The following is a 225,332-nucleotide window of genomic DNA, read 5'->3' on the forward strand; positions in this document are numbered from 1 at the left end:
TCTTTCTTGTCTGGTTTTTCGAGCACATCAAACCCTAGGTCCCTATACTTGGCACCTTTATAGAGGAACGCAACGCAGCAACACGTGTATGTGAGTGAAAATGCCACTCTGACTGGACGCAAACAATGGGGCGGACCAAACCAAAACACTGAACCCCCCCAGATCCGAAGAAGGAAACCCCAAAAACCGCACGACGCAACTCCCCAATACGCATCCAGCCAGAGCCATTTGCGCACATGGAAGAAAGTGCGAAATGCGCCTCGACTGAACAAAAAAGGCCCCAAGGTAATAAACCGGATCAGGTGTCAATATACTATGTGTGTTTATTTTTTGCCTTCATCATAGCTGACAACAAAAGGCGAAAAATTGAGCTGACCAAACTTCGAATCCTGTCCTGGGGACTGGTTGGGTCTGGGATCGAGAAAAACCGCACGAACTCACCACACATAACAACAACAACAAGTTCATCCAATTGTGGATTGTGAGAGTTTTGCGCAAGACATTGTCGTCGTCGAGTCGTTGATGATTCAAAAAGACAGTAGGACTGACTGGAAGTTTGAGAAATTGAAAAACATTGACACAATTTCAACCTGCCGCAAACATACGTTCGTATTTACATTTCACGCGCTCAGTCTCATTGATGGAGTAGATAGGAAAGAAAGTCTTGCGTATGATAGGTGGGTATGAATGAGCTCATCGAAACGCGCTAGGCGCAAAATACGAGAATCGGTATTTCCATGCGTACACCGGTTAAGCTTTTGGGGTGCGCGAAACGAGAGAGAAACTTAAAGAGACTGTGAAGGCCTAGTTGAAAAATACTATACAAGTTGAGTCGTTCTCTTGGTGGAACGAAAGCTTTGACTAGAGATTGGAAGCATGATTCACCACATCACCTGAATCAACCAAGCTGAGACTTGAGTCCGTCGATTATTCAGTAAGAAAATTGCGCTATGTTAAAGTCCATCGGGTAGTGAATTGATTTGCTTGATGTTGAATAACCACGGATGGCAATGTGGATGATTCAATCTTCGTGAATAATAAAGAGAGGCAAAAGAATCCAAGAAATTATCACCAAAGCGAATTGACAAAAGTTCAAATCAAATTACCGCATATCAGCCCAACCAAATTACATGATATGAAAGATACTTACTTTTCCCAATCGTTTTTCTATATCATGATTTAAAATTAAAACTTGAATGTGTCATTTGTTTTTAGAATTCAGATATTCAGTTTGAATCTGAATTTAACTTTCCATCTGGTTTAAAAAAGTGCAACTAGCCGGATAGGGCATAAAAACTCCTGAATCGATTTTTATAAAATATCTCATTTGCAGGGGTTGAAAATCGAGTCGCTAGCTAGATGCCCGAAACGATCAAAACGCAAACCATTCCGAATCATGCTTGAGCTGAATCATTCCATTTTGTAACATTATGGAATGGAATGGATTGCCAAACAAATTATCCCGAGCCATCGCGTGGACGAATGAAATTATTTCGACTTACTTGATATCAACCAAGTTCAATGCGGAGGCCAGTGAAAATGAAAGGCATCTGTAGATAATGCTGATGGGATGGCTGGGGATGGCAGTTTCTGCTTAACTGAAAATTGCAGTAAATGACGGAAAAATGTATGAAGCCCACACAATATGGGTATTGGGGAAAAGGGCTTAACGTGTAGAAGTCGAATTTCGTCATCCGACGCCATCTTCCAAGATGGCGACTTCCGCTCAACTTAAAAATGCTGTAAATGACTGAAAATTGAATGAACCACCCACAATATGGGTATTAGGTGAAAGGGCTCAGCGAGTAGAAGTCGAATTTCGTCATCCGACGCCATCTTGAAATCCAAGATGGCGGCTTCTGTTAAACTTAATAAATTACTGAAAATCAATTGAACCACCCACAATATGGGTATTAGGTGAAAGGGCTCAGCGAGTAGAAGTCGAATATCGTCATCCGACGCCATCTTGAAATCCAAGATGGCGGCTTTCGCTTAACTTAATAAATTACTGAATCAATTGAACCACCCACAATATGGGTATCAGGTGAAAGGGCTCTGTTTTGGGACCGGAACACTTTTCGGAACGCGAATTAGAAAACCGAAACTGTTTCACTTAAACGAAACAACTTTATTTATCGGATCGATATTTGCGGTTTATTTGGGCGAAGTAAACAAGGCGGCGGATTGATCAGAACTGTTGTGTGTCTACACTTGTGTTGTACCAAAAGTGGCGAATGGTGGAACAGAATATAAAATAAATATTTCCTATCAATATAGATTTCACACATTTATATTTTGTGATAGTGTGAAATATGGAACGAGAAAAGAGCATAATTTTTACTTTGTGTGTATCTTCTCTCTGTACTGAACAGAGCATATTTCTCCCGAAAGCTCTTTTAGATTGCTTTCGGGTTGGTCTAAATTCCCGTCAAAATGTGTCAATATCTTTCCCTACCACCACTATTGAGCGCACGGTGAGTTGCGAGATTACACTCAAACATATGCCGCCCGCCTTGAAATTTCATTTCAAAACTAACGGTATTTGTTTACATTCAGTATCATTGTTGTCTGTCCTAGCTTTTCTAACGGTACATTTTAATTTTCTGTTTCGTTTTGATCGGTGTTTCGCGTATTTCGTGTGTTGTGTAGGAATAGTTTCATTTAAATCTAGTTGCTGTTGCTGGTGTATGGTTCATCGTTGCAGAGGAAAAGGACTGGAGCTGCTGGAGATGGTTGATGTTGACATCACTTCTGGATGAATTCTGTGCTGCTGTTCGATCATTGCTGGCTAGTGGTTTCTGCTCTACAAAGGTGAGTCAAATAAGTCACAGTTGCACTTAAATGCAATTTCTCGTTTTGGTTGCAGATTCGGTAGCCGAGACGATCCAGGATCACCGATGAACGGTGACTTCGATGAACTTCTGATTCTTCTTGCTGCATTCCAGTGGTGTGTGACCGACGGTAAACAGGTGAGTAACAACATCAATTTTCGTAAACCTTCGTAGCAATATATTGAATCCTTTTTCTTCTGCTGCAGATATTGTTACTGACTCGGATCGAAGATGCTGATGTTGATGCTGCTGCTGCTGCTGCTTGCTTTGCCTCGACTGTTGGTATTTGATGATGGACCTGGTGGACTTAATCGCTACGATTTGCGGATCCAAGTATATCCGATGGAACGCAGGATGCACCAGCAGTTTGTGGTGACTGATTCGATGTGTGGCCTTCAAAGAGGAGGATGTGCCTGGTTTGCCAAAACGTATTCTATCGATGAAGCGCAGCTCGTCTGTAAGGTTGCTAAAGAATCTAGCTATCCTGGCTTGATACCGTTCGCCCGGAATGGAATGGCCTGGGTACACTTTGAAGCAGAACGGAACCGACCAACGCCCCTTCGTGTCTGTCCGGTGATACGCCCTGTGACTCAAGTGGTGCAATGCGCTGCCTATACCGTGCTGGATGGCCAATTCGACCCGTGCTGTGATCGACGACGTTATCTGTGTGAAGGAAGTGCTAAGTATTGGGAAACACATAGATAATATACATGGGACTTCCCTGGATGCGGAGGCCCTGGACCTCCGCATATGCTCCTACGACATGCGACGACTTTCTTTTGAAAAAGATGACATCCTTCTAAAATCTTTCTTTGGTGCAGCTCGTATCTAATAGCTTTGGCAAACCCTTTGCTGGGACGGATAAGGATTGGGAGAGGAGCAAAATTTCTCCTGGAGAAATTTTCAGATAACTTATCTTCTGCAGTTGAGGTGAACTTAAACATGATTGCATTAACCTTGATGAGAATTGGTTTTCAAACTGATCATGAGGAGGATCGAACAGAGTGTTGGTTGATTTGTCTGATGGGAATTCTGCAGAATGTATCGTCCTGAATCGATCCTTTAATCGATACGTTTTGGTTTTTAAACCGACAGGATAGTTTAAAACTGATAAAGTTTCAAAAATATTGATTCTTCCAACTATAGTACTCTTGAGATGATAGATTTCTTGATAATTACTTCAAGAACTATGAGGAAACTTAAACGATGGGATTAGGAATGATTATCACTCTAGCGGACCTTAATCAACGAGATTTCATTAGAGTTTCACGCTCTCAAGCAGCATTGTTCGCATTATTCTTAACACGGTACGGGGAACTTAAAACGGCGTGGCTTAACTAGGTATGCTGATAATTCAAGTGATTAGACTTTTTTGATCGATATGAAAGAACTTAAAGCGATATGGGTGAAATGCGGACTTAACTGAAACATTAATTCATGGAAGTATTCATTCTTTCATGCAATCTTCTTAATGCTTGATAAATTTTTGCATACTCAAAAACGGTTTGACTTAGGTGGAATTGATTAAGCTTCAAGTTTCAAATTCTGTTTAGTTCAATCATCACTCAATTTGAATTCATTAATCTGACTTAAAAAATATTTGACTCAATCTGACACTTTTGTTTAGCCAACTCTTGGTGACATTTTTGAATAATTGTAACGTAAGTTATTCAAAAAAATTGTTGAGTTTCTCGACTCATTTAACTGCCACAAATCTGACTCATTCTTTGGTAGGTAATCTGACAAAACGTTCCGCTTCAACTCTGACTGTGGGTGCTTCAATTCAGTTCGAGATCTCAACGCGGCATGTTTCAAGCTCTTAGAACCACGTGAGCTGCTTTTGTAGATTCTTGAAGAATAGACTGGGCTATGGGAAACCTTTTGCGGAGATTCGACCATTCGACCCGACACAATCCAACCGAAAACAGAGTTGTGAAGCGTGGGACCATTCTTCGTGACCTTTTTTCGTTCATTCTTCAACAAATCCAAGTAATACTCGGCACCAATGACGACATCGATCCGCTTTGATTCGTGGAAGTAAGGATCAGCTAGCAAAGAGGAATCGGGAATCGACATGGGCGAAGGATCAAACGATGTTGTGGGAATTTTTAGCTTAAGTTTTGGCAAAACGAAGAACTGCATAGTTTTTAGGAATCTCGAGATTTTTGGCGAACGTGAACAGACTTCAGCATGTATGGTCTTCGTTGATGCTGACTCAGACGACCCAATACCCTGGACTGACAAAAACGTGGGTGTTTCTTCGAGCTTCAGTTTTCTCGAAAACTCCTCTGTCATCAGACAATGTTGCGAACAAGAGTCCAACAGGGCTCTGGCTACCAGAGCGTTACCGTAGCGGTCTTTGATCTTGATGAGAGCGGTAGGAAGCAGAGTATTTGATGTAGGCTTAACAGATAGTGCTACGTAGCTTTGGCTTGTGCTTGGCATAGGTGAATTGATTTGTGTGGTTGTGTTTGGTGAATTGTGTGTTGCATTTAGTGGTTGAGTGTGTGATTCCGTAACTATTGGCATGGTTTGTTGTCTTTGCTGTTGATAGGCTTGCTGTGGATTAATATGGGTGCTTTCTTGAATAGGTTGTGCGTTTGACAGTTGGCTGAGTCTCGGATTCGACGGATTTGGAACGGAGGATCGCGTAGCATGCAACATAGTGTGATGCCTTTGTTGACACAACCGACAACTGCTACGAGTGCAGTTCGTCGCAATATGACCAGGCTGTAGGCAATTTCGACAGACTCGGCTTCGATTGGCGGCTTCAACCCGTTCTGATATCTTCAATCGAAGGAATCTTTGACAGTGAAACGGTGAGTGCCTTGGTGTTTCATGGCAAAACGGACATAGGTTCGGTGACATAAACGTAGTGAAGCTCGTTGATTGGATTCTCGGCTGATGATGGGTTGCGACGTTGAAGTGGGGTTCTTTGGCTGGAGCAACTGACTGCAGAACGGAACAGTAGTTGCGCAGAAACTTCCTCATGTCCTCGTATTTCGGTACTTCTTTGCTGTTGTGTTGTGTTTCCCAATTCCTTAGAGTGACAGAGTCAAGTCGCGAGCAAAGCATGTGCGCTAGAATGGTGCTCCAGCCATCTGTATCTTCACCGACCTTCTGCAGCATCATCAGGTTCTTCTCAAATTCGGTTATGAGATTATTGATACTTTCGTAGCCTTCTTTTCTGATTGGTTCTAAATAAAACAGTGCGTCTAGGTACGTCTTAACGATCAGCTTCTTGTTCTCGTATCGTTCTGTCAGAATCTCCCAAGCGACAGAGTAATTTGCATCGGACAGCTCGATTGAGAGAATCTCCTTAAGAGCTTCACCGGAAAGGGATGACTTCAGGTACGTGAATTTCTCCATGGGCGCGAGTTGTTCGTTATTGTGGATCAGGGTTCGAAAACTATCGCGGAATGAAACCCATTCGCTAAGATTTCCACTGAAGCTAGGCAGACGAATCTCTGGCAGCTTAATTCTCGACCCCACGGTCACATGCTGATGATTGTGTGAAATCTCGTTCGCCTTTGACAATTGCTGACGCTTTAACTGAAGTTTGGTCAAGGCTCCCTTCAATCGGAAGAAACGGTCTTCAAAACTTAGCAGCAGCTCGTCGTTCTCTTCCTCTCGTTGTGCTTCAGCTTCATCCTTCGCGTCGCCGTAGAGCTCCTTGGCCTTCTTTTCTTCGCTTTCATACACAATCATTTCTATCTTGCTACGCACTTCGTGAAATTCACAGTACACTGGTTCTAAGGCTTCAAGCCTAGAACTAATTTGACACTCGTCACGTTCTGGATTATAATTCTGCACGAATCGGTCCACACTGTCCATGAGAAGCACTATTTGCCTCTCTCTTTTCTGCAACAACTTCAACTGAACATTTTTCGCCATTCTGTCTGGAAACTTTATTCACTACTACTTAAATTTCAATAACTCTGAAGCTTCAGAGCTGATAAAGCAGCGATTCAACCCAAATTGGGGAAAAGTAGAAAACAATTTCCAATTTCCAAAATATCTGACCAACTTGGACCAAATTTGTCCAAAACTGTCGAAATTCTGACACAATACTGACGTAGGCGAATTTGTTGTTGAAGTTCAGGAGTTTATTCTTAATTTCTGACAAAATATGTCGAACGAATTTCAATTCCGGACTAATCAGACACCCTTGGACCCAATTCGTCCAATACAGAATTACTAATAACTGACTCAGGCTTCGAATTTCTGACAAATTCCAACTTGTACCTTTAGACAAGTTCTTAAACTGACACGTTGTTTCTGACTCAGGCTTATTTTCTGATGGTTTTTCCGACGATATGCAAACTGACTTAATTTCTGACAAGTTTCAGACCAAATTTCTATGACTCAATTTCTGACAATATTTCAGACGAGATTTTCGACAATATTCAGACAAGATTTCTGACAAAGCTTATTGTGAGACTTAGACTCCACTTTGACTAGTTTCAGAAAAGATTTCCGAAAATATTCACTTAAGAATTCCGACACAAACTGATTCAGACTTAGTTCTGACAAGATTTCTGACTCAAACTTAATTTTCTGTCAACAATTCAGAGTTGATTCTGACAAGATTTCCGACTCAAACTTAAATTCTGCAGCAAACTTGTATTTTCTGACAAATTCAAACACCTTGGACCCAATCCGTCTAGTACTGAAGAGTTCTGACCAAAAAATCTGACTTGCACCTTCTGTACTTCTGACTTGCACCTTAATGTGCTCTGACATGCACCTTATGTGCTTCTGACTTATGGTATTTGCACTTAAATTTGATCAACTCTACGTTCCATCCGATCGCGACGCGAATTTGTGAGACTCTAGCAACCCGATATTGACAGCAGCGAGTGGGCACAACCAGTGTAAAATGCAAAGTAAAAATATGCCAATCGATTACCAAGACCAATTCTAGTTAACGGACAGGGCACACACTTCATGCAACTTAAAAGACCAATTCACACTTTAATTCCTTTATTTTTTGCACTATCTTTGGCCTCATGCATCAAGCCTTTAAATACTTCCTGCTATGTTTATTCCGGAAACTGCTCCTTCAGGCGTTGCGTCGTTTGCTGGTTGTAAATCAGCTGATGTCCTCTGTTGCGCTGCTGGTCAATCAGCTGTCCGCTTCTTCGTTGAAATCCTGGTTGTTGGGAAAGCTGCTGCACAGCAGGCGATTGTTGACCAGTTCTCCAAGCACTTCTCGAATTCTGCGATGGCTGACACTAAGTCCATTGATGCACTAAATTGCATCCAAGCCAAGCGTTCTTAACAAAAGTTCAATAGGGAATGCACTTCCTTTGTTACAATTGCTTCACTTCAACAAAGTCCAAATTGCTATGGCGATTTCGTTAGCACAAAATGGTTCACTCTTTTGCTGCTGAGCGATCGGCGGTCTTCACTTAATGTCCGATTTTTTGTGTCCCAGAACCACTTTTCTGGACGGTCATCCGGCTCGAAGGACCAAATGTTTTGGGACCGGAACACTTTCGGAACTAGATTTAGAACTCGCGATAATAAAAAACTTAAAACAAGTTTCACTTAAACGAAACAACTTTATTTATCGGATCGATATTTGCGGTTTATTTGGGCGAAGTAAACAAGGCGGCGGATTGATCAGAACTGTTGTGTTACTACACTTGTGTTGTACCAAAAGTGGCGAATGGTGGAACAGAATATAAAATAAATATTTCCTATCAATATAGATTTCACACATTTATATTTTGTGATAGTGTGAAATATGGAACGAGAAAAGAGCATAATTTTTACTTTGTATGTATCTTCTCTCTGTACTGAACAGAGCATATTTCTCCCGAAAGCTCTTTTAGATTGCTTTCGGGTTGGTCTAAATTCCCGTCAAAATGTGTCAATATCTTTCCCTACCACCACTATTGAGCGCACGGTGAGTTGCGAGATTACACTCAAACAGGCTCAGCGAGTAGAAGTCGAATTTCGTCATCCGACGCCATCTTGAAATCCAAGATGGCGCCTTCCTCTCAACATAAAAATGCTGTAAATGACTGAAAATCGAATGAACCACCAAAAATACGGGTATTAGGTGAAAGGGCTCAGCGAGTAGAAGTCGAATTTCGTCATCCGACGCCATCTTGAAATCCAAGATGGCGGCTTCTGTTAAACTTAATAAATTACTGAAAATCAATTGAACCACCCACAATATGGGTATCAGGTGAAAGGGCTCAGCGAGAAGAAGTCGAATTTCGTCATCCGACGCCATCTTGAAATCCAAGATGGCGTCTTCCGCTCAACTTAAAAATGCTGTAAATGACTGAAAATCAAATAAACCATCAACAATATGGGTATTAGGTGAAAGGGCTCAGCGAGTAGAAGTCGAACTTCGTCATCCGACGCCATCTTGAAATCCAAGATGGCGGCTTCTGTTAAACTTAATAAATTACTGAAAATCAATTGAACCACCCACAATATGGGTATCAGGTGAAAGGGCTCAGCGAGTAGAAGTCGAATATCGTCATCCGACGCCATCTTGAAATCTAGGATGGCGGTTTTCGCTTAACTTAATAAATTACTGAAAATCAATTGAACCACCCACGATATGGGTATCAGGTGAAAGGGCTCAGCGAGTAGAAGTCGAATTTCAAAATCGAAGATCAAAAGAACATTCTACATACGAACGATCTAATGCTGGATTGATGAGTTCAGCATTCAGTTTTACTTTTAAAACATTCTCCAGTTTTGTTTGTCCAATTAAGTGTCTGTGGGACGTGAATATCATTCCAAAATGCGAATTATCACGCTCCACAGACACTTGTGTAGCCGCTGCTGTGTATACGACCTGTGCAAGGATGGATTTCAAAATGGCGTTGCATGGCGAAATTAGATTTCTACTCGTTGAGCCCTTTCACCCAATACTCATATTGTGTGGGTTTCATAAATTTTTCAGTCATTTACAGCAGTTTGGAGTTAAAAGACAGCCGCCATCTTGGTTTTCAAGATGGCGTCGGATGACGAAATTCGACACCTACTCGCTCAACCGTTCCACCTGATACCCATATTGTGGTTGTTTCATACATTTTTCAGTCATTTACAGCATTTCGAAGTTAAACGAAAGCCGCCATATTGGATTTCAAGATGGTGTTGAATGATGGAATTCGACTTCTACTCGTTGAGCCCTTTCACCCAATACCCATATTGTAGTACCCATTTTTCTGTCATTTACAGCATTTTGAAGTTAGACGGAAGCCGCCATCTTGAATTTCAAGATTGCGTCGCATGGCGAATTCGACTTCTACTCGTTTAACCCTTTCACCCAGTACCTATAATATCGGTGTTTCATACATTTTTCAGTCATTTACAGCATTTTGAAGTTAAACGGAAGCCGCCATCTTGGATTTCAAGATGGCGTCGGATGACGATATTCGACTTCCACGCGTTAAGCCTTTTCCCCAATACCCATATTGTGTGGGTTTCATACATTTTTCAGTCATTTACAGCATTTTGAAGTTAAACGGAAGCCGCCATCTTGGATTTCAAGATGGCGTCGGATGACGATATTCGACTTCTACGCGTTAAGTCTTTTACCCCAATACCCATATTGTGTGGGTTTCATACATTTTTCAGTTATTTACTGCAATTTTTAGTTAAGCAGAAACTGCCATCCCCAGCCATCTCCATTTGAGAAGGAATAAAATTGAAATGACCATCATTCAATTTTGTAACATAAACGAATGACGCCGATTCGAAGAAAAGTTCGATCCTGACGAAAACCAAACAAAATGCCTTGGAGCTTCTCCTATGTCTGAATATTCCACTGCGCGCTGGTTTGAAAGTAGGCAACACAGATAACACAGAAGCATGTTGTTCACAGAGCAGATCGAAGCACGTTCATTTCTGTAGGGCTTCACTAAGGGGGTGAACGTGAATTTTGATTCATTTTTCAAACCCTGCTCATTTGGGAATTTGCACCATGTTGACTACCTACCTATCTATGAAAAAGAGTTTATTATAATTAAACCATAAGACAGATAAGATTCAAATAATTTAAAATAATTTTAAAACTTTAAATAAACATTTTTCAAGATCATATGCCGTACATGGGATAATGCTAAGGAAAACTAAGGATTTTTTTTTCTAGAGAACAAATTTTGATGAATTACACAAGGCATCAAAATTCACATATTTCAGAGGTGCAAAGAATTTAAGAGCTTATTTCTACTATTGTTTTTTTTTCTATCAGCTCTTTTTTTTCGATGGCTTATGAAAATAGGTAATAATTCATTTCAAAACTTTATGTACTTTTTTGGCAAAACTGTACAACATTATAATGATTACTTAAGGTTTTAATAGATAGATCAACCATCCCGAAAAAGGCGTGCAATTTTGGGTTCTGAGAATGCAGTTTTAAAAGTTTCCCTTTTTGTTTATTTTTCTCAATTATGCAAAATGAGAGAGTTTTAACGACATTTTCAAGAAGTTATAAACCAAATTGGATCTAATTGAATAAGTCAAATTGTTTTGCAGTCTTCAACAAAGTTGTAAATAGTGATGTCACAAATAGTTTTCATTTTATTCATTGAAATTTTTAAAAATTGTTGAATTATTACAGACACCGTTTGATTTAGGCAACATTCAAGATTGGCACATGTTGGCACAATTTAGGTAGGTTTTTTTAAATAACTGTTCCTAATATTTTTTGCTTTTACAGGACACAGGGTTTCCAGGATAATTTTGACAAACATCAATAGCTCTTTTTTAACGTGCGTAGACTTGGTAAGAATCGGGCAGAAGACTGTCAAGCACAATTAGGAATAGCATATCGTCGACATGGTGCATCAATCTACAAGCTTCATGTTATGCGTTTACAATATGGTCTGCTTAGTGACCCTCGAAGTTTTGGTAAGTTTCTTAACTCAAAACGCTAATCAAACGCGATCCCTTTGTCACTGTTGTTCCATGAGTCTAAAGCTAACTTTCCACAAAGGTGTTGCGATTTGTTTGCTGAGCATTTCCGGTCAGTTTTTTCGGAAAGTTCTTCTTCTGAATGTGAGTGCATCGAAGCCATTCGCCTGGGTGGCCAGTGAACCGGGAAAACCGGGATAACCGGGAATTGAAAATAGCACCGGGAAAACCGGGAAATAACCGGGAATTTGAAATCAAAACCTGGAAAAACTGTCACCAAAAGAAATCATTTTTCTTCTTATTATACTCACATACTAAATAGGAAAGTTCATCAAAAGAATTCTTTTTTCAGAAGCTTTAGATACAAATCGATCAATTTTTTATTCAACAAGAGATGTCCTCTGACGACTCGAGGTCCAGCCAGCCACGTTCCGAGCTGTCCCACTGGTGCTGCCAACTGGACATCGAGGCCTTTCTGGCATGTTTCCGCACTTCGGCCATGTGCCTGTGCTCGTAGCAGAAGATATCTTCCTCTTTTTTTTTATTAGTTGATCACCCAGGTGGTAAATCCTTTTTACGGATTGCATTCCAAGGCACGGCGAGCGACCGAGTCCCCCCAGTATGCTACTCTGGGTCCATGGGTGCAATTGGACGACTCATGATACTAAGTACCGCTACGCCATAAAGTCCACCTGGGGCCTCTGGCCATAATTCCCATCCGGACCTGCATCGAAGGCTATACCTACCCGAGACGGGAGACCAAGTCCCCGCTTAAGCGCTCATCGGCAACTCCAGTTCGAGTATATATACCCTGCCTCTTGTTACGATTCAAGACTAAGGACCTCTCCTCTAACGACTCGAGGTCCGGCCTTTACACGCAACTCGAGACTAGCTTGGTTCCCACGACTATCGTGCGCTCCTCCTCTGTTCGAGACCACTGCAAGAAACCAATGACCTCTCCTCTAATGACTCGAGATCTTGGCTCCGCTAGGCTTGGTTCGAGGCCCTCTCCTCTTTGCCCGTCCGTGTGCCGATCGAGAGCAGCTTATCCTGGACACGCCCCTGTCACAGCACACGTCCGGGGCTTTACGAAAGACTACTCGGATGATTCCCGGCGAAGAATTCACCTTACACCGGCTCAGCGGCTCACCCGCCGACGACGTGAAGTCACCCTACCCGAGAGTATTTCGCGGCGTAAATACTCAGATACTCCGCGGCGGTGGAGGTATCCTACACAACGTTCGCGACGTACCTAACAGTTCGGCATACGCAGAAGGTAGAGTCTTATCTTTGAATGCTTTACTGCTAGAATCGGACGCACACTACTCGAATGCCCCCCGCCAAAAGGGCATTCTACTCCGACCGTGGTCCGGTCTTCCTTCTCCCTTTTTGGCTGGCAACCCCAGGATATTTGCCCGCCGTGTGATGTCATCCTACCCGACTCGAGTGGCTCATCCGACGGCGACGTGAGACCACTCTACCCGAGAGTACTCCGCGACGTGAATACTCTTCCCCCTACGAGTTCGACTGCGGAGAAGGTCTTGTCTTATCCCCACAGCCTCCGTCGCAGATGGCGCGTTCGACTCGAATACTCCGCGACTGTTACGGTGGGGTATCCTACACACACTCGCGCGATGTACCAGGAAGTCATGATCCGGGTGAACCCATCGCTGACCACGCGCACGCTCTGAACGATGTTGTCGGCTGTCGTGTCTGGTCCGCAGGCGGCAAGCATGTTAGCACGTACCCCTTAGAACCTCGGACAGTTGAACACTACGTGCTCTGGTGTCTCTATTGTGTCAACGCAGGTTGGACAGGACGGCGAGGCCACGTTTCTAAACCGATGGTGGTACTGCATGAAACATCCGTGACCAGTCAGGAACTGTGTCATGCAGAAATCCACCCCTCCATGTCTCCGGTCCATCCAGTATCCGATGTTAGGGATCAAGCGATGGGTCCACCGGCCACGTTCCGAGCTGTTCCACTGGTGCTGCCAGTTGGACAGCGAGGCCTCTCCTGCCTGGTTCCGCACGTCGGGCATGTGCCTGTGCTCGTAGCAGAAGGTATCTTCCTCTAGCAAGACCGAGATGGGCATGACCCCCGCCACAACATCAGCAGCTACCGAGGACACTGTTCGGTATGCGTTGATTACTCGCATTTTCATCAGCCGCTGCACACTGCAGAGCTTTTGCAGGTTACACTGCCTGCTCAAGGCTGCCTTCCGTACCGCAGAATGGACGAGATCACACTCGCCAGGACCCTCCTTCTGCTGCAGCGGATCGCCGAGTTATTCGACATGGCCCGTGAGAGTACTGCTGTCGCCATTGCCGCTCTTTTACAGGCGTAGTCGACGTGGGCCGTAAAGATTGTGCTGAGATCAGGTTGGTGATCAGCACCATTTCGGTCTTGTGGTGAGCCAGACGTAAGCTCTTGGAGCGCATTCAACCTTCCACCTTCTCGATAGCTACTGTGGCGAGTAGCTGGACCTCTTAGGTTGATGGGCCCGATGCCAGGAGAACCACGCCATCGGTGAATCCCACAAGTCTCACTCCCGTGGGGAGACGCAGTCTCAGCAGTTCGTCGTAGACAATGTTCCACAATACTGGGCCAAGTATCGATCCTCGTGGAACCCCTGCCGAGACTCTCACTGTTTCCAGTCCCTCGCTGGTCATATACTGTAGTTGGCGGTCACGGAAGTAACACTCCACCATCCTACAGATATATGCCGGAATCCTCATGTTGATGAGCGACGACGCAATCGCTGCCCAACTGACGCTGTTGAAAATGTTCTTTACGTCAAGAGTGACCACTGCGCAAAACAGTTCTTCTCTCCGTTTCTTCAACCTGGCTTCATCTGCCCTTTCGATAATCTTTCGAAGGGCATCCACCGTACTGCGACCTTTCCGAAAACCGATCTGTTTGTCGGATAGGCCGTTCGCAGTTTCGGTGTAGAGCTGGATCCTGCTCTGTACCACCTTCTCTAACACCTTGCCAGCAGTATCCAGGAGACATATCGGCCGATATGCTGATGGGTCACCTGGTGGCTTGCCTGGTTTTGGCAGGAGCACTAATCGCTGCTGTGTAGCCGATAATTGCGAGCGCGACACTCTCTCGCTCGATAGGCCGTTCCGAGTCGATAATCTCTCTCTATCATCTTCGCTACACGCATACATACGACGGCTAAGCTGAGCTGCTGTCGTGCCGTGCGTGAGCGGCAGTTACTTATCTAAAGATACTAGGTGAGATAGGTCGCGTGTCTCCCGTTCAGCCAGTGCAGTGTAAAGCATAAGTTCCACAATGGCGAATCCAGCCAGGAAATTTTTTATTCGGCTGAACGGGAGGCACGGCTTTTGTGTTTCAGTTCGTTTTTTGTTTTGGTAGTGAAGTGAGTGTTGGAACCTGTGTTTATTTCCGGTAAGTTGTTTTTTCTATTAGAATTTGAAAGAAAGAAAGAGCAATGGGACGATGATAGCAATAAATTTTCGTCCCTTTACAAGAATTGCATTTTAAGAATTGCTAATTTCGCACGTTTGGCATTTGTTATTCAAACCATCATCAACCCAAGAAGGACAAGAAAAGTTTGATTCAGTGGCTGTGCTGTGGCGAAGTGTCATTCCTTGTGCTTCTTCTTTTTCTAGTTTTTTTTTCGTCCATCTGTTTTATTTAGGCACACATTCATGTTGGTCCGCCAAAGTGAGCTAGACCATGAAGAGGCTGGTTGAATTATCGAAATGATATTTTCTGATGCTGCAGTTTTGTTTATTTTATGGAACGAAATCGTTTCAAAGTGCGAAATAGGTTGAATTGGACGAAGGCCGGGTTTTTATGATTTTTTTTAAATTTTCAATGGTTCAATAGTTATGATTATAAAAAAAATGAATGAGTAATTAAATCTAACATAATAGGAAAACAGTGAAAATGACACTATAAATAACGATGAAAATACAGAATCAAAAACAAAGATATTGATAAATTTTGGTTTTCATAAATAACATGACAATCACGCATTGGGTTTTCTTCTTTAAGAGTTGATGGCTATAAGATCAAGATTTCTTTCCACCCAGAGTGTTTAAAATTTTCATAAAGCAGCTATAAAATAAGTTAAAGCACAAAAAAATCAAGAACGTTTCGATACTTTTTAACTTCACAATCCAAATTTAATGTGGTTTTATTAACAGATAAATTTTTCTTGTTTCTGAGAATGAATCAGCATAATCTTAATTGAGTTGAAATAAGAAATTTGAAAACTCCGATCTTAGAAAAAATCAAGTTGATGGGTCAAGTTCAAGTAACTAATTGCAGATAACATATATTTTAATTACAAAAATCTGTTAGGAGCTAGATCAAAATAAAACTTTCCTCAATTTCATGAAATGCAAAAATTATACAGAAAAGTGGTTCTCTTGCTTCAGCAAATGATGAATTAAAAATAAAATTTGCCCATAAAAAAAGGTCCAACAGAAAAAGGTGAGACGAAAGGTCTACATCTGAACAATCGTTGGAACGGGAGGTCCAACAGAAAAAGGTGAGACGGAAGGTCTTCATCTGAACAATCGTTGGAACGGGAGGTCCAACAGAAAAAGGTGAGACGGAAGGTCTTCATCTGAACAATCGTTGGAACGGGAGGTCCAACAGAGAAAGGTGAGACCGAAGGTCTACATCTGAACAATCGTTGGAACGGGAGGTCCAACAGAAAAAGGTGAGACGGACGGTCTTCATCTGAACAATCGTTGGAACGAGAAGTCCAACAGAAAAAAGGTGAGACGGAAGGTCTACATCTGAACAATCGTTGGAGCGGGAGGTCCAACAGAAAAAGGTGAGACGGAAGGTCTTCATCTGAACAATCGTTGGAACGGGAGGTCCAACAGAGAAAGGTGAGACGGAAGGTCTTCATCTGAACAATCGTTGGAACGGGAGGTCCAACAGAGAAAGGTGAGACGGAAGGTCTTCATCTGAACAATCGTTGGAACGGGAGGTCCAACAGAAAAAAGGTGAGACGTAAGGTCTACATCTGAACAATTGTTGGAACGGGAGGTCCAACAGGAAAAAGTCGAGACGGAAGGTGTACATCTGAATAATTGGAACGCAAAGTCCAAAAGGTCTGTTAGAATAAAATGATATTAGTTTCTCTGTAAGGTGGGGAGGAACCTTTTAATAATATCTATATTTGAAACCTTTAGGCTTTAGGGAGAACTTAAGCAAGAGAGAAAAGCATAGTTTATAAAAAAAAAACTAAATTTTACCATTGGTTCGGAAAGCACAACCAGAATTGAGGGGCGATAAATTACAATTGAAGCCAATATCTGAAACGAACAAAACACTCGTTCGCAAAATGAAGGATGAAGTGTAATGATTTAGATTCACTGCTTGAGGAAGAAAATGATGCCATGAAATGCCTGAAAAGTATGCCGTTTGACTATCAAATCTCCATCTTATGTTTTCTTATTCAAAATTTTATGGCGGTATGTCTTACTTAAGGAGAAATATCACAAAATGAGATGGAAATCGTGTTCAGATTAAAATTTTGAACTCGATTTGGTTTTTTTTTTCTTTGCATTTTTGTGTAGGGGGGAGATGTGTAGCCGATAATTGCGAGCGCGACACTCTCTCGCTCGATAGGCCGTTCCGAGTCGATAATCTCTCTCTATCATCTTCGCTACACGCATACACACGACGGCTAAGCTGAGCTGCTGTCGTGCCGTGCGTGTGCGGCAGTTACTTATCTAAAGATATTAGGTGAGATAGGTCGCGTGTCTCCCGTTCAGCCAGTGCAGTGTAAAACTTAAGTTCCACAGCTGCCACTTCCACACATCTGGGAAGACCCTATAGTCCACGTACTGTTGCAGTGAAGACCGAAACATTCCGGGATGTTCCATGAGCGCGGCCTTCACTGCCACATTAGGGATGCCATACGGACCCGGAGCTTTGTTCAGCTGAAGGGACTTAGCGATGTCGCGTAGATCCTCCAGCGAAATCCTCTCCTCTTCGATCGCATCCCAGTCGTATTGGGACCCTCGGCCATGTCACTTCCTCGTGCTGTAGGAACAGCTCGTTGTTTTATCGGACACGACTCCTGTGGCACACCTCCGCTCCTCGTTTTGGGCATGACAATCCTGTATGCGTCGCACCAGGGATTGTCATTGGCGTCCTCGCAGAGTTGCCTGAATCGTGCTTTTTTACTCGACTTAATTGCCCTGCAGAGGGCTGACCTCGCAATTGCGTAGGGTACTCTTCGCGCTTATATTTCCAATCATTACATTTCCGAAATACGCGTGCATTTTTGGCTTCTGAGAAAACAGAAGTTTCCCTTTTTGTTCATTTTTCTCAGTTCTGCAAAATACGTGAATTTTGACGACATTTTCAAGAAGTTTTAAACCAAATTGAATAGAGTGTCCGTTTTCTGACCGTTTTCCCATTCCCGGGAATCGGGAAATCTGGTGGCCTGTTTCCCGGGAATTCCTGGGATCCCGGGAAATATTCAAAAACGTGTAAAATATATGTACTTCGATTGAAATATAGCTTATTTAACCATTTTGCATACTACTTAGCCCATAATTTGTTCAAAATGAACCCTTCTTTATGTTTTTAAAACTTATTTGTATCAAACTTTTTTCAACAATCATTCATTAAAAACATTCAAACGAGCTATAATAAAACCTGAATTGGTCAAATGAAGAATTCATTCATTCAATTAGAGGGTAGTAAAAAAACATTATCTTTTTATTTGTATTATTTATCCCCCCTTTTTTGCCGTTTTTCTGAACACTACATATTTGTTCTTCGTATGGAATAAAAAACGGTATTTTGGTCATTTTTAAGTTTTGAAATACATCTGGTTTTCAAAGCCAAAGGGAAATAAGTGCATGAATGTTACTTTCGAGAAAGCACAATTTGCCTTCCTACTGCGCGATTTCTCATTATTTTTGAAGAGTTTTGTTATAAGTTTTCGTACAATGAAAAACAATGAAAACGGTATGGAAATGCATATAATCTTTTTGAATTTAACTATTTGAATAAGGAAAATTGCACCAAATGGCTGCAAAATGTCTACTGCCACAGGAATCGGCATATTTTCGAAGAGTTTTGTATGACTACATTTTCAAAATGAACAATAGAGGCTATCAATTGCCAGAGAAATAATTTCATACATATCGGGAATTCCCGGGAATGAAACTATGATTCCCGGGAATCGGGAATTCCCGATTTTGTCAAATTCCCTGGAATTCCCTTCTGGGAAATCCCGGGACGGATACTCTAAAATTGATTCATATTGAATATGTCACATCGTTTTGCAGTCTTCAACACAGTTGTGAATGAATTAAAATTTCCAATACCAAATACTCAAAGAGTGTCTATAGTTTTTTTTTGTTTGCTAATGCTATGCTAATGCTATGCTAATGCTATGCTAATGCTATGCTAATGCTATGCTAATGCTATGCTAATGCTATGCTAATGCTATGCTAATGCTATGCTAATGCTATGCTAATGCTATGCTAATGCTATGCTAATGCTATGCTAATGCTATGCTAATGCTATGCTAATGCTATGCTAATGCTATGCTAATGCTATGCTAATGCTATGCTAATGCTATGCTAATGCTATGCTAATGCTATGCTAATGCTATGCTAATGCTATGCTAATGCTATGCTAATGCTATGCTAATGCTATGCTAATGCTATGCTAATGCTATGCTAATGCTATGCTAATGCTATGCTAATGCTATGCTAATGCTATGCTAATGCTATGCTAATGCTATGCTAATGCTATGCTAATGCTATGCTAATGCTATGCTAATGCTATGCTAATGCTATGCTAATGCTATGCTAATGCTATGCTAATGCTATGCTAATGCTATGCTAATGCTATGCTAATGCTATGCTAATGCTATGCTAATGCTATGCTAATGCTATGCTAATGCTATGCTAATGCTATGCTAATGCTATGCTAATGCTATGCTAATGCTATGCTAATGCTATGCTAATGCTATGCTAATGCTATGCTAATGCTATGCTAATGCTATGCTAATGCTATGCTAATGCTATGCTAATGCTATGCTAATGCTATGCTAATGCTATGCTAATGCTATGCTAATGCTATGCTAATGCTATGCTAATGCTATGCTAATGCTATGCTAATGCTATGTTAATGCTATGCTAATGCTATGCTAATGCTATGCTAATGCTATGCTAATGCTATGCTAATGCTATGCTAATGCTATGCTCATGCTACGCTAATGCTTTGCTAATGCTATGCCAAAGCTATGCTAATGCTATTTTAATGCTATGCTAATGCTGTGCTAATGCTATGCTATGCACGCACGCAAAATGCAAACAGGGAATAAGGATTAATTTGTGATAATTTTAAAAGGACAATATTTCCCACACTATCCAATCCTCCAAATTTATTGCTTAAACTATTGGCATGACTACCAAAATTTAAAATGCAAACACAAAAGTACATTCATGTTTGAAAATCTCCTAAGAGAGTAGATGGGTTCCCATTAAGGGACGATATGCACAGAGATCAGACGTACAAGCTAGCCCACGAAACTTGTGTAAAATTTCCAACGACCCTTTTGAACAGATTTTTGTTTTCCGACTGGGCCAACAAATGTCTCAAAACTCATCAAAGAAAACTGTCAAAATAAAACTGAGAAAAAACAACGCAGTTTGGAATAGATCCTATGGGCTACTTGGCATGTTTCAGTAAAATTGCTGTTGAAGTTCCGTAACACCGTCGTTATGTTGCAAAACAGAAAAAAATATCTTAAAACTTATTCGCCACTTTCTTCAAGCTCGAAATACCTTATTTAAAAGTTGTTTGTTATTTTGACTGCCTCAGTAGTGCAAAAATAAAGGAAGTAAATTGTGTTCAGTCTTAAGTACCAAACACGAGTTGCAGTAGATGGCGCGGTTTCAACCTAATTTTTATCGTAATTTTATATGATGAAATTTTACACACTTTTTCAAAGATTTTTTATTTAAGCATGTACGTTAAGATCCTAGCACTATCTGATCATCAAAATTCTAGATTATAAATTGTGAACATCCCTCGTTCGTTTTGGCTAAAGAAAGTGGTTTCATTCGACATTCATGTGCGGTAACAATGTTGGATAATGTCTTCTACAGCCGGGCTCCAAAAGCTCCGACTGATAGGTAGCTAGGAAGGTGCTCTGAAAGCTCGCTCCCTCCCTCGAATTTTCTCTTGAATGAGAAAATTGATAACTACAGGCGCTCTCCGCGGAGCGAAGACAGTTGAGAGAGTTCGCAAAGAAAGCGCGCGCACCGCGAGCACACGTGGTGCTCGGACTCGCGCAAACAGGTTCGTCGCTTTTTGCCATCGCACCGAGTAACGAAGTCTTTCGTTTCTCACCGCCGCGCCGTTGAGCGAGCGAAAAAATCGAGAAGGAAAAGTAGAGTGACTTTTTTTTCCAACTTTTTCGACTGACTCGGCTCACCACCCGAAAGGAAAAGATAGAAAGTGGTCTTTCTTCTTGAGGGGTGCTGCGTTACTGCATTGCATTGCACGCGGTGCTGTTTCTCTCGGCTGTTTTTTTTTTCAATGTGCTTCCCCTTGCGCGTCAATGAAATTTTCTTTCGTGAAGAGTTTCCAGTAGCGCAAAACTTTACCTCGCGCCACCCGGGTGAGACCTTAAAGTTGGAGTGAGTTGGAGAAGACCCGTTGGATTTTTTTTTGCTGCTTCGTTCAGCAACTTTGTGGCGATCCGTTCGTTGCGCGGCTTTCTTCTGTGCGCATTTCTGGAAGCAGTTTAGCAGTGACCGCGGTTCGAGTAAGACGTCTTCGAGATCCGAAGCACATACACAGAGACAGTAATTTTCGGTTTCGGGCAGGTGGCTTCCAGGATAATTTGGCTTCTAGGGAGCTTCAAGAAACTCCTGGATTGTGGAGAGTAGGGTCAGTTGTTGACACGACCTTCCAAATTAATTGTCATTGTCAGTTGTAATCTGACCGGTGGATCGAAAATAACCATCCGGATACACCGGATGCGGATTCCTGTGGATTTTTGTGAAGTGCTTACTTTGTGACCCTTTTCCATAACCAGGGCGACTTATTTTTTAAGGTGCGACATTCAAAAAGAGTGCAAGTTTTGGTGTGACAAACAACTGGATTGGATTGGCGTGAATCGTATTGGATTTGGTTTGCCAACGATTGCTGGCGCAAGGCGCAAACGCAAACGAAACGGAAACGGCGCGTTTGCGTGAAAGTGTTTTCTCTTTACTCTCGACGAACGAACGAACGACTTGACTTATTTCGAATCGAAATAAAGCGTTGGGGAAGCCAGGCGACATAAAATCAACGACACCAAAGCTGGTGCGGTTTCGACGGAGTAAAAAGTTGTTTTGAAATTTAATAAAAATTGAAGAAAAAAAAAACGTCAGTGAAAGAAGGTTGACAAGTTTGTGAAGCGCGCTTGTGGAGCTTGCGCGAGGATAATTGATATGTCGTGAATTGAAACACCTGAATTTGATAAGTTGTGGCAGTGGAATGTGGATGTGAAACAAATTGAATTGACAAATTCATTAAAAAAAATTAACAAGTGAATCCTCAAAAAAAAAAATTATCCATGAAGAGGTGAAGCGTGCCCAGAATTATTTCGGATAGAAGAAGACGAAGTTTAACGGTTTAACTACTGGACGAGCAGTTGGAGGGATTTTTCGGACTTAGTTCATCGAAGACAGATATAAAGGAATTGGACTTGCTGGAGGAAGCAGAGGCGATTTAATAAAATGACAAGACGCAAGCACATTTACCAGCTACTGCTGGTGCTCCTGGCGGTGGTGTCACATGGACAGGAAATACAAGAAGGTAAGCCAGTTCGAGATGGTGGAAAATTTTAAATCCTCACACATAAAATTTTTAATGTAAGACTAGGTTGATTTTTTTATGATCTGAATAAGTCTTGAAAATTGAAATTGAGTACCTTATACTGCATTCAAGAGCAATTCGCAAATTAATGAATTATGATTGCAAGTTTTAACAATAATCTACCATAGATTAATCTATGGTATTCGAGATAAATTTTTTTTAAACTTTTTGCTTATCGGAAACATTTTTTATTTTTACTCAAGAATTTCGATAATCGCTTTTCCTTTTTTGTCTTTGATAATTTTTGACAATATTTTTGAAATTCTTATTAGTAATAATTTTTTCAACAAAATTCAATTGGAAATCTTTTGCAAAATCAACTAAAAAATTAGACAAAAATTTTCCAGTTTTCAAATACGGCTTCAAGACATTCAGAAATCTCAGCATTATTCATGTTTTTGTTTTGTAATTTTTACCTGGAAGGGCTCTCTGATATAAAGTGGGAAAATTAAGATATCCGTACACAGTTATTTATTATACTAAACTTATGTTCTTTTTAATCTAAGGATAGAATTACGGTTCTTCTTTTGAATTGGTATGAAGGCTTTTTCGGTTTTTGAGTAGATGTATTATCGAAATTGGCATTCCTTTATCCTGAATGATAAACTGAAATTTAAACTGAAGAAAAGTGATGATTCTAAAAAAACGTAAGCAGTTTAATTCTGCGAGTACAGTAGTTTTTGGTTTTTTTCACTGTTCGATTTTTTCGATACTCGCCAAACTCACACTAGATTTTATCACGGTTATTGGTTCGATTTTATCACGCTCTTTTGGAAATCATTCAGAAACTATTTCCAGGATCTTAATTATTTTTTGGTTTATGTTATGGTATATTATAAAGTTGCCAGGCCGGACAAATCCGGGCAATATCGTATTTAGAGCTTCCAAAAAACCAATCATGATTATTTAAAACAAAATGCACAAAAAATTACACTTAAATTCAGTGATTAGCTCAACTGATGTTAAATGTTTTAGTAGGCCGTCCACATTACCCGTGGACAGTTAAGTGGGAGGGAGTTGGTTTAGGTATAGAGGGAGGGGTGTTACATGACCTTTTTGTAACACTTAACAACTCATTGTCAAACAGTTGCCATTAGTATGGATTGAAATATGTTTTGAAACATTCTGCGCAAAATAAAAGTTGAAATAATGATTGGTTTTTTTATGCTGATTCCAGAAAACCCCATCTTAAACCGAGGTAGGTTTTAAGAGGGTTAATAAACTTTAATTTTGGTTTTCTTTTCCATAAAGTAACAAATTAAAATAGAGATATATAAGAAAGAAATGCAATAAATTTTTTTTCAATTATGTTTCCGTAAAAGTATATGTATAATTTATTGCCTGTTAAACAGGATTTTAAAAAGCAACATTAAAAATTTTGAATTGAAGGGTTTATATTTCTTCTTGTGGTATCCTTTAAATGAATTTCAATTCTAATTTTCTTGATACACTTGTAAATCAAAGTCTTGATTTTAACAAAAAGCACCTTAAAACCAATTTCTTTTTCTAAATAAAAGACAATCAAACTAACAAGAAAATTTCAATTAAAAACATGCATTTAAATTGAAGAAGTAGTAAAAATTTCCACAACACAAAAACTTTGGCTCATAATTTTTCAACACTGCTCGATTTCTTCCACCCAAAAAGCTCTTGCATTGATCTTTTCAAAATACATACTTTCATGTTTGTCTAACAGTTCTTATTTTGAGTTTTAAAATTCATCGAAATGTCAAAAGTTTAGGAGAATAGGTGCATATGTTTTAATTGCTATTTCGAAAGACTTTGATGTCACGAATTCGAATATTTTGTTAGGTTTTGTCCATCACCTCCAGATTTGGTGCAATGGTTCGCAAAGCTCAGTTTTGCAAATACACACCTCGTTCGTTTTTGGCAACATTCGATTTTGGCAACATCCGGGTTTTTGGAACGACATTATCTTGAAGTTTTCGCTATAACAGGACTTATGGAATTTAGACAAACATCATAAATACGTTTTCACGTTCTAGAATGTTGAAAAAAAGCAACAACAACAACAAAAAATCCAAAAAAATTAAAGCTCTCAAAAATGACGAAAAACATAAAAATTTCAAAAAACTGAAAAACAAATACAAACAAAAGAATACCACAGACAAAAAATATCTAAAAAAAAGATGCAAAATGACAAAAATATCAAAAATGATAAAAAACAAATATTATAAACATAACAAAAAAAATTCTAAATGTGTCTAAAACATGATAAAAGATAACAAAAAATGTCTAAAAATTATCAAACAATGACGAAAATATAGGTTAATAATAGTAATAATGGTTTATTTTTATCAATATTCATCAAAAAAGTTAATGAAGAAAACCATTCAATTTTGGCACGCTTCGATTTTGGCAACAAAAAATTCTCGAGCGTGTTGCCCAAAATCGAAAGGGGCCCAGGGAATATCCGAACATATTTCAACAAAGTGCGGGCAACCGGGCCGGGCAGGACCGTTCGCCCAAATTTGAATCTAAATATCCGGGCAAGTCCGGATAAAACCGGACAATCTGACAAGCTTCATTTAGAAAAAAATATAATTCGGCAATTTTAAGAAAATTCAATCTAACTTTTTCTGACGTTACAAAAAGGCGTTTTGAATGTTTAACATTAAAGATTTTAATTTCTTTGAATTTTTTCGAAATTCGAAGGTCGAAAACGACCAAATTCCTGTATATCCGTAGAACTGTTTAAAAAATCAAAAAGAAACCTTATGTAACTTTTTTTCAGAAGTCAAAATTACTCGCAGTCTTCGGAAAAATAAATTATATAATGAAAACTTTAATTTTCAATGGCTATGTAACAAATTATAGTTTTTGTCAAAAAAATACTCCAATTTTTCACTCCCACACTTCCAAACCAGTGAAAATCAGCTCTTAATTTTTTGGTTCCAATGTGATTTTTGTTGCCTTAAGCTCGATCTCGAAGCTGGATCTCGAATGAGGAACTACATCGCCGGTGTCATCAAAGGGCGCTAGAAATCGAGATTCGGGAACGTAAGTGGAGATGGATTGGGCACACGCTGCGAAAAGATGAAAACGAGATTTGCAGAGAGGCGCTTGACTGGAATCCAGAAGGTCATCGAAGAAGAGGCAGGCCCAGAAACTCGTGGCGGCGAAGCCTAGCCGCTGAAATCCGAACTGTCGACGAGAATCTTGACTGGGACCAGGTGAAGACGCTGGCTCCGGATCGTCAACAGTGGAGGTCTTTTACCACGGCCCTATGCACCGGTGGATCGGCGCGGGATCACTAAAAATAAAAAAAAAAATAAGCTATAAGAAATTTATTGAAATTTATCCCTCATTTCATTTTTTTTAAAATTATTTCTCAAAAATCGATTCTAAATATAGGTAAATTTCAAGGAATAAAAAACCATTTTCATTCTATTCATACCCTCTTTGTAGCACATTTGTTACTATTCTAAACAAATGATCAAAATTCCATTTCATCCGTTTCAGATTGGAAATAGTTTTAAATTCAAATATTTTTATTTTCATATTTTAAATCAGAATTTAATTTAGATTCAGAAAAAAAACAATGAACCACAGTTTACAGTGAGAAATGAATTTCAGAATTGGTAAATGGATATTTTCAAATAACCATTCTGGAAAATATTTCAAAATTACTCAAAAATATTAGAGTTTTTAAATCAGTTTTAAATTCATAGAAATTATATAATCAAAAACTTATCTCAAATATGTGTTATTCGGACGTATAGTTTGAAAAAATAGAATCATTAAAATTTGTTTGTGATTATCTATTACTTACACTTATATACAGAAGCCCAGGAAAAAATATAATTGATAGTTTATTGGAATTTTCTTCTATTCAACCAAAAGTGTATTTTTTTTATTTGTATTAAGACATTCATAATGAGAAATTCTTCAAGGAGCACGTGAGTAATTTTTTTAACTTCATGGTAAACAAAATACGAATATCACCTTTTAATCGACATTTTCTCGAATGGAAAATTATTGAATCGCAGATTGAAGTAGTACCAAAGAATGTCGAGTTCAAAAAGAAAATTTCAATTGCATCTCTAATTTTGAAATTATGAAAATGAAAGCTGAGTTTATTTGATTGACGTGTTGACGTTGCTTCAGATTTTTCTCTAAACTAAAATGTTTGATTTTTTATGTAAAAATGCTCGATGATATTATTGAACAAGATCCATGCTTCTGGCTTTTGAGACTGAGTGTTGGATCGAATTTTAGGTTAAAGTGCTCATAATTAACCTTTCAAAAGTTCCGTTTAGTCACCGAGCATGAAAGGTAGTGGTGTTTCCCAATGTTTCCTAATCTTCCATTCCTTTCTCATGATAGTGATAAAATTCTCTTGAAATCACAAAATTGATAGCATTCAATTCTTAAACTTTTCAATTCTTGAAATTTTCTAAAAATTAACGAAAAAAATTTAAGGATGTCTAATACCAATCATATAACTTTCTAGTATGATGTCAACAAAATTTATCAAAAAAGATTTGATAATGGAGTTTTTCAAGTTATTTTGGGTACCTACCTACATTAAAAACTTTACAGTTATACTGCCGCTCATAACAAGTCCATCCTATTTGCATTTTCATAATTTTTGAGTTTATCCGTGGACCTTAAAATCCTACCGATAATTTTTTTTTTAGGAGAAATAAATACTTTGAGTGTTTTGTTCTGATGAACAGTGAAAAAAACCTCACCTAAATTTCTCCCATCGAAAAAATCATCACAAGTCGGTCCCAAAGTCATTAATTATAGTGATAGACGACCATGTAGTGTGCCTTGAAATAAAGTCTGTTACACATAGAATCTGGTCGGATAAAATAGATCATTTCTCCGCAAAAAAATAACGTACAACAAAAGTAAAAATGTCATTTTGTAGTAGTGAACCTTCATATAAGAGAAGCGACATCTGATCCCTCTTAAAATAAAATATGTGGCAACATCGCCGAAATCTTGGACAAAAAAAATCCCCAGCACTGTTTTCTGGCTCAATGTTCAAGCTCTAAAGTGAACGCTCCTTCAATCCAACAAAACAACATTGAACTCGATGCCCGAAGGATCGCGATAAACGGTATGAATGACTTGAATTTCGTTAATAATTAGTTAGTTTTCTAACTAGAAACACGATTCACCAAAGCATTGAAATAAATTGCACCTAATCATAAATTCATATGACCAGCTAAAAAAATTATCTGTTTGAACTATAACAACAATCACAATACCTTCCTTGGTTGAGTTTTCAATAAGAAAGGTAAAAGCTCTGGGACAAAATGCTTAGATCGATTGGAATCGATTTTGACAGTTCTTTTGCTCGATTGGAATTTTGTGTTTCAGATGTCACTTCTCTTATATACAGGTTCACTATTTTGTAGGGCTTTTATTGCACTTTAAGAAAAAGGATCAGTAGGCTGCGGTCGAATCGGTTAGACGTGTTTTTTTTCTGGCAGTAAGTTTTCAGTCCTCCAGAATATTGAAAAAAAAACGGAAAATGTCGGTTTTAATGAGACTGTTTCATGTTTTTAAAACGATTGAACGGTGCAATTTGAATTTTTATACCTTGAGGGATGTAATAAAAACGAGTGAAGTGATTTTTATTCATTTGTATAACGTTTGTTGGCGGAAAAAAATCTTACAAAGTTGGTGTGCAGAGGAAGAAGGCTTTTCCACTTAGAGTTCCTGACTTTCTTAATATTAACGTGTCTGGAAGAGAACGGTATCAAACCGATTTTTCTGTCAAAAATGATTTCAAAACCACAAAGGTGCTGCATACATTTAGGGGTAAAAAATTATCTAGTTTAAATCATAAAAGTTCATGTTATGATTATCTGTCAAAAATTATTTTAAAACCATAAAGGTGCTGCGTACATTAAGGGGCACACAGCACCTTTATAGTTTTAAAATAATTTTTGACAGAAAATTGTAAAATTTTATTCGAACAAAACAAAAATTTACTGCATTTGGTGCTTTATGCGTTAAGACATCAGAAATATATCTTAAACTATAAATTTTCAAACGTTTTCATTTGATTTTTTCATTTATTGTTGCCACTTATCTAGACCTTTTTTAGAAAGGTGAAAATCGTATGTTTTTGTAGATTTGAAAATAGCTGGGGAAGCAATAATTTTTCTGACTACGTAATTTTGATGTCCCATCAACCTTAAGCCTTTTGATTTACAAGCAGAATGATTATCTGTGGACATTAAGTTTTTAAAAGCCATGTAGGTTGATAAGTGTGGAGGATGTTCTTGTTTACAATACTTCTTTCAACACCGGCCGATTTCTTTGTAAGACATATTATCTGAAAGCCTTAACTTCTACAATCGTTTTACATGAACATTGAATGTTTATTAGAGTAACAATGTTAACGTAGTTTAGGTACGAAAATAGTATAAAATTCGTTTTGCTTACATCGTCGCACAGCCACCCCCATCAGCCAGCCAGCAGCTGTGAGCTTCTTGAAGCAATCAAATATGTACCTAACTCGAAGCAATTCTGAATCGTCACACGCAAAGTGATTTCTCCCAGGGAGGCCTCTTTGGGAGGAGCTCAGAGCCTCTGAGGGAGCAAAGAGTGACTGGCGCTCCTAGCGATTCTGGCGGTAAGAGAAGCGAGAAAGAGTGGTTTTCGACTGCCAGGAGTTTGGGAGTTCCTCCTCAATGAGTGGTACTGCTCTCGCCTCTTATGAGTCGCGCCTCAGGATGCGTCCGAAGCCTGCAAACCGCTATCAAATTTTGCTGTTTCTAAATTGGTGAGCTCGTTCCTTGAAATATCTTTATTACCATTTGCAATTCCGGTTTAAAATGAATCTGTGTAAAGCGCATGTTTGTAAAATATTTCATATTTTGTATGAAAGTGATGAAAGAATCGATAAAGATTCAAAATTTGAAGCATAAGTAAATTACAAGCGATCCCCGGTTTTGGGAAGTTTTTCTTTCTTTTCCACGGCATGTATTGCCATACTACAGGCTTGCTGCGACCATATAAGTTTGCTACTTTTTAAATCTTATGCAGTATAGATGTTTGAGCCTGTGGTTAGATCAGAATGCGTCATTTTTCGACTCCGTAATTTGATTTTATAAGACGAAAAAATTGTGATAATATGCATTGTGTTCTTGATTTCTTTTGAAAATAGTAGAAATAACAATCATGCATTAGAATTGCAGGATGTAACAAGGTGAAATATGAAACATTGTTGTATTTATTGATTTATTATATAATAAAATAGCTTAACTCTATTTAGGGGAATTATTGGGGGGCTTGGACAGGTCGTCAAATGATCGGAAGACTAATATGCAATGGATTGTGGAATAAAACCAGCCGGAGTATCTCGGCAAATTTTGAATCAATGGTCTGGTGTTCAGGTACCTTTCCATGATTCTTTATTTGTTTCGAACAGTTGGAAGGGAGAGAGATGAGTCAAACCTGTCCCAAACCAGTGGTAACGGACCCCTTGGTAGTGCTCCAATTATTGTTGATGAGTTAAGCATGAATAATATTTGAATGTGCGATCGAGACTTCCCGTACCGCCTCGGGTCGAAAGACCTATCAGCCACTGGTGGGTTTTCATACATACATACATACATACATACATACATACATACATACATACATACATACATACATACATACATACATACATACATACATACATACATACATACATACATACATACATACATATATACATACATACATACATACATACATACATACATACTTTTATTGCACTTTAAGGAAAAAAATACATAAATCCCATTCGTCAGCTTTTCGGATGAATGTTCGAACTTTTCTTGTGATACCACCCATCATTTTCTGCACTGCACTGCTGGTAACCTCATTCGCCATCTTGTTCCACCACTTTTCCATTTGAGCGGGTTTTTTCATGGTTCTGCCACATTTCTTCAGTTTTCCCTTAACTATTGCCCAATATTTCTCGATGGGACGAAAATCCGGACAGTTTGGTGGATTGATACTTTTTTTTAAAAAAACGATCTTGTTCTCCTTATACCACTTAACGACATCCCGGCTGTAGTGGCAGCTTGCCAGGTCCGGCCAGAGCTTCACCGGACCTTTGTGGGACCGAATGAATGGCAAAACCCTCTTCTGGAAACATTCTTCTTTGTAAACATTTCCCTTCATTGTATCCCCAGTGATGAAAATCTTAGTCTTCTTCCCACAACTACAGATCCCTTGCCAAATCATCAACTTACGAGCAAATTTATCTGGGAAAACAAACTTGAATCTACCCGCAACATTCCCTTTACGCTTCGCAAGGAAAAATTTGGTTTTGGCAACCAAGTTTTGTTTCAGCGTCCTGTTGGGGTGTTTGCTTGCATGATACGACCACAAGCCTTCTCGCAAACAAATTCGTTCCATCGTCAATAACTTTTGACTGACTGCTTCAATCTTGATGAAATTTTCACCACTAAGTAAACATACCAGCCGGATCAAAACACTTTCAATAGATTCGCGATGTTACAACAAGGGGCACTGCAGTAAATGAAAAGATGCGACAGATTCTATGTGAAACAGACTTTATTTCACCTTATTATACATTTCAATTTTTAAGTTTTATTTTAAATTGTATTGTTTTACGCAAATCAAACAAAATCCTACGCGTGTTCGGAAAATATTAGATATTAAAATTCTTGAACAATAAATCAACTGCTTATGTTCAACGTTTTTAATCCACTCCATTGATCAGGTAGATCCAAACTTAATTATTAACTCTACATTTGTCAACATAAATTTCGCGTCCCAACCATAATTTGCAGCCTCTCTCGAAATGACAGTGCAATGAGCTCATTCAAATAATCGCACGTCTGTTTTCTGGCGGTGTGTATCCACCAGCTACCGAATGATCCAACGGTAAATACCTGAACACAAACTCCAATATCGCTGTCCCACATCGTCGAAAGTACCGCTGCCGGTCGCTTTAGGTACCACATCTTAAGTTGCATTCCTCGATGACAGTGAAAAGTATAATTAGGAATATGGAAGGGTGTTTACACAAGCGAAAGTATCTTGGCTCGGCAAGTGTGCAAATCCGCCAATCGATCCAGGGGACAGGTTTCGTTTTCACTTCACGCGCCGCGTTGGGGAGCAGCTTAAGAGGCAGAATTGAGATGGGGACACGAAAGAGAGAGAAAAAACGATTCCAAAACTTGCAGCAATACACTACACACGCCTAGGTCCTGGTTTGGAGAACAGGTTCCCTTATTGAAAAAAAACACAATCTCCTACACTTAGGCAAAAAAACGAAACAGGTACCAAGGTGGACTTTCGATGGGATCGTTCAACGACAATTCCTGGATCAACTTGAGGAATACGGGGACCCCCACATGAATACTATGAATTCGTGCAAGTAGGAGCATGTAGGTGCGTGATCTGATAGGCTCGAGAGGAAAATAGTTAGTTTGTAGCAGCGGCAACGAAAACAAGTTCGATCGTCCCACCGAGATTGCCATCGTCTTCAGAGTCGTCGATGTTCCGATTTCGCTCTCGTCGTGGATAGAGATGAACGGATGCTCTAGTTTTGTGCTGCTGTGGTCTAAGTGTTCCGAAGAAATTGCTACCGACTCCAAGAAAATGCAACTGCAACTCGGCCGATGCGGGAAGCCTTGACCTGGATTCCTGGTGTTTACATGTACCAAAGTAGTTTTTCCCCCACCTGGGTTGCGATCGAGCCTCAAATCTGCCCGTATTGGAATTCGAAAGCAAATAAAATATGTAAATCGAGCCTCATTCGGTCAGTTTAATGCACAATTGTGTTCAGTAGCAATCACGATTGATAGCAAACTTCTTGTCACAATCGTTGAAAGGGACGTTTACTTTCGATTTGATCTAGATGAAATATAACAGTTTAAAATGTCACAAACCTACATAAATCCAATATCTAACTAAGTACATTCAATTTCAAACTTGTTATTTGTAACAAGTAAATTAGCACCAACGTGTGAAAAGGGTATTAAAGACAAAGTAAACAACACCGTGGTTAAATTAAAAGGAATCTATCGATCCGAGATATTAACCAAACAGTAGCGCTACAAAGTGCTCCATACAAGAGTTTAGAGAATTTGGGAAGCTTTTAGGAACAGGCATATAATTAAAAGGGAATTAGCTCCTAATGTTATTTTTTAATAATTATTGGGCAAAATTTTGTCATGAAAAGGTACTTGCAAGGCACGCCGACAGAAATACATTCGATTTTTTACAAAATTTATCGAAAAATGTGCAAACAGCTCTCACATGAGAGCAGACATTTCAGAAGTGCATTTTTCATGCCACTGTTAAATAAATCTACAAAAAATCTAAATCATTTCAAATTTTATTCCAGTACAAAAAAAAACAACTCAAACACTCCATTGATTCCAGAAAAACCATCAAATTTGTTACTTGTTAACCGAAAACAGGATAAAATTCCAGTTTTTTCAACCAGGTATTTTCATTGTTAGAATGCTTTCCAGAACAGAACTTTCGTAAATTTAGCTTACAAATATCTCCAAAGATTTTTTTTGAATGAATGTTTTTGTGAAAATATCACTTTTTCATTCAAAAACTTTTAAAATACTTAGATGTGTTTTCAATCGCAAGAAAAACACCAGTTTTTGAAACTCAATTTATCGCTTAATAGCTATCAATATTTTTTCAAAAAATATTTAAAACACTAGAAGAAGACCTAAAAGTTGATTCTACTTACTTTTTAAGAGATCTCTGATGTAAAAAGCCGTAGTAAAATGAGTTTTAAATTCATCGAAAATTTACACCCTTTTGTTTACCTCTTTTCCTAACTACAAAACGTCAAAAATTTACATGGCATCGCGGATTGCTTTGATTCATTTGAACTATTAAACCAAGTAGGCTCATAACACATATTACAAATATGATATTAGAGTAAAACAAAACCCGTTTTCAGTGGATTCAAAAATCCCAATTTTTATGAGCTCTACTTATCACAAAAACTCGTTTTTAGTTTATCAGTTTCCATTAGTTTTAAAATGCAATTTAAGCGAAGGATCTAATAGATATACATATAGCCATAAGAGACATTATCCTCACAAAAATTGGTTCAAACACCTTTTACTCCACAACCAAGCAAACGGTCTAGATTAGGATTGATCGATTCTCTGGCAAAGAGCGATTCCCAAGATCGGTTCAGCTGAATAGTTCCAGGATCGATACACCTAAAAAATCGAACTATAATCAAACTATTGAAATTTTGTTTAACAGAGCTGCTGCCTGAGGGCTGCTTTAAGCTAAAATAAACAGTGGAAACGACACGAAAGCTTATACATTTGAATATCAAATGTATGAGCAATAAAAAATATGTTTTTAAATTCAACATCAGAATTCTTGACTTTGTTTGAGTGTTATGACAGATAAAAAAAAAGAATAACTAGAAGAAATGCTAATTTTGAAAGAGCTACCGATTTTTTTAATACCATAAATTCAGCCACGGGTAATGGTACAAAGATAACGTATTCAGTTCAAATCTTCAAGCAACCAAATTGTTCGATTTTCATTAAAAAAAAAGGGCCAATATTGAAATATTATCTTGAGGAATGTAAATATTCAAGTGTAGATGTAAAATAAACGCTTAACTTTTCTAGAAATATTTTCCAGTGTGATCTCAATCAAAAGCTGACCAGCCTTCTATGGAGCTTCAGCTATAAAACTTGAAAGCTCCGTTAAGAAGTTAATTCTTGACCTTAGTAAATGCTACACTTATCACTAATCACTAATCGTACTTCCACAGCCAGAACTTATGTCCGATCCCAGAGAATAATAAAAAATTATTATCATTCTTTTTGTCTTTGTACATGTTTTCTATTATGTTAACATAGAAACATTGAAATAATAGAAAACATAAAATGACCGGGCCCACTGTGGAGCAGAGAACGCAGAGACATCTGGAACAAAAGAACTGAAGAAACGTGGAACACCAGTACCATACGTTTGAGATGGGCAGGGCTGAGAAAAATGCTCCTTGATGAACAAACCATGGGTGATGTGAAGTATCTTCGCCAATCACTAGGACAATTCTTCAGCAGCTGGAAATGATTTATTTGGTACACGGAAATCACAAAACCTAAGAATAGATTCATTTTATAGAATTTGATAAACATAAGGATTTTTAAAATCTTAGCTTTATTTTTTAACTGTTTTGGATTTCAGAGTACAATCATTTCTGGCCATTGACCAAGGATAAAGGGCCTTTACTCGCTCTTGAAAATAAAAAAGAGAAACGGAAAATATTAGTAGAACAAAAACCGTTCCAGGTTTGTTTAGAGCTTGAAGGTTTTTTTGAAACAAATTATCCTAATCGTAGAATAGAATGTAAGCAGTAGAAGCATTAATTTTTCAGTTCTTAATTAAATTACATGTAATTAAAATTTTTAACAAAAAATACATTGTAATTTACAATGTATGGCTTCCCTCATGAATTTAATATATGATTCAATTTTTATTAAATTTATGCGAATAGCAATTCGTTAATGAATTTCGAAAAAGGTGAATGCGCCAAATGTAAACATATGGAGTTATGAGATGGGTAAAGAGGTCCGTTAGGAGACCTACATTTTGATGCTACAAGTTATCTTGTTTTAGAGAAATAAGAAAAACATAATAATATTTTTGCTGAGAGCTAATGAAGCTGTCAAACTTTGAGAAGCTGACGTTGGCGCATTGATCGTATTAAAAATTCGATACCGAATTGAAAGGTATTATTTGACAAAAAATAGTTTGCAAGATTGAACTTATTAAAACATACACTGCCGGCCAAAAGTTTGGGATCACCCGCCTAAAAACATGCAAATTTTGATCGTTCATATCTCTGCCGTCTTAGGACATATTGCCAATCTTTTGATCTCATTTGAAAGATAATGAGCAATAGCTATTTCGGAGATATTTTGTTCATAAATAATTTTTTAGTTTTGCACCTAAAACTTGACCTAAAGTTAGAGCATTTTCAAAAAAACGCACTCAATATTCAAAGCCGATCATCTCGCGATAGGGTGGACCAAATTTCAAAATTTGAGTTGCATTAGAATCCTTATTCTATACTTCTCAAAAAACAGTCAAAAAATTTTGTGCAAAAATTTAAGAATGTACTTTTAATTAATAAAATAGACAATTAAGTTATCGTCCAAAAGTTTGGGATCACCCCTCAGTATGGTGTATTGGCCAAAAACATGCAAATTTATCTCATTCATATCTTTCTCATCTAACATCGTATTGAAGATCTGAAGGGTGCATTTGAAAGCTTTGGAATTGTTGTTTTTCCATAAATTCATACAAAAATTATATTTTAAAGTGATATCCATAAACAATTTAATTGAAATTAATTGATTTTTGAAAATTCACACTTATGATTGTGAATTTTTTATGGTTATGGATTTAAAATATAATTTTTTAATGAATTTATGAAAAAACAACAATTCCTAAGCTTTCAAATGCATCCTTCAGATCTGCAATACGATGTTAGATGAGAAAGATATGAATGAGATAAATTTGCATGTTTTTGAAAAAATGATCCCAAACTTTTGGTCGATACACCATACTAGGGGTGATCCCAAACTTTTGGACGATAACTTAAGTGTCTATTTTATTAATTAAAAGTACATTCTTAAATTTTTGCACAAAATTTTTTGATTGTGTTTTGAGAAGTATAGAATAAGGATTCTAATGCAACTCAAATTTTGAAATTTGGTCCACCCTATCGCGAGATGATCGGCTTTGAATATTGAGTGCGTTTTTTTGAAAATGCTCTAACTTTAGGTTAAGTTTTAGGTGCAAAACTAAAACATTATTTCTGGGCAAAATAACTCCGAAATAGCTATTGCTCTTCATCTTTCAAATGAGTTCAGAAGATTTGCAATATGTCCTAAGACGGCAGAGATATGAACGATCAAAATTTGCATGTTTTTTAGCGGGTGATCCCAAACTTTTGGCCGGCAGTGTAAGCAAAACGGATTACTTTTTAAATCCCTTTTATGAAAAAAAAACCTCATTGCGCGAGTAAAAAATATGAAGGATACTTAGCATTGCGCAGCTTGTCTCTATTATGCGTTGACTGTTCGAAGTACGCAAGACCTTGTGAACGAAATGCATTACACTTATCGAGGTACTCCGGCTGGCTTGATAAATGGAACTGCTTAAAATACAGTTAATTTTACCATTCCCTTTATTAAGCCTAAAACTCCAAGTAACGTTAAAATATAATTCTATACGTGGAATCATCCTAGCAATCCAGAAAACAGATGACATTGGCAAGCGAATACAATCGGAGGAAATTACTTTGGGTGGGGAGAAAACAAAAAAAAACGCTTTCAATTTCACCATAAAATCAATTCTCGACTACACTTTCTATTCTTAGTACTATATCCTTCCTGTATGAACTCCTTCACTTTCCCATACTTTTTTCACTAATTTTCTTTTTGGCCAACTATTGGCGAACTCTTAGAAAGAAACAGCGACGGATCTGGGAGTGATTCACTAGCCACGGTGGCTCATATTGACCAAAACCAACAGCTTTCCCACGCTTGGGGAATAATTCGTAGCACTGAATCAAAATATTGCACAGATCACAATCATTCTTCCCCGGGTTGATATTGATATCACTTATCAACTCAAATTAACAATTTTACGAATAAACCATTAATTTTTATTTGTTTTTCCGGAATGCGAAAAAACACGTGTGATGTCATCCGGTCATCGCCTACTCCTCCTTGACCTTAGTAAATGCTACAGATGTTTAATTCATGGTTGAGTCATTTCTATGGAACTTTCGATCACTTGAGCATTCGGTAAAAGTTTTGGTTTTCCTTCAGAGTATAGACTTATGTGTATTCCAGAATTATTTTTGCACGGAGCCAGGCTGTGAAAATGTGAATAAATCTGAGAAAAATCCGGGCATTTTTTACAATATCCGGGTATTCCTGCCGGACCGGACTTGAAAATTTCAAGTCAAGCAAGGTTGCCAAAATCACAGAAAAATCTTTAATTTCACAGAAATTACAGTAAATTTTCGTCACAGAATCTGTGTCACAGATCACAGAATTGGGAAATTTTTCACAGATTCAACAGATTTCTTAAATTGTGAACACCTTTTCAAAACCGTTAATTTTGATATTCACATTAATTATGGAATTTTTACTCAACTTCATGAAAATATAGAGTATGGGAGAGTGGGGAATCATGGGCCACTTTTTTTCGTTGTTCCACAACTTCTTTATTATAAAAGATAAAATGAAAATAAAAAATGGTATGGCTTTCTTCATTTTCAAGGTATCATAAGGTTTTTTTTTCAATTTTTAATAAGTTATTTTCCCAAAATTCTGACTGTTTGAAAAAAAGCAATATTTTTTGGATGTTGAAAAATGGTGGGGAATCGTGGGCCACCAAATCCAAATTGACGAAATCACATGCAAAGTTTATGAGTTGACCCAAAACTGTGATTTCCTAACTCATTTCGTTATTTAAAAGCAATTTCAGATGATGAAATAAAAAAGAGAGCTGTGTATGATCGAATAGATTCCAAAACCTGGCTTGCGAACGTTTTGGCAAAATTTCTTATATAGGAATGACAAAATATTTTTCATAACTCTTCATTTGGCATAAGAAAACTTTGCAGATAGGTAAAACGTATTTTAAGTTCTGAATGTGTATATAAACATAAAAAAAATAGGTGGTTTAAGATCTGTGGCCCACGATTCCCCACAGGCTTTGATTTGCAAATTGGTTGCGTTTGTGTGACTTATTGATGTTTCATCAAAAATTCCTTTTCCACGTAAAAGATCATGACAAAACTAAGATCATAAGCGTATGAGCATATTTTTGTTATGCACTTTAGGTTCCCCATCGATGAAATAAGCGGGTGTTTTTTTAATTATGTAAGAAATTTTTCTAACTTTTTTTTGCTTGATAAATAAAAGAAGCATATGATGCGTATTTCAGTCAACAACATATAGGAATATATGCTCACGTAAAGCGAGAACGATGACAGTTGGTTTGAGATTTTTATCTTATATTTTTATCACACATCTGAGATATTAAAAGTGGCCCACGTTTCCCCACTTTCCCCTACTATTTATTGATGTTTATCAAGTTTATTTTTAAATTTATTCAATTTGTGAATGTTTGACATGTATTTAGTGAAATCATTAAAAAAACACATAATTTTTGGGACAAATCACAGAAACACAGGCAAGTCCGGATAAATCGGCACAATTCGAAATGCGCTGACGGTATAAAAATTCTGCACAAAACTGAATCTGAAAATATCCGGAAAAAATAAATAAAAAAAAAAAACTTCTGAAGATCGAAAGATCGGATCGAAAATAAACCGATTCAAACAATTTTTTCAAGGCTCAGGAATCGATCCAAAAAATCGAAAATTTGATTTTAAAAAATGATGGCTCAAGCTAAAAATGGTATTCCCAAAAGCAAATGTCAACGCGACACTGAGGCAACGCGACGTCCGGGCGGGCACCTTAATAAAAACTACGTAAACAATAACAGCCGGATGACATTTCTATGAACTTTTCTTTTTCACTTTCACTAATGCCGTATTCGTTTTCATCTGGTGGCCAACCGGTTGTGCACCAACTGCTGTCATCTTCATATAAAAAAAACGCTTTGGCAGCACTTGGTGCACAACCGGTGGACCACCAGGATGAAAACGAAAATGGCATAAGATCGCCATGAAAATTATTGAATCACGTGTTCATTTTCAGCAACGCTGTTAACGAATGGATGTAAGAGGAACTGAAAATTCGAATGTTGAATGTGATTGAGTTTGGATTTTATGAACCACATCCAGATTATTTATCATAAACTGCAAAAAATACCTGGGTGACTGAGATTTTTTCTCAATGTAAGGCTCTATCAGCGAAATGAAAACGACTTTTCTCAAGAATGCATGCAGATTTATGGAAAACTTATCAAAAGACTGTAAAAAATTGGCCAAAATCATAGCAAATCAATCTGTGCTGAAGCTAATGAGCAGTCTTCGATAAAAAAAAATTCAATCACTGGCCTACTATCGACTGCAATTCAATTTTTTATTGATTCACTGTTAAAGAGAACATCAAAGTGAACAAAAATTATTAGCTCCTAAATTGTGTTTATACTGTTTATTTTAAAGCGTGCTTAGACAAAAGGGGACACCCTCTTTTTAGAGAAAAAATATTTTTCCAGCTGTTCGAAAAAATAGCAGCGGAAGCAAGCATCTACTGAAAATAGTTATCAGTTTGTGTAACTCTCTGAAACTTCACTTTTTTTCGCTGAAAAATTCTCAGAAGCATAGCTTTATGAGTACTTTATGAGTACTTTTGTTCTACAAATATATTTATCATTGAGGAAAAGTTTTCAAAATTTTTTTTTTCAAAATTTGCATAATTTCAGGGGCCGAAGAACTTAACTTCCAGAACTTTTTCCCAACCCTGCTATTAAAATGCTGGTTAAAATTTCATCTCTTCTACCTAACTTAGTATCATTTTTTTCTCGAAAAAATCAATACAGATCGGTTGCAACACATAAGCTATCTTTCGATTTTAAAAGTGTTACATTGCCCATTTCCTTGCTTTGAGTCCGGTGGCCTCTGGACTGGGTGATACGTTTCGGGTCCATTCAGCATACGCTGGACGGGAGCAGTTTTAACGATAGAAAACGAATCAGAAAAACAAACAATCGCCGGCAATGATTTGATTATGGCCTAAGCCGTTAGCCAGCCGAAGTCTACCGGTTGCGTGCTGCGTTTGGCCCATTACTGTCCAATCCCTTCCCTCCCACCATTCGATTGAGACCATCATCAGCAGGTGGAATCCACCAGAAAAATCTGGATACGATGGAAAACGTGGCTGAAACTCCTCCGGTAGCTCCAAAGACCTATTTTTGACGGTCTGGTTGAGATCCGAAGTCCAACGTCATCATCATCGAGAGGAGATCTTCTGTGAAATGAGCCAAATTTCGGTAGCTATTTTTCAATCGCAAATGCCTAGATATCAGTTTTCAATCGACCATCGTTGTTCCAGAGGATTATTTGTTGGAAAATTGAAATTTTGCAGGACTTCAAGCTAGGGTGTAAAGATGAGCACCTATATTCAGTAAACAAGTACGTTATGAATGTAGTGAAAAAAATGCGTGAATTGAGCAAAGGACTATTCCGATACTGTGAAAATACGTTAACAAAAAATTCGAGTACGACAGAAACCAACTTGAACAAATTCAAAACGATGTTGAAGCAACACATCAGAACTAAATTAGAAACGTATGTACTTTAACATGCTGTCGTTAGATTGTTGAAGTACCCCAAGATCCAAATCTCTGAGCCCTAGACAATAAACGCTTCTTTAAAAGAGATCTGTGTCTCACTGGAAGCAATTTTTAACAAACGCTTTCCATCATTCGCCTGAGTGGAGTCAGTATTCCAAACAAATTTCTGTTAAAAAAATTCCATTTTTTTTAAATTTCTTTCAATTCCGCTACATTTCTGTCACTATCGACCACCGCTGGTCATGTATCAATAATAAAAATTATCATTTTGAAAATTTTGAGTGTTAAACATATGAAATTCAAGAGTGCCATTATCAAAAACGAAAGAATGTTCAATATGGTGAAATCAAATGAAAACACGAAAAAACAGAAATAAAGAATTACGAGGAGGTTTTGCGCCCACTGCAGAAGGACTTGAAATAAATTAAACTCCCGTAGGCTTTTCCCTGCTCATAAAAAATCTTAATCTTTTGATTATAATGGGAGCCTTCAAGTTCGTGGATCATAGAAATGGATCAACACGGGATGTAATGCTCCTAAAAAGCGCATTCTTATGTTCGGAGGTAGTTTTCATAAACTGGCACATATTATACCGATGGGGAATGTTTATAAAAACTTCTCCAACTTCTGCTCGCAAAAGAGCCGAAAAAAAAATCTGGCAGACGTTGACGAACAATGGCCAATTCGAGCTGCCCCAAACTTCAAGCAGCAGGTGGTGGTGTTGTGCGCTGTCGGAAAAATCAGGAGAGCATACAGTTAATTTTGCCGCCTTTTGCGAACAACGCGTGCAAAAACTCCATCTCAACACTTTTCCCCCATAAGACTCCGAGAGAAGTGGTTCAGTGCCTAACTGCACCGACTGCCTAATACCCCGGAACAAAATTTCGAAAGCGCCACCACATCATCAACATCTTGCGGAGGAATAAGTATAAGCGCAGTTTGTGAGTTTGCGATGTGCAAAAAGCGGGAAAAAGCTGCTTCTGTCTGGATGCATCATCAACCATGTGCTGCACATGCGCGCACAGTTTTATGGTCCAGTGACCCATAGTTGACTACAGACACAGACACACCGTCAATAAAAATTTTACCAATTGGCTTAAATTCCAAACGCCATCATCGGACTAATGAATTTCTTGTTCCATCCAGAGTTTCGAGTCATAAAAAATCTGGCCAAGCGTCAGTCGGACTGCCTTTTTGAAAGAAATAGCTAGGTAGTGGACAAGTGCCTGCAAATTCCCACTTTTCCCCCTTTCTGTTTCCGTTTTCCGTCGGCGTGAGCTATAATATTGTATGTAGTATAGTATAGTAGGTATCTACCAGAATAACCGGTGCAACGAAATGAAAAACTGCACAACATCGGCCTATTTTTGCTATCGTGGAACCAACACTGGGCTAGAGATAGGTAGCAAAATGATTGCACACACTGTTTTGCTATGATTTTTTACTCTCTTCTTCGAGTGAATCTGGAGAAAGCGAATTTGCAGGAAAAAAAACTCTTGCTGGATTTAGATAACCAGGGTAGCCGCTCCTAGGAATTCGTTGGATGGAGTAGAGATGTACCGAACCTTTTCAACTACTTGGCCAAGCGAATATTAGTCGAAATATTCTATTCAGATTTCAATAAAAATACAAAGGCGATTATTTGAATTTCCTTCTTTTTCTTCCATTTTAATGTCCCTCATATTTTTGAGTCGATTGGTAGCCTCGGAAATCTTTGATCCAAGTGTTTTTGCGATCAAAAAAATGTTTGGAAGTTAGGTCTAAAAGTGGATTGGTTTTCTGTGAAAAAAATTCTTAAGTTAGGTAGGAGAGCTGAAATCTTTCAGTTATTTGTGGAACAATTTTAACAAAAAAAAGTATAAAGATAAAGCTATGAGTCAGGGTTAATATGTTTCAAAATTTGGGAAAACATGGTTGAAGTTTGTGAAAACTACAATCGAAAAAGTACTGAAACTCAAGTTCTTTAGCCCCTGTGCTTATGCAATTTATGAAAAAACGAATGAAACACCTCATCTATAAAGTTTTTCGTAGAAAAAAAAATGTTTGTACCTAGTCATAAAACTAAGCTTCTTTAATTTTCCAGCGATAAACAAAATTCGGGTTCTAGAGGGCTAATCAAATCGTTGCCGGTGATTGTTTGTTTTTCTGAATCGTTTTCTATCGTTAAATCTACTCCCGTCTTCTGTTGATGGTCGGTTGATGGAAACACCCAGTGCCCAGAAATATTTTGAACGGACGAAAAGACGAAATATGAGCGCTTTTTATTTTTTGAAAAGTTCGTTTTCGTATCCTTAAAGAACAGTACAATGTTTACGTTTTATCAAACTTTCAAAGTTGTTTAAATTTGTTTCGAAGACAGCGTGTTTTTGATTTTTTTTTGTCAAAATCGAATCAAATTTGAAAATTAGAAGAAAAATATTCAATTTTCATTTTGTTAATTTTTTTGATATTTACACGCAGAAAAACATTCTCAATAAGCATCACAAAAAAGATTTTGTCATTATTCAAATATTGATGCACAAATTTATTTTCTTGATCGAACTCAAAAACTGCAATTCAAATTATTTTCAGATTCAGACTTCAGATTTTCGGATTTGAAATTTCAGATTTCAGATTTAAGATGTCAGTTGTCAGATTACAGATTTCAGTTTTCAGATTTCAGTTTCCAGATTCCAGATTTCAGATTTCAGATTTCAGATTTCAGATTTCAGATTTCAGATTTCAGATTTCAGATTTCAGATTTCAGATTTCAGATTTCAGATTTCAGATTTCAGATTTCAGATTTCAGATTTCAGATTTCAGATTTCAGATTTCAGATTTCAGATTTCAGATTTCAGATTTCAGATTTCAGATTTCAGATTTCAGATTTCAGATTTCAGATTTCAGATTTCAGATTTCAGATTTCAGATTTCAGATTTCAGATTTCAGATTTCAGATTTCAGATTTCAGATTTCAGATTTCAGATTTCAGATTTTAGATTTTAGATTTCAGATTTCAGATTTCAGATTTCAGATTTCAGATTTCAGATTTCAGATTTCAGATTTCAGATTTCAGATTTCAGATTTCAGATTTCAGATTTCAGATTTCAGATTTCAGATTTTAGATTTCAGATTTTAGATTTCAGATTTCAGATTTCAGATTTCAGATTTCAGATTTCAGATTTCAGATTTCAGATTTCAGATTTCAGATTTCAGATTTCAGATTTCAGATTTCAGATTTCAGATTTCATATTTCATATTTCAGATTTCAGATTTCAGATTTCAGATTTCAGATTTTCTGATTTCAGATTTCAGATTTCAGATTTTGTGATTTAAAATTTCAGATTTTGTGATTTAAAATTTCAGATTTTAGATTTCAGATGTCAGTTTTAAGATTTCAGATTTCAGATTTCAGATTTCAGATTTCAGATTTCAGATTTCCGATTTCAGATTTCAAATTTCAAATTTCAAATTTCAGATTTCAGATTTCAGATGTCAGATTTCAGATTTCAGATTTCAGATTTCTGATTTCAGATTTTAGATTTCAGATTTTAGATTTCAGATTTCAGATTTCAGATTTCAGATTTCAGATTTCAGATTTCAGATTTCAGATTTCAGATTTCAGATTTCAGATTTCAGATTTCAGATTTCAGATTTCAGATTTCAGATTTCAGATTTCAGATTTCAGATTTCAGATTTCAGATTTCAGATTTCAGATTTCAGATTTCAGATTTCAGATTTCAGATTTCAGTTTTCAGATTTCTTTGTGGCCTTTTTAAAAGATATTTTTCGGCGATTTACGACAAAAATAAAACTGCTGTTTCCTACGTTTCGGCTTACTGAATTTCAGCCATCCTCTGAAGGAAAATTGTTTTGCCACGTGTTTCCTTTGCGCATGTAAAAAGAAAGCTCTCGGCAATTTTGAGGTTTTATTTTTTGTCGTAAATTTCCGAAAAATATCAACTAAAAAAGACCACTAGCAAGTGCGATAATCAAAACCAAACAAGTAAAACAAATTCTTACACTTAGTATACCAAATGAAAACTTCAAATTGAAATTCAAAATCATTTAAACGCAGATTTTTTATAAGATTTTAAACTACATATTCAACTACAAAATGTTTTTAAGGTCATACTTGACGGGTTTCACTCCAAATCGACTCAAAGTTGGCATGACCCTCTCAGAATTTAATGAAACTTTGTGAGAATAAAGATTAGTTTTCCCAAAAATTATCTACATCATTTGAAAAGGGCCAAATTTGTTAGGCAAAAATTTTATGAACATTTTTATCTTGAACATTACAATTCCTACACAAATGTGGTTCATGAGAGAGTTTTGAAAAAATGATTGAATTTAAAAGAAATTAGGGCAGGATCTGAGAAAAATGCAACAATCCAACAATTGCACGGGCCACATCAAGAAATCTGTTGCCACGCGACTGGTGTGTGTGTGTGTGTGTGTGTGTGTGTGTGTGCTATTTGCTGCCTGTTTTGCATCATTGAAAGTCTCGTTTGACGTCGAAATTGATGACACTGATTGCGGGCAGTTTCAAGCATCATTGAAATTCTCTTCTGCTGACTTTTGAATTTCTTTCTTTCACCCGAGCAGTGAATATGAGAGGATTCACTTTCATTCGAGTAATGAAAGTGAACTGTTCGAAATTGAAATTTGTTGGAGTGAGACGAATAAAGGGAAATTTCAATTTCATTCTTTCCTTTCGACGATGCCGAGCCCTGCCTTCAAGTCGTCCATACATTGTAACTTGTGCAACTGTGTGCATTTTCTTGATTTTTTTTTTGAAAATCATGTATTTTTTCAGTGTAGATTCTAACTTTTAATTCCAAAACTGCTTCGTATAATTAACTGTACTGATTGTGAAGAAATGAGAGCTTCGATTGTAATAATTGATGGTAGAAGTAAGTGGAAATGCTACACTGAAAAAAAATGCAAACTAAAAACTAAAAGTCGTTTTTTTTTCAAAAAAAAGAAGAATTTAATGAATTTTTTTTTGGTGGTGGGGAATAATGTAGTTTACAACTCTTCTTAACATTACAAAGTGAGCACTCTTAAAAGACAAAAAGTTTTTCTAACAATGAAAAACGAAAAACAAATGTTTTGAGTGTATGATGATAAAACTTAATTAGAAGCAGATCATTATGGAAATTCCATTAACTCTGGGCATATTTAAAAATAAGAACTAACATAAAACATATTATCGCAATAATTGTTGATATGGGGAGGGAGGGTCTCCGTCTGATGGACCTTTATGGAGCGTTTGACTAATTCTCAATCAAAATGACCAGATGCTTTGAGTTCACATAAACATTTTATTTCTTATAAAAACAATAATAATAATATCAAAAATCTATGCATATATTTACTATATTTTGTTGCCTTATCAAATAAATTAAAAATTTTAGGGTCATCTATTTGATGTTTACTTGTAGGTACAAACCAACGAAACTGTTGTGTTCCGGCAAATGTTTTGGCTTTTTTTAGATAAACTCTCAAGTTCCTCTGACATTTGTGAGTTTTGCTTTTTAGATACGTAAAATAAATATTATTTTGTGATACCTTTCTCTGTTTGTTTGAGTGCCCATTAATATAATTCTATTGGAGTTGTGATAGTATTTCCATGATCATGAATAAGACGTGCTCGTTTTGTCATTCTTTTAAGAATATCATCACGTCGCAAGGACCTTCTCCGTGTGAAGTGATGAAGAAGTGTCATTCAGCATCCAACCAAGGTTGCCGAAATCACAGAAAAAATTTTAACTTCACGGAATTTCGAGCAAATTTTCATCGCAGAATCTGTGTCACAGAACACAGAATGTTGGAAATATTCACAGATTTCACAGATTTTCTAAATTTTGAACGGTTTTTCCAAAATTTTATGTCAACATACATTTTGGATTTCTAGCTTTGTTTTGGAATAACATGATAAGATTGGGATGTTAATTGTTTTTTTTTTAAATGCAAAAAAGACTCGTTCCACTTCATTTTCGGAGAAATTTGGGCTATTTTCATCACAGAAAACCATCACAGAATTTCCGGTTAAAATCACAGAAAGCCAGAATTTGTTTTCGCAAAAACACAGAATTCTTTTCGGCAACCTTGCATCCAACCCAAACTTCTTCTTAAAGTTACATAAGCTGGCAAAATTCTTTTTATTTTATAATGCGCTGCTGCCATCAAACATGAAATAAATTTCGGAGAAATTTATGGATTGCTTTCAATTTTGATATGAACTTTTTGATGTGAAAATTACACCAATACACCAATGTTTTGAATTAAAATTATACTCCTTAAAAAAAATTATTTCAGTATTGACTTTAAAAAGTTGTTGTTAGAAAAACTGTTTGCCATAAATATGCACAAGTTGCAACGCATGGATAACTAGTAGGCATTATTACTACCCTTCTTAGAAAAAAAAAAAACTTCATCAAATTCTGAGATGGCGTTTTTCAGAAAAGTTAATTTTAGTTTTTGAAATGCATTTTTCTCAGTGTAAAATTTAAAAATATTTTTTGTCAATTCGTTTTTCTAAAAACCTCCCTTCGACCACATTTGTGTAGAAATTGTAATTTTAGAGCTAAAAATTTTTATAAAAAACGGGCCTGAAAATTTGGCTCTTTTTAAATGTTAGTGTAGATCTTTTTTGAGAAAACTAAGTATGCCCAGAGTCTCAACTACGTGAGGTATGTGTTAATTCTATGCTGTGAGTACTATGTTTATTTTTAGAAAACATTTAACATGAATAATAAAGAATCCACATGAACCATATCTACACTCAGAAAAATACTATTATGTATGCCATAAGATTTTCTTTTGAGCTAGCACCATAAGAAAAATCATTGGAATTCATAAGATTGAATTATGACGCAAAAGAATTATGTAGATCAACACCTACTTCATTGTCAGGTTGATGCTTTTCATAAGAAGGTCTTATGGAAACAGGATGTGTCACATTTGTTGATAATAGTTCAAAAAATTTATGTTGAAAAATTTCGTTTTATTGTTGTATTTTTGCAAATAATTGATAGACGAGCTGCTAATCGATATAAAAAAAATTAGTTCAATTTTAGTTTGTTGGTTTCAATTCAACAAAATAACTTCCTCTGACACGTCAGACTTCAAATGAGATTGTCCGCAAAACTTGCCCCAATTTCTCAAAATGCTTGTTTTTGGTTGTCAGCCCAGTTTTTCAAAATGCTAAAGGTTGCATGTTTCATCTTGTTAAGCCGATGGCAATCCGTAATTGTCATAAGAACGGTTTAAGTTTTTTGTTGCAAAAGCATAGTTTTTTTGGGATTGCAAAATAATTTAAGCTAGTTAATCAAAATCATGGTGATGTTGTGCCATAGATTTAAGCCTCGGTTGCACGATTTTGATCAAAAATTGAAAAAAAGATATAATTTAAAATTAAGAAAAAAAATAGCTTTAGATATCTCGCAATTTTTCCTTTAAATCATTCTCAAGATTTTCTTCATCTTATTCTTTCAGGTACGTACGTCTGCAGAAATATCAAAATACCGTAAGTTTACCGAAACCTACTTAACACTTGCACGCGGAAACGCACCGATTCACCTGTGTGTACACAAGCACAAATTGTGGCCAGCTCGTGGCCACAATTATTCGCCCAAGCAGCAAAGTGCAAAACAGACAAACACAGAAGACGGGGAAATGAAGCCGCAATTAATCTTGCAGCAACCATTTTTCGACGAGAAACAAATTCACAATAACAACAACAAATTGTGAAATATTGCAGCCCCAGAGTTGGGAGTAACAGACAGACAGAGGTAAAAAAAACATGCAAACGAGCAACTACATCTTACCTACGAGGAACTAGCTCGCCTTTGCGCTTAATTTACACGATTTGCTAATAATGTTGTAATTTTACTATTTTCAATGGTTAATCTAGACCTGGTTTGTATCGTATCAGTGAAAGTTCCCAAGAGCCTCTGAGAGGGCACTGTTGTTGAAAAAAAAAACACAAAACAAAACAAATATACATTTGGACAAACGGCCATCTGGCTAATTATAAACAAACTTGCGGCAGCTAGCTGGAAGGAAAATAACAACGCAGAAAATGCAGAAGAAGCCAAAGGAAAACCGACCTGTACAATGCCCCCCTAAGAAATGATGAAGAACAGCCCGCTTGCAGGTGCGCATTTGATTCAACAATGGCCACGTGGATTTCCTGGCTTTTATTTGTGGGTCGCCACGATGCAGTTGGTAGAAGTTTATAGCAAATATTTTTGAAACTATAATTGAATATACCAAAGCTGTTCAGTTGAAAATTTATTTTAAAGAATTTATTATTGGCTCAAACCAGTATTATTTTATTTTATTTTTATTTACATAGTATTCCGTCTCACGATAAACTTGACGAACATAATTCCTAAAATTCACTCGGTTCATAGCAACCGTTCTCCAATTTCTCGGGCACCCCACGTTCGCCAGATCACGCTCCACTTGGTCTAACCACCTCGCTCGTTGCGCCCCCGCTCGTCTTGTTCCTACCGGATTCATAGCGAACACCTGTTTTGCAGGACAGTCGTCCGGCATTCTCGCAACATGTCCCGCCCAGCGTATCCGGCCAGCTTTCACCACCTTCTGGATACTGGGTTCGCCGTAGAGTCGCGCGAGCTCGTGGTTCATCCTTCGCCTCCACACTCCGTTCTCCTGTACGCCGCCAAAGATGGTTCTTAACACTCGTCGCTCGAATACCCCGAGTGTACGCAGGTCCTCCTCGAGCAATATCCATGTCTCGTGCCCGTAGAGAACAACCGGTCTAATAAGCGTCATATACAGGTTACACTTCGTGCGAGGGCTAAGTCTTCTCGACCGCAGTTGCTTGTGGAGTCCATAGTAGGCACGACTTCCGCTGATAATTCGCCTCCGGATCTCACGGCTGGTGTCATTGTCTGCGGTCACCAGTGAGCCGAGATAGACAAAGTCTTCGACTATCTCCAGCTCGTCGCCGTCGATCGTGACCTTGTTATTACTGGACAAGCGGGTTCGGTCGGTCTCGGATCCGCAGGCCAGCATGTACTTCGTCTTGGACGTATTAATCATCAACCCAATCCTTCCTGCTTCGCGTTTCAGTGTGCGGTAGATCTCCTCCACCGCCGCAGATGATCTGCCGACTATATCAATGTCATCGGCAAAGCAGATAAGTTGACTGGATCTGTTGAAAATTGTGCCCCGCATTTCGCCCACCGCTCGTCGAATAACACCTTCTAGCGCCACGTTGAACATCATGCAGGATAGACCATCACCTTGTCGAAGCCCCCTGCGCGATTCGGATGAACTCGACAATTCACCCGAAATCCGCACACAGCACTGCGTTCCATCCATCGTCGCCTTGATCAGTCTGATCAGCTTCCCGGAAAAGCCGTTCTCGTCCATGATTGTCCATAGCTCGTTACGGTCGATCGTGTCGTATGCGGCTTTGAAGTCGATGAATAGATGATGCGTAGGGACTTGGTGTTCACGGCATTTTTGGAGGATTTGCCTCAATGTGAATATCTGGTCCGTCGTAGACCGTCCCTCCATGAAGCCGGCCTGATGACTTCCCACGAATCTGTTTGCTTGTGGCGTTAGGCGGCGGAGTAGGATTCGGGACAGCACTTTGTAGGCGGCATTGAGGACAGTGATCGCTCGGTACTTCTCACAGTCCAATTTGTCGCCCTTCTTGTAGATGGGGCATATTACCCCCTCCTTCCACTCCTCCGACAGCTGTTCTATGTCCCAGATCCGGATTATCAACCGATGTAGGCAACCAGTAGTCCACAGTATGAAGGAAAATCATGTTCATTATTTTCAGAACATTATACAAACTGAAAAAAATCAGGGATGAGTTTCGAAATTAAACGAAGCTTTTTAAGCCCCCTGAGTAATCAAAAATGACCCCTAATCGACTCAGTTTAATCACATATCACCTCAATTTATAGTTATTTGGCTGAACAACTACAAGTTAAGAAGTGGCGTGAATTTACTCAGTTTCAGTATAACAGGGTTAAGAATTGAATTCACTTCAACAACTTTTATGTTACCTATTCTTAACCCTCGTTTATAGGCTTTTTTTTTTTTTTTTTTTTTTTTTTTTTTTTTTTTTTTTTAAATATGTCTTTATTTGTATCAAATCATGATTACACTTATATTACATTATTGCATTAAACTAGGTGTTCAGCTCAATAATGAACTGTTCATAGCCCTATAAGTAACTAGATTATAAAAAATTATTTATAAGATTTAAATTTGCTGAGCGCAATCAAGTTTTTAATGTAGGAGAACATCCTGTAATAGCAAAAATATTTTATACTTAAAACTAAACACTATCTTAAAATTAAACTAAACATAAAGAGAACGAATCTCTGCGATGGAAGACTGCATCGATTTGCCTCTGAAGTTGGAGATGATTTTGTTGGCCATCTCTTCGATAGATTCAATGCCTGCAATCCGATGAAGATCTTCGGTGCTGTGCCAAGGTGGAAGCCGCAAAATCATTTTCAGAACTTTGTTCTGAATCCTCTGGATGACTTTCTTCCTCGTCGCGCAGCAGCTAGACCAAATCGGAACTGCATACATGATCGCTGGTCGGAAAACTTGTTTGTAGATGAGCATCTTATTTCGCAGACACAACCGGGATTTCCTGTTGATGAGAGAATAAAGAGATTTAGTGTATTTATTACATTTAGATTGAATATCTTCAATGTGATTTTTAAAAGTAAGATTCCGATCAAGTGTAAGTCCCAAGTACTTCACGTGATCAGACCATTCTAATGAAACCCCATTAAAAGTTATGGAATGATTTTCATTAGGTTTTAAAAAATTTGCTCTTGGCTTATGGGGAAATAAAATAAGTTGAGTTTTGGAAGCGTTAGGAGAAATTTTCCACATTATCAAGTAATTCAAAAAGGAATTTAAATTTTGTTGCAATCTACTGCGTACCACCTGTAAATTTCGACCTTTGGCTGAAAGCAAAGTATCGTCAGCAAATAATCTTCTACCTTTTCCTTCTGGTACATCAGGAAGATCAGAAGTAAAAATATTGTATAAAATTGGCCCAAGTATACTGCCTTGAGGGACACCAGCTCTAATGGGTGTCCTTTCAGAGCATGAATTTTGATAGCTTACTTGTAAGGTTCGGCTAGTCAAATAATTTTGAATAATTTTGGTGAGATATACAGGAAAATCAAATCGAGCTAATTTAGCTACTAAACCTTTGTGCCAAACACTGTCAAAAGCTTTTTCAATATCAAGAAGAGCAACACCAGTTGAATAACCTTCAGATTTGCTAGCGTTAATCATATTAGTTACACTCAAAAGTTGATGTGTAGTAGAATGTCCATGACGAAAACCAAATTGTTCATCAGGGAAAATGGAATTCTGATTAATGTGAATCATCATTCTATTCAAAATAACTCTCTCAAATAGTTTACTTAAAGATGGAAGCAAACTAATTGGTCGATAACTTGAAGGCTCTGAAGCACTTTTTCCAGGTTTCAAAATTGGAGAAACTTTGGCATTTTTCCATTTATTGGGAAAATAGGCCAAGTGAAAACATTTGTTGAAAATTTTAACTAAAAAATTTAAAGTGCTTTCAGGCAACTTTTTAAGAAGAATATAAAAAATCCCATCTTCCCCTGGAGCTTTCATATTTTTAAATTTTTTGAAAATCAATTTAAGTTCATCAATATTTGTCTCACAAGAACTTTCAAACACATTTTGCTTAGAAAGAATATCATCAAATTCTAGGGAAATTTGAGCATCAATTGGACTTACAACGTTTAAATTAAAATCATGAGCAGACTCAAATTGTTGGGCTAATTTTTGAGCCTTTTCTGAATTAGTTAAAAGAAGTTTATCCCCATCTTTCAAAGTAGGAATTGGCTTCTGGGGCTTTTTCAAAATTTTAGTTAATTTCCAAAACGGCTTTGAGTAGGGTTTTATGTCCTCTACTGCTTTAGCAAAATTTTCATTACGAATGAAATTTAAACGACGTTTGATCTCTTTTTGAAGGTCGCAATAAATTAATTTCAAATAAGGATCTCTAGTACGTTGATATTGGCGTCGACGAATGTTTTTCAGTCGTATCAAAAACTGAAGATCATCATCAATTAAAGGTTGATTGAATTTATGTTTAATTTTAGGTATTGAAGCGGCTTTAGCATTGACTATTGCAGTTGTCAAATTTTCTACAGCCAAATCAATATCTTCTATTGAATTCAGTGGAACGTTTACATCTAAATTACGTTCAATAAAATTCATATATCGCTCCCAGTTAGCCTTTTGAAAGTTAAAAGTTGATTTTAAAGGGTTTTCAATGGGACTTTGGGATAAAGAAAAAGTTACTGGAAGGTGGTCTGAATCGAGGTCCGCATGAGTAACTAATTGACTACAATGCTCGCCTAAATCCGTTAGAACCAAATCAATTGTGGAGGGATTTCTAATTGAAGAAAAACAAGTATGCCCATTAGGATATTCAACAGTATAATAACCTGCAGAGCAGTCATTAAACAAAATATTCCCATTTGAATTTGATGAAATATTATTCCAAGATCGGTGTTTTGCATTAAAGTCACCAATAATAAAAAATTTAGATTTATTTCTGGTGAGTTTTTGTAAATCTCCCTTCAAAAAATTTTTCTGTTCACCGCTACATTGAAAAGGCAAATATGCGGCAACAATTATAATTTTCCCCATAGAAGTTTCTAATTCAATTCCAATTGTTTCTAAGACTTTTGTATTGAAAGAAGGAAGAAGTCTAAATTTGAGACGACTATTGATGACAATAGCTACACCCCCACCTTGTCGATCAAGTCGGTCATTTCGTAAAATTTTAAAGAAAGCATTGCTTTTCAAGTTATTGTCTGGCTTTAAAAAAGTTTCAGTGATGGCAGCGATATGTATGTTTTGAGTTTTCAAAAATAAAAAGAATTCATCTTGGTTAGCCAGCAAAGATCTAGCGTTCCAATTCATAATATTTAAACATCTATTTGGATCCATGAGGGAATCGTAAAGTCAGAATAATTTTGTTAGCATAATTAAAAGAAGTTTGGAAAGCTTCAAACATTGAATTTGCTTTCAACATAAGTTGCATCATTTCCATTAAATTTTGATGCAAAAATTTTAATTTTTCCTCAGTAATCTCACCCAAATCAACAAAATTGTTAGAATCAGAAGAGGAAGGAGAAGAAAAAGTATTTGAATTTCGGGGATTTTCCCAAGCCTTCGCATGAACGTTGAGACTTGGTTTTTTCCCATTTTTATTAGTTATGCCTGGAGAGGGCAACCCATTTTCAACCACCTCTGAGAACGATAAACAACGAGTCTGTGGCGCAGATTCAGCCCAGGTAACATTAAAATCACTTCGGGTATTACCCAGCCGTGATTCCAATGTAGACCGAGGCTGAATGCGAACAGGCAGGTTGTTTGCCGGCCCGACGTGTGAAGACGAAAAAGAGGAAGGAGGAGAAGAAACTTTTCTGGAAACTTTGGGATTTTTCCTAGAAGCAATAATTTTTGCCCTGATGGGACAGTCTAGCGAATTCGAGGAATGATTACCTGCGCAATTTGCACACTTAAAAAATCTGTTTTTGGCTTATCACCACCAAAAAGGCATTTAGATTTTTCATGATCGAATGAGCCGCAAAACATGCATCTGGCATTCATTCTACAATTTTTAGTGCCATGACAAAAAGCTTGACAACGACGACATTGCGTAATATTTTGAAGAAAATTGGTAGAAGATTTACGAAAAGGTTCGAATTTGACTCGACAATGAAACATAAGACGAGCCTTTTCAAGAATTTGCAAATTATTAACCTGATCCTTTTTAAAATGGATCAAATAAAGTTCAGGAGCAAAACCAACACTACTGATATTATTCGTGTTGGTTCTTTTCCTCATTTGAATTACTTGAATTGGAGAAAAACCTAACAAAGAATTTAATTCAGCTGTGATCTCATCCGGTGTCTGATCGCCAGTGAGACCACGAAGTACAACTTTAAATGGACGATCACTTCTAGTGTCGTACGTAAAAAATTGGTGTTTTTTATTATTCAAATAATTTAAAACCTTTTGAAAATCATTAAAAGATTCCGCCAATATACGAGCAGTTCCCCTTCGACCGATCTGAAAAGAAATCTTCACATCCTTGACGGAAGTGACGATTTCTTTTCGAAAGGCATTGAAGTCAGGAATCGTGACCGTTATTGGTGGAATCTTTTCGTTTTTAAGAGTATAAGAAGAAGAAGAAGGTTTCTTAGTACTCTTATCAGAATTAAATATGAATATTTCCTCATCACCGATGTTATGAAGGACATCGAATGAATTGGAAATTTCAACTTTTTTGGCAGATGGCCCTGGATTAGGTTCAGCAATCCGTTTTCTTCCGGCCCTTGAGCCGGCCGAAGACTTCCCCATGCTGGAAAGAAAAGAGAAAATATGAATAAAAGAAAATGAAAATAATTTTAGCACTGAAAAGTGCTGATGGAAAAACAGGTAAGAAAAAATTAAATAATTTAAAATGTTCCTGCAGGTACACAGCAACGATACGATGCTCCGGCGTACGTGTTGACGGCTCAACGGTACAGATGGAAGTGATCGTTTATAGGCTTAAAATATTGTGTACACTTCTAAAAGTGATATCCTTTCCTTCAGCCCTATGAAATTCAAATTTTCAGCCATCGTTTTCTGACTTATTCTATACTTTGACTAGCATTTACTGGACAACATATTAAGGAATCCACAGGGGAACAATAAGAACAGATGAACAAATGTAGGGGAAAACTATACAAGACCCGCGGAGTAAGATTGCTCATACCATTATTTCTTAAAAATACGCTAATCGATGGCTTCGAATGATGTTTATCTTCATTTTTATTGTGGCAAACAAGCTTTTCTATCATTTGCCATAAAAAAAGTTCATTAGAATTATTTTTATTCCAAATAACAAAAAATTATCGACTTTCCGTGAAACTTGTTATTTTTCATGCGCAGCCTGATAAACCGGAAGATTTTCGTTTTTCCACTGGTATGCACATTCGGATAACAATAAATATTTTGTTTGCATTTACTTCCCACAAATTTTAACTTAAAACAATCCTATCAAAATTGGGGCAAAATGTCCGCCAGACCACGTGTTTTACGCTCGAATTTGAATGTTGTTAACTTAAAAAAACGAATACAAAACGAAATGTCATTTTTTTATTTGCTGACTCCCAAATCACCATAGAAATGCAAAATAACAACAAATTTCGTCTTTGTTCAGGTTTAAAAGTCGCCCCAATATTCGATTCGAAAAATTCATCTGCCGCCATGTTTGACGCGATATCAGCCAAGAAATTAAATTTCGTTGTCGTTGGTCTTCGTCGTCTAATCAGCAGAAGCTACCTTAAAAATCAGCGCTTTCTTAGCCGATTCCGTACGTTAACCACTCTGGTATGCCAAATCAAAACAAAATGTCTTACAAATCTGCGCTTGCTAAGCAAATTCCGTCATTTTCCACCGGAAGGCCAAATCAACATAAACAAGCAGCAGCAGCAACTTCAGAAATCTGCACTTTCTAGGCCAATTCCGTCTTTTCCATCAGAAAGCCAAATCATAACATACAATCAGCAGCAGCAGCTTTAAGAATTGGCGCTTTCTAATACCGTATTTGTTCATTCCGAGTGTTACACTAGTGCACCTCTAAGTGCTGTCATCTTGTTCGTTTATTCGGACAAAATTGCACTGGTTTTGACCTGGTGTCACACTGCCATCTGCCGTTAGTGCCCCGAAAATTTTGTTGTGCAGCCAGTTGTGCACTAACTGCTGTCATCTTCATATAAAAAAAAAACGCTTTGACAGCACTTAGTGCGCAACTAGTGGGCCACCGGAGTAAACGCCAATCCGCTTTCCTAACGGAGGCCGAATCAGAAACAAATTTTTCGTAGCAGCAGCCTTGACAATCTGCGCTCTCTGCCCTTATTCTACCAACCACGCCATTGTCGTGATTTTAATCTGAATTCAGAGATTCACTCAAACACGTCTGTCACTCACAAGAATAGATCAATGACCAGAGTATTTGAATTATAGGATACCGTACCCCCGTGCCGGGCATGATGACGTAGTTGCTATGAGATTCTTCATACATTCCATAGGAAATGAGCATAATGAACTCGAATTTTGCGTGTTAGATGATTTATTAGAACTATTGGATGTGTCTTCTTGAAATATTTTCCATTTTTAAGCTTACAATATGCTTGGAAATAGTTTCCAGTAATTAAAATTTCTACCAAAATTTAGATATTTTCGAGGTTAATTCGCATTTTATGCACAACCACCAACCAAATCGTATTTTTTTAAGAAGCTCATACATCTGGGAAGTCGAATTTATGCATTTGAGGACAGTGTCGTACAAATTACTGGCATCAAAAATATTTTTTATGGAAAAACTGTAGAATTCAATACAATGCTCGCTATTTTTCATAACAACTACGTCATCATTCTGGAAATCTGCCAACCAATTTGGCGGATGAGGTAACCTGATATTTCGAAGAACTTTGATCAATGACTGACTTTGTTTTTTTTCTGCTTTGCTTAGTGATGCCAAAATAACAAACGTTGGCATAGATATTTATTTTATTTATCTTAAGTGTTGCCGAATACAACCATTATTTTATTTTATTTTTATTAAAATTGATTTAAATTCTGCATATCCTTCATTTCATCTCAACAGTATGGTTAGTTTACAAAACATCGATGAACATGTTATTCGAAGTTTTAACATTTGATGTTTCATTTGATGTTCATTGTGCCATTTTTTACCACACTTTCGGTATGGTGCGTTCTGTCCACTAGTTATGGCGTTCTACCTCGCGTTTTGTTACCTGCCTGTTTTAGTTTTTTTACAAAAACATGATCAAATTCGTGTTTTTATCATATTTTTTTCTTTTTGATAAGACGTTAATCTGATCCCTGAATCGTTGTAAACTTTTGATTTGATTCTTAGATGATTGGTATCGCTGTGAATAGCGATTATTTTCCCCTACAAGCTTAGCTTGTGTCCTTGAAGCTGCTTTCCTCTCCATAGTTCCGAATCGCATTTCGGACCGCTCCAATGCTTATTTCTTTCATTTTCGCCAACTGACTCAGTGAAATGTTGGGTAAAGTGCATCATTTTGGCACTTCTCCTTTTCACGATAATTTTAAAATTGGAGCTCACGATACACAGAGTTTGAAGTTGGATTGTAAACATCAACACACATCAGAAATCAGCTGTTTAAACGTCATCCGAAATATTAATAATTATTATAATAGGAACATTTCTCACTCCTCAAAATCTTGAAGGACACATCAATCGCATCCCCATGTGAGAAAAGTTCATACCAACATTAATAAGAGCTATCGAGAAGACCCATGTAAGTTACCTTAAACCGTTTTTTTTTTGTTTCAAAAGCTTCTGGCGTCAACTCATTATCACCGAAACTTTGTGTCCCGATCGGGCAATTAAACCATTGCATCACTATTCAATAGGTTGTAATTTCTTAATATTTTTTATGACAAGTTATTTGATGTCGTTAGTAAATTGTACATTTGAAATATGCATTTGATTTATCAGCTCAACAAAACTCTTATTGGAGTAGTAGGTATTTTTCGACCTTTTCATAAAATAAAAGATGCCAAAATGAAAGCATGAAAACCAGTTCATTCATAAATGCTGATTTACATTGACCAAACGTGCTCCAGAGCATTTATGATGTGTTTTGAGAGAGTCAATGAATCTAAAATCATACTGCAGAGTAGATTTTATGTTCAATTTTTTTCTTTTATTTTATTCGTTAAATGGTTGCCTTTTTTTCAATACAAGCTGACCCGGTGTGCTTTGCTACACCTTCCAAAACTAATGATATTTTTGGAAATTATTTTTTTGTGTGTCATATTTGGTTCCATCTTATCGATAAGTTCTGAAGTTATGAAAAAAAAAATTAACAGAACATCGAAAGGAGCTAGGGGTTTTAAAAGTCAATAGAATAATTTTTCGTAATCGAATACACTCCATTTTAAATTTTTGGTTCCTGTCGCGTCTCTACTAAAGCACTTTAGCTCGGGGAACTCAATGACAGTCGACATTCTGAGAAGGCGCAATTATTGGCGTAGAATAATGAGATCATCATAGCATTGCTCAAGAAAAATTGATAGTAGCCATTGCAAATTATCAACACGTTGTGTTAAGTGCAAGAAGTTTGTAAATCTTATTATATTTAGGCCTGAATCGGTAATTTAATAGCTTCACTGAATGAAATATTTAATTATTTATCATTAATTTGCATAGATTGTAGTCCGCCGGTGAAACACACAGTGTGTAAATGAAATAGTGCCAATACCACAAGATCGCTAAGCGTTTAAAACCAGTTGGTATGATAGTGTTATTTGGTTAGTAGAAAAATACTTATTTGCTAAATTTCATTAGTAGATGAAAGCACAAATTGATTACCACAAACATACTTACCCGTGAAATCTGAAATCATATTGCAGTGGGGGAGAATACTTACCGAAAATACTTACCTGGAACACACCACCTGTAAGAACAACCTAGAAAGAAAAAGTAATTATACTATCACTAAATCAACTTCATTACCTTCAGATACTGCTGCTTGCAAACTAATAAGCAGCTAGAAAGAGTTGAGAAGTTGAATGAGATAAGAAGAGCAGGAAAATCAATAAACGTAAGTTATTATTAAGATTATGTAAACACAATTAGTAACACACAAATGAATTGTAATTCTAGGATTTTTTTTAATACATCTACTATTAATCAAACGGAATCGTCTGCTGCCTCACTCAACGTCACAAACTCACAGTTCCAATTATTTGAAAAGCTCTCGAGCAATACGAAAAAATATGGGCACCCCCCATTTCCCCCTTTCTATCCCGTGAGCGGAACCAAATCACCATAGATATATTTTTTGTATCTAAATACCCTCCCTTCCCTTTTTTCCATTTGCTCAATTAGTTCTAGAGTTATTCCAACATATGTATAAGAGCTCCCCCCCCCCCTCATCCTATCGCCCCAATCTAAGGAGAAATGGGTCTCAGTTAAATAATTGTAGTAAAACATTTTGTACTCATGTACTCTCCATCGCCAAATTTGGTTTAATTTGCATGACTAGTTTTAAAGTTATCCTTTGGAAAGAAGGAGTGGTCTCAAAAAAATATTTCTTTAACTCAAAAATACTCCCATGTTAAATTAGGCTCCCCCATTTCTGAGTGAATAAATTTTATAAAACCTTGCATTCCACAATATTGCATACTATAAATATTCCAAAACATCGAAAAGCAGGGTTATTTTGTATCCAAAATTTTTAAAAATAAACAAAGTGAAAAAAAAATCCAATATTCCATAATTTGTTTTTTGCTCTTTAAACTGGGTTATATTTTTAAATTGTTTGTCGATTTTTTAACAAAATACTTAAAACTTAATTCCCCCCACCCCCCCCCCCCCCCCTTTTTAGTTGCCAGTATAATAGAAGAGAGGAGGGGAGGCGGCGTGTTTCTCGAGACAGTTGAAAAATTTGATATTTATCTCCCCAGTGGAAGGAAAGAAGAGTCTCAAAGCATCATAGAAACATTTCTTCTGCCTAAACTCCTTTCTATGCCAAATTCGGTCACATGTGCTTGATAAGTTCTTCAGCTAATCATAAAATATATAGGAGCCCCCTCCTTATAATTCCTTATAATAATTCAAACCATCTTATAACTATAAAGGTTAGATGTGTGCCAAATTTGATCAAAAAATTGTGAACATCGTTCGAGTTCTGTCATGAATTTTATATTAACCCCCCCCCCCCCCCCCTCTCCCTCTTTTCAGTTAAAAGAAGGGATTTTCCATCAAAACAATGAATCGTCTTATCAGGTAAAAATTTGGTTTTGTACTGAACTCCCCCCAATTCAACCAAGATATAACCAAAGTTCAGATACCGTTTTTTCGATAGCACTTTACTATCTTCTTCAGTGAGCGTTTTCGATTCATGAATGTGTATCCTTTCCCTCCCTTATATTATCCGAGTTAGTTAAACTACTAATAGGTAAAAGGCAAAAACCTTCGAATGCTCGGCAGTTGTGCCGTTGTCTGTTTTTAGGTCTACCTACCCTATTTTGGTTGTTGCCTGGTAGTGCTTCATTACCTTCTACCCGATTAAGGATTTTGTCAGTACTGGTTTTGAAGAAAATTTGAAGGAAATGCCTTGAAATGCCTTGAAATTGTATAGAAAACTTTGTATGGGAGCCTCCCCTTCCTCAAATCGGAGGGATTTGTAATCATTATAGAAACCAGCTCCGGCCTCAAAAGTTCTCAAATACCAAATTTCACGATTGGTTCAGTAGTTTCCGGGTCTATAGGGAACACACAGACAAACATTCTTTTTTATATATCGATATGGATATAGTTTTTCCAGAAAGTGAAATTTCCATCAACAATTATTCCTAAAGATTGAGTATAGGCTGAAATTCATTTTCAGCGTGGTCATAGAAATGGAAGTTCAAACCTGATTTTTTCGAACTCCCTTCTAGTAGGAACTTTCCCCAGGGGATAAGGCTGATGTGCATGCTTTGCTAAAGTATATGAAGCCTGCTGAGAGTAACCAATGTTGTTCATAATATACTTGGTAGTAGACAAAGTTTAAGAATTCTTTTTGTCTGACACTTATAAACTGTGAAATGAAAACTTATATGGCCCAAAAACAACCAAGGCATAGGGCACTCTGATTAGAGTATACTAAACTGTCGATTATCGTTGGGATTTGACCGTGCTTGCTCATCCCATGCTAGTTAGCTAAAAACTCCCACGCCTTACCGCATGGGCACGTGGTTTTGTTTTACTTTCGTTTTCTTTCCAACAACGAAACCCGCTTGATGCTTTCGAACACCGACCACATAATATCATCATCTTCGGGTTCAACGACTAAAGAGCGTTGTCCAAAGTCATCACGCTCTTTTAGATATCTATTGCAGCATTTTCTCTACAGATGTTGTGTAACTCAAAATCCCAAGCGTAATTGTTATCGTAATCGGGCACAAAACATTTGCATTTTTTTCTCCGCTTTGTTTCGTCTTGCCGTTTTTATCATTTATTTTCATTATTTTTGTTTCCAAAGTTGTTTACGAGCACCTGAGCCAAACAAGAAGCCACACCAATGCAAAGAAGATGGTTGCCATTTTACTAAGAGCGCGCGCAATCAATGAAAAGCGATAGTGAACTATGAACCATTCGCGGCGTAGGATGGGCGTGGGTGAGGAATTTCCTTTCTGCCGCCTTTCTGTGTGACTGTGGGACAATTTCCCAGACGTCTAGGTGTACCTAGTAGAAAAGCGATAATCGCTCACCTCTTTTATGGACAACAACAACAGCAGAAGAAAAGAACCTCGATGATGGGGTAAAAACGACATATCTATTCCAAACAATTACGTCAACAACTAACAGCTGGGTTGTAAACCGGGTAATTAGAAATTCAAATTGTTCTTTAATTGTTGAGTCTTAAAAGGGTAAACTGTTGTTGTGTCTACTAGAACTTTATGGAACACCTCCATTTCCATGCAGACAATGTTCATTACCGATAAGCCAATCAGCTGATCGTTTTCGTTGATTGAAGATAAATCAAATTTTGCTTATTCAACATTCACATTATGTCGGCAGAAATTTAAGGGAAGCCTCATTTACACGTTTTTTTTTTTTAATTATTGAGCTTCTTGAGGGATGTCTAACACTCTAACAATGAACAAAAAAATATTTATCTAATCGATAAATCAGACCTATTCTTCAAAGAAGACAAAAAATTAAAAATTGGTAAAAAAGTTTCATACATTAAAAAAGTAGCCAAAAACTCCATTTAAAATATGCCAAAAAAGTCGTACAATTTTCCCTAAGAATAAAATGAAAAATCAATTCAAATTTCAGAACAAGAAATGGGTTTACCGGGAAATCATTTGATCCCAGAAGGTGTTTGAATATCAGTGCTAACAAACGTATCAGAAAATCGGCTCGCCTCCGGTGGAATTAAGTCTTAAATCACTTTCTAGGCCTGAGACATTTCATTTTACGACTCTATATGACGTCCACGAATTGAAAGTAATTTTCAATTGTTGATTTCGATTTGAAATTCAGTTAACCTTTGTATTGAAACTTAAAACTTGACACAAAAAAACCCTACCTCATGTTTAAAATGAGTTTTTACTAATAATTGTAACTAACAAATTAAAAATTTGAAACCAACCATTTAAACTTCAAAACTCATTCATAGAATGCTACTTTACCTATCACAAGCTAGCGACAGGTGTTGAACACTCACGATAGTCAACAGGACTAGCAAAAAAAAACAAAAACCTGGGAGTATCGATTACTTTACAACTTACCACTTTGATTGTAAAAAAAAGGGTAAAATTCCTAATTTGATATGAAATACTCCTCAAGAAACCAATTCACCCTCAACTTTACTTTGTGATTCTCATTCTTCTGAATCCTTAACTCCATATTCAAAAAGGTTTTGATAAATTATTCGAGGCCTCAAATTTCACGATTTCCTTAGGATCATAGAATCTAAGAGCTGGTTTTGATTAATTTGGGTGCCTTGAATCCAAATATGCAATAAGGCTTTTGTCTAACAGCTTTGGTTTTTTAAATAACTTTTGAAAATAGTTTAAAACGATTTAGTATTTTTTCTGACTTTTTTGACAAAACTTCAACACATAAAATTTTTTTAAAAAGGTTTCTAATCTTTCCTCAAGATCGGTTTCGGCGAAAAAAGTGATAGCAGTCTTCTACTTGTTCACTTTACTCCATTTAAACCAAATCGAATTTCAGATATTTTTAAAGCAAAATCAAATTCAGGTTTCAATGAATTCGTTAAATGTACTTTAAACTTAGAATCTCTATACAATCAAAAATAAAAACGTGCCTATTTAATCTTCTTATTTAATTTAGAGAATTTTAAAGGGCGAACACGAAATTATTGAGACACCGAAAATGTCATGCCAATTTTTATACAATTTTTAGAATCAAACCAAAATTTCAGGGTAGTTTTATACATACATTTACTTCAAAAATCAAAACAAAAATTAGTCGAAGGAGCCTTCAGTGCAAAATTGAACGCATTTTCGCTCAATGTCCTCCATTAAAGTCTTTACAGTGTCATCCGGTACCAGTTTTTCAGTTTTTTTTTTCATTTTCTCGCTATATTATTGCCCAGTACTGCTCCTCCGGGCACAGTTCCGGACGGTTTGACAGGTTCATACCACTCCAGGACAATTTTAGAATAGTGGCTTGATACCATATCTGGCCAAAATAGCGGAGCTTCGTTGTGCTGCTGCATGAACGGAAAAAGACGCTTCTCGAGGCACTCAGATTTGTAGATCTCGCCATTTACTGTGCTCTTTGTCACGAAAGGCTCACTCCTCAGTCCGCAAGAGCAGCTGGCCTGCCAAACGAGATTATTGGAGGCGAATTTCAACATTTTCTTCTTCTTAAATTTGTCGTCCACATCGAACTTGCTCTTGCCGGTGAAAAACTCCAACCCCGGATTTTGCTTATAATCGGCTTTTATATACGTTTCGTCGTCCATCACACGGCAGCCATATTTTGTCAGCATCTTCTCGTAGAGCTTCCGTGCCCGAGTTTTAGCCGTCGATTGTTGCCGGTCATCGCGATTTGAAAAGTTCTCTACCTTGTATGTATGTAGTCCAGCTCTCCTCTTTGCATTCTGGACGTAGCTCGGCAACATGCCTATCTTTTTAACCAAATCACGGCTTGAGACGCTTCACCTTTCCCTCCGTCTTTTTGTTCTCCGGTCCTGGTTTTCTTCCAGCTCCTTTGCCGTGGTTTAACGTCAACTGCTCCTGGAACCGCATCAACACTCTGGAGACGGTTGAATGGTGAATCTTCAATATTTTTCCCAACTGCTGGAGCGAAAGGTCAGGGAATTCCAGGTGTTTGGAAAGGATATGGTTTCTCGACTTGCGTTGGTTCACCTCCATTTTCGTTGAATCGAAAAACACGACTTCGAGTTTGACAGCATGTAAACAATGAGAAAATTTGCAAAATTTGGTTGATTTTTTCCCAATGGTAAAAAAGTTATGTCCTGTTGGATGTGTCGCAATAATTTCGTGTTAGCCCTTTATTGTTATTTTTTTAGTTTTCACAAAAAATTATCAAATTTTATAGTAAAACTTATTTTTTTAATAATTTTAATAACTTTCTCATTGTTTTTCAAACATAATGAGCTTACAAATCTAAATTTTCAAATAGAAAAACTTCTACCATTCTTCTCAGAGCTTGATATTTTTGTTTAAAACTGTTTTCAGGGCTGAAATAGAGTTATCATTATTCAGGTTTTTTCGTTAAGCCTTTCCATTTTGCAGATTCCCTTACAAGGAAAGTACTCATTTCTCAATGAGTACTTTGATACTTTTACCCAGAATATCTGGCATCACTGTTGTGTTACCACGAACCCAATTTGTGTTGTCTCGCTTAACTGTGTGATGATGCAAACATTTGCACCACGTTTATCATCATCACCTGTCATCAGCCATCATTGATCCATTGTTGTTCGACTGCAATTTTTTGTTGATAACGCGAAGAATTTGAACATAAAAAATAACTTTATCTCTGATTTTGATCACTAGCAATCTAAGAATAAAATAGATTTTCTTCTTTGCATTGGATTAAATTTAATCATCAAGTAGGTGTGTGTTTTGAATAAATTCTCTTGAGATCGTAAGATCATCATGAAATTCAAAATATTACTGTAAAATCATTCAATCAAGCCTTCAATAGGAAATAATGAAAAGGAACAATTATCGTCGTTTTGCTGAACAATTTTAAATCATGATTGATTTCTTACCTGATCTAGTTCAGGTTAAAATTAAATCATCGGATTCGAAACTTTTATTCTGATTTATTTTCAATCGTACCAGCAAAATTTATCATTTTTTGAGTTTAGATATGTGATGGTCATACGTAAAAAATGGTTTTAGAAGTCAAGTTCTTTATTTATTGTGAATTTTTGGGATTGTTATTATTTTTAGCTAAATTTAGCCCAACTGCATTAGCTATGAATCCGTTGAGAAAAAAAATTTACAATGGGAATCATTTTATTACCCTCTAAGTAAGCAATTTACGCCTACCTACCTACCTAAGGGTCCAGCGCCGATTGACCGGCGCATAGGGCTGAGATAAAAGATCTCCACTGCTGGCGATCCGGAGCCAGCGTCTTCACCTGCTGCCAGCCAAGGTTCTCGTCAACTGTGCGGATTTCAGCGGCTAGACTTCGCCGCCACGAGCTTTTGGGCCTGCCTCTTCTTCGATGCCCATCTGGATTCCAGTCAAGCGCCTCTCTGCAAATCTCGTTTTCATCTCTTCGCAGCGTGTGCCCAATCCATCTCCACTTACGTTCCCGAATCTCAATTTCTAGCGCCTTTTGATGACACCGGCGATGAAGTTCAACGTTTGAGATCCAGTTGCCAGGCCACCAAGCGCGGATGATGTTCCGCAGGCAACGATTCACAAAAACTTGCAGTTTTCGCGTCGTCACTCGTCACCGCATATGTGCACCAAGTTTCACACCCGTACAGCAATACGGATTTGACGTTTGAGTTGAAGATTCGGATCTTAGTTCGTAGAGAAATCTGGCGTGACCGCCAGATGTTTCGGAGACTCGCAAACGCAAATCGGGCTTTTCTGATCCGGGTTTCGATGTCCTTCTTGGTACCACCATCAGGCGTAATCTGACTACCAAGATACTGGAAGCACTCCACTGTCTCAACCTGTTGTCCAGCTACCACGAAATTGGAACGATTTTCTGTATTGATTTCCATCGACTTGGTCTTTCCGACATTGACAAGCAATTTACGCCATAAAAATAAAATAGTTTTTTCAATAATTATGATTGTTTCAACAGTGTTAGAAATTAGAATTTCATTGCAAGTTTTACAATGACAGAATAATTGATGCATTGATACGGACGAGAAAAAAACGCGTGCGTTGCAATCAAGTCAACGCCTACTCCTCCCTAAGCATTTGATTCTATAGTTTTCAACCCAAAAACCAGACAATATCCGGTCAAATTCGGCCAAACCTAGGAATTATTCATTAAAAGTGAAAATAAAAACCGTGAAATATGTTTTTTTTATCGAATTACATCAACTGGTTCTAAATCGTATTTTTGTCTTCCAAAAAACTAATCATGATTATTTAAATTAAACTTGTTTAGAAAACTTCGTTTTAGGATCCAAAAATCAAAAATTAAAATAACTAAATTTTTCCTTTTTTTCTTTGATTTTGCTATTATAGGGAAAAAATCCGGACGAGATCCGGATTTTTATTAAAAAAAATCCGACATCCAGGCCAAACCGAACATTAACAAAATTTTGTATCAAATATCCCTGAAAGTCCGAGTAAAACCGGGCAATCTGGCATCATTAATTTAGAAGGTTTGAGATAAATCAGCTTTGAGTGAAATAAATCGGTTTGTAATTTCTTATAAATTACGACAGAATTGCGAAAGTTCCTTATTTTACAGAACGGGGAACGGAAAAACTGATATAACTGTTTTCTCAGAAGTCAAAATAACTCGCGGCCTTCGGGAAAGTTGATAATTAAGTTAAAACCTTATTTTCTTACATCTTCGTGCTATTTGACACAATTTTATAAATTAACTAGCTGAGCCGGTGTGCTTTGCTCCACCTTCCAAAATTTAATTAAATTTATTAACACTAGAAAGACCGCACCAGTCAAAATGACTGGTTGGACACTTTGTTTGTTGAATATCTTTTAAACACTTCGCTTTAAAAATTCGCAAAAAATATGACTTTTCATGAATTTTGAATCTCTACAAAACTGTGTACTTTTTATTTCACTAGCTCTTTTAATAAGCGATGAAAATTTCGCCATGGACACTCGGACCGTGACCAGTCAAAATGACTGGTAAAATTCACAACCCAATAACTCAAACAAGATAAATTTTTTTCGCTTGCTTTTGGTTTCATTTGCAAGCTACATTCAAGTCAATGAGCCCTAGTTTATTTATGGTAGGCAGAAGTGTGTCATTCGTTATGAAATTATTGATTTTCGATGTCATGAAGATTTGTAGAAAAAGATCTCAGATTGGCCGCTGTGTGGCGCTTCAAGCACTTGACTCCCCATTTTTTTTGTTCTGATTTGTTGCTTAACTATAATCGAACTTTCTGTGAAAATTTGGCGAATTTTCATCAAGATTTGTAAAAGCTATGTTTGATTTAATAAATGTCCATTCGAGTAATCGAGTAGTTTAAGGTTATAAATATGTTTTATACTAAACTAGAATGAGTAAAATACTTATGCATTGTGTACTCATTTATTCAAATTTGAAGACATCAGCTATGGGTGCACGGAATATTTTTTATATGTTGGTTATCCACCATGAGTGCACGGATTCACCGCAGTTTCTGCCCAAGTATGTATTCACATGCATTCTAAGATTATTAGGTTCGACAAACTTCCAATGCAAGTTCACTTACAGGTATTCCGGCACCCGTGTATATACCTGGCCAGCTGGCAACTGATTGAACATTCTTATTATAAGAGGAAAAACAAATCTTACCTGTCTGCAACTTATGGGGTTTGAACCCAAGAGTTTTCCTGCCGATACCGGGAATCGAACCCAGTACGCCTGGCATACCAAGACCAGACTCGCGCCAGCTTATCTGCTAGACCACATCGGTGCTAAAATATTTCAACATGGGTGCACGGAATAGCTGCAAATTCGCCGTTGTAAATTATATAGAAATAAATAGTTTTCAAGTTGCTTCAGAACACAAAACATTTTTGAGTTAGATATGAAAGATATTTGAAATGCAGTATTGGTCAATCGAAAAACTTTAAAGAAAAAACAAATCAACGTGTACATTTGACAATGTTGATTCATTATTTTTATTTTCACATAACTTGATGCATATTATTCCTAAAATTCCATGGTCCATGGTAACAGTATTCCGATTTCTTGGATGTTGATCAGATCTTATCAGATAAATATACGATCGCAATAACCTGTTTTTTAATATTAAATAAATTAATTATAAATTATAAATTTATTATTTCAAGATATAATTGAAACTTTTTTTTTCCATGAATGACAAAACGGAACTTAAAATAAAAATCGTTATTTAAATCATTATGTTTCAATATGAAAGACATGGTTTTGACTTTGGTTTAGTTAAGATTTGTAAAAAGGCTTTTTAAAAATTTGCAAAAAGCCCAATATTTGATTAAAACGCGGTGAATCCGTGCACTCATAGTGAAAAACCATGTATATAACACAAATTTTCATTTGAATCTATAAAAGTCTCTATTCTTTACCTTTGGCATGCAAAAAAATGATTTTGAATGAATGGCGGTGAATCCGTTCACCCATGGTAGATTGCTCTATTTATAGAAAAAATATGTTTCAAAACCTACAATATCAGGTATAACTTATAGGCAACGTGTTGAAAAATTTGCTAGATGCTAGAAAATATCTACTAAAACAAAATTGGAGTGAAACCGTGCACCCATGGTCAATACCCATAGCCATCTAACATGATTTTCTAATAAGATTGATAATGTGTTTTAGATTTTTGATAATTATTTGAAATATTCATTTTATGACATACACGCATTCGTCAACTATGCCAAAATGAGGTGATTCCGTGCACCCATGGTGAAAAAATATTTCCATTTTATAACAAAAATGTTATCGAATAAATAACAAAATTATTTCAAAAGAAAAAAGTTAAAAATATTATGATATAAAAAATTTCCCCTTTACCAGTCATTTTGACTGGTCACGGTCCGAAGAGGTACACTGTATCAAAAAATTGTCCGTACAGCACGCACCTAGAAATCCAAACAATCAAAAAGTGCACTTTTTCAGTCAGTAAAAATACTACAATTACATCATTCGCTGCAGAAACTAGTCTTTTTTGTAGATCAGTATTAAAAGGGTTTATGAATTAAACCTTAAAAATAATACAATTCATTTTGTATAGAAAGTCCCAAAAACGATGTCAAAAAATTGTCCGTACACTGAGGTCTTTGTCAAATATAAGTCAAGTAAATAGTTATGTGTCAGTCTGTCAAACGCAGAAAAATGAGTTGAATCCCAGAAAAGACAATTTCCAGTGGTCTGAGCGATAAATACGGTAAAATGAACTTTATTTAGCATAAATCAGTAGATTTTCGTGTTTCCGGTTGTCAACGGGTATTTTTTTTTTGTGAAAAGCAGACATTTTCCTGTAAATTAAATCCATAAAAACTAAAAGGACAATTTCTGCTCCTCACAAAAAATACCTGTTGACATCCGGAAACTGATTGTTGACCTGAATAAAGACGGTAAAAGCTTGTCCGAAATTGTAGGTATAGTAAAACGGCCACGATCGTCGGTTCAGTATGTCCTTCAGAACTTTAAGAAGATTAACTCCCTGGAGACTACTCCAGGAAGAAGCCGCAAACTGAAGCTTACGGATTGTCACCATCGCATCGTTGTCAGGGAAGTCTGTCAGAATCCTGAAATCAGTGCTCCGAAACTAGCTGACAGCCTGAAGAATTTCGAAAACATACAGGTTAATCCTCAAACGGTACGGAACATACTTCATGAGAAAAAATACCGAGGTCGTGTTGCTCGTAAGAAGCCGTTTATATCTGTCAAGAATAAGGAAAAGCGGCTAGAATACGCTCAAAAGTATGTCCTGGAACCGGAAGAGTTCTGGCAGAACGTCATATTCACTGACGAAAGCAAATTTAATATTTTTGGGTCTAACGGACATGTAATGACATGTACATATGACGTAATCCAAATACTGAATTGGATCCGAAAAATTTGCGACCGACAGTTAAGGACGGTGGTGGCCATGTAATGGTGTGGGGTGCTTTCAGCGCAATTGGCACCGGAAACTTCGACATTCATTCACGGAGAAAAATAAATAGATTTATCAGTCATATTACGCGTCTACAGGATTATAAATATGATTGTTTGGTTCTGACCCGAAAATACGATCAAACTAACCATCAGCTTATACGAGTAGTCTCCAGGGAGTTAGTCTTCTTAAAGTTCTGAAGGACATACTGAACCGACGATCGTGGCCGTTTTACTATACTTGCAATTTCGGACAAGCTTTTACCGTCCTTCTTCAGGTCAACAATCAGTTTCCGGATGTCAACAGGTATTTTTTTGTGAGGAGCAGACATTTTCCTGTTAATTTAATCCACAAATTATTGAAATCTACTGATTTATGCTAAATAAAGTTTATTTTACCGTATTTATCGCTCAGACCACAGGAAATTGTCTTTGCTGAGATTCAACTCACATTTCTGCGTTTGACAGACTGACACATAACTGTTTACTTGACTAATATTTGACAAAGGCCTCAGTGTACGGACAATTTTTTGACGTCGTTTTTGGAACTTTCTATACAAAATGAATTGTATTATTTTTAAGGTTTAATTCATAAACATTTTTAATACTGATTTACAAAAAGGACTAGTTTCTGCAGCGAATGATGAAATTGTAGTATTTTTATTGACTAAAAAAGTGCACTTTTTGATTGTTTGAATTTCTAGGTGCGTGCTGTACGGAAAATTTTTTGATACAGTGTATATTCAATTTGCCGGTCTTTCTAGTGTTAAAACAACTGAAATTCAGTTTTATTGCCTAGACAGCGTTTCAAACCAAATTTTAACATGATTTAGAAGCGAATACTTAAAAAAGCAGCACCTGAAGTTTCTAACTTTAGTTCAAAGATGTTTTAAAAATATTTTCTTGAGATTGATCTCTAAATTTGTTTTCCAAGATCTGAAAATTTTATCTCTGTAATGTGTAAGCAAATTTTGCTTACACATATCAAATATCGCAACTGCAACCTAACAAGCTTATAACCGGTCGAGAAACAAATTTTGAATTAAATTCGAATTTTGTCTCAAAAGTGTTCACTAAGATTGCCATGATCAACCTGCATACATTTGGGAAATGTTTATAACATTTCCGTCTCGAAGTGGTCGATAAAACTAAAATAAGTTTACTCCATTAATTCTTCCCATTTAAGGGGTAAATTATGGCCACATTTCCTTCATAACGAGTATTGTCCCCACTTTTCTTTGGTTGGATCATAAACAAGAAAGCATGTTACCTAACTTTGCGTCGCCAGTGAAAGAATTCAAGTTCAAAGCTCTCTCGGAAAGCAGACTAGTTACGTCGAAATTTGGTAATTGTTTTCCAGTTAAGAGTTGCGTCAACCTGCTTCCTAATCAAAAATTCAACTCCCACGGTTCTACTTACTCAGCTTTAAGTTGAGACCGGTGCCAGTCCGATTATCTAACTCTTTTCACACTCACGAACTTACTTACTCACTTGGAGCAACTTTTTTTTTTGTCTTTCTTCTCGGGCGTGTAAATTGGCGTCATTGAGATTTCACTTTCTTTCCATCTAAGTGTTTGTACTCGAGCCCCGTTTTTGTTTTGTTTTATTGAACCTCTCAACCGAAGACTCGCTGGAACGGAGAGAATGAGGGGGTGTGTCATGCTCCCAGTCAAACGGCTTAGCTTCGGGACAAAGGTGAAGATGAGCGCGGAATACTGATTAGGAGAAAGAATCACATCCATGGATTTGTGTAAGCATTTTTGTGTCTTTGTTTCACCGGCTCCCGGAGTTTTTTGTTTGTTTTGAACCTTTTTTGCTGAATCATGCAGAACACACTATGAAAAATAGAGGGTTGAACCGTTTAACTTCAAATGAACTATTTATTGAATGCTTGATGAAACGGCGATGTAACAGGCGTAACATTAGATATGAATGGAACTGTAGTTGACTGAATTGTAGACTAAATTAATACAAATGAAATTTCAATGAATGTTAATTTTAATGTACATATATGTGTACACCCAACACAAACATGATGTCATTTTTTTCTCAAAAAGATATTGAATTAATGAGAAACCGTAAACGACAGGAGAATAATCTAAGCGACGAACGCGGCTTAGTTTCGTGTCAGTGAAAGAAAATTGTTTATTGTAAGAATTTTGTATAACTATGTGTGGGATGATGAACAGCGATCTTAGCTTAGCTTAGCTTAGCTTGATTGACTACTCACATCCACCCTAAATCATTGAACTCGAAACGCAACCTGAGAAATGTTCAAGACCAATATTTTTAATAAGCTAAACAAACTTGGTTGATGTTTTTTTTGTTTTTTTTTTTTCAATTATGGGAATCTTTTCAAAACATACACATTTCGAATTCCATGATCGCAGGCGTGGCTCAGTAGAATGAATTCCACATCGCCAATGGTTGCTACTCCGTGATTGACCGAGGCCATCAATTTTGCCCAGAGGTCAAAAGAATGGTGTCTGGGATTGACAGCACATTCACAATGAACAAAATTGATGCTCTCTCTTTAAACATCAATAACGGCGCCGGCCACGTCCTAGTAGTCAATAGATAGATTTTGAAAAAGAGAGAAAGGGATAAAAGAAAAATTTTATGCTTTAGGACCGAGGTCACCTCTGCATCCTAGCAAATAATTATTTTTGGAGGATGGGTGAAGGGATATGATCAGGAGACACTTTTGACTAGTGTAAAGATCCGGCAAAACAATTGAAATTAACTTACGTACCTATACATTTTTAACACTAGAAGGACCGGCAAATTGAATATACCTATTCGGACCGCGACCAGTCAAAATGACTGGTAAAGGGAAAAAATTTTATTTCATATTATTTTTAACTTTTTTCTTTTGAAATTATTTTGTTATTTATTCGATATCATTTTTATTATAAAATGGAAATATTTTTTCACCATGGGTGCACGGAATCACCTCTTTTTCGCATAGTTGGCGAATGCGTGTATGTCATTAAATGAATATTTCAAATAATTATCAAAAAATTAAAACACATTATCAATTTAATTATAAAATCATGTTAGATGGCTATAGGTATTGACCATGGGTGCACGGTTTAACTTCAATTTTGTTTTAGTAGATATTTTCTAGCATCAATCGCTCTAAAATTTTTCAACACGTTGCCTATAAATTATACTTGATATTGTAGGTTTTGAAGCATACTTTTTCTATAAGTAGAGCAATTTACCATGGGTGCACGGATTCACCGCCATTCATCCAAAATCAATTTTTTTGCAGGCTAAAGGTAAAGAATAAAGACTTATATAGATTCAAATGAAAAATTGTGTTAAATACATGGTTTTTTACTATGGGTGCACGGATTCACTGCGTTTTGATCAAATATTGGACTTTTTGCAAATTTTTAAAAAGCATTTTTACAAATCTTAACTGAACCAAAGTCGAAACCATGTCTTTCATGTTGAGACATAATGATTTAAATAACTATTTTTATTTTAAGTTCCGTTTTTTCATTTCTGGGAAAATTTTTTTAACTATATCTTGAAATAATAAATTTATTTATTTATTATTAAAAAACAGGTTTTTGCAATCGTATATTTATCTGATAAGATCTGATCAACATCCAAGAAATTGGAAAACGGTTACCATGTACCGAGTGAATTTTAGGAATTATATGCATCAAGTTCTGTCGTGCGACGGAAACCAGTGAAAATAAAAATAATTAATGAACATTGTCAAATGTACACGTTGATTTGTTTTTCCTTAAAAGTTTTTTGATTGTACAATATTGCATTTCACATACCTATTATATCAAATTAAAAATTATTTTGTGTTCTGAAGTAACTTGAAAACTATTTATTTCTATAAGATTTTCAACGGCAAATTTACAGCCAAACCGTGCACCCATGTTGAAATATCTTAGCGCCAATGTGGTTTATCAGATAGGCTGGCGCGAGTCTGGTCTAGGTATGCCAGGCGTACTGGGTTCGATTCCCGGTATCGGCAGGAAAACACTTGGGTTCAAACCCCATAAGTTGCCGACAGGTAATATGTGTTTCCTCTTATAATAAGAATATTTAATAAGAATGTTCAATCAGTTGCCAGCTGGCCAGGTATATACACGGCTGCCGGAATACCTGTAAGTGAACTTGCATTGGAAATTTGTCGAACCTTATAATCTTAGAATGCATATGAGTACATACTTGGGCATAATCTGCGGTGAATCCGTGCACCCATGGTGGATAACCAACATATAGAAAATAATGTGTGGGATGATGAATAGCGATCTCAGTACAAAGTGTCTCAGTTTTCCGGGGTTCAATGATTAAAGGGTGTCCACGATGAAATTACCACACTATGAAATTGCTCTAACTTTTTGACCGTTGGGTAGAACTTTATAAAAATTTGGGTGGATTTAGTTCATAGTGCATTGTTTACATCCTACAAGTTTTAAAGTCCTGTGATCAAAACTTGCGGAAAAGGAGTCTAGAGAACAGCTCGAGCGTGAAAAATCTTGCGCATTCATCACGAGAACAAGGATCTCTCGCATCGATCCATCTCTAAAACGTTGGGAATCGCGAATTCCACGGTGTCGAAAGTGATTAAGCGGTTCGAGAAATGATTGACCACCGATCGGAAGCCCAGAAGTGAAGAAAAAAGTATTTCGAACGAAACCAAAAATCACAACCACGTAGTTGGGGCTTCAACCGAAACCCGAACGCCTTCGTTCGGGATATGACTAAGAAGCTGCACCTAAGCCGATGATTTGTCCAGAAGGCTAAAACTAAGGCTGGGCTTCGAACGTTCAAGGTACAGAAGGCCCCTAATTGCGACGAGAAGCAGAACAAGCCCGCCAAAACCCGTGCCAGGAAGTTGTACTGCATCATGGACGACGAAACATATGTGTAGGCCGACTTCAAACAGATCCTCGGCAACCTGTTTTTCACGGCCAACGATAAGTTCAGCGTTCCGGAGTATGTGCGCACTCAGAAGATGTCCAAATTTGCGAATAAATTCTTGGTGTAATCATTTGAACCGTGTAGATCATCATCACATGTCATCAACAATCATCGATCTGTTGTTTGCAATTGCAAATTTACCAAAACATGTGGAGTACCATAACACACAGTGATTTGGTTCTGCTCTGTGCAGCAGATGACTTCTGCTGGTCGATCGTTCCGTTCCACAAAACATGAACGCATCAGCTGGCTGGTCTTCTGTAAAGATGTGTCGTAAAGATAGCAGACCGCTTCTTACGATCTCTCTGATAAATAATGATTCACGTCCAGATGCTTCATCCCCTGGTGGGTCCGCGCTTTCTCCAGGTACTGGATACAAGGGATGTTGTCCTCCATTAACGTGAACACGCTTCAGGCCTTACCTGTGACTCTTAGCAGGACTGATCTAATAGTTGCTTAGAGCGCTAACCACTGCACATTAGATGTCAACAAGAACTGCTAACAACCGATCAAATCTTTGACCGATTGCTGGTTGATAACCTCACCATCCCTCAGCTCCGTCCAGCTAACGTTCGTGTCAAGAACAGGATGGGTTCCTTTTGACCTGGGGTAAGCTAACTGCTCATCATAAATCCCCGTTGCTCATGCGCTCCATTTCACTGATACTGTGAGATAGTTTTTCATCAATATCAGCCCGTACAGTAGCTATCGTCATCTTCCTCATCGCAATTCTCAACGTCACTCTCGTCTCGAACCATAAGCTGTTGACTGGCACCGGAATCGATTACGAATCGAATCATTTGTTGATTTTGATCTGGTCTGGTCGATCGTCTTGCATGTTGCTTTCTAGTAACCCCAGATAAACAACTTCTTGCAGCTTTCTGCGCGTTCCCACTCGAAGCCTTCATTTCCCGAAGACTTCGAGAATCTTCAAGGCATCTTTTGGTAGGAATTGGTTGATTCCGCTAGCGACTAACCGTCGCCCAAAACACCTCCCTCAAGGCCGCAGGAACTGCCTCAAACCATCGCTGACAAGCAATCAAAGCAGCTCCAGACCACGAGAATAAACCTTTCGGTTTGATGGGTCAGAAAATTCGGAAGGCAACGTGCGTCCAATCTGGCTCTGATACAATGCTGAAGACGCTGGCAACTTAACGTCGCCCGAAACATCGCCTACAAAGCCACCGAAAAATTATACTACTGGCTTGGATGAGCTCACGCGTGCTGTTCGTAGCGTAGCGTAGCTCCACATCCCTTCCAGTTTCGTAGCTCTTGCTAACCGCAGCGCAGCTGTATAGTACGAGAATGATCCTCTCGACTTGCAACTTGATTAAAGGCCATCAAGTTGCAAGTCGAGAGGATCATTCTCGTACTTGCAACTTGATTCTCGCTCTATTACTTCAACGCTTCGAGCGCTCTGAAAAGCCGGAAGACAACTGTCAGCATCAAACGTCAAATTTTTCTCTAAGTTACTGGAGCTGTTGGCAACTAACCGTCGCCCAAAACATCGCCTTCAAAGCCGCAGAGAAATCGTAATGCAGGCTTGGGTTGTGTTGACCGCAGCGTAACTAGCTCCACATCACGAGAGTGGCCCTCTCGACAAACAGCTTCTTCTAACCTACTACCGGTCCTTGTAAGACAAAATATTGTCACAACATTTCACTTGTCAATTCACTGCAATTAATGATCAAATCAATTTCCACAAAAATTTTACCTTTTCTGAGCTTTCAATCTTTGAAAAATCAAACCAATTATATTTTATTTGAGAAAATTTACCGCAGCACGAAAATACGCGTTTTGACGGTTCAGCACACGCCTACTCTTCTTCCTAGTTTTCGAAATCGAGTTCGAAAGTTTATTTATTGAAAATAAGAAAAAAAAATCTGAAAAACTATTATTCTTCTGAAAACACTCAATCATATATTTATGAGCTGCCTTTTAAATATTATAAATGCTGTTAACCTGTGAAATTTATTGGAACATCCAATGAAACGTCAAAGCTAATCGAGAACTGCACTGTTGTATTCAAAACATTCAGCAACCAGCATTCCTAAAGATCCAATTAAATTGAATCTTCGAAACACAACAAAAACAAACCTCTTGCCCAGCTGGTCAAATAAATAGAAAACACATAAAACCCGAAATTAACCACGAAAGTTAGCCACAAGGGTCTCGATTAACATTAGCTATCAGAGCATCGTCGGCAGTCTTTCAAAGGTAAGAAAGGGGGTTTCAGAGGGACTGTCCAGCCCCGGGAATCCGTTTCCTGCCATTAATCTCGACCAATTTGGCTGTGGTGTTGAGTGCGACTTTTTCACCCAAGAAATATTTTTTTCTCGGCTCTGCTCAGCCGAGTTTCGAATCGGGCAAATAAATCTAGCAAATGACCTTTTCTAGGGAAACGTTCGTCCGCGACGTTTGTTTTTATCGTCCGCGACGTTTGTTTTTATCGTCCGCCACCAGTAGGGGAAAGGTTTCCTAAATGGGCCTATCGGGTTAAATGACCCTACGGCTGTTTGATGAAATGGCTGACTAGACAGCTTATCTGACCAATGCATTTTGAGGGTGATACGCTTAGAACATAAGGCAAGAAATAATTTTATGAATTTACATACTCAAAAAAATTTAAAAAATCATACAAGGTTTTGATACATTTTGATGTAATATTTCGACTTTTGAAAATCATTTGTAAAGAAGTTTAAAACAAAAACTTGGATGGTTTTTGTTTCTTACTCAAATGAACTTAAGAAATTCAACATATTTCAGCTTTTGTGGACGTTCAATAATGATTACATAGCGGAATAATAGAGTGTTTTTGTATGCCTCCATCATGTTTGTAAAATGCCTCCATCCTAAAATAACAGGTTAAATAGAATAAATATATGATTTTTACCACTGAACCTACAAATCTAAGCTCTGAATAACATCTTAAGAGAGAATTGAAGATCTAAAAACAGATTTGATAAAGTTTTTCTCATGGATGAACTGCCTCCATAGTATGGCAACCCTAACTTTTGTTTTATTCCAAAAAATTATAATATACATAGATTTTTATAAAACTTCACCTTTGTCGTACGGAAATTATTACTTTCTAGCAGTTTCAGTGAAATTATAGGGAAATATTGCCCAAACAACTGAAATTTTGTTCAAACATAAATAGGCGCATTTAGCCCGCACGGTTTGAGGTTCGGCATTTCAGACAACACTTACAATAAAATCGTCTTCTTGGAAACAGAAGAAAATTTTAACATAAAAATTACTCCATTGTATAGAAAACAGATGCCTGCACACGGGTATACAGTTTTTGTACACATATTCGATGTGATATTTGATTAAATCAGTGTTCTGCTTAATAGGCGCATATAGCCCGCTCCTCCCCTATGGACACACGGGGGGAACTTTTCTAGCCGATGGGTAGGACGGGGCAAGACTATACTAATTACCCGGTTTAAGTTAGTTTAAGGAGTAAATCCGCTAATATTTGAAAGATTTCTGGTGCGCACATGTAAAATCTACATTGAATTTGAAGGTATTCTTGCCCCCTAGAGTCCGATCCGATGAAAGTGTCATTCAGCGGGAAGACGCACTTAATGGGGCCATCATTGTGACAGGAAGAAAAATCAACCAATTAAAGACCCATTACGTCTACTGGGTTAGTATGTAGAACAGTCAGTCGAGTTACGACGTCGAATGACCATGCCGTCGTCAGTTACCACATTAGATTTCTTTTGGATGATCGGCTTCAAAGACGCATCTGAATAGAGTCGACAGTGCATTTTTTAATTTGTTTATATGAGTTGATTTGAATTGATAATATTCTTTTTTTCTATTAATTCTAAATCATGCGATTGAATTTTCAATATTATTATTTACATTTTTTGTCCTAAATTCTCCCGCTTTTGAGGCGAACCACGCTTGGCCTACTAATGTGTGGTGGACTCAGCGTCTCCAATTTTCACATTCATAACACAACAATCGGTCAAATGAAAGGCAAAAGCTTACTACTGTAAGTTTGTTTGCGATGCTTTCGGTTGAAATTCAACGGTGTTTCAAATGATGATGACGTTAATGATTTTCAAAGTGTTACGGATGTGAGCAGCGGCTAGACCAGCCAAGGCAAGGTACTTTAAGAGTACGGAACCTCAGGGCCGGCTGGCTACTGGGTAACCAAGGACTTTTCGGGTAAAATACAACAAATCGGGAAATTTCATGTTACTTTGCGTTTTTTATTAACGTTTTCTTGTGGCGTGTTGTCTGTGTGTATAAAACAATGTTCTGTGTCTTGTGTGGCGTGTATTTGGCTCACTAACCGTGGTTGTGCTGCAGTTGCTGTTGCGTCGCGACGTCGTTGTCCCGGAAACTCCGTTCCGGAATCAGGAGGGCCGTCGATGTAATGGCTTATCAACGGGGTGCCGAAACCGTCGGCGCCAGCGGGCGTTGCTGGACTCGGTCGTTGCAGGCGTCTTCCTTCATAGGCTTTTAATCGGTCTGCCCACGAGAGTGCCCCGTATCCGGACAGACCGAGAAGGGAAGTTCTCCTTGGTGTTTAGGGGTCCTCAGACCCCGAGAACGTTATTGCTGGTCCTTTACGTTGAGGCGCGAGACCACAAGGGATCTGCGGGCCGAACCGTGAAGAGGTCAATCCGGTATTCGGGTGAATTCCGTGGACGTTCACAAACACTATACAGAAACTTGACTACACTCACGGACGCCTGGTACAGAAGAGAGACCGAAATATGGAAGCAAGCTTCCTTTTCGGCTTTTTCATTCCATTTTCCACATGATCCTCCTTTTCCTCCATTGACAGCAGCTTGCAGCATATGTAGCCTACTGTGGTGCTATCTTGGTGTCAGACTGAACAAGGAACATGAATTTTCTAGAGCTAAACATTCAAAACTACAAAAGAAGACAAAAATCAAACGATTTGTAACCAACCGGTTACAAAAGTGCACCTGATGATTTTCAAATGAAAATCGAGATCTTTAATTTCAAACGAAAATGAATATAGTTATTTCTAAGTAAGTTTTTTCAATCTATTTTTTTTTTTGTAATTATAAACTATTTCAAAACGCAATAAGCCAAAAACTTGAAATTCATTTAATATTTACATTAATTTTTTTTATTTAAGTAGGAGAAATCGATTTTATAAGCAATCAAAAATTCTTGGAATTTAAAAAATATATTTTTTTTTCATTTTGACAGCTTGATTCTGTAAAAAATGTTCTAATAATTTATATTTTTAGACTAATAATCTACTTATTTGAAGATTTTCAACAAGGTATGAAAATGAAAACAATCATTTTCAATCGAAATTTGTTTTTTTTTTCATATTACTGTTATGCGGACCGGTCTGAATGTTTTGTTTACTGACTTTCATAGCAACCTGAAAATTATAAGTTTTCTTTTGGCTGCAAAAAAAAGTTATTCGATTGTGAACTTCCAAAGCAGTCCAGTTTCAAATGATTGAATGAAAATTTGAGACCTTGGTGGTGGTAGATACAACTATATCTGTATCTACCACTTCATAGTAGTTAGCCCGTGCGGAACATAAATTTGATATGTGATGATAATGCTTCTAAATAAATTCTACCCGCTCATTTTCACCATCTTTCATTTCATCTAACCATCTATAAAATTCCATAATATTTAGATGTCCCTACTAAAAAGGACATCTCTTTTCACCGATAAGGTCGAGAACAGACATACAAGCTAGCCCACGAAACTTGTGTAAAATTTGCAACGGTCATTTTGAACCAATTTTTGTTTTTTTTGGCTGGGCCACCAGATGTCTCCAAACACACCAAAGAGAACTGTCAAAACCAAACTGAAAGTTTTGATCAGGTCGTATGAACTGTTTGGCATGTTTCAAGAAAACTGCTGTTAATGTTTCGTAACACTTTCGTCCGGTTACATAATGGAAAAACATCCTGAAAGTGGATCGCTATTTCCTTCAAACTAGAAGTGCTATAATTTGGACAACGGGATGCAAAAGTGATACTTGAAAGTAACCCGCTTTAAGATGTCTAGAATCAGTTCCGACGGGTAAGACTTGAGAGTTTTCAATGCATTTTAGTTAAAAACACGATTTTTTAACCGAAGGTTGCCAGATTTCCTGGTTTAATCCGGATTTGCCCGGATATTTGATACAAAATTTAAGAGCAGTTCGACCCGCCCCGGTTGCCCGGATTTCATTGAAAAATGCCCGGATTTTTTTTACTTTATTTGCCAAATAATAAAAAAAAATAATTGTATAGTAAATTTTTTTTTATTTAGCCACCAAAACAAACATTTTTGAGCAGATTTTGCAAAAATAATCATGAAAGAACTTTTCGAAGACTAAAATACGATTTCAATTTTTTTTTATTTTGATGAAAAAAAATTTTTTTTTCAATTCTTTTATTTTTATTTATGTTGAGTAATCTCTGGATTTTTGACAATATTTGCCCGGATATTGCCCGGATTTTTGGTCTCGTTTTAGAAATGAAATGCCCGGATTTTGCCAGGTTTTTTTTTTTTTAATTTGCCCGGATTGTCCGGCCCGGATAAGTGCTGAAAAAATTCTGGTAACCTTATTTTAACCCTATTTGATCTGATTTCAGGTAACGGATATAAAAAAAATGTAATTTGGAATTTGTTAATAAAAAAACTGAAGCATAAAACGTGATACCACTGATCATACTGACAGGACAATTAGAACAAAAATTTAACAGTTTTCTGGCTAATTTTTATTGTCAAATTTTGCAGGTTCGCAATACCGACTGTAGGTGGCGAACCTGCCAATTTTTCGATTCAAATGCCCTGTAGTAGGAAAAATGTACCTGTTTAGCCCGATGTTATAGTAGGAATGGCCCACTCTGCACTCTGGAAATGCGCACCCTGGAATCGATATTGCGTACTGTTAGAAAAATTATCCAACAAATGAAATCGAGAGCCCAGTCAGTATGGTCAGTGGTGATACCTTGATAAGAGTTGCTTGGAAACACTGCAAAACAAGATGTGCCATATCTGCCAATTTATTATACGGTGAAGAATACTTCTCACGTAATTTTGGCTGAAATAGAAAGACAATTGACTAAAACTTACGTAAATGGCGACACATTTCATCAAAACATTCTTTGGCGCTCTCATCTTGGGGTTATTCGAAAATGGACAAAAAAATGTCTAGAATCCTCGATATACGAACAAAACAATGTAAAACGAAAGAAAATTCATTTTTAAGTTTATTCCAGAAGATATTCGCTTTCAACTTTCGCTGGAAATCAAAAAATAAAAACTAATAATTTCTTCGTTCATTTTAGCCCTTAAAAGAGGTCACCAGCATTAAAAAATGTCGAATATAATTAGATATGGGTGATGAAAAATGTGATTACAGGGAATTTGAATAAACAAAAAAAAATCAACGCATTGATCCGGGTTAAAAATGATGGAAGCTCAAACGAACGTTTTCCTAGATTAATTAGCAGTTTGAAGTTTTTTGTAAAAATACTTACAACTTTTTCACCTTTCTTCGAAGATAAACAATCTAGAAGACATTAAAGGATCGGATAGTAGGCGTCGGTCGAAAGTGCAACACGCGTTTAATCGTAGCCGCGAAATTTTCGGGTGAGAAAAATCCATATATTTAAGTAAAAATCGAACTATTTTTTTGTGATTAAGTGTACCATTCTACGAATCACATGTGTCACAGGCACCTTTTTATCGGCGGATATTTAAATGATGGAAATTACGAAGAAAATGGGATTCCAAATAACGGGCTCGCGTCCCGAAATAGTTTTCTATTATAATTTTGCAGGATCACTTCATAGCACATTCATATTCATAAACCAAAGTTTTACGTAATAAAACTGTTTGTTTACATTTTGTTTCATACGACGTAATGAAAGCTCACGCGAGATTTACAAGTCAATGATCAAATAAAGTGAATTTGATTTCAATTTTGAAACCGTCAATCCAAATACAAAAAAATCAGTGAAAATACTAAAAAGCAAATGCTCTTTGAATCGCTCTGGTTGCTTTCGATTTTATGCCTTCGTTTTCTAACACACTGGTGGACGGCATACATTTTTGTTATATTTTTCACGATAGAAAAATTCCTATCTGTGCTACGGCTGTCAAAATTTCTACGACTTTTTCCCAACACCAGTGAACTTGCTCTAAGGAAATGGAGATGTAAAAGTTTCCATTATTTGCAGATAATCTGCACAGTGGATTGAAACTTGAAAAACATGATCATGGGCTTTTTGAAAAATTCAATGTCAAAATAGCTTTATGATCTACAACGAAATGTGAACAACTATCGTGGCATTTCTGCCTTATGTGCGATAGCCAAATTGTTCGAGCTGGTTGTTTTGGAACCCATTTTTTCGTATTGCAAGCCTTATTTCTCAAATGAACAACATGGATTTATGCCCAAGCGCTCTACGACTACAAACCTGTTGACATTCACGTCTAATGTGCAAGACAGTTTTGCCATGGGATCTCAAACCGACGTCATCTACACTGATCTGTCAGCTGCTTTCGACAAGGTGAACCATTCCATAGCCATCGCCAAACTCGATCGTATTGGTATCTGCGGGTCTCTACTGGAATGGTTCCGCAGCTACCTGGTAGGACGAAAACTCATTGTTCGAATAGGTGAATCATTTTCCAGTCAGTTCTCCGCCAAATCCGGAGTGCCTCAAGGGAGTCATCTAGGACCAATAATATTCCTGATATACTTCAACGACGTGCTGTTGCTCCTTGATGGACCAAAACTAGCGTATGCTGATGACCTGAAACTGTATCGCCGCATCAACGGTCCCGAGGATGTGAACTTCCTACAGAGACAGTTCAACCTCTTCGCCTCTTGGTGTGATGTAAATTGCCTTCCCTTGAATCGCAGCAAATGTGCAGTAATTTCGTTTTCCCGCAAGCGGCTCCCATTATCAGCCATTTATCATCTTGGAAACGAGGCTATCGCTCGCGTCGAACAAGTGAAAGATCTTGGCGTGATTCTTGACACACAGTTGAATTTCAAGACTCACACTAACTACATCGTCGACAAAGCCTCCAGATGTCTGGGTCTTCTTTTCCGCATGACGAAAGACTTCAAGGATGTCTACTGCTTGAAGAGTCTTTATTGTAGTTTGGTTCGATCGACCCTTGAATATGCCTCGGCTGTTTGGTGCCCATATTATCAAAACGGCTCAGAGCGTATTGAGGCCATCCAACGGCGTTTTTTGCGATACGCTCTCCGACAACTCAACTGGCACGACCCGTTCCGACTTCCCAGCTACGAGAGCCGCTGTCGTCTAATCGACATCGACACGCTACAAGCCCGCCGGACCGCCACACGAGCCTCGGTCGTTGCCGATCTGCTCTCATCGAGAATAGACTGCCCCGCATTGTTAGAGGAACTTCGACTCAACGTACGGCCACGAGTTCTGAGGAGTCGTGATCTTCAGCTCTTCGTCCCTCTCCGGCTGAACAATTATGGGGCCAACACAGCTCTAATCGGTGTTATAAAAACATTTAACCGCTACTCCGGGTACTTCGACTTTGACGTTTCGCGTGATGTATTCCGAAGAAAAATTCTTAGAGTTTTAAGTTTAACGTAGATTACCGCTTGTATGTACATTGTCCTAAACTATAGTTTTTCATTTGGATCAATATGTGATCCGTTGATTTATAATATAATAAATAAACAGTTTAGTTATTTTGAAATGCGCATATTTTATTGTAAATTATTTCCTGATCAATTCACCTATAAGTGAGTTTTTTTTTCTATTTTTTGTATTTATCATTTTATCACTATGAAGTCTTCAAAAAAAATTGTCTTAACTGAAAGATGCTAGATTGGTAAATTTCAGTATTTTTTCACACACTTACAAAAGTTTTCTTTTGAACAAGAAAGTGACATAGTTGACTGATCGAGGAATTGTTGAATCTGCTTTACTAAAACTTTAAAATAGGCGTCTTTCAGATGAAGTATTTCAGTAGTAAAACCTCATGCATACAAATGAAACTATATGTTCATGAAAGTGGCAAGATTTTCCTTTCAAATGCATATATTTTTGGTTTGATATGCTTGCAAATTTCATTGATATTGATCAATGAAAATATGCAATTTTAAAAAGAAATCACCCAAAAAGTACCATTAAACTTCAAAAGAGTGACTTGACACCTTAAATGAAGTTGTGTAGTTTACAATTGTCCCACTCTGTCATACAAAGTTGATCTCAAAATTCACTTTGAAAAATGTTTGATGAATTTTTCGTTTTTTGAGGTTAGTTTTTGAAAAAAATGTCTTTAAAACATGTTGTTTTAAAAGATAGAGCTTTGACGTCTTCAACAAAGTTTTTTTTAATTTGATGATCTACAACTTTTTTGAAGACCTCTTGATGATAAAATGATAAAATGATAAAATGATAAAATGATAAAGAAATGTTATTGAAAAAAATCTAACTTCACTGGTGTTGTGGGAAACTGATAGAAATTTTGACACTTGTAATACCTTTTGAAAATGTGACCATGCAAAAATGTTTTCAAGATCTTTGGGCGTTGTATTTTTTTACAGCACTTATTCTATTCCAGTCGTGTGTGATAGAAATATTGCTATTTTTGCATCACAGCATGCGAGAATACAACACGTGTTGTAAAAACTCTTGAAGGCCACAGATCTTGAAATGTTTTCGCATGGTAAAGTTTTCATAATGTGCTAAAAGTGCCAAAATTTCTCCCAACACCAGTGAACTTGCTCTTAGTGTATAAATCCGTTCGAGTTATTAAAAGTACTCGAAAAGTTTTGTTTTCCTTCAAATGCTTTCCTCTGTTTTTTTTTTTCATTTGCAAGAGCGAGTAAAAGCGCTATATCCTTCGTCAATGAACAGAAATGAGAGTGCATAAAAATCAAAAATTTAAAAAAAAATAAAATTTGTAAATTATATTTAAAGTTAGAATTTTCAGAATTTTTACGCTTATGATGTCAGATTCTCAAACACAATTTGATCCTTATGTTTTGTGATTTCTGTGTACAAAATAACTCATTTTCTGCCGCTGAAGAATGATCAGAGCCATACTTCTTTTAACAACAAGGACCACTTTTTAGCGTGCTTCCCCTTTGAGCGTATATTTCATCATTTCTCATTTTGGCGGATATTGAAAAATAAACATTTTTTTATACCAACCGCGAAAAAATGTGTATTTTTCTAAAAAGAAAATCAAAAAGGTTACCTTTTTAACTTACTTCAGAGTTTGAAGAAATAAGATAAACTCAGAACTAAATTTCTATGATTTCATCTTCCTTCTTAATTAAATCGAATTGAAACGAATTTGGACTTCTGAATTGACTTCTCCTGGACATTTCATCTTCAATTTCAAATTCCACCTGAACATGTTTCGGAAGCTAACGCATTTGTCAGGTGTCAGTTTTGAAGCGAACATAATCTCACCAAACTATCTAGAATATCTCAACAACCTTCACCACTTCGAGGAGGATCCCCTCGAAATGTCACCTCGTGAACACGAGGAAGGCAAACGCACCAAGTCCGATCAATGTTATAAAGCAATAAATCGATTAAAGACGCTTCCAACCACCGGGCATGGATTCCGGGATGCATTCTGATGCTTGTCGATTTGGGGTGTCTTCTAATTTATGTTCCCGGTTTCCCGCTGAGAAACGTCTTATGTAAGAGAAGAGAAGAATTAGTTTAGATTACAAAACGGTGGCGATCGTTTATTGTTCTGTCTTAGTTTTTTGGAAACGACAAGTTGCGGCAGGAGGTTTGTCGCCTGACACCCGTTGAGGTCACTCGCGTTAGAACAAGCTTCCAAGAAGAGGCGTGTAAAGCTATTTTAATAGGCCATTTGACTGTAAAACTCCGATTGAATGTTATCTAGAGCAGGTTTCTATAATTTATGAGCTCAGTTTTTGATTACAGTTAACCTTCGATATCACAAAAGGGAATCCTCAGGTCGTTCAAGTTTTTTTTTTTGAGGATCTGTTGATCCGCAAAAGTCGAAAGCACTTTTTTGGTTGTTTTAATAAGACAAATCCCTTTTTTTTGTTTCTGCACCGCAAGGTGACAGAAAATGAAAGTAGAAAAGTGAGCGAAGAAAGCAGAAATTGCCTGCGTACTAATGACGAGAATATCATCATTAAGCTGAAATCGAAAGAAAGTCGAGTGCATGACTGAGATCAAGAATCGCGTGATTTTTTCTTTGCGTGTTGATTTTGAGCGTTGAATTTCGGGAAACCGGCCAAATAAGTAGGCTTGTGTATCCACCTCAATGTCAATATTAAATAATTTTTTGTGTTGTAACAAATCATCTTGCAAGACTTCAATTACATTTGAGTAGTTTTTAATTTTGGATTATTTTTTGTCATCCCATTGAGGCACCAACTGTGGCGTTATAGCTCTTTTATTACTAGAAAATGATCCTCCTATTTGCACCATTTGCACCACATCATCGCAGATGAGCGCCAAACAAATCTCAATTGACAGCTCCCCATGGAGCTGGCAAATAGATAAATAACGTGCCGGCATCAACCGTCAACCCAAATCGGAACAAATTGAGTAGGATCATTTGCACAATCAACGCAACGCCTCGCTGGCCGACTCTCTTATTGCCATGACCTATTTCCGGAAGCGATGAATAGTCTTCGATGTCCAGAGCCGGTCCAGTCCATTGAGGCCTCAATTAGTTTCTTCTGTGTGGCATTCGCAACTTCTCTTCGTGTTGTATGTTGACGACGTTGAAGGACGGTCATAGCATGGCATGGCATGGCATCACTTTCTCGGCACGCATTGAACGGACGAGGTTCCTCGTATTTGGACAGCAGGCACGCGTTAATTATCTCTGGTCCGTTGACGGGATCAGTTATAAGACAGAGCTTAAAGCTGGATCGACATAAAAGAGAAAACTCAGAAGCCTGGAACATGCCTTGAGGCGTTGTTTGGCTCAGGTTTGAATTTGTTTGATTTAAGGGCACCTGTTTGAAAATATTCAACGTTCTAAAAAACAATCCATCAAAAAAATTAAAAAAAAAAACACCATTTACCTTACATACAAAAGACTTTTAAAAGCTTACTCTGCTTTAAAAGCTTAGCCTGAAAAAGGCTGAATAAGCTTTCAAAAACCATTCTGTGGGACTTGAATTGCTGTTTAAAAAACCCGAAATTTTCTTCAAAAAACATTTTCACATTTAAAAAAAAAATTAAAAACAACAATTCGAACCTAATTTGTATTTTTTGTTACTTTTCAGGTAATTTTCTCCAACCAAGAATTAAAAATGAGGACCAACATGAAAACAGTTGAAAAGAGAGTAAGTAAGGCTTACTTAAGTGAATAAAACAATTTTGTCAATTTTGTCAATTTCGTCAATTTTGTCAATTTTGACATTTTGTCAATTTTAAGAAATTTGTCAATTTTGTCAATTTTGTCAATTTTGTCAATTTTGTCAATTTTGTCAATTTTGTCAATTTTGTCAATTTTGTCAATTTTGTCAATTTTGTCAATTTTGACAATTCTGTTAATTTTGTCAATTTTGTCAATTTTGTCAATTTTGTCAATTTTGTCAATTTTGTCAATTTTGTCAATTTTGTCAATTTTGTCAATTTTGTCAATTTTGTCAATTTTGTCAATTTTGTCAATTTTGTCAATTTTGTCAATTTTGACAATTTTGACAATTTGGACAATTTGGACAATTTTGACAATTTTGACAATTTTGACAATTTTGACAATTTTGACAATTTTGTGAATTTTGACAATTTTGACAATTTTGACAATTTTGACAATTTTGACAATTTTGACAATTTTGACAATTTTGACAATTTTGACAATTTTGACAATTTTGACAATTTTGACAATTTTGACAATTTTGACAATTTTGACAATTTTGACAATTTTGACAATTTTGACAATTTTGACAATTTTGACAATTTTGACAATTTTGACAATTTTGACAATTTTGACAATTTTGACAATTTTGACAATTTTGACAATTTTGACAATTTTGACAATTTTGTAAATTTTGTAAATTTTGTCAATTTTGTCAATCTTGTCAATTTTGTCAATTTTGCCTATTTTGTCAATTTTGTCAATTTTGTCAATTTTGTCAATTTTGTCAATTTTGTCAATTTTGTCAATTTTGTCAATTTTGTCAATTTTGTCAATTTTGTCAATTTTGTCAATTTTGTCAATTTTGTCAATTTTGTCAATTTTGTCAATTTTGTCAATTTTGTCAATTTTTGTCAATTTTGTCAATTTTGTCAATTTTTGTCAATTTTGTCAATTTTGTCAATTTTGTCAATTTTGTCAATTTTGTCAACTTTGTCAATTTTGTCAATTTTGTCAATTTTTTCATTTTTTTCAATTTTGTCAATTTTTGTCAATTTTGTCGATTTTGTCAATTTTGTCAATTTTGTCAATTTTGTCAATTTTGTCAATTTTGTCAATTTTGTCAATTTTGTCAATTTTGTCAATTTTGTCAATATTGTCAATTTTGTCAATTTTGTCAATTTTGTCAATTTTGTCAATTTTGTCAATTTTGTCAATTTTGTCAATTTTGTCAATTTTGTCAATTTTGTCAATTTTGTCAATTTTGTCAATTTTGTCAATTTTGTCAATTTTGTCAATTTTGTCAATTTTGTCAATTTTGTCAATTTTATCAATTTTGTCAATTTTTTCAATTTTGTCAATTTTGTCAATTTTGTCAATTTTGTCAATTTTGTCAATTTTGTCAATTTTGTCAATTTTGTCAATTTTGTCAATTTTGTCAATTTTGTCAATTTTGTCAATTTTGTCAATTTTGTCAATTTTGTCAATTTTGTCAATTTTGTCAATTTTGTCAATTTTGTCAATTTTGTCAATTTTGTCAATTTTGTCAATTTTGTCAATTTTGTAAATTTTGTAAATTTTGTCAATTTTGTCAATTTTGTCAAATTTGTCAATTTTGTCAATTTTGTCAATTTTGTCAATTTTGTCAATTTTGTCAATTTTGTCAATTTTGTCAATTTTGTCAATTTTGTCAATTTTGTCAATTTTGTCAATTTTGTCAATTTTGTCAATTTTGTCAATTTTGTCAATTTTGTCAATTTTGTCAATTTTGTCAATTTTGTCAATTTTGTCAATTTTGTCAATTTTGTCAATTTTGTCAATTTTATCAATTTTGTCAATTTTGTCAATTTTGTCAATTTTGTCAATTTTGTCAATTTTGTCAATTTTGTCAATTTTGTCAATTTTGTCAATTTTGTCAATTTTGTCAATTTTGTCAATTTTGTCAATTTTGTCAATTTTGTCAATTTTGTCAATTTTGTCAATTTTGTCAATTTTGTCAATTTTGTCAATTTTGTCAATTTTGTCAATTTTGTCAATTTTGTCAAATTTGTCAATTTTTTCAATTTTGTACCGACATTTTGTCAATTTTGTGAATTAATTTTTGACATTTTTGGAATTTTTGACACATTCGACATTTTTGACATTTGTGACATTTGTGACATTTGTGACATTTGTGACATTTTTGACATTTGGGACATTTTTGACATTTTTCACATTTTTGACATTTTGGACATTTTTGACATTTATGACATTTTTGACATTTTTGACATTTTTGACATTTTTGACATTTTTGACATTTTTGACATATTTGACATTTTTGACATTTTTGACATTTTTGACATTTTTGACATTTTTGACATTTTTGACATTTTTGACATTTTTGACATTTTTGACATTTTTGACATTTTTGACATTTTTGACATTTTTGACATTTTTGACATTTTTGACATTTTTGACATTTTTGACATTTTTGACATTTTTGACATTTTTGACATTTTTGACATTTTTGACATTTTTGTCATTTTTGACATTTTTGACATTTTTGACATTTTTGCCATTTTTGACATTTTTGACATTTTTGACATTTTTGACATTTTTGACATTTTTGACATATTTGACATTTTTGACATTTTTGACATTTTTGACATTTTTGACATTTTTGACATTTTTGACATTTTTGACATTTTTGACATTTTTGACATTTTTGACATTTTTGACATTTTTGACATTTTTGACATTTTTGACATTTTTGACATTTTTGACATTTTTGACATTTTTGACATTTTTGACATTTTTGACATTTTTGACATTTTTGACATTTTTGACATTTTTGACATTTTTGACATTTTTGACATTTTTGACATTTTTGACATTTTTGACATTTTTGACATTTTTGACATTTTTGACATTTTTGACATTTTTGACATTTTTGACATTTTTGACATTTTTGACATTTTTGACATTTTTGACATTTTTGACATTTTTGACATTTTTGACATTTTTGACATTTTTGACATTTTTGACATTTTTGACATTTTTGACATTTTTGACATTTTTGACATTTTTGACATTTTTGACATTTTTGACATTTTTGACATTTTTGACATTTTTGACATTTTTGACATTTTTGACATTTTTGACATTTTTGACATTTTTGACATTTTTGACATTTTTGACATTTTTGACATTTTTGACATTTTTGACATTTTTGACATTTTTGACATTTTTGACATTTTTGACATTTTTGACATTTTTGACATTTTTGACATTTTTGACATTTTTGACATTTTTGACATTTTTGACATTTTTGACATTTTTGACATTTTTGACATTTTTGACATTTTTGACATTTTTGACATTTTTGACATTTTTTGACATTTTTGACATTTTTGACATTTTTGACATTTTTGACATTTTTGACATTTTTGACATTTTTGACATTTTTGACATTTTTGACATTTTTGACATTTTTGACATTTTTGACATTTTTGACATTTTTGACATTTTTGACATTTTTGACATTTTTGACATTTTTGACATTTTTGACATTTTTGACATTTTTGACATTTTTGACATTTTTGACATTTTTGACATTTTTGACATTTTTGTTATTTTTGACATTTTTGACATTTTTGACATTTTTGACATTTTTGACATTTTTGACATTTTTGACATTTTTGACATTTTTGACATTTTTGACATTTTTGACATTTTTGACATTTTTGACATTTTTGACATTTTTGACATTTTTGACATTTTTGACATTTTTGACATTTTTGACATTTTTGACATTTTTGACATTTTTGACATTTTTGACATTTTTGACATTTTTGACATTTTTGACATTTTTGACATTTTTGACATTTTTGACATTTTTGACATTTTTGACATTTTTGACATTTTTGACATTTTTGACATTTTTGACATTTTTGACATTTTTGACATTTTTGACATTTTTGACATTTTTGACATTTTTGACATTTTTGACATTTTTGACATTTTTGACATTTTTGACATTTTTGACATTTTTGACATTTTTGACATTTTTGACATTTTTGACATTTTTGACATTTTTGACATTTTTGACATTTTTGACATTTTTGACATTTTTGACATTTTTGACATTTTTGACATTTTTGACATTTTTGACATTCTTATAACTAAAAACTATTTTTCACATATCAAAGCTTACATATGAAGCTTTCAATGAGCATAATGAATTAATCATGAAATTATAGAAATTTTGAAGAGAATTTTTTTTTCAAGATTCATGCATTGAACTCCTAAATGCATTCATCGTATTTTTTTATTCGAACGAATATTGAAAGTTTTCTAAGTCTATAGATTATTTTGTTATTTTGGAAGCTCTTTTGGTTTTCTATTAAAAATAATATAATGTTGACCTCATTTAAACATTTTAGTGGAAAATCTGAAACTATTTTGTCAATTTTGTCAATTTTGTCAATTTTGTCAATTTTGTCTTTTTTGTCAATTTTGTTAATTTTTTTGTTAAATTTTGTCAATTTTGTCAATTTTGACAATTTTGACAATTTTGACAATTTTGACAACTTTGACAATTTTGACAATTTTGACAATTTTGACAATTTTGACAATTTTGACAATTTCGACAATTTTGACAAATTTGACAATTTTGTCAATTTTGTCAATTTTGTCAATTTTGTCAATTTTGTCAATTTTGTCAATTTTGTCAATTTTGTCAATTTTGTCAATTTTGTCAATTTTGTCAATTTTGTCAATTTTGTGTCAATTTTGTCAATTTTGTCAATTTTGTCAATTTTGTCAATTTTGTCAATTTTGTCAATTGTGTCAATTTTGTCAATTTAGTCAATTTCGTCAATTTTGTCAATTTTGTCAATTTTGTCAATTTTGTCAATTTTGTCAATTTTGTCAATTTTGTCAATTTTGTCAATTTTGTCAATTTTGTCAATTTTGTCAATTTTGTCAATTTTGTCAATTTTGTCAATTTTGTCAATTTTGTCAATTTTGTCAATTTTGTCAATTTTGTCAATTTTGTCAATTTTGTCAATTTTGTCAGTTTTGTCAATTTTGTCAATTTTGTCAATTTTGTCAATTTTGTCAATTTTGTCAATTTTGTCAATTTTGTCAATTTTGTCAATTTTGTCAATTTTGTCAATTTTGTCAATTTTGTCAATTTTGTCAGTTTTGTCAATTTTGTCAATTTTGTCAATTTTTTTCAATTTTGTACCGACATTTTGTCAATTTTGTGAATTGATTTTTGACATTTTTGGAATTTTTGACATTTTTGACACTTTTGACATTTTTGACATTTGTGACATTTTTGACATTTTTGACATTTTTGACATTTTTGACATTTTTGACATTTTTGACATTTTTGACATTTTTGACATTTTTGACATTTTTGACATTTTTGACATTTTTGACATTTTTGACATTTGTGACATTTTTGACATTTTTGACATTTTTGACATTTTTGACATTTTTGACATTTTTGACATTTTTGACATTTTTGACATTTTTGACATTTTTGACATTTTTGACATTTTTGACATTTTTGACATTTTTGACATTTTTGACATTTTTGACATTTTTGACATTTTTGACATTTTTGACATATTTGACATTTTTGACATTTTTGACATTTTTGACATTTTTGACATTTTTGACATTTTTGACATTTTTGACATTTTTGACATTTTTGACATTTTTGACATTTTTGACATTTGTGACATTTTTGACATTTTTGACATTTTTGACATTTTTGACATTTTTGACATTTTTGACATTTTTGACATTTTTGACATTTTTGACATTTTTTACATTTTTGACATTTTTGACATTTTTGACATTTTTGAGATTTTTGACATTTTTGACATTTTTGACATTTTTGACATTTTTGACATTTTTGACATTTTTGACATTTTTGACATTTTTGACATTTTTGACATTTTTGACATTTTTGACATTTTTGACATTTTTGACATTTTTGATATTTTTGACATTTTTGACATTTTTGACATTTTTGACATTTTTGACATTTTTGACATTTATGACATTTTTGACATTTTTGACATTTTTGACATTTTTGACATTTTTGACATTTTTGACATTCTTATAACTAAAAACTATTTTTCACATATCAAAGCTTACATATGAAGCTTTCAATGAGCATAATGAATTAATCATGAAATTATAGAAATTTTGAAGAGAATTTTTTTTTTTCAAGATTCATGCATTGAAATCCTAAATGCATTCATCGTATTTTTTTATTCGAACGAATATTGAAAGTTTTCTAAGTCTATAGATTATTTTGTTATTTTGGAAGCTCTTTTGGTTTTCTATTAAAAATAATATAATGTTGACCTCATTTAAACATTTTAGTGGAAAATCTGAAACTATTTTGTCAATTTTGTCAATTTTGTCAATTTTGTCAATTTTGTCAATTTTGTCTTTTTTGTCAATTTTGTTAATTTTTTTGTTAAATTTTGTCAATTTTGTCAATTTTGACAATTTTGACAATTTTGACAACTTTGACAATTTTGACAATTTTGACAATTTTGACAATTTTGACAATTTTGACAATTTCGACAATTTTGACAAATTTGACAATTTTGTCAATTTTGTCAATTTTGTCAATTTTGTCAATTTTGTCAATTTTGTCAATTTTGTCAATTTTGTCAATTTTGTCAATTTTGTCAATTTTGTCAATTTTGTCAATTTTGTCAATTTTGTCAATTTTGTCAATTTTGTCAATTTTGTCAATTTTGTCAATTTTGTCAATTTTGTCAATTTTGTCAATTTTGTCAATTTTGTCAATTTAGTCAATTTCGTCAATTTTGTCAATTTTGTCAATTTTGTCAATTTTGTCAATTTTGTCAATTTTGTCAATTTTGTCAATTTTGTCAATTTTGTCAATTTTGTCAATTTTGTCAATTTAGTCAATTTCGTCAATTTTGTCAATTTTGTCAATTTTGTCAATTTTGTCAATTTTGTCAATTTTGTCAATTTTGTCAATTTTGTCAATTTTGTCAATTTTGTCAATTTTGTCAATTTTGTCAATTTTGTCAGTTTTGTCAATTTTGTCAATTTTGTCAATTTAGTCAATTTTGTCAATTTTGTCAATTTTGTCAATTTTGTCAGTTTTGTCAATTTTGTCAATTTTGTCAATTTTTTTCAATTTTGTACCGACATTTTGTCAATTTTGTGAATTGATTTTTGACATTTTTGGAATTTTTGACATTTTTGACACTTTTGACATTTTTGACATTTGTGACATTTTTGACATTTTTGACATTTTTGACATTTTTGACATTTTTGACATTTTTGACATTTTTGACATTTTTGACATTTTTGACATTTTTGATATTTTTGACATTTTTGACATTTTTGACATTTTTGACATTTTAGACATTTTTGACATTTTTGACATTTATGACATTTTTGACATTTTTGACATTTTTGACATTTTTGACATTTTTGACATTTTTGACATTTTTGACATTTTTGACATTCTTATAACTAAAAACTATTTTTCACATATCAAAGCTTACATATGAAGCTTTCAATGAGCATAATGAATTAATCATGAAATTATAGAAATTTTGAAGAGAATTTTTTTTTTCAAGATTCATGCATTGAACTCCTAAATGCATTCATCGTATTTTTTTATTCGAACGAATATTGAAAGTTTTCTAAGTCTATAGATTATTTTGTTATTTTGGAAGCTCTTTTGGTTTTCTATTAAAAATAATATAATGTTGACCTCATTTAAACATTTTAGTGGAAAATCTGAAACTATTTTGTCAATTTTGTCAATTTTGTCAATTTTGTCAATTTTGTCTTTTTTGTCAATTTTGTTAATTTTTTTGTTAAATTTTGTCAATTTTGTCAATTTTGACAATTTTGACAATTTTGACAATTTTGACAACTTTGACAATTTTGACAATTTTGACAATTTTGACAATTTTGACAATTTTGACAATTTTGACAATTTCGACAATTTTGACAAATTTGACAATTTTGTCAATTTTGTCAATTTTGTCAAATGAGGAACTACATCGCCGGTGTCATCAAAGGGCGCTAGAAATCGAGATTCGGGAACGTAAGTGGAGATGGATTGGGCACACACTGCGAAAAGATGAAAACGAGATTTGCAGAGAGGCGCTAGATTGGAATCCAGAAGGTCATCGAAGAAGAGGCAGACCCAGAAACTCGTGGCGGCGAAGCCTAGCCGCTGAAATCCGAACTGTCGACGAGAATCTTGACTGGGACCAGGTGAAGACGCTGGCTCCGGATCGTCAACAGTGGAGGTCTTTTACAACGGCCCTATGCACCGGTGGATCGGCGCGGGATCATTAAAAAAAAAAAAAAAATTGTCAATTTTGTCAATTTTGTCAATTTTGTCAATTTTGTCAATTTTGTCAATTTTGTCAATTTTGTCAATTTTGTCAATTTTGTCAATTTTGTCAATTTAGTCAATTGAGTCAATTTTGTCAATTTTGTCAATTTTGTCAATTTTGTCAATTTTGTCAATTTTGTCAATTTTGTCAATTTTGTCAATTTTGTCAATTTTGTCAATTTTGTCAATTTTGTCAATTTTGTCAATTTTGTCAATTTTGTCAATTTTGTCAATTTTGTCAATTTTGTCAATTTTGTCAATTTTGTCAATTTTGTCAATTTTGTCAATTTTGTCAATTTTGTCAATTTTGTCAATTTTGTCAATTTTGTCAATTTTGTCAATTTTGTCAATTTTGTCAATTTTGTCAATTTTGTCAATTTTGTCAATTTTGTCAATTTTGTCAATTTTGTCAATTTTGTCAATTTTGTCAATTTTGTCAATTTTGTCAATTTTGTCAATTTTGTCAATTTTGTCAATTTTGTCAATTTTGTCAATTTTGTCAATTTTGTCAATTTTGTCAATTTTGTCAATTTTGTCAATTTTGTCAATTTTGTCAATTTTGTCAGTTTTGTCAATTTTGTCAATTTTGTCAATTTTTTTCAATTTTGTACCGACATTTTGTCAATTTTGTGAATTGATTTTTGACATTTTTGGAATTTTTGACATTTTTGACACTTTTGACATTTTCGACATTTGTGACATTTTTGACATTTTTGACATTTTTGACATTTTTGACATTTTTGACATTTTTGACATTTTTGACATTTTTGACATTTTTGACATTTTTGACATTTTTGACATTTTTGACATTTTTGACATTTTTGACATTTTTGACATTTTTGACATTTTTGACATTTTTTACATTTTTGACATTTTTGACATTTTTGACATTTTTGACATATTTGACATTTTTGACATTTTTGACATTTTTGACATTTTTGACATTTTTGACATTTTTGACATTTATGACATTTATGACATTTTTGACATTTTTGACATTTTTGACATTTTTGACATTTTTGACATTTTTGACATTTTTGACATTTTTGACATTTGTGACATTTTTGACATTTTTGACATTTTTGACATTTTTGACATTTTTGACATTTTTGACATTTTTGACATTTTTGACATTTTTGACATTTTTGACATTTTTGACATTTTTGACATTTTTGACATTTTTGACATTTTTGACATTTTTGACATTTTTGACATTTTGACATTTTTGACATTTTTGACATTTTTGACATTTTTGACATTTTTGACATTTTTGACATTTTTGACATTTTTGACATTTTTTACATTTCCGACATTTTTGCCATTTGTGACATTTTTGACATTCTTGACATTTTTGACATTTTTGACATTTTTGACATTTTGATAACTATAAACTACTTTTCACATATCAAAGCTTACATATGAAGCTTTCAATGAGCATAATGAATTAATGAAGAAATTATAGAAATTTTGAAGAGAATTTTTTTTTTCAAGATTCATGCATTGAACTCCTAAATGCATTCATCGTCATTTTTTATGCGAACGAATATTGAAAGTTTTCTAAGTCTATAGATTATTTTGTTATTTTGGAAGCTCTTTTGGTTTTCTATTAAAAATAATATGATGTTGACCTCATTTAAGTATTTTAGTGGAAAATCTGAAACTATTTCGGACCTCCCATGAGCTTCCATCAAGTTCATACACCGTTCATCGGGAACGAACTTTTGCCAGGTTAACCGAAACCTTCTTGCTAATCAGTTCATATTTAGGATCTCAAACGGGGATGTACGTTAAAGAGAGGGGAACAGCAAACATTCAACAGAAATTCTGGTTTTTTTGTTTGTAGGTTAATTTGATAATTTGCATCCCAATCCCAACTTTATGAGTCTCGAGGTCTCGACATCCAGGACCGGTCGCGGCTGACCAAATGAACAATCTGCGCGCGCCCCCGAAACAGGTTCGATCGAAACGGAATGAACGGAAACTGGTTCCCTGCTTTCTTAATAAAATTGCTGGTTTCAATTCCAATCCCCAATCAAATGTGACCCTTTCTCTCCTCATCAACTGTCTCGTTTTGGGACCAGGTTGAGCGTGGATGTTTGACCTGTTGAAAGTTTGACTGAGTTTTGAGCATTAAGCTCGGTAATAATAGCGATTAAGATTTTTTCTTCAAAGAAAGTGAAAAATTTCTCACTTGATCCTATGTTTAAAAAGTGATCCTCTTTAAGTGGCCATCAATTTGTTACGTCAATCATCATGACCTTCTCAATTATCGAAGTGCTGCTTACTCGATAGCCCGTGCCCAATCGATGGAATCGTCCAGTCATGCTTTTCTCCTCAAGATTTTTCTCATCCACACGGGGGAAGATGAAATTGTCAAGTCATCTTCGTTTATGATACGTGCCGAATTTCATCGGCATGTTCCCTGATACTCCTCCTAACTTTGAAGTAGGTGCCTACCTCTTCTATGTACATTCAGTAATAAGCCCCTCATTAATGCGTTTTTTTTTCTGTCGATGGATTCCCGATCAGAAGGGAAAAACAAAATTATATCAAGATGAGATATTTTGATACTAATTTTTTTCTATCTAAATGAGTTGTAATTCAGTACTCGTAGGATGTTAAAATATCTCAAATTATATCAAAAAATCTATACAATCATAGCTAAATTATATCAGTTTTAGATATGCTATTATCAGGATTATATCTCGTTCAGATAGCATTGTTTGATATTAGGCAGAACAAAACCTATCAAAATTATAACTTATCAAGATATGAATGCTTCGAGATAAATTTCTAGTGGAATGTCAATAACCCACATTATTTGCTTACACAATGCTCCAATTTTGGTTTCCCAAATATTGGATTCAGTTTTATGAATCTGTTGAGCGTAATTCGTTTGAGTACGGTTTGGGCCGTTGACTTTGATGTCCGTGTTTCATGGAAAAATATATGCATATCAAAATAAGATACGGTAATAATATTTCAAGACAATTTGAAACAAATGATTTATCGATGAATGTGATTTCAATCCTATTCAAGAATGTCAATCAAAATGAGATATTATCCAGATTCAAGAAACTTAGAGTCGAAAATTATGAAAGTAAAATTCTTACTGAAAAAGATATAAGTATCTCGTTGAAATATGTTTGAGTTATTATTTTGATATGCTCTTCTGATCGGGTTGCGCTCATAAATTCGCGGCGCAAGGCCACACGGCAAGCCCATCTGGTGGATGATGGGGGCAATTATAGAAAGGAAAACACATTTCTCTCCCTCACCCTGCAGTTGTTTTTGGGAACAAGTTCTTACTCTTCCCTACTTGAAGCGATTGCGAGTGAAAGGGAGCCACCGACAGCCGACTGACCGGGTGGGCTCATCACTTAATTTGGTGTGTCTCATGAGCATTTGGGGTACCTACTCATGATTATGGCGCGTGTCCAAGATTTAATGGGCGCTCATTTAGAACTTAGCTTTTGCATTTAGGAGGTCTTTAGTATGTTAATTAAAAAAAAATGTTCGGGGGATCTAAGCTGTACAATTTTTTCAAACTTTAAAGACGCTGTGTAAAATACGTATTTAAAATTTTGAGAAAACTTTCGATCAACTTGACAATTTTATAAACTTTTTACCCAAACAAGAAATGTACATAGATATCTCAATAATCTTATATATAAAAATGGAGGCGTTTTCTTTGTAATAACATCACGTATGAATGGTCGGTCGGAATGAAGTGAAATTTGGTATCCGAGGGTTTTTTGGGTCAGAGATGGTTTGTATAATAGTTTCAAGGATCTCACTTTTGATGATAGGGGGTCCCAATACAAATTAAACTTTATTTGTTACGATTTCCATAAGAATCTATTGGCGAGCACAATGCAGTTAAGGACGTGTAGATGAAATTAAACATTTATTACGATTTATACTTTAGAAGGTAAAACGAAGTTTACCGGGTCAGCTAGTTCAGTATATTTTAATAATTCTTCCCAAGCAACTTGAAACACATTCGATGTCTCAATTCATGTCTACTCGATTCGGAATTGGAACTCTAATTGCTACTTTCGAGTACAATTGGTGAAAAAAGTTTGACGCCCATTCAAAAACACAACCGTTATTGTTCTGACTAGTCCACCCTTATTGTCATTCAGAAGTCTCGTAAATCCTCTACTCATTTATCGTGCTTCAAATCCATTATTTTAAACGCAGTTTCCTGTTATTCAGCCAATATGCGAACATAAACTCCTATAAAGAACTTTTTTTGCTGCAGAATATCGAAAATGTAGAAATATAACAGATTTTAACACGATAACTGTACGCTTTTTCCAAATTCAGTGGTCGAACTTATAAATATTTATTTACTTTTTGCTTCACTGTAGAATGTGCCTGGGTATGTTCGAATGGAGATTTTTTTTAAACAGCAAAATCGTCAAATTACATACAAACATCGATTCACAGTTAGTTTTTTGATACTATGATGATTTTCCATTCGTTTTTCTTTGTCCCATCGATGTCCTTTTTTATGCTTTAAGAAAATCTATTTTCGAAAGAAATTTGCCGAAGGAGACCAAAGTTATTTATGAAAAATTGGATTTTCATGTTCCTCCCGAACAAAATGTCTCAAAATCACATACAAACTTTAGGCTCGTTGAGCGATCCCTTCCCGTGAACCGGACTGGCCCAAATTTGGCATATGACCTTGTACTAGGCCATAGGTCGACAACCTGCGGCTCGCGGATGTATAACTGCGGATGTATAACTGCGGCTCTTTAGCTTAATGTGTGAAAATTTTGAAAATCCTCAAAATTTACTAGGGTAAACGAACGCAACATAAGTTTTCCTTCAGTTCAGATAATATTTCCCAGGATTCAAAAAGAAACCAAAAAAACTACTATAAAACAAATTAACAGCATCTTGTCAGTTTGCAATCAAATTGGGATTAAGAAATCAGTTAACGTTCTTCATAAAAGTCTGATATAGCATTTGAAAGCCTGGAGAAAGTTTACTTTGGTGGTATGGGAAGTTTCCGTTGAATTTGTTTTATTTGTTGTTTTAATTTAATCGGATAAATACGGATCATTTTATAATCGTCATATAAAGTTCTCACTGTTGAGATTATGAAATTGAGTTTGATTTTCTTGAATTGAATATTTTAAAAATAAATTTCCTTTACCACCATTCTGATCAAATATGTACATCAGCTGATGATTTTAAAATCGCTTTGAATACTGATTATAATCGTTCTGTGCATTAAAATTTCTTTCTTTTTGTTTTTAAATTTTTCAAATATTGAATTCCCTCTCCCAATGTTCCTTTTCAAATCCATGAGAGCATTCCACAAATTTACAAAAATTCAAGTTCTTCGTTCTAATTTTGAACATGAGTTCAAGTGAGTTCAAGATTGTTAAAAAATATTATTGTAAACCGGGAGCTGAGTGCTGGATCTTATTTGAGAATTTCATGTATACCTAATATGAATATTTTTAGGTATTTATTCGAAGGAACAACTTTATTTGGTAATGCAGAATTTTTTTCCATAAACTTTAATATATTTTTTTACAAGTTCTACATTCTTTTTTTGATTATAAATTTAATTCCTTTATCATGTTTCTGCAATTATTTTTAGAACGTCATGACTGTTTTAAAAGTTGATTTTGATTTCTGAGTCTTTGTCAGAATTTTGGTTTTGGTTTATTCTATAAAGTGATGATTAAAATAAAGTGATAATTTATGGTTATTCTATAAAGTGATAATGTTAATAACGTCAAAAAACTAAAATTTGAGTTAAAAAACCGGGTTGTTGAAAAAAGAAATACACCACAGCAAAGCCAAAGCATATTATTATTGTGTAAGATTTAATATTGTACACGAAGATCTGAGATTGCTATCAAAATATTCATTGGACCCCCGCATGTTTTTACATCATCGGATGAACCTATTCTTGACGATTCCAAAAATTGAAGATACACTGAAATACAGCAAATCTGTCAAGAATTAAAATTTTTTTTTTTTTATTTTAAAAATATTTTTTTGACTGACATATGACTAAAACCTATTACCAGTTAAATTTCACTATACCTTGTTTGAAATGTTAAATCTTTGTTCAGTTTATTTTTTAACAGTTGTTCAGGAATGTAATACTTTGTTTTGAACGAACTTAACATTTCCTTGAACTTATAAAAAGGCCTGTGCTAAAAGGTTTTCGTGAGTAAATAAATCAACAATTACAAATTACTGTTTGAAATATTTGATTTTTTTTTTTGTTTTGAAATATTGATATATTGAAATATTAAAATAAATTATTCACACAACGAATTTTATATCATTATAATCGGTTAACATTTTCGGCCTTATCTTAGAAATATCATATCATGCATTTGGAGAGTAAGATCTTTTTCCTTTGTGGAATTCTCTGGCGGATTAAGCAATTCGTACCGCGTCACATTTTATTAAAATTTTATTACGCCTTTATACATTCTCTTTTTAATTACTTGATTGCGCTATGGGGACGCGCCTCACTCTCACTCCTAACACGCCTTCAAAAATTGCAAAATCGTTGCTTGAGAATTATATTTATTCCGTTATTGTTTCCAACTAACCAGCTTTATTCTAATGTATCCCATAATATTTTACCCCTTTTTAAAATGTGTGATCTGCAAACCCTTCTTTTTGAATTTGATAATATACATTCCTCAACGAATAGGAACATAAATTTCACAATCGGAGAACGAGTGCACAATACTCGTCAATCGCGTCATCTTCAGCGAAGCATATCAACAACCAATCTTGGTCAATGTAGAATTTCCTTCATTGGGCCTACCAAATACAACACATTCCCTAATGAATTAAAAAATATAAACAATCGACTTGCCATTAAATCCAAATTGAAACACTATCTCAAAGGAATTAATGTTCGATATCTACCAAACAAGATATCATTAATCAAAATTTTCTTTTTTTTTCTTTTTTACGTTATATTTTTTATAATTTAACTTTAAGACAGCATTAGTTTAATGTTAGTATAGCCTTATTTAAGTTAATCATAATCTAGTAAATTTTTGTTTTGTTCTGTGAATCTCTTAAAAGGATATTTTTCCATTGAGATTCACATGTAATCGTTAATATAGTTTTTATTCTCGTACATTCTCTCGCATCTAGCTTACTTAAAAAAAATGGTTCACAGCATGAGTAGAGTTTTGTTCGCGTTTGTAATTGTTTTTGTGCTGTCGACATGCTGGGAACAGAAAAGTCCATTTCCAGGGGGCTCAAATGAGTTTCTTGGTGTGGGGGAGTGTGGCGGGCAATTTCAAGGTAAAGAAAAAAAAATTGAAATATGAATTTGTGGTTAGAATTCATAGAACATGATATATTTGAGACTCAGAGGTTTAGACGTTATTTTTAAGATTTAATTAGTATGCAGAAGAAACAACTTGAAAAGGTTACGATTATGAACAGAATTGAGAATTTAAACTTAAATTTTCGTTATCAAAAAATATAATTTTTCAAACCTAACCAGAAATTAAAAAGAGAACTAGAAAGCTGAATCGGAATGCTTGTTATTAAAAAAAAAGAGATTTTATAACCGTATTATCAGACCACATCTCGCGACCGATCGTTAAATTTTGTCAAGTTTTGATTAATTTTTTTCAATCCCTTAAACGAGCATTCATGAATTAAATTTTGTTGGTTTATTTATTCTAAGGCTAAGAAAATATAATTTAAATTTGAAATGATATTTTTATGCGCATAACAATCAAATGAACCTCAACGGTTGGTTTTTAACGGATATTCAAAACCAAAAAATAGGCCTATTTGTAGAATTTGAATTAAAAATTAATAGTAACTTGATACTTTGATTTATCGGCCTAGCGGTGAAAAGTGATGTCCTTTTTAGTAGGGACATCTAAAGATTATGAAATTTGTATATAGATGGATAGAAGGTTAGAAGAAATGAAAGATGGTGAAAATGAGCGGGTAGAATTTGTTTAGAAGCATTACCATCACATATCAAATTTTTGTTCCTCACGAGCCTACTACTATGAAGCGGTAGATACAGATAGAGTTGCGGACCACGCTTAGCCTACTAATGTGTGGTGGTAGATGCAACTCTATCTGTATCTACCGCTTCATAGTAGTAGGCTCGTGAGGAACAAAAATTTGATATGTGATGGTAATGCTTCTAAACAAATTCTACCCGCTCATTTTCATCATCTTTCATTTCTTCTAACCTTCTATCCATCTATATACAAATTTCATAATCTTTAGATGTCCCTACTAAAAAGGACATCACTTTTCACCGCTAGGCCGATAAATCAAAGTATCAAACAAAAATTACGGTGATTAATCTCTTCATAAAATTAAAAAACTTTGGCCAAAAAGAAATAAAACACGACATCATAGCATCGGTGGTAGGTCACTATCAGACTATCGACCGTACCGTTTCGCATGCAAACCCCGCATGTAACGAAATGCGAAGATAACAAACTGAGAAGACTAAACATCGATAGATGCGTTTCTGAGTTAAAGGGAGCTTATCTGAGCGATCACATTAGAAGAAAATTATAGGTGTTGAAAATGGGCGGGTAGAAATTTTTAAGAAGCATTTTCACCACATACTTAACTTTTGTTCAATCACGGATCAACTATTTTGAAATGTTAGAATCGGACAGGGTTGAGTCTAACACAACACAATAGTTGATCTTGCGTGGTTCGCACCGCGAAACTTGCAGTGCGAACGAACAAAAGGAAAGCATGTGGTCGCTCTGAAAAGCTCCCGTAAACGGTACAACGGTTCTATCGACGTCAGACTTGTACCGGTTGTTATCTTTGCGAGCGATCCAATCGGGTTTGATTGTTTCGCTTCGGTCGATAGGGTGGTACAGACTGGCTATCGATGCAAAGAACAACGTTTTTTTTTATTTTTTATTAGCCAAATTTTAATTTTATTAATTATTTCCTTTTGTTCGTTCGCACTGCAAGTTTTGCGGTGCGAACCACGCAAGATCAACTATTGTGTTGTGTTAGACTCAACCCTGTCCGATTCTAACATTTCAAAATAGTTGATCCGTGATTGAACAGAAGTTAAGTATGTGGTGAAAATGCTTCTTAAAAATTTCTACCCGCCCATTTTCAACACCTATAATTTTCTTCTAATCTTCTTCTATCCATCTATAATTTTCAATTCTTGAAATGTTCTCACTATGAGAACATAACATTCACCGATAAGGCCGTAAAAATTAATTTCAAAAATTAATAGTAACAAACTCTCGTTTACTTTTTTTTTGGTAAATTTGCCTCTTGTAGTATGCATTTTTATGATATAAAATAGAGATGTACCCAGGGGCGGTCCTAGAGTTGGCTCTTGGGGGGGGTGATTTTCCAAATTTTCAAAAATCAGTCAATAGGAAGGATCGTAAATATCTGACGAATAAACGTTTATTTTGAGAAACAAAGCGGAGGATGGAGGAGGAGGGGAGGCGTGGGGTTGATTTGCAGTTGCAAATAAGACTTGTATTTTATAGGTTTATATACTTGTAGGTTTGTTATTTAAAAAATTTAATATTAAAGAAAAATAATGAAAATTTTAAACAAATTTCCTCAATATACTTATTTCGATATTCATTTATAAAACAATCGGCGAATCCTATATGGTCACTGCGTGTTGATAAAAAGATAATTTTCGTAATTTTTACATTTGACAATTTAAAAATTATAACTTTAAGAATTCTTTAAAGAATTTTCCGATATAAATGTCATTTCACAAATGAAAATTAAACACACATTTTCGTAGAAGAAAATGTAAAAAAAATACTTCAAGTTCTGCCGTCACGCGACTACCCACTGATGTTCTGGATCTGGACGTTTTTGCTATTAGTGAGGAAATGGTCTCAGAGGCTATCATTAATCTGAAGTATTCCACTTCGTTCGGACAAGATGGAATACCGGCCTGCGTATTGAAAAAATGTCGCAATTCACTGATAAAACCTCTTACCCACATCTTTAATCAGTCCCTAGTACAACAGAAATTCCCTTCCATCTGGAAAAAATCGTGTATGAGTCCAGTCCACAAAAAAGGTGACAAACAAGATGTTCAGAATTACAGAGGTGTCACATCGCTAGCTGCATGCTCGAAGGTATTGGAGAGGATCGTCAACGATGTTATGTTCTCAGCTTGTCGGAACTGGATCTCTGAGAATCAGCATGGATTTTTCCCAAAACGATCGGTAACTTCAAACCTAACAGTTTTTACATCATTCTGTATATCTAAAATGGATGGTGGCAAACAAATCGATGCTATTTACACAGATATATCAGCTGCATTCGATTCAGTGAACCATGAAATCCTCCTGAAAAAATTGCATCGCCTGGGGTTTTCCGAAAGACTGTGTGCGTGGATTAACAGTTACCTAACGAATCGCCGACTAGCTGTTAAAATTGGTTCTGCTGAATCCTTTGATTTTATTCCAAAATCTGGCGTACCGCAAGGCAGCAATCTGGGTCCATTATTGTTTACGCTGTTCTGTAATGATATAAATTTGCTCCTCATTGGATGTGGAGTTCTCCAGTATGCGGACGACCTAAAAATATATTTAGTTATAAACAGCCTAGCTGACTGTTACGCGTTACAACGTTTCCTGGACATAGTAGCGAGCTGGTGTGCCTATAATTTACTGGTTTTGAGCGTTTCTAAGTGCTGTATTATCACATTTGGGCGCAGGAAACACCCGTTCTTGTATAATTACAATATACTGGGCGTGCAAATGCATCGTGTAGAGGAGATAAAGGATCTTGGCGTTTTATTGGACAGTCGTATGACTTTTAAACGTCATTACTCTGTGGTACTCGAGAAGGCAAACCGCATGCTGGGATTCATCATACGTTTTAGTAAAGAATTCACCGATCCGATCTGCTTGCGAGCTTTGTATTGCTGCCTGGTTCGATCAATATTGGAATCGGCGAACCTGGTATGGTGGCCTTTCGAAGCTGCTTGGATTACGCGTTTTGAGGCAATTCAACGACGATTTGTGCGTTATGCTCTTCGTGAGCTACCCTGGGAAAACCCGTTAAACTTGCCACCATATGCTCATCGTTGTGCTCTGCTTGGTCTTCAGACGCTATCAGATCGCCATTCCATCGCCCAATCTCTATTCGTGGCAAAGATTTTACGAAACGAAATCGATTGCGCATGGCTGCTTTCCCGATGTAACATCTACGCACCAGAACGAACTCTTCGCAATCGAAATTGGCTCTCTGTGGAATCAAGAAGCACGCGCTATGGCAGCAATGATCCTCTACGTTCCGCCATCACTTGCTTTTTACGCCATTTTACACACTTTGACTTTAATGTATCCATTTCAATCTTTAGACGTCGGATTGAATCTGATTTGAGCGAACAATTACGAAACTAAGAATCTTGTTATGTACAAATAGTATTAAGATCATTAAGACACCTATGTCAGATGATAATATTTTCAATAAACAACAATAAACAACAAAGTTATCCACTATATTTTTACTAGGAATCTTCATATCATGGTAAGACCTTCACCAAAATTTTAATGATTCTCATTTTGCAACGATTCCAAAACAGTTATTTGAGAAAAGTTTTTGTTAATATAATTGCTTTGAATTAAAAACTGAATATTAAATTATTTTTTTGAAGTATTTTGCTGAATCGTTGTTCGAAAGTATCGATTATGATTAATTCTTGTTCAAATCCTCAATTTTTAAATATAGATTTTATTCTTAAATAAGCTTATCAAAATCATATTCTAAGGTATAAAGCTTTTGGAACTTCATTTTTATTTGTTTTTTCTTGAATTTAAAGCTCCCACAATAGATTTTTAATTTTGTTAGAACTGAATCCAAAGAAAAAGTAACTAATTTGCAAACGAGTTATTTATGAAAAAAGTGAAAACTCGTATGTTTTCTTCATGCTCTCAATATTATCAAACTTTTTTTATAATGTTTTAATTAAATAAAAGAATATTGAATAAAGAGTTATTTTATGGAAGTTGATACTATTTTAATATTTCAGTGAAAAGTCATAATCAATTACAATTGAAATAACCAATCTTCCAGATTCAGAGTGGATTTTTTAACCTAAATCATTAAGCTGGATTTCCACTCAAAATTATAAATATTATTGTGTAGATGAGCAAAAACTGTATCGGCGATATAATTGGTGTGAAGCCCCATAAAATCCCCTTAATTGAAAATAATTTTAATTATTTTAATCATAATTTGGTCTCAGAACAACTTTATCGTAACCATTTCTTATTATTTAACTCAATTTTGAAAGTTTTAAATTAAGAATGGATTTTTTTTTATTAAAACTATTGATCATTATAAAAAATGTTTAATTGTGATAACGGCTCAAAATGTATAAGGCTCTTTCGGTATAAGTGCATAAAAGCTAATGAAAGACGTAAAATATCACAGTAAATAAGCCTTGGAAAGCAAAATTAATAATTTATATAAAAAAAACTTATTTCGAGAAAACACATTTTCAATTTGATGTATATTAAAATTCTAAATATCTGGAAAATTACCAAATATTGTTTGAATTAAGAAGAATCGATTTATATCAATAAATCAAAATCGATCATTTTGGCTACGTCGAAGCAAATACAAGCTCATTTTTTTCAAAAACCTTCCAAAATAATAAATTATTTAAAAACAATTTCTGAAATTTAAATCTTTTTAATTTAAATTGTCTAGACAGTTTCGATAGCTTTAATTCGGGAAAAGGGGCTTTTGAGATGCATTCTGTAAAAATCGGAGCTTGCAATGAAAAATAAACCAAGATATGGAAATGTAGTCTTACATGTAGGCAACAAAAATCGAATCTGCTTAGATGGATATCTGGGGAAGGGGGGTAGAGGTTGCCAAATGTTCACACTTGTGGACTGAAACAAGTTTGGAGGTATTTATTGAATATACACCCATAGAAGAGGTTGCAAAAATCCAATGCCTTTTTAGCAAATCTCTGTGCCGATAATGCTCTGAAATGTGCACTGTGCCGAAGACGGTATGTTTGAAAAACCGTAACTGGCATAAGGACTCGGCTCCCAACCAAAATGATGACCACTACATTCAAGCGAAACAAGAAAAACATTTTATGGGATTTCCTTCCTATTGGATAATTCATCCCAGAAACAAGAAAATAAAAATTAAAACCACAGCGCTGTAGTGAGAATCGAACTCACATCAATGTTCCAAATATCAATCATTTTCGATCAGCCATGTGTTACTGCATTCAGAGCAAAAAAATCGAAGCAGTCAATTTTTCCTTCTTCAACCAAATTATATAAACAATCATGCATGACAACGACGCTTCTGTATTTGAAACATTCCCGCAAAACATGATATGGTAAAGAAGGACGCAGACTATCAGCAACGAACGTCTCGATGGTGATTGCCTTCCTTGATGGTTTTCAACCTTCTAGGATCACAACTGATGTGTATCAGTTCTGAGCGATGCGTAAAGGTTACAATATGATTTTTAATTTTTCGCTTTGCGTAGAAGAACAAAATCATTACTAAGTAACCGTAATGAACTGGCCAGCATGTGCTACGGCTTTTTTCAACATGTGGTCCTGGTATTCCTTCAGATTTTCCTTCTGATACATTCATGATCGTCTATCAATAACGAACATTATCAACAATGATGCGAGGATAGGCGTTATTGAATGATTGTGGGAACGACGTTCAAAACTTATCATCAAGTATGTCGATCACATTTGAAAAGCCACGTGACGAATAGAAACGGTAGCCCCCGATGGGGCATAGTATTTTTTTATGTATCTAGTTAGTGTTGATGTTTGACAAATATTCAACGGATACGTTCCCCACGTGCGTATCACAGCACTCGGAGGTGTAAGTATTCTAGCTTGAAACGAATCCTGATTGCTTTTCTTGAGCGATTTTCCGCACATTGACTCACATCACCAATTGTATTGTCTTGCCAGTCCGACATTCTAACCAGTGTACTATTCGAGCTTCATGCAGGACGAGGTATATTTGTCATAGGATTTCTGTTACCGATCAATCACAAAAAACGTACAACGGCGGCTTCCCGGCGTTTGGCCTCCTTTCAATGCATTCCTTTGTCTTGCGATGGAAACGGGAAAGGGAACGGGAGTGAAGGAACGGGAAACCCATTGAATGAGAACTGTGCTTTGCTTACTGCCTGCTATTACATACACACGCTACATATACACAGCTGCTAAAGCCGGGCAGCTTGGCCGGTGTTGTTTGCCGGTAAATTGAAGGAATGTTTTTGTTGTTGCTTTTGCTACATACACACGCACAGCTTAGCCGTGGTTGTTTGCCGGCGAATTGAATTGAACGAATGTTTTTTTTGTTGTTGCTTTTACTGCATACACACGCACAGCTCGGCCGTGGTTGTTTGCCGGTGGGTTGAAGGGATTGAATTAGAAGGATGTTTTTGTTGTTGCTTTTGCTACATTCACACGCACAGTGCTCGGTTCGCTGGCTGCCTGGTGTTGGCCGGTATTTATTTCCATCCTTCTTCGGCTTGTGATGCGATGGGGAGGGACGCGAAAACGTTTTTATTTTGTTTCATTCAGACATACGCAATTCGGTTGCGCTGGGAGATTAATGCCGGTGGGCGCAAATCGAATCAGTGCCGGTCGCGTTATCTTCTTGTACCAATGATGCTATGAAATTGACTACACGCCATTGGCACAGAGGCTGAATTTTGGGTGTACCGGCTATTTGGTGAACATCATAAAAAAATGATCAAACTTTAGCTGAAGTTTTATCGAAATTAGTCTGAAAAAACATATTCACTAAATATCCGAAAAGCGAAAACAACTCATGAGCATTAAATATAACTTATCCGATTAGCGATACGTTGTTTGATGATAGAGATACGCAAGAAATCAAATAGCATGTTTTGTATGATCCCAAACTTTTTGTGGATTCACCATACTGAGGAGTGAGCCCAAACTTTTGATCGATAACTTAAGTACCTAGTTTATCTGTTTAAAGCACTTTTCAAATTTTTGGCACAAAATTAAAAAAAATGCGTTTTGACATTTATGAAAAAAGATTCAAATGCAACTCGAAATTTTTAATTCGGTCCACCCAACCCTGAACTGATCAGGTTGAAATATTATGCGATTTTTTTTTGGAAATTTTCCAATTATAAGCCAAGTTTAAGCCTTATTAGGTTAACATATACATTTTCCCAAAAACATATGAAAAAATTTAAATGTGTCATAAGATGACTGAGATATGACCAACAATTTTTTTTTGTTTTTGAGGGGGTGATCCCTAACTTATGCCGGTAGCGTATATGGTTAGCAAATTCTAATTCAACGCTGTAAGTAGGTACCTCAACAAAAGTTATTTGGAGAAATTCGTTCCAGGGAATTGCAAGTTACAGCTGTTTTAGTTTGGCGGGACGACTTTTTTCCAATTTTAAGCTATTAAGCGATTAATATACTCTTTAATTGAACAAACACCCCCACGGAGTGGAAAAATTTGAAAATTCGAAAGTACACCTACTAGGAAAATTCTTAGTTTTTATATGAAATCCAGCATTTGCGAGTATTTCGTAACGGTTTTTTGCCGCTTGGGGGGGGTGATCACCCCGATCACCCCCCCCATAGGACCGCGCCTGGATGTACCGAATAGTGGTATTCGGCGAACGGCCGAATACCGAATATTGAGCTTTTCAACTATTCGGCTAAGCTTTTCAATACAAATACTTCTATTTCTTCTGCTATTTCTGATAAAAATCTTCTATTTCTGCCATCTTCATGCCCCTCATGATTTTCAGTCGATTTTTTTCAACCAGATGTATCAGATCTTTTTTAAGTAGATCTCTCTTTGATTTTCAAAATGTCACCATTAGCTGAAACGACATTAGATGACTAGTCGCTTCTAGGACGTTTATCACAAATGAGATTGGATTCCAGTGAAATCTGGGACAAAACATGTTAAAACAGGTGTTAAGCTGTTTGAAATTGCTTTTTTTATATCGAATTAGATGTATAATTTTTGCTAGATGTAATCAAAAAAGTTGCCAAAAAGAATGATGATCTTTAACCTTAGGCATACAATACCTTCTACGACACGTAACCACACGGCCGGGTCTGAACGATTTTTTTTTAAAACTTATAAAAAAGGGAAAATGTGAACAGAAACTAGGCATTATTACATACAAGAGGAAAAAGAACTAAAATTTCTTGAAATTTAAAGTTTTCATCGAACTACAACAGCAGTGTTCAAATCGTATGTAACGAATAAATTTACTCTTAAAATCGTTTTGTAACAGAAAATTTAAAAATTGTCAAAGAGATGTTGGATTTTTTTTATTTGACTACGCAAAAAATCTTAATAAAACCGAGTAAAATCAGGAAAGTTTAAAAAAATATGTTTCTATCCTGGTTCTCTTTAACTCTTTTAAATTCTTCATTTGGTTTATGGGCAAGCCTAGATATATCAAGAAAATTTGGAATAAACGATAATCAAAGTATAAAGCTATCTTCAGTAAAAAATACACAGACACATCTGGAATGTTTAACTGAAATCATAAGTTTTTGATGGTTTTGAAGCTTTTTTAACACTACCTTTGCGTATTTAATAAATTTTCCAACATCAGTTGAAAAATTTGAGAAGTCTGTTTTGATATAAATTTCAAATAATAAATATTCGGCCTATTTGGCCGAATAGCAAGCCCAACAATTCGGTGAGCCGAATATTCGGCTTAACGGGTTTTTTGGCAGTATTCGGCGCCGAAAATTCGGCCGTCCGAATATTCGGTACATCTCTCTAATATAAAATTTTAAATGCATCTTTTTAATATTTCAAAAGAACACATCGAAAGTCTTTTTTTTTTATTTTGAATAAGTGTTAGGAATAAATTGCACCAAAGTTTGGAATCTCCATAATTTCAACGTTACTAAGCTGTACTCGTTTTGAAAATGTATTGAACCAGAAGAAAGAAAATCGCTTCTGTTTGCCAATAGAACAACAAAAATCTGTGGCGATGTGAAAAAGGATAATAAAACTGAGTTCACATTAGAATGCAATGTATCTTAGCGATCACAATTATTTGTAGTAAGGATAAAATGAAGTGCGGCTCTTTCAAATTTGGAAATTTGCTTAATTTGCAATGTTTGGCTCTTCTGTATCAAAAGGTTGCCGACCGCTGTACTAGGCCTATAATCAATTTAAGCCTGCAGCGCATATTTTTTTCAAATGTCGGGTCATTTGGGACACTCTATTGGGTACCTATCACTGTGACCAGTTAGTTGATCTATTGTAATACGACCTCTGTTGAATATATGCTAAGTTAAGAAAGATCACTTCTATATATTAGATCTATCTTGAGATTCAGCATTTTTTCAATTTAGTATAACCGCTTCGGAGTCTCCTCTTCATGATTGGCCAGTATTTCTCAATAGGGTGGATTGAGGTTTTTCGGAACAAACTGGACCCATTTCTTCGCAAACCATTCTTGAACGACTTTACTGTAATGACAGCTTGTCAAATCTCGCCAAAACATTACGGAATGGTCGTGGGATCAAATGAACGTCAAAGTTCGTTTTTGGAGAAACTCTTTTTGATAAAGTTCCGACGTCATTATCTTATTTGTAATGAAAACTTTTGATTTTTGTCACAACTACAAATGCCCTGCCAAATCATCAATTTTCGTGCAAATTTTAAGGCATAAACAAATTTAAATTTGACTTGAACATCCTGCCGAGCCGTTGCCAGGTAAAATTTTCGACCTGAGATTTGCCCGAAGTCAGCCTTGACATAGGTTTCATCGTCCATCAGAAGACACCCGTCGAACTTTGTCAGCACCTGGTCGTATAGCTTCCTAGCACGGATTTTGGCCACACTATTCTGTTTTATGGTCCGATTTGGCTGTTTGCTAGCTCGATACGACTTGATGCCTTCCCGGAGTCGAATTCTCCTCACGGTACTATGGGCAGCACCGAATTTCCTGGTCAGATTGCAATTCCTCTTAATCGTCTTTAAAATATTACCACGCAGTTTCCGACCGACAGTTTCATTCTAACGATTGGCTTGAGGCTTCCTAATCGACTTCAATGTTTCCTTATACCGATTGATAACGTGCCATACGGTATTTCTGGGCAATTTCAACGGTTTATCTAGTCTAGATGCATATTCTCGTGTTAGTACGCGTGTCCATTTGATACATTAATTGTCTTCATGATCGATTTCGCTATCGGATGATGGGGATGCACAATAATTAATGTGTGTACCGAATCTTTAAATTTTATTATTTATTTATCATCAATATTCTCTACACTGTGCTCATTTTTTTCCTTCTTTCGGCTTCCATGTTGATTGTTTACAAAATACTGCGAAATGTCAAAAATACATAAATAGGCTTTTTATTAACATTGATAGCACTTACCGGCAAAACACACATCCCCAAAGTTAACAACCGGTCCCCAACTTTTTAATGCGAGAAATTTCCAAACGTCAATTTAGATAAACATTGGCTACTTGATGTAATACTACAGAACAGGTTGTGATATTACACTAAACGACATGTTCGCAGTGTGTACATCGGTTTGATGTAATATAACAACGAATATAACAAATAATACATAGAACCACAGAGAACAGAGTTCGGGCTGGAGCTCAAAACGTGTGTGAGAATACCAACCTAAGTTTCAAACCAAATTCGTAAGTGGACTAACATCCATAAGATGTCGCTACCAGTACACCTACATATTTTTTTATTTTTTTCGACACGCTCAGAAATTATTACTCATTGCTCATCTCAAAGGAGGCCAGTGCAATATATGACAGTAACACAATTTTATGTGTGAAAATTTTTAAAAACATCATGATTTAACAAAATGCAAGTCATAATTCAAACACACTTTAATCGATATTAAATGCCCCATATTGTATCAATATTGACGCTGAATTGAAAGTTGAATTCCAAGTTTTAAAGTATGGGCTTGGATTTTACTATCAGTAAACAGTTTTCTTGAACAGAAAAATAAATGTTACAATTGTAAATTATAGGTCGATATTCCGGTTGATGTTACCTGAGATCGATACATGAGGACTTGTAACTCAGGATTAATAATTAGTAGAAATGAATAAAGTTATTATTAATCATGAGTTTTAAGACCTCATGTATCGATCTCAGGTAACATCAACCGGAATATCGACCCAAAATTAACAATTATATCAGTTATGTTCACATTTTCTGTACTAGAAAACTGTTTACTGATAGTAAAATCCCAGCCAATCCTTTAAAACTTGGAATTCAACATTCAATTCAGCACCAATATTGATTGAACAACATGGGGCATATGGTAGCGATTAAAGTGTGATTGAAATATGATTAGCATTTTGTTAAATCTTGATGCTTTTAAAATTTATAACACAAAAAAATGTGTTACTGTTATATATTGCACACATTGCCTCCTTTGAGATAAGCGATGAGTATTAATTTCTAAGCGTGTCGAAAAAATGAAAAAATAGGTGTACTGGTAGCGACATCTTATGGATGTTAGTCCACTTACGAATTTGGTTTGAAACTTAGGTTGGTAATCTCACACACGTTTTCAACACATTTTTGTTCGGGGCCCGATGTCTGTTCTCTGTGATAGAACGTCTAACATCTCCTTAAATTACATCGGCCATCGTTACATTATTTTTTGCTGTGTACGTAATAGTAGGGGAAAACTGTACAAGACGCACTAGTTAAGCATAATCGCTATTTACAGCGATACCAATCATCTAAAAACCAAATTGAAAGCTTACGACGATTCAGGGATCAGATTAACGTATTAGCAAAAAGAAAAAAAATGATAAAAACACGATTTTGATTATATTTTTGTAAAAAACGTAAACAGCCAGCCGCGGGGTAGAACGACAAAACTAATGGACAGAACGCACCATACCGAAAGGGTGGTAAGAAATGAAACAATGATTATAAGGAATGTAAAGATTTGAACATAAAATTTTTAATTACATGTCCATCATATTTTGTAAACTAATCATACTTTGGCCAAAAATCATTCACTAATGCTAAACTTATCGAAAATTTCGCTTTTCAAAATACACTTTTTTATAGCCTTATAGGTGAAACGCCTTCAGGTAGTCAACGAAAATCAATTTCTTTACTGATATCGTGGCAAACATGGCGGCAGATAATTTTTTCGAGTCGAATATTGGTGCACCTTTTTAACTAGAACAAGGACGAAATTTGTTATAATTATGCATTGATGTCGTAATTTGGGAGTCAGCAAATAAAAAGAGTGGCGTTTTGTTTTTATATTTGGGTTTTCTCAAAAGTTAACAGCAATCCAAATTTGAGCCTTAAACACGTGGTCTTGTGGGCTTTCTGCCCCAATTCTGATATGATTGATTTAAGTTAAAATTTGTATGAAGTTAGTAAAATACAACAAAATATTTATAGTCATCCGAAAGTGCATGCGAGTGGAAAAAAGATAAGCTGTAGTTTCATCAGATTGCCCAGGCCCGTTTACCATAAAACCTTAAGTGTTGACCATGAAAAATAATAGGTTTCACACTGATTCCATCAATCCTTCTGTTTTTAAGAACTAAAGTCATTTTTGTGAACTTTTTATCTAAAAAATGATGAAAAAGCTTGTTTGCTACTGTTGGAAACTGGCTGCACTGCGGGATTAGCAGCGGCGCTTCATCGGCGTCGCGACGATGAGGAATTCCCAACACCACTGCTGCCAATCCCGTAGTGCAGCAAGTTTCCAACAGCCTCCCCCCCGTCAAACCGATCAGGGCGCTCATAGCTGCAGGACAGGATAGCCAGCCTGTCTCCAAGTTACAAAGGATCGAGTAACCTTAACTACTCAAACCCCTGTTGTGTACAAGTTCTATCTTCACCAGCAAACACAGACTCCCATTACAAGATCAACTTTCTTAAATGAATGCAAACAAATCAGATTCTGGAAGAGTCAACTATTCGTGTAGGGTAGGCCAACGATTTCAGACAGGTTTATTATGGAAATACGATCTTGATCTAATAGAGTTTCCGGATAGTTTCCCTATGGCCATGAATCGGTTTGAATATCTCGAAAGAAAGCTGGAAAAAGACCTGAAAATTAAACAAACAATTGAACAGCAAATTAAAGATTATTTAGCGAAAGGATATGCCACTAACGATGAACTTAAAAATAGCGATCCTCGGGAATTGTTTTGGTGTAGTAATAAATCCCTAGAAACCGGGAAAAGTATGCATGGTTTGGGAGGCTTCCGCCATGGTAAACGGAGTTTCGTTAAATACAATGCTGTTGAAAGGACCTGATCAGCTCGTTGCATTGCCTAGAGTTCTTTTTCGATTCCGTCAATTTGCAATAGCAGTAACGGGAGATATAGCAGAAATGTATCACCAGATTCTCATCCGACCACAAGACCAACAATCTCAACGATTTCTTTGGCGATCAGTCCCGAACAAAAATCCGGAAGTATTCATAATGCAGGTTGCGACGTTTGGATCTACGTGTTCTCCCGCATCCGCACAATAAGTAAAAACCCGATTTAATACACTTTACAGTGGATTGTAGCCTTTCTTACAGCCTGTAAAATATATTTGGGTACATATAAAACAAAATGAACTATGAATTATGATTAATGAATTTCATACGCAATAAATCCAAAATGAATTTAGGAAATAAAGATTCAAAATTTTTATTAGGATAAAAGTATTTTTATATAATCATAATTTTCATATAAATTAACCTTTTTGAATGACTAGATTCTGGAATATCATGTATGATTTCGTTTCTATGACATTATAATCTAACTCAATTTACTCCTTTTGGAGTTACAGCATATGATATCTTCAAAATGGAAGGGGTATAAAAATTAAGAATACAATTTGAAAAAAGATGCCTGACCATGTATTTCAAATAATTCAACCTCTCAAGTATATGAAACAAATATATAAATAAAATTATTGGATAAAATTTCAAATGCTAGAGTAAAAAACGATACCAAAATGTATAAAATCGTTACAATAAATTTTGAAAATTAAAAATATTGAAAATTTTGAAAGCGAAGTATTTTTAATTTTGTTATTTTGAGATTTTTATTCTGTTTTGTTAATTTAGTCTATTTCGTTAATTTTGTTAATTTGGTCATTTTTTAAATTTTGTCAATAATGCCAATTTTATCAATTTTCATGATTTTGTCAGCATTGTTAGTTCAGTAAATTTTGCCAATTTAACCAATTTTCTAGATTTTGTTTATTCGTCGATTTTAACAATTTTCATTTTCAAAATTGAAAATTCTGTCAATTTTGTCAAATTTGTCAATTTGGTCAGTTTTGTTAATTTTGTCAATTTTGTCAGTTTTATCAAATTAGTCAATTTTGTCAATCTTGTCAATGTTGTCAATTTTGACAGCTTTGCCAATTTTGTCAATTAAGTGCATTTCGTCGATTTTGTCATTGTCAATTTGGCCAATTTTTTCAATTTCCTTCGATTCTGTCAAGTTTGTCAATTTTGTCAATTTGTCAATATTGTAAATTTGGTCAAAATTTAGTCAATTGGGACAATTTTGTAAATTTCGCCAGTCAATTTTGTCAATCTTTTCAATTTTGTCAATTTAGTGAATTTTGACAATTTGGTCAATTTAATCAATTTTGTCACTTTTGTCGATTTTTGCCAGTTTTATCAATCTTGTCAATTTTGTCAATTCAGTGAATTTTGTCGATTTTGTCATAGTCAATTTTGTCAATTCTGCCAATTTTCTCGATTTTGTCAATTTTAAAAATATTATCAATTTTTATGATTTATGATTCAGCTATGTGAATTTTGTCAAATCAATGAATTAAGCCAAGTTTTTCAATTTTGTTAAATTTGTCAGTTTTATCAATTTTGTCAATTTTGTCAATTCAGTGAATTTTGTCCATTTTGTCATCGTCAATTTGATTAATTCTGCCAATTTTCTCGATTTTGTCAATTTTATGATTTTTTCAACTAAGTTATTTTTGTCAAATCAATGAATTATGTCAAGTTTGTCAATTTCGTCAATTTAGTGAAATTGGTCTATTTAGTCAATTTTTTTCAATTTTGTCGATTTTGTCATTTTTGTATTTGGTCAACCTGGCGAAAATGGTTAATTCGGAGTTCTTTCCTGTTTCTTCAACTTTGTCAAAAATGATTATAAGCTTTTAAGCATTATATGCATGTTCCAAAAAAAATCCCAAATGCTTCAAACTCTACTATGGAGGGCTTGGTGGCGCTACTGTTTGGTTGTCATCTTCCATTGGCTTCAGCAAGTGAAATTTCAGATTGACCTCCTTTTTCTCTAGACACCAACCCCAACAACAACAACGCAACGTTAGATCTGAAGAGAGGAAGAGAAAAGGGAACAAAAAAACAAGCCCGAGAGCTTAAAGCTCGAGAGGATTCAGTAGCATTTGTCTTATTGGATTTAATTTGCTTCCACGGGCGAAATACTCTCCTGTCGTTGCTGCTTAAGAAAAAGCTTCGTAAGCACGAACGGCATGTGAGAAGATGAGAGGACATACATCGTCCGCGTACCCGTGTTGTTTTCCCCTTCTCAGAGCAATCTTCCTGAAAATAATGTTGGGCGAAGTTACTATCGCTTACGTACCATGCAGTGTGGGCATGACGTACTCATCAACGACTTCATCTATTTCGGGGTAGTACCCCTTGGTGAAAACCATTTTTATGATTCAAATTCGGGGCTTCGGTTCCGAAATTTTTGTAATGGATCGGTATCACGCTGATCCATATAAATTTAAAAAAAAATCATTGGCCGGGAAAATTCGACCTGTCGTCTTCCTCCCACACGGTGTCTGTCACGATGACATCTAACCTGAGTGGGAGTGAAGCCAGTCTGTCCTCCCTTTCACACATCGACAGGACCATACTTTCAGATAGCAAGCGCGTATCTATGACGTCACATATAAATTGACGTCATATATACAATAATCTTGATTTTAGTGATTGCTGGTTGTGGCTAGCAAGCCAAATTGACACGTTTTTTGGAGTGATTATTTGATGATAATTACTATGAAAATTTATTTTTCGAACTATTTTGTTTTTTTTTCTTTCTTTTATACATTGAAGAGGGAAAAAAATCAAATTTTTTAAGACGAAAATCATTTTTATTGTACTTCCCAGTTTCGCAAAAACGTGTGGACAATGTTTACAAAAAATCACACCAGCACACACAAATACACTGACATCGTCTGAACTCGTCGAGCTGATTCGATAGGTACCTATAAAGGTATATCTAAGACCCAAAATTAAGGATCTCCCAAATCGACCGATAACTATACCTTTCTGTAAGAAAGGCAAAAACCGTAATGCCATGGAGTTTGCTGAGAAATATCCGAGAGCTGCAGAAGAGATTATAGACAGTCACTATGTAGACGACTATATGGGAAGCTTCGCCAGTAAAGAAGAAGCTAAAAAGGTCGCTGTTGAAAATTTCAAAATTTCAACTTGAAATACGTGATGTTCACGCCCAAGGTGGTTTCAAAATACGAGACTGAAAGTCCAATTGTCCCGAAGTTATCGTAGTATTGGAGGAACAAACAACCAGCAATCCGTCGTGCTTTGGAATTAATCCGACGAGTAGCGAGAAGGTGTTAGGCATGCAGTGGCTCTCCGGGGAAGATCTCCTAGCCTACTGCATCTCATTTCAACCAGATTTGCAGAAGCTTATTACTAACAGAAACAGACCTACAAAGCGCCAAGTGCTTAAGTTTCTGATGAGTGTGTTTGATCCTCTGGGATTGTTAGCAGCGTTCGTGGTGCAAGGAAAAGTGTTGTTGCAAGATGTATGGCGTGCAGGAACAAAATGGGATGAAGAAATTGATGACCAAGGTTTTGCGAAATGGATACGATGGACTGACCAATTTCAATTGATAACGGATCTGAGAATTCTCATGTGTTACTATCCCGGCGCTACCGAACTTCAGTACAAGTATTTAGAACTCCACATATTTGCTGACGACAGTGAAGACGCTTATGCTGCAGTTGCCTTCTTTCGTATTCCTGTTTCTCATGATTCCTTCCAATGCTCATTGGTTTCGGCTAAGACAAAAGTAGCTCTTCTGAAACACTGCTCCATCCCTCGTTTAGAACTGCAGGCGGCAGTTCTGGCGACTCGTTTAGCAACGTTCATCAAAGAAGGTCATACCTTGACAATTCACAAAATAGTCTTCTGGTGAGACTCTAGCTTGGATGGATACGCTCTGATCATCGACGTTATAAACAATTGCTTGTAGGGTTTGAGATCTTAACGACAACAACGATCGCTGACTAGCGGTGGATATCACCAAAACTTAACGTAGCAGATCTAGCAACAAAATGGGGTCAAGGAGGCCAACTGAATTCAAAGAGTCCCTGGTTTCGGAGCCCTGAATTCTTGAAATGGGATGAAAAGCCCTGGCCTAGACCGAAATCAATTTTGGCTACCAACGAAGAGATGAAACTTTGTGGAATACATCATGGTATTACTGTTCCAGTACCTATAATATTAATATCTCGTTTGGGAAGCTATCTGTACCTGAGGCTTGTAAAGCGACATTTTCTTTGCAGCCGGGACCGTCAATCAGGAAATTCCTGCACACCAAAACGAATTAAAAAAGTTTTACCACCAAGTCCCTCCTAATATGCATCCTTCAAATTTTCCTACTATTAGAATCACCACAAAATCATAGCCGAGATCAAAAACTTGCTATTTATAGGATTCCCAAGAATCCTCATAGCTTCCGAAAACATCAATTTGATTTGATCTTAACTTCAAGCACCATTCGATTTCAGGAGTCTTGAAAATGATGTGAAAATTGAACATTAAAAACATTTTGAACGCCATTCTTGAAAGGTCACTAGAACAAAAAATTCTCACACTCCCCAAAAGGGGGAAAAGATGCTCAAAATAAAACGATAAATAAACAGGCACATATTTCACACCGATTATCCACACCTAATCCGGCGGGCGTTATGAGCCATTTCGAAATCATCTTCATCTCCCAACATCAGTGTGTAGGAACGGCTCAAATCAAATCAAACACTCCAGCAGCTCAAAATTGCATATTTATTCAACGAACGAAAATTGTTATTTCAGATGAGTTTCTCCCAATTTACAGTTTTTTTCCTTCAGCTCCCCAGCCCTCCACTCGATTGAAAACTGATTGGCGGCTACAAGTTTTTTTATTTTTGAGCAACGGAAAGTTAAAAACCTGAATAAAAAATAAAAATTAGAAAAAGGCTTAGGAAAAGTCTAGGGCACAGAAAAAACATTTTTATTGAGTTGAACAAGTACTTTTCTAAACTTTTTTTTGCCTTTCAAACGAAGTAAGAAAAAAACTCTGCATTGAGGTTTTTCTTTACAAAATTACAAAACTAGATTTACAAAACTTAATGTTAAAACTTTATTTGAAATTTGTTTTAATTCAGAATACCAATACAAATTTCAAAAGTTTATTTTCCACCGCCTGGAAATGAGTTAACTGCATTTACGATTATTTAAGGAAGACGCTGCCGTTTGATTTCTGGGGCAGACGTCTGAATTCCGATGAATTTCCGTACAGCTTCCACACCAACTGAATGATTCAGCAGCACAGGTGGATGGACTGGGGAATGGATCTACGAATGGATTGAGTGGTCGGTTACTTTTGAATTTATTTTCTTTCTTTTCCCCGAACAATCATCGTCATTAGCTGGCCGCTAACCGAACTGGCGGCGCAAAGGGGTTTTGCGCTTTCGACAGGTTGATCTGAGATCTGATGTTTTGAGCCGAATTCTGTTATGTTACCTACTTACTTTTGCTTCGGCGGCCCAAAGCCAGCCGCGTTGTCTAGCTAGGAGGGGAAAACAAGCGTTGTTGTCTGACTGACCTAATTTTATATAAAAAAATGCAGTTAAAATTGAAGTAAGCAAATAATAATTTCAGCTGATCGCAAACGTATTGGCGGGAATAAAAAATAACAATTTTATTTAACGTGAAACTTCAGATAAAATAACATATCAAGTGTAAATTCTCCAAGCAATCAGATTATCTCATTTTCAAAATTTTAAAATATTAAAACAAATCATTGTCAAAATTCTCGAAATTGTCGAAATTGTCAAAATTGTCAAAATTGTCAAAATTGTCAAAATTGTCAAAATTGTCAAAATTGTCAAAATTGTCAAAATTGTCAAAATTGTCAAAATTGTCAAAATTGTCAAAATTGTCAAAATTGTCAAAATTGTCAAAATTGTCAAAATTGTCAAAATTGTCAAAATTGTCAAAATTTTCAAAATTGTCAAAATTGTCAAAATTGTCAAAATTGTCAAAATTGTCAAAATTGTCAAAATTGTCAAAATTGTCAAAATTGTCAAAATTGTCAAAATTGTCAAAATTGTCAAAATTGTCAAAATTGTCAAAATTGTCAAAATTGTCAAAATTGTCAAAATTGTCAAAATTGTCAAAATTGTCAAAATTGTCAAAATTGTCAAAATTGTCAAAATTGTCAAAATTGTCAAAATTGTCAAAATTGTCAAAATTGTCAAAATTGTCAAAATTGTCAAAATTGTCAAAATTGTCAAAATTGTCAAAATTGTCAAAATTGTCAAAATTGTCAAAATTGTCAAAATTGTCAAAATTGTCAAAATTGTCAAAATTGTCAAAATTGTCAAAATTGTCAAAATTGTCAAAATTGTCAAAATTGTCAAAATTGTCAAAATTGTCAAAATTGTCAAAATTGTCAAAATTGTCAAAATTGTCAAAATTGTCAAAATTGTCAAAATTGTCAAAATTGTCAAAATTGTCAAAATTGTCAAAATTGTCAAAATTGTCAAAATTGTCAAAATTGTCAAAATTGTCAAAATTGTCAAAATTGCCAAAATTGTCAAAATTGTCAAAATTGTCAAAATTGTCAAAATTGTCAAAATTGTCAAAATTGTCAAAATTGTCAAAATTGTCAAAATTGTCAAAATTGTCAAAATTGTCAAAATTGTCAAAATTGTCAAAATTGTCAAAATTGTCAAAATTGTCAAAATTGTCAAAATTGTCAAAATTGTCAAAATTGTCAAAATTGTCAAAATTGTCAAAATTGTCAAAATTGTCAAAATTGTCAAAATTGTCAAAATTGTCAAAATTGTCAAAATTGTCAAAATTGTCAAAATTGTCAAAATTGTCAAAATTGTCAAAATTGTCAAAATTGTCAAAATTGTCAAAATTGTCAAAATTGTCAAAATTGTCAAAATTGTCAAAATTGTCAAAATTGTCAAAATTGTCAAAATTGTCAAAATTGTCAAAATTGTCAAAATTGTCAAAATTGTCAAAATTGTCAAAATTGTCAAAATTGTCAAAATTGTCAAAATTGTCAAAATTGTCAAAATTGTCAAAATTGTCAAAATTGTCAAAATTGTCAAAATTGTCAAAATTGTCAAAATTGTCAAAATTGTCAAAATTGTCAAAATTGTCAAAATTGTCAAAATTGTCAAAATTGTCAAAATTGTCAAAATTGTCAAAATTGTCAAAATTGTCAAAATTGTCAAAATTGTCAAAATTGTCAAAATTGTCAAAATTGCCAAAATTGTCAAAATTGTCAAAATTGTCAAAATTGTCAAAATTGACAAAATTGACAAAATTGTCAAAATTGTCAAAATTGTCAAAATTGTCAAATTTGTCAAAATTGTCAAAATTGTCAAAATTGTCAAAATTGTCAAAATTGTCAAAATTGTCAAAATTGTCAAAATTGTCAAAATTGTCAAAATTGTCAAAATTGTCAAAATTGTCAAAATTGTCAAAATTGTCAAAATTGTCAAAATTGTCAAAATTGTCAAAATTGTCAAAATTGTCAAAATTGTCAAAATTGTCAAAATTGTCAAAATTGTCAAAATTGTCAAAATTGTCAAAATTGTCAAAATTGTCAAAATTGTCAAAATTGTCAAAATTGTCAAAATTGTCAAAATTGTCAAAATTGTCAAAATTGTCAAAATTGTCAAAATTGTCAAAATTGTCAAAATTGTCAAAATTGTCAAAATTGTCAAAATTGTCAAAATTGTCAAAATTGTCAAAATTGTCAAAATTGTCAAAATTGTCAAAATTGTCAAAATTGTCAAAATTGTCAAAATTGTCAAAATTGTCAAAATTGTCAAAATTGTCAAAATTGTCAAAATTGTCAAAATTGTCAAAATTTTCAAAATTTTCAAAATTTTAAAAATTGTCAAAATTGTCAAAATTGTCAAAATTGTCAAAATTGTCAAAATTGGCAAAATTGTCAAAATTGTCAAAATTGTCAAAATTGTCAAAATTGCCAAAATTGTCAAAATTGTCAAAATTGTCAAAATTGTCAAAATTGTCGAAATTGTCAAAATTGTCAAAATTGTCAAAATTGTCAAAATTGTCAAAATTGTCAAAATTGTCAAAATTGTCAAAATTGTCAAAATTGTCAAAATTGTCAAAATTGTCAAAATTGTCAAAATTGTCAAAATTGTCAAAATTGTCAAAATTGTCAAAATTGTCAAAATTGTCAAAATTGTCAAAATTGTCAAAATTGTCAAAATTGTCAAAATTGTCAAAATTGTCAAAATTGTCAAAATTGTCAAAATTTTCAAAATTGTCAAAATTGTCAAAATTGTCAAAATTGTCAAAATTGTCAAAATTGTCAAAATTGTCAAAATTGTCAAAATTGTCAAAATTGTCAAAATTGTCAAAATTGTCAAAATTGTCAAAATTGTCAAAATTGTCAAAATTGTCAAAATTGTCAAAATTGTCAAAATTGTCAAAATTGTCAAAATTGTCAAAATTGTCAAAATTGTCAAAATTGTCAAAATTGTCAAAATTGTCAAAATTGTCAAAATTGTCAAAATTGTCAAAATTGTCAAAATTGTCAAAATTGTCAAAATTGTCAAAATTGTCAAAATTGTCAAAATTGTCAAAATTGTCAAAATTGTCAAAATTGTCAAAATTGTCAAAATTGTCAAAATTGTCAAAATTGTCAAAATTGTCAAAATTGTCAAAATTGTCAAAATTGTCAAAATTGTCAAAATTGTCAAAATTGTCAAAATTGTCAAAATTGTCAAAATTGTCAAAATTGTCAAAATTGCCAAAATTGTCAAAATTGTCAAAATTGTCAAAATTGTCAAAATTGTCAAAATTGTCAAAATTGTCAAAATTGTCAAAATTGTCAAAATTGTCAAAATTGTCAAAATTGTCAAAATTGTCAAAATTGTCAAAATTGTCAAAATTGTCAAAATTGTCAAAATTGTCAAAATTGTCAAAATTTTCAAAATTGGTAAATTTTTCACAATTATCAAAATTGTCAAAATTGTTAAAATTGACAAAATTGTCGAAATTGTCAAAACTGTCGAAATTTTCAAAATTAACAAAATATAAAAAAAACAAATTTGTTTTAAAAAATTACACAAAATTCACAAAAATTGTCACAAAAGTTTAAAAATGAAAAATGTGGGTTTTTCGAAGAATTCACATCTTGTTTATATCTGTTTGCCAATAACGAAGGTCTTTAATTCAGCGCTATTTTTCCGAATTTTTGTTTCACTTCTCCTCACTGGGTATCGATTTCATCTCATTTCCTTTTTCACTTCAACGCTGACCCTTCGGCTTCAAAACAGAGGTTCGATTGAATTGATCATCAATTAATCATGTTTTGTTTTGTTTTCTGTTTTTTTTGTTTCCATTTTCACCTCCCATTTAAACCGTTCCCGATCGGAAACGTGTGTCCACAATCAATTCGATCAATGTTTGATTGTGGGTCAATTGTTCCAAAATACGCCGGAAAGGAGAGAAAAAAATAAGTTTGAAAATAGAAATCCGAAAACAAAGAAAAAACCCCCTGAAAAGGGCAGAGGAACGTTTTTCCCAATTTTCGATTCACCTGTGCCGGATCCAATTCCGTCGAATAGAAAAGTGGCAGAGAGGACTGGAAGGTAGAGGAAATCAATTCTGTAAGGTGTTTTGCGAACCTTGGATGGTGTTTTAGTAATTTCTCTGTCCGCGCGAACATTTTCGATGGTGTTCATGTTCGCAAGTTTCCGATCGAATCAAGATTGGCACACCGGAAATGTTGCAATTTGGGATGATTCGTGTATTTATTTCGCGTTTCCGACGTGCTTCAATCATTGGGTCAATTAATTGAATTGGGCAGAGTGGGGAGAAAAATAAATTGGTATGACGTTTGTAAGGCAAAATGAACCCTAAACAAAAAGTACTCAATGAATGTTATTGGAAATTGATGAAAATATCACATTGAATTTTGAAATTGGATGCTTATTCCAGATCCTAATGGCGGTTCACAAATATCATACAAGACCCTGATCCTGGCTTTTGATTGCGGAATCTTATGCTTATATATCCTAGATCCTGATCCTGATCCTAAATTTTGATCAAGAAAGCTTGATTTTAGACCTTGACTTCGGAATCGGAATACTTGATCTTAAGTCCTGATCCGACATTATGCTGCCTGATCCTGATCTTCAACTTTTATCTTAAAGCATAGCACAGTGGTCTGAAAGGGCTAAAAATTGAACTTTTTTCCTAGCGCCTCTGTCTTTCATCTTATCGCTTAAGTGTTCTCAGGACATTTTCTTCTTTACACATGCTTCATAACTTGAAAGCATAAAAATTTGTCAAAGTCTTATATGAAAAAAAAAATGATAATACTTACTTTTTCGTTTCAATAGATAGAGCTTTACTTTATACTACAAAGTTGTTAAATACGTAAAAATATGAAACTTTGTTGAAAACATCAGAGCTCTATCTCTTTTCAGAGCAGAGATATAGAGGTTTTGTTTTGGAAATTATTCTAAAGTTTCTTAAAAGTAGTTTTTTTTAAATATAACTATAGTTAGATGAGAACATATATATGCTTGTTGTGCTCAAATATGAGCTTGTGAAGACAAATGGCGGCCACACCACGGATTGACTCACGGAATCGAGATCCTAACGCAACATTACACTCGATAACAGAACACTATCAGCAACTTCTAGAAACACATACTTACACTCTAACAGTAACAGTAAAAATGGAATAAAGCAAGTCCGTGGATCCCGAGGTATGGCGCCTCAGAAAATCAAGAGGCAAGTAAATGGAGTTTGAATCCTAGCGACCACAATGTTACTGAGCAGCAGAAAAGCAAATTACCATGAACAATTGCTGAATACATCCAACATGAAAATTCTATGAAAACGCATAAATTCAAATCTGATGATCTGGTATTGAACATACTAGGACAATCTGTGAGTAATCCGCTAGTCGTGGCTAACGTTTTTAACGAGTTGTTCACTTCAATCGAACAGCATCTTGCCAATCAACACCACACATCAGGGAATATTCATGAATATGGCCTCAGTTGAAGAAGTGATAACGGTCATATCCAAACTAGATTCTACAAAAGTTCCTGGAGTAGACAGCTTCCCAGTTTAAGCACTTAAAACCCACACAGAGAGATAGCTCCTATTCTTACTTCGAATTTCAACGATAGTCTGTGTATAGGTTCTCTGTGGTATAGGTCAGTATCCCGAATACTTGAAGCTTGCTGTCGTTAGTCCCGTTTTCAAATCTGGCAATCCCAAAAAAAATTAATAGCTATCGACCTATCTCTGTATCATCGACATGGATTTTGCAAAGGTGGTTCTACATAGATAGCTGTTCTAGAATAAGTGAACAATGTGTCACACAACCTACACAACGTAGAGATAGCTAACCAAATTTCGTGACAGTCACTTGATCCTGAAATTCGGAGGATTTTTCGGTCATCGTTTTTTACCGCGAAACATTTTTTGAAGCATACGGAATAAGAGGCGTAGTCAACGATTTTATGCGGAGTTATCTTCACAATCGACAACAAGTTGTTAAGATTAAAAAAAAACACTTTTTTTACCAATCCCCGATTACTGTAGGCGTACCTCAAGGGCGCAATTTAGGCCCATTACACTTCTTCATTTACGTGACCGATTTTCCAGAACTTCCTCTGTGTGGTTTCCCAAAACTATTTGCGGATGACACGGTACTGGAATACTCGAATAAGGATGGACAAACAACAATAAGTGAAATGAAAAAAGATCTTGATATAGTAGACAAATACCTCCAAAATAATTTGTTGAAACTAAACACCAATTAAATGGAGTTTATAGTTTTTGAGGAATTTAAACTTAGCTGCCTCCGCATCCACCTTTGATCCACAAGCAAAACGAAATAGAAGAGGTTTCCGATTTTTAAATATTTAGGTGTTCACTTGGATAACCGTTTATCCTGGAAGCCACATATATTTAACCTTATTGAAAACTGTGCTCCTATTTGTGAAATCATTCGTACATTTTCATACTTCATGCCAAGACATGTCTCACTGAAACTATACAAGAGTTTTGTACACAGTCGATATGCGTACGTTATAAATGCCTGGGGACACACAAATATATCCAATTTATCGATGTTGAAGGTTCAGCAGAACAGATGTTTAAAATGAATGTATGTATGTATGTATGTATGTATGTATGTATGTATGTATGTATGTATGTATGTATGTATGTATGAGAACCCACCAGTGGCTGATAGGTCATTCGACCCGAGTCGGCACGGGAAGTCTTGATCGCACATTCAAATATTGTTCACGCTTAGCTCATCAACAATAATTGCAGCACAACCGAGGGTTCCGTTACCACTGGCTTGGGACAGATTTGACTCATCTTACTCCTTTCCAACTGTTCGAAACAAATAAAGAATCCTGCAAAGGTGTCTAACTAACCTACTCAAGATTCCAAATTTGCCGAGATACTCCGGCTGGCTTGAACCCACAATCCATTGTATATCAGTTTTCTGGTCGTTTGATGACCTGTCCAATCCCCCCGCGAATTCCCAATAACAGAGTTAAGCAGTTATGAAAATATGAGTATAATTTGAAACAAAGTTACACATTTTAAACATCTTACCATTTGAAAAGGATTCTAGAGTTTCTTTAATTAAACCGGAGAAACACTCTGCCTCATGAAACAGCTGACAGAATTCCGGGAAGATTGAAATTTTGAATGGTTTGGATGTTGTTCATACGATTGAACCAGTTGATGCTTGATTTGAACTTTTTCACTATCCACTATTTCTCCAATTTTACACTTTTTCGGTATCAAAATTGGCAGGAGCAAAAAATCTGCTACTTTTTATTCAAACAACGCCTACTCAGCGAATCACATCTTGTTTTATATATAAATATATAAATTTTATAAAATGTATTTACAAGTACAAAAAAAATGAAAAAAAGTAATTGTGTGAATTTTGTGAAATATATTAAAAACCTCGACTTTTTTGTTATTAAAATTCGAAATTTCAAAGCATGAAAGCAAATTGAGATATTTTCTGAAAATTAGTTCATGTCATCTTTGTATTGCAATTCGAAACTTCAGCTGCATCTCTCATTTTATAGTGATGACTATTGATTTATGTTGTAACTTAATTTTAAATCATGCTCACAAAACAATTAAATTTGAATAATTTTAAGAAAATTTCATTTTTTTATCATTCATTTTTGAAAGGTGTAGCAAAACACACCGAGTCAGCTAGTGAAATTTTAAATCAAGGGATCCACCGGAGATAAAAATTATAACTTTTTTGCTAAGCATTTTAGGGATTTAATTTTTTCTACAAAGTTGTTTATCTTACCAAAATACACAACTTTGTTGAACAAGTCAAAGTTCTACAGTTTCATCCTAAGCAGATATGATAAAATAAAAAATACCTTGAAAAAACAGTATTTCGAATCTGAAAAGTTGTAGGTCAAAGCTATTAGCAGTCCGTAGCACACTTAAAACACGCCAAGATCTATAATCGCTTAGTAAATTTTGATGTGTTTGGAAATTGCTGAAGCTCTAAAGTCTGTTTCACATAGAATCTGGTCGGATAAAATAGATCATTTCTCCGCAAAGAAATAACGTAACAAAAGTAAAAATGTCATTTTGTAGGGTTTTTATTGCACTTTAAGGAAAAAAAATACATAAAAATCAGCTTCTCGGATGAGTTTTCGAACTTTTTTTGTGATACCACCCATCATTTTCCGCACAGTACTGCTGGTAACCTCATTCGCCATCTTGTTCCACCACTTTTCCATTTGAGTGGGTTTTTTCATGGTTCCGCCACATTTCTTCAGTTTGCCCTTAACTATTGCCCAATATTTCTCGATGGAACGAAAATCCGGACAGTTTGGTGGATTGATACTTTTTTCAACAAAATCGATCTGGTTCTCCTTATACCACTTAACGACATCTCGGCTGTAGTGGCAGCTTGCCAGGTCCGGCCAGAACTTCACCGGACCTTTGTGGGACCGAATGAATGGCAAAACCCTCTTCTGGAGACATTCTTCTTTGTAAACATTTCCATTCATTGTGTCCCCAGTGATGAAAATCTTAGTCTTCTTCCCACAACTACAGATCCCTTGCCAAATCATCAATTTACGAGCAAATTTATTGTGAACTGATCGAATTACCTTAGCTCGCAGCTCCCGGACATATGTTCCACATTTACGTCTGGTTTGTTTTCCTCGATCCACCGTAAGGGTCTTCCGGTAACGTTGCAGCACCGAATTTACAGCATATTTTGGATATTTCAGGAATTTCGCGATCTTTACCCATGCAGAATTTTCTCTCACCTTTCGCGTTCCATCGTCGATAACTTTTGACTGACTGCTTCAATCTTGATGAAATTTTCACCCCTAAGTAAACAAACCATCCGGATCAAAACACTGTCAATAGATTCACGATGTGACAACTAGGGGCGCTGCAGTAAATGAAAAGATGCGACTAGATTCTATGTGAAACAGACTTTAGAGAAAGCATTTAGTGTAATTTTTAGACGGTTTTAAACAAAATGTTAATTTTTTACATTTTTATAACACAAGCCTATGCGAATTTGTTTTTGATATTTCGAGGAATCATTTCCAGCTGAAATTTAAGGACTGAACGAAATATTTATAACATGAACTTTGGTCGAATATTTGTTTCTCAACTTTTTGGGGTCTCTTAACACGTTTGTCGCCATGAGACCCATATTCGGGTGACGGGTATATTTCCTGGGAGGCCCCATCACATCATAAAACGGGGACGCTCTCTTACTCAAGTTGGTCTCTCAGTTTGCCACATGTTGCAAATCTTGGAGTTCTATTTTTTTTTTTGTTTCGATTATAGTCGTTTTACCATCTTTATGGCATTCACGACTTTATCAACGTTACAGTTGGCGGATCGTTATTGAAAAACTTATCCGGTACAACTGTGTTCGATGTTTACTCTTGGGCTCGAACTCGCGGACATCGGCTCAGGAGACAACAGACTTGCCAACTGAGCTATATCTCAAGCCCGATCTTGGAGTTCTCCTTCTTTGCTGTCTAGTAGTTAGTACAACCGACTGTTAAAACAACCAAAATGAGCGTGGCGACGAACGTGTTAAAGTCGCTTTCCTGGATTTTTCATGATACAGCCCAAAAATGTTGGTCAATGAATTTATTCACTGGAAGCTATTTTAAAAACCACTCGACAGATCGTCACAAAATGTAAACATGTAAACAATACTAGCGAGGTCATTCACTGAAAATTTCATCAATCTTCATACATCCATTCAAAAGCTATGCATGAAAGAAAGAATTGCATTTTAATTTTGAATACACTCTGAATTAAATCGGAACATTAGAGCCGATATGTAATTTAAATACAAAGGGACGAGGTGAAGATACTACATAAATAAAGAGGCACCATGTTTCGATTGGAATTTTGGATTAACGGTCAGTGTCATTCCAATCGAGCAAAACCAAGCAAGCTTAAGTCGTGAAACTAAATTACGTGTAATCGATTATTTGTTTATTAAAAAAGTAAAAGTATCTTTCTTTTTGAAGTTCAATGTTGTCGACCTAATCCAAAATAATGAGACTTTCGTTCGATGCCTGCCATCAGGTTTTAGACAGTCACCTTATTCACTTTCTTCGGCTCAGAACGCCAGTTTTCTTTGAACTGCTTCTCGCTGCTTACAATTTTTGGGTCTTCTTACGGGTTTTCTTAACTATCGTCCAATATTTTCCGATTGGGAGTTCTAGGAAGTTCTGGTGTGTTGGGAGGGCACAACCTGAATGTTGTTAGCGCCTTACCACTCCATGGCCTTTTTTCATAATGGCAGGCCAATACAGCACATATAAGTCATTTTTCTTCAGGAAAGGCAGCAAACGCTTTTGAAGACTGTTTTACGTAAATTTCCTGGTTGACGGACCCAGCTACAACGAAAATGTCGCTTTACAAGACTCAGGTAGAGATATCTTCTCAAACGAGATATTTCTTGGCAAACTTTGGTGGTTTTATATGCTTTAAAATGTCTACCATCCGGTTGCTGTATAAAACTCTTGTGCCGCAAGCTGTCTGAAGTCTGCCTTGGCGTAGGTTTCGTCGTCCATTACCACGCAATCAAACTTTGTCAACAATGTTCATTGCGATTAACAGTCACTACTTTTTCGTACGTCGGTAGTCCGGATCGTTTTTAAGCTTCATGTAGGGTTGTAGACGTTATTCCCAACTTATCGGCAACATCTCGAAAGGAGAGATTGAAGTTTCGCTTGAAAGTGCTAGCCACTCTTCTGTTCGTCACTGCGGCTCCCGGATTTAGATTTTCCTCAGATCCCGGCTTCTTAGTTGTCGAAATACGTTCCCCGAACACTTTAATTGCTTTGAGAACAGTTGATTTCTCTTGCTTGGACGCCATTTTGAAAACTGAAGACCTAATGTCGAAAACCAAATAAAGGCATCATTCTACACACACACACATACACCTACAAAATGAGGGGTGCTCAGGTTTTTTTATATACAGGGTGACAAAAAAGTCCGGTCACACTTTTATGGGTTCGCCTATAGCCTACACGTTGCATCTCTCTGGTGCCATCTATATGTCAAATGAAAGGGCTAACTCTGCTGCCCAAAGTGGCAGAGTTTCGTTTCTGTGCAGTTTGTTTACATTGAGTTGTGAGCCATGGCAGAGTTAAGGGCAGCTGTTATCGCTGCTCGGTTTGGCGCGCAGATGACGAGATTATTTTTTCGGACGAGAAGCTGTTCGTTTTCATTTCGAAGGATGAATGGCCTCCGTCGTCTCTGGATCTGAATCCTCTGGATTATTTCGTGTGGGGCTACATGATGTCGAAGCTGAACGAGTATAAAATAACAAACTTGGAGCAATTCAAGCGAGTTATCACGAAAATCTGGGACGAGATGCCGATGGAGTTGCGCGCCGCTTGCGACGACTTTCCGAGACGTCTGAAGCTGGTTCGATCAGAGAAAGGTGGTGTAATTCCGAAAAATCGTCTGTGAAGTATCTTTATGAGTTACTGAATGAAGCTATGAAAGCCAAATTCAGATTTTCTTCTTTTTCTTTGAAATATTGAGATTTTGCTGTGTGACCGGACTTTTTTGTCACCCTGTAAATGATTAGAAAAAATACACAATTACCCATTGGAATGTCTTCTAAAGAAACAACTTTCGTGACTTGAAATTCGTTCGAGAATTCTAATCCGTGCCCCTATAGTGCTGTCGTAAAGACGTAATTCGACCTTAAAAATAACTAAACCATTGTTTTCCATGTATTTTCCCCTTTGCAGATGAACCGACAGCAGCGCCACAAATCGCCGACACCGGTGCCGATTCCGCCGTCGCGGAAACAGTCCCGATGCCGGAAGCCATCATCGCCCCCGGAAGCTGTCGGTTTCCTGGAGCACCGGCCCACAGCACCGTCACGTTCACGGACGATACACTCGGCAACGGTGCCGTTGCGTCCTATTCCTGCGAGCGGGGCTTCGAACTGCTCGGACCGTCCCGGCGCGTCTGCGACAACGGCCAGTGGATGCCGGAAGGAATTCCCTTCTGCGGTAAGTAAATTAACGGTGATTAACAATCACCGACCCCCATTATTCAATAAACAAACTTGCTCGTTTTGGGGGACACTACGCCGAACTCTGAAAATCGCGTGGAACTAAGACCATATAATGGAGCAATAAAATAAAATAGAAAGTGCTTACCGGCTTACCTCCATTTTTAGTACACAGGGGTAGATACGTTTGCCATTGTTGACGTTTTTTTTCTCTAGCGTTGGAGTGGGTTCCAAATTATCGTCTGTTCTCTAGGAACGTGGCTGCCTTCCGTAAGTCACGAACCCACTACCATTTCTTCAACAGAACCAAATGGCATTTCACTTTGTTTTAATTTTATAATTTATGAACTCATGGTCGCGTACACTTGCCTGAATGGCTGGCTGCTTTATGAGCCTCTAACTTCCCGGCCGGTCGTAAAACCGTTTCATAAGTTTTGCTTTTCGCTGCTTCCGCCTGTTTGAAAAACTTAGTTTGAAGAGGACAAACTCCTATCTGGACCATAAATTTGGCTTTCCGAGTCCATTTTCCGGCAATTTGGAAGGGCCTGCTTATGCTGTCAAATTCCTATTTTCCAATTAAAGTTGTATAATCGTAGTAACCTGTCAGTGGAACGTAAGCCGAAGAATCCGCGATGCCAGGTAAATGGTTGACGTTTTGTAGTTAGGAAAAAAGGTAAACAAAAGGGTGTAAATTTTCGATGATTTTAAAACTCATTTTACTACGGATTTTTACTTCAGAGATCTCTTAAAAAGTAAGTAGAATTAACTTTTAGGTCTTCTTCTAGTGTTTTAAATTATTTTTTGAAAAGTATTGATAGCTACTAAGCGATAAATTGAGTTTCAAAAACTGGTGTTTTTCTTGCTATTGAAAACACACCTAAGTATTTTAAAAGTTTTTGAATGAAAAATTGATATTTTTACAAAAACATTCATCCAAAAAAAATGTTGGAGATATTTGTAAGCTAAATTTACGAAAGTTCTGTTTTGAAAAGCATTCTATAACAAGAAAAAAACCTGGTTGAAAAAACTGGAATTTTATCCTGATTTCTGTTAACCAAAGTAACAAATTTGATGTTTTTTTTCTGGAATTAACGGAGTGTTTGAGTTGTTTTTTGTACTGGAAGAAGATTTGAAATTATTTAGATTTTTTATAGATTTATTTTACAGTTGTATTTCATTTATGAAAAATGCACTTTTGAAATGTCTGCTCTTATGTTAGAGCTGTTTGCACATTTTTCGAAAAATTTTGTAAGAAATCAAATGTGTTTCTGTCGGCATGTCTTGCAAGTACCTTCTCATGACAAAATTTTGCAAAATGATTGTTAAAAAATAACATTAGGAGTTAATTTCCTTTTAATTATATGCCTTTTCCTAAAAGCTTCCTAAATTCTCTAAACTCTAGTATGGAGCACTTGGTGGCGCTACTGTTTGGTTAATATCTCGGATTGATTGATGTCGTATACTTGCCTGCTTTTCGAATTCCAGCCTTCCGTTATCGGAAAACATTTGAAAAGAATTTAAGAAACAGTTAACGAAATTAATTCAAATTCGGAATTTTCACCAAAAGTAACCAAAAGCATGTGGCGCCACCTTCAAAATTCAAATCCAAACAGTAGTGATTGTTTTTCTTCAATCAAATCTTCTGCCCAGTGGGAACTGATTTTTTGACACTTCAATTTCACACATCACTTGTGATGTGGCTCCCTGAGAAGTCTCGAAAGAAATCCCATGGGGATTTCTTCTCACAATTTTTGGACGTTCCGTAACTTGAACCGGGTTCCGGGGAACCTTTTAGAAAAAGAAGTTGAGCGGCACTTCAATCAATGGCGCTTCAAAAACCCATTAGAGAAGATCGATTGTTGTGTTTTGATCGCTGAACTGTTCTTGGAAGTGTTTAATGATCGCTTAGCTTTATTGTTTTATTGTTTCATTGCGGTTTCCGTTAAGATTTGATGGATTTGAAATCAACTTGTGAGTTCAACGCTATTTTAGCACATGCCGCTGCAAGAAGTATTAAGGAAAACTATTCTTATTGAATTTTTCGACCCAATTTTAAATGAAGACTTAATCTTTAATTCTGAATCGCAAATCAATCAATAAATTCTGAATTCAGATTCAGAATTCAGATTCAGAATTCAGATTCAAAATTCAGATTCAGAATTCAGATTCAGAATTCAGATTCAGAATTCAGATTCAGAATTCAGATTCAGAATTCAGATTCAGAATTTAGATTCAGAATTCAGATTCAGAATTCAGATTCAGAATTCAGATTCAGAATTCAGATTCAGAATTCAGATTCAGAATTCAGATTCAGAATTCAGATTCAGAATTCAGATTCAGAATTCAGATTCAGAATTCAGATTCAGAATTCAGATTCAGAATTCAGATTCAGAATTCAGATTCAGAATTCAGATTCAGAATTCAGATTCAGAATTCAGATTCAGAATTCAGATTCAGAATTCAGGTTCAGAATTCAGATTCAGAATTCAGATTCAGAATTCAGATTCAGAATTCAGATTCAGAATTCAGATTCAGAATTCAGATTCAGAATTCAGATTCAGAATTCAGATTCAGAATTCAGATTCAGAATGCAGATTCAGAATTCAGATTCAGAATTCAGATTCAGAATTCAGATTCAGAATTCAGATTCAGAATTCAGATTCAGAATTCAGATTCAGAATTCAGATTCAGAATTCAGATTCAGAATTCAGATTCAGAATTCAGATTCAGAATTCAGATTCAGAATTCAGATTCAGAATTCAGATTCAGAATTCAGATTCAGAATTCAGATTCAGAATTCAGATTCAGAATTCAGATTCAGAATTCAGATTCAGAATTCAGATTCAGAATTCAGATTCAGAATTCAGATTCAGAATTCAGATTCAGAATTCAGATTCAGAAATCAGATTCAGAATTCAGATTCAGAATTCAGATTCAGAATTCAGATTCAGAATTCAGATTCAGAATTCAGATTCAGAATTCAGATTCAGAATTCAGATTCAGAATTCAGATTCAGAATTCAGATTCAGAATTCAGATTCAGAATTCAGATTCAGAATTCAGATTCAGAATTCAGATCCAGAATTCAGATTCAGAATTCAGATTCAGAATTCAGATTCAGAATTCAGATTCAGAATTCAGATTCAGAATTCAGATTCAGAATTCAGATTCAGAATTCAGATTTAGAATTCAGATTCAGAATTCAGATTCAGAATTCAGATTCAGAATTCAGATTCAGAATTCATATTCAGAATTCAGATTCAGAATTCAGATTCAGAATTCAGATTCAGAATTCAGATTCAGAATTCAGATTCAGAATTCAGATTTAGAACTCAGATTTAGAACTCAGATTTAGAATTCAGATTCAGAATTCAGATTCAGAATTCAGATTCAGAATTCAGATTCAGAATTCAGATTCAGAATTCAGATTCAGAATTCAGATTCAGAATTCAGATTCAGAATTCAGATTCAGAATTCAGATTCAGAATTCAGATTCAGAATTCAGATTCAGAATTCAGATTTAGAACTCAGATTTAGAATTCAGATTCAGAATTCAGATTCAGAATTCAGATTCAGAATTCAGATTCAGAATTCAGATTCAGAATTCAGATTCAGAATTCAGATTCAGAATTCAGATTCAGAATTCAGATTCAGAATTCAGATTCAGAATTCAGATTCAGAATTCAGATTCAGAATTCAGATTCAGAATTCAGATTCAGAATTCAGATTCAGAATTCAGATTCAGAATTCAGATTCAGAATTCAGATTCAGAATTCAGATTCAGAATTCAGATTCAGAATTCAGATTCAGAATTCAGATTCAGAATTCAGATTCAGAATTCAGATTCAGAATTCAGATTCAGAATTCAGATTCAGAATTCAGATTCAGAATTCAGATTCAGAATTCAGATTCAGAATTCAGATTCAGAATTCAGATTCAGAATTCAGATTCTTTTAATGGGTTGGTTCTCGGCTTTCAGTCTCAAGTTTTCTAGTAAAAACGACTTTATTTTTACATATCCATTGTTTCGATCCTTATAGGATCTTCATCAGGGACTAAAATTTATTACTAAATTAAGTTTACGTCTACAGAATCTAAGTGATTCTTACCGAAAAAGTTGTCGTTTTTTTGTCCGGTTTGATACAGCGTATCGTTTACTGCTGTCGGTTTTTGTTTCAAACTATTTAAAAAAAAAATCAGATTCAGAATTCAGATTCAGAATTCAGATTCAGAATTCAGATTCAGATACAGAAGTCAGATTTAATTTTATGATTCGGAATTCAGATTGATCAGATTCTTAACTCAATGCTGAATGCTGAACGAAAACTGGCACTATTTTAGGTTTTATTCACACCCGGCTTTGTTTTTATACCCTAAAAAATCGAAACAAAACACAACATGGAACAGTTCTCTGGCAGGCCTAAGCCGTATTTAACGGAAATGGCCAACGTCTCAATTTTGGCGTCCCCCTTTCAATATTTTACCAAACCTCGGAGGAAAACGGACAGAAAGAAAAATAAACTTTGTTAGAGAAAAAAAAACACACCAAAACAGGTGGAAATAAGCAAACATTAATAAATGATGTGAATAATCTTAATCCCTGTTTGATGGGATGCTAGTGGCTGTGTTTATGTTTTGCTTTTCGCTACTTCTTCTACCGTTTATGAGCTTCGTTCGTTGTTAATGAAGCAAATTCTTCAGGAATAACTGAACTAACTAAACGAGTGCCTTTGGAAGATGGGGCATTTGCATGGTATTTTTACGGGAATTTTGTCGGTATGAAAAATATGTTTGCATTAAACATTCTTCCCCTTCAATAAATCTTTCCACGTTTGTTTGGTTGTTTTTTTTGGGGTAAAAAACAAAAGACTGCATCTCATCTCAAGCGAGGAACCTGTTATTGATTGAACGGTCGTTCGTTTGTCGGGTGAGTGACATCACCCCTGAAGGCTTGGATTGTCCACCATCATCGTGGGAGGGAATTTTCTCTTTAATGGATTTTATATCTTCTTTTGCGGAATGGGTGAAATGTTTTCGGAATTTGGGTCAGCAGCACTGTGACATCCTTGGTTCTTGTTTTTTTTGCGAAAGCAACGGTGATTGAAGGTATGCCGATAACCTCCAGGCGAATGATGCTCCGTTGCTCATTGCTGTTTTTGTAAGTTGAAGAACTTAAAAAATCAAACATTTCAAATCTTATTCCGAAAAGAGACACATGTTTTATTCTTTTTCTAGATCAAAAAATTTCATTAGGAAGAAGTGTCGAAAACATATAAAAAATTGAATTAGTGCGTCCTGTAAATATCTTCTATTTTTTGAGTCTCCACAATTGTAAAAGTTAGTTTCTTACAGTCTAAGGTTGTAAGGTTGTAAGATTGGCCACCTTACAGTCAGTCAAAAATTGTCCATAGAGTATCTACATACATTAACAACTAAAAATTCTTAACAGTTACATTTTAATAAAAAAAAAATGGAACTTAAATATCTTCATTAAGTGTAAAAATAAGTTCTTCGTTTGGATCTAAGACCATTTTATTCATGAGTAGCGTAACGTGAAGACTTTTTGACAGTTTTTTTTGCCATAATTTGTCAATTTTCAAAATTTTTAAGCCAAAAAACCCCAATAAATTTTACATATTTGTGGAGATTATTAAATTCCCTTTCAAAACAAGCAAGAATTGTGACTTTTTTACAAAATAAATCTTGAATAACTTGAAAAACAAGCTCTACTTTTTCTTCTGCAAAGTTGCACTTCATAATATTGTGCATCTTTTGAATATGTTTTCAATTAAAGTTTTTTATCTAAAGTACCTTTTTTCGTTGATCAAAAATATATTTTTCAAAAAATTATAAAATTGCAGAATTTAAAATAACCGTACATACAAAATAAGAGCTCAAAACAATCTCAACCCATTTTAACATTATATACCCATACTTACATTATAAAGAAAATTTAAATTATAAGAGACACATGTTTGATACTTTAAGATCTGAGAATTATATTGGGAAAAATTATCGAAAAAATTATTTTTTTTTTCGAAATTTAAACTAGTGTGACTTTGTTCTTAGGTAAAACTCCATCAAAAATTTAAATACCTTCATGACATAAACTTATATTACGAAGCAAAGCTTAGCTCATTTCAAGGCCGGATTAGGGGGGTAATTGTACTCCGAAGGAAAAAAAAAGTTTTAACGTTTTGGGTTGTTTTCGGCGGTTTCAGTCTGTGAAGTGATTAAAAAAACCATTCTTATCACAACATCAACGTTTCGCTTTATATTAAGCCTTTATCAAGGAATCTAGCAAGTGTGTAGAAAGTTTGGGGCTAGAAAAAAAACATTTAGTTTATGTTGTAGGATTTTTCCAAATTATAAAATAGTGTCGTTTAAATATTTTTTCCCCACACTTTTGCTTGATTCCTTGATAAAGGCTAAATATAAGCCAAAACGTTGGATGTTGTGATAAAAATCGTTTTTACAAATATAACATCAACAGGGACCCCCGTAAAATAATATCTAGAATAAGTTTTCCCTTTCATAAGTTAAGCAGTGAGTTAAGCCTAGAATAAGCAGTGAAGGAGTTCTCTCGCATTTTGCGGGCTGAGAATATCAAAATCTTGGTATTGAGTTTTAAAATTTTTCAACCCAAAATCTGGACACCAGTAATGTAAAAAAAATAAAAAAATAAGGAGAATATGAGAAAAAACACGTCAAATTTTCGTTTTTTTTTTAATGAAACATGTCAGTCAGGATATTGTGTACAGAACAGGTAAAATAAAGAAAAAATATCTCCTCATTTTCATTACACACAAACGTCTGGCACAATAATAATGTTTATTATTACGTTAACTTTCCAAGCAATGGATACTGCACTAAAATAGCAACTAATTTTGCCAAAACTAGCTCACAGTGCTAAGAGCAAAAAGAGAAGCTTTATGATGAACATTTAAGAATTTTACTAAGGCAGTATACGGGTATTATTGAAATTTTCCTTTGGTTTATAAATTCCAAACCCTCTTACCTCCTTATTTTTGAAAATAAAATCTATAAAATAAACTGTTTTTGCTTAAATTGGACCAATCGACAGCACTGAGTTTCTTTATTGAATTTCCATCCCAAATTCTGACTTAGACTTGAAATTCGGATTGAAACACTTTCAAGTGATTCAACCAAAATATTATCATCTATTGAAGTAAATATCCTGAATTCAGCCAATCATTTTCCTAATGATCATTCTCAAATTATCATTAAAACGATCTCATAGTTGAATTGCAAATATCAGTCTCTTAACATGAATATTTCTATGCTTTTGATCTTATCTTTTTCCAGATCCAATTCATTGAGATTTTCAAGTCTTGTGTTGTTTCTTCAGTTACTGAAGTTCAGTTTCATGGTTTTTCTGAATTTAGAGAACTCAGGTACTCAAGGTGATACGGTGTGATACGGTCAAAATTTGGTCATTAACAACTTGACGTATTTCTTTCAATTTTGCATTTAAAAAACCTGAACACCCCTCATTTCGAAGGTGTGTGTGAAGAATGTTGCTCCTATTTTAGTTTTAGAATTCACTGTTCAGTTGACAAAATGCCGTCCAAGAAAGAAGAGCAGCGTATCAAAATTTTGCTCGCGCATCGCGAAAATCCGAGCTACTCGAACGCAAAGCTGGCAAAATCGCTAAAAGTTGCCAAATCAACCGCAATTACATGTTTTGGCCGGATTTGGCATGTTGCCATTACGGTAAAAAGGCCATGGAGTGGTACGCCGCCAACAACGTGCAGGTGGTTCCCAAGAACAAGAACCCTCCCAACACGCCAGAGCTCCGCCCAATTGACAAATACTGGGCTATTGTCAAGCGGAACCTAAAGAAGATCAAAAAAACTGCTCAGGACGAGCAGCAGTTCAAGGAAAACTGGCTTTCTGCGGCGAAGAAGGTGGACAAGGTGGCTGTACAAAATCTGATGGCAGGCCCGGCAATTTGGATTTGGAAAAGCGGAAGCCTAACTGAATATTTTTCCTGAATTTTATACCTATTAAACTTGAAAAAAGAAATTTAATCTGATTTTTTAAATAAACGATTTCACCGATTTACACGCGTTTTCCCTTGACCAAATTTTGACCGTATCACCCTTTATGATTGAAAAATCAGTATTAACATCATCCTTAGCTGATTTCCTGTAATCTTTAGCACAACTTTAGTGAAGGAATATGTTCCATGAATTCAAATTCGTTTTCGAGATAAATTTAATTTAATAAGTGTTGTTTTGAAACAACACTATGCATTAAAGGGTTAACGACAGAAAATTAAAAATTTGAGTTTTGAAAACCGGTTAATTGGGAAATGAAATACAGCTAAGCAAAGCCAAAATTGAATGTCGTTTTTTTAAAGTAAGATTTTTTTTCTACCGGAAGATCTGAGATAGCGATCAAAACTTTCATTGGACCCCAACAAATCTATACATTGTCGGATAGAAGGATTCTTGACGATTTTAAACATCAATGAAACACTTAAATACAGAAAAGCTGTCAAAAGTTATGAGTATTTTAAAAATAAAATTGATTTTTCGGACTTTTTACTTTCTGAACCAGTTTCTGATAACTTGGCAATATATATCGACTTTATTTTTTTAATGTTGAGTAATTATAATAAATTACCTACACAATGAATATAATATCCATCAAAATCGGTTAACATTTACAGCCAGGAGAACGGAATCAAACCACAACTCGAATTTCCCCGAATCGGATATTTAGCGAAAGGCTTTGGAAGGTTGAAAACTAATCAAACAAAACAAACAAGCATGCTTTTCCTTCCAGATGTACCATGCCTCGGAATGATGAAACTTTGAGTTCTCTTTTGACGTCCTCTTTGCAAATTTTGGGTAACATATCTTGGAAGAATGTTGTGATAAACTTGTCGCATAAAACAGCATATTCGCAGTTGATAGTTGGAGTTTAGCTCGTGACCAAGGATGAATTTCCGAACACGTTGAGACGAGTCTCTGCCCCGGAGGTTGAAAACAAACCGTATAGCTGACTTTTTTAGTCGCTTCTTGAAAGCGGCTGTTAATCCAGAGTAATAGATAATGTCCAGTAAGTCAGCAAAGGAACTATCACGGATTGACCAGTTTGAGGCGAGTAGGTCGAGATAGTACGGCAGAGAAACGACGAAAGGTTTTTCAGAGTATTTACCGAAAACCTTTGCTACAACGTCACTCACTAGCTGGGTTCATGTTGACGTCCATGTAAATTCCAAGTTTCTTGACTGAGGTTGCAAGTGGTACAACTTCTCTTCTAGAAACTAATGCCAGGTTTGGCACATTAGTTCGGGTTTTACTGAACACAATAGGTTAGGTCTTTTTCGGTATTGGACCATTCCGCGATTCTTGTCAGATCTTGATTAACTTGTTCGATGAGGAGGCCTACTTCGCTCACAAAGCCAGAGATGTCCAGCTGTAAATCATCAGCGTTAGGCAAACTATTGATGTACAGTCAGAAAAGCAGCGCACTTAGATAAGAACCCTTTGGAGTGCCATCGATGAGCCCCGTTCAGTTGATATTTCGGCTCGTACCAAGTCGTACAATTTGTGAACGACTGCTAAGAAAGGATGATAAATATAAGGTCTGGCTTCGCTTGTAAAGAAAAACTCGTTTTCCTACTTACTTCTAAGTAGGCGATGGTTGACGCAATTGAACGCCAAAGAGAAGTCTATGACTGTGCAATCACCTTTATCTAGACCGCTATAAATGTCATTGGTAACCTTTGCGAATGCGGAAGTGGTGTTGAAATTTGTTCTGTACCCTGACTGATGCTCAGCAAGAAGAGGAGGTGTGTAACAGTCAAGATATTCAGTTATCTGGGAAAGCATGACTTATTCGAATATTTTCGACATTTCCGGTAACACACTGATAGGGCTATAGTCTTTGGGTTGCGCGGGAGCAGAAATCTTAGAGATAGGAATAGTTAGAGTCATTTTCCAGATAACGGGAAATGATTTATTATCGACTATGGAGTTGAAAAGTTCTCAAAGGATGGGAAACACAAAAGAGCATAGGAATTTCACAAACGAAATAGAAATCTCGTCAGTACCAGTAGCGTTAGAATATATATCGTATATTTTGCGACTGATTTCACTAGCATTAGTGTGATGTGATAAGAGCTAAAAATTGGTCTACGAGTGGCGATGCTTTGTACCGGTGTTGGATGATAAGTACTGATAGGTGGTAGCATCTGTCGGTGACCTTCAGAGAAGAATGTATTCAGTTCTTCAACGTCCCTTTCGGTACAAGAAGGGTTGTCCTCAGGGTAGTTATGCACACCTTTTCGTTTAAGATTACTCCATAAGGTTTTAGATGGAAGTTTGTGATCGAAGTTTTTACCTGCTTAGCTTTTTTCGGCAGTACATACCAACGACCTGACTTTATCACGGTTTTGCATGCATTCGTTCCATAGGTTATCATTTCTTGAGCGATTGGGATTTCTCAGATACAGAGAGTAGGCAAAGTTTCTAACTTTGATACATTGCTTTATCCTGTCTTGTTAGTAATCCAGGTAGTGCGCTCATCACGCAGAGTAACGGGTCTTTCAGGAGCGTGTCGATCAAGGACGGAGGCATCTAAGGCTTGTCGAAAGAAATTGTGCTTTGGTGTTAGGGTCAGCCGTGGCATATAAAGGATCGAGTTTAAAGCTAGAAAATCAGCTTGAAGTTGCATATTGTCTATGTCGCGGAAACTTCTCAATAGTTTTGTTTGAGGTGATGGTCTAAGTGTTCTAATATATGTGAGTAAAAATACTACCTCGTGATCTGAAACTGAGCTGCCTAGCAGAACTTTAGATTTGACGACGTGGTCAGTTATCACGAGATCAATTGTAGTAGCACTAGATTTGGTGATACGCGCGTAATCAGTGTATTCAAGTGATTTTTATCAAACAAATCTCCTTTCAGGACTTCAGGCGAACTTTTAGAAAATTTTAATTTAAGAACACCTAAAGATTATGAAAATAGTAGACGGATAGAAAGTTAGAAGAAATGAATGTTGATCTCGCTCGTTTTCAACATCTATTCATTTTTTTTTTACTTTATATCCGTCTATAATTTTCACAATCTTGAAATGTTTTTACTAAAAGAACACAAATTCCACCGATAAATCCTAGAAATTAATTAATAAACATAACTAACTTTTCATGATATTTTTTGTAATTTTTGCAATTTCTGTAATTTCTCATAATTTTTGAAATTTATGTTATTTTGTATGTTTTGAATTTTTTAATTTTTTGTAAATTTTGGATTCTGTAGGTTTTGCGATTTTATTATATTTGAATTTTTTGTAATTAGATTTATTTTTATAATAATAATAATATTATTTATTAGAGACCTTTTAACCTTGAGAGGTTATTCGAGTCTGAATTTATTTTTATAGATTTTGTCATTTTTGTATTTCTTGTCATTTTATAATATTGACAAGTTTTGTTTTGTTATGTTTTTTTTTTTCTATTTTTTGCATTTTTTGAATTTTTTTTGGTGAATTTTATAATTTTTGGCAGTGTTAGTTATTTTGTGTAATTTACAATTTTTGTCATTTTGTACGTTTTTTTTAAAATAATTTAAAATTTAACAAAAATTTCAATAAGGTTGAATCTTAAACGTTTCAAGCTGACAGCACTTGACCGAATATCATCTTCAATACACCTTAATAATTGTTAAATACTGTGAAGTGCAACTTCAAGTTTGTTTTCGTTAATGTTCATTGCCGATTGATCACAAGAACGGGAAGAAAGCATCGGCACATAAGTAATTTCCCAACAGGTAGCCAGTCCGTTCGTTCATCTTCAACCCATTAGTGAAGTGTTAAAAAGCATCATGCTCTTACAAGCCGACCATTTGAACCCGCTAGCCGTTGTTGGTTTTCAGCCAGGTGTTCCTCAGCTCTTGGAAATGAGCGAAGCAGAAAAAAAACAACACTTCAAAACATAGGCTTTCTGGAGCATGCAGGTGTGAATTTTAACCCAACCAATTCCCACCGGGATCCGGATAACGTCTTTTAAAGTTCGGTCAATGTTTGAAGGCGCCCCCGAAAACGTTTTTTATTTACTCGATGCATGAAATATGGTGATTGGTTTTTGTTTGTTTCGTAAAAAAGAAATGGAAATGTGGGTCAAAGTTCGGACTCGCAGGTGATCGATCGATTTGAAGATTGTGTAGAAATATTCAATTTCCAAACTAAACGGTTACTTCCACTTTCTCAATGTGTGAAAAGGAGCCCGAAAAAAATTGGTTATAATAATAGCCCCACGACTGATGATGAGGCCTTTGGGAGATCGCGAATAATGAATGGGCATCACCAGTATTGCAACGTGAAAAGTGGCCCAAGGCTTCGCAAGTAAACGTTGATTTATCGATGATGAATGCCCGAATGACCGACACACTTAAGCCGAGTAGAGTATTTTTTTCGAAATCAATAATCTACGATCGAATGAAGCGGTGTAGGCAAATGAGTTTTGTGAAGTAAACAAGAACCGAACGAACGAAAGGCGAAAATCGAGCGAAACACTTGTGAAATCCGAAAAAAAAAGTGAAATCACCCACTTTTCCAAATAAAATTATTAAGCCGAGCACGTTTGAGCCAAATGCGTGGACTATGTTCAGCAGAAGTTGAAAGAGGGGAAAGTCTACAGTTGTACGTACATAAACCACACCTGGCTAAGTGACAAAAGCTAATAAGTTGAAAATTCGAACAAACTACAGAGATTTTATTAGGTATGCACAATTCTAAGTCATGGTATGGAGTAACTTTTACTCAATCGTAAGATAGAACCAATTAATGCACTTGACGAAGTCAAGAACATTGAGAACTAAGAAAGTACATACCAATAGATAAATGTATTTCTGGAACTTTATTCAACTGGATTTTATTTAGTCATTTGGCCGAAAATTCGGATGAACAGTGCAAAAATTGTCTTTTATACATCCCTGAGTATCAGCGAAATCTGAAACAACTCTGCACCTGCAATTATCTTTCTCATTCGAACCATCACGCCTTATACGATCATATAAATTACACTTCGTGTTCGTTCAATAGAAGTTGAATAAAAGTATTTCGTAAGTGTTCCAAATCCAGAAATCCAATTCAGAAATCAGAATTCAGCTTCAGAGTTCAGATCCGGAATTCAGATTCGGAATTCAGAATTCAGATTTGAGATTTAGCATTCAGAATTCAGAATTCTAAATTTAGAATTCAGAATTCAGATTCAGAATTCAGATTCAGAATTCAGATTCAGAATTCAGATTCAGAATTCAGATTCAGAATTCAGATTCAGAATTCAGATTCAGAATTCAGATTCAGAATTCAGATTCAGAATTCAGATTCAGAATTCAGATTCAGAATTCAGATTCAGAATTCAGATTCAGAATTCAGATTCAGAATTCAGATTCAGAATTCAGATTCAGAATTCAGATTCAGAATTCAAATTCAGAATTCAGATTCAGAATTCAGATTCAGAATTCAGATTCAGAATTCAGATTCAGATTTCAGATTCAGAATTCAGAATTCAGATTCAGAATTCAGATTCAGAATTCAGATTCAGAATTCAGATTCAGAATTCAGATTCAGAATTCAGATTCAGAATTCAGATTCAGAATTCAGATTCAGAATTCAGATTCAGAATTCAGATTCAGAATTCAGATTCAGAATTCAGATTCAGAATTCAGATTCAGAATTCAGATTCAGAATTCAGATTCAGAATTCAGATTCAGAATTCAGATTCAGAATTCAGATTCAGAATTCAGATTCAGAATTCAGATTCAGAATTCAGATTCAGAATTCAGATTCAGAATTCAGATTCAGAATTCAGATTCAGAATTCAGATTCAGAATTCAGATTCAGATTCAGAATTCAGATTCAGAATTCAGATTCAGAATTCAGATTCAGAATTCAGATTCAGAATTCAGATTCAGAATTCAGATTCAGATTCAGAATTCAGATTCAGAATTCAGATCCAGAATTCAGATTCAGAATTCAGATTCAGAATTCAGATTCAGAATTCAGATTCAGAATTCAGATTCAGAATTCAGATTCAGAATTCAGATTCAGAATTCAGATTCAGAATTCAGTTTCAGAATTCAGATTCAGAATTCAGATTCCTGGAAATTGGCTTATATTATTATTCAACAGATCAATTCAATTGCACACTAATTTCACATTAATCGATCTTCTATTACCGAGTTAAAAATAATTTAACATGATTCGTTGATTATTATCAATAACCTACACGATTGTTGCTGTTCAATGAAAGAAAATCAATTTGAAATCGACGCGGGAAGATTAAAACAAAAGATACAAAACTTTGCACCGACATCGCAAACCTAATCACAATGCAGCTCAATTATCTACGCACAATAACCTGCCACAAAATCATGTGCACATGGGAAAAGAACAAGATAGAAAAAAAAAGTTGCTCGACTCAATTGTAAAGAAAAGCAAAAGTTCAACCAACCTGCAGAAGATGGTACAGCAGAAACAAAACAAAAAGCAAAATAAGCAACGAGCGAACGAACAGCAACAACTGAAAAAAAAAAACATCAAATCAAAGCAGGCGATCGAAAGTGAAAGCGCAAAAAGGGTTGAAGAAAGAAAAAAATGCACTGCACGGTCGAGCTTACGCACACCAACAAACCGATAAGTGAAGTCACAGACATCGAAATCTTGATGTGTAGATACGAGAAGGGAGAAGAAAAACTCAATTATTGCTTTTTCCTCGTGGACGTGACGTTATGAACTTTGCGAACGCGATCGACAACAACCGTTGAAGTTCGGCTTCGGCGAAAAGAAATGAAAGAAAGGCGACGATCAGCCGAAGGCACGCGTTGGTAAATTTCGTGGACGTCGTCATCATCATCGTAATACTAGTGAACAATAAGTCGGACTGACTACTTTTTTCCACTGAATCCGAATGGAGGAGGACAATTCCTATGCGACGGGGACCTTAGACCGACGAAAGATCAACCGAATAATGAGTGGTGTAATAGAGAGAACCGGTGTATTGTTGTTATTGTGGCGGCTATGATGTAGGAGTTGAGCTTTGTAAGGGATTCCAGCAGAAAAGGGGGAAAAAACTATCAAAGGCTAGGAAGAAAAACAGCATCGGTGGGCCACTTGGGGAAGAAAGTTGGCGTGGCTGTTAAAAAGTTACACAATACTGACGCAGAAAACCTGCGTTGTGGAAAGCGATTATGCGGTCACCATGTGTCTGCAAATTGACGAGTGGCTCCTTAACCGAGTTATGACCCCTAATAAGCGGAAAACGAAAACATAATCAAATTTTTCTTTGTGGAAAACACGAAATGAATCAATAAAAATAACCAGATTATTGTAAAGGGTACCCCACATCATGCAAAATGCTTATATTCTTGTATCGACCATATGTTTTCAGGTAGTTTTAAAAACGCTAAAAAGTTTTTATTGAACATACTTTTTTATTTGTTTTCAAAGAGTTATGAATGCTCTGTTCGAACTATAATTAAGCACAAACGTAGAATTTCACTCCAAGCTTTCTTTTGCATGTTCTATAATAGCACTCAGTGCTTGATTATTAAACCACCATAAAACTTAGTGACAGTTCTCGATCAAGATGTCAAAACAAGACACGCTCAGATTAGTCAGCACATATTTGAATTGGAATTCCCATTTTTACACATTTTTGATAAGTTATGTGTGTTAGTTTCGAGTTAAAAAAAATATTAAAATGAAAACTTTAAATTACCGGAAGTGGAATGAATATCTCTTCAATATGAGTATTGAGTGAAAGGGCCCAAATAGTAGAAAATTTTTTGCTTGACGCCATCATTAATCCAAAATGGCGGCTTTTATTTTCAAAGCTATAATTAACTGAAAATATCATGAAACCTTCACAATATGGTTATATGGTGAAAGTAATAAACTAGTAGAAGTCGAATTTCGTCGTCTGTCGCCATCTTAAATTCCAAGATGGCGACTACCACTCAACTTGAAAATACTGTAAATGACTGAAAATCGCATTTACCCCTAACAATATGGGTATTAGTTGAAGGAGATCATCCGGTAGAAGAAGAATTTCGTTATCTGACGCCAACTTAAAATCCAAGATGGTGGCTTCCGCTGAACTTTAAAATGTTGAATTGACTTAAAATCGCATGAAAGCCCAACAATATTTGTATTGGGTAAAAGGGGTGGTTTTGGTTATCCCATCCCCCCCCCTCCTCCCTCAACATAAGATAACAAAATCACTTGGCTAAAGAAGAAGGGAAATGGGATAACAAAAATTACAACACAATTCACCACGATGCATTTGGCAAAAAAGTAAGGCATCGGATGGATAATATGCGAAAAAAAAAGTAGAAACCACCCGATGTACCTGAAAAAGTAGCACGCATCGATAGAATTGGCTCAGAAATCTAAACAGCACATATGAGCGCTGCTTGGGTGATTCCGTCTTTCTCCATCGAAAGTCCAAACCAAAACAAAAAATCGGCAGAAGCTTCTTCAAAAAATCTGCGCTTCCTTAGCCAATTCCATCTTTTCCACCGAAGGCCCAAGCCAAAACAAACAATCAGCAAAAACTGCCCAAAGACAACTTTATTTATTTTTTAATTTACGTAACGTTTCGGGTTACTCTGGGGGACATCTGATGATGGGTGAAGAAAAGTTACATAAATTTAAAAAAATAGTTGTTACACTCACCGGAAAAAGTCAATAAGCAAAAACCGTATAAAATAAAGAAAGTGCAGTCCAGTCAAAAGTAACTCTTATAACTTTTATCTAGCAATAAAATGAACCCTATTTTAGAGCAGCATTTGTTTGATTATTAATGAGTTCATGTCCGATTACGACTTTTCGAAAACTGGGCACTTGAAAATTTGATTTGTATCTTTTGAATGGCGCAATAGATGGCACTGTTTCAAGTCAATTTTCAACGTATTTTTTGGATGTCAGCATTTGACATTTTACACACTTTTTTGAAGACTTTTTGTTCGAGCTTGTACGTCTGTTCTCTGTGGTCAAACCAAAACAAACAATCGGCAGAAGCTGCCTTAAAAATCTGCATTTCCTCAGCCAATCCGTCCTTTTCCACCGGAAGGTGAAATCAAAACACAGAATCAGCAGCAGCCTTAAATCTGCGCTTCCTTCCAACGAAAGGGCAAATCAACACAAACAATCAGTAGGAGGAACCTTAAGGGGGGAGTAGGGTCTAACGGGTAAAAACAAACACCGTTTTCGCGAATTTTTTTAGAGCTTTTTAGAGCAAATTTTTTGCATTAAACAAAGCATTGTTAAAAGAACATTTAGTAATTTTTTCGTAGAAAAGTATTGAAAAATGAGCCGGTGACGGAGCACTTTCGAGGATGCCTTTTAGAAAACAGGATTTGCGGTGGACACTGTATCTCAGCACCTGAAGTCAAAAAATCAGATCAAAATATTTTTAATGGATGTTTTTCTGGACCCCAACGGTTTTATTTAACTTAAAAATTTTTTATGAAATTTTTGTGGCTGTTTGAAGTAAAAACTACGATTTTTCACGAAAAAATCCGCCATTTTTTATCTGTAAAATCTCCCCAAAGTAAAAAAATAAAAAAGAAAATCGTTACGGTTTGGTATTTTATATGTAGAAAATATGTTCCAAATTTGAAAAGAATCGGATAAGTAGTTTTCAAATGACGATGTCCACGGACTTTAAAAATGTGCTTTCGAGAAAAACGCGTTTGAAGTTTCTGCTCTCTCTCTCTTGCAGTATTAGATAAGAGGAGATAAAGGCCTATAATTTCTACAGTTTGAAAGTGTTAGACCCTACTCCACCCTTAAAAATCTTCGCTTCCTAAGCCATTCCGCCTGTTCTCTCTAGAAGGCCAAATAAAAAAAAAACAATCATAGCAGCAGGCTTAACAATCTGCGCTTAAGCCTAGTCCACACTTGGCTACATGAAATGCGATTTTCGTTATGAGACGAACTTTGTTGTCTGTTGTTGTTGTTGTTGTTGAAAACCTGAGACGGTCTCACCCAAGCAACCAGAATTCCCTTAAAAAGGTTCCATAGAAGCTTAATCAACTCTCGATTGTGTCTGAAGAGAATGCTAATCAGCCCAAAATTTAAGTTCTTAAAGCTACTTTCAAGTTCGTTTAGGTGGCTGAAGAGAACGCTATTCAGCTTCTAAGAGAATGTCAAGAAACTTCTACGCGCCGAAAAAAAAATCCGATCGACAGATTGCTCTGACAACCACATGTCAGATTGCTAGGTTGCCGGTCTATCATGGTCTATCTCATTGATTTTAATTATCTTGTTTTGATTACAAAAGCTGTTTACACGCCTAGAGAATTGAACCGCTGCTCTCTAGGTTGCAATGAAACTCACCAGACTCTCGACCAATCCAGCAATAGTTAATTGCCACTGTAGTGATTAGTATTTAAACTTAATGTCATTTGAGATGATTGAGTGGGTTGGTCAATAGAAGGTACCTTATTTCGTTCAAAGGACTCTTTCAGTACACAATATGAATCATAACAAAAATTCGCATCATCAAAATTTTTTTCGAAAATCTTGAATTCCATTTGTAAATATCAGTACAGATATAAACAAAACAAATACCATGACGAGAAATTGACAGACATTTTTGACACGTCGCTTAGAATTCCCATATAGGTTCTTTAAAACACCTTCAAGTGTCTTAATGGTGCGCTTTAGAATGTTACGCGAACGTTATCGACCTTCCTGAAAAACATTTTTGACATGTCGCTTAGAATTCCCATGTAGGTTCTTTAAAACACCTTCAAGTATCTTAATGGTGCGTTTTGGAATGTTACGCGAACTTTATCGACCTTCTTGAAAGAAGTTCCATTAAAAGCGCTTAGAAGTTCCGTTATCGATAGTTTAACCTTTCAAAGGGCGATGGAAGTTCCTGAGTAACTTTTACGCGACAAGAGTCACCTGAAGTTCCCGTAAAACATTTTTTCAGCCAAATGTGAACTTCGGAGGTCCATCTTTAAGTAAAAACGCGACTTTTGGTTGCTTGGGCAGTGTCTCCCGAAGAAAATGGGAGACGCTGAGACCGTCTCGAGACGAACCGTCTCCTAGTGTGGACTAGGCTTTACGAATCTTTCCGTCTTATTCACCGGAGGAATAAACAATCTGCGCTTTTCCAGTCTCACCGTCTTATTTACCGGAACCGGAACCATTTCTAACAATCTAAGCATCAGCCTTAAAAACTGTACTCATCTTAACAACTACGCCATTGTCGTGATTTTACGATTCTTATGCATCTAAACTCAGAGATTTACTCAGGCACGTCTATTACTGGGTTTCCGATGTGCCTGACATTTCAGGATTTGCCTGATTTTTAGAGGCCCAACCTGATGACCTGATAAGGTACCCTTTTTTACACCCGATTATTGGAAATATGATGTAAATTGAGTAGAACAGAACTGCATTAAAGAGATTTGTGAAAGTCAAAATGTAGATTGAAGACCAAAAAAAGTTCCTCCTGTACCTGATTTTTTCTGATGTCCCTGAATTTAGAAAAAATTTTTGGCAACTCTGTTGCCAAGTGTAGATCAATGAATGACTTTATTTATTTATTTGATTTATTTATTAATTGATTTATTAATGTATATCCTTCTTTTCATCTCTACAATTATCCACCTTAGCCTCCAATATTCCCCAGCCCCCCCCTCCCCCCCCCCCCCCCCCGCTCTATGAGCGTTACGTAATTTAAAAACACTTTTATTACAGTTAAAAAAATTGAGCTGTGAGACAAAAAAATTTATTGCAGATTTGGATTGAGCTTTTCCAAATGAGTGAAAAGAAGTTCTGAAATCCTTCGATCAACGTAGCAGGTTTAACTTATAGAACTATGTTGAAGTTCAACGTTTAAAAATTTATTGGTCCTTCGAGCCGGATTCAAAATTCGGATTTCAGATTCAAGATTTTGATTCAGAATCAGATTAAAATTCGAGATTTAAGATTAAGAATGAAGATTTATGTTGAAATTTTTTTCAAAACGTTACCCATTGACCGAATTTCGGTCAACTTCCCAACTGATAACAACAATCAGACCTGAATGATGATTGACAATGATCGCGCTCAGCATGTATCAATCGGTCGATAATAGACCGTGACTGATTGTGATGCAATCATGTTCCCCTATTATTGATGAGTCTCGATCCGGGGCTATTTTCCCAGTCAGAAGAGTCTGCTGGCTGCTCCCATTCATACAGACCATGAAGCTGCTCAGCTCTTTAAGTGGATCAATATATGGTATGTCTGTGAATCGCAATCTTCCTGGCATTCATCATTAAATTTCCAACTAAACTACCCATATGAAGCAATCATATTGTTTTGTTTTGTTGCGTATTTGACCCGTTTTTTTTTCTCTTCCGTATTATCTCAAGCTAACCAATTTGATATCATAGACAGGTGAGTTGGGGTCTCTATTTTTTTGTGCTCTCTTTCTCCCTCTAATGGAAAGCTTAACTGTTTCACCTGGATTTTCGCTGAGCCGACCACTCCAGATCTGGGTACGTATGTTTGATTGTTGTTTTGTTAACTGTTCAAGTCTTTTGTTATATGTTTTCGGCGCCCATTACACAGGAACTCTCTGAATGGATACACGCACCTGTTCGGGGCTAAGTTTGAAAGAGCCCAAGCGAATTATGTATTTTCCCGATTATTGGGGCGAGCACCCAGTTGAGTCGATCAATGGGGATATGGACCCCATGAGGACTGGGATCAACGAGAGCCAGCAAATTCGCGGGATTCTCAGATTCAGGTCAGTTTCAATGGAAAGCCAGGGGAGTTCAACTTGATTGAATGATTGATTGAATTAGGCTCAGCTCGAACGGAAGCAAGCAGCGAACAGCGATTAGTTAATACTAGCTTAAGTTTCATTCTTTCATTCGGCATTAGATATGTTTACAGTTAATTGTAAAGCGATTATTTAATGTTTAAGAACCATTATGGATTGTTCTGATCTCACTAGAAAAAGCTATCATTATTCTTGTTTGGATAAAATCTGACAGGAAGGAAGCAATCCAGAAAATTACCCTAAATTGAAATCGTCCTTGACAAACTTTTCGTTTAATTTGTATTACTTTGAATCTGAATCTGAGTCTTGAATCTGAATCTTGAATCTGAATCTTGTATCTGAATCTCGAATCTGAATCTTGAAAATCTGAATCTTGAATCTGAATCTTGAATCTGAATCTTGAATCTGAATCTTGAATCTGAATCTTGAATCTGAATCTTGAATCTGAATCTTGAATCTGAATCTTGAATCTGAATCTTGAATCTGAATCTTGAATCTGAATCTTGAATCTGAATCTTGAATCTGAATCTTGAATCTGAATCTTGAATCTGAATCTTGAATCTGAATCTTGAATCTGAATCTTGAATCTGAATCTTGAATCTGAATCTTGAATCTGAATCTTGAATCTGAATCTTGAATCTGAATCTTGAATCTGAATCTTGAATCTGAATCTTGAATCTGAATCTTGAATCTGAATCTTGAATCTGAATCTTGAATCTGAATCTTGAATCTGAATCTTGAATCTGAATCTTGAATCTGAATCTTGAATCTGAATCTTGAATCTGAATCTTGAATCTGAATCTTGAATCTGAATCTTGAATCTGAATCTTGAATCTGAATCTTGAATCTGAATCTTGAATCTGAATCTTGAATCTGAATCTTGAATCTGAATCTTGAATCTGAATCTTGAATCTGAATCTTGAATCTGAATCTTGAATCTGAATCTTGAATCTGAATCTTGAATCTGAATCTTGAATCTGAATCTTGAATCTGAATCTTGAATCTGAATCTTGAATCTGAATTATGAATCTTAATTATGAATCTGAATCTTGAATTTGAATCTTGAATCTGAATCTTAAATCTGAATCTTGAATCGGAATTCTGAATCTGAATCTTGAATCTGAATCTTGAATCTGAATCTTGAATCTGAATCTTGAATCTGAATCTTGAATCTGAATCTTGAATCTGAATCTTGAATCTGAATCTTGAATCTGAATCTTGAATCTGAATCTTGAATCTGAATCTTGAATCTGAATCTTGAATCTGAATCTTGAATCTGAATCTTGAATCTGAATCTTGAATCTGAATCTTGAATCAGAATCTTGAATCTGAATCTTGAATCTGAATCTTGAATCTGAATCTTGAATCTGAATCTTGAATCTGAATCTTGAATCTGAATCTTGAATCTGAATCTTGAATCTGAATCTTGAATCTGAATCTTGAATCTGAATCTTGAATCTGAATCTTGAATCTGAATCTTGAATCTGAATCTTGAATCTGAATCTTGAATCTGAATCTTGAATCTGAATCTTGAATCTGAATCTTGAATCTGAATCTTGAATCTGAATCTTGAATCTGAATCTTGAATCTGAATCTTGAATCTGAATCTTGAATCTGAATCTTGAATCTGAATCTTGAATCTGAATCTTGAATCTGAATCTTGAATCTGAATCTTGAATCTGAATCTTGAATCTGAATCTTGAATCTGAATCTTGAATCTGAATCTTGAATCTGAATCTTGAATCTGAATCTTGAATCTGAATCTTGAATCTGAATCTTGAATCTGAATCTTGAATCTGAATCTTGAATCTGAATCTTGAATCTGAATCTTGAATCTGAATCTTGAATCTGAATCTTGAATCTGAATCTTGAATCTGAATCTTGAATCTGAATCTTGAATCTGAATCTTGAATCTGAATCTTGAATCTGAATCTTGAATCTGAATCTTGAATCTGAATCTTGAATCTGAATCTTGAATCTGAATCTTGAATCTGAATCTTGAATCTGAATCTTGAATCTGAATCTTGAATCTGAATTATGAATCTTAATTATGAATCTGAATCTTGAATTTGAATCTTGAATCTGAATCTTGAATCGGAATTCTGAATCGGAATTCTGAATCTGAATCTTGAATCTGAATCTTGAATCTGAATCTTGAATCTGAATCTTGAATCTGAATCTTGAATCTGAATCTTGAATCTGAATCTTGAATCTGAATCTTGAATCTGAATCTTGAATCTGAATCTTGAATCTGAATCTTGAATCTGAATCTTGAATCTGAATCTTGAATCTGAATCTTGAATCTGAATCTTGAATCTGAATCTTGAATCTGAATCTTGAATCTGAATCTTGAATCTGAATCTTGAATCTGAATCTTGAATCTGAATCTTGAATCTGAATCTTGAATCTGAATCTTGAATCTGAATCTTGAATCTGAATCTTGAATCTGAATCTTGAATCTGAATCTTGAATCTGAATCTTGAATCTGAATCTTGAATCTGAATCTTGAATCTGAATCTTGAATCTGAGTCTTGAATCTGAATCTTGAATCCGAATCTTGAATCTGAATCTTGAATCTGAATCTTGAGTCTGAATCTTGAATCTGAATCTTGAATCTGAATCTTGAATCTGAATCTTAAATCTAAATCTTGAATCTGAATCTTGATTCTGAATCTTGAATCCGGTTCGAAGGACCAAAAATGTTCAAAACTTAGCTTAGAGCTCATTTTCACAAATTTAATAGTACTGAATCCAATCATTTTATGAGTTTCTCCTATTAAAAGCTACTTCTCGAGATCCTCAAGCTTAATAGAACTCAACAACTGCAATTGATTATAGAATTCGAAGAAATGCACCGCAAATCAAACGGCGTGAGTCCGCAAAATGTAGTGAAACAAAGACGACAAAAAAAACACGATAGATGCCTTCATATAGGTAGCATAAAGACGAATGTTGTTCCACTTACCTACTGATCGATAAAACTAGCCCACCTTCTTTTCAATTTGTTGCTCTCGGGGTGGAATCAATTTGTTGCAATCGCAAAAAATGCAGAGCAGCAAAAAAAACAATCACCATTGCTATATATCATTCGCCTAGTGGGTCGTAAATTGGAGGCGGCCCCCCCTTTTCTTGAACCAATTCGAGATTGATTCGCTACACATCGGCTGAATGTCTCTTTAAAAGTGTATTTCATAGACTGTGGGGGTCTCGTTTTGCGCCGAGAAATCCGAACGAAGATGACATCACGACGGCAATTGAAAGAAAATGCACACGGGACGGCGGCGGCGCAGAGAAATTATTGCAATAAAACGTCAATTTGTCAGGCTTCGCCTTTTCAAACCCTCCTCACTCGCAATCAAATGCACCTGGCTGCAGTTTTAACTTATTTCACTAATGCTACTCCTGCCTGCCAGGAATGAGCACGTGGCTGAGCTCAGTATCACCCTTAAGATTTTTTCTGCAAAAAGAAAAAAAAACAAAACCAACAACGGCTAGGAAACTGCTAGGCTAGGAGTCGTAATTTGATACAAACCGTTTGATTGCTTTGGCCCTAATTTGTCGTTGCTGTTTGCAGTTTTGCGAAAAGTAACTAACTATGATGGTTGACTCGTTTTGGATCGGCTCTGCAAAAAATGTAGTTATTTGTTTAAATTTTTGAAGAGTTTTTTGGTAAAATTCCGATTTTGGTATTGTTCCCTAGGGAAGTAGTTTAGGACCTCTGATTTACAACAATATTTTGTTTCCATTTTTTTTTTGTCTTAGCTCCTATTATCTCACGGTTTTCATTAAACAAATGTAGAAAACTATTTTTTTAGAGAAAACTATAGATACATGTGCATAAAAGATAGAACCAAAAATAGTGGATTTTCATACAAACTCGAGAATCGTTGAGCGATCCTTTGGAGTCAACTAAAGAAGCTGAAATTGGGCTCGGACAAATGAATTCAGCCTTCAAAGTTTTGAGATCTCTTTATTTGACCACCAATTTTTTACAACCAACTTATTCATTTTTTGTAGGAACAAATCTGATGACGCTTATTCTGTGTGTCTTGGACTTCTCATTTTTTTTTTCGCAGCATCATGTATATTTTCAAATGAAACATCAAGTTAAAGATGTTGATAAGTCTCATAAACAGCCAAATTTTGGCTTTTTTAGAGTTTGGCGAATCAAAAACCGCATGTAGCATTGTGAGAAAAATATATCTTCAAAGATGAAAATCTAAACTTTTTAAAAAGTCTTGGAAACTAAAATATTAATCAGTATAAACAAATTAAGTTAAAAAAAACAGAAAAAAATTGTTTATGAGAATTTACCTGAAGCTACAATACACCACAACTTAAAAATGCATATACTCAAAACACAGATCAATCTGTTTATAATATTCAGTAAAATAATCGGAGAAATCTGAGCTCCAATTTCAACTAAGAAGGATTTCCCGCTAAATCGACATGAAGTTGGCATGACCGTCTCACAATTCAATGAAACTTCGTGGGCATAAAGTTCTTACCCAGTAAAGCAACTTGGCATACTTATTTTTCCTAAAAATTATCTAGACTAACATTTGAAAAGGACCAAGATTTTCAGGCAAAAAATTTTATAAACATTTTTAGCTAGAAAATTAAAATTCCTACACAAATATGGTTCATAAGAGAATTTTTGGAAAAATGATTGAGTTATTAGAAAAAATATTGATATTTTTTTTTTAAATCCTACACTAAAAAAAATGCATTTCAAAAACAAAAACTCAAGTTTCCAAAAAATGCCATTTCAAAATTTGATAAAATGAAAAGTCGGGTTATAATAATAGACTGAGTCGATTTGGGGCCATTTTTGAATTTCTCACATCCTGGGGTCCAAAAAGCATCGAATTGGTCCAAAACTCATCCATGATTTTTTTTAGAATTTTTAAGTGACGTTTACATGAGTAAATTTGAACTTTTAGATTGGTATGGGAAAATTTAATACTTTGTACTGAAAAATCAATATCATTTTTGTTTTTTCTGTGGAACCGAGCCAGCTGACAGTTTTTGTGCCAATTTATAAAATTCTTAAAGGAAATTTTCCGCCGAACAACTTTGTCGAAGACCTGAACCTCGTATCTTAATAGACATAAAAGTTATTAGGTGTAGAATGGGGATATGTCTTTTTGCATTGATGAAAAATAAATTCAATTGACATCCCTGCAGGGTGCCTAGCGAGGTATTGCATGACTACTTTTCATGCAATACTTCGAGAGGCTCTAGCAGTGAATTTATTGTTTGACATACCTCTGTTAAACAGCTGATAACTTTTTTGCCTAATAAGATACGAGGTTTAGGTCTTCGACAAAGTTGTTCAGCGGGAAATTTCCTTTAGGCGTTTTTTTTTTTTTTTTTTTGAGAAATCGAGTTTTGTTTTTTTAAATGAATTTTTCTCAGAGTAGCATTTAAAAAAAACAATATTTTTACTTAAAAATTCAATCATTCTAAGTAACATTCAATTCTGAGAGGGTCATGCCAGATACTGCTTCGAGTTGGCGCGGAATCCGTCCTAGGTTTTATTATCTGAGAAAAAAAAATGGCGTTATCTATCTGAATTTTTATCAAATTTCATTTTTCCTCGCCAACCTTGGGTTTCAGAATATGAGAGTAAATGAAGAACAATGTTAAAAATCTTAAGTTTGTGATGATGAGTTAATGATGAGAATCCAAATTTAATAAAATATGATTTATAACATTTTCCAAACACAAACTCTAAAAAAATTAAATTCAATTTATGAAAATTTGTGCAGTAGACTTTTCATATTCAAAAGTTGTTGAACGAGATAAATCACACAAAAAACTTTTCATGCAATCGTTGAAGGCAGAAAAAAACGTCAAACTTGAACGTTTGTAAATTTTTGTCGCTTTCGACCCATGCTCCTGTCAAATGCACCATTTCATATGTGGTAGTTATTGTGTGGCCTAGTTTTGGCATATTTTGGATATATTTTAGACTAGCTGACCCTGTGTGCTTTGCTACACCTTTTAGAAATAAATGAAATTTGTAAAAACTATTTAAATTAGGATTTTTCGGTAGACATAATTTTAAATCCATTTCAGCATTTTAACATGAGAACTGAGAGTGAAGTTTCGAATTGCAATACAAAAATGATTTCATCTAATTGAGTGAAACTTGATCATTTAACTTGTTTTTCATGATCTAATTTTTTACTCTTTCATACTTTCTTTTATTATGCCAATATGTATGATTAATTGGCATGGACTCCACCCTTTCCTTCTTCCAAAGTAGGGAAGTAGCATTTATTAGTATCTAAATTACGTCACATGCCATATTTGGATCCTGGTTATTTAATAAGTTCTAGAGTCCGGCAAAATAAAATATGAAATAAATTGTGTCTTTTCCGACTTCGCCCTGAAAAAAGGGAAGATCTCAAATTATTCGTACTCAAACAACCTCTCTTATAAAGGATGATCCCTTTTTATTTATATGTGGTCGATTCATGCCAAAAAAGCAGTATGTTCCCCTCCCTCCTTTACCTTTCCCAACCCCACCACTTGAAAGAGGTAGGCGATTCTAATAACACTGAGTAACAAAAAAAGATTTTTTGAAAATAGTCCAGGGTTTTCCAACTGAATTAGACTAATATTGACGCCCTGAGTCCGAAAATGACCATGGTTTTGTTCAATCAGGTCAGGATATTAGAATACTGTATCTCAAAAAGTTGACCTGATACAGCAAAATCAATGTGATATTCTAACTCAGGACAAATTAGTCTAAATCAGCTGAGAAACCCCAGACTATTTTTTGGCTGTCACCCAGTGTAATCATACTCTGCCATGCCAAATGTGTTACCATTTGCTTGAACAGTTCTAAATTTATGCAAAAATTGTCCATTTTTACCTCCACACTGGAAGAAGGGAGTGATACCAAATATCAATAGAAACCTTACCATTTGCTGGAATTGTTCTCGAGATATGTTATAAAAAAAAATAGTCATAGATAATATTTCTTTTATTCAGATACCCTCCCATGCCACATTTGGTTCTCTTTGCTTGAATGGTTTTCGAGTAATGTTGAAAATGGTAAAGGAGCCACCCTCCTTCTTCCTATATTCCCACTAAAAGGAAAGGGACCATTCCCCATCCCCCATGCCGAATTTGCTTTAATTTGCCCGATTCGTTCTTCAGTTATCCAAAAATCGAATGGAAGCCACCCTTTCTCTTTCTTATTTTCTCCTTGGAAGGAGAGAGGGGTATCAAATAATCAAAAAAAAAATTTCACCCAAATACCCTCCCATGCCAAGTTTGGTTCCATTTGCTCGATAGTTTTCCACTTACGCAAAAAAGGCAAGGGACCCCCCCTCGCCCTTTTCTATCATTCTACCACAAAGAGGGAAGGGTCTCAAATAATCGGGAAAATATCTCTCGTACCCAAATACTCTCCCATGTCAAATTTGGTACCAATTGCTTGATTGGTTCTCGAGTTATGCCAACATATGTCTTTTGTTTGGGAGGCCACCTCTTCTCTTCCTGTTTGGGAAGGGGATTCAAACCATAATAAGAACCTTTCCGACCTCCAACACCGCCACCTGCCAAGTTTCGCGCAAATCGGTTCAGTAGAGCTTTGTTCATTTAGAAATGTACAGTCTGAGAAAGAAATACAGGTAATTTTATGATTAATTATGGAAAAAAAAATTTTTTTTTATTTGTCGGCTTTTAGCGGTTTTGTCAGCTTTCGATTCATAATGATGGATTTTCAAGGAAACTATGCCCAATTTCTTTGATATCTTCTCTAACATCCGGAATATCTCAGATATGCGTTAGTGATAAATTTGAATTTAATATGAAAAACCGCTCTCAAATTTTTATATGTCCGATCTCTACAGACAGACATAAATCCATTTTTGTAAAGGGTGAGTGCTGCCTACTTTGATCCTAAAATGCCGAAAATAGTATATAATGTTAATTTTTCAAGTGTTATAATGTGTTTTACAAATTAATAAGGAAAAGAGAGACAAAAGCATTAACAAACCAATAGGAACAGAGAAAACCAGAGAGAAAGATAATACGGCTCTCATCGACCATATTATCGAAACAGGACACACATTTAATATAAGCAACACATCTGTATTAAACACAAGCTACAACAAACACACACACTCAATTTCCTAGAAATGTGTCACATTTTTAATACACCCAACACCGTAAACCAGAGAACAGATTGCAAAAATCTCAGCACAATTTTTGCCTCTGTTCTAAGCATATTACACGAACACAACTACAGAAAGAAACGTCGATAATCCGTCAAAAATATCGATAGACTAACACTTCGAACCCCACGATCGTTGGCCTAGCTAAGCGGAATAAATTCTAGATAGGGACTATTTGTTAGTAAGAGAAAAGTCTAGACCAGGATCCATTTTTCGTTAATGGTGCAGTAGACTGAGTCGATTTGGGTCATTTTTGAATTTCTCAAATCCTTCGTTTTGGCCCATGATTTTTTGCAGAATTTTTAAGTAACGTTTACATGAGTAAATTTGAACTTTTAAGTTTGAATGGGAAAATGGAATATTTTGTACTGAAAAATCAACATCATTTTGGTTCTCCTGTGGAGCCGAGCCTGCTAATGGTGTTTGTGCCAATCTATAAATTCTTCAAAGGAACTTTTCCGCTGAACAACTTTGTCGAATACATTAACTTTGTATCTTATTAAGCAAAAAAGTTATAGATGTGTAACAGGGGTATGTCTTTTGGAATTGATAAACAATAAATTCAATTGACATCACTGCTGCTCTACAAAAATTCATGGATGAATTTTAAACCAAAACTAAGCTTTTTAGACCCCAGGGTTTGAGTAATTCAAAAATTACCCCAAATCGACTCAATATAATGAAGCATGGAGCTTACTGAAGATTTCTATGACAAATGACAACAACTTTTCCGAAGATCGTTTTGAAATTTAAAAAAAAATATCAGAGCAGTTTGGTTGAATTGTCGATTTGCTTAAAAAAAACTTTAACAATAACTTTACTTAACTGATAACCATTCATTTTTATAACAGGTTAAGTCAGAAACAAACCAGAAGCATTTCAGACTGCAATCGATCCTGTGCGGCCCAGTAAACGTCACGTTTCTACTGAGGTAAAACTTTGTTGCGGGTTTGTTTAATCTACCGACTTTCGTGAGTGAGTGGGAGGTGGCGACACACTGCTTTAATGCTATACATTTTTACGGTTGCGTAACTCTTGCAGCCAGCTTGGCAGCTTAGGCTGGGACCCTGTCATTTTACTCGCTCTGGATGTTGCGATCACAAAGTGCATACCTACTAAGTGCGTTGTTTGAAAATTATATTTACATACTTACCTGTATGATTACCATGAAAGTTTATCTCTTCACTGATTCTTCCCTCAACTGGTGATGCTGAAAAACAAAACGTTACGATCATTTTAAAATAAAACGGATACAACATCATTTAACATAACAAATTTATCTATTAAATTTTATTTATTCAATTTTTTGGTCTGATACCTGATTTGAGATCAAACTTTAGTCGGAATTTTCTGAGACGGAATTTTGATTCCAAAACTTCCTGCCGAATTTTCAATTATAAATTGTGAAAGTAAATCTTTTTGAATACCACTGCTTTGCAATGTGATGTGAGTCGCAGATACAAAAAACTCATAAAACACCTGTGCATCTACTCAATACCCATAGTTAGTCAATTAAATCTTCATACAATTTCGTACAGGCAAATTAGAAATCAAATCGAGCCGGCGGCCTCCCAAAACACTTGAATCGCATCGAATAGATGAACGAAGCACACAAAACTTAACCCACATTTCACACTTTCTCCCTCCGTCATCGCTTCAACGTCGTCGTCGTCGTCGTCGTCATCGTTTGAATATTGGATCGGGGAGATATTGTTAATAAAACTGAAACGATGATTGAATCAACTGTCACCATTGAAAATTGATTGTCACCGAAGATCATGAACGACTAGTTTTATTGAAAGTTTGGCTTTGAATTTTTATTTTCCAACAAGACAAGTTTTCCTACCGATTTGTTTAATCCTAAATCGCTCTTTAGTGCCAATATAACACTATTGGAATCTACAATTAACAGGAGCCAGGATGATCCTGTTTTGGCATGGGAACTGATTTGTTTCTTGCCACATCCTGAAGTTACAGCACCCTTAATAATATTGTACACTTTTCCGGTTATATTCAACTGAATTCGATACTGGTTCTTCCTTACTTAATCTTCTTTCTTTCTCAGTTAAAACTAGAGTGCCTATAAGTAGAGTGACGCCAACTGTAAAAATTGGAATTGCGATGAACTGTCAGTGTCATTCCAAACGAACAAATGACCTGTCAAATTCGGTCAAATTTAGCCTGAGAAGGCTGAATTTGACAGGTCATTTGTTCGTTTGGAATGACACTGACAGTTCATCGCTATTCCAATTTTGACAGTTGGCGTCACTCTACTTATAGGCACTCTAGTTAAAACGACTTTTTCACGGATCGAAAATTGTTGACGTTCGCGCGATTCAACGCCTACTCGACTGTCTCTAGAACTCATTTGAAGGAAAAAATCAGTACTCTCAAACATTTTATTTTTCTTATTTCTACATCAGTCCTCCGACTTTACACTCGACAACATGGTTAAAAAAACACACTTTGAGAAGCTTTAAGCTCCCGGAATTCGAGAACCACTTACTGATTTGCCTTCAGCCAAGGAATTATTTACTGGATCTAGGCGACAGCTATCACATCAAATTCGGCGTAGACTGTGTCGATTTGGGGTCATTTTTTTATTTCTCAAACCCTGGGGTCTTAAAAGCTTCGTTTTGGTTAGAAAATCATCCACGATTTTTAACAGGATTTTTAAGTAACGTTTACATAAGTAACTTTGAACTTTTATGTTCGTATGGGAAAGTTGAATATTTTGTTCTGAAAAATCAACATCATTTTGGTTTCTTATGTGGAACTGAGCCTGGGGCGGATGGGTTTTGGGCCAGTTTATAAATTCATTCAAGGAAATTTTCCGCTTAACAACTTTGCCCAAGACTGTAACTTCGTATGGTAATAGACAAAAAAGTTATTAGATGTTGCAGGGGTATGTCTTTTGACATAGAAAATCAATCATTTCAACTGATGGCAATAACAATCATTAGTTGACATAAGATAAACATGGAAGATAGAAATACCGGACTACTTAGATGCTACAAGCCCACAATTCGCTTCAGAGCAAGCAAAACTTGAAGACGACAGATCTTGAAAATGTTTTTGCATAGCAAAATTTTCGAAATGTGCTAAAAGTGTCAAAATTTCTACCACTTTTTCCCAATACCAGTGAACTTGCTCTTAGAAGGTATATTTTGTAGATTTTCAAAACACCAAGTCACAGAAATAAAATAGAATGCAAAAATACGCTACAATCGATTTTTGAACAGCCGTTTTTTGTTCATATCCTGACCTGGAAACTGGATTTTTTTTTTAATGTAACCCTTTAAATTTTAACATTTTATTTTAATTAGAAAATAAAAGTTATGCAATTATCTATCAGATAATACGAATTTAGTTGAAAAATGTTTCAAATTTATGAATACTGATACCTTTTTATTTAAGCTACAATTCAAATTTTTAATTTTAAAATGAGCTTGTCCTCTAATTAAACCAACTTATTTATTCATGGGTTATTTTTTTTAGTTTTGTTGTCTTAAAAAAAAAACAAAACACTCTATGTAGAACTTGTATGAATCGTTCTGGTATATTTTATGCTTTTTTAAGTTTTCAATGGATCTTTCATCAATCCATTTTAAATCTTTATTGAATCCTTTGAGAACCTTTGAGGAATAATTATGTAAATTTTCATCATCTGATGATCAGCATCTTTCATCAATCTATTTTCAATCTTTGTTGAATCCTTTGAGAACCTTTGAAGCATAATTTTGTAAATTTTTCGTATTTCATTCGTGAATTTTTTATTTATTTTTTTTTTTAATTTTTGTGAATCTTATGTAAACCTTTGGTTAATCTTTTGTGAATCTTTCGATTATTTACTTTTAGCTAAATCTTTTTTGAGTTTTCTGAGGATCTTTCATAGTTCTTATTATGCGAATATTTTGTGAACCTTGTTTAAACATCCAAACACATTTGTAAGCGTTTTGAGAATCTTTAAGAAATATCTAGTGAACCTTTTGTGAATTTTTCACCAAGTTCTCAGTGAAATTTAGGAAACGTTTTTTAAATCTTCAATAAATCGTTTGTTATCTTTCTGTTAATTTTTTTTGTACGATCCTTTGTTGACCCTATATCGATCGTTTATAATATATTGTGAATCTTTTGTAAAACTTTCTGAAATATTTTAAAATCTTTGTTTAATCTTTTGTGAATTCGTCGTAATTATTTGCTATTTTTTCAAGTGAATCTTCTGTCGATCTTTTGTAAATCTATTTTTGGGTTGTAAGTTTTGGTTTATCTCCAGAAAGTTTTCTCCTCCAATGTTTTTCTATAGTTTTTTTATTTAAAAGATTTGTTTAAGCATTTGTAAATTCTGTTGTGAATCTGTTCAGTACCTTTTGGGAATATTTCTCGCGTGAGCTTTCATTACGTCGTATGAAACAAAATGTAAACAAACAGTTTTATTACAAATAAAAAGATACAAAAACTGATATGTATAATGTATAAACTAGTCGCAACCTTTTTCCATTTGGAACATTTGTAGTCTGGACAACAAATTATATATGTGAAATTCAAATTTTAAAATTGCTTTGATAACTTTTGCAGCAGTTTTCTGTGAATGCTTAAGATGTTTCATACGACGTAATGAAAGCTCACGCGAGATTCAAAGATTTTGTGAATTTGTCATTATTATTCGTTAATCTATTTTTGATGTTGGTTATTTGTGAATCTTTTGTTAATCTTTTGAATAACTTTTTTGTATATTTGCTTATTAAATTCCTAACATTCCTAGTTAAATATTCTTCTTAGAGTAGCATGCTAGCTAAATATGAAAAAAACGAGATATCTCGTATTTGGTCCGAGATGTTTAAGTAATTTGTGAATTCGTTTGAATATGTTGTTATCCTTTAATTTTTTTTATTATTCTTCTGAAAATTTTGTGATTATTTAATGAATAATATTTTGTGAATAGAATCTTTTTAAACTATTTGTAAATGTCCTGTGTTTTTTAAATGAAAATATAATAAAACTATTTTTATTAACTATTTACAACATCTTTCGACAATCTTCAAATCTTTGGTAAATCCTTCGTGAAGTTATGTGAATCTCATTGAATCTTCGAAAACTTTAATTGAATTTTCTGTAAATATTTAGTGAGTCATTAATGAATCATAAAGGGATCATTTTATAAATCTTTTATAAATCTTTTATGAATTTTAAGAATCTTTTTGAGTCTTCTGTGAATGTTGTGATCTACCTGATATCTATGTTAAATTATTAAATGATTTTTTTTGTTGTTTTTTCATGATTTTTCTAATTTTTTTTGTGAATCTTCTGTCAATCTGTGGTAAATATTTAGTGAATCTTTTGAGTTCCTTTTGTAAATCTCTGCTCAAATCTTTATGAATCTTCTGTAGAACTTTCGCATTTCTTATGTGAATCTTTTATGATCCTTATTCAATCTTCCAAAACGTTTTGTCAATGTCCTGTGTATCTTTTATGAATCCTAAGTTGTTTTATTTTTGTTTATCTTCTTTTAACCTTTTGTTATTTTTTTGTGAAAACTTTGTGAATTTTTCAGGGATTTTGGTCCTTATATGGTTCCTCTAAGAATCGTTTATGATTTTTTATATTCTTTTGTGAATTTTTCTGTTTTTTTCTAAGTCTTATGTGGATTGTTTATAAACCTATTTTAAATCTTATGTAAAACTGTTATCTTTGGTGATTTTATGAAAATGTCAAGAAAGATTAACAACCTTTTTTTTAATAACTGACAACATCGTTGGAGAATCTTTGGAAAATCTTTGGTGTAATTTTCCTGAAGTTTTATGAATCTCATTGAATCTTCCACACAAGAATAAAATTCAATTCAATTTGTAAACACTCCGTTTCTGCAGCTACCGGTTTGCAATTCTTTTTATGAAATAACACTTATTCCCCTCTAATTTTTGTTAACTTCCGGTGGACACTTCTGCACTTCCTTCCAGCTATCACTTACACCCATTTCTAGTTAATCCCCGACAGTTCTACGTACTGAAATTAATAATTTTGTAAAATTTCAGCAGACGGAGAGAAAATCGCGTGCGATTAGCATAAGTTATCGCCTACTCTTGTCTTCCTGGGAACTCTTGCGATTTGTTTAAAACATTTGGTAAATATTTTGAGAATGTTTTAGGAATGTCTTACGATTCTGTAAATCTCTCGTGATTCTTTCTTAAGTTCTTGGATTATTTGTTAGTTTTTTTTAAATGAGTTTTTTGTTTTTTTTTTTTGGAAAATCATTGGTGAATTTTTTTGGGAATCCCAATATAGTGTTCCCTTGAATTTCTATGAACCTTTTTCTGAATCCCTCGTGAAAATTAAATTTTAATAATAACACGAATAATAACTTAAAACTTTTGATTTTTGAGAAATTGAATCGAAATTCTTATGTTTCCAGACCACAGTTTTTCAAAATCTTTAAAACGCCCGACAAGATTTATGTTTTAAATAAATAGCATCCTGAGGCCAATGACCGTCCAAATTTAAAACACTCTGTCTGAAACCGTCAATGACCTAAACCAGGGGTGAGCAACACGCGGCCCGCGGGCCGCATGTGGCCCGTGAGACTCTTTTGTGCGGCCCGCGAAGCTTTTTCTCAAATTTCTATGCCTTAACTTTTTTCTTCTATGGATAGTTAGGAAAATTTCAGATTATTTACTTTTTCTGGTATTTTAAGCGTTTATTACATTCTGTTCAAGGCTTTAATGCAATATTGTTGAACCTACACATGATCAAAGGAATTTCGAAGTCCGTTTAGTGAAGTCATTATTTGGATTTCAAGCAAAAAAAAAATGGATGATAAAAAAAACTCAGCAATAATTTGTCAAAAAAAATTTCTATCCAATTCGACAAAAACCGTTCCCGAGCAGACTTTTATGGCAAAATTATAGCAAATTTTGCTATCACGCCCTGAGAGCCGAGTTTGCTCTCATTTTGCTTGACATAAGGTGGTACACAGCAAAAATGAGAGCACAAATTTTCATACTTGGTTAGCAAAGTGATGCCTAATTTTGCTAAAACTGAGACATAAACTACACCTCGTTTTCCGAGAGCTTGGAGAGCATAATGATGGCAATATAAGGTCTCGAATAATATCTTTTGATAGCAAAATTTGACGTTGATATGCTCTCAAAAATTTCAAAAAACGAGGAATTGTGAATGAATATTTTGTTCTCATTTTTGCTGTGTACCACCTTCTGACAAATAAATGAGAGTAAACTGAACTATCAAGGCGTGATAGCAATATTTATTATAATTCTATTCTATCTGTATGCTCGGTTATATTTTTCAGACTGGTAGGTACCAATTAAATTCAACCTTTGATTTTAAAGATTTAAAACAAAATGGAAATATTAACCCTTTAATGCATGATTTTTTTAAATGAGAATAGCGGTTACTGATTCAGTGAAATAATTACATTTTAATTTGAACAATACAACTGAACAGGTTTGAAGTTGTTATTTTGAGTATTACCAAATTTGTTGCCCAACAATGTTGAAAAATAATTTTAGAAATTGTTAATTAATTTCAATACGACTTTGCAAATTTCTTCCAAACCTTATTTTTGGAAAGCAGGAAGGTGTTTGTGATTGATTGAGATATAAAAAAAAATTAAAATCAGCAAATCTAAAGAAATAACAGCGATTTTCCAAAAACTACTTTTTTTCACAAAAGTAAATAAATATGATTTTGGCAATTTTTCCGCTTACTTACTTCGATATCTCAAACATACATGAAAATATCGTAATAAAAATACCATCAGAGGGGTGCAAGTACCTAAATGATAGTTTCGAGACAACGCGCTTTAAAGTTGTGAATATGCTCGCTTTTTCATATATTTTTCGAATTCGAGCAGTTTTAATTCAATCAAAAAAGTGTTCAAAAAAAATTAAAAATCTGCACCACATGTACATTGAAACATAATGAATCGTTAGTTATACTTAACTCAAAATCTTTGATTTTGGCACTTGCACTCCTCTGATCCTGAGGGCCTCATTCAAAGAAATTCAAGCGTTTCCAAGATATTTGGATTTTCATTAGTGTTGTTTTAAAACAACACTTTGCATTAAAGGGTGTCAATCATTATAACGGAACTTATATCCGAAAAAGTTTCTAATTGTAATTCGAATGCAAGCAAAAAACACGAAACACAAAAAAGTTTCGAATTGTCATTAGAATGCAGCATTTCTACTCTCTTTCAAATATTAAGTGAACTTTTTTTTTAATATTTTTCAATTCATAGTATTCTAAGTCTAATATACTAAAAGCCTGAATTTATATCTACAAATAAAGTAAAGTTTGCAGTGAGAATAGAGCCCGGCAACACAATTGCCTTAGTACAGACACCACCTCGAATAGTAATAAAGTTTGTTCATGATACAAAATCTTTGTACACACCTTGTCTACACAAAGGCGTTTAAAATATGTATATAGACTTTTTTTTAAAGTATGCTATGTAAATGATTTTGCTCATCAGAAAACTCACGGTGTCTTTACATAAGAATCTACCTTTGAGTTAAAAATAGATTAAACTAAAAGAATGTAGATCTTACCTTGATCCAAAGTCTCTTTCCTTGGTTTTTCATTTAGCATCAGGAGTATGGTGTTGGCAAAAAATTTGTGATACCGTCACTATGCGACTATGAACCCGCATTTTAGGTTCAGTTGACGTAGACATTTATATTTGATCCTGTGGCTTGGTAATTTACATCTTGTTCATTTGTTATGCAAACCATTATTATTGGTTTGCTCTAAATCCTCTTGGAAAGCCGCGGCACAGCTGCTGAATAATTTAAACATCTTTAGTATGTGCATCGAAGTACAGTGGTTATGCTAGCACATGTACCAGGTTTACAACAATATTGTAAATCAATTTCATAGCTGTTTTAAAAATATCCACCGCCACGTGGAATATGAATTTGATCGTCGAATTGCAAATAATATTCTTTCAGCTCTTCGGCAACTTCAGTTGATCTACAACCCAATCCAATAGGATATCCTAGGACGATACTGTTTGTCGGAAGAAATTTATCTATAATGAAATAAGGAATTAGGGTAGGCCGCGGAAGGAGCTTCTCGATATTTTCCTCTTCGGATTCCATCAAATCGAGGTGTTCGTCCCTGATAACATTCTGCGCTATGTGGACGGTTTGAATTCTTTGAAAGCGGTTTGAATCAAATCTTTTTCGTACAAACTGGAGCACGATTCGAACTCCAAACGTAGTCGCCGCTTAGCGATGTCGCTTAAACCTCCCGTACTGCTAAAAGTGAATTGCTTCTCTCGCAAAAGATGATTCCTTATTCTGAGGCGAAAAAAGTCCCACATGCATATATCTGAAAAGAAACTTTTGAGGTTAGTAACATTTTAATAACTGTAGCAAAACCCATTCTTACACAATTCAGCTTGGACATAAGTAAAGTGTGCAGTGCTATTTTCATAATCCTTTCGTCAGGTTTTTTGATCCACACTGGGCTTTCGCCAGGATAGACAGCAGTGTTTGCGGAGCATAAAAAGCCCCAAGCCTGTATACACATCCCTCTTTTCCGTCAAAAACACGCTGTGCTACGAAATGATGGATATCTTCCCGATTGTTGTCCAAATTTTGCCAAGGCAATCGATGATGTCCGGTGCCTGCTTGTTGCTCAAGTCGAGATCAGTGCGAAACATTATTCTACTCCAAAGCATCCGCTTCACTGTGCTGGTACAGTGGAATGTGGCCGGATCATCTAATTTTTCGCTCGATACTCGCACTATGGTTGATGGTTCGTCCAACATGACGGCCAACGGAAGCAACCAGGTGCAATACACCTGGCTCAACTAGTTTAACAAAGCGAATTTTAAAAAAATATCTGACATATTAATAAATATTGCAACAAACCTAATCATTGAGGTTCTCTTCAAAATTGCTGCAGAAATGCGAAAACGAACGCTTCAAAAGACCAGCAGTAATTCCGTGTTTTTGTTCCTGCACTTCCGGGTAGGTGTAATTGTAGAAGGCATCGATGTTTTCAATAGTTTTCAATCACTTTAAAACCACTTATAACGATAAATTTCCATCGGCGACCTACCCGTGGACTTAATTTTTTTTTTGCAGCAAAACGTAAACAAAAAAGACACGCTTAATGTAGATTACTCGGAGGGTTGCTTATTCAACTCCATTTAGCTCTTTCGTCGCGACGGTAATGATCAAATCGGTAAAAGAATACACGCATATTTTCATCGGACATTTTTAAGCGGAGAAACATGAATTTTTAATGTATGCATAAGGCCGGAACAAATTTCAAATCCTTCTTTTGTCACTCGGAGTTGGAATATCGCAAGGGGGGGGAACAACAAAAAAAATGCGAAAAACAAATAAATTGGAATAAATTGCACGGAAGCTTGTATGGAACAAAACTTACAAATATATTGTTGCACAAAACTTATAAATCAAGAAATATTTCATCAAATAATTCAATCAAATCAAGAAAACAAAAGGTGAAATAACTTCCATCTTCTTTTATTTGGTTTTTGGTCTTGTAATCTTTCAGATATTGGATTTAGAAAATGTCAGATTTTTTTATCAAAATTTACATAAATTACTTCAAACTTTATTTATTTCCCCTTTCGGGTTTTTGGAAATTTAGAAGGGGAGGGGGGGGGGGGGTGACAATAGAAGAAATTGATATTTCTTCCAGCCTAATGAAATACGAACGCAGGTAAAACTGAACTAAAGTATTTGCGATCGTTATGCCTTATTAAAATTTCCCAATCATCAGTAGGCGGATTCAATATATTCTGCGCGGAGACATAAAAGAAAAACCAACAGAGCTTGTGTTAGTAATTTGCTATTGGTTAGAACAAGTTCTAATACCAAACACAAAAACTTTTTAATTAACATACGCGTATATAAAACAGAAACTTAACGTTTATGATCAAAGTTGAGCTAATGAAATAAAAATTAAAAATAAACTTCAAGTGGGGTATAATTTTGGCAAAAATGTTTTTTTTGGATTTTTTTTTGGAAATAAGTTCAAATTTTTATTTTGTCAAATTTAAGGATGCCCAATGATGCCTTATTTTGCTATTGGTTTAGTAGCACAGCAAATGTTGTTGTAAGTTTGGTTTGCATTTTATAAGATAAGGTGGATAAGCTTCATGACGACCAATTTTGCTATCAAGTCAAATGCTATACCAAATTTTGCTCACTATTTGCTGTTGATATCTAAATGTGGTCTCACCTTGCTGTAAAATTTGAATTAATGAGACCTCAATCATGTCTAATTTTGCTATCGTAAAGTTTGCTGCTATCGTACAGTTTGCTGTTGACATCACCTTATCATGCTCTCGATTTGCTATCATTTTTGGCATCAAAGTCTGCTCGGGTTGTTCTGTTAACATTCAAATACTGGCAACAAATTAACCAAAAAGTTGTGATATTTTTTTAATTTTTGAATATTGATGAAAATTACAAAAGTTAAATAATAAAGCCTGGGTGAACGATTTTAGATTGTTTATCAACATGAATCAGCCGGCATCAAAGTTACCCACATGAATTATTAGTTCTTGATTAAAACAATAGATATCTGAAATTCTGTGATTCCATCCAAAATATCTTTGACGATTATCTGTGATGCTTTTTTTAGAAATTTGATAGAAAATTTATCACAAACATCGATAAATTGAGTTATTTCACTTATAATTTGTAATCCAAATCACCTGAGTCAAAATAATATAGCTTTAGAAATCCTATCGCCATTATATCTGAATAAGATTAAAAATATTAAAAATCCAAAAATTAAAAGTGTAGTTTTGAAGAAAGTTGCTCAAAAATATGTGAAATTCAACATTTTACTGAGATTTCGACAACCTTCCTCAACATATGAATGCAATGATCCAATATAGGACTTCAATTTAAAAAAAAACTGGTATTTTAACGTTTGTAGAAAAAAATCTAGGCATTGAGGACAAGTTTTAATTGTGGAAAAAAATCACAAAAACTCAAATAGAGAGTCAACGTCCGACGCTGTGATTTCTTTAAAAATATATTTATCACACTCTTAGTTATCACTTTTTAAATGGAAGTGATGACGAATAGTATCATCGGTTTAAACAAAAATGTTCGTTTGAATGTTCGCCAAAAAGAACTATTAAAAGATTTACATTTTCAATATCTGGTTTTTTAAAAAGCCGTGTTTAATAACTGTTTTTGAACACGTGACTTCGTTTTTTTTCCTTTTTCATTTGTTTCCGCCAAAAATGTGTAGTTATGAAAAATGATGTAAAGCTCTGATAATTATCAGAAAAAAAATTTGAAGTGCGGCCCGCCGACAAGATTTCAAATTTAAATTGGCCCGTTGATTCAAAAGGTTGCTCACCCCTGACCTAAACCATTGTCGTAGTTTCTTCTGTTTTGATTAAATCTTTTCTTCTACATCGTCCGGCTAGAGACATTGCTCGTACTTTCTGTGCCAACATAGTAAGCGTTGTTGCAGTTCGTTTCGTACTCAGATTGGTAAACAGTTTTGCCATAGTAACGCACATTAATCAGAGCGTGATTGCATCACTTTTCACTTTTTCTGCCTACTGGCCTACTATGTTGGCTTAGGAGTGCTTTTCATTCAGTCGTCGAAGCTATTTGTTTTTTTTTTGCTTCAGTTTTCCTTCAATCCATCCAAAGGGCCGCCGTTTGTTGAGTGGGTTGCGTTTATTAATTAGCGTAGGCTATGCAAAATTTATGTAACGCCAGGCAGCCGGCCAGGCTACTTAGTTTGTAAAGTCTCGCTCGCTGTGGTGTTACGTGCAGATTTTAATCACACCCGAGAAATGGTTTCGGAGAGAACTGAATTGATTAGCAATTTACTTGCTAAGGGTTGTGTAACGTACGTGCTGTTTATTAAATTACTTGTATGAAAAAAGCCTAATTCCATCAAGCTTTTTTGTTTACACTAAAAAGAACAAATCTCATTAACCTTATAACCTGCTTCCAATAACGAATATTTAGGATAAAAGTTCAAAGGAACCTTTAGGAATTTACTTGTTTGAAGTAGTGGATTCTTCTCAAAAGGCACCGACAACCCCATTCCGGGGAAAGTATTTGCCGAGATTCCACACATGGCAATTGCAATTACAACTCTTCTTATACCAATCGACAATTAACGGTCCTAACCTTTTTTGAATACGTCAGTCAGCCAGGTTTCTTAGAAGAACCCCCAAAAGGCAATCAATCACCCCACTCACTCACTCACTTCTAGCGGTCTTAGATTCCTGAATTTACCCCTCGTGTTTTTCAAAGCTCATTCAACATTCCCCCCCCATTTAGCGAATCTCCCCCGTCGCGATTTGGAACCTTTCAACAAATTTATCTTTTATGATTCGGCGGGTATTGTTCAACGATTCAAGTTCAACGAATAGCTAGTAAAAAGGCTTGTCGCCGAGAAAGGCGAACCGGTGAAGACACCGTAATTGCTCATCTTTTTCATCAAATTGAATGATTAATGGCTGGTTCCGTTTTCAGCGAACCCCACTAGGCCCCCGCTTCTTACGATATTGACCCATTAGCTGGGCCAGGTGTCTTCATTAGAAAATTTTTCTTACTTTTGTTGAGAAATAATTTAAATTCTTCCTTTTAAAAGAAAAACAATAAATATTTTTACATGATTATTACTTGACTATTTTTTTCAGTGTGCTTTGGAAAAGTGACAGTTGTGTTAATTTCAACCAATGTCTTCTGGTTTTTTTTCGCAGTGCTAAATGTGGCCGCCGGCAAGGCCCCGATGCAGATTTCGACCGATGCGTCCGGCATCCCGCAGAAGGCAATCGACGGTTCGACGTCCGCCTTTTTCTCGCCCGAGACCTGCTCCCTCACGAAACCGGAACGCGTTCCCTGGTGGTACGTGAACCTGCTCGAGCCGTACATGGTCCAGCTGGTGCGACTGGACTTTGGAAAATCCTGCTGCAGTAAGTACATTTTTTGTTTCGATGGAAAAGAAAAGTTGATGCTCCGGCAACAATGTGATACATAGTTGGGGTAAAAATGTGAAAAATAGATGAAAGAATTTGCATCGATAGCATCCGAAATTACTCAAGATATTTTTTGCAGTGTATGATATGCATTGAACGAATTGTCGTTTTCTCACGTCGTTCTTCATCCTTAAAATCGAAATGAGAATGGAAACGAAAACAAAATTTTAAAAAAAATGGATAAAGAAGAAATAATTCATCAAAAAAGTTACCGTTGCAAAATCTTTAAGCGAAAGAAAAATGCTATAAAATTAAAAAATATAAGTTCAGAAATCTACAGATTTACAAATCTACAAATCTAGAAGTCTACAAATCTATAAATCTATTAATCTACTAGTCTACGAATCGGCAAATCTTCAAGTCTACAAATCTACAATTCTATGAATCTACAAATCTAAACGTCTTCAAATCTAAAATCTACAAATCTCCAAATCTCCAAGTCTCCGAATCTCCAAATCTACAAGTCTACACATCTACAAATCTAGAAATTTACAAAGCTACCAATCTACAACTTCACAATTCTACAAATCTTCAAATCTACAAATCAACCAATCTCCAAATCTACAAATCTATGAATCTTTTAATGTACTAGTCTTCAAACCTACAAATCTACTAAAATACAAATCTCCAATTCTAAAAATCAACAGGTCTACAAATTTAGAAATCAACAAATCTAAAAATTTACAAAGCCTCAAATCTAGAAGTCTACAAATCTATATACCATTAAATCTACTAGTCTACAAATCTTCAAGTCTAAAAATATAAAAATCTACAAATCTAAAAATTTACAAGTCTACAAATTCACATGTCCACAACTCAACAAATTTACAAATCTACAAATCTCCAAATCTACAAAACTACAAGTCCACAAACCTACAAAACTACAATTCTACAAATCTACAAATCTAAAAATCTGCAAATCTACAAATCTACAAATCTACAAATCTACAAATCTACAAACGTTCCAATCTCGAAATCTACAAATCTTTAAATCTAAAAATCTACAAACCTATGAATCTTTTAATCTATTAGTCTACAAAACCTACAAATCTACTAAAATACAAATCTCCAAATCTATAAATCTACAAAATAAGAAATCTACAAATCTACAAATCTTCAAATCTTAAAGTTTACAAATCTACAAATCAAGAAGTCTACAAATCTAGAAGTCTACAAATCTACAAATCTACAAATCAACAAATCTACAAATCTACAAATCTACAAATCTGTGAATGATTTAATCTTCTAGTCTACAAACCTACAAATCTACTAAAATACAAATCTCCAAATCTAAAAATCTACAAATCTTCAAATTCAGGAATCTACAAATTAATAATTTTTCAAATCAAGAGGTCTACAAATCTATATATCTAAAAATCTACTAGTCTAAAAATCTGCACATCTTCAAGTCTACAAATATACAAATCTACCAATCAGCAAATCTAAACGTCTTCAAATAAAAAATCTACCAATCTCCAAATCGCCAAATCTACAAATTTACAAATCTACAAATCTACAAATCTACAAATCTACAATGCTACAAATCTACAACTTCACGAACCTACAAATCTACAAATCTACAAATCCACAAATCTAAATATCTACAAATCTATAAATCTCCAAATCTACAAATCTACACGTCTACAAATCTACAAATCTATGAATCGTTTAATCTACCAGTCTAAAAACCTACAAATCTACTAAAATACGAATCTCCAAATCTAAAAATCTACAAGTCTACAAATAAAACAATAACAAATCTACAAATTTACAAATCTTCAAGTCTAGAAGTCTACAAATCTATAAACCTATAAATCCACTAGTCTACAAATCTAAAATCTTCAAGTCTACAAATATTAAAAAACTACAAATCTCCAAATCTACACCCATAGAAGAGGTTGCAAAAATCCAATGCCTTTTTAGCAAATCTCTGTGCCGATAATGCTCTGAAATGTGCACTGTGCCGAAGACGGTATGTTTGAAAAACCGTAACTGGCATAAGGACTCGGCTCCCAACCAAAATGATGACCACTACATTCAAGCGAAACAAGAAAAACATTTTATGGGATTTCCTTCCTATTGGATAATTCATCCCAGAAACAAGAAAATAAAAACTAAAACCACAGCGCTGTAGTGAGAATCGAACTCACATCACCAATTGTATCGTCTTGCCAGTCCGACATTCTAACCAGTGTAGGGGAGAATGGGGATACATGATCCCCTTTTCTTATTTTCACCATATCTTTCTGGAAAAATTTAGCAACTCGCCGTCTTTGACATTTTCTGAAAGCTTGTAACTTCAAGTTTCTATGCTCCAAAAATTAGATAGATACTTGAACCCGTTGATGAACTAGAAGCATTTTCGTGGGAGTAAAAAAATTGCGATTTTTTTGAAGTTAGGGGAGACTTGATCCCCTATTGAAGGAGACTTGATCTTTTATTCAGGAAGCCCTAATCCTTGTATAAAAATCAAACAAAACCCCAAGATAGAATGTTAATTGACTATTTTGGTCATGTTTGTTCTCATTTCACAATTTATAGCAGACATAACAAGAAAATTCTATAACTTTGTCTCAACGTTAATAACATTGCATACTTAAAGGCGCTTTTTTTATAATTAAGAGAAAATTAATCATTTTTGCTCTTTACTTCTGACAATTGTTTGATAAATATTAGTTTTTGGATAAATATTAGTAATTTCGTATTCACCAATCATAACGATCAATTCAGAAGAAGAACATGCCGTTTGGAAGGGGGATCAATTGTACCCAACTCTAGGGGATCAATTGTACCCATAATCAACATTATAGAAAACTTTTTCTGAAAAAAGTTGAGAGTTTTCCATTGCTTTGAAAATATGGCATAATGAAGTTCATTTTACGCTCGAACGATTGATACATTGGAACAAATATTTTTTTTCATAATTTTCCCATGAAAGGAACATTTTAAAGTGATGAAAAAAGATATTCAAGTTACATTTTGTGAAATTTTTCAAACAAAGTTCAATTACTCAAACAATTATTTTGTTAAAATTTTTTAAACTACAAGCATTGTTATTTTGCTCATTTTGACACATTTTTCTAGAACATTTGATCTTTGTAAGACATTCCAGTTTCGAGATATAGCTAAGGAATCAAGTATCCCCAGGGATCAAGTATCCTCATTCTCCCCTACTATTAGAGCTTCATGCAGGATGAGGTATATTTGTCATAGGCTTTCTGTTACCGATCAATCACAAAAAACGTACAACAGCGGCTTCCCGGCGTTTGGCCTCCTTTCAATGCATTCCTTTGCCTTAAGATGGAAACGGGAAAGGGAACGGGAGTGAAGGAACGGGAAACCCATTGAATGAGAACTGTGCTTTGCTTACTGCCTGCTATTACATACACACGCTACATATACACAGCTGCTAAAGCCGGGCAGCTTGGCCGGTGTTGTTTGCCTGTGAATTGAAGGAATGTTTTTGTTGTTGCTTTTGCTACATACACACGCACAGCTTAGCCGTGTTTGCCGGTTGATTGAATTAGAAGGATGTTTTTGTTGTTGCTTTTGCTACATTCACACGCACAGTGCTCGGTTCGCTGGCTGCCTGGTGTTGGCCGGTATTTATTTCCATCCTTCTTCGGCTTGTGATGCGATGGGGAGGGACGCGAAAACGTTTTTATTTTGTTTCATTCAGACATACGCAATTCGGTTGCGCTGGGAGGTTAATGCCGGTGGGCGCAAATCGAATCAGTGCCGGTCGCGTTATCTTCTTGTACCAATGATGCTATGAAATTGACTACACGCCATTGGCACAGAGGCTGAATTTTGGGTGTACAAATCTACTAGTCTACAAGTCTACAAATCTACAAATCTACAAATCTATAAATCTACAAATCTACAAACCTTCAAATCTCCAAATCTTCATATCTTCAAATCTACAAATCTACAAAACTACAAATCAACAAATCTACAAATCTCCAAATCTACAAATCTCCAAATCTACAATTCTCAAATCTAAAAATCTATAAATCTGGAAATCAACCAATCTCCAAATCTTAAATTCTACAAATCTATAAATCTTTTAATCTACTAGTCTACAAACTTTCAAGTCTACTAAAATATAAATCTTCAAATCTAAAAATCTACAAATCAACAAATCTACAAATCTACAAATCTACAAATCTACAAATCTGCAAATCTACAAATCTACAAAACTACAAATCTACAAATCTACAAATCTACAAATCTACAAATCTACAAATCTACAAATCTACAAATCTACAAATCTACAAATCTACAAATCTTCAAATCTCCAAATCAACAAATCTACAAATCTAAAAAACTACAAATCTACAAATCTACAAATCTACAAATCTACAAATCTACAAATCTACAAAACTACAAATCTACAAATCTTCAAATCTACAAATCTACCAATCTCCAAATTTACAAATCTACAAGTCTACAAAATCTACAAATCTATAAATCTTTTAATCTACTAGTCTACAAACCTACAAATCTTATAAAATACAAATCTCCAAATCTAAGAATCTACAAATCTAAAACTTAACAAATCTTCAAATCTAGAAGTCTACAAATCTACCAATCTCCAAATCTACAAATCTATAAATCTTTAAATCTACTAGTCTACAAACCTACAAACTTACTAAAATACAAATCTCCAAATCTAAAAATCTACAAATCTACAAAATAAGAAATCTACAAATCTACAAATTAACAAATATTCAAATCCAGAAGTCTACAAATCTACAAATCTTCAAATTTACAAATCTACAAATCTACCAATCTCCAAATGTACAAATCTTCAAGTCTACAAATCAACAAGACTACAAACCTACGTATTCTTTTAATCTATTTGTCTGCAAACCTACAAATCTACTAAACTTCAAATCTCCAAATCTACGAATCTACAATTAAAAAAATCTACAAATCTACAAAATTGTCAAATCAAGAAGTCTACAAATCGACAAATCTACAAATCTACAAATCTACAAATCTAAAAATCTACAAATCAACAAATCTACAAATCTACAAATATACAAATCTACAAACCTACAAATCTACAAATCTACAAATCTACAAATCTTAAAATCTACAAATCTACTAGTCTACAAATCTACAAATCTACAAGTCTGCAAAACTACAAATCTACAAGTCTACAAATTTTCAAATCTACAAATCTTCAAATCTACGAATCTTTAAATCTACAAACCTTCAAATCAACAAATCTTTAAATCAAAAAATCTTCAAATCTTTAAGTCTACAAATCTACAAGTCTAAAAATTTTAAGTGTACTAAACTTCAAATCTACAAATCTTCAATTTTTAAAACCTACAAATCCTGAAGCCTACAAATCTATTAATCTTAAATCTACAAATATTCAAATCTATAAATCTACAAATCTACAAGTCTACAAATTTTAAGTGTACGTAACTTCAAATCTCCAAATCTTAAAATCTTCAAATCTACAAGTCTACAAATCTTAAAATCTACAAATCAACAAATCTACAAATCCACAAAACTACAAATCTATAAGTCTACAAATCTACGAATCTACAAGTCTACAAATCTACAAGTCTAAAAATCTTCAAATCCACTAATCTTGAAGTCTACAAATCTACAAATTTTCAATTCTACAAATCAACAAATCTACAAATCTACAAATCTTCAAATCTCCAAATCTACAAATCTACAAATTCACAAAACTACAAATCTACAAATCTACAAGTATACAAATCTACATATCTACAAATCTTCAAATCTCCAAACCTACAAATCTACAAATCTACAAATCCTCAAATCTCCAAAACTACAAATCTCCAAATCTACAAAACTACAAGTCTACAAATCTACAAATCTATAAATCTTTTAATCTTCTAGTCTACAAACCTACAAATCTACTGAAATACAAATATAAAAATCTTCAAATTTACTTTTTAAGAAATCTACAAATCTACAAAATTACATATCTCCAAATCTAGAAGTCTACAAATCTACAAATCTACAAATATTTTAATCTACTAGTCTTCAAACCTACATATCTACTAAAATACAAATATCCAAATCTAAAAATCTACAAATCTACAAATCTACAAATCTACAAATCTACACATCTTCAAATCTCCAAACCTACAAATCTACAAATCTACAAATATTCAAATCTACAAATCTACAAAATTACAAATCTAAAAATCTACATATCTACAAATCTACAAATCTACAAATCTGTAAATCTACAAATCTACAAATCTATAAATCTACAAATCTACAAATCTTCGAATCTCCAAATCTACAAATCTACAAATCTTCAAATCTATAAATCTTGTAATCTACTAGTCTACAAACCTACAAATCTACTAAAATACAAATCTCCAAATCTACAAATCTACAAATTTACAAATCTTGAAGTCTACAAATCTACAAATCTACAAATCTGCAAATCTACAAATCTACAAATCTACAAATCTACAAATCAATAAATCTACATATCTACAAATCTACTTATCTCCAAATCTAGAAATCTACAAATCTATATAAAAAATTGAAATTTTTATTTTAATGAAAAGAGACTTAAAAATGCATAAAACGTCAAGATCTAGTGTAATCTAGGAAAAAAAAAATTTTATTTAAAAATTGACTTTCTGAGACTTTAACTGTAGATATAATTTTTCACTGTATGAATTTTTTGTTCCAAAATGACAGAACCATCTTTCTGAAAAATTATGTTTCCAATGCCTTAAAAACATTCAAACGGTTAACATGTCATTTGGAGCGATTTTCAGTTTTTTTTATTAGGCAACTCTGGAAAATTCCATATAAAGCCCCAATTTTCCGAAAGTGATCCCAGAAAGTCGATTTTTGTCCAAATCTTTTTCTTCGAGATACCGCCAGATCTTGACGTTTATCATTAAAAAAATTACGATTTTCCCGATTTCCTTGGGTCCTCTCTTATGTGATTTTATACGGTTGAGCTCTTCGAGGCACCCTCAAATCAAGTCCGATTGAGCTGAAATTGAACAGATATCAGTTTTGTGAGTCAATCTACAAAATGTATACGGTCGGATTTCGATACTCGACATGACCGTTTTCTATGCAAACCTAATGTAGATTTTAAACAAATTAACAATTAATGAATCGAGAAATCTAAAAAAAACTCCATCTGGACAACACGTCGATAATTTGGAAAATCAAGAATTCGATTTCAACAATGCAAAAAATAGCAAAAACAGCCAAAAACCCCAAGAATTGTCGTAAGCACGACTACTCGTGTCCACCTTATTAAGCTCTCCTGGAGAGCTTGCGTGAAGCCAACACGTCTTAACTGTGGATTGGACACTCATTTGTTTGAAACAACCGTTACAAGAATCCTCTTAAGCCATCACATAAGGTATGTTCCTCGAAAAGTATGTCCGTGTTAGTGACGATCACTCCTGAACGCTTAACGCAAAAACCATCAACTCAGGAGTAATTTTATGAATGGAACTGAAAGTTTTCGTTTGGTGTTCGCGTACCTTCAAAGAATGGGTTTGACGGTCGCCATGTAAAAAAAACCTTCGATGTGAATTCATCCATATCCACTTATATATGCATCATCAGAACTAATAGCATAACACTATGTTGTAAGACCTGCATCAGATGGATGCATTAAAATGTGTGTTCCTCGAATTGTTTTCACTTTCCTCTGCGGAAGCAATGACGATCTACGAGCGCAAGCTCCAGATAATTACAATTTCTTCAGGCTCCGATTGTAGCTACTCCATTGATCTGTGTACGCAAAAGCCGCGCGCAGCTTCTGACTTAACAATAATGAATGCAGTTTTGAGGGGGTTCGTCGACCTTTGTCGAGCAAAATATTCCGTGGATTATTAAAGCATCGAATAATTGTGCAGTGAGGTGTGTGTGCGAGTGAGTGCGGGGCAAAACCTCGGAACATAATAAATAAATAAATATTAAACCGTTCGCAAGTTCAAGTTTTTTTGAGCGCCACATATGAGTGCTTTCAGGCAAGCTCATCAAGCGCAACCCGAACATCGGACGCAGACACCCGACATTCACCTCTAGATGCAGCCGTTTGCATTTGGAAGGGTATCTACTAACTAGTTCGGTACAACTACTACCACTTCTTGCGGGTGCCTTTAGTGGAAACCTTCCGAGTCCAACTCTTCACACATGGAATCTTGGGCTGTTGCTTTCGGAAGCAAACATAACCTCTCCAAAGCGATCCGGTCCGTTGGTTGGAACCTTCGAACCGCGTCCTCCCAAGGCCTCATCTTTCTCCTGGCCCCACACAATCAGTCGTAATCCGAAACATGGTCTGAAAAAAAAATAAAAACTAAAAACATTCCACAGACTCAACAACTTCTACTTGACAACAGCAGCAGCGAAACTTTCACTTTGCGTCCGATTTGCTAGTAGATATTCCGCATCAGCTCGGAAAGACCATCCAGAAAAGCAGGATTTTGGGTACAAGTGTGCTGCGCAGCTAAGTATTGCGCATACACTTATAAGCAAAGTCGCCTATGGCCATTCCGGCCGCCGATGGTTGTCGAATCTGTAACGTAATGGGCTGCCTGCATCTCATATCAGGATTTGGCTGCCGCCGCCGCCGGTTTCGGAAATGTTGGTGGGCACATAGGCATTTCACATGAGCCCAAAAGACAAACATAGTAGGCCTACTAGCAGTTAATGACAAGTCGCCAAGGCACGTGTTTATGGGAGTCATCGCGTTTGGTCTTTGTGGGGCGATGACGTGGGGAATAGAGACTTTCCCGTGGACTGATCAACTTGAGCCTCGGAGAACGTGTGGCCAGGGGACCCAATCAATAAAGATCCGGTGTGAAGTCGAATCGAGAGAAGGTATGTTGGTCGACACCTCTGTTCGAGTGGTTTGTTTTTTTTTTCGTACAATCTGAGCTGAAATGAAGTGTTGTAGCTGAGAGTGGTTTCTTATTGGATTCCAATCAGACTATCTCCAACATTAGCTTCCGATTTATGAGGTTACGTCAGATGTTTTAGATAGACAATCAAAATCTTCGAAATTAAAGTACGTTATCCTAAATAGGTCGTTTGTTGATAGCTTACTTTTTTGTAACCTTTCCCACTTTTGAGAGAAGATGAAGATTGAAGAAAATTTAAAAATTGTTCACGTCAATAACAATTGATAGTGTAACTACCGGAAGCGGTTAAAAACGTTTTTAAATTAACGCTGATGTGGACAATTAAGAAAACAGGACGGAGAGAACTTGAGAAACTGATTTTTGAACAAGAAACAGCACCCTACGCACCCACAAATCATAACCTATTCCGCTTGGAGGTGGAATTTTCGGTATAAGATTCTTTGCCGGACCGGCATTAACAAGCTTTCTATTTGATAACTGACATTGTCCTCCCAGCGCAACTGTATTGCATATGTCTGAAAGAAACGAAGTAAAATATATCCTATATTCTATCACCAGACAAAGCAGGATGGAAACAATCAACCAGCAAGGATATTGTCGAATAATGTACCGAGTGCTGTGTTTGTATGTAAACCGGAATTAGAAAAAAAAATTCTTTGTTTCCAACCGACGGCAAAAAACTACCAGCCAAGATGAGCTGTGCCTGTGTATGTAAACCGATCGGCAATAGAAAACAGTTTCTAGTTTCTTAATACCACCCCATTCCTCTCCCATTCTCATCCCTTTCCCATCGAAGATAAAGAAGGTTGAATACAAACAACCCCCTGGCAACTTGACGTTTCCCATACAAATCGCGTGTGCCAGTTTTTTCTGGTTCTCTGGTTCTGTCAAATCGAAAATCGAGCTACTCAACATGTCGGAAGGACCCATATTGAAATATGTTTTCTGTTACTGGTTCAATAACTAAAAAAAAGTTTGGAATTTGGAACTTTTTGTTATGTTTTATGTGAATTAAGTGAATCTATTTTCAAAAGTTTAGTCTAAGAAAACGAGTAGAGCGTTAATTTGTGTGTCCTACATAAGGTATAAAATTTCTGGACTGCTTTAAATAAATAAATTACTAATATCCAGTAGTTTTTTGGGACAAGTTTACCTTCCACCGAAACTGTTGAAGACACTCAAGCACAGTAAATGTAAAATACAACATAACCTTATCAATCATTAAGAGATTGCCATAAGTTGCGATGCATATGAACATTTTAAAATAACAAAACAATCACATTATAGCAGAACTTTTGCCATTTTATAGAAAACTGTTCCTACACAATATATAAATCGGTAGAATATTGAACAAGATTAACAATTTTGGTTAAAACTTTTTTTTATTCCTTCGAAAGTTATGAATTTGCCTGATTCGCACTACATTTAATAGTGTTCCCTTTCCATATGCATGACTCGGAAAGTATGTAAGCAAGCGGCACACATGCGACATCTGCGATTTTGAAACAGACACACGAAACTCGACCGAACTGTCAAGTTGCCAGGGGGTTGAATACAAACACCGACCAAACGGCAGACGGTTAATGCAGTAGGGTAAAACTGTACAAAACGCACCAGCTAAGCATAATTGCTATTTATAGCGATACCAATCATTTAAGAACCAAATTGAGAGTTGACAACGATTCAAGGATGAAATCTACGTATTATCGAAAAGAAAAAATATGATAAAAACTTGATTTTGACTATATTTTTGTAAAAAAACTAAAACAGCCAGAAAACAAACCGCGGGGTAGAACGCCAAAACTAGTGGACAGAACGCACCAAACAGGAAGGGTGGTAAGAAATAGAACAATGATTATACGGAATGTAATTATTGAAACACCAAATGTTTAATTACATGTTCATCGTAGTTTTGTAAACTACCATTTTTTGGCTAAAAATCATTTAGTATTGCTAAACTGATCGAAAATTTCGCTTTTCAAAATACACTTTTTAATATCCTTATATATAAAACGCCTTCAAGTAGGCAACGAAATTCAATTTTTTCGACTGATATAGTGATATCGCGGCAAACATGGCGGCCGATAATTTTTTCGAATCGAATATTGGTGCACCGTTTTAACTCGAACAAGGACGAAATTTGTTATAATTATGCAATGTTATCGTCATTTTGGAGTCAGCAAATAAAAAGAAAGGCATTTTGTTTTGATATTCGGGTTTTGTCAAAAGTAAACAGCATTCAAAATTTAGGCGTAAAACACGTGGTCTTGTGGGCATTCTGCCCCAATTTTCATATGTTTGATTTTGGATAAAATTTGTAGGAAGTTAATAAAATACAACAAAATATTTATAGTCTTCCGAAAAAGCACATGAGTGGTAAAACGATAAGCTGTAGTTTGATCAGATTGCGCAAGCTGTTTTACCATAAAACCTTATATGTAACTTAAGAAAAATTACAAGTTTCACGTTGATTCCATTAATTTCTCTGTTTCTAGGAACTAAAGTAGATTTTGTGAACTTTTTATCTATTGAATGATGAAAAAGCTTGTTTACTACAATAAAAATGAAGAAAAGCATCATTCGAGGCCATAGGTTAGTGTATATTTGAGAAAGAATGACATGGGCCATTTTACCCCGCTGGTGCGTCGTGTACAGTTTTCCCCTACGTTTTTTTTGGTAATCGGCTAACCGACTCAGATAGTGCACTGGGTATGATATTGGACTGGTAATCCGAGATGAGATGTTGCAGTGAGTTCGATTTTCACTATACATTTTTTGCGATGAATTATCCAATAGGATGAAAATCGCATAAAATGTTTTTCCCTGTTTGCTAAATAGGCATTAGATTTTGGCAACCTCTTCTATGCCTATAAATACAGTATGATCCTTAAAAAAAGCGAAAATCTGTCATCGAGGTTCTAAAACACTTTTCTTGGTATAAACATGACCAAGGACTAAAAAAATCGTATTCAAATCGGAGCAGCCAAGAAACAAAACCGCGCGTAGTTCACAAAAGTTCTGACCACAGTAGGTTCGCGACTCAGCAAACACGTGATTGTAGGGGATTTTTTTCAAGGGGAATCCGATCGCCAGAAAATCGTGAGCGAGCCGTGGCAGAAAACCTCGCGAACCTCGCGATTCTGGTTCGTGAACCAAATTGGAAAACGCATTGCACACTTGATGGTCGTGTTTTCCGTTTCGTTATTTTGTCTCCACATGGTTGTTGATTGCGCCAAATGCAACGCGTGGACAGATGAAATAAATCGATTTTTCAAAGTTTTCATAACAATTTCTTGAAAATAATTTACAATGTTGTAAATTTAAACGATGTTTATAATTTGTGAATTGAAGTTTGTCCTTTCTGATGTTAAAGAACGTCAAATTTGGCAAATTTGTATATAGAGTTTCGAAAGGATGCAATCTGGCCCAGTAACAGATAGAAAAAATATTGATTTAATTATCCGAAGGATAAAAAGTTCCTCCGCATCCTAAAAAGATGTATGGGGTGGGGAAAGGATAAAAAAAATACAAGTCCAATCTAGAAATGTGCTACTTCGGCATCTTAATTGTATACCCTTTGTTACTTTCAAGTTTCTTCCGAAGTTCAAATTGAGGAAGTTATATAAGTTTGGAATTTCAAATTTCATGTCATGGCAGAAAAAAGGAGGCATTAACCGTGCGATGAAGTTTTGAAAGCGAGGGAAAACCATTAAGATAATTAAGAATTTCAATGTTAACTCATTGCGGACCAAATACAAGATATCTTGTTTTTTCGCTTGACGCGTTTCCGAGCCTGAGAAACCGGGCAATTTTAAATAAAAACCTAGCAAAATTCGGGCAAATAATTTTAAAAATGTCCATAAATCCGAGCATTATCTGGGCTTTTTTGTTCATCAGAACTTATCGACAGGTTTTGAATCGTACTTTAAGATCCAAAACACTTTTCATGATTATTTTTTCTCAAAAAATTCCGTTTTGGAGGAGTTTGTTATTTTGATTTTCCAAATAAAGTGAATATAAACGGGCAAAATCCGGGCATTTTTCAATGAAATCTATTTCAAAATGTTGTATTGAATGTCCAGGTAAACCCGAATAAAACCGGGAAATCGGATAACATTAGATAAGAAAGAAACGCTATTTCTTCAATATTTTTTTTTTCAGTTTATGAGCAGATAATAATGACGAATAGCAGGAAAAAAAATCAACAAGCTCAATCAAAGGAAATCCAGGCAATAAACGTAGATTTCAAATCCATGAGTTTGATCAAGATCAAGTTCAAAATTAATGTTAAAGATGACTATAATTGAAAAATTTGCATTTAAATTTTTGAAAACTGCTTTTTTACTTCTGTTTTGAAATAAAAAAGATCTTTTTTTAATTCAACTGATTTGGGTGCAACGAAATATTGGTGTATTGCAATAAACTATAGCAATAGGGAGTATATGATCTCAGTTGAAAATGCATTTTTTAACGTTTTCATCTAGTTTTTCACGTTTCAGCCCGTTAGGGAATAGGCTTTTCAAGTGTCTGAACACGGAACAATAATGTAACCTCCATATTATAGCTATTTTCTATGGTTAAATAACCGTTTTCCTTAAGGTGGCCATTATGCCCCCATCTCCCCTACGATTTGCGATTGATATTTCAAATTCCTAATTTCAGCTGAAAATCCGAATGATGAACAAAATTTTAAAACAAATAATTCAATGTTCACGATTTAAAATTCATTTTTGAAAATTCCTTTTCTGGATTCAAAATTATACAATTGATTTAAAAAATTAGGATTGAAAATTCTTTCTCATAAATTCTCAATTTCATATTCGTGATACTGAATTTGAAACTGTAGGGGAGAATGAGGATACTTGATCCCTGGGGATACTTGATTCCTTAGCTATATCTCGAAACTGGAATGTCTTACAAAGATCAAATGTTCTAGAAAAATGTGGCAAAATGAGCAAAATAACAATGCTTGTAGTTTAAATTTTTTCACAAAATAATTGTTTGAGTAATTGAACTTTGTTTGAAAAATTTCACAAAACGTAACTTGAAGATCTTTTTTCATCACTTTAAAATGTTCCTTACATGGGGAAATTATGGAAAAAATATTTGTTCCAATGTATCAATCGTTCGAGCGTAAAATGAACTTCATAATGCCATATTTTCAAAGCAATGAAAAACTCTCAACTTTTTTTAGAAAAAGTTTTCAAAAATGTTGATTATGGGTACAATTGATCCCCTAGAGTTGGGTATAATTGATCCCCCTTCCAAACGGCATATTATTCGTCTGAATTGATCGTTATGATTGCTGATTATGAAATTACTAATATTTATCCAAAAACTAATATTTATCAAACAATTGTCTGAAGAAAAGAGCAAAAATAATTAATTTTCTCTAAATTATAAAAAAAAATAGCGCCTTTAAGTATGCAATGTCTTCAGCGTTGAGATAAAGTTATAGAATTTTCTTCTTATGTCTGCTATAAATTGTGAAATGAGAACAAACATGACCAAAATAGTCAATTAACATTCTATCTTGGGGTTTTGTTTGATTTTTATACAAGGATTAGGGCTTCCTGAATAAAAGATCAAGTCTCCTTCAATAGGGGATCAAGTCTCCCCTAACTTCAGAAAAATCGCAATTTTTTTACTCCCACGAAAATGTTTCTAGTTCATCAACGGGTTCAAGTATCATTCTAATTTTTGGAGCATAGAAACTTGAAGTTACAAGCTGTCAGAAAATGCCAAAGACGGCGAGTTGCTAAATTTTTCCAAAAATATATGGTGAAAATAAGAAAAAGGGATCAAGTATCCCCACTCTCCCCTACAGTTTAAATTCGAATTCTGAGTTTTGAAATAAGTTCTACGAATATTTGAATCTAATTTGTGGATTAAGAATTCCCAATTCAAATAGTAAAGTGTGACTTTTTCATTCAGAATTGAGTCATCAGAAGATCACAATTCTAAAATCAGGATTCCCTATTCCAAAATGAACTTTTGAATTTGGAATAAGCAATTTTCAATCATTAATTTGTTCATTCCAAACTCTATGCAAAGAGTGAGAAAATATAAATTTTAATAGCAAAATTCGTATAAGCGGATTCAGAAATGTTAAAATAAAATCTGGAAAACAAACTCCGTACTTACACTCAACCTCTACTACAGAAATGTAGTGTAGGCTCTAAGATTTGATTTGATTATTTATTCCTTAAACGGTTGTTAAAGATCATTATTAGGGCCTTCTTGTGTCTATTCTAATCCATAATTTTGTAAAAAAGCTTTGTTTAATTCAATTGACCGCCCAGGAGTTGACATGGCGAATGAATTTGATTTAATATTTAGAGTTTCGTTAATCATAAAACGCTGTAAGTTATCAAAAAAAATATTTTTTTTAATTAACTTAAAAATAAAACTGAAATATTCCATACAATAATTGAACGAACAGTGGAAAATGAAGAACTTCCTGCTGCTGCTTGAAGCACAATTTATTACCCGTACGCGTACCTAAAGAGACGCACAGCCTGCCTACGGAAGAAAATCGAATAACCACGCGTTCCCTTCCAAAAAAAAGTTCATGAACCTTTTCGCTAAATGGTTCGTGAGCCAAAATCGCGGGGAAAATTTTCATGTATGTTACGATTTCCACGAGCGAGACAGGATTCAAAATCCAAAAAAAACGTCTGTTGGTTGGACTGCCTCGCTCGTGTTTCCTATGGCTCGCGAACCTAAGGGATTTTTTTTCACAGCCTGCTCGCGCTTTGGCGAACCTTTACGGGTAAAAATCGCAGACGAGCGGGAATCGCCACTCGTGTACACGATTTTATTAGTCCTTGAACATGACTTAATTTTTGCAATTCATTCATGCATGTAAACAAACATATTAACACATTAAAGACCGTGAAGAAATCAAAACCCGAAAACACGGAAATTTGGCATTCTCTATTGCAGAAACGACTGGACCCAATTCTACAAATTTAGTATCTTTGAGTTTTTTATTGAGTGTTGTGCACAATAATGTAGAATGAAGTTTTTTTTACAAAATCTATCGCATTTGATTGATGCTTCTCAGTGAAGCGAAGGAAATATCTCGTTTTTGATCCGTAATGTGTTAGGATACAATCCGAGATATTAACCAAACAGTAGCGCTACAAAGTGCTCCATACAAGAGTTTAAAGAATTTGGGAAGCTTTTAGGAATAGGCGTATAATCAAAAGGGAATTAGCTCCTAATGTTATTTTTTAATAATTATTGGGCAAAATTTTGTCATGAAAAGGTACTTGCAAGACACGCCGATGGAAATACATTCGATTTTATTACAAAAATTTTCCAAAAATGTGCAAACAGCTCTAACATAAGAGCAGACATTCCAGAAGTGCATTTTTCATAAATAAAATATCACTCGTAAATAAATCTATAAAAAAATCTAAGTCATTTTAAATCATTCTTCCAAATCAGACACTCCATTGATTCCAGAAAAAACCTTCAAATTTGTTACTTTGCTTAACAGAAAACAGGAGAAAATTCCAGTTTATTCAACCAGGTTTTTTCCTTGTTAGAATGCTTTCCAAAACAGAACTTTCGTAAATTTAGCTTACAAATATCTCCAACAATTTTTTTTTTGAATGAATGTTTTTGTGAAAATATCACTTTTTCATTCAAAAACTTTTAAAATACTTAGGTGCGTTTTCAATCGCAAGAAAAACACCAGGTTTTGAAACTCAATTTTTCGCTTAGTAGCTATCAATATTTTTTTCAAAAATTATTTAAAACACTAGAAGAAGACCTAAAAGTTGATTCTACTTACTTTTTAAGAGATCTCTGAAGTAAAAAGCAGTAGTAAAATGAGTTTTAAATTCATCGAAAATGTACAACACAACAAAACCGTTTACCTTTTTTCCTAACTACAAAACGTCAAACATTTACCTGGCATCGCGGATAACTCGATGTGTCCACTCTTATTCTCAACTGCTCTCTTACGGCGAGATCTGAATCGAGAGCATAACTTCGCAATCAGAGTTGCCAATGTGCTAGGATGATTTTTCAGGATTTGCCTGATTGTTTGAGCCCCACCCTGATAACCTGATACGCCTCCTTTTTTCCCGATTTTTCAAAAGAAGCCTTATTTTGCCTGATTATCCTATTATCCTATGATATATTTCAATAAACAGAATAAAGTAGGTACATTTTAACCTTTATCCGTCCTAGAGTGTCAATATGACACTATTGAGAGCTTTGAGGTTGGTATTCTTTTTTCTGTCAAAAAGTCCTTTTAGGTATCAAGAGTGTTAATTTAATACTTTTCGCTTTAAATTGTCATATTTTGCTTGTTTCTCAACCATACAAATTGAACAATTTACAATTTGTACCAAATGTATAGCTTTGTAAACTTTATAACGTAACTCAAATATGATACTCAGACAATATTCAGTTTCAATCGCTGGATTTTAAGATATTCAAGGTTAAGATATTAAAAAAAAGCAGTCGATCAGCTACCAATTGCATAAAAGTTTTTTGCATAGTTCATTAGAAATCTGATGTTGAAAGCTTAATGTTGGACATATGGTTTTTTTAAGATTATGGTCACAAAAAAAATTTAAAACAAAAGTGTAAAACTGTACTTTTCAATCGATCAACCGCCGAAATTAATTCAGTCACTGCAGAAAATTTTGAATGATGGATTAAAAAAATAGACGTAATTTTGCAGATTCTGGCGCCATTAGAAAATACGAAACACATATTTACTGAATAAATTTTAAAGGTAGCTTTTTCTTTAAAAACTATTTGTCAATATGCATTTTTTTCTGATTATTCTAAAACCTAAATTTTCCTCTCACTTGATTTGGAGTATGTAAGCGCAATATTTTTGCAATAAAATCAACTCTATCTGTCGAATTTTCAAGTTGCCTATGCACTACTCTTTGTAAAAATATAAACTAAATTTGTAATCATAATTTAATTTGAAATTTCAATTTTAATATCTGATCGAGCTTTAAAAATGAAATGTGGAAATCTAAATGTTTTGCAAAATATGAACCATAATAATAAATTTGGAGTCCGAATCCAATTTCTGATGTGTAACAGAAGATAAATTTGAGGACGTTTAATGTTGTTTATTTTCCAATCCTCTATGGCTATGCATACAATGCTCATCCAATTTATTTTCAACCCAACCGTGTCGAGCTCTAAATTCATGGAGAATTTTCACCATCAAACGCAAAAACGAACTGGCGACATTTTATCAATAAACACAGCAATAATAACCTCAACAGTCTGAAATAAGCGGAAATTCAACCTTTTTGAGAATGAGCAAAGATGTTCCATGAACGTTCATATTCTCGAATAAGTTCTTGTGACTAGTGTGCTTGAAATTTTAGAGCGATTCTTTGCTCCCCTCACTTTTATTTTTTTGTGAATTTGGTTGATGGTTGGATTTTTCGTACAGTTGTATTTGTATTCTTACTTTTTTTTATTTTACTTTTTCATCACCTATTTTGGAGCCATGATGAGAACGTTATTCATAATAAATAGTAAATTTTACTAAATTGAATATTTAATTTAATAATTTAATTTATTGTTAATTAAAAGTTCATTGAAAATGTAAAGCCCAGTTTAGCTTGAAAAGCGTGAACAAATACACAAGCACACTCAAATGCTATTACAGCAATCATCGAGCTGAATCGATAGATGCCAAGAAAAAGGGGTCTAGATCTCATAATTTATGATATCACCATGATCGATAACTAAACCTTTTCGTAAGAAAGACAAAAAAAAGTCATCGGTTCGGCTTTTTTATTTAAGCCTGATTTATCATGATTTTTTTAGTCACAGATTCCTGAATTTTGGAAATGTTGGCAACCCTGCCTTTGACAACCTCAGAGATGCAAGCTTTCAGAGAATTGACACTTGGGTTCACAGGCCTGCGCTTGAACATAACAAAGAGTCGAGTGGGTTCAAATCCAGATTGCTCGGAAGCAAAAGATCCTACGGATAAAATTTCATATTCTCCTCCATATTTGAGTCCGTTTCAAGATATGGTATTGGCTCCATCTTGTTGGAAAACAACATTCTCAGGATCACCGGGGTTAAGCACCTGATTCTGCAAAATGTCCATGTAGACTTCAGTACCTACTAACTTTAACTCCATCTTCAAAGAAAGGGAAGGAGGGGTAGAACTTTTTCAACAATATTTTGGCAACCGTTTATTGTTTTACTTGTCCACTTTACTTTGAAAGCCTGGGCATGTCGAAAAAATTCGGGGAATCTGGAATGCTTACCTTAACCAGGTTAACTGGAATGAAAAAATAAAAGACTTTTATAATAAACACTCCAGAATTTTAACCAGCCAATATCCGGGTGGAAATCATTCAAAATTATGAGTTTTTACAGCTTTGCCATATACGCAACTGATAATCATCTAGTATAGGATTTGAAATACGAATTGAACCTGCGTAGAACTGCAGGTGCAAAATGATTATTTCAAGGCAATAAGTTGAACTCATTTTCAGTTTCTTCGTATGATCAAAAAATTATGTATTCTCCTATTGCTGCTCTCTTGCATCGTTTTGGTCTAAATTTATAAGCCTCAATATAACGATGATGTAATTTTAGATCATAAACGATGTTCCATTTTCGTGCAATTGACGTCAATTACGTCAATTGACAGATTATGGTTAAAGCTAATACACAAAAATCGCCAAAAACAACCCAAAACAGACTCCTTAAAATTTTCGCATTTTTTATGGGTCCTACTGTATTTATCGATAATTTGAAAAAAATATAAATGGCCAAAAGTTATTGCGTATTTATCTACCAACATTTTAGACGACAAAGTGTGGAATGCTTAATTACGTTGTTATCTTATCAGATAACAGAGATATCTGCTATGTATATCGATTGCATGATTTCTTCCGCGAGAATTCAAATAGTCATCCAACTACCTTATTAACCATTTAACCCCAAACATAAAATGGGGCCACCCGATGCTGTTTCTGTTGATCGATAATGGCAAAAACTCCCCAGCTAATCACGATTATCGAGTAAGCAAATCATCGTCCAAACAACGGCAACGGATTGCATAAAATCGCCCCCTCTTCCCCACGCTGCCAACCAAAACTCGCGAAACCGGATGAACGGAACAGATACTTTGGACTTATTGGGGTGCGCAATAACTCATAACACCGCAGCACCGGCCAAATCTTAGCGCTGAGCTGAGAGCGAAAAAGAAAGATAGAAAAAAATCCACTTACGTCACCCACGACTGCTCTGCGCTGCGCCTCGTGAATTTTACCACAAGCATGAGCCAGCTAAATACATGAGCTAAATGAAGAGCCTCCAACCAAACAAACGACCAATTTCCGCTCAGCTACACATACCCTAGCTCTAGCCAGGCCTAAATTGAGCGGGATCTCTTACTGGAAACAGAAAAAAATGAAAGATCACTTCTCCTCATCCATTCGATTGGCTGGTGGCAGACTTTTTAGTGTTTTTTTTTTCGTTCATTTGTTCCAAAGTGGGGAGGAAGCTTTCACTTTCTATTTGCGATTGGGGCAGTTTGGCGCTGCGCCCTGAGTCTCGTGGCTTGTGTTCGCAAAGATCGAACAACCGTCGTCGTCGACCGGACCACCCCAAATGGCGATCACGGAGAGATTTCAGAGACGTGGAAAAACGCGGATGACCGTTTGCTGCAATTGTTTTGCCAGCTAGAAGTCGATAGGTATACGAGAAACGAAAGACTTCAACTCGCGAGGAAGCGACGAACTTCGGCCCCCTTCCAAGCCCACTTGTTGGTTTGTTTAATGGTTGTTTTGAGTATTCGTATTTTCTTCTTCTTCTTCTTCTGGGATCGGATCCGCATTCGATGACTAACTCCGGTTATGAAGCCATAGGCCATCATAGGCAAGTTGGAGGAACTAAAAATTATGTGAACGACAATTGAGGAATTCCCACAGTTATGACATTTCACTGACCAATGACCTATTGATGTCTTGGTGTAGATTTGTGTTGCCGATATTGTCGAAGACGTAATTCTGTTGGATATGATAATGTTGTTTTGAGACTTTTTTTTTTTTTTTGAGACATCATCTTCAGTTCGTCAGTTTGTTTCAATTTGTTTATTCTTAGTTTTTTACTTAGAATTTCGTTGCATCATGAAGAAAAAATAATACAAATTTGAACACCGCATCAAGCTTATCTTGAAAGAATACATTGAACTGTAAAATTCTTCGAAATTAGTAAACTTGTCAAGCGCCTTCAAATGGTTGCCCTAACACGGATATCCTTTTGAATGTTTTTTTTTCTGCACAAATACGAAAGAAAATACAGTGTTTTCATCATCAGGGATGAATAAACCCCTAAGGTTTTAAAATCCTGGAAAAAACCAAAAAACCTCCTGCATTAAAGAAAAAAGAAATGGAACAGTATTCTGCTGCTGCTTAAGAAGTTTTCACTGCTGATATGGATAAAAATCTACTCCGAAGATCAGATTTAGATCCAAATTCTGATCAATGGGGATTCTCAGGTTGGGGATCAGAATCGGAATCTTTTTTCATCATCTCAATCCGGAATCAGGTTTCAGTATTAGTATACATAATATCTAGAATCCAGAATCAGAATTCAATATCAGGATTTATGTTCATTAGACTGCCCCAAATTTGTATGAGAAATTTCAAGCTAGTGAAATGTTATGTGCTGCAGGCTTAAATTGATCCTAGGCCTAGTACAAGGTCTCATGCCAAATTGGGGCCAGATCGGATCACGGGAAGGGGTCGCTCAATGAGCCTAAAGTTTGTATGGGATTTTGGGACATTTTGTTCGGAAGAAACATGAAAATCTAGATTTCATGAATAACTGTGATCCCCTTCGGCCGATTTCTTTTGAAAATAGTTTTTTTAAAAGCCTAAACTATGACAAATATTTCATCCGAAGACTGCATTTCGATTCGACTTATGATAAAAAAAAATTCCTACCGGTGAGCCGTTGTATCTTTTTCGAAAAATTAATGATATTTACGGCTTATGTTCTTTCGTTCTTTGATACCTCATGTTTCTCTAATTCTTTCCATCACCTACGAAAAAAAAAACTTGTCAACTTACTTTAAATTAAAAAAACATTTGAGCTGTTATCTCCTATATGTGTACATTTGTGATTGTTTAGTTCAAGCTTTCTTGAAGCCTTCCTCTCGACACGCCTTTCCTAATTTCAAACTTTCTTCTCGACTTATATCATAGTTGAATCTTTTATTAAGCTGTTTTTTATCTCGCTTGACTTTCAAATTTAAATGATGTTGTGGTTGTCCTTATATGTTAGCTTCCAGACTCAACTCATAATGTTCAATTTGATAAAATATTCCAGCTCGACCAACTTTTTTTCACAAATTCCAAGCTGTCTTCTCGACTCGCTTTAAATTTCTGATCATCAATTTGATAAGATATGTCCTCCCGACTCGCTCAATTTCCAATAATTTCTTTTTCAAGCTGCTTTGTTTTCCCACAAGATAAAACACTTAGACTGTCCTTTATCTGGCCTTCTGATTTCAAGCTATCCTCGCAACCCGTTTGAAATTATCGATACTTTCAGGCTGTTCTCTCAACTCGCATTTCAATTGCAAGCTGTTCAATTTGCATGAAGTTTCTATCGATACGTTCAGGCTGTCCTCTCAACTCGCCTTTCTTTTTCAAGCTGTCCTCTTAACTCGATTGAAACTTCTATCGATTCTTTCAGGCTGTCCTCTCAACTTGCCTTTCGATTTCAAGCTCTCCTCTCAACTCGCTTGAAATTTCTATCGATACTTTCAGGCTGTCCTCTCAACTCGCTTTTCAATTTTGAGCTGTCATCTCAACTCGCTTGAAATTTCTATCGATTCTTTCAGGCTGTCCTCTCAACTCGCCTTTCGATTTCAAGCTGTCCTCTCAACTCGCTTGAAATATCTATCGATTCTTTCAGGCTGTCCTCTCAACTCACCTTTCGATTTCAAGCTGTCCTCTCAACTCGCTTGAAAATTCTATCGATACTTTCAGGCTGTTCTCTCAACTCGCCTTTCGATTTCAAGCTGTCCTCTCAACTCGGTTGAAATTTCTATCTTTACTTTCAAGCTGTCCTCTCAACTCGCTTAAAATTTCTATCGATTCTTTCAGGCTGTCCTCTCAACTCACCTTTCGATTTCAAGCTGTCCTCTCAACTCGCTTGAAATATCTATCGATTTTTTCAGGCTGTCCTCTCAACTCACCTTTCGATTTCAAGCTGTCCTCTCAACTCGCTTGAAAATTCTATCGATACTTTCAGGCTGTTCTCTCAACTCGCTTTTCGATTTCAAGCTGTCCTCTCAACTCGGTTGAAATTTCTATCTTTACTTTCAGGCTGTCCTTTCAACTCGCTTGAAATTTCTATCCATTATTTCAGGCTGTCCTCTCAACTCACCTTTCGATTTCAAGCTGTCCTCTCAACTTGCTTGAAAATTCTATCGATTCTTTCAGGCTGTCCTCTCAACTCAACTTTCGATTTCAAGCTGTCCTCTCAACTCGCTTGAAAATTTCATCGATACTTTCAGGCTGTTCTCTCAACTCGCCTTTCGATTTCAAGCTGTCCTCTCAACTTGCTTGAAATTTCTATCGATACTTTCAGGCTGTCCTCTCAACTCGCTTGAAATTTCTATCGATTCTTACAGGCTGTCCTCTCAACTCGCCTTTCGATTTCAAGCTGTCCTCTCAACTCGGTTGAAATTTCTATCTTTACTTTCAGGCTGTCCTCTCAACTCGCCATTCGATTTCAAGCTATCGTTTCAACTTGCTTGGAATTTCTATCGATTCTTTCAGCCTGTTCTCTCAACTCGCCATTCGATTTTAAGCTATCGTCTCAACTTGCTTGAAATTTCTATCGATTCTTTCAGCCTGTTCTCTCAACTCGTCATTCAATTTCAAGCTGTCCTCTCAACTTGCTTGAAATTTCTATCGATTCTTCCAGGCTGTCCTCTCAACTCGCTTGAAATTTCTATCGATTCTTTCAGGCTGTCCTCTCAACTCGCCTTTCGATTTCAAGCTGTCCTCTCAACTCGCTTGAAATTGTGAACATGATCAAGCTGTCCTCTCGATTAGCTTAATCTGTCATTTTCATTCTTATTTCAGCTCAATTAATTTTTCTTATCGATTTTTGTTTTTTCATTACCCGTTTATTTTCACTAATAGTAATTTATCATATACAGCACTACATTTTCCTTTTTCCTTCATTTCAACTTGTCACAATATACATTTCACATCGTTTACTCATTTGTCAGTTTTTTTTCTAAAACGGGTCATTAATGAACTTTTTGATTTTTAATCTAGTTCGATAAAAATTAATTAAACGTGAATCGTTCATCGCGTTTGTTTACCTTTTTCGGTTCGTTTTTTTTTTCATAACTTCTCGTTTTATAAAGTTTACAAAATTACCGGTTACAGTCGCCAAATGTGCAGACCGGTCCGGAGCTCCGAAGCCCGGAAGCAGAACCGGATAGTCAACTGTTCACGAACTACCGGGAGAATCACACACGCTTCTCGACTCGCTCGCTCGCTAGCCGACTGACTGACTGACTGCGTACACGCTTGTGACAAATGACGCGGTGTACATTTAACAGGGTCATTTGGGGCACTCTAATGTTCATTCATCATCAAGATCCGAGATCAATAATCAGGATTACAATCGAAAACAAGGAATCACAATTGTAGCTGCGGTCAAGGTTACCATGACATCGAGCATATTGTTTGGTCGTGTGAGGTTCACCTTATCGCCAGAACGAATTTTATAGACTCTTTGAAACCTTAAGGTATGAGCCGTTTCAAATAAAGGATTTACAAAAAAAAAGGAATCACAATCTTGGAACAACTGCCGGAACAAAATGCTAGTTCAGAACTCAAGATCTGAAATCAGGATCTGAGAAAGCAGGAGCGAAATCCAAGATCCATGATCCGAATTTCTTATTTAAAATCAAAGATCAGGATAAGAATCTTAGATCATGATCCAGAATCTTGATCCGGGATCAAGACTCGATATCAGAATCTGGAGTTCGCAAGGAGTGCTCAGGATCCAGAAAAATCAGATCCAGGATGTAAGAATGTAGGGTAAAAATCTGTTTCAGGACCAAGATAAGTATTGGATTTAGGAACATGTTCCGTATCATGATTTTGATCATACTCCGAATCAGCTTTTCAGGATCAATGATCATAGCGGAATATAAGTCCAGAATCAGCATAAGGGTACGGGATCAGAGCCCGACACCAGGATCTTGGAAAACAGGGTCCAAAATCTGAATCCGGAATCAAGTTTCAGGATCAGAATCAAAGATAAAGATAAAGGATTACGGTCGGTCGGGATCAAAATCCAGTATGAGAATAAAAATTAAGATCGGATTTCTGGATCGAAATCTCAGTATTTAGTATCAGAGTTTAGGATCCAGTATCAGGATCAAAATTGAGGAACCATAATCCGAGATCATGATCCAAGATAGAGATTAATGAAAAAAATTATCGCTGTTTTGGTTCAGTTTTGGTTTAAAACACGCCGAAAAAAGTCATCAATTCACAATATACATATATCAAATAGAGGATTAGGATCAGAGTTAGAGATCATGATCTAGAATAAGGATCGAGGTATTCAGGAAACAGGATGCAGAATTGTACATATAGATCATTATTTCAGGCAAGTACGCTATTATCGACTGTTCTTCCCCACGTGATGAGATTTGCATTCCCAGGGAATTTCGTTCTTGTTCTGCATCCGATACATCTGAGGCTATCAACGTTTCTTCCAGAACGTCGGGGGTGTAAATTCCTGTTTGGTTGATAACCTCGTTGCCACGTCATGTTCCTGCTACGAAATCGTCGTCTTAACAGAAACATGGCTTCCTGAACAGTAAAACGTCAACTGGAGGCGAAGTTTAACTTGCCGTCAAGTCCAGACTCACAGCTCCGCTTATCAAAGACAGTTCCTGGAACGATTTTGAACTTCTTTGGGTCCGCATGGATCTTGATGAGATGAAACTGTACTTAAGCGTAGCGTACGTGACTGTTGAGTCCCGGTATTTAACCCTTTAGGGGTTATATTCTAGACTGCCGCACAGTTGACCTGATAGCTAGCTAGACTCTGGGAAGGTCAGTTTTGCTAGCGATTGCTCAACATCTTTGGTTGAGTTTGGCTCTCATACATTATCTGTACGTGGGAGCGCAAAGAGCGCATATATCAAGATGCCACAGTGACCTGGTTGTAGTTGAGTCTTTCTCGCGCTGCCTCACCTGACTAAGCTCGAAATGCTCTCCCGTACATAGATGACATACCTATTTGTTCGGTGACGCTCTAACTCTAGTGACTTGTTCAGGTATGCCTCAGGGAAGCCACTTGGGACCGATAATTTTTGTCATCTATTTTAACGATGTACTCACTCTGCCTCTGAACCGCAGTAAATGTTCGGTCATTTAATTTCCTCGCAAGCGGAACCCTCGTCACGCGGAGTACTCTCTTGGTAACGAAGCCATCGCCCGGGTGGACCACATGAACGATTTGGGCGCTATCCATGACACATTCGAATTATATCGTTGATTAAGCTTCTAGAAGTCTTGGCTTCTTATTTTGCGTAACTAAGGAGTTTAAAGATGTGTAATGCCCAAAAAGCTTGTATTGCAGCATATTTCGCTCAACTCTCGAATATGCATCTGCAGTTTGGTGCCCTGAGACACTTGAACTGGTTAGATCCGTTACGATTACCCAGTTGCGAAAGCCGTTGCCGCTTAATTGATTTAGACACGCTTCATGTCCGCCGAAACGCTGCACGTGTTTTGGCCGTAGAGGATCTCCTTGCGTCGAGGCTTGACTCTCCCATGCATTGTTGCATGTACACCCGATACTCTGGTGTAAATTATTCAAAACTCTTCAAAATGGTTCATGTTTAGTCGGAAAACTTCAGAAATTCGTTGTTTAATAATATTTTTTATTCTTTTTCCTCTCCCCACAGGTAATGGCAAACCGGCAACGATCGTCGTCCGTGTCGGCAACAACCGACCCGATCTGGGAACGAATCCGATCTGCAATCGCTTCACCGGCAGCCTCGAGGAAGGTCAACCGCTATTCTTGCCCTGCAACCCACCGATGCCCGGGGCCTTCGTCTCGGTCCATCTGGAAACCAACGTCCCCAGCCAGCTTTCGATCTGCGAAGCCTTCGTCTACACGGATCAAGCGTTACCCATCGAACGGTGCCCGGCCTTCCGGGACATGCCTCCGGGTGCCTCCGCCTCGTACAACGGCAAATGTTACATTTTTTACAATAGGCAACCGGCGACTTTGAGGGATGCTCTGGCATTCTGTCGCGCCCGCGGTGGAACCCTGATCAACGAAAGCAACCCGGCGCTGCAAGGTTTCATCAGCTGGGAGCTGTGGCGTCGCCACCGTAGTGATACCTCGTCCCAGTACTGGATGGGCGCGGTCCGGGATACGCAGGATCGCAACACCTGGAAGTGGATCGGTGGCGATGATGTGAGCGTTTCGTTCTGGAACTTGCCCGGCGGAGATGAGGACTGTGCCCGGTACGATGGATCGAAGGGGTGGCTGTGGAGCGACACCAACTGTAACACCCAGCTGAACTTCATCTGTCAACATCGTTAGTTTTGAGATGGTTCTGTCAAATTGTGTGAGCTTCTAAATTGTTTTTGAATTTTTCAGAACCCAAGGCCTGTGGCCGACCGGAACAGCCTCCGAACTCTACCATGGTTGCGCCGAGAGGTTTCGACGTTGGAGCGGTCGTTGAGTACAGTTGCGATGAAGGACACCTGCTAGTTGGACCTTCTCAAAGAACCTGCCTGGAAACTGGCTTCTACAATGAGTTCCCGCCAGTCTGCAAATGTGAGTAATGGAGTATTCGTAGGGGAGGTCTTTAGTTAATCGTGTTCTGTTTCTTGCAGATATTGAGTGTGGTCTGCCTGCTTCGATTCCACATGGCTATTACGATCTGCTCAACGGATCCGTCGGTTATCTGAGTTCTGTTCATTACAAGTGCAATGAAGGCTACGAAATGGTGGGACGAGCACTGCTAACGTGTGATATTGACGAACGCTGGAATGGACCTCCACCACGTTGCGAGCAGATTGAATGCGAACCCCTGCCGACACTATTCCCGAATGGAGTGATCGCTGCACCAAATGGCACTGCTTATGGTTCCCAGGCCGAAGTGGTCTGTAATCGTGGATTCATTCCGGACAGTCCGGATACAGAAATCTTCTGTACTGCCAGTGGACAGTGGAGCAGTATTCTACCAAAATGTGTAGAAGATCCAACTATCAGGGTTCCGACTACGACGCAACCTCCATCTACAACCCGAACTCCACTGATCGTGGCCTCACCTAGCACTCCAGTTCCCGCTACTCAGTACACTCAGAAGCGTCCTCAATCGCGACGACCGACCAGACCAACAACTCGATTCTCGACGACCACCACGACTCAGTCTCCTCTGTTCAGCATCGAGATCGAAGACGGTAACGAAAGTGATGGCTTAGACGGCTTCTACATCGGTACTAACGAGGATTACTCTCTTCCACCTCTAGAAGTCCGACCGGGCGTTGTACGAGAGGAAGTTCCGCCACGTAATCCGTTCCGTCCAGGCCAGAATGCTGTTGGCAAGATTCCACCGGCCCAGCAAGTTCCACCGACGAATCGAGTCAAACCATCGTTCTACGAACCACCGACGACTACAACATTCACAACAACTACTACTACCACTACACAAACACCAATACAGACAAGACCAAGCACACCAACTACACGGCAGACCACAACGTCACGCTCCCCGCAGGACATTATTCTGTCGCAGCACCCGCAGGACAATGAAATCGCTGGATCGGTCAATATCCGACAGGATCAATCGCCGAAGGTCAACGTACCGTTTGCCGTTGACAATTCGGACAGCGACAGTCTTGGAGGCAACTCGAACTTTGGCACCGGTTCCGGATCGGAACGCAAGGAAGCCAAGAATGCCCGCCTCAATCTCGGAGCCATCGTAGCTTTAGGAGCGTTCGGAGGTTTTGTCTTCCTGGCTGCTGTCATTACCACGATTGTGATAGTAGTGCGAAGGTGATTTGACTGTTTAATGAAACCCCGACTAAAAAGCAACACAATCAAAAACATACACATCACCGATCAGCGATCTTCCACCAAAAAAAACCACAAACACACACACCGATATCCATGCATGATGCCATACGCATTTAACAACAAAAACCTAAACAAAAAGCCAGAAACATCCGAAAGAATCCTCATTCTAAATGATACACGCACACAGCCACACACCCGAGTTTAGATGCTTACCTATCCCTCTTTAGATCCCTTTTGAATCCACCTCCACCTTTCTATATGCGCTATCTCACTCACTCATACGCGTACTACCACTACTACTACTACCCTATGGTTGCAGTTACCTTTGCATGTGTTGCCATTTTGTCATTTCTCGCGGAAAAAAGTTTCCTCCATCTACCACTACTACTAAATTAAGATATACGATTACCGTTAAAGTAGTTTTAAGGAGCCCTCACTACGTAGTTGTGTTTGTGTTCAAGTGCAAACACATGCATTTATGAATCATACTTCCATATGTCAGTTCAAGAAAACTCGCAGAACAGAGTGAACGCAAACTGCACTACGTTCATGCCATCCCTAAGTCTGTCAGTCTGTCTGTCTACCTCTACACAACTTTCCTTTCATTTTTCCTAGCTTCAACCTTCATATTTTCCTTCTTTTGCAATACAAAAACTAAACGAAACTACAGACAACAGATTACACATTCACCATTGCTACCATTATTTTGAGTTGAAATCAATAGCAAAAGCAAATGCAGTCGTAAAACCAACAATTAAAATACCTCTCCTCCTTTCCCGCATTTTTTTCCACCACGAATCATCACCGTGTCACCACAAACCAAATAAAAAATGCAATCACATTCATCAACCGAAAAATCGTGTACAACATCAACATCGGATATCAGAATGAATACTCTCTATTCAACGGCAAGGGCACACAAGAAGAATACTTTCTCCTACTCCTAAAACAAAACCCAGCAAGCGAGTCAGCGAGATCGATTCATCGAAAGCTTAAATAAAACCAAACAAAGAATCGCCTACTACGACAAGACAAAAAATAGATTACCTTCAACAACAACAACAAACAACTGCACTACGGTCATGAGAGATATTTCATCACCTGTTGCTCTCACTCACTCTACCTCTCTCTCTGTGAAAATGTATCTATTGGACTGTCGCCATACCACCTCATCATATCTATCCATTTCCGATCTGCTCTGACACTGAACCTACTTCAACCTGCCAAAGGTGACGAGACGAACAAACTCCTGGCAGCGCAAGTGAAGAGCCATCTCGATCTGTCCACTTCTATCCTCCTCTCTAACTATGCTGATTAACATCGAAGATTTCATCCCATCGTTTTTATTATCTGCCCTGCCTCTACCTACAACCGAACTGTTCTCATCCTGAACCGAAAACCAATACCAAAAAACCTATGAACTAAATGTTATCGATAAAAACACCCAACCCAACCCACCACCCATGAGCAGTACATCGCCGGACGAGCCGATCGGTCCGGGTGGCATCCCATTGCGCTGCTACCTTCCGCGAACCGAATCGCTACGAGCGGCACGCCGCTTCTTCTCCCATGCCACTTCCTCTTTCATCAGCAATAGTAACAGTAACAACGAAGACAACTCAGCATCCGCCAACACCCGGTACTACTTCTCCGATCAGGATGCCAACGATTTCAATAACAATTGTACGGCGGTACCAAAGGTGGCTCAAACCAAAACCTCGGTGACCTCGGCTACCAAATCAACTACCTCGAATATCACGAAGACAAAGTGCCGAAGCCTAGCCCAACCGTCCCAGGCGAACAGCGATGGTCAGATGCCCTCGCGGTGGTACACCGTACTGGCACTCCCCTTCCCGGATCAGACCGTCGGCCGTCGTGATATACTCGGTACCGTGGCTTATGGACGTCGTCAGCGTCATCATTTGGTGGATAGCAAACACCGTACGCTCAGTCGAATACAGCAGCAGCAGCACCATCATCGATCAGGGTGCAAGAAATCCAAACTGAGAAAGCAGCAGTCTCAAAATGCGCCTTCAACGCTCACCGCGAACTCCACGATTCGAAACCTGCAACTATTTGCCCCATCGTTGAGAGGAGGAGACAGCGATCTCAGCAGCATGGCCACATCAAGCCTCTTCCGTAGACCACCGACGACGACGATCGCTGCTGCTGCTGCTGCTGCAGCAGACTGCAGCTACAGTACCGATCCTCAAGCGTCCCTGTGAGATCGATGAACACAGACACTGCTAGCACGCAAAGGTACAGAACCATTCGAGCAGTTCACCAGACGCAAGCCATCACTATCGTTACAAAAACACCGATAAAACCTTGAAATCAAACGACGTGCCATAACCATACCAATACTAACGTACAAATTCGTAACCATACAATGTAAGAACCCACTGCTAGTCCATTATTTCTAACTCTGTCTCTCACAACTATACCTAGCTCAAAAGCTAACCTTCGCAAAGCATCTGTTGTATCTAAACTACGCTTTCGCCTCAACTATTGTTCCATAGTTCACAGCACTCCGTTTGGCACCCTCACTCACTGCAACTGTAGCTGTAGCAGTAGCCGTAGCCGTAGAAGCCTTCCCACACTACCTTGTGCACTTTTTCTTAGTTTCACTTCACTTTCCACACATCACTGACACCGACACATCTGAACACATTTTCCCCCAGACCCGATCGTACTCTGACCTCCAAACCAACGCTCTGCGCACCTACTTCTGTCCCAGAGCGTCCAGAGTCCGATCGTGTCCCACTGCAGCCAACATCTTTGCTCACTCACTCTCTATTACTTAGAACCACAAACTACATAGGTAGCTCGAGATCAAGAACACCCTAAACTCCAATGTGTATCAAATCAAGCCTCCAAATCCCTCTCTGTATCTAGAAAGTCTCTAGAGAGCAAGCAAGACTTTCCACCACCAACCCACCAAAAAAAAAACCAAACCAAACAAACCAAGAGACCAAAAAAAACCACCACCAACCAACGAACGATTTCCGATCCGAACCGTTTCAGAAACCGCACCGCCAACCAGCACTACCGGCACCGTGCCTCGCCCGACTGCAACACCGTGGCGTCGTTCTCCAGCTCCAGCTCCGAGTCCCACAACGGCCTGAATCGGTACTACCGACAAGCCTGGGAAAATCTACATGAGTCGGCCTCCAAGGGACACAACAACAGCCACGGCGGCGGCTCCTCCCATCACAGCAGCGCCCTCAAGCGGAAGGAAACGATGGATGCACCGCCACCCAGTCGATCCCGGTCCCGCGAAAACCTTGGCGGCGGCGGCGGCGGCAATCGCTCGAGAGATCTGGACAGGTGAGTCACTTTGAACAGAAAATTCCCTGAAAAGTCAAGGTCAATCAAAAACAAATCAGTTACGTTCGTTCGGTTTCTTGGTTTGGCGGCGACGACAGTGGCTCCATCCGTCTCGATAGATTGTTTGATTAGAAATGTGTGTGTGTGTTTCTCCTCTATTGTTTGTTCTATCCTTTATGACAATGTTAATATGATCATGATCATCACCTTCAAGGGAAAAAATGGTTAAGGGGTTTCTTTCGACTGTCCGACGTGACTACGAGGACTTTGACGATACAGGCGCTTGTTTAAGTTCAGAAAACTCGCTGACTCGGAAATGAATACGGTTTGAACTCTCGCTTAATAAATGTCTCGGAAATTCCAAGAATTATTTCTGATACAGCAAATTCAGACTACTAGACTGTTCCACGATGTTCGAAAATTATTGATCGTCTTCTATAGGGAGAGACCTCCACGAAGAGTATTCCGCGGCGTGAAGTTCGACTAAGAAGAAGGTATAGTCTTATTCCCGCAGCTTCCATCGCTGGGGGCGCGTTTTACCCCGATACCCCGATACGGTGGAGTTATCCTACACTTACGCTTTACGCAGAAGGTATTTACTTATCTTTGTATCTTGGCCTTTTATCCGTTGCGGCGTAGATGACAATCGGTCCAATAAGCGTCATGTACAGAATACACTTCATGCGGAATTAGCTTCCGCCTTCTCGACCGCAGTTGCTTATAGAGTCCATAGTAGGCACGACTTCCGCTGATCATTCGCCGCTGGATCTCACGGCTGGTGTCATTGTCTACAGTCACCAGTGAGCCGAGATAGACAAAGTCTCCGACTATCTTCAGCTCGTCGTCGTCGATCGTGACTTTGTTATTGCCGGACAAACGGCCTCGGGCCTGTCCAGGACCCACAGACCATCATATACTTCGTCTTGGACGTATTTATCATCAATCCAGTTATTTCTGCTTTGCGTTTCAGTTTGCGGTAGATCTCCTTCACCACCGCAAATGATCTGTCGACTATATCAACGTCGTCGTCGAAGCAGATAGGTTGACTCAATCTGTTGAAAATCGTGCCAAGTGTTCTAGTGCCACGTTGAACCTCATGCAGGATACACCATCGTCTTGTCGAAGCCCCATGCGTGATTCTATTTAACTCGACAATTAAACCGAGATCCACACACAGCAATGCGTTCCATCCATTGTCGCCTTGATCAGTCTGGTCAGCTGCCCATAAAAGCCACTCTCGTCCATGATTTTCCATAGCTAGTCACGGTCGATCGTGTCGTATACGGCTGTAAAGTCGATGAATAGATGGTGCGTAGGGACTTGGTGTTCATGGCATTTTTGGAAGATTTGCCGTAGTGAAGATCTGATTCGTCGTAGACCGTCTCTCCACACGAATCCGTTTGCTTGTGGTGTTAGGCGGCGGAGTAGGATTCGGGATAACACTTTGTAGGTGGCATTGAGGACAGTGATCGCTCGGTAGTTCTCACAGCCCGATTTGTCACCCTTCTTGTAGATGGGGCATATTACCCTCTCCTCCGGTAGTCGTTCTATGTCCCAGATCCGGACCATCAACCAGTGTAGGCAATCGGCCAACTTGTTCGGGCCTATTATGATGAGTTCATCGGTGATGCCATTCTTTCCAATCGACTTTTTGCTATTCAGCTGGCTAATGGCCTCCTTAACTTTACTCATCTTGTTGCTTTCACCTTTTAATCGTCGGATGCCTTCGTCCTTATCCCGGCACATTTCAGCGTTCAGCACGAAGGCTAGGCGAAGCGTAGGTTCGTTGGGTTTGTTACTTAGTAAACATGAAAAATTTGTTTTTGCAGATAATTTCATTTTTGAATCTTCAGTCCTCGAACAATGCAGAAATTTATGTTCCATTCTTAAGAAAACCCTGGCTTCCGGGGAAGTGTTACAAACTCGAAAAAAATAAATTCCTTTTTTTATTTAGTTTAACCATTTTTCTTTAATTTTTTAAATGGTTCAAATGTTTCTCATTTTTGCCTGGATTTAAACAAGATGTACCGAAGACGGTGATTCTCCACGTTTTGACGGGTGCTGCGTTGCACTACTGCAAACCGCGCGGCATTCTCTTCGTCCATCACCCTTCTACACTTCTCGTCGAACCAGCCATTGCATCGAGTTCGTTCCACATGCCCGATGACGTTCACCGCCACGCTGTTGATGGCCATCTTGATGGTATCCCAACAGTCCTCGAGAGGGGCTTCGCAGCGCTGCATGCAAGCGATTGCGCATAGTCTGCCGCAACCTCAGGTTGCTTCAGTCGTGCGATATTTAACCGAGGCGAGCGTCGATTTCGTATGTTGTTCTCTACGGAGAATTTTGGGCGCATCTACACCATCACCAGATAGTGGCCTGACTCGATTTTGGCGCCTCGACAGGATCTGCTGTCGATGATGTCCGAGAAGTGCCGGCTGTCTATCAAGCGTGGTTGATCTGTGATTGCGTTTGGTACGGTGATCTCCAGGTGTGCTTGTGTGGGAGGCGGTGGTGTAAAAGATTTTACGTACGACCATTCGTTTGGAGGCGGCGAAATCTATGAGCCTTAGGCCGTATTCGTTGGTCAGCTGGTGCGCGTTGAACCTTCCAATTTGCGTCTCTTTAATTCGTTGGAGAGCACGTGGGTACTGCGAACGAAATTTAGAGATCGGCAGTTCCATGTTCCCAGTTTCCAATCGCTAGTTCCTTTTCGTCGCGTGGGTCTTCGCCGATTTCCATCCAAAATTTCTTGTTCATTACTCGTTGCTGGTTTTTTCTCTCAGTTACGGCCTCGCAAGGTCCGCAGCTAACCCCACTACCCCAGGAGGACTGTCGTTATGTTACAGTTTTGGGCCTCGAACACCATCAGGACGTTGTTGCAATCCGCACACCGCCCCCAACATGGAGAACAGGCGCGTACGGAGCCATCAATCTCAGTCTGCATGTGATTAAAGCATCCATCCATCCATCTCCGCTAAGATTGCTCGCACCCCAGTTTTGTTTGATACCCTCCATCAAAGTCTTTACTGTGTCATCCGGTACCAGCTTCTCAGTTTTTATCCATTTTCTTAACATGTATGTAACTGGTTGGCAGAGAGTTTATTTAGAACTCTATACTACCACTAAATTTCGGGTGATTTTTCTTAACATGTCCTTCTCGTCTTTGCCTGTTTTCTTGCCCTTCAAAGTTCCCGCTCCATTATTGCCCAGTACTGCTCCACTGGGGGCAGCTCCGGACAGTTTGGCGGGTTCATGTCCTTTGGAACAAAATGGACAGAATATTGGCATGGTGCCAAATCTGGCCAAAATAGCGGAGCTTCGTGGTGCTGCTGCAAGAACGACAAAAGCCGCTTGTCGAGGCATTCAGATTTGAAGATCTTGCCATTTACTGTGCCCTTTGTCACGAAAGGTCACGAAAGATGGCCTGCCAAACGAGATATTTTGAGGCGAACTTCGACTCTTTCTTCTTCTTAAATTTGTCGTCCACATAGAACTTGCTCTTGCCGGAGGAAACTCCAACCCCGGAATATGCTTAAAATCGGCTTTTATATACGTTTTGTCGTTCATCACACAGCAGCTATATTTTGTCAGTATCTTGTCGTGCGAGGAATGTCGTGCGAGGAAATGTATTATTTAACTAAATTGACAACAATATGAATCTCAATGGAAAATAATTTCCTTTGAAGAGATTCATTATACTATATTTACTATTACACTAATTATATTTACTAATTTTATCAAGTTATGTTCAATAATTTAATAAGATAAAAATACAAACTACAATTTTTTAAAGAATAATAATATTAGAAATTAACGCTACAAATATGCAAAAGGTAAGCAAAACAAAGACTGGTTGATGATCGACTGTTTTAATGGTTCAATTTTTCTTTCAAAAGCTGTATCACTTTGGTTTTGAACATGGAACGATTGGTTATGTTTTTAATATCAGTTGGTAAGGTGTTGTATTTAGTAGGTCCAATAAACGAAATTCTTTTTTGCCCTAATGATGTTGTGGATCGGCTTCGTTGCAAGAAATCTGACTGGCGAGTGTTATGAGTTCGCAACCCCGTAGTAAAATGGAGGTTTTGAATATTTTCAGTTGAGTGTAGATTATCATAGATATATATAACAGTTTGCAAATCACAGAGTTCAGATATTGGAAGAACGTTATGCGTTCTTAAAGAGTATAGCTGAAAGGTAGGGAATAACAAAGGGAGTTTTAAGATGTTTTTCAAGCATCTATTCTGGAGCGTTTGAAGTTTCTGTAAGTGAGACAAAGAAGCTCTTCCCCATATCATAACAAGGTAGTTCAAATGAGAGTGAATAAACGCAAAATAAAATTTAAAGAGAACAAGTTGGGGAACAAAATTTCTCAGTTTCCAAAGAACACCGCAAAGAGGAGTAATTTTTTTTTCCAGGTGTTCAATTTGACGATTCCATGAAAGAGTTTCATCTAAGTAAATTCCTAAGTATTTGAAACAACTAACTCTCTCAATCGTATTACCATTCATAGCTGGGTCATTAGTACGAGGCAGTTTTTTATGTGAAGAACGAAACAACATGTATTTGGTTTTTGTATAATTAAGTGAAAGTAGGTTTGAATTGAAATATTTTGAAAGCAGTTTTAGGTCGTCTTCAATGTGCTGAATTATAATATCAGGTGAAGTTTCTGAATAAAAAATTGCTGTATCATCGGCAAATAAACGTGCTGTGCCTTTAAGTTGAAGGTTACATAAATCATTTACATATAAGAGGAAAAGTAATGGCCCGATATTACTCCCTTGTGGTACACCGATATCAATATTTCTTAATTCGCTTCTTGTATTTTCAATAGCCACAAACTGCTTGCGATCTTCTAGGTAGCTACGAAGGATATTATTTGCTGTTCCTCTTATCCCGTATTTATCTTCTCGTAGAGCTTCCGTTCCCGAGTTTAAGCCGTCGATTTTTGCCGCTCATCGCGGTTTGGGAAGTTCTGTACCTTGTATGTATGTAATCCAGCTCTCTCTTTTTTGCATTCTGGACGTAGCTCTGCGACATGCCGATCTTTTTAGCCAAATCACGGCTGAAGACGTTGGGATTTGTTTATTTGTTTATTTATTTTTAATCCATCGAACGACAAGTCTAAATGGATGGGATGGGAAAAGCACAAGGCATAAAAACCCATCGATGAATGAAGCAAATACAGTATATGAACGATACAATAGTTTGTCAGGATATTTAAAACTACTTTAAGGGATTTTACATAACATTAAATATAGTAGATCTGAAAATAATAGTAACGATGAGATTCAACACTACAATAAAACGATATCATTTTAACATTAAAGCTCATGAGCGGTTCACAAACGAATCCGGCGTCATATTAAAATCAAATTCGCTAAATTTATCATTAAACACCACACACACATTGCACGGATAGGCTCGTTCTGGCCATAAAGTGTACGATGAAAACCAAGCCGAAGGAATTCACGACTTCTTAGTTGTCTAGGCATCACGTTGAAGTCTATTCTCTCAAGAATGTTTGGTGCATCAATGCTCCCGAGCAGAAATTTTCCAACGAAGGCCGCTTTCATGTATATCCATGGTATCCAGTTCCATCCAAGAGCATCGTTGCGTATATGAGGGAGATTGTTCCGGAATCGCCCACGGGCGAAGCTGTAGTACTGAGCGGGTGAACTTCGATTGAACGGATTCGATTCTGTGAATCCAGTTAGCGTGACTAGGGCTCCAGATGCCGGTTGCTGACTCAAGATGCGGGCGAACCAAGGCACAATACAAAGTCCATAGACAGCGTAATTTGGTAAATTCTCTGGTAGTTCGCAGAATAAAACCCAAATTCCGGTTCGCCTTAGCTACTACATGGCTCCAGTGATGTTCAAATGTCATATTGGAGTCCAGTATTACACCTAAATCCTTTATTACAGGAGCTCGTTTAAGTACGGAACCTTGGAGTGTGTAATTCCAAATCTCCGGATTCTTCTTTCGTGTAAAGCTGATGACGTTACATTTCTCCACACTGACTGTTAAACAATTCAGATCGCACCACACCATGAATTTGCTCAACAAATGCTGCAACTCCAAGCAATCGCTAAAGTTTTCAATCTTTCGATAAATTTTCAGGTCATCAGCGTAAAGCATTCTGCAGCCCGATGGAAGAGCATATGTGACATCGTTGAAATAAAAGCAGAACAGAAGCGGTCCGATATTGCTTCCTTGGGGCACTCCGAAGTTATTCTGGAACACGAAAGACTATTCATTGCCCAACCGAACAGTGAGAGAACGATTAATCAGGAATGATTCAAACCAACGATCGAGGCCTTCACCAAGCCCAAGATATTGAAGTTTCGCTAGGCGCATACGGTGGTCAATTCGATCGAATGCAGCTTTGAGATCAGTATACACTGTATCAACTTGACCCCCTTTTTCCATAGTGCGGATGCATAATGAAGTAAACTCCAATAAGTTCGTGTTTATCGAACGCCTAGGAAAAAATCCGTGTTGATCAACCGAAAAGTAAGACTTTGCAGCGGTGAAAAGTCTTTTTGATACCAAAATTTCTAGCACTTTTGAACACACACAGGGATGTGATTCCTCTATAGTTCAATACTTTATTCTTGTTGCCTTTCTTGTGAACGGGGAATATCAATGACTTTTTCCAAGCACTTGGAAATTTTCCAGTTCGAATAGACAGGTTGAAGATCACTGACAGTGGCATCCATAGGGCATCGATACAATTTTTCAAGATGTTGGCCGGAATTCCATCGGCCCTACCGTAAACGACAATTTAAGTTTGCTATAGCCGCTTTAACTTCATCCTCCGAGAAATGGATTGATACTAGATTAACCATATTGCTGGAAACGTTACGTAAGGACTCTTTCAATTTTAGAAAATGTGGCCTGCGATGAACTGAATACGCTAGCAAAGTGTTCGGCAAAAAGGTTACAAAAAGTTACCATTTGCTTTAATCATCCGCTGCACCTTTTCCTCCGTTTCTTTGTTTTCCCGTTCCGGTTTTCTTCCAGCTCTTTACCATCTTGTGCTCTTCGTCGTTGCTGTGGCCCAAGCTCCGGTTAACGACGAACTACTTCGGCTGAAAAGTAGGAAACAAGTTCCAACCAATGGATTTGATACTCTCTTTGAATCAAAAGTAAAACAACTCGCCTGAAGCTCTTTTGCGAATCTTATGTCGGAAGCGAAATCAACCCACATCTTGCGCCGTCCGAACTCGTTTTGCCTACTTTGAATGAGACCGTCCCGCTGTTGCATCTCTTGCTCTTTTCCACCGGAACCAGCGTGTTTGAAGATCGGTTGGGCTTTTGAAGCCACACTTCTCTTGCGCAACACCTTCGTCCGGAGTACTTTCTGAGTGACCCAGGTCTTTAGTATCTAATGAGCTTAACCTTCAAAGCTTTCGGGAGTCAGAAACGCACTTCGACCTACGAAGGGTCTCCGTCATGCAGTGTTCCGAAAATCACTCAATTCTCATGAGAGACACTGAAACGTTTTCAACAGCGAAAGCAAAACCTAAATTGTCGGTTGGTTAATCTCCCAGCGGGGTAAAGATTGTGTTCGACAGCGCTGCTCCGAGAATCAAAGAAATAAAATTTGAAAAAGAGACGTTTCTTCTCCAGTTGGAATTCTCAACTGAGTGAGGAGCTACCTGATTTTCAGTTTCTTTTTTCAGTCAATAACTTTTCTTGCTCAATCACTGACTCACTCACTCGTTTACTGATCGATGATCGAATGCTGTCTGCCTGATACATCTTGCTTTGTTGTTGCTGTTGTTGGGGAGGACCAAAATAGCCACCCGAACACGCAGGCAGTATGAACCGATGCAAGGCCGCATTGATTAAGTTTGAGTGAGTGAGTGAGTGGATTTTCGAATTGGATCTTGTATCAGTCAGTGTCTCAATCACTTCTGATACACCAGGTAGTGAGCTTGAGAGATCGATTTAGATGCGAATCCGCTCTCCCTTTTGAATCTTGTTTACATTGACTTCGCATTGTCGCTCTGCCGAATCTCTAGGGAACAACAGGCAGCAGCAATCGGCTTTGAATGTTTCCAACTAGAAACCTATCATGAGCGTTTCTTCCGAGTGATTTTCGGAACACTGCCGTCATGATCTATTCTCCTCATAAACCGTCTACTTATCCCAGGCTTACTATGGCCTTTTTAGCCGCGATGAAAAGCTTTTTTAAGGGTGTTTGACTCACTTTTCACTAGTAGATATTTCCTTTTCCTCCGTCCCGGCCAGAACGTCAATCAGCTATAAAGAGCTCAAGGATTACTGCTTTCGACGATGTAAAATGTACTACGAAATTATGCATCAAATTGAGTCAATCGTAGCCCTTTTTGCTCTCGATCAACCTTCAAACTCAAACTTTGTGGACTGTACAACACTAATCACTGGGAGGGGATCGGTAACACTTCACTTCGATAACACTTTATTCCTGTTTGAAACAGGCTGTTTCCGACCGTGAGGGAAGGTTTTATTTGTCCCAGACTTGGAGTTTCGGATCGATTGGTAGAAACGCGTCGACACTGCTGCTGGTTAGTAGGAAACTGACTGTATTCAATAAGGCATTTCCCCACTTGTCAGCAAACAGCTGATTCCTCATGTTTACATTTTCTTGGCATATCGTGGTAGGGTAAACATAACAACAACATTACGTATGTTCAATGACCATATAGTAACGATATGAAATTGGGAATGCAATTGTAGTGGTTTTGCAAGCGCACCTTGGTGAGGAGCATATAAATTTTTTGTTTAATGATTTGTAAATTCATAACAAGTTGAGACATGAAGGTTTTTTGATGCTTTTAATCAAAGAAGTTTTTAAAAGAAAGCATTGAACAGTGCTTATCATCAAAGATCAAAATGGCGACCAGTTAGTGTTTACATTTTTCAAAACAAAAAGCTACCTGTCGGATTCTTCTGAGGCATCTTCCGGACCAACACTTGGAAAACGTCCGTTACTGCCAAAATTCGTTAATCAACTGATGCTTCACGCACATTTGGATTTCCCCCTCTCTTTCTCTTTTCTAACCGTTTCTAAAAAGGCATTTTACACACTCAATTATTACCATTCATTTCCATGTTTAAATCGATCAAAATGTTTAATCATTATATCAAACTTTTCATTTCTGCCATTGTTCATCTGTATCCTACACTACCCTACCACAATCTGTCTCAGGAAATACTCTATTATGCTTTTTTCCCAGTAAACATGAATCGGCAGAGAGATAACTCAAATCGGGGTCGTATCGATCTTTCTAGCGATTTTGCATCATCTAATCGGCAGAGAGGAACACACCATACGCGTGCCTTGGGTGAGTGCCACGAAATAATTTAAGACACGCCCTCCAGAGAAACACACGAACACAATCCGAATCGTGTTTGTATTTTTCTCTTCGAGACGCGTGTTTGCCTGCCTGAGAAGTCGTCTGCTACGATTGAAAGCACTCTATAAAAAACACGAGGATAAAATGCGAGCACACCGTACGAGTGTACGATTCAAACTGATTTCGCATGTACGCATTCGTATTCGTTGCCTCTAGGTATCTCGACAGGACAAATCGAACGAGAATATTTGCGTTCTTGGAGTGTTGCCGAGATTAACCGTTTTATTCTAAGTTGGGTGACTCAACTCTCAATTTTTTGCATGCTCTGTCGATTTCTGAGAGGACGCGCTTACTGGGTTGTTTACGTTTCTCCCAAACTGAGCATAAAAAGAGACGGTAAATTGGTGAGCGGTGAGTTCGTGAGTGACTCCACTCATGCTTTGACATTTCATTGGGGGTGCGCAAAAAATTAAACTTATTTTCATTGTTTAACACCCTATACCTTAAGAAGCTTCATCTATCACAATACGTTACATTTCGCTACACAATTCTCACGCCATACAGAACAACTGCAACACAACTCCCCAACCGAAACCCCTCATTCAGCCTAGTGACCATGCGCTCTCTGATCGGAGTACCTCTTTTCACCTATCTCTAGATTTTTTATCGACAGATCCCGGGAGAACTTGTCGACGAACCGGAGCAGCCGGGACTACCAGCGGGACAGCATGACGGTGCGCGATGGGTCCGAGATGGTGGTGTCAGATGTGTGCGTCAAGGGTGAGAAAAAGCGGCACCACCACCATCACCACAAGAGCAGCCACCATCGGGGCCCAGGCGAGGGACGTAATGGCGGCCACCGGGACAACGGTAGCGACTTCCGGGAACCGAACATCCTTGGCAGCGGAAATGGACGCCATGGCGGTGGCGGCGGCGGCGACCGGCGCCATTACTGACCACGTGCGATGGTGATCACTATCAACTTGGACGGAGCGGGTGGACGGCAGACAGACGACGACGATGACGGCGAGAACGGTCCTCGGCGGGTGCTTCTGAACTCGCTCTGGGAGTAATCGAACAGCAACGGCCTTACTGGAAATTCTTCTCTTACTATTTACAAACTTTGCCTACTTTTCTTGCTTCCAAGTCCACCTACGGACTGTTTGTTATTTTTCATTGTTGTATGTAATTATTTATTTTTCATTACTTAGCTAGCTCGTAGTTCTTCAGAGATGTTTAACTTGTGAAACTATCAAAAAGCGAACAAAAATCTTTAATATATCACCATAGGATAGGAAATTTGATAGTCAAAACACACTTTTCATCCCGTTACCTTACCATTTAGCCACTGTTGAACATCGGACATCAAACAATCACCCGAACACGCACACGCCAACACAATCGAACGTGACACTGAAAGAAATTTTCTACTACGTTTGTTAGTGATTCACCTCATAGTTTTTTTTCCTTAAGTTGTATTTCTTCAGTTGATTTTTTCCCATTATCACTCTTGCACCAATCCGCTTACAGAAATCAATCTTGACCGGGTCTGAACACGTTGATTTTTTGCTGTTGTGGTGACATCTTGGTTTGGTAGATGCATGGGTACTCGACAACGGGAAAGTTGCGCTTAGTTAGATGGATGAAAAAACACTCACACACTGAACAGTTCAGACACGGTCGACATTGCTTGCATGTTCTTTAGACATTTACTCTTTTCTTTACATACTTTCCATCGTTTTATACCACCTTCAGTTAAAACATTTGAAGAAGAAGAATTAGTTGAAGAAAAAAAACTTAAGTCTTAAGTCGTTATTTATTACCATATTTCATCGGAAGTTATTTTCCCTACTAAGATTCCTTACTGAGTGATTTGATCGCACAAATCTGTTTTGTTGAATTGTTTTTTTATTATTATTATTATTGTCTACTTGTTTCGTTTTTCGTTTTCTATTCGTAACATGTCGAGCTGCGGACACGATGAGGTTTTAATAACTTTTTCTCTCTCTAAGAGTTTGTGTACATATATCGAAACCTATAGAGTTGGCAGTTTGATGATCGTTAAACAAACGAAAATCACACATCATAACACCCTTAATTAGTTTAAGCGAAGCAAAGATTAGAAACTGAAACTGAAACAAAAAAAAACACGAAACCGTAGTTGCAATATGAAGTTCTAGTGCAGATTAGGGGAAGGAGAAAAAAAAAATAGAAACGAAATCGAATGAAACATATACCTATTTTAGTCTTAACTAAAAGAAAAAAAATCTGTCCAACCGAAAAAAAACCACGAATCGCTCAAGTTGTTAATAGTTACTGAGTAAGCAGCAAACCCCGCATAATTACCACGCGCTTTGAAACGCAAAAATAGTCAGGGATCTATTGTTTCGACGCAGCCCAACACTTTAAAAAAACACAACCTTATTGGGAATTAGCCAAACAGGTGTTGGCCCCCAAAAAACGGAAAACCAGAAGAATCCTTAGGAAAAGTGCCATTAGAAAGGCAATCCCTGGAACAAAAATGTCCCATCACATCAAAAAAAAATTCTAACAGGTTTCTTTCACAGCGACATAATTGAATTTACATTTTTCCGACCTAAGTAGTAACGTTTAGAAACGTATTGATTGCGCATAGATTGTAGTAGTTAGTAGTGAAAAAACAGTAAATTGTGCATTTCATTTGAATAGTTCTAAAATAGTAAATTCAAAAGTAGTCCTGTCTTCATCGCTCGTTCCAACTGACTCAGTCAGTTGGAAAGACATTTGAAGATAGAATTGCCTTTTTTGAACAAAACCAAACAAAGCGCGCGCTCAAGTACGTTGTGAAAAAAAGTTTAAAATGGTACTTCAGTTAGAACCCAGTTACTAGTGTAGTAGAGTAGGAACGGACGAACGACGAACGAAGACGAAACAGCAAACAAGCAGTATAACGTAGAATTAAAAAATCAGTGGTTAAGGTTACAGCATACATGGTTAGAAGAAGAGGGTTTCGAAAACGCACTCTATAGAAAGCAATGTGGCGAAAGCAGAGGGGAAATAAATTGTATGTAATAAACCCACATATGTAATAGAGGGATTACAGAAAGTGCATGGGTAGTAGTTCGAGATCAAGACAATGTAAATAGTAAAAGTATACAGTAATAAAGAGTAAAAACTAAAAACAGTGATTTCTTTATCCGAAAGCTTTCGATTTGAGCTTTGCAACTTTGGAAAACGCTCTCTACAAACACCCGAGAAACTCCAGACTTCTTCAGACTTGAAGGCTTTTGAAACTCGCTCAACACCACATATGTTCATTCCCTTAGAAGAGGTTGAGGTCAAAGATAATCAGGTCTTTCTTTCCGCTGTCCTGAGTGCGAAAACGAGCCAGGAAGCCACTGGAAAGTCGTCAGGTCTTCATACCGGGAAACTAGTGACTAAAGGGTGTCCACGATGAAATTGCCACACACAAAATTGATTCGCAAAATTCGAGTTTTCATCCGATTGCCATCAAATTTTCAGGGATTGAAAAATAACTAACCCTTAACCCCGACCAGAAGATTCTGCACAACCTGTGAATCAACCGTTTTTTGCATGTAAACCCATACGTTCTTCAGTTCCTCGAATGTCTTCACTTCCTTAGGTCGTTTATGAAGGTGCTGCTTCATAATCGCCCAGTACTTCACGATGGAGCGGAGCTCTGGAGTGTTGGGAGGGTTGAACATTTTCGGCACGAAATTAACCATATTGTCCGCATACCGCTTCAGCACGTCCTTGGAGAAGTGGCATGAGGCCAAATCCGGCCAGAAGATTGTTGGGACGTTGTGGGCCTTCAGGAGAGGAAGCAGCCGCTTCTGGAGGCACTCTTTCATGTACACCTGTCCGTTCATCGTGTCCAGGGTCACGAAAGGTGCACTCCGCTTCCCACACGTGCGGATGGCTTGCCAAACAAGGAATTTATTCGCTAATTTGGACATCTTCAGAGTGCGGACATGCTCCAGAACCCTGAATTTATCCTTGGCCTTGAAAAACAGGTTCCCGGGGATCTGTTTAGTGTCAGCCTTCACATATGTTTCGTCATCCATGATGCAGTATTCAACTTTACTGCTTCTCTTCGCGATTAGGGGCCTTTTGTACCTTGAACGTTCGAAGCCCAGCCTTAGCTTTGGCCTTCTGGACAAAACTTCGGCTTCTTAGTCACATCCCGAACGGAGGCGTTCGGGTTTCGGTTGAAGGCCCAAACTACGCGGTTGTGATATTTGGTGTTGTACGGAATACTTTTTCCTTCACTTCTGGGCCTCCGATCGATGGTCAAT

General features: G+C 36.0%; 1 protein-coding gene and 1 long non-coding RNA gene across 6 annotated transcripts; one reads left to right on the plus strand and one right to left on the minus strand.

Moving 5' to 3' along the window:
* Positions 1-21,443: 21,443 nt before the first annotated feature.
* Positions 21,444-224,198, plus strand: LOC129753378 (uncharacterized). Of its 5 annotated transcripts, XM_055749212.1 has the most exons (9): positions 21,450-22,541; positions 136,057-136,323; positions 179,079-179,291; positions 206,232-206,873; positions 206,936-207,115; positions 207,175-207,744; positions 207,814-208,339; positions 211,385-211,687; positions 221,696-224,198. In XM_055749212.1, exons 1-9 carry the CDS (start codon positions 22,463-22,465, stop codon positions 221,991-221,993), a joined length of 3,078 nt encoding a protein of 1,025 aa, XP_055605187.1. In that variant the 5' UTR covers positions 21,450-22,462; the 3' UTR covers positions 221,994-224,198. The 5 variants fall into 5 exon arrangements, with proteins under 5 accessions (XP_055605200.1, XP_055605191.1, XP_055605174.1 ...); XM_055749199.1 differs by having other exon boundaries at positions 21,446-22,541; positions 207,175-208,339; XM_055749206.1 differs by having other exon boundaries at positions 21,447-22,541; positions 207,175-208,339; positions 221,711-224,198.
* On the minus strand, positions 166,285-175,371 carry LOC129753410 (uncharacterized). Its single transcript, XR_008738930.1, has 5 exons — positions 175,231-175,371; positions 174,746-175,169; positions 174,198-174,685; positions 173,905-174,134; positions 166,285-166,547 (listed from the first exon to the last, which is right to left on the minus strand). It is a non-coding gene; the product is annotated as an uncharacterized LOC129753410 (long non-coding RNA).
* Positions 224,199-225,332: the final 1,134 nt, after the last annotated feature.

This window comes from Uranotaenia lowii, chromosome 1 (genome assembly GCF_029784155.1).
Source record: "Uranotaenia lowii strain MFRU-FL chromosome 1, ASM2978415v1, whole genome shotgun sequence".
NCBI lineage: Eukaryota > Metazoa > Arthropoda > Insecta > Diptera > Culicidae > Uranotaenia > Uranotaenia lowii.

What these genes read in the sequence shown, in the direction of transcription:
- LOC129753378 (XM_055749199.1), top strand. Translation starts at nt 22,463, where the DNA reads ATGACAAGACGCAAGCACATTTACCAGCTACTGCTGGTGCTCCTGGCG. An exon ending in GAACTTCATCTGTCAACATC is followed by an intron (nt 206,874 to 206,935) that starts GTTAGTTTTGAG and finishes TGAATTTTTCAG; the next exon opens with AACCCAAGGCCTGTGGCCGA. An exon ending in GTTCCCGCCAGTCTGCAAAT is followed by an intron (nt 207,116 to 207,174) that starts GTGAGTAATGGA and finishes TGTTTCTTGCAG; the next exon opens with ATATTGAGTGTGGTCTGCCT.